Source organism: Malaclemys terrapin, chromosome 11 (assembly GCF_027887155.1).
Source record: "Malaclemys terrapin pileata isolate rMalTer1 chromosome 11, rMalTer1.hap1, whole genome shotgun sequence".
Classification (NCBI taxonomy): domain Eukaryota; kingdom Metazoa; phylum Chordata; order Testudines; family Emydidae; genus Malaclemys; species Malaclemys terrapin.
This window is the reverse complement of record NC_071515.1, coordinates 28,259,914-28,526,634: the sequence shown is the minus strand read 5'-3', so window position 1 is coordinate 28,526,634 and position 266,721 is coordinate 28,259,914. Positions and strand designations below refer to the sequence as shown.

At 41.8% G+C, this 266,721-nt stretch overlaps 1 protein-coding gene across 4 annotated transcripts; it reads left to right on the top strand.

Annotated features, from left to right (window-relative positions):
• The first annotated feature begins 59,146 nt into the window (after positions 1-59,146).
• MYO1B (myosin IB) lies at positions 59,147-252,595 on the top strand. Of its 4 annotated transcripts, none has more exons than XM_054043748.1 (31): positions 59,147-59,293; positions 85,202-85,342; positions 107,828-107,943; positions 143,631-143,725; positions 156,228-156,332; positions 159,876-159,922; positions 165,552-165,615; positions 182,702-182,800; positions 183,188-183,291; positions 183,998-184,145; positions 184,926-185,044; positions 188,650-188,736; positions 189,062-189,127; positions 203,318-203,422; positions 204,574-204,636; positions 206,423-206,623; positions 209,262-209,488; positions 210,615-210,815; positions 212,282-212,375; positions 212,996-213,145; positions 215,566-215,634; positions 222,983-223,069; positions 223,354-223,440; positions 226,321-226,407; positions 229,930-230,004; positions 230,388-230,522; positions 231,705-231,811; positions 235,772-235,904; positions 237,592-237,744; positions 239,001-239,128; positions 250,419-252,595. In XM_054043748.1, the coding sequence occupies exons 2-31, from the start codon at positions 85,208-85,210 to the stop codon at positions 250,540-250,542; spliced, it is 3,411 nt and encodes a 1,136-aa protein (XP_053899723.1). In that variant the 5' UTR covers positions 59,147-59,293; positions 85,202-85,207; the 3' UTR covers positions 250,543-252,595. The 4 variants fall into 4 exon arrangements, with proteins under 4 accessions (XP_053899723.1, XP_053899725.1, XP_053899726.1 ...); XM_054043749.1 differs by having other exon boundaries at positions 59,284-59,298; XM_054043750.1 differs by lacking the exon at positions 223,354-223,440 and having other exon boundaries at positions 59,148-59,293.
• Positions 252,596-266,721: the final 14,126 nt, after the last annotated feature.

Here is a 266,721-nt window from a genome sequence, read left to right as displayed (position 1 = left end):
ACATTATTATCAGAGCTATATATATTTTTTATTACAGGATTATTTTCTCAACATTTTTTTCAACCTTATGTTTTGCACAGTTCAAAATGGACTGGTTTTCCTTTTTTGCCAAAGTCTCAGTGACATTTTTAAATATCTTTAGCAAAATCATGTTAGATTGTTATTAACAACTTTGTTTGCCAAAAATGCTTGCTAACAATCCTGAATCCGATTTAATTTTTTTTAAAGTCAATACCCCTTCCAAAAATGGAAAATTAAGTTGTTGACAATTATTTGTGACAAGTTTGGTTTGGAGTGAGTGGGACAGTTTTCATCAGAGAAACAAAAAATGTTGACAGGCTTTCTTATAGCCCTGTTACTGCTAAGTAGAGCCCTCCAACACTTGCAATATGCTTCACTCCTTAAAAGTGTATAGAGTGATCATACGTCCCACTAAGATTCTCCTGCTTTTCACTGAGTCAGTATAGTTGATGGCCCAACCTCTGGGCTAGCAAAAATGTCTTCCAACTTTCAGAAAGTAAATACATGGTTAATAGGAATTTAAAAGGCCAGGGACACTTCCTTGTGAAAAATCTGTGCAGCAAATCGTGCTAGCGCTGCGAAAATGTCCGTTTTTTGATGTGTGGAACTTTAGAGGGAGTGATTGTCATTGTGTTTCTGGTAGTGTCCAAGATGTGCTGCTAACGTCTTTCCAAACAAAAATAAGGCACAATTTAAGGAGTGAACAATTTTAAGGTCAGATGTATGAACAGGCAGAGCTGGGGGCGGGGGTACAACACAAAAGTATCTCAAAGAATTTATTTTATTTATTTTTTTGCAGATAAGTTCTGGATGGAAAATAGTGGCTCTTCAATCATAGCAGTCGTGCTGCTAGCACAGTTCTCTGATATCTAAAAGCTGTACATTGAGAAGAATTTTGGTCTGATTCTCCAACATCGCATGTGGCCAGGTTTGTTTACGCTTGTCCGACATGGATATAAAATGCTACCAAATCAGAACGATAACATTTTACATCCATTTTGTAAATGACTAGAGTTAGACAAAGATCAAGGCAGTGAGGAATCAGGATCCTAGGTCTGAGGCAGTGCAAAGCAGCTGGAATGCTGCCCTAATGTAGATTCCAAGGATTCTTGTGACTTATTATTTATTCCATTATTCTCTGTATTATAGTAATGCTTAGGACATCTCTATACTGCAGCTAGAAGTATGCCTCCGAGTGAACAGACACATGATAGCTCCATTCGAGCTAGTGTGCAAAAAATAGCAGTGTGGTGGACTTGTGTCACGGGCAGCGGCTCAGGCTAACCACCTGAGTACAGCTCCAGAGGGTCAGGCAGACTTGTAAGCAAGTGGCTAGCCCATGCTGCCATCCATGCCATGGGAAGTCAACACTATTTTAGTGTGCTAGCTCTGCTCATGCTATTGTCTGTCTACCTGCACTCCCAGCTGCAGCATAGACATACCCCTGAAGGCCCCAACCAAGATGGGGACTCCATTGTCCTAGGCACTTACTCCATGCTTGGAGTATGAGATAGTCCTAAGTGATAGCTACCCTATTGGCTGACGCACCAGAAATTGAAATGGGACCATCCAGAGCTAAAAACCTGAGCTGCTACAGAGCTAAGGACTCTGCAGCCGGAGGCTATAACAATTCATGTCCTCTGGATCAGCTCTGGGAAACATTTATAACACTCACTCACCTGTGACTTACAATTGCACTGAATAGCAATCTTTGCACTGAAACTGACAGAGGAATCCTTGGGCTTCACAAACCTACTATACCTGGCTTAGTGTGTTCCATTCTTCCCATGAAGGGACATTCTGGTGGCCATCCATGCACAAATGAAAGCAGCCAGACATTGGAGCTGTAGTCATAGCAAAGGTGGGTATGGCTGCTGAAATGCAATGATATTTTCCAGAAAGTGAAGGGAGAATGTCATTGTTAGGAGACTGAGGAGCAAGGAGAGCTGAGAAACTCTGAAGCATGAAGATTGCATATGATAACATTTAGGAAGCTGTAATACTACAGCAGGTGTCAAGTGTGGGTGCAGCTGAACATCAGGTGTTAACTAGGACAAACTATGGTCAGCACCATTTTGGTAACCATGGTTAAACCTGTTCGATGTCAGCACTGCAAATTGTTACTATTGTGGGAAAAGGTTTAATTTTCTCTTAAATGTATTTGTGAGCCCAGATCATTAACACAAATGCTGCAAAATTCCAATGATAGAATTGTGCACTCAAGTGTGGATTTTTGTGATTACTAGGCAATTTTTTTTTTTTCAAGTGCTGTCAAACTTATGTACCTCCAGGATTTTCTCCATATTCTATTACTTCTCTGAAGCCTGGGTGCAGTCCACTGCAAAGCCACGTTTGCTTAGCATATCACAAACGAATGTTATGCATAAAAAGGGCCAAGAGCCTGCATCTGTGTTTACTGAAGTCCAGCATAGTGTCCCAAATCCCACTTGACTTATTCATGCAAATAGTCTTTATCATCTTTTGGTGTTGGTAATGGCCTCAACCAGACATTCAGCTAATGCCATCTCCAACACCTTGACAACACCAAAAAAGATAAAGACCAAGGTTAACATCATCCAGAAGCTCCCTGGTATGTCCTGGGGATATGATGCACGCATGCTTTGAACAAGCCCTGATCTTGCCAACAGCTGAGTATCATGCCCCAGTTTGGTGCAACAGCTCCTTCCCACACCAGTCTCATTGACACAAAATTCCTGAGTGCAGCATTAATTTTAAGCAGTTCTCTTAAAGCAATGGCAATACTGTGGCTTTCAGTTTTGGCAGGTGTTGCGCCAGCCAACATGAGGTGAGATGCTGCTGTGGTTCAGGAGTACAAGATCCTGGCAGCATCAAACCTGCCGATACACCAAGACCAGGGCCGGCTTTAGGCCAATTCCACCAATTCCCCCGAATCGGGCTCCGAGCCTAAGAGGGCCCCATGCCCAGTGGTAGGGCCGCCCAGAGTGGGGGACAAGTGGCAGAGAATCCCTTCCTTGGCTAGAGGCACCTTTTTAATTTTTACTTACCGGCGGTGCTTCGGGTCTTTGGAGGTGGGTCCTTCAATCGCTCCGGGTCTTTGGCGGCACTTTGGCGGCGGGTCCTTCAGTGCCGCCGAAGACCTGGAGCGAGTGAAGGACCAGCCACCAATGACAAGGAGCGCGGCCCGATGAGTACAAGCCCCATGTGTTTGTGTGGTTTTTTTGTTTGTTTTTGTTTTTTTGTCATCCCTTCCGGGGCCCCGTCAAAACTGTTCGAATTGGGCCCTGCACTTCCTAAAGCCGGCCCTAACCAAGACCTCAGTTCACTGCCACTCTCCCAACTCAAACCCAGGAAGCCTTTCTGGAGACACTTGTCAGCACTACTGGCCAATGGAAAGGACATCAATGCTCGCTGTCCTGAATCATGGTCCACTTGTGACAGCTCAGACAACGACCTTCTAGAATCCTAGGACTTCTTTTGTTGGATATTCAACCTTTCCCATAGGCAGTGGACTGCACTCAACCAAGTTCAGACAACACATGGAAGGTATGGATATCTCCTCCACAAATGGGAAATCAAAGAATCACCAAATTGTGACACTGGTGAGGTACAAACCATGTAACACCTCACAGACAACTGCCCCATTCATGCTTACTGTGGTGGTGGCATAAGGGGTATACACCTAGCTACCACAGAAGCATTAGAGTGGCTTTCAAATTTCTAGATTCAATTATAATCTCAGCCCATTGCTTTTCAAATGCCATGTGAAAGAGAATGCAGATAGTCAAATTGTAACTCACCGGGGCTAATTCTTTGCTCCAGCTGAGCTATTACTGGCTCAGAACAGGGGACGTGAGGGGAAAAAGACAAATAATAATAATGTCTCCATTTCCCATATTCTTGGAATGATCATGAGCCAGTTTGGCATGGCGGCCAACACTTAGAGCAGCCTTGGGCTTGCTCCCATTCCTAGGGTGACCATCCATCTCGTTTTTAATGGGATAGTCCTGCATTTAAGCCCTATTGCAGGTGTCCTGCCTCTTTATTTTAAAAAAGGGGCAAAATTGTCCCGTATTTTCTGCTCCCCCTGCTGGTCTGTCAGCGCAGCCCCAGCCGTGTCTTGTTTGTGGCTGGTGAGTGAGTGTGGGCAGGTGGTGGCTTGGCAGTGAGAGCACGTGGTGGCCTCAGGCCGGGTGGAGGGCAGGAACACATCAGGTAGGACGAGAGGCAGCCCCCTGTGTGAGGGGCTAGGGGTGTGTGTCACCCCTCACTTTGTGAAATCTTAAGCAGGGGTTCTCAGTTGGGGTCTGCAAGTGCTTTCGGGGGGGTCACTGGGAGCTGATGCTGAAACCCACAGTCTGAGCCCCTGTGGGGCTGCAACCCCGATCTCCAGCACCCTTCACGGGGCTGACACCCCGATCCCCGGCGCCTGCCAGGGGGCTGAAGCCCTGATTCTTGACACCCGCTCCAGAGCTGAAGCTGGAGCCATAGGGGGGCCTGAAGCCCTGATTCCCAGTGCCCGCTGCAGGGCTCAAGCCAGAACTGCAGGGGGGACTGAAACCCTGATTCCTAGCGCCCGCTGCAGGGCTGAAGGGAGGAGCCACGGGGCTGAATCTTGGATTCCCGGTGCTCTCCATGGGGCAAAAGCCCCTGGAGCCCATGGGCAGAGTTGGGGGGGCACCGGGAATGTTGCCACCCCAAACTGCAGTGCATGTGAAGGGGTATCCTGGGGGCAGCTCCACACCCCCCACACCACCTCCTCTCTCTCTCTCTTCCCTCTGGCCAATTTGGAGGCGGGAAGCTGGAGCCGGGCAGTGCGAGGCAACTGCACCTCTGGCTGGTGCTTTGGAGCAGGCAACCATGGTGTTCCCTCCTCTCCTGCTGACTGCTCGTCAGCTCCCAGCCCCTTTTCTCACACAGTCGGTAAGAGCCATAGGGGTGGGGCTGGCAGAGCCCTCGGGGAACAGGGATCTGCACCCTGAGCTACCACCCTATCTGCACACAGCCCCTAGTTACCCCCCTCCTTGCATCCTGAACTACCTCCTGCCCCCACACAGCCCCCAGCTATCCCCTTCCCTGCACCCCGAGTTGTTTTCAAACTTTTTGAGCTGAATTCCCCCCCACACACACACACCCCCCACCGCCTTTGAGTTATCATTTTTGGTTGTGTCTCCCTCCCATCACAACCAAGACCGGCTGGGTGGCCTCCTGAGGTGAGTCAGGGGGTGAAGGTGGCATTCCCTCCCTGGACCTGCCATGTGGAGCGGCTTGAGCCCTGCTGGTCCCTGCCTCCCAAAATAGAAGTAATACTATGCCTATGCCCAATGGCCCCCCCAGATCCCTGAGGCCCCCCTCTTCCTGCTGGGCTCTGGAGGTTTTTATAGCATGTTGGGGTGACTACTGCATAGTTCTGATTGATTGCTGTTGAATACGAGCAATTTTACAAGGTGTTCCATATTCAGCATAGGAAAATATGGTCACCCTGCCCATTCTCAAGAGGGCTTTCAGCAGTTGGGAATAGCCAGACTGGTGCAGCTCTCCCAGACAGACTCCTACATACCTGCACCCCTTTGTGCCTGGGCTGGGGGAATTCCCTGGGGGCCTTATCTGGAGACTTTGTGGTCCCTTTGCAGTGCCAGAGCGTTATAGCCATAATACAATGGAGAATCTGCCCCATTGACTTCAATGGGCATATAGGATCAAGCCTTTTTCTCTGTGCAAAGTGAATATAAATTGGTATGTCTAAGTGGTAAATTCTGATCTGGGAATATTTTAACAGCCATTTTGGATAGGTGTTAGTGACTACACAAGGTGCAAAGCAGTGGAGAATCAGGTCCACAGAGATTTTGTGTAGTGTTTTCTTTTTGAAAATACTCCCAGCTTCAGGTTGTTATGAGGACAAGCTGCCAGCAGAGGGCACTTAATACCATGCTTCTGACAACATGCATGAGATTAAAAAATGTTAATGCCAACAGATTTCTTGCTATTGCATCAATGCATAACATTTAGTGAGATCTGTCAATAAGTATTAGCCATATACGCCCATATACCGTTTTTCTTAAATGAATTGTATAGTGATTTGGAAATATTGGGGAAATTTGAAGCTAGATCTGAAGTTTCTGGTTTGGACCCATCACTTAGGTTATGTAAACAGTATTCCAGTGGAAAACATGGTACCTTTTCAAAAGAAGTCTGAACAAATAATCTGGTAACCAAATACAAATCTAGTTTATTCCAGTCTGAAAATGCACACCTTTTATTAGATCTGCCATCTATGTATGTACACCTCTACCCTGATATAACGCTGTCCGAGGACAGCCAAAAATCTTACCGCGTTATAGGTGAAATCGCGTTACATCGAACTTGCTTTGAACCGCCGGGGTGCGCAGCCCCTGCCCCCCAGAGCACTGCTTTACCATGTTATATCCGAATTCGTGTTATATTGGGTCGTGTTAGGTCGGGGTAGAGGTGTATTTACAAACTGCAGGCAAAAATGTTTAGTCTCAGCTGTGTGTGACACCCATTGGCATCAATAGGAATTCTACACAAACACATAAAATAGAATATCCAAGGTGGCCTACCACTAAGATATGAGAGCAGGCTTGTACCCTGTGAGATTCAGCAGGAAGCATTGCACATAGTTCCCTTAGCCTATAAATATCAGGCAAGGAAGAATAATTCTCCTGTTATTCATCAAATTCTCAATAACCACCCTAAGGACTGCAGGAGCAAAGTTCAGTTTCTAAATGTGCTAGATTATTGGCTCTTGCATCAGGGTTCAGACTTGTGTATGACATTATGTCTGACTGATAATAGTAATAAGCAGTGTTTCTTCCTTGTAATAAAGGCTAAAGGGAGAGAAGTTTCATTTGTCATGCTGTCTGCTTGAGGGCACTATGTAGATACCAACCAGACACACACACACACGCAGTTTGTTGGTTGGTTAGTTTTTTAAGTCTTGTCCATTTTAATCACAAATGGGAATACTTGCTTGTCCTGGACAAGAGGTTCTACCACAGAGATTCTTTATAGTAAGTGGGATTCATAGGACTATTATATAAGCAAATCTTCTACCTGATTAATACATAATGGACAATGAGTTCTATATTGCAATTATTCCCTCCCATACAGCATCCAGTGATTACAGCACATGACTTGAAGTCAGGATTATTATTACCATTTATTATTTGTGTTGTGGTAGTGCCTAAATGCCCCAGGCCCGCTGTGCGAGGCACTGTACAAACATAATAAAACAGAGAGTCCCTTCCTCAAATTGCTTACAATCTAAGATGAGATGGATGCAACAAACAGAGGAGGAAAACAAAATGTAACAATGAGACGATAAGCAATGGTCATAGGCAGGCAGCTTGCGTGCTATTTAGGATTTCTGGATTCTCTTCAGGGCCCTGACACTGTCTAACTACAACTTTGGGCAACTCTTTTAGCATCTCTGTGCCTCAGTTTTCCATCTGTAAAATGAGACTATTCATACTTATCTTGTAAGGTTGTTGTGCTTCTTTATTACTGCTTGTAAAGGTCTTGCCGTTATACCCTTACCTAGCATCTTTTATCCAATAAGTATTATGGCTAACCCAGGCATGTAAATTAGCACTATACCATTGTCCACTCTACTGTTTTTTTCCAAGTAAATGATCTGATCACAGCCATAACAAAATACATAGATCAACACACCACATAACAGCTAAGGAACTTTAGTAAAAGAACACATGAGGGGTTAGATAGTCTCTGTTTTAGGATCAGAGGGGTAGCCGTGTTAGTCTGAATCTGTAAAAAGCAACAGAGGGTCCTGTGGCACCTTTGAGACTAACAGAAGTATTGGGAGCATAAGCTTTCGTGGGTAAGAACCTTACTTCTGTTAGTCTCAAAGGTGCCACAGGACCCTCTGTTTCTGTTTAGGATGACATCTCCCTAGTGGTAACAGTGGGCAGCAAATTACACAAGTTTCCAGTGCGCTACATCGCACCAAAAACCAGCCTGTGTTTCTTTTGGAGTTTGTGTGAAGAGGCATCATATTACAGATTAGAGAGCCACTAATTGTGGTCTAATCTCTCAGACCACACCTGCTACAATTGAATCGTGTGAACAGTTCTGGGCGCCTTAATACCAGAAATACTACTAATTGTTTAGGTAGCTCTACTTTACCATTGAAAAGGAGACTTTCTCAACTTTATCTATCTAGCCACCTTTGGTGGCTTCCAAAACATCAAACCTTAAAATCCAAGCACCCTCAAAATCCAAATCCCAGTTTTATAGCTTGGGCCCATCTTTACGTATTACAAATCACTCAGATTGATTATATCTACCTTAAGTATTTCTGATGTGCCTTTCATTTTCTAAGCACCAAAGGCAAAATGAGTTGTATCAAAATAGATTCTTCTGTTCTCCATAATTTGCTTCATCTGCTGTTCCTTATTTTTTTTTCTCCTACTTCATCCTTTCCTTCTGACCTGCACAGAGAGTATGAAAATAGTAATTTCTCATTGTGAAGTAGTGCTCTGTAGGGAACAAGACTGCCCTAGCCTGGATACGGAGAAGATAAGGTAATGACCTTTCCCATATCTAGTTTATGAGATTAAAATAATCTCTAATCGCTATAATTTTAGGACACATCTGTTTTCAGAATGCCATACTGCCCACAGTTCATCTGGGTTTCTAAGCCATGCTTAGTTTTAAGGATGTGTAGTCCAGTTAAAGGCAATGGGATGACTAGTGTGCTTCAACTGAGGCACATGTTTATACACGTTGCTGAATTGGGCCCATCATAATAGCAAGAAGACACTTCACAACATTTTACAATACTAATTTGTATATGTGATGGGTGCTCTAGAAGAATTTAATCTTCACTTATTGTTCTCAACACACCCTACATGCTCTAATAAGTAGGAATCACTGGCTCTTATTGCTTAATTAGATACATTTCACATATTCAGGTAGTGATGACACATGATGTAGAATTGTATAATTAAATTCTTTCACTTTGTCAAGCAACCTCCATGACCTGTAAAAAATAATGTTGAAACATATTTGCTTTCAGTTTAGTAATTCATAGTGTCAGACCTAGATCCCAGATTGGTGTATGATTTGGCATCAAACACTTTTATGACAAAAAGGGTGTGGTGTAAATCTATTAGTTTGCATTGAACAAGAGTCACTTATAGAAGAGTCCTTTGCTTTATTTGGTTGGGTGTGATGTAGGGTTTTTGCAATTGCATCACCCTTTTCTTTAAAAAAATATTGTAATACTGAAAATATAGTAGGTGTGGCTTTAGTGACAGGGTAATGCAGTCAGAAATAATGACTGCAACATCATCATGTTGGTTATACAGTAGTAATAACATTCCACTCACAAATACATGCTTAAACTTGCCATAGTATCCTTGATTATAATTACTGCCAAATTTATGTTACATTAAAAGATAACTTGAAAGAGCTCAGTGCTGATTTTTAGGAGGACTGGAGAAGGCTAGGCTTCCTCTCCTTCATCATAAGAAGTCCCTAAGCTCCCACAATTGGTATCAAACTTTCTTGTGGGTGTTCCTCTATTGGGCTTTTTTTTTGACAGGCAGCTGAATAGTCAGGGTTAAGCCCAAATGTTTAACCTTGTTACTTCAAGACATGTTGAATTCTATCGCCCCATTTTATCTTCTTTGTCAGCACAAATTGCTCCTACCCAATATGATGATTTAAAAAAAAAAAAGGAAAGCACAATCCCTGCACTCTGGTTATCTTGCTGTACTGCACAGGAATGGGCACGTGTCTTCTTTCAGGAAAGTAATTTTGCACACACACAAAACCCCCTCATCAGCTGCATAGTTTTGAAAAACGAGATTATGCCTCCTGTTTCTCAAAATCCAGTCAAGTGTGTTAATTTTACTGTGGTGGCTCTAATGGGATCAGAATAACAGCAACAAGAAAGATCAACAAAACAATCAAGTTTGCATAGTGAGGACTCTCCTTGTTTACAAGGGAAAGAAGTAAATAACCCACTGATCCTGTTAGTTCTACAGTCAACTCCAGCTGGAGACTGTTAGGAATTCTGCCATCTGAACTTTAACAGACCAAAGGCACAGTAACCCCACATTGTCAGCAGAGGTCTTAAAGTTCCATATATTGTACTCCTCACCTGACATTTTAAAATTACACATTTAGGCCCTATGCTGTGGCTGCTTTTTGCTGCATCACCTGTCTGAAGTGGCCCTGAGCCAGGGATGATTATCCTAATATATGGAGATCTGGTAGTCCAGAGCCAACACAACTCCTCCTATCCCACTTTGTATCTCTGCTGCAGGTGTAGAGGCCATGGCTGGGGGTTAAGGAGAGAAGGCCCGGGGGGAATTTCTCACTCTTTACGCTTTGTCCTGGGATCTTTAAATTATCTTGTCCTCGAGGAGTGCAGCTGTCTTGTTGGGTTGTAGATTGAGATGTGGCTGCTGATGTAGCTGGGGCTTTGAAAATTAGGACCATGGCTTTGAACAGCAATGGATACAGACTGGGGTCTAATGATAGGAATGGACCTCTGAAGGAGAGAGTATTTACCTCTTTATTATTGTAAAATAGGCATGTCTCATATGCACTATTGAGCTTATAAATTGAGACTTTTTAAAAGCAGGGAAGCTCAAGCATGAGGATCACTTTTACATTCAAAATTTTTTGATCCAGAAATATATATGTCTGAAGGAGAGTAGTGAACCTGCTAAACCCCTGGGTTTTATTATTTAGGGAAAATCTGCTGCTTCTTTTTGAAATGGCTTTTAAAGAAAAAGAACAATGAATGCTATAGTACTAATATACTATACTATGTATACAACTGCTTCAGGCAAAAATCCTTGTCACTTTTAGTTTTGTCTATGCTAATAATTTTGAAAGTCAGTTTATAAAGTGTAGACATACATTTGAAAGAACTACAGCAGTTTCTGTTCAATTTTATCTTAGGAATTCCTATGCAGAGTGAATCACTATAAACAAGTACTTTGTGAAATTCTTGGAAACATGCTGTGGAATGGTACAGCACATCTCAACAGGAAAAGGTGGTGTTAGTGCATCATCAACTTGGTATTTTGTGCTCTGGGCAAAGGCCACAGAGACTAGAAAAAATCACCTGTAAGTAATATTTCTGCTTAGTCGCTGAGTTTGACAACATCAGGATAGGCACATACCTCTGGCTCCATTTATGGATTTTTACAAATGCCTGGTCAAGGCAATGAGTACAACTTGTTTGGGTCAAAAATATTTGAGCGAGAGCTGAAATTTCAAAGACCCAAACACCTTAAAGTTGATGTTGGATGATAATGAAAGTCAGAGGCTCATCAAGACTGGCTGCTGAAGAATGATGCTGTTCTGTTGAGGAGATTTACAGATTTTTTCAGAGCCGAGCAGGCTGTGAAATGTCTTTGCTGAATCTGATGTTCATTAATTCTGCAATGTCTTTCCTGCCCACACTCTGCTCCTGTTTTGCCCTTATTTTTTTTCTATATGCAAGTTAATATATTCCATCCAGACTGAAAAATAATAGTGTGATTGGGCTGTAAGGTTCTATAGCAATTTAAATAAAATAAATTATGAATTCCTAAAAAAGATGAATATGTCTCACCCTATTGAATGATGCTGACAAATCTTGCAGACTAGTGTTTAGTGCTCCCATTAGTGAGTATCCTTCATGAATCTGTACTAAACCAATCTCCAGCATGCTGCTGGGGTGGACTGGGATGCTTGAGGCACTATTTTATTTTATGTTTTGGCTATGATTTAAAACTGAGGTTCTATTTAATCACATTTTATAATGTGACTGTCACCTTGTTCCTAAGTCCTGATACTTGGGCCTGGTTTACACTGACCCCCCAATTCGAACTAAGTTATGCAACTTCAGCTACGTGAATAACGTAGCTGAAGTCGACGTACCTTAGTTCGAACTTACCGCGGTCCAGACGCGGCAGGCAGGCTCCCCTGTCGACTCCGCGTACTCCTCACGCCGAGCAGGATTACCGGAGTCGACGGGGAGCACTTCTGGGTTCGATTTATCGTATCCAGACAAGACGCGATAAATCGAACCCAGAAGTTCAATTGCCTGCCGCCGAACCAGCGCGTAAGTATAGACAAACCCGTATGTATCTAAAGTTGTGACCACTTGTGGTGATAAGACAGCATGGTACTTTTGTGTTTAGTCCTAATGGCCTGGTAAGACTTCAAAACAGGTGATTACATTCTTCCTACCCCATGTTAGTTCAGGCAAGCTGCCAAACCTCCAGCTGTAGGCAGCCCCAGGTCAAGGGGGCCCACCCACCAGCAGCAAGATGTTTATAATACATACTCTAGAGCCAGGTAGTGTGCAACAAAAGGTGTTGTTGCATGCTAAATGAGAGCTCTGCTCAACACACTTAAATTCTGATTCTTCAGTGTGTTTAACCCCTGTCTGGAGTAGATCATAATGTTCCCTCTTTTTCCTCTTTGACAGGAAGCCTTCACCCTAAATCCCTATGGTGGGGTCTGTTCACTCCACACTAGCCCTGAAAGGGTTAATTTGGTTCAGAAGGAGCTAAGTAACCTGATAGGCAGGGCCAGCTCTGGCTTTTTGGCCGCCCCAGGGGGAAGAAGAAGGAAAAAGAAAAAAAACAAAAACGGGGCGGCCAGAACAGCAAAGCAAAAAACAAAAACAAAACCAAAAAAAACCTGTGGCGTGGGTGCAGGGGGACTGGCTGGGGTGGGGAGCGGGCGGGAGAGAGAGAGAGAGAAGGGGGCAGCCAGGGCTACAGCAGGGGCGCTGCCACGCGGCCCCTCCCGCTGCGCCGTCGCCTGCCGCGAGGGCTCCGTGCCAGTCGGCGGGGAGGGAAGGAAGAGGACTGCCCTGCAAGGCACTCTGGTTCTCCGTGCCACCGCCCCCTACAGGGCAGCCGGAGCGGAACAAGAAAGGGGGGGGGGGAGCGTCCATGCTGCCCTAGGATTGGGCAGAATGCCGCCTCCAACAATCAGCCGCCCCTAGCACCAGCTTGCTCAGCTGGTGCCTGGAGCCAGCCCTGCTGATAGGCCCTACCTGAGGGAGAGTTAGGCTTGATAGACAATCCCTGATGGAGGATGGAGCCCAGCTGAGCAGATGGGGCTGGTATAATACCAAGCAAGGACAGAAGGGGCTGTAGTGTGGAAGCTTACAGCTGCTCTATAGGTCGGGGGAGGAGGAGAGCCAGGGGGAGAGTAGAAGTCCTGGGATCCTGGCCCTGGAGGAAGGGTTTACCAAGAAGGATTCTGGACCAGAAGCCCAATAGGGGTGGAATAGGAAAAGGCTTGGGGAAATGGCAGGAAGGTTTGGAATATTGCAGACCTTGGTTCCTGATTCAAGGGTACCTGAGGTGCGAACTTGGAGTAGTGGGTGGGCCCTGATTCCCCTACCAGCCAGCTGGGAAGTGGCTTAGCCTTGGATTGAAGGGCTGCCAGGAACAATATTGGGTCAACCAGTCCAGTGAGACTTTGATATCCTGGAAGGGGGAAACTGTAATGTCTGGCAAGAGAGCCAAACCATGAAGAGGGAGCACTGTAATTCCTGGAGCACAAGAGAGTGTCAGTGCAACAAGAGACAGAAAGGGGGTATATTGGACTGGGTGAAGCTAATCCCCAGCTGTAGCCACAAGGAGATGCACCGGTGGTGAGTAAAGAACCTTGTGACGAACTCCTGCAGACACCATTCTTGGGTCCATTTTTTTTTTTCCTTGCTCCATCCACTGTCAGCAGGACTAAATGCCTCAGTTAGCAGACTAGGGCATTTTAGCGCTAGTTGAAAGGAAAAGGTATGTCATATGCCTGGGCCTTGTAGCTGGGTCCCCAGTCAAATGGCTTAACAGGGATACTCAGATTTACTTGAACAGTTCTTGTTCCTGAGTAAATTCCGCCTGCAGCATTAGTTTGATGTGACATGCTCCTTCACTGTGCCAAACCCCTGTGACTCTTTTGTGTACTGTTAAGCATCTGCTCTGTTCATCCCAGCGCTGGCTGAATTTGAATGGTGTGGTTAAAAGCCAGTCTGTGAGATCCTGCAAAGCTCATGATTACGGCACCAACACATCCCATAGGAGAATGAGGAAATCTAAAGGAGAATCTGTTTTAAAAACAAAGCCTCCCACATTCCTAGTCCTTTTCCTTTCAAAGATGGTCTTGAAGATGTGATGGATTGCAGACAAGTTTTGTCAGTGATTTTTTTTCTCCCCACCCCCAAAAGACTATGAGGAATTCATTCACAGTTTGCTCAGAGTCATGCAGGGCTGGAAAAACCTCCAGCTGTAGGTCCCTGTAGGCTATAGGTCCCTTTACTTTTAGAAAGATACCAGATCACATCTGTAGCAAAATCTACTGATCCTACCCAGCCCTGCTGACCCTCTGATCACTCCTACTGCCAATTGCCATTAGGGTGGACCTCTCCCTCTTCCCCTCACCTGTTCAGTGCTTTGCTCTGGGGGCTGGAAAGTTGGCACTATTAGAGGCAGGGGAAACGGATTCACCACCTCTTGAAGCAAAGCAGTGCGGTCTCCAGTGCTGAGCACTATGCAGTTTGGGTACCAAGAAGAGAAGCATCTTCTTCAGCAAGCATCAGCCATTCTATCCACAAACAGCCCTTCCAGTACCTCCAGTCCCCACTCCAGTAACAACCCCTCACCTGGCAGCCAGAATCCTCACCTATCCCAACTCTGATGCCCAGTGAGTTTGTCTCCCAGCAACGAGCCCACTAACCTCCCCCTACTCAAGAAAACACTCTGGTTTCTTACCATGACACCCACCTCTCAATCCTTTGCAGCCATGCAGGATTGGTGGTAGGGTGAGGACATCATTATCATGGTCAAATCATCAGCGCTTTCAGGCTGAGCTCAGAGTCTATTCTTTATCCCATGAGGGTTCTGGACCCGTGTTGATAGTTTACCTGTGAACGCTATTGAACTGTCTAGCCACAGGACTTGGCATTCATTGATGATCTGTTATAATGAACTCTTGTCCATGATCATCAATGTACTGTCTCCCACAGATGCTGTCTTCCCCTATCTCCTACCTCTGCCTCAATCTTTGCAGGTCACTGGCTTACAGATGACCAACATGTCAGTGTCCAGACTGTTAGAGTTTGCATGTTCTTGTTGTCATATCATCCCATTTCCTCAGCACTTATTTTTACAGTTGCCATTCTTATTGCATTGTAATGGAAAGATAATCACATTCCACATGTTTCTACCAAAACAAGGGGATGGAATAAAGGGAACTCCGGTTGCTAATAACAGCTATGTCATTTGTAGCTTTGCCGTGGAAACGCACATGCGGGAAAGTGAAGAATTAAACAAATGGCTTTCCAGGTAAGAAAATCCATGTGGCCTGGATATTCTGCCAATAGATTTAGCAATAATCAAGTTCCTTCTTTGGTGTTAGAATAAAGTGACTCTCTGTGTTTCTTCACCATAGGTACTGTACGTGACATATCAGAAGTTGACTAATTCTGAATAAACAAGAGAAAACATGCTAATGTTCAGCTCTCTGTAAGGCTCTGCATTTGATAAAGCCAACGAATGGGCTGAGTGGAAGGAGCACTTCACCAAATCAAGCTACAATTAACTTAATACAGAGAATGGTGTAGTGCAAGTCGGCTCATTAATGTATGCAACAAGGAGTCAAGCTGAACTATTTATAAATTGCCTTTACTGAGTATGGAGCTTGATAATTATGAGATGTTGCACTTAAAAAATGTGGTGAGCATTTCATATCAAATCAGAATGTAATATGCAAACAGGTGTGCTGTTTGCAGAGGATGCAGAAACCCATAGAGAGTGGAGGAATGTATGTGACTTCAGTATCCATAAGGAAGAATGCATATGAGATTGTCTGTCTAGCAGTTGGGATTTTACAAAAGGAACTTTATTAGCATAAAACCAGTAGTACCCATAAAGCCGAGCCTTTCCTTGTCTGCTCCACCAGAAAGCTGCTTCTAAAACTTTCCAAAGCTGCTTCCTGCTATGGATTTAAAGAAACAGTGCCCATATGCTCTGTTACCACCAATTGATTGGTTTGATGGACTAAGAGAATTTTGATGATCTAGAACACATAAGCTTTTGATTAGGGTGCGACATGTACCAATCAGTTCAGTAGGCATGAGGCTTTTGAATTGACAAGTAGAATAAAAATTGTATAAGCATTCCTACATTAAATTATTGATAATGTGACCAGCCCTTCTGCTGTCACAGTATTTTCGGAGGCTGTAATGTTACTGAGTCTCCAGTTTGGCTGGTTTATTACATTTCATATCAAATTTTAGACACATTTTCTTTGCTGCATTGTATGAAAGCCTAGGATGTTTTTGGGATTTGCCTGTTTTATAGATGGATTTATGTGCTGCAGCCGTAATAATACAGTATATATATTGCTAATGAGCACATCTTGATGTTCTCACACAGAGAAAGCTCCCATTGTTTGCAATTTGTCCATGTACAAATTTTGGTATTTGGCCGACCCGTAAGGCCTTCTGTTTTGTAGGAGGTATATGCTCTATCTTGATTTTTGAGGGGATATGTTTGCTTAAGGCATTAAGTAGAAGCACAAAAACCTGCTAAGCAAATCAAGTTCAACTGGCACAAACCATTTTCAGGTCTGATTTGACTCTGATAAAATTTTGCGAGCGTTTGGTGAAGCAGAAGTCAGCAGTAATTGTAATAAAAGTTTAAGTGATGCAGCAGGGACACAAAGATTATATGAATTTGGTCCAGTAAATGAAGCACTAAATGGAATCCACTTTAGAGGAACACACAACACCAGAGAATACTGGGGGTATGATCTGCATCTTCTTAAAACACAGCCCCAGTAATGCTCCTCTAATGATACACATACACACTATCTTATATAACACTTTCAGGTGACATTAATTGTCCAACCACTCTTACCTACAGTATTTTAAAGCAAACACTCTTGGATCATTTTGTAATATTGGAGCCAGCTGGTTAATCAGGTGTAACATGAAGCTTAGACATGATTTACTGCATGCTGGTAGCTTATACTGTAACTGTATTGTCCTGCTCTATGTACTGTATAATAGCTTTGAGCTGCCCTTAGACAAGGCCCCATTGTAAACAAGCTGTCTAGCTTTATGGGGATATCCTGTAAAAATATTTTAATAAAAGCAGAAGCTGACATTGTGAAGAATAGTGTGCCTACTATTTGTGTCTCAACCCCTAAACTACCCCCCTCCCCGCCCCCGTGAAGTACATTAGATACTTCCCTGGATACAATGCTGACTTCATAGGCTTAACTGGTAATTTTGTACCACCTCTCTCAACACTGGTAAAACATCAGATAATTTCAATTAATTGGATCTGTGTGGCTATGCTGAACTCTTTGGGCCACATTCTGCCTTCTGTTATACCATGCAAAATATACCATCAGAATAAGAAAATAATTTGGCCTGTCAAAAATAAATTCTTAGCACCTTCTATGCCTGTACACCTTAAAAACAGGCCCAGTAAAGTCATCTCATATCACTGACTAATAGGATACTTTTTGAACTTAATTTAAAAAGTGTTTTAAACACAGAAAAGGTCTGAGTGTTTACCTTTAAAGTATTATACCAACTCTTCACATCCTTGAGTTGATAGCCATAGCCTTTGCTTCTCTTGTCTTTTTGAGATTGCTTCAGTATGTAAGGTCCTTTTCATCTGTCATTAAACATCAATCCTATAAAGTCCTTTTATTTGTTACTAATATTATTTTTGATGTGTTGCAGGGGTCACAGTCATAAGAGTGTGGAATTCACTGTGTCACCTTCTAGTTGGAATTGATATCCTCAATAGCATTTAAAAGATGCACTTTCTCACACATCCCTACCTACGCTGCACCCCCAGCTGGTGAGCTAGAGGACTGGGATGAATTGTAAATTCAGCCTGCAAATCTCAGCGCTTTTGATCTAGAATGCAAATCTATAGACAGACAGCAGAAAATTGTGTGCTTTAAAAATCAACAGTGGTGCTTAACGGACAACCAAAGTCTGAGAATATCATTGTTTTAATAGTAGAAGAGCTTTGAGAAGAAGGATGAATATTCCAACTTCTTTTCTACAGCATACTAGTTATTTGAAGTTGGCCTGCAAAGGGAAAAAATAGGGTTTGTGCTGGTATTTTTTTTTCTTTTATACTGCATAAAGTGGACCTGAAGTTACTTCATGTGCTTCATTTTTTAAATTATAAATTAATGCCTTATCTACCCTAAAAGACTGTCACTGGACACTACTAAGATTACTGTGGTATATAGAGCTGCAAAAACTGTTGTGACTGTGTGTGTTTACTGCACCTTTAAAGTCTGGAATATTTTGTGTGGCTGGCAGATTTGAAAAGGGCTTTGTCTGTTGGAAGAGCTAAAGTTGGTTGGAGATTGAAATGAGGCTCAAGGTAGTTTACAAACAAGTAACCTTTTTGTTTGCAAACTTGATTGTTCTGTTACACGTTGTTGTTGTTGCCTTTGCTGATAGTCCAATCCATTTCAAATTGCTGTAGTCAAATTTTAAAAGTTTAACAAGGTGACCAGATTTTGGATACTGGTAACAATGATGATATAACAAGAGTCAAGAGTGAAAGTTGAGCAGCTGAATGTTTTTGCTGCCAAAAAAGGGATATTTTTGCAGTAAGACATAACTTGAGTTAGCTATCTTATATAAAATCCTAGTGGAGACAAGACCCAGGTAGTTTTTACCTCAGTGTTGCTAGTGGAGGTAACCTCCAGTGAGGGGATATAGTCTTTGATCTCAACTAGCTACATTCAGGTAAAAACTGCCTATGCCTTGTTTTCAGTCCATTAGGATTTTTACAGCAGGATAGCTAACTTGAGTTATATCTTGCTGTAGAAACCAATCTTATTGGCAGTCAAGACATAGCCTGAGATGGGAAGAGACCTTCAGTCAGAGTGTTTAAAATTCTTTGGATGAAATCCTGGCCCCATTGAAGTCAATGGCAAAACTCCCATTGACTTCAAAAGGGCAGATTTAACATTTTGTCTTTCTGTTAACAGTTGCTTGACTCTAGTGACTAATGAACATTTTGGAGAAACCATTTCCGTGTTAAAGTTTCAACATCCAGTGTGTTAAACTCCCATGTAATTGCTCGGAATAGGTCTATAAAGTGCCAGAGTTGGCCAACCACCTGCACTGACTGGCAACATTGCTTGTGTCAATGGACCTTAACTAGTGTTAGTAGTGGTGGTAAATTTTCTTAGAAAATATGCCTGCTATAAAAAGGGCTTGACTTGTCAAGAAACGTTGCGCCTTTGCTGTAACCTGTATTAGTTCAACATAACAATGTTCCTGGTTCCTAGCCAACCCATCACTATGACAGAAAGCACAATGCTGTGGGGTCTGGGGGATGGGGAGACTTCACTCTGCCATAGTGTGAGAATGTACTGTAGCTGTCTATGGATAAAGCCAGGCCATTGTTTTTAGGGTTATTTATTCACCTAATTAGATTTATTCCAGAGCGTGATTTCTCAGCTCTTTGCTTTAATGTACTGCTCTCGGCTTTGTTCTTAACTTCCTTTTTAGAGAGAGTCAGTCTCTCTCTCTCTCTCTCTCTCTCTCTCTCTAAATTCCTCAAGTTGCCAATTTATACATGTTAACATTTCTTAAATGATTCTCAAAGTGGAAAAAGTATGTGGCAAACTCCAATAATAAGAGATGGTCTTAAGGTTTGCGCGGCCCTTTTCCAAACCTGCCAGCACTCCCCACCGTGATCAGCACCCTGCTTCAGCACACTCCCAGCTGTTAAAGTAAACACTCCTGATTCCTTCTACCCAGGGCTGGCCTTATGGGTGGGTGATGTGGAGGGGGGCAATGTTGTCAACCCCCACAGCCAGCTCAAGGGCCCTTTAACACCCTGGGCACAGAGCCAGGGAGGGACATGGCTGGGGGCTCTAGCTGCTAGTCCTGATTTGGACTGGGAAGGAATGGGACTTCCTCTTCCCCTGCATGGGCCATTCCTGGGGCTGGGTCAGACCCACCTTCGAGAACCTCCCCTGGCTGCAGGAAGCTCCCTACTCCACTTCCTGCCCCCACTGCTCCTCAGCCATGGGGACTGAGGGGGGAGAAGGGGTCACTGTATGCTTAACTGCCCCTCCCCCTCCACCCAACCCCCATGTATCCAGACTCAAAGGGTACCAAAATACAAGTTCTCCCAGGGCACCATTTTCACTAAGGCCGCCCCTGCTCCCCACTCTGCTGGAAAGCAGCTCTGACTCCCCTCTCACTGCTGCAAACTCTCTGCATCCTCCCAATCTGTAACTGACCAACCTGCTCCAAGTGCCAAACTCTCCCACTTCTTGGTCTGGCCCTTCCTCGAATCTTGTAACTCCTTTCTTTTCAGCTCTCTCCAGCTCTGCACAGATGGTCACAGAAAAGCACTGATTATTATTACTGTACAATGATTACATTACTGTAGCAGCTAGAGCCCCTGTACAAATGCATACAAAGACAGGGTCCCTGCCTTGAATAGATACAAATACTGTTGAAATGATCACCATTAATTAGGGAGAGCCACAAGCATTTCAAGAACACACCCAGTCTGGGAATGGCTCCTGTCTGCAGTACCTAAAGCCAACTCTGTGAAACATATCTATTTGTAGTTTTCTAATTAACTCAACCGAATTTCATTGTGTACCACAAAGGCAAGTGACACAAATGGAGTTTTGAAGGCACAAGGATTATGTGCACCTTGCCCTTTTTAAAAAAAAAAAAAAAAAAAAAGGGACTATAAAAATCCAATGTTCTCTCTTTTTGCTATTATGTTTATGGCAAAATCCAGTTCCACTTACTAGTGTTTATAGAAGTACCTATGGGGCAGCTGGGGACATGTTGGAGCTGGCTGCTTTTCAGTGAGGTGGGGAGTGCAGGAGCTGATACCTTAACTTAAGGTCCCTTAGTTCGTACTCTACCGTTGTTCTGCATGTGCAATTCATTAACATTGGTGGGAGCTTGGTGCAAACATAAGGAGTAGCATCTGTCCCTTAACTAAATTTACCATAATACTAGCGACAAAGACAAAAACGGGCCCAATGGGTGGAGATAGCTCCTGTTGGCAATGGATTGCCTGCCCTTGCATTCCAACAATTACTACTGGATCAAGGACATGTCCACCCTACCTCTCTGCTGGCCAGCCTTTCACCTTTATAACAGCCAGTCTGCAGCCTGAGTTTGCATGTTGGTTTTTAGCCTTCTACAAAGGGAAAACCTTGTTCTAATGAAGTGTTTGATTATACTTCCCAAAGCCAGTTTGCCAACACTGAGGTTCCCCAAACTGTACCTCCTCCCCACTTTGGTCATGTCAAACTGAATTACTGTCTGATCCATGTCTATGTGGTCACACATACTAAACTGGAGATGGGATTGTCTCACAAAAAGAGGCCTATTCAGATCTGAACAAGAGCATAATAGTTGTTGAAGTGAAAACATAGGTCTGCTAGAAGCCACATCCAGCTTACTTGATGTGTCCTAGGTATATAGGTAAAGTTATTTGAGCAAACATAACTACACTTCCTGAATACTTTTTTTTTTTTTTTTTTTTTTAAGAAAGGAAATAATAGCAGGTGGCAAATGAATGCTAATGCCAAGGCTGAAAAAGACTGAGATGTAATGGCATACAATCAACCCTCTTGGGTTTTTGTAGTAGTTCTTTTACCACACGTAGGAACACACTAGAGACTTGTACATTTTATTTTAATTATAACTTTAAAATAACACTCCTAACAATATCTAAGTATCAGGACAAGATCAAAAGCTATTTGTGATATATAAATCCCAACAGCCTTTTTCAAATGGTGGCCCCAATTCATTTACACTGGTTTTACGCTGACTTCATGGAGTTCTCCTTATTCACACCATTATAAGTGAGACATGAATCGGACCATATGCATGAAGATAAGGTTTGACTACATCACAGGAATCAACCAATAATAATAGAACTGGTTGAAATATTTAATAATTTTACCTCATTTTTGGTTAACAAATTGTTTGCAGTCCAATCTTGACTTTGATTAATAGATCTATTCACTACAGTATACGTATTCACTAGTTTCAACAAATAATTTTTAGCTTTTTGGTTTGTGCAAACTGGTCATGTCAAGTATTTGGTTTTCATGGCGGGTGATATATGGTTTTGTTTCTGTTCCTTAAGTGGATAACAATTTTGTTTTAAAAAGAACAATGAATTGTGCATAATACAACTTTCTAATTAATTTTTCTGGGCCAATAGTAATTCATGATTTTGGAATTCACAAACATATCACCTAAATATTTGTGACTAACAATTGACCTCTATGTATCATAAGTAACTAGTCTTAGCACCCTTTTTTGTTTTAATTTTTACTATTCAACCAGCTCTTGTTTCCACAAAATATTGGTTTTAAACTAAAAAATATTGTGCTTTCAATAATGAACTAAAGATAATACTTATATAAATTATGGCTGAATATCTGTGAATGACAAGAAAACATTCCAGTCATGAACGTATCATGGTTTTTAGCACATGAAATTGTGTGATTTCCCTATTTTCTCTTCTTATTTTACTGTTTCTTAGAATTGCCTGTTAACCAGTGGGGATGCTGGTCCATAGATGAGTTGCACAACATGGTTTTTATAAGGTAAAGATACATGGTTCATCACCCACAGAAAGAGGCGGTTACCTGAGCCCTTCAATGTGCTTTTTGTTGATTCAGACTCAGGGGTAATGTCTTACAAAACATCTTGCCCAAACTAGTTTCTCAATCTTCTATTGTCATAGTTCAACCATATCCTCTGCTTTCTTCCTTGAGCCAATGAGACTCAAGAGGGAGTCATGGCAGAAGCTGGAAAGCTTATCATGTAATTCAGCATTAAGCTGCATGCATTTTGTATCCAATAAAAGCAACAAGGATTAATGAAAGCGTTTTGATTGATTTCTGTATTCATGAATCATAGCTAAATCATGAATCACTAGAGATCCTCATTAACTGCCAGGCTGTTGGAGTCGCTAGTGGGAGTATATGCTCCCTACTGTTTCTTTTTTACACATGGAAAAATTACATTTGATCAATGGTCAGTGAAAAAGAAAATGAAACAATAACAATTTCAAATAAAGGGTTAGTCTCTTTCACCGCCATGTTTTTATATCACAGAAAATACTCGATTACAGCCTTTCAGAATCCATCTGACACATACAGAATCCCTCCTATGCCAAAGCTTTAATTTGGGTCGAAAGACCAAGTATTCCTTATGTCTCTGAAAAATTGGCTTCTGTTGGAGAGATTCATTTTACATCAGATATAGCAGTCATACAAATCCTCTTCAGATTAATTTTTCATCATTATTTAATATAAAAAGAAATTAAGGGATATTTGCAGATACATGCAATTATAAGAAGAAATAAATTATTACAATAAAACAATTGCGGGAATATTCAAAATTCAGGGTGTAGGAAGATAAAGTAGATATATTCAGGTCATGGAAGAAATCTATTGGTCTAGGGAATAATCTTCCAAGGGAAGTATTGGAAGCTCCATCACATAGCAAATTTAAAACTGGATTGGAAAAAATACTAGTAAATGTACAATAGGGGACTATCTTCACTGGCAGGGAGCTGGACTAGATGACTTTTCAGGTCTTTCCCAACTCTAAGCTATATGACTATTGTTACCCTTTTTGACTCAAGTGGCTAACCAAAAATGTGGGGTCTAGTAGGATGTTCCAGTTAGGACAAGAAATTGGTGATAGGTATTGCTTTTGATGCAGTTTTGTTTATTTACGAAGTTGTAAGAACATATGAACGGACATACTGGGTTAGACCAGTGGTCCATCTAGCCCAGTAGCCTCTCTTCAGGCAGTGGCCAATGCTATATGCTTCAGAGGGAATGAACAGAACAGGGCAATTTCAAGTGATCGATCTCCTGTTGTCCAATCCAGCTTCTGGCAGTTGGAAGTTTAGGGACACCGGAACATGGGTTGCATCCCTGACTATCTTCACTAATAGCCACTGCACTGATGGTCTGTGTCTCTGAGCACAGAAGGAATCAAATAGCAGCAAACAGCTTCTTTTGCTAACAGCATCAAGAACTCTCTTTTTTCAGCTTGCACCCCTGACCCAAAAACCTCTCCCTAGGTTTTTTCAAGGGTCAGACAGCATGCTTTCAGCTGCTCCTTCAGGCTGTTTGTCTCTTTCCTGGCTATTGTTGTATTTTTCTGCCTCTTCCCCTTCCCCATACCCCCATCTAAAACAGTATTTAGCAAAGCTCCTGGGGATGGGGTGGGGGGGTTCACATACTCCTTTTGTATTGGGAGGAGGCTTATCATTGTTAACTGAAGGATGAATTCACACCCGTCAATCTCAATGAAGTTTTAACTCAACCCATCACAAAGTTTCACCCAGCTTATAGCAATATTATAACAGCAGGATGCTAAATTAAATATGCAGGCAGAACTTTGGAAGTTTTTCAATAAAGCAGTTTAGCACTTCATCTGTTCATCAAACTTGTACTCCCATCAACAAGAGAGCAAGTTTGCTAGGATCTAGTTTCCATAAACCCAGGTTGATTGGCATTAATTGTAATACCCTGTTTTAATTCTTCTATTCATCCAGTCCCATATTAACCTCTCCATTATTTTGCCCAGATGTCAGAATGACAGCCCTATAATTTCCCAGATCATTCTGTTTATCCTTTTTAAATATTGGCAAAGCATTAGCTTTCTTCCAGTTCCATGAGCTCTTCAGTCAGTGCCTCTAAAACTCTTAGATGCTTATCTTTTATCCAGATCTGCTGATTTTAAAACATTTAACTTCAGTAGCTGCTGTTTAATGTCCTTCTGAGATACTAGCAGAATAGTGTTAACATATGATGCCACTACATCTGTTTTTGTCCCCCTGCCACATACAGAACAGAAATACTTAAACGCTTCTGCCTTTTCTGCATTATTATTGCTAATTCCACCATTTCTGTCTGGTAATGGACCAATACTATTCAGATTTTTTGTTCTTTTTGTATAGTTATGTATTTCCCCAGTGTGTTCAGGTCAGAACCATAGTTTACAATTCTGTAAAGTGCCATGAGTTTTATGAAGATTTTGTGAATTTCTGTAAATCCCTAAATGATAAACAAGTCCCCTGTGCAGCTCTTCTATCCTAACCAGCAATATATCCCCTAAATAGGAGGCTGTGCATGTTATTGCTTCACACCATTGTCCCTGGTTGACTGATCAGATAGAAGTGGACCTTATTCATAGGCTCTTGTTTACAGAGCAAGGCCAGCTGTAGGCAAAGAGGCAAGGAATCCTGAAGAGGGTTGAGGGCGGGGGGAGAGGGAAGGGGGCAGGGACCCGTGAGACATGCTTTCTTAATTTTTACTGCTGAATTTCATTTAAAACCCCCCAGACTTTTGAGAAAAAGCGTCTGCCTTTCCCCGTATCAGTGACCTATTCTGAGTATAGAGCAGCAAACAGATGTTTGGATACTTAGCAAGAAGCTGAGATTCACAAGGGACCTTCCCTTCCCCCCCAGATACTTGAGGGTCACAGCTCCCACTGGCTTTTCTCAGAATTGCGAATACTCAAAATTGTGAAAATGAGGCCCAAGGTAAATAGCAAATGAAACCATCTGCAGCCATCTTTGATTGTGCCCAATGTGCACTGCCATCTTCTTGGGTTTAGTGCCAGGGCAGCAAAATGCTATGAATAAAGTCACTGTGGAGCAGCAGCCAACCCCTCTTGCTGACAACTGCATAGCTGACACATGGCTTCCAAAGACTTAGGACTGTAGGAATGGAAGTTTTACCACCAAACGCTTCAGTTTGAAACAACTGCCTCCATGAAGAGCCAACATTTAATCATAGCAATATATGCATAATTCTTTTTAATTTTCCTTATTTCATTTCAAAATATAGAAAATGCCATTTCCCCCCTCTTTCTTGGTCTTTGAAGACATTTTTGATTGCTAAAACCTGTTTCTTATAATTTCTTAAATTAGCCTGGCAATGCCTCCTTTGAATGTCTGGCTTAATTATCCTGAAACAAACTATGATTTATCTGGCTTCAAATTTCCATGCATGGATGCCAGCAGCAGTGTGTTTGGTCCCTCTTTGTGATTCTAGGTCCTGCCAAAGTGAGTATCTCAGGCTGCTAGCTTCTGATTTTGCTGGATGTCAAACATTCAATCAAGAGCCACATGATAGTGTTAATGCTGAGTGACTGCTGGCTCTCATCTCCAGCTATCAAAGTATGGAGTGGGGGACGGGGAGAGAAATTTTGGTATAAAAAATCTCCCGCAAAAGAAAACTGCTTGCTTTAGTAATGGCAGCAGAAAACATCTAGATATACCCAGTGCAAAAGTGTCACTTTGGTGTCTCTTAAGCTGTTCAGTGGTTTCCAGCTGTGTAGTGGATGATTTCTTTAATGTTATATTTTCTTCTTTTATATACAAGTTACACAAGGCGATTTATTTTATGTGCTCAGGAGATATGTAAGCTGTCCCCCCTCCTGTGGAGCTGGAATATGTAATGTTCTCCTTTTTTATACAAAGAGAACATAACATTACATATTCTAGCTCTGTGTGTGAAGTGAGCATATCCCTTGTGAATATAAAATAAGTTACCATAGATAACAGCTATGTTTGAAATGGGATAGCGTGAACTGTTTTGCGGTGCCACAGTGTAATGTTCAGTTGAAGAACCCTTAGTACAGCAAGTGGAATGACAAACTGGGTGGCAGAATCTCCCTCTTTTTAAAATCCTTTTTATTTTAATTGTTTGGGAGATAATGGGGCTGGGTGAATGTTTTTTGTTTTAATTTGGAAAGCTGAATGGGATGACTAGATACAATTTCTACCCAATTAAAAATATTCTAGTATTCAAAAAGAGGCACATATGCTCAAAGGACTAGCTCTAGATTCAACAGATCTAACCCTTATGCACCTATCGATGTAGTAGCTAGATGCTATGATTTTAAAATGATCAGTAGGCCTCAGTATTTCCCCTCTCCTCCACCCTTGGGTATGTCTACACTACCCGCCAGATTGGCAGGCGGGGATCGATTTATCCGTCCAGTCTAGACACAATAAATCGGTCCCCGAGCCCTCTCCCGTCGACTCCTGTACTCCACCGCCGCAAGAGGCACAAGCAGAATCAACAGGGGAACGGCAGCAGTCGACTCACCGCGATGAAGACACCACGGTAAGTCGATCTAAGTACTTCAGCTACGTTATTTACATAGTTGAAGTTGCATAACTTAGATCAATTCCCCCCCCCTCCCGCCCCCAGTGTAGACAAGGGCTAATTAGGCTGTATCTTTATTGGCACTTTTTGTGGGGAAGATAATCTGAGGAAGGCAAATCTCACCAGCTTTGTCAAGGCCTCCTTTTAGTGGGGTCTGCCAAAGGATAGGTCTTGCAAGGGTGAAATTCAGGGTGTAAGAGGGAATAGAGAGGTGTATTGACCTTGTGCTGGTGGCCATCAGCACAGGGGTGAATGTCCGCCTGTATGCGGCATGGTCTGAATCCACGTAAGTCTCTCAATAAGTAGTAGGCATGGTGTATGAATTTTACCCAAAGAGCATGCTTTGTCTTAAAGGGACTTTAAAGCATTCTTCCTAACTCTGTGTGTGTGTGTGTGTGTGTGTGTGTGTGTGTGTATATTAATTTATTTTTGGGTCAGTTTGTTACATGTACAGAGTTTCTAATAGTTGCTCCTTATTTTATTATCTAGATTGTGGGTAATATGGTACCTTCGGTCAGCCTTCCAATAGGCATGGAAACGGTTGGTAGGAACAACCATGTCGGAGCCAGCAAGGTGTAAACAACACCTAAAGGATGCCCATGTTGACAACTATATGACCAACACTTTATTTAAAATTAGGTGACACGCTAGTGTTTGGCGAAATGGCTAATAAGAGCCCCGAGGGGCATTAGAAGAAAACTCTTTTTTTTAATTAAGGAAAATTAATTCAACTGCAGGATCAAACTATGAGGTGCCAATCCTGCCTTGTCCTAGATTTGCAGAGGAGGTGCATCTGTGCAGAACTGAGACATCTCTAAGAAAAGGTCCAACCCTAAGAGTATACTGGGTCACCAAACACAAGAGGAGCATGACCTAACCAAAACACTCATTTATTGAATGCTGACTGGGCTAAATTCCCCTCAGTCATGGAGGTTCTCTCTGGTGGTAGAAAGTGAACAAGCATAGGAAGCTACAACAATAGAGGCAGCCACAAACTTCTTTCTGCTGGGGTCAGGGAGGGCACAGGAAGTGGGTAGCATGGGCCAGGATGGCACTGATTAGGGTTACCATTCGTCCGGATTTACCCGGACATGTCCTCCTTTTGTGTGCTAAAAATAGCGTCCGGGGGGAATTTGTAAAGCACTCACAATGTCCGGGATTTCACCCTCCCCCGGCAGAGCGAGCGGCTGGGAGGGCTGCAGGAAAGTCCCGGGCTGGACTCCGGAGCAGCTTCCTCCTCCCACCCCCCCCTCCCTGCATTCTGAGCCGGTCGGCAGCTCCGCCTCCTGCAGCCCGCTCCGGCAGCCCTGTGCAGGGCCAGGGACCGGGTTTTGTGTTGTGCAGGGGAGCTCAGCCATGTGTCCGGCTGGCACAGAGCCCAACACCCTGTTCTGAGCAGCAGGGTAAGGGGGGGCAGGAGAAGGGACAGGGAGGTTCTGGAGGGGGCAGTCAAGAAACGGGGGGGGGGCTTTTGGAGGGGAGTGGAGAAAGTTTTGGGCAGTCAGGGTACAGGTAGGGGGTAGGGTCCTGGGGGGCAGTTGGGGGGGGGTCTTAGGAGGGGGCAGTTAGGGGACAAGGAACAGGGAGTCTTAGGTAGGGGGTGGGGTTCTGGAGGGCAGTTAGGAGCAGGGGTCCCAGGAGGGGGCAGTCAGGGGACAAGGAGCGGGGGGTAGGGGGCTGGGAGTTCTGGGGGGGAGCTGTCAGGGGGCAGGAGTGGGGAGAGGGATCGGAGCAGTCAGGGGACAGGGAGCAGAGGGGTTTAGATGGGTTGGGAGTTCTGGGGGGGGCTGTCAGGGGGTGGGGAGTGGTTGGATGGGGCGTGGGAGTCCCAGGGGTCTGTCTGGGGGTGGGGGTGTGGATAAGGGTTGGGGCAGTCAGGGGACAAGAGGCAAGGAGGCTTAGATAGGGAGTGGAGTCCCGGGGGGCAGTTAGGGGCAGGGGTCCCAGGAGGGGGCAGTCAGGGGACAAGGAACGGGGGGAGGGTTGGGGGTTCTGGGGGGGCGGGAAGTGGGAGGGGCAGGGGCGGGGCTAGGGCGGGGCTCCTCCCGTCCTCTTTTTTGCTTGTTGAAATATGGTAACCCTAGCACTGATTCAATGCATCCTTTCAGCAGCCTCAGCTGGCACTGCTCCTACAGAACCCTGGTGGAAATCCCCCTTCAGTCTAGTTGAATCTAACCTCCAGAGACCAGGACACCATTGCTGTGAGTGGGTTTAATCCATTCGTGAGTATCCCATACACCACAGCATACATTGCTTTTTGATTTAGCTTTTCTGAGGAAAAACAAAGCTAAAAAACGTACAGCTGCAGAATTATTGAAAGCTGCAGGTACACAGGCATGTAGTGTGGGGGCCACATAAGTTTGCCCTGTGATAAATACCTTAATGATACATTTTAAATAATTTGTGGGGTAATATATCCACATTTTATTTAATTAGCTGCAATTAACAATGAGGAATTAATTCTATTTGTGTAACAATACTTCGAGTAGATGGATGAAAATGCAGTTTCAGAATCCTATTTTATTATATTCTTAATTACACAGGGCTATTTTAATATCATACGTCCTGGAATGTCTCTGTATATTCAGGACTAGTTCATGTTTCACATGTTAATACATCTAAAGCATGACAAGATTCCACTAGGAGTACATTGTTCACTCTTTTATTGAACATTCTAAAGATAAGTACTTCACATTCTGTGTGGGGTTCAAGCTGAATCACATTATTGGACAGCTCTAAATCTCAGTCATCAGGAATATGGGGTATCAAATGCAGTTTATTAAAAGGATACTGTATTGTCAGGTTGTTTAGGCCAAACATTTAAGTTACATATAAGCCCTCTCCCCACCAAAAAAGCTTGTATAAAACCTAATACCAATAGAAACATTTTATTTTTTTTTATTAGCATGAACAGTTTTTTTTTTTTTTTGTTTGAATGTAAACATTCCCTTGTCTTTGAAAACAAACATTGCAGCTTTGTACTAATGGATGAGGATCAAAAAGTTAAATTAATTAATTGTAATTGTCCAAGTTGATTGAAGTGTAGAAAGTACACCTCATAAATGGTGTTACAGGGTGGCTGGCCCTTTAAGGGGGGGATGGGTTTCAGCGCCTATCTGTGTCATAGTTAACTCACCTCCCCCTTCAGCTAGTTGGGTTGGGGGGTGGGAGGGGAAATGCGTAACATGGTCCAATCAGGCCTCTGGGGTAAATAATAATGGAGAGCCCTGAATGGTGGGGGAGAGAAGGAAGCAAGCCACAGGGAGCAATCTGGCTATTCAGTAGGCGAGCCTGCAGAGCTCACAGACAAACTAGGCGCCTACCACTGATAAGATGAGCTGTTTTATGGCTATATTTTCTCTCTCTCTCCTTTTCTGATAGTACTGCCCTAAGGGAATCCTCACAGAAACCAGAGCATCACCTGCTGGCATCCTCCACCTTCACATTATATTAATAGGGTAAGACAGTTCACTTCATATAGGCACCTGTTCTGTTTTTAAAGGCACTCCATCAGCCAATTTAGGCCCAAGGTAACCCCCATATCTTTAGTTACTTCAGATAAGACCAAGCAGCTTCTACAGACAAGCTTGTTTAATACCTATTTAGGGCTGGCTAAATAATAAGTATTTACTTAGCTAAATGTACATTTTTGGATGAATTGGTCATGTGAATTTATGTGTGTTTAAACTGACTTTGAGAACTGTTATGGTCTGTTGGGTAATGGTATGTTCTGAAATGCTCAAACTAATCTGAGTCCTCCTGATCCTATAAATATTTGCCATGTGGAATAGAGCTTGTCAACTTAAGTAGTTCCCTTTTTTGCTACTGTGAGGCAACAAGCACCACACCCAGTACTAAGTGTTTTGTAAATGCATATTTACCTTGTGGATTCCAATGGCTACTTCTGTTGCGTAACCACTTACACATTTTTCAAAGGAGCATTTTAATGACCAATGCATTAATTTAGCAATGTACAAACACATTCCTAACTTTAAGGATATGAATGATACTTAAAGTTGAAAATGGACTTAAGTGGTTTGCTGAATCAGAACCTGAAGCAGTGTTGCTTTGGAAGTTAGTAGTCTGTTAAATCTACTCTACCTTCAGTACTCTTCAAGGAAGCTGCTGCTGTTGTGGGGTAAGAGGCACTACAACATAACAAGTCACATGTTTTGGAGGGAACATGGAATCTACCATCTACTAACAAGCTCTGGGAAAGCATATGATAGATTCCAGTACATTTCTATAGACACTGAAATGTATTTGCTCTGTGCACATCTTTATTTTTAATTGTTGGACTTCCTTATTACCAGAATTGTAGGATCATTACAACAATGTATTCAAATCTCAATACAAGACACCTCAGTGTGATCATAAATGTAAATGATTTTTGTGTAAAATATATATTAATGGATATCTTGTAGATTAGTCTGTGACAGGTGCTTGAACAATTTGTATAGTGGGTGTGCTGAGAGCCATTGAACCAACTGTAAACCCTGTCATGGCTAGCCTTACCATGAGGTGAACTCAGGTGCCAGACTGGGGGGGGGAGGGGGTGCTACTAAGTGTAGAAAATTGTCTGCTGCTGGTGCATATGTATTCTCTCTGCTCTAGATGCACAGAGATGGTGGAGTGCTGTGTTGGAGGAAAAAAAGGCACAAGAGACATAACAGGCAGGCAGGAGAAAATGTGAGAGGGAATAACAGAAAGCAGCAGGAGCTGCAGAGAGAAAGAGGAGAAGGAGCCTCTTATGTATCTCTCTAGCATCCCCAGGAGCCTGGACTGATTAACACCAGCTTCTCAGGGAGCTTCCTGCTGCTTCCCTGAATCCACTTGAGGAGAACAGGCAGTCAACTGAAGTAGTAGAAGCCAGTTAGGCCCTTAAGATGCTGATATCTTCCCTCACTCAGGCCCTGCTACCAGCCAGCTTATTTGTCCCCTTCAACTGAGTATTGAGAGCCACTATAGCTGGCACAGAACAACAGTCATGAGTGAAAGAAGAAAATGCCCCTCCGGGGCAGCATTCAGAAAAAGAAAGAAAGCAAAGGAAGCTTTTCTATCTAAGCAAGAAGGAGTTCTCCTGAGATACATAGCGGGGCGGCTCTAGGCACCAGCAAAGCAAGCACGTGCTTGGGGCAGCCCATTTGCAGGGGCGGCAGGGATCCAGCATGGGAGCTGAGAACCAACAGGGGGACCTGGGACCTGTAGTTCCTTGGTTAGCTCCCTGCCTATGGAGCCAGCCCTGGAGCAGGGAAAGAACTACATTTCCCAGCACTCCCTTGGCCACTACCAACAGGAAACAGGGGGAGGGAGGGAGGTTGCTGTGAATGGAGAGCTGCACTGGGAAGGGCAGGGATACCGTATTTTAAAATTCAAAAAATAGGACCTTCCACAGGGAGGGAGGGTAGCCCCACCCTGCCACCATCCACTCCCTCCGACTGCCCCCCACAGAAACCCCAACCTATCCAATCCCCCTGATCACCTCCTCCCGGGACCCCTGCCCCAACTGCCCCCCAGGACCCCACCCCCTATCTAAGTGCCGCTGCTCCTTGTCCCCAACTGCCCCCTCCTGAGACCCCCCCCCCAACTTCTGCCCTAGGACCCCTTACCTGTCCCCTGACAAACCCCCGGAGCTCCCATGCCTATCCAACCGCTGCCTGTCCCCTGATTGCCCCCTCCAAGCCACTGACCCATCTAACCCCCCTTCTGACTGCCCCCCCGAACCTCTGCCCCATCCAACCCCCCAGCCCCTTTACCGTGCCACTCAGACCAGCGTGTCTGGCTCCGTGCGGCGCCAGCCACACTGCTGCATACATGCTGCCGTGCTCCCCCGCAGAGCCACAGCCCCTTCCCCCCCAGCACCTGCCTTCCAGATTTGAACACCTCAAAATTCAGGAGTGCTCAAGCTCAGTTTGGGCAACTCTTACTTCATTTCTCCCAAATCAAATATACTGATCCACTGTAACTTGCTATAGAAAAAGTAGGATAAAATTGAGCAAGAAATGCTTCCCAGTGGTTATGACTGGAATTGCTATTTTCAGCAGCCATTGCCTTGTTTGTTTGTTTAAAAGGAAGACCGTGATATTGCATTGGCAAATTCCCCATAGAAAGAAAGAGTGGAACAAAAGAATAATAAAGGCACCTCAACTTTTCCTCATTTATGTAGGACAGTCTTATAATATGTATCCAGATATCCTCCAATCACACAAGCTGAAAATTGTTCCACTTTACTGCAGTTCTGTAACCATATGGGAACCAATCCTGTCTGTGTTCTGTGCACATCTAAAATTCCTGCTGAATGATCTGCCATGGGAGTGAGTTACCAGTGACCCAGGGCTGCAGCGGAAGGAGGGTGCAGGTGTGTGTGTGGGGGGAAGAGAGCCCAGGGCTGGGGTGGCAGGAGGTGTTGGGGGAGGGGGGCAATGGTGGGGAGGAATGAGGGAGCCCAGAACTGGGGCAGCAGAGGGTGTGGGGGGAGAGCTCAGGGCTGGGGCAGCAGGGGGGGTGCAGCGAGGAGCCCATGGCTGGGACGTGGGGCAGCCAAAATTTTTTTTGCTTGGGGAGGCAAAAAACCTAGAGTCGGCCCTGATACATAGACACAAATGTTCACAATGAGCCTTCCGGCCCCAGTGAGGATGTGAGTGGTGAGGATATGCCTGATCTTCCAGTCAGGGCCGGCTTTAGCAAGAGCGGGGCCCGATTCCTGGGGGCGGGGCTTGCTGCAAGCCCCGCCCCCAGGACCCGAGCCGCGCCGCGGGGACGGGGGGGGGGGGACCCGAGCCGCGCCGCGGGGGGGGGATGGGGGATACGAGCCGCGCCGCGGGGGGGGGGAACAGGGGGACCCGAGCCCTGCCGCGCCGCGGGGGGGACGGGGAGCCGAGCCGCGCCGCGGGGGGGACGGGGACGGGGGGGAGCCGAGCCGCAGGGGGGAGCCGCGCCGCGGAGGGGGGAACGGGGGGACCCGTGCCGCGCCGCGCCGACGACCGGAGCCGCGCCGCGGGGGGGAAACGGGGGGACCCGAGCCCCGCCGCGCCACGGGAGCCGCGGGCTGGAGCCAAGCCAGGCCAGAGCCACTGGGGCCTGCGGGAACGGGACGCGCCTCCCTGGAGCCCTTCTCCCGCCCCAACCCAGCTTACCTCGTGCTGCCGGCCCGCCCCTGTTCCTCTCAGACTTCCCGCGAATCTCTGATTCGCGGGAAGCAGGGGAGGGGGCGGGGCGTGCAGGTGAGGGGAGGAGGGGGAAGTGAGCTGGCGGCGGGGTGGACAGCTGCAGCGCGGGGCCCTCTTGGCGCGGGGCCCGATTCAGCTGAATCGGCCTAAAGCCGGCCCTGCTTCCAGTTAGTCAGAGTGCAGGTGACCTGGCAGCTACTGCAGCATCCATATCTCCATCTCAAATGGATGTAACCATGCACATTCCTGAAGAAAAGTGTAGCTCAGAGAAGTGTGTGGTGGAGGCGCAAGAAACAGCTGCCGTTGAGTTTAGTTCCTTAAGTCTAGATGATCCAGGACTGTGGACCCATTTGAGCAGTAGCCTGAGGGACTTCCTTGTACTGCATGGGCCACAGCAAGTGAAAAACTTCATGTTTCCCAAAGACAATGAAAATAGAAGTTTCCATCCAACACATTACTGGTGTGAAATCCCCAATGGTGACAAAGTGGAGAGGCCAGGGCTTATGTACTTAAAAACCCAGAATGCTGCATACCATTTTTTGCAAACTCTTCGAGTCTAATGCTCCAGCCACATTGGGTTCTACAGGAACAAAGGACTGGAAGAATCTGGCTAGAAATCTGGCATGCCATGAGAAGGCAGTAAATCACCAAAGAGCATTCCATAGGTGGAAGAGCTTGAGATGATCCTAAGGTTAAAGGCCACCATAGATAATCATCATCAAGAGAAGATTGCATCAGAGCCTCTTTACTGGCAAAATGTTCTGAAAAGGCTCATTGCCATTGTGAGAATGCTTGCTACCCAAAACCTAGCACTGTGTGGCACTTCAGATCAGCTGTATGTGCCAAACAATGGAAACGTCCTTAAAATTGTGGAGCTGATGGCTGAGTTAGATGCTCCTGGAGTACAGCATCAAAGAAGAGTCACCACCCAAGAAATGTACACACACCACTGCCTTGGAAAAAACATTCAAAATGAGATCATACAGTGACTGGCAACAAAAGTCAAACAGAAGATTGTGGCAGATCTGAAGTCAGCAAGATTTTACTCTGTTATTCTGGACTGCACATCTGACATCAGGCATACGGAACAAATGACTTTAATGGTGCGTTTTGTAACAACAACAGAACCTAATGAAAATGTCCCTGCAATGGTGACTGTCAGAGAGCATTTTCTAGAGTTTATTGACATTGATGATACTACAGGAGCTGGTATGACAAATGTGCATCTTAAAAAGCTGGAAGTTGCGATAGCTGACATGAGAGGTCAGGGTTACGATAATGGTGCCAACATGAGAGGAAAGAACAGAGGAGTGCAGGCACGGATCCGAGAGTTAAACCTTCGAGCTTTTTTTGTCCCATGCAGTTCTCATTCATTGAACTTGGTGGTCAGTGATACAGCATCAGCTTCTAGTGAGGCTGCTGAAATTTTTAATGTAATTCAAAGCATTTATTTATTTTCTCTGCATCATCTCACCTATGGCAAATTTTGAAGCAACATCTGGGAACATCCTCTCTGACACTGAAGCCACTGAGTACCACACGATGGGAAAGTTGAGTGGAGGTGATAAAGCAAATCAAACACCAAATTGGGAAGATAGATGATGCCATAGTTGCCATTATGGAAGATAATGCTATGACAGGAACTGTTCGTGGGAGAACAGTGGCAGAGGGAAATGGAATCACCAGAAACCTAGAGAACTTCAAATTTCTGTGTGGCTTAGTGTTGTGGCATGACATACTATTTGAAATAAATGTTGTAAGCAAGAGACTGCAAGGTGTTGACTTGATATATCTGAAGCAATGGAACAACTGGACAAAGCAAAGTCATACCTACAGTCTTATCGGTCAGATGAGGGATTTCAAAACGTTCTGAAGAGTGCACAGAAGTTGGCAGAGGAACTTAACGCTGAAGCTATTTTCCCACCCATTCAAGAATACTAGAGTCACCAAAGAAGACGACATTTTGATTACTAGGCATGGGATAATCCCATAAGAGACCTCAAACAATAATTCAAAGTTGAATTCTTTAATCGGGTGCTAGATTGTGCAATGCAGTCAGTGGAAGAACATTTCATGCAGCTCAAGGAACACAGCAGTATATTTGGGATGTTGTATGATATTCCAAAACTCCTCACTATACCTGAAGAAGACCTACACCAGCAATGCAGGACACTAGAGACAGTGTTGACACATGATGATGTGCGTGATATTGATGTGAGTGATTTAGGTGATGAACTGAAAGTCCTTTCAAGATACATTTCAGCAGGATCAACTCCAAAGACTGTTCTGGAATACATGTGCACAAATAAGATGACCACCCTCTTTCCAAATGCTTTTATTGCTCTGCACATACTTCTAACGCTTCGTGTAACAGTTGCCAGTGGAGAACGCAGCTTCTCCAAGCTGAAGTTAATAAAAACACATCTACGCTCCACAATGACACAGAAGAAGCTGGTCGGCCTTGCAACCACCTCAATAGAGCATGAGCTGGCCCAGACTGTGGACCTTCAGAAAGCAGTTCAAATCTTTGCAACCAAGAAGGCACAGAAAGCACCACTTTGATTATTCAAACAGATGAAAAATGCCAGCGTTTACTATGCAGACAAGAAAAGTTACATTTGCTGTTCAGGCATTTGAAAGTTAAGTGTTACTTCAAATTTGTGAAAAAGGCATTTTAAGTTGTTAGTTCTCCTTTATTGGGGTAGGTAGCAGAGTAGTACCAGGAGAGGAGTAGAACAGGAAGAAGGCAGAATTGAGACCTTTCAAAGTTTTGGCCCAAGCGAGGTGTCATTTGAGCTCCCCGCCTCAGGTGCCAAAATATTATGGGCCGGCCCTGAACCCTGTATATGATGTGTGACATTTCACTCCCTATTCTTTATGAAAATATGCTTATGATAGGGATCTGACATAACTGAGATATACTTTATGCAAGATGGCTCATGTAATATATCATTGGAAAGGTTATGATTTACTGAATGTGATTATCCAATTTGTATGCTTGTATTATTTCTGTATCTGAAGTTAGGAATATTAACTATGTATCTGTATTTCAAATGTGTTACTTTGGGTGTCACCCCAACCAGCCCTTCAGGTATAACAATGGAAAAGCCAGACGGGGCGAATGGCCAATTAGCAAAGACAATGGAATGTGAAAGAGCTTAGTCTTCCTGTGGACGCTCCAGACAGCCTACGAGTAATGGCTGCCACAGCCTTGCAGAGATATGGGTCTGAGTCACCTGGGACTGGACCCACCCCGTGGAAAGCCAGTGTTCTTCCACTGGGAGACAAAGGATTCCCACCATACACAAGAGCTATATGAGGCAGGGGAATGACATCATTGGGGTTCTCCTCTGTCTCCCCTCCCAAAGGGCTAGTCTACGCCATGTAGCTTTTAGCGACAAGGCTGTGTCAACACAGCCTTGTCGCTAAAAGTCAGCATGTGTAAAAGCTCTTTGTCAGTACTTTATCAGCATTTTTGCTAACAAAATACGTCCAGCCCCATGAGAGCGCTCCTGCTGGCAAAGCCGCGTTCACACTGCCACTTATGTTGGCAAAACTTTTGTCGTTCACGGGGGGCTTTAAGTACCCATGAAAGACAAAACTTCTGTCGACAACTTCACAGTGCAGACATACTTCCAGGTGTTCTTGAGTGTCTCTTTGGGTAAGAACTGAACTGGGGGGAGAAGGGTTGAGCCCAAGCTGGGGGTGCGTCTAGCTTGTGAGTAACAATACCTAAGGTCTCAAGCTGGAAACCACTGTAGCTGCCTTTCTGTAATCCGCCTGCAACAAAATCTAGGGTGAGAAATTACTATTTACAATTTTTTTTAGTGAAACAAGCTTAGTTTGCATTTTTGGTTTTATTTGCTTAGTACTCTGCTTTGTTCTGTTTGCTATCTCTTTAACCACTTGAAATCCACCTTTTGTAGTTACTATTATTTCTTGTTTATAATATAACCCAGTTTATGCAATTCATAAAAGGCTGTGCGTACCTTCCTCCACGTTGAGGGAGGAGGCGGATTTCATAACATAACTTTGGGTCTGTACTCCAAGGGAGGTGAACACCTGAGTGCTGGGGAAAATCCTGTAAGCTGAGCCTTCCCAGAACTGATCTCCGTGTCTGTTTCGTTCTGCAGTTGGGTGTGGCCCTGCCTGTGTGTTTGCTGGAAAAGGCTTAATAGCCTGGCTCAGCAAGACAGGTAAAAAGTGTGCCCAGGCTGGCACAACAGCCAGGTGGTATTACAGCACATCAGGTGGCATTCTAAGGGGGGAAACCCAGCACATGATGGAAACCACTTCAAGCCAGGGGGTGCTATAGTGCTTCCAGAACCTATGGTCTGTTGATGTTAAGTGAAAAGAGTTGGTGGATGCAGACAAGTGGACTTCCATGGCAGCTGGAGTTGAAGTACGTTTGTGGAGCAGTGTGGAGACAGTTGCACTGATGCTGTTCCTGTTTTGTGGATAAATAGAGTTGGGGCATGATTTAGATCTCATATTGGTGTAGCCCCATTGACTTCAAAAGAGCTACTTCTGATTTATTCTGATGCAGATGAGACTGAATTTGGGTTCCTTGTGTCTGAAAGGTGCTTGTGACACCAAAATTCATTTATAAATGGAAACAAGGAGGCATTGATGTTAATTTGCTGCTGCTTTGGAAAAAGTTCACTGTCATAATGAAGTCGGAGAATAAAAATGATGACTACTCTGCATATAAAACATGCATTATTTCAAAGGGGTTGTTAACATATTGGGATAAAGCTTAGGAGACATGGGGAGAACCCGAAAGCTGCACATCTGCCTGGCACTTGTAGTCACATCCATCATGAGTGGGTTACCATCTGTAGTATTTTCCTGCATGGAAGTAGGAAGTACGTGTGGAGAAAGTTGTTCTCATACTGCGTATGCCTTTTTGTCCCTTTTAGTTATCAGGATGTGTGTAAGAACTCTCAGGTTTGCAGAATATTTAGGACAAAGCTTCTGAAAACGTGTTATTCCGGAGTTTTTCAGCTACTTTTTTCCCCCTATTCTGCAATTCTTTTAATTATTTATGCTGCTGTCATTGTTGCCATCATGCATAGAATGCCCAATGGCCAACAAAGAGCATGATGGAGTTTTCCATCTGTCTCTGCTCTTGCTTCAAGATCTAAAAGGTTTTGAGACTGAGTCTTACATAATCAGATCATGTTTATCCTCTTCAAAGAATGATGGTGAGAGAATATTACATAATTCAAAAAGAAATTTGTGCACTCTGAGGAGAAGAGGAAGGAAGAGATCTAGATAGAACCCAATCCTGCACATTCAAGTCAATAGGAGTGTCAAACTGAGCAGGAATGGGTCCTTCATGAGAGAGTATGCAGTCCTACTAAGGATGTGATGCATGGGTATCGGATGCAATAAGGCAGAACACTGTAAGAGGCATATAAAATTTTTCTAACTCCTCATCTATATGGGTTGATTTCTTGAAGGGAGGCTTTTTATTTTTTTATTATTATTTTTAGTGAAAATAGTACAAATGCTTAAATATTTCTCATAGTACTATGTAAAAATGGATAAAGCAACAAAACCCGTAAATATATAACAAACCTAACCAGTTTTAGTCTCAGATCTCTGTCATATTTCCTTGATTGTGGCCCACTACTCCATGTTTAGAAGGTTATGCACTTCACTGGTTAATAAGAAATTTCCATATTCCAATTTGGTTTTCATCATATAAATTTTAAAAAAGTTTTTCTTCCCTCCACTTGTTGTTTAGCTATTGAGGGTGATTGATATTAGTGAGCAATCTAACCCCTGAGCTTTCCAGTGCTGTGCTGAATCTGTTTTATCGATAAGGTATTTATAAACTAGGATGAGAGAAATGAAATTAATTTTGTCTCCTTTAATTTCCAGGACAAGGCATCAGGAAGGATAGAAAGTATTTTAAAAAATCAATGGGAATGAATAAGATTAGGGAATCTAACCTCTTCTCTGATTACAGTCTCCACACATCTCCTCTGAACAGCATCTGCAGTGCAGAAAACATTTCTTTAGAAAAAGTTTGATCCATGCGAGAATTTACCTTTCATAGTCAACAAACTTAACTGTTTCAGAAATGATTCACTCTCCATAATAATTATTGGGTCTATCATTTTATATGCATGTACAGTAGCACCTCAGAGTTACGAACACCAGAGTTACAAAGTCATTGGTCAATCGCACACCTCATTTGGAACTGGAAGTATGTAATCAGGCAGCACCAGCAGAGACCCCAACCCTCCAAAAGCACATACTGTACAGCACAGTACTGTGTTAAATGTAAACTACTAAAAAATAAAGGGAAATTTTCTAAAAAAATTGACCGGTAAGAAAACTGTTTCTGTGCTTGTTTTGTTTAAATTAAGATGGTTAAAAGCAGCATTTTTCTTCTGCATAGCAAAATTTCAAAGCTGTATTAAGTCAATGTTCAATTATAAACTTTTGAAAGAAACAAATAATCTGATGGGATCGTATGATAGCAGGGATGGACAGAAGGAATGGCTTGAAGAAGAGGATTCAGAACGCCTATAGTCTGCTTTTGACACACCTCAACGTGATAACTAGGGTTGCCTGGTGTCCAGTTTTTGACCGGAACACCTCATTAAAAAGGGACTCTGGCGGCATGCTGACCAGGCTGTTAAAAGTTTGGTTGGCATGGGGCTGGCAGGCTCCCTACCCAGCTCTGCGTGGCTCCTGGGAAGCAGCTGGTATGTCCCTCCAGCTCCTAGGCCTAGGGGCAACCACGGGGGCTCCGCGTACTGCCCCTGTCCTGAGCACTGGCTCCGCAGCTCCCATTGGCCAGAAACACGGCCAATGGGAGCTGTGGGAGCAGCGCCTGCAGACAGGGGAAGCCAGGGAGCTCTGCGCACTTCCCCTGAGCCTAGGAGCTGGAGGGACATGTCACTACTTTCAGGAGACGCCTGAGGTAAGTGCCACCCAGAGCCCACACCCCGAGCCCCTCGACCCCAGACTGGAGCCCCCTCCCTCACCCTGAACCCCTACTTTCTGGCCCCACCCCACAGCTTTCACCCCCAGCCCAGAGCCCATATCCCTGCCTCAGCCTGGAGCCCCCTCCCACACTCCAAACCCCTTGGCCCCAGCCCAGAGCCCCCTCCTGCACCCCCAACTGGAGCCATCACCCCCCTCCCGCACCTCCCCGCCCCAGCCCAGATCCCCCTCTTGCACCCTGAACCCCTCATTTCTGGCCCCAGCCCAGTGAAAATGAGAGAGTGAGGATGGGGGAGAGTGAGCAACAGATGGAGAGGGGATGGAGTGAGCAGGGGGCAGAGTCTCAGAGAAGGGGCAGGACAGGGGGAAGGGCAAGGGTGCTTGGTTTTGTGCAATTAGAAAGTTGGCAACCCTTGTGATAACCCAGAAGGTACAGTATCAAATGCCCTCTTTCATACTAGCAGATAGGAATGACTGTTTTTGGTTCTGCATTAGTTTTTAAAAGCTTCAAACTGCTGGCTGCAGAATTTAATAATATCATAATAAATAATGTATTAATTTTTCCCCTGTAAACAAGTTGAATTACACTTAAAGCTTGATCCTGCAAACAGCTATGTATATGCTAACAGTCCCCCAGGGATGTCCATGACTACTGGTTTAGTAAAACAGCTGGAGGTGAGGGCAAGACCTGGCCATATGAAACATGACAGAGGCTGCCTCTTGACTCGTATTCTGCACCCAAATTTCCTTTGAAGCCTGTCTTATCTGATGGTGTATTTCTAATACATTGTCATCACCATTGTAATTGATGGAGGCTCCATAATGGTAGCCTTAAAGACGGAAGTACTCTGTTTAGCCAGTCTTTTAAAATATCAGTCTTGGAGTATTCATTGTGTGCATTCATTCAGCCACTCAATCTGTTCATTCTATATAAGCCTAAAAAAACCTGAAGGACTAATTGAAATTCAGACAGCTTCACAAAATTGCTGCTAACCACTGTTCTCTCTCTGGTTAGGGGTGTATGTACTCATAATATTCAAGGAAACACATCAAACTGGTGAAGATGGTGGATCTCCTAACATGCTTCTTTGAGTAGATGCTAAACATGAGGCACACAGCAAGCCTGCCTTTAACTTTATTAATAAACAGAATGTTGCCCAACAACACTCTCTGATTAGAACTAGAAACATTTGTAGGTGCAGCTCTGTCATTATTGCCTTGCATTATTATATGCAAAGCAGATACAAGACAAGGCAATGTTTTTGTTTTTAAAAACTGCAGAAAAAGAAGACTACCTAACTGAAAAACTTTTTCAGGCTGTACATCATTGTATGCAAAGAGTTTGCAATGCAAATATTTTACAAAGGATGTATTGTTTGTCTTGCTGTTTTTAGTCCAGAGCAACAGAGACTGCTTTGCAGTCTTTCCTTTGTCCTTTTTCTTATTTTCATTTTCCCCAACTACATCTCATGATATAAACTGTGGATTTCCCCCCTCCACCACATAATCTAGAGAACTGACCTGATCTGAGCTTTGAATCTCATGAGACAAGATGCCTTCTCCCCACCTAAGTTATGCCCTTTAAGATTTGGTCAAGGGTATCTTTGGAGAAACATATCCAAGTATGTCGCCAAAGAGTTTTCCTTTTAGATGAAGGAAAGATTAGTTTCATTTTAGTAGAGAAATTGGCCCCTCTTCCATCCCATAGCACCACCTACATAGCCCTTCCAGAGAGAGAGAGAGATTAATTATGGAGTTTTTGTGTTGCCTCTGACAAAACTTATCCTATTATACGATTAAGTTTCTTGCAAAATGTGGAACTGTGGGGAGGCTAATTCAAAATATTTGCATAACTTGTTTGGGGGAGGGGGGAGTTATTTTTCTAATACCTAGTGGATGCACTACTCTTGAAGTGAAGTGTAAGAGAAATCTGGTTAGTTTGACACTTCCATCTTGGAAAGTCTCATAAAGACAGTTTGTTAGTAGAAAGTCTATGAAGTTTCATAAAAATTATAGGGGAAAAAAATCTATTTAGGAATTTCTAGTTTCTTGGTTCACTGTTTTGGTTTATGCAGTGCTGTGTGTTCTAATACCCAATCCTCTGAAAAACCCAGGTTTTTCATTTCTCTCTTAAAAACTGTACAACATCCCACATGCTTGTGAAGAGCACTTGGAAAATAATCAAATTAATGTACAACAGGTGGGCAATCAGCCTTCCAAGATGCACTTTAAAAACAGGTCATCCATGCATTGGGGGAGGGACAGCTGTTTAAAAAACAAACAAACAAAACCCTTACTGGAAGATGGCTGGCAGTCTTTCCCATGCAGCCTGCAAGTAGAGAAGACAGAAGAACTCACAGGAAACATCACAAGTGAAGCCTAATAGTGCTTCCTGGCCCCTACACAGATACACAGAGTTGTGATCTGGTCCTAATTTTTTAAGGCCTTACCAAACAGACTTCCACATGAAAGAGAGTGTGTAATTCAGTGACAAAGAGTGTATTTCCAAAATGCCTCCTTTTGAAGAATGGTGTTTAAATTTACTGTGTGCACCTGGTGTTTAGCTGAGACACACGGAGTACTTTTCCCAGACCTAAAGAAGAGTTCTGTGTAGCTTGAAAGCTTGTTTCCTTGTCCAGCAGAAGTTGGTCCAATAAAAGCTATTATCTCATCCACCTTGCTTCTTTAATATCCTGGGACCAACCCGGCTACAGCAACACTGCAAACAATGGAAGAAATTGAATTTTGCCATCTGAAATGGAAACTCCATAAAATGAAGACAAAGGAAGAAAACTTACTTGACATCTACTTCCTGAGTAAAGGTCAGAAACAAAATGACATCCACAGAGAACTCACCATTTACAACCCTCTGACCACTATCTACAACTCAGGCTGTTCAGAATACTTTGCAGAAGGACTTGGTAGAAACTGAGGAACCATCTTTTCCACATCATACACTCCAGAAGGGATCACCTCAACAAGATATCAACACATACTCATAAACACTGGAAAGAAAAAAAAAATCAGGAAACCTACCTTGAGATCATACTACATGACACCCCAACATCATAAATTAATTCAGCTCAGGTAGGGGGTACTCTCTCTATGGGACTGAACCGTTGCCCTACCATAGAATCTGATACCATACTAACAGGTGGAGAACCAGAAGAATTCTTTCACAACTGTGATGACACCACGCACAACTCTCTTTTGTCTGTCTGTCAGTGAAGATGTGAATCATCTGACTGGCCCCCCGAAGTGTACAAAACCAAATACTTGATCATTACATTGATTATTTCAGGGGGAAAAAAAGATAGTGAAATCATTAACAAACACACAACTTCCTCCAAAATTTCTCCACCGTTGAGGATCGCTTATTCCGTCCTTAGTGGCCAAACCAGCAGATAAAGAGGGTGCTGTCATAACTCTCAACCTTGATGATTATGTCAATGAGGCCAACTGACAACCATCTATTATAAAGAACTCAAGGAAGACCCCACATCATAATTCAGCCAGGAATTTAAGGATATCCTCAAATCCTTCCCCAAACTACTCCAAGAGAAACTCTACAATCTCATCCTCCACAAACTCATCCCATGACCCTCTACATGCTTCCTAAGATACACAAACAAAGGAACCCAGGCAGACCCATTATATCTGGCCTGGAACTCTGACTGAAGGAATATCAGGACGCAGAAACCATCCTCAAATCACACAAAGGGCCAGCTTCCTCCAGGACACAACGTATTTCCTTCAGAAATTCTGCAACATTAATAACCTCGCTCAGAACACCATCCTTGCCACCATGGATGTCGCTTCCTTCTATACCTACATCTCTCACAGTGATGGAATTGCTGCCTGACTCAAATATCTACAAGGCAATGGACAACACTCAGATATACACCCCCAAACACATCTCTAAACTCATCCATTTCATCATCACCTCAAAGAAATTTTACTTTCAACAACAAACACTTTTGTCTAAACCATGGGAACAGCCATGGGTACTAGGATGGCTCCCCAGTATGCCAGCCTCTTTATGGATCACTTTGAGGATGAGTTTCTGCATAAATGCACCACAGAACTAATGATATACCTGAGACTGATAATATTTTCATCTTCTGGAGAGAGAACTTAACCTCCCTAAGAATTGCACCACAACTTCAACAACCATCTCCCATTCATCAAACTCTCTCTAGAAAACTCCTGCACCAGCATCAACTTCCTGGACATCACAATCAGCTTCAACAATGGAATCCTACATACATTTGTATACAAGAAATCCACGCTTCACCACAGCTACCTTCATAAATCCAGTAACCACCCCAAAACTGGTATCTACAGCCAGGCACTCAAATACCACAGAATATGCTCTGAGGAGAAAGTACAGGATACACACCTCAACACACTTAAAACTCTCTTCACCAAACAAGGACACTCCACTAGAGAAGTAGATCACATTATAGAATGGGCCATCCAAATACCTGAAGAGAACCTGCTTCAATACAGAAAGAAACCCCCTTCTGGCCACATGCACCCTAGTTGTCACTTACCACCCCACACTGGAACCCATATGAGATATCTTTAAACAATATCAACCAAAACTCGATGAGGACCACAACCTGAAAGAAATCTTTCCTGAGCCCCCCCTCTTCAGGCCTTCAAATAACCCCCTAACTTCACCAAGCTCTTCATCAGAAGTAAGTTCCCCACAGACTAGGACCCACAAACTCAAAGCAGTACCAGACCCTGCCATAACATCAGATGCAAAACCTCCAGACCTATCTGCACTGCTATGATGATCAATACCTCCCACAACACATACAATACCTCCCTTTTGAGATCACTTGTGCCTCATGAGATTTAGTGCCTCAAGTGCACTATATGCCCCAATAACACTATGTGGCTGAAATCAGACAATCACTACCCTCTTGAATAAACTCACTCAGCAAAATGATAAGAGCACCATATTGCCTGTGGGTGAATACGTTTCACAAAATGATCACTCCATATGTGACCTGTCAGTCCTCATCCTCAAAAGAAACCAGTAAATTCCTTCAAAAGATGAGCCTGGGAGCTTAAATTCATAATTTTGCTAGACACTAAAATTCATGGTCTTAAAGACACTAGATAAGGGGTAGGCAACCTATGGCATGCGTACCAAAGGCGGCACGCGAGTTGATTTTCAGTGACATTCTCACTGCCCAGGTCCTGGCTACCAGTCCGGGGGGCTCTGCATTTTAATTTAATTTTAAATGAAGCTTCTTAAACATTTTAAAAACCTTATTTACTTTACATTCAACAATAGTTTAGTTATATATTATAGACTTATAGAAAGAGACCTTCTAAAATGTTTAAATGTATTACTGGCACGTGAAACCTTAAATGAGAGTGAATAAATGAAGACTCGGCACACCACTTCTGAAAGATTGCCGACCCCTGCACTAGATTTATGGCTTATTACAACAATCTGTAACCCGCTAAACCTCCCTTTTTTGTCCTTTCACTGCAGAGGTATTAACAGGCCACTTCACCTTGACTATTCTCTGAGAATATGTGTTAACTATTTATGCTAAACAAACTGTTCTACCTTGAATTTAGCTGTGACACTGAGTATCTTTTCCAGATCTGAAGAAGAGCTCGGTGTAGCTTGAAAGCTTGTCTCTCTCACCAACAGCACCTTTTCTGTCTATGGCCTTGGCTACACTGGCTCTATACAGCGCTGCAACTTGCTGCGCTCAGGGGTGTGAAAACGCCCCCCCCCCCGAGCGCAGCGAGTACAGCGCTGTAAAACGCCAGTGTAATCAGCGCCTGCAGCTCTGCACGCTCGCTCACAGCGCTGCACGCTACTCCCCTCGGAGAGGTGGAATACATACAGCGCTGTGAGAGAGCTCTCGCAGCGCTAGCGACGCGACTACACTCGCACTTCACAGCGCTGCCGCTGCAGCGCTGGGAGGTCCCGAGTGTAGCCAAGGCCTATATGTGGAAAAGCACTTTTATCCCCCATTGTGGTTCTGAAATAGTTTCAATATGCCTTGTTTGGAAGATCTAAGGGGTTAATTGTTCGGTGGTCTGTTTATGCCAGCATAAGGATCCTCACCAAAAATAGCACAGGCACATGGGGCCTTTTCAACTGCAGCTTCAAAGAGGCCTAAGGGCTGGGTGCATGTTTGGGGCATTCCACAGGACCAGGTAAGTGTGGTGATAGGGGGTGTGGTTGGCATCCCTACATCCTGGTGATTCCTTGCTACCAGAGGTTCCATACGGGGTCTGACTTGGGGTGGAATGTACAAAAGTTAAGCTTCTGGTAGCCTCTGAACAGAGGAGGAGAACGATGACTCCTCTCAATTACTATACCACCCTTAACACCAGTGCAGGGATGAATTTCCCCTTAAGTGACTTTTTTTTCTTTCTTTCTCTCTGAGCCTAGACGCCTAGGCTACCTTATCCAGGCCTTGAAACCTTCCAGAGGAGAAAAATAACAGGTTAATTAAAGACACACTGCTGCTCTCAGACAAAGACCCTATTTGGCCAAAAAGGGAAACATTTTTGCAAAATGGAAACTTTGCAGTGTTTTGACAGGTGGGAACACAAACCTTCTGTAAAATCCCCTATTGGAGGAGGCAGATAATCCTAGCTCAGTGCTGAATTAGCTGATAAAGTACAAAACTCTTTAAGAAAAATCCCAGGTTTTGGCTGCATGAAACCACGGTTTTGTGCCTTCTGATCTGAATAAGGCTTAATGCTCTACAGGTGAGCATAAGATGAAGACCTGTATTAACATGAGCTCCCTGCTCCCATCGGCTTTCCATGACTCAGCGGCTGGACCACCATCAGGTTTGTGCAGAATTGCACAGCTGTGTGCAGATGCAGCCCAGATGTGAACACCTTACAAATTTTCCATTAAGAAAAAGCTAGAGATTTTCATCACTTAAATGCTGGTGTTTAATCTTGGATCAAGATTTCCTGAAGACTTCTTATACATACTGTTTTTTTTTAATTAATACTGTATTTCCACAATCCTCTGGTACACACTCAGCCCTTCTAATTTAGAATATATATTTGCTTGCAACATTTCATGTGTGTGCAGAATTTCCTGTACAAATGCTGGAAAATAGAGTAAATTTGGTCTTATAGCTAACATGTGGGATTGGAAGTAAGGACACTTAAGTTCTATTTCCAGCTCCACCAAAGCCTCACTATGTTACTTTGGACACATCACTTAACTGGTGCTGCCTCAGTTTCCCTATCTATAAAACAGGAATATTACTTGATAGGTTAATGTGAGGCTAAATTCAGTAACACTTGGAATGTACATCTCTATAAAAGGGAAAACATTTTAATTATAAATAAGGCAATCAATAACACTCTCATATATCCTTGAGATAAAGGCTTGAGACGCCAGAGGTTTGACTTATTCTCAGACTCTTCCTTAACTAGAACAGTCGCTATTAGGTAGTAACTTCAGTTACAAATAACAAAAATATCTGGAGTTTAGAAATATTGATTTGATTGTTTTGTTAAGTTGTTTAATTTGGAAGTATTTCTAAAACACTTCCAAAATATAAAGTGCTACGCTATATAAGCTCTCAGTGTTGTCTATTCATTTTTAGTTAGTTGAGCTTATTCCAGAACTTTGGACAGGCTTCAAACTGGGCTAATATGCTTCTCCATTGTACAGACAGACCTGCAATATGATATTATAATTCACGGTAGTTCTGTTTCTGTTGTATAAAGTGCTTGATTCAGCCATTCCTTTTCTCCTGTTTCAGTAAGGCTGGCTAAGTTATATTTCTTAGTATATTAATTAGCATACTTCCAGTTGGCCTAATTCTGTCAGAGGCGAGTCTGAGGAATGTTAATGTCTAACATTTGTTGGGTGTAACAATAAAATCATAAGGCAGGGCCACAGTTCTCCACAGTATTGTACTTACAGTATCCGCAACAGCTATATTTATAGTTGTTGTGTATTTGACTGGTCTGGCTTGTGGACCTATAAACTCTAAGGCACCAGTTCAGGACGACACTTAAGCTCATGCTTAACTTTAACTTCCTTATGTACAGGGAATTTGGGAATTTCTTATCCTGACTCATTACTTTATAATATTGCTTTTCAAGAATGATTGTAACCAATAGGGTATGTTTGTTTACATATCAAACTATATTTTAATATTTAGTATATTACACATTGTGTCAGATTCTGGCCCTTCACTCCAGCTGCTTTTCTCTGCTCTGGGAGTCCGCTTATCCTGCTACCTGGGAATTCCCCTGGTGAAAGGTGATAAAGAGCTGGCTAGTGGCTCTACGTGATCTCTCTCCCAGTTCTTGGCATAGTGTGTGTGGCTGGGTGAAACTGGGCATGGCTGGAGCATCTCTGCATTCTGGCTATTTCCAGCTCCCAGAACAGCCTCTTTGGACTGCTCTAATTTATGATGAGGTCTGCTCCAGACCCTGGTCAGCCCCATAATTTTGGAGCCACAAAACAGGCACACAGCCAGCTTAGCCCCTCCTCTCCCAAACAGTCCAGAGCATGGCTCAAAATCTAGATATTTTGTTTCTAGACACTTTTACAGTGACAAGCATTTCTTAAAGAAATAAGATATTTAACATTCAGTGCGTCCATGGATTCCCCTTAAGAAATATTCTTTAGAATATACTTGGCATTCTCAAGAGACTGGGACATGTAATGAGCAAGAATTATCCTCTGGTTTGTGTATGCCTATGGAGAAGGGCCTACCATTTTGCTTTAAAACCTTTGAGTCTGTTTTGTGACTTTTTTTCTTGCTTCCCAATGAACATAATTTCCAATTTCCTGCTGGTATATCTGAGGCTTTTCTTAGGGATTATTTAAAACTTTTTATTTACTGCAGGATGTGGAAGCAGATATTGTGGTATTTCAGTTGACAGAATAAAAAATAAACTTGGAGTTGTGATATCTTTAAACTATGCTAACTTGCTTTGGGGTGGGATGACCAGGGGGAATGGCAATGAATTAAGCCATGTCAAAGAAGAGTAGATAAAATGAATGAGTGCTGATTCATATTTATAAATGGAGAGAAAGTGACAGAGGAATAATGCAGAAATACTCGGCTATGAGGATTGGTAATAGAAAGCTTTTTCTCACAATGGCTTGAATGTAGTGGAGGCTGAAAGTTGTTAGTGGCTATGAGAAGACAGTCTCTACTTACTTTCTATAGGACAGAACTGGCATCTAGATATTATGGTGACCAGCACCCTAAAAGGACCTTAAGTAGACATCTGCATAACAAAAGCTACTACTACAATTACTACTAACTGCCATCCTTATTAGTGCATTTGAATCTGACAGAGCAGGACTTGAACTTGGGTCTCCCACATCGTGGGTGAGTGTGCTAACCATAAGTACTACTTTAATAAAGAAGCCAGTCATCAAGTGGGCATGCAGTCTGAACTATCCCTAAACCCCACAAGTGGTCCCTCATTAACCTGATTGAGACACATTGATGGGGTAGCATGAGGAAGTCTGTGCTGCTGCTTATGGTATACCTGTTCTGTGGATAAACAGAGGACTTCAGTCTCCAGTGCAGACAATTTGTTGTCCATAAGCAATAGTGACTCTTGATAGAAAGGTCCAAGCCAAGGGCTGGTGGCACCAGTCCTAGAAGAAGTTGCAGAAGCACTGAGTGGCATGAAAAATAAAAGCTCTCAGCATACAAGCAGAAGTATGGGATTGCCTGGGGTAAGTCGTTTTGAACATACTGCATCATGAGGACTGAGAAGATGCCTGATGCCTGAGGAAAAGCACATGAGTACCAATATTTAAGATAAAAGGAGACACAAGACTATGGGCTTGCCTACATTTAAAACGCTATAACTGCACCACTGCAACGCTTCAGTGTAGACACCTGCCAATGGCGTAGGTAATCCACGTCCCAGAGAGCTGGTAGTCAGGTTGATGGAAGAATTCTTCCATCGACCTAGCACTGTCCACCCAGGGATTTAGGTTGGCCTAACGCCGCTCAAGACTCTCGATTTTTCACACCCCTGACTGATGTAGTTAAACCAACCTAATTTTCTAGTGTAGACCAGGGCTGTGGTAACTACCCTGGCATTTAACTCATGAGCAACACAAGGAAAATCTGGGAGAAAGTTATTGATAAGAGACTACAAATACAAAGGTCAGTGACTATCAGTTTTGATTTGTGTCAGGCAAGTCAACAATTGACACAATCTTTGCCTTAAAATTACTTGTGGGAGAAAAATAGAGAAGAGGGGAAACCCTAACATATTATTCATCTATCTTGAGAAAGCTTATGACCGGGTTCAGAGAGAAGTCATCTGATTGTGTATGAGAATGAAAGAAATACCTAAAGACTATATCAGACTGGAACAAGGGGGCTGTCACCACAAATAGAAGGCTATGTGGAGAAACTGAACAATTTCTATTTAGAGTCAGGGTACATAAAGCTCCTTTTTTAAGCACCAATGTGAACACATGCACTTACAGAAAACATCCAGAGAGTGGCACTGTGGTGCACTGCTTTTTGCAGATGATGTAGTAGCGCCGGTGAGGGAGAGCAAAGAGGAAGTGGAAGAAAACTTTGAGAGATGTAGGTGCGTATTTGAAAGAAATGGCATGAAAATAAGCAGATAGAAAACCGACTGTATAGTCGGTAGATTCCATGGTAGCTTGCAGGAAGACCGTGGGACATTGTCTGGTTCAAGCACGTATGTCTGACAGGTCAGGATAATGATTAATGACAAGCTTATAAGCAAAACAGGAAAGTCATGGACTAAATGGAGAGAAATGAGTAGAGTGATCTGCTCTAGGAGAATACCTATCAAATTGAAAATTAAGATCTACATACAGTAAATAGGCCTGTACTTTTATATGGCTCTGAATGCTGGGCACCGAGGAAGACAGGAGTAGTTATTGAATAAAGTAGAAATGAAAATGTTAAGAGGATGGAACAGGCTCAGAATGAATGAATCCGAGGAAGTTTGAAGTTGGTACCAATAATAGAAAAGGCGAGGGAAGCCAGGCTTAAATGGTTTGGGCATATCAAAAGAAGACTGGAAGAATATATAGGAAACAGGATGTTGATTTGAAGTGGAGGGCTAAGAGAAGGATTGGAAGACCCAAAACTAGAGAGATGGATGTCATGCAAAAGGATTTGATTAGCTGTGGCATGTCAAAGGGACTTCAAGTCAGACTGGAATGGAGAACTAGAAGAGCTGAACCCAAAAAAATGGGACTAAGGCTAGAAGAAGACAAAGTAGTAGTAGTGAGATCCAAATGTGCTCGGTGTTTATCTCCAATAGTTTGCTTAGGTTGCAATAGCCGTGTCTTCAGCAATCAAAACAAAAGGTGAGAACAAAGCACAAGAAATACACAGTAGAAACACAGCTACTTAAAACATATGCTGCAGATGACTCATAGCGTTAAGAACCCCCAATCCACCATCCCAATCTCATTCCTCCCTCCCCCTCCTATATGTACAATGTTCTCTGAGCAGTTACCATCCAATAAGGTTTAAATCCTGCATATAGGAAGCAATACTCCCATTGACTCCCGTGACCCAGGATCAAAGCTGGGGTTGGGTGCCCATGAAACCACATTTCAAGGCCAGCTGTTCTAATTATCTAAGGGCATTGATTAATTCTACAATCTGCAACTCTCAAATGCTCATAAGACTTATTTGTGGATTTTATGAATTTCTCAATCAGCTTTTTGTCATAAGGATGTGACTTGAAGAGCCAAAGGGAGGGAATTATTTCATAGTATTTATAGCAGAAATGTATGATGCTGTACTTGGATTAAGAAAACGTCACCAGTCATGAATTTTTTTCTTCCCTACCTCCCAAGAGACTCCATTTAAGATTTCTCTAGTGCACATGGGTTTATTCTCTGATGGTGTAAATTGGTGCCACTCCAAAGGAGCTGTGTCAAGTCAATGCAGAGATGTTAAGTTACACCAACAGCAGATTTGGTGCTAATCTCTTCAGAGAAGCAGTCTCAGCTTGTATTTTTGGATCTATGAATTCAATGGGAGTTGTTGTTTATGACAAGGCTGAATTGTTCCATCGTATTTTTGTAAAAACGACGTGGCGTCCTTGTGGCATCTTAGAGACTAACGCATTTATTTAGGCACAAGCTTTTGTGGGCTAAAACCCATATTTTTGTGTTTTTTTTTTGTTTGTTTGTTTTTTTTGTTTGTTTTTTTTTTTTTTTTTAGGATTCCCTAGTGCTTGAACAGCTTAAAGAAACTGATATGCAAACACTACGTGGGGGTCATGTCATTCACTCATGAAATGTACCTACCTCTGTGGTGTCACTCAGTTTATTTGGGCAGAATGTAAACACCACAGTTGGAATTGGGCCAGGACACTCAGAAAATGCCATCAGATCCTTAATGAGTGCAAGTGGGCAGAGCCTTTAATTCAATTTTCATCAGAAAAAAAGGCATTCCCAGCAGCACTGCTGCTTAGCACTGTGCTGGGGGACTGGCTCAGTACTGACCTAGAGGTAAGTTCGCTGCTTTCTGGATCACCAGCTCCTCTTCCTGAAGTTCAAGTACCTACGCATTCCGTGCAGGACTATCATCCACATACTCACCCAGATCAAACCGACAGTATAAGGTGCTTAGGCTGTAGGAGCTATATCTTGCTAGAGTAGACTTTTATCTCTAAGGACATATCCAGACTACAGCCCTAAGTCAACCTATTGGTCGACTTACAGCCACTGCAGTAATTACAGCCATGGCACTAATTGATGTCCACATCACCCTCCTTCTGTTGGTGGTGTGTGTCCTCACCAGGAGTACTTCCACTGATTGAAGGGGCCATGTGGGTGGCTGAAAGCCAGGAACCCAGCGGCTCTCCATTCTGGCTGGGAGTGGTGGGGGAGGGCAGCCGCCTGGGCTTCTGGGAGCAGGGAGCCTCCAGGCAGCAGCCCGGCTGGGAGTGCGAGCAGGGGCCAGCTGGGCTCTAGCTGCCCGGCTTCCTTGTCAATTTCCATGCTGGAGCTGTGATATTGACAAGACAGCCAACAATCCATGTAAGGGTCTACACAGACACTGCATTGCTCTAACTACACCGCCATAAGCCTTACGCCTCTCACAGAGGTGGAATGATGTTGGTAATGTAGGGCACTTACATTGGCGGGACAAAGCTGTAGTGTGTACACTGACATAGGTTGACATAAGGCAGCTTATGTCGACCTAACTGTGTAGTGTAAACCAGGCCTAAATCTATAGATTGGTACCACCTTGAAGATTTTGAAAATAGAACATTATTTAGGGCAGCAGTACTGATTTAAGATAAGAGGTAGCAAGCTCTAAAAGAAGTCTGTCTAGTTCTTCAATATCGATTCAATTATTTTAATATCTAAATGGGTAAGCTTTTTTTCTTTCTGAAATTTTTGTAAGGGTTTGCTTAACTGATTTAATCTTAGGATGCTTGCAATAAGGTTATGTACATTCATAATGACTAGGGTTGATTGGGAAAAATTCTGTTTCATGAAAAATTTCAGGGTTTCATAATTTTTCATTTGGATACAGAACACAAATGACCTTTCACAAATTTTCATGGAAAATCATGGTAGTCATGCTGGGAGAGAGCCCTGCTTCCGCGTAGCCAGTAGCTAGGTCATTTGTCTAGGCAGTAGGGGAGACAGGATAAAGTCCCTGCTCCAAATTAGACAGAGCAGGGACTTAAACTTGGGTTTCCCACATCACTACTGGGCTATTGACTATTCTGTAGGGGGTGTCTCTGAGAATTTTTGATGATACTTACATATTTCCAGGAAACACATAAGTTTTAACAAAATGGTGTTTTTCGCTGGGGAAAAGTTTAATTGAAATATTGTTGATTAACTCTACTAATAAACCTTAGTGCTTTTACAGACATGAGCCCAGGGGCAAAGTAGATCTCAGGAATCAAGGATCTGTACTGAAAATCTGCAGACACTAAAACGGAGAGTAAAAGTATGAACCTGTCAGACTGATACTGGAAGAATTAAGAGATTTTTGTGGACTAATACCTGGAGGCGAGCTGGAAGTGATGGGTGCTCTAGCATTTGCATACTTCTACATTTGAAAGACTTGTTCTCATATTTTTTAACCTACAGTCTATCTATACGCAAGGCAAATGGAAGGATTACATAAGAACCTCTCACACAGCTTATAACATTCAACATATTTCATTTTAAGTTTAAAAAGTGGGTGAAGGGTTGTGTAGGCAGGGCTGGATTAAGGCAGGGGCTTTAGGAGCTGCAGCCCAGGGCCCTGGCTCAAAGTGGGCCCCGCAAAAATAAATCACAGGCAGCGATCTCCAACTCCTGGCTACTAACAGTCCTCCAGTGCAGTGGGGTGCTCAGGCAGGCTCCATTGCAGACTATGGCTGCACACGACCCCTGGCGTGTGTGTGGGGGGTGAGGTGGCTCCATGCACTGCTCCTACCCCCAAGCACTGTCCCCACAGCCCGGCCATTGGGAGCTATGGTGGGGGTGATGCTTGCAGGTGGGGGCAGCGCACTGACACACGCTGTCCCTGTCCTCCCAGGGGCCACAGAGACATGCCAGCAGTCGGACGCTTCTGGGAGCCCTGCTGTGCCGCTGGCTGGGAGCTGCCTGTGGTAAGCGCCCCCTGGTCGGAGCCTGAACCTCGCACCCCCTCCTCCACTCCAATCCCCTGTCCCCTCCTGCACCAAACTCCATCCCAGGAAAAAGACTTGTATACAGGGGCCCCCCAAAATCTAATTTCCCCGGGCCCACAGGAGAGTTAATCCAGCCCTGAATGTAGGAGATGAAAGGTACTCTGACACAGTGATTCTCAAACTTTTTTACTGGTGACCCCTTTCACATAGCAAGCCTCTGAGTGCGACCCCCCCCCCATCAATTAAAAATGCTTTTAAAATATAGAACAGGAGTACTTGTGGCACCTTAGAGACTAACAAATTTATTAGAGCATAAGCTTTCGTGGACTACAGCCCACTTCTTCGGGCTGTAGTCCACGAAAGCTTATGCTCTAATAAATTTGTTAGTCTCTAAGGTGCCACAAGTACTCCTGTTCTTCTTTTTGTGGATACAGACTAACACGGCTGTTACTCTGAAACTTTTAAAATATATTTAACACCATTATAAATGCTGGAGGCAAAGTGGGGTTTGGGGTAGAGGCTGACAGCTCCTGACCCCCCCCCCACGTAAGAACCTTGTGACCCCCTGAGGGGTCCTGACCCCCCATTTGAGAACCCCTGTTCTAACATGAATAGATTTTTAAATACATTAGTGCCTCTTTTTACTATGTGATTCTGATGGTGTTGAAACCACAGCTAATGTGACATCTTTCCAGTGAGGTGTGAGACAGGATTCCTATAGCATGCTCACCAGAAGCTTATGGTTTACTTCAATGTGTTTGTAATCTACTCTATTTTTGCCATATCTAACTGAGACTGGGTCATCATAAAACTGAATCTGGCCTATTTAAAAACTGCCCCAGCCAGGAGAGAGTTGAGTAGTTCAACTCTTTTCAGTCACCTCAGATGGAGGTGGCATGTTCTAGATTTAAGTAGAAAATACAGTCTGATTTGCTTTTCACTCTATTTTTACACCACTATTATTCCACTGAAGTAAGTCATTTACTTCAGGCTTACACTAGTGGAAATTAGTAGAGAATGAGTCCCACAACCCATTCACTTCCTTTTGTGCGGCTTTCGACATTACAATTCTTTTATACACCTGTTTTATACACACATTTTCCCTTTATTTTGCATATTATTTGGGTAGACTTAAAAAGCCTAACTATTCATACAGTAAGAATCCAGGGCTAATCTATTAACCATTCTTTATGAAAGAGCAGCCGATGTGAAACTTTGTTTTGGGGTATTCTGTGAGGCAGTCTTAGTGCAATACTTAGGCCTAAATACTTTTCCAATTGCATGGCCTGTTTTCTCTTTCTGCTGGGAAGTGGTTTTGTTTTCCTGGTAACCTAGTTATCTGAGTCAAAATTGAGCTGTTACGGTGTCAGATTAAACTGGACTTGAGTATGGGTGAGTTCAGTGAATGTTTTCCCTGGGTAAAAGACTGAAGGAATCAGGCCTTTTTTTGGAATAAATGATTTCTTCCACCAAGCAGGGATCTGTTCCTGCTCCGTGTGACGTTAAGGGAAATTTTGCTACTGTCTTCAATAGGTGCAAGCTTCGGTCCTTATTTTTTAGAAACCTGTCATCTCTGCTAGGTTAGTATAAAACAGGGGTTCTCATGCTTCATTGCACTGTGACCCCCTTCTGACCACAAAAATTACTACATGACCCCAGGATGGGGGACCAAAACCTAAGCTCCCCTGTTGTGGGTGGCGGGCAAAATTGAAGCCTGAGCCCTGCTGCCATGGGTGTGTGTGTGTGCGGGGAGTTAAGCCAAAGCCTAAGGACTTCAGCCCCGGATGGGTGGCTTGTAACCTGAGCTCTGCCACCCAGGGCTGAAGCCAAAGCCTGAGCCCTACCATCCCGGGCCCCAGCCAGTCCAACCCCAGGCTTTGACCCTGGGTCCCAGCTAGTCTAACACCAGCTCTGGTGCCCCATTAAAACGGGGTTGTGACCCACTTGGGCAGGGCCGGCTCTAGGCACCAGCAAAACAAGCTGGTGCTTGAGGCGGCACATTTTTAGGGGCGGCATGGCTGGCGCCAGAATGGTGCCTCTAAAAATGTGCCCCGGCCGCCCTAGCTCACCTCCGCTGCTGCTGCCACGGCGCGCGAAACAGCTGATTCGCGTGCCGCTACTCGCCCTCCCTCCCAGGCTCTCAAACCTGGGAGGGAGGGGGAGACTCCGAGTGGCCGCGGTGCCGCTTCTCCCCCTCCCTCCCTCCTAGGCTTGCGAGCCTGGGGGGGAGGAGGCAGGGCTGGGGATTTGGGTAGGGGCAGAGTTGAGGCGGGGCCGGGGGTGGGGTAGTTAAAGAATGGGGGGCGGCCAAAATTGTTTTTGCTTTGGGTGGCAAAAATCCTAGAGCAGGCCTGCCCTGCACTTTGGGGTCCTGACCCACAGTTTGAGAACCGCTGGTATAAAAGAATCTGATGCTGTGTCTGAGACTTCCACCTCAAGGAACAGGTACAATCTGGTATTTCATTGTTTGTAGGACAAATGGTCACTGGAGGTAAACCTAAGCTTGCTGTGATGCCCTGTCCCGGCACTACTTGCTGTATTGCACCTAGCAGCAGTGAGAGACCCCAGGGCCCTGAATCTCGGCCACACGCTGGCAGGCAGCCCTTGTCTAGAGCAGGTCTTATCTCTAAAGTAGTCTTTGGAACGGGGGAATGCAAGAGGGAACTCCCCCCCCCTTTTTTTTTAAGTTTTCCAATGTTTGCTCCTTTATAAAGTTAGTCCCGATGAGGGGGCACGGGGGCAAATCTCATCGCAACTTTTCCTTGTCTATTGTTGACATTTGACAAGTGTCCCTCGGCTCCTGCAGTGGGGCCGGGACTGGCAGAGTGTGTGTGTGTGTGTGTGTGTGTGTGTGTGTGTGTGGAGCGGGGGATTCCCAAGGATAACTTAGTTCCCAGCTACTGAGCATCCCCCAGGCTGGACGGCAGGTGCCGAACTGGAGGCGCCCCAGTTTAAACCTTGGCCCTGGGACGGAGGGTGGTTTTCCGCGGCAGCTACGTGCCTCATCCCGCCTTACAGCGGGGCACAGCTCCCCCGCGGGCGGCCAGGACAGCGTCGGAGTCAGGCCGCCTGGGGGCGCTGCGAGCCGCGGGCGGCCCGGGCCGGGCGGCGGCTGGAGGTGCTGGGAGCGTCCCAGCCCCTTCCCAACCTCGGCCGCCCGCTGCCTCCGCCCTGTGCCGGGGGGAGAGGGGGCGTGGCGTGGCGTGGCCGGCGCCCAGTTCAGTTGCACGGGTCGGGCAGAGCCGGAGAGCGGCTGCCGGGCTGCGGGAGGGACCCGCTCGCTGAGGGGAGAGGTACGGTGCGTCCCGGGGCGGGCAGCGCTGCTTTGAGGGGCTGCTGCGGGGGAGAACGCGGCCGGTGCCGGGGCTGGGGAGAACTGGGGCCGGGGGCCCAGAGGGGAACAAGGGGGAACGATGGTTTTAGGGTTTAGGCAACGGGGTCAGAGGTTACGGACCGGCATTGGTTGGGGGAGGCGCGCTGTTGCCTGCTACCCCGACCTGGCTTTCCATGCACATGCGGATGGGGGCCCGCCCCTGCACAGCCACTTCTGCGGAGCTTGGGAGGACAAAGCTCCCGGAGAGGCGCTGGGCAGGCGGGATTCTTCCAGGTGAAGCGGTGTTTGTGTGGGAGTTGGAGGCTCCCTCTGCGTGGAGCTGCCCCTCACCCCCCTTTCCGCCTGCCCTCTTTGTTTAGTCTTGGTGAAAGGGATTGTGTGTGTCCCGGCTCTTGTTTCCCCGCGGAGATGGGATTCATTCGGCTGGGATTGAAACCAGATTGAGAACCAGAGGAGACTTGCATCAGAGTTCTCCAGACCCTGGGGTGCATGATGTGTATGTGTGCGCGGGGGAGGTGGGGTTGTGAGTTGTAATGAGTCGTCTGTTCAAAGGGCTGTGCGTTTTCAGCGCCCATGGGTGTTTGCTCCTTTGTGAAGAATGTGGCTGAATATTTACTGTTGCAACAAGTTACCTAATCGTTGCCATGTTGTTACTATGCCACACAGTCCGGCTGTGGCTTCTGAGATCAAACCCCACCTGGTACTCACGTAGCAGATTGCTTTGCAGGCTCTGTATTCTTAAAAGGAGGGGATGAGGCAAATATATTTGTGGCGACTTAGGCTGGATGGATAGAGGCAGCTGTTACAGAACTGTATCCATAGGGTTAACTTCAACCGTGACACTAGAGCGAAAAACCCACTCTAAGGAATGTCTGGGAAAAACCACTAAAAGAACCCTAGATTGCTAAATGCATGAATCACAATATGTAACATTGCATTGGAAATCCCTTCCAGAGATGACGCCTTCAAATAAAAGTATTTAGTTTGAAATGATATAGATTTCTTATGGCTTTCATTAGCAAATAGTGGATGGTTCTAGACCTCTAGGAAGCCTAATTTAACCAGGAGCTTTGGTGTCCATAAATATAAAGATGTTCCAGATTTTAAAAAATCTAAAATCAGTGTGTGCACGCTTTTCTGGAGAGATCATTACATCTGCTTTTTGTTTTTTAAAGCAGCTAACTCGTGTGGAAAGCTTCATTTAATTCAAATGGATGGCTTAGACTAATTTTTATACAGATACATGTATGAGGGACGATTGTGGGAGGAGATTGTCATTATCTTAGAATGGAACTTTAAATTCCAAGAACAAATAAGCTTTAGGAGAGGTCACTATTATTTGGGAAGGGCTTTCCAGACCTGGACAGTTGTGGAAATGTCCCAAATGTATGGACTGTAATTTAGGTATGACAGCCTGTGCATATTAAGTTGTGATATATCAGGATGCACTGTTGTACATCTGTTATGCTTGTGGCTTTTAAGGAGGGCATAATGCTCCTTCCTAAGTGACTAGGACTTCCCCTGAGAAACAATGGCTACCATTAGTGGGGCCTTCTTATGATCGGGCAAACACTGCTGTAAAGGCACAGATACAGCATTTAGGGGTTCCTTGTCTTACACTTAAAATAATCATTGGTATTTTAGTTGTGTACATATATGCACTTGCTCTTTGTCTGACAGCATGCTTGGTACACCACTACGTTGATAAGGCATGGTCATTGTCCCCAAGAGCTTATGGAATATTAAATAAAATATACTTCAAGAGCTGTTAGCCTGTGTATTGGAAAGAAATGGTTGTTTGAAATAAGGCAGGTTAGAAATTACCACTGGCAAACATCATAGGTCCAATAAAGTGGCCGACTTTTCAGTTTTAGTGTTGAGTCATGATTTTACCATATCCTGCTATCCTATTGTTAATTGTGAATTAAGGGTGGCAACAGGCTGCCCATCCTTCCTTGGGTGAATCATCACTTTGTCAAGTCCTGTATCAAAGGCAAGGCTTTCTCCCAGTTTTGCTAGGATGTAAACATAATCTGACACATTTGTTAAATTGGACTTCAAAAGTGGGCCAATTTTAAGTGTATTAATACATAATAAAATTCCTCTGTTTATTTTCAATGAATATCAGGATTGGAAGGGACCTCAGGAGGTCATCTAGTCCAACCTCCTGCTCAAAGCAGGACCAATCCCCAGGCAGATTTTTGCCCCAGATCCCTAAATGGCCCCTCAAGGATTGAACTCACAACCCTGGGTTTAGCAGGCCAATGCGCAAACCACTGAGCTATCCTCCCCCATCTCCAGTCTTCCTTCTGATTATAAAAATGACTTTATAATTGTGTCCTTCTATGAAGTATAGTGTTTTTGGCTTGATTCTGTAGTAAAACGTACTGTTTTGTACCATCACAGTTATTCCCATAGCAATATACAGTGGTCAAAATTCAAGTCAGAATTTTCCAACAGTTACCGCACCATGGTATCTTAGAGAACCACACTTTCCCCCCATACTTAGAATAGAAGATGTTTCTGGAAACTACATGTTAATTGTTGGCATGTATTGGATATTTTAATGGCTTCTTCTCTATATGGATACTATGAACAGGATTATGATTTTTTCACAGGATTAAGCAGAAGATGAAGGAACTCTTGTTAAAATATCTTCAAGAGGAAGCATAGGGACTCACTGGTTTAAAGCCTTTTAACTTTTTTGAAGTAAGAGCCCCACTTCAAATCACATCTATGAGGAGGAAATAGGGACCAGAGAAGAGAGGACAGAACATGGATTTAAGGTGGTTGAGTTTAGCTAGAGAATTACATTAGCTCTCCTAAAATGATTTTGCTTTACATTAAATTTAGGAGAGCAAGTGTACATCTCTGGGCCATGTGCAGAATTCTGTAGGAGGATGGGAGAAGAGAGGCAGGCAAATGAGAAGAGGAAGTGGGGAGAGACACTGGAAACCTCAGCAGAGCCATTAACTTTTCCCACTGCATACTCATAAAGGGCTGCTGGCAAAGTACAGAAGATGTCAGGGATCTTCTTTCACACAATCCTCTGAGATCATCAAATTTCTGAGCTCTGTGGGAACAGAAGTTCTCCATGCTGGTTTCTGATCTCATCTTTCCCCAACAGCATTAATATCACAAGTGGAGTAGCTTGGGAATCAGCGAGGAAAGTGAAAGAAAGGTAAAGTGGAACATAGTCTGCAGGACAGCTTTGTGTAACTGTAGAACAATCTGGTTGGTATAGCACATCTACCTCTTGATTTCACACTACATGTGGTCAGAAACGGGACAAATGCTTACACACTGGGGAACGTTAAACAGTCTGGCAGTAGCGCACTAATCTTATTTATGGCAGCTCATATGCCAAATTATCCTATAAATCTTACCTTGTATTTCATTCATCCTTTTTTTTCTAAGTTAACAAAGAACAAATTGAAATGAAAAACAACATTTTAGTGAGTTATGTTTCAAGAGTTGGGGAATTTTCTGACTTCTAAAAGATGACAGGACAAGCAAAAGCGTTGCTGCTTCTTTATGAATATGGAGACACAGTATTTCATTCCCTCCACCTTTTTACCTTTTAAAATATCAGCTACATGTCTTCTCCCCTCTTTGCTGGGGGACGACGGCACTATCTTAGGAGGACCACAGTAGTGATGTCCCAGCCCAGATCTGCGGCTCCCCATCCTGAAACTGGGGGCGGGGGAGAGAAAGGGAGTAACAGGTCTGCTTACATCCTTAGACATGAAGACCTGATATTTTTAATGTAAAGCTCAGACAGAAAACATTTTCTTAAAAACTTCAAGACACTTTATCATAAAGCAGCAGTAAAGGGCAACGATGGTTAATTTGTAGGGCTGTCTATTAAAAAAATAGAATACCATTTATTTAAATATATTTGGATGTGTTCTACATTTGTAATTGAAATCAATATATTTGAAACACAGAGTACAGTCCTCACTTTATATTTATTTTTGATTACAAATATTTATGATGTAAAAAATAAAAGAAATAGTATTTTTCAATTCACCTCATACAAGGACTGTAATACAATCTCTTTATCGTGAAAGTTGAAACTTACAGATGTAGAATTATGTACAAAAAATAACTGCATTCAAAAATAAAACAATGTAAAACTTTAGCACCTACAAGTCCACTCAGTCCTACTTTTTTGCAGGAGATAATGCTGCCTGCTTCTTGTTTGCAATGTCACCTGAAAGTGAGACAAGGCTTTCACATGGCACTGTTGTAGCTGGTGTCGCAAGTTATTTATCTACGAGATGTGCTAAAGATTCATATGTCCCTTCATACTTCAACCACCATTCCAGAGGACATGCATCCATGCTGCTGAGGGGTTCTGCTCGATAACGATCCAAAGCAGTGCAGGCAGACGCTATTTCACTTTCATCATCTGAGTCAGATGCCACCAGCAAACGGTTGATTTTATTTCTTGGTGGTTCGGGTTCTGTAGTTTCTACATCAGACTGTTGATCTTTTACGACTGCCGAAAGCATGCTCCACACCTTGTCCCTCTCAGATTTTGGACAGCACTTCAGATTTTTAAACCTGAGTGCTATAGCTTTAATTAGAAATTTCACATTGGTACCTTTTTTGTGTTTTGTCAAATCTGCTGTGAAGCTGTTCTTAAAACGAACATGTGCTGGATCATCATCCGAGACTGCTATAACATGAAATATATAGCAGAATGCGAGTAAAACAGAGTAGAAGACCTACTATTCTCCCCCAGGGAGTTCAGTAAATAATTAATGCATAATTTTTATAACGAGTGTCATCAGCATGGAAGCATGCCCTCTGGAATGATGTCTGAAGCATGAAGGGGCATACAAATGTTTAGCATATCTGGCATGTAAATATCTTGCAGTGCTGGCTACAAAAGTCCCATGCAAATATCTGTTCTCACTTTCAGGTGACATTGTAAATAAGAAGGTGGCTGCATTATTTCCCATAAATGTAAACAAACTTGTTTGTCTTAGCGATTGGCTGAACAAGAAGTAGGACTGAGTGGACTTGTAGACTCTAAAGTTTTGCATTGTTTTGTTTTTGAGTGCAGTTATGTAATAAAAATTTCTACATTTGTAAGTTGCACTTTCATGATAAAGAGATTGCATTACAGTACTTGTATGAGGTGAATTGAAAAATACTATTTCTTTTGTTTATCATTTTTACAGTGCAAATATTTGTAATAAAATAATATAAAGTGATCACTGTACACAGTGCTCACTTTGTATTCAGTTTTGTTATTTAAATCAGTGTATTGGAAAATGTAGAAAAACATCCAAAAATGTTTAATACATTTCAATTGGTATTCTATTGTTTAACAGTGTGATTAAAACTGTGATTAATTGCGATTAATTTTTTAGAGTTAATTGCGTGAGTTCACTGCGATTAATCAACAGCCCTATTAATTTGTGCTTCACTGTTCCTAGAATCAGATGGTCAGAAGTGCAGATTTTTCTTTTGTACTGATGCTAATGGGAACAAGCTATATAGGTCCTCGCCACAATCCAAATCCACAGGTGTTATGGAGAGCATTGGGATTCCTGCCAGGGGGCTGTCTCTGAATTCTGCTTGGAGCTCCCATCTTCTGCTTCAGGTTTTGGTATTCGATAAACGTGAAGCACCCTTGATCCGCTTCTGGATGCTGGATTGGAACTTCTGTTTTCTTTCCCCATCACAGGGTGTATGTAGGTTCCATATTAAACCCATCTCCCAACCACCTTATTGTTTGTAGGCAGATGTGTGTTTTGTTTTTTTTGGGGGGGCGGCGTGGGGAAGCTCTGCTCTTTTATTCCTGTGGATCTTCCAGGTTTACTTGAGGTGGGTGTAACTGGGTCTTCTCTCAGCTGCCATAGGCTCCTGCCCCTGCCTCCATTCCCCCATTCTTAGGATTCTCACAATTGTGTGAGATACTTGTGCAAGTCCAACACCATTTCTACAATCTTATTTATTAAAAGAATGCAGTTCATCTAAACAGCAGTCTAGTAATCCTTCCCTTTTTGATTAGGGACACCTCTCCTGGGCTCACCATTGTGCCCTGTGTCTGCAGGACAATAGAAGGGGAACTTAACATCCCCCTTCCCCTGGAATTCCCAGCTTGAACCTTAAACAAGTGTGTCAACTCCCATCAGTACCTGTCTGCGCTGCCTGATCCGGGCTACTACTATAGGCCTCCTAATTCCCATTTAAGAGTCTTCCCACCTCCCCGGTCTCCAAAGGCTTTTGCTCCTGCCCTCGCTGCAGGGAGCTTTGGCTAGTGTGGAGCCCCTTTTCCAGTCCTCTCTGACTTTGGATCCCCTGTAGGTCTGCCTGTCCTCTAACAAACTGAACAGGCTCCCTCTTAAGGTATGTATGCCTTCATTGTGATTTAAAAACCAGTGGCTGGCCCATGTCTGCTAACTTGGCCTCAGGCTAAGGGGCTGTTTAATTGCAGTGTAGACTTCTGGGCTCTAGGACCCTATGAGGTGGGAGAGTCCCAGAGCTTAGGCTGGGGACAGAGCCTGGAATTCTACACTGCAATTAAACTCTCTCTTAGCTGGAGCCCCTGAGCTGGAGTCAGCTGGCATGGGCCAGCTGCAGGTGTCTAATTGCAGTGTAGACATACCCTTAGAGCAGTGGTTCCCAAACTTTAACAGCCAGCGAACCCCCTTCACCAAAATGTCAAGTCTCGTGAACCCCCTCCTAAAAATGAATATTTCCAGGGATTTTCTCCCTTACCTCAGCATAAATTATAAAAGCAGTGATCTTGAAAATATAAAATTTGTTTTTGACATGCTTATTGCACACTATTTATGAATGATTAATTATCATTACAGTATTTTTATTACATTATGAAAACAGCAACACACTTCCAAGATCTCACTTTTGTAGTTTGTCTCACTTTTGATGAAGCCTGTTATAAGACAAGGCTCCTCTCAGAGGCACCAGTAGAAAAAAGGGGCATGTCAGTGTGTGTGTGTGAGGGGAGGAGGGGGCTGCCAGAAAAAAAGGGTGCCTCTGGCTCCTATGTTTCATCAAGGAGTATCAGATGTGAAACAGCATGAAGGTATTTAAGAAGTTAGCTCAAAGAGTTCCTCCTACACAAGCATTCAGGTCTTGAGCAGTCCAGGCAAACAACGCACATTACAACAAAGCTTAAATTTGTTCTTCATAGTAATTTAAAAACAACACTAACAGCCTATTTAATTTTAATAACAGCAAAAAATATCCACCTCCCTTTCTATTTCTTATAAGGAGTCTTGAAGTTTAAATCTCTTCAGTGTGATAGAGATGCTTGCTTTGATCTGCTTAGCTCTTGGAAGTCCCCAAGGCCCTGTGCTGCCCGGGGGCCCTGTGCTGCCCAGGGTCCCTATGGACAGCTCTGTCCGCCATTAGGGAATTTTTTTCCGAGAACCCCCTGTAACATTTCATAAACCCCCAGTGGTTCACGAACCCCAGTTTGGGAACCACTGCCTTAGAGGAAACACCATATGCAGGTTATTAGCACATCATGCTTGTTCTCCTGAGCCTTTGACAGCAGAGCTCTTCCTTGGATAAGCAGAAGCAAAATCTGGACCTAGGAAAAGCAGCAAAGAGTCCTGTGGCACCTTATAGACTAACAGATGTATTGGCGCATGAGCTTTCGTGGATGAATGCCCACTTCGTCGGCTACCCCTCCGATGCTTCTACTTAGCTTCCTAAGAAGCGGAGTAAAATTTACGTGATTCTTGCCACTTTCACGGTTGTCCCCAAGCTTTGAAGAGCAGCTGTAAAGCTGACTAGTTCAGCTCAGTTATTGCTTGGAATTGTCTGCAGCCTCAAGAAGACAATATTATACCAGTTAACCATCCAGATGTGCCTCCGATCTAATCTTTACTGCCACAAGGACAAGAAACATAATTTTCTTTTTGATGAAGGCATAAATCCTGCAGAAACTGGTAACCTGTGTCTCCCCTTCTCACCAGGGAAAGTTTACGATCTGTGTTGGTGACTAAACTTGTGGTTATTTCATGGTATGTTCTGATCATGCTAGTAACCTTGTAGTGGTGATGAAAAGCATTGTTTCATTCAAACAGTCTGTCAAAGGATGGATGCACTTGGCAACTTCTGACAGAGGATACTTCTAAAGCAAAAAAACTAAAATACAAGCCTGGTCTAGACAGAATAGCAGGAAAGATTGACTTGGGAATAGTGTGGACAAGAGGAAAGGATGGGATCCTCTCTGTCCTAATGGAAAAACTTGCAAGGAAATTAACAATTCCACAGTTTGGAATGAAAGCAATCAACATATGGGGTTTAAAGGTAGGCAAGCAGACAGAAAATTCAGTAAACAAATTGAAGGCTGAAGAGACAGAGCCCAAATATCCAGAATTTGCCAACAGTGAAGGCTTTTTGGGATTTGGGGGTGGGGGCAGAGTGGTCCTTTACACTATTTTCCTAACCCACATTTATATTACGCTGCCTCTAACTGCTTTGGTGTAGGCGTGCTGCTCATTTCAGTCCGAAACATCTTCATAATCTCTGCCTTTCCCTCTCCCTGGAAGAGGGAACCTTGCTGGAGTGGACATAAGCAGCATTCCTATGCCATTGGGCAAGAGGACCAGATGTAGGGAAAGAGTGGGTGTGGTGGGCGGGAGAAGGGGAAGGTGTCAATTAGAGAAGTTCAGCAGAAAGGTGAGGTAGTGGGTACAATAGTATTGAAACAATTCAATGCATATTTCTCAGTATTCAGACAATGGGTAACAAAGAGGTGCTTATTTTTCAGTACCATCAGCAGAAAGCTGTTATTTCTAATTGCTTGTGAACGGTGCCAGATTAACAGCGCTAGAGTGCATTAATCCATCTACAGCATGGTCTGGAACAGTGCAAGCTTCCCTACCCCAGCCCACAGATATGCTTTGGAAACTCTGTCGTCCTTTCCCTCTCCTTATTTCTACCCCTTTATTATTCTACAGTGGCACTGAGAATTATTAATAGGAAAGATTAAGCTGAAGTAATGGCTATAAGAAGGAAAAACTTGTATCAAATAAATAGTAAGAGATTAAGGTTCATAGACCCAAAACTTGGCCAATTTTTTCTTTTTTGTTTGGAATCTTTATAATGTTTTCCTCTCCCCCAGCATGTGAACGTAAGTACAGGTTACTATTGTTTATATTTTTAAAAAGCAGCAGCCCTAAGGTAACCAGTTAATGCAGGAAATGGAGAGCGTATATTACGATGTATTTAGATGATCCTGCAAATTATTAATCTGAAACTTAAAAACCAAATGTGGACACCTATGTGTGATACTTTCTGCACAAAAGGTTTCTGAAAAACTTATGAGCAAAGTAGAAGGAATTGATTCAGTACTTTAATTCACCTGTGTTGAAACCACTTCCTAGAGTTAGAGCCTAATATGGCCTCTAGTAGATCACTGAATAAGGGTTTGCTGGATGCCACAAGTAGAGAAAGTTAGTTTTGCTGCTGTTAGGTAAATCTTGTCCTGCTGTGAAATTGACAATAATCTGGTCAATTTCCCTCTTCTGTAGTTTTGCAAAGCAATAAACACTGAGGCTAGGGGATGAAGAGGCTGCTTGAGGCACCCTCTTCTCCCATTACCACAGCTAGGAGGCTCAGGCATCTAGTGAAGATCTCCCAATCACCAAGGAAGCTGCTAGAAGTCTCTTGGTTTAGGGTGGGGGGCAAAAAGAGGAGAGGAATCCTCCTTCTAGCTGCTTGAGAGGTTGGGCCATGGATTCATGTTTACCAGATGCCAACTGATGCACCTGAGCCCAGCATCCTGCTAGGAATCCCAGCAACTCTCTTTTCCAGCAGGTGAGGTTGCTTCTAGACAATGGAGGAAGGGAAGAAGGGGGTAGGGATAGAGAGAGGGGTCCCTTTAGATTGTGGCCTGGCAAATAGGTTTAGGCAGATAGTCCACAAAATTTTACCAGACACTCAGCAACTGATGTGTGAGGGGATGAGTGGATACATGTGGGTGGACAGGGGTGATTGAAAAGTTATAACAGAGAAGCATGGTATTTGGAGGTGAGATTTTTTTGGAGGAGAATTAGCTCAACAAAGGGTAAGAGGATGGAGGGAGAGAGAATGAAAAGAGGAAATAGACATGGTAAACAATGCAAGAAAGAATAGATCATGATCTAGAAAGAGAAAAGTAGATCAAAGGCAGGGTAGGAAAGAAGTTACAAGAGGTAACTGATCTTTTGAAAAAGACCAGTTGAATAGAAAGTTCTTTGTTAGCATTACTATCCATACTATGTTTAACTGTCTTCAGATACTGCTGGTGCTCCCTACCCTTATTGCTCTGTCTTACTTTGAGTTCTGCTTCTTTTCCGGGTGCTGGGTGAGGCTGGAGGGGACAACTAGGAGTTGGTCACTCCTGTGTGGTGTGTGTGCTGTGCTGTGTTGTGGGGGAGTTGGAGGAATGTCTTTATTTTCCAGTCCCAGTGCTCAGTGTGGGAGAATGGCAGCCTGGCATGGTGGTGATGGGAGCCAGAGTAGGAACTGCAGAGCCAGCTAAGACAGAGCATTTCAGGAATACTCCCAGCTCTTCAAGGGCGGGGTGGGGGCAGGGGAGAGGGAGAAAGAGAGAGCTCTGCCTGCTCCATGTGCTGAGTGAGGAAGAAGCCCCCTCAGCATATGAAACACCTCTGATTTCCTACCTTGCCACAAGAGGCAAAGGAGTGGAAAGGCAGACAATCAGAGGTGTTTCCTCACTGGGAAGCCCTCTATCTAGTAGGGTCAAAATGTGACTAGCTGCTGTGGCATTGACCCCGTGGTCTGTGGACACAGAACAGATTGAGAGCTACCCTTGTCTCTGTCTGGTTACAAACTGTTACATGTAGTGATGACAAGGACTCTGAAGGTTAACTTGGCAACCAAAAAGGTGCAAAACACCTTTATTTTGTTTTTTGTTTAAATCTAGAATATGAGATCTCTGAGAGACAAGAATTTAGTGCACATGGATTTCTAGAGTTCCTGGTAACTTGTAACACAATTCTAAGATAAGGGGATGCCTGCAGATATATTCATTATGAAAACCATCAACTGACTTTTGTTTCTGCTGAAACAAAATTTGGAAAAGCTCAATGTCTCTGTATAGTTGTGAGTTTTCGTGCTGTGAGATTGACTCTCTCTGCTCCCCCCCTTCCAGAGGGCAATGTCTTCTGTGGCTATTTTAGGAAGGTATTTCACACTAAAATTGTGAAATGTACATTTTAAAACTAAATTTAAAATCCTTTATCTTCCTGGGCTTTAATAGTAATGTCACACTTAGCCACATGTGCCTTTTGACTCCGGTGATCTTTGTGGGTTTGAATTGCCAGTTTTAGAGCTCTCTCCATTGTGTGGGACCATCTGTTGATAAAGCAGTTAGGTTGATGGGAAAACTTGATTTATCGTATAATGATTTCTGATGTACTGGTGAAAATGGACAATTGAGAAGGAAAACCCAAAGTCTAAATTTGTAAATATTATTGAAACACAATTTTCTGTATTGTGTTAAAAACAAACAAAAATACAATTTACTTAATCTTTCTCTTTTTCTTAAAGGGACACTTCACTTTATTCAAAATTCAGAGTTATTCTGTTTGCAAAATCTCTTCCCCATCTCACAGCACCCTTAAAAAAACAAACAAAAATAAAACCTTCTTCCCGCTCTGCTTTTCTGTTACCAAGGCTATGGCTACACTAGAGAGCTTACAGTGGGGCAGCTCTCCCGCCAACAGCACTGTTCACGCCACTGCTTAGGTTGGTGTAACTTCTATTGCTCAGGGGGTGGCTTATTCAGACTCCTGCATGACATAAGTGGTGGTGTAGTCACAAGACTGCCAACCTCCCTGGAACAGAGATCAGTGTGCAGCACAAACAGACATGGAAAACTATGGCAGGGTAACAGATCTATTATAGCTCTTAAAGGTAATGTCTGAACTGCAATGTTTCTGAAGTCACCTATCTACTAGGGTGATGTGCTCATAACCAATGCCTGTTCAACCATTGGCTTTTTCACTAAGGTAACAATTTTGTCCAGGTGTCAAAATATATTAATAGATTAATAGAATTTTTTTGTCATAGACATTTGAGGTCTTCCTTTGACAGTAATATCCTGGTTTTATGCACAGCACCTGACTTGCTCTGGCTATGTAAAAGGAACCACTTCCTTCCCCACCCCTGTGACCCTTTTTGTCTCTTATAGCAGATGTTGCCCATGGGAACGAGCTGAAAAGAGTTCTGGGTTCTTGAGGGTTGGGAAGAGGGAGGAAAGGGCCAATCAGTGTGCTTCTTTTAGTGGCAGATTCCCCATTTGGCTCTGCTTGCAGCTAGTGAAGCCATTTGAACTCTCTTGTGAAGCAGTGGATTAGCCTCTTGCAGTCTACTCCACAGTTCATCTGTCACACCTGCCCTCTTGAAGATGGATGGAACTGCAGGTACTCACTGGAGCTGACGGGCTGGGTTGCCAGGGAGTGGGTGTGTTTTGGGATTGGCAGATTGGATTGCATGAATATGAGGTCTGTTAATTATTTTTGGTGAGGGGCTGTGTCAGGATATTGATGGTTTTCTGGTGACTTGTCTGTCCTCTTATGTTATACATACCAAACATGGAAATGAACAATTGAAAAGCTACTGTCAGAAGGTACTTTTGTCTGTGTAAGTTCCTGGCTTTACTTCGGACAATTAGTTCTTGCGAAAGTGTATGGTTAAATGCAGGTGAGGGACATGTTGTGTCCAATCCCTCGTATAGCTGGGACGGATTGAGATCAGAGCTCACCATTCAAGGACTGGTGGTGAGAGGGAAGTGGATCATACTCAGAAAGGGACCAATATTTCCCATGGGACTTGGATTTTCTGAAGTATCAGTAATTTGATTAGCTTGGTGTCCAATGGGGAGAAAAGCTTGATTCATTCGTACACTGAAGTTATTAATCAGCGTGAGGTTTTATGCTTGTGGCATCCTTCCCTTCCCCCCCAGATGGATCCAGTGTTTGGAAGTTTATTACCGCTGTGGCCTGTCTTTTTTTAGTCATCTTCATTCACATTCTTCAGACGTCTTTGACTGTTGCTGTCCACTTAGCACTTAACAGAAGAATAAATATTTCAAAACAGCATGCATGGATTTGACAGCAAGATTGCCACTGACTGTAATACACCTTATCATATAAGGACATACCTTGAGTGACATGTCGCTGTTGTTCTATGGCAAATAGAAACTTATAATTCCCGCTGTCCCATGTTGCACAGAGGTGTGTGATTAGCACTGAATGGATAAAGGAATGATTTGCTCTCTCTCTGTGTGTAAAAGGAAGTAAAAATATTAATTTTTATTATTGTAGGAGTGTAAGTGAGGCATATAGCTTCATGTTGAATGTAATATCTCTCCCAAAGGAGGGAGGCCTCACTTGGAAAAAATGTGTTGACTGTGTGTGGTGAAGACTGGCCATTTATATATAATAATGTGCAGGGATCTGCTGTTGGTGGGTCTTTGAACATGAACTCTGGCCTGCTAGCAGGCCAAAGTTATGACACTTAAAATAAACAAAAATTTCCTAGCTTGGTGTATGTGGCTCTGTTCTTCAACAGTTATGCAAACGTAACCTTTGAATCAGGCATGAAATAAAAAAAATAGCACTAAATTTAAGAGCAGTTTGAAAGATTAAGGTAACTAGTTAAAAGGGCATCCCCTCTGTACTGAAATTCAGCTATACAACCAATAGTAGTAAAAACTAGTATTTCTATTTTCTTAACTGACTGTCTCCCAGGTGTTTAATGTTCTGTACTAAAAATTTGTGTAGTTCAAACAGCACTGTCAACCAAATATCTAGACTGTGATTTAAAAAAACACGTATTTTTAAGTTAGTTTCAGGTTCAACATCTGTCCCTGATGTGGTTTTACAATCTCATTTCGCTATTCTTTAAAAAGGATTTATCTTTCTAAGTGGAGAGACCCACATAAACAAATTGACTGAGACTACAGTGAAGTGGTTCTATTTTTGTGAAAATGCAGTTAAGTGCACAAAGAAAACAAACTGGAAAAACATTAAAAGAATATTTCTCTATTTTTAATGTTAGCAATCTGAGGTGTTGCTTCTAACAATGTAGGATTAAAAATGGACACACTTTTTAAAATTGATGTCAAGTTTATTTATTGGAGATGAGAATGTTTACAAAATTCTACAGTTAAAATGTGGCTAAAGAAAGTTTAAAAGTAAATATTCTCCATGGGATAGCTTCTGCTCCTAATGAAATCAGTGGGAATTTTGCCATGGAGCAGGACTGAGCCCATTACTAGGGAGCTGTTCCCAGCCATACAGAAAATGGGAAGTGGGAGAGTAACCAATGCACTCACCCCAAAAAAGCAAAAGTAACTTAAAATAGAAAAACTATATTCAGGGTACAGAATAAGCTGTTGCAAAAAAAAAGGTTATACCACACCTATAATCTTTTAAACCTATTGGTATAATTTAAAAACTTAAATGGAACTTACCCAGAGTGTAAGCGGAGCCTAAAACATCTTTGATATTTTAAGACTACCTTTTAATAGGTGCTAAAAAAGGTCTGTCAGGCTGATATTTCAGTAGCAAGCATCCTCCTCAAAGCCTACCAAGCCAGAGTAACCAGCAGAGATCTCTTTTAAAGTAAATATATAAACCACTGAATTAGGAAATGGACCAACAACCTAATATGATAACTGGTAACAACTAGATACTGTATACATATAATAAATATTGCAAGTACTTTGAAAAATTACACATACAGGAGAATAAAATGGAAGTGCTTTATCTAGACCAAAAAAATAATCTTATAATAAGGAATACGCACGCACACACACACGCGCGCACACACACACACACATATATATATCTCAGAGAGAAGCATAGGACAAATGTAAATAACATTGTTTACCCTTCAGCACTCAATTAATCTTCAGTCAGTTAAGAGCAGGAGGGAAAAAAACCTTTGTTTAGTACATATAACTCTCATGGCCTTTGCCTTTTGTGGTTAAAAACAGAATATCTTGTGATTTTTCTCAACATGTTTATATCACAAAAAGATATCAATAAAGCACCCATGGGCAATCCCTGAGAACATACAAATCTCTTGGGGAATCTGCCATCACAAGTTAAATGGAGTAGGTGTAATCTATCCAATGTAGTTTAAAATTCTAAATAAAAAATTACAATAACCTGAATGTATTCACCTCAAAGATGTTAAGTTTTAATCCTCATTAATGTCAATGAGTGACATACATTTTCAATAAAATAACTAATCCACCTCTCTGAAGTCTAGTTTTTCTAAACTCCCATATATGTTCAGTCCCTATAAAATTTAAACTACTTAAAGACATGATTCAGTTCCTTAGCAACTGGGAAGGTAATATTACTCCTCATAATTGCAGACCTGTGGTCAGTAATACATATTTTAATTGGCCTCTCATGTATATGACAAACCACAAGCACATGTAAGCCTGCAAATTACTTAATCAGTGCCATATAATTTTTTTCGGGCTATAGAGATTTGTTTTTTAGTTAAAGGGCTGCTGTGAATCTTTAATGGTCTGCAGAGTAATTTTCTCTGTGACTCTCAAAGAATCATAGTGTAAGTAGCCACCACTGATTATAGTAAAGGTTGCATAGCAGTTTTCATTCTAATCCCCTGTTTTCATTTGCTTAGAACTTTCTGAAACTTGGAATACAACAGTTCTGTTATTAATAGAAAGTATATTTTTCAATGAGAAAAACATTTGCAATTCTGAACAGCTCTGTGGTTAAAATGGGTTAAAAGTTGATGTTTGACATGGAAATTACTTGCACTGAGAAGAAAACTAGTTTTGATTAGAGCAAGTTACGAGCCTCTGAAAAATGCATACTGTCCATACATTTTGCATTGTTCTGTCATTATTCTTGTAAAGGGTTCTTCAAATGGTAAATTGTTTTTTGCACATAGTGAGTCCATTACGTACATAGTACAGCTGTTACTCATCTTCCATTTACATTCCAAAATGTGTAGGGGACTAACTTCGAATTGGGCTTCTGTGTTTTTGTAAGATATTCAGGAGGCAGCCCATTTCTGGTGCACCTTGAGAGCTTTGAAGCCCCAAAGGTGGACAGAAGAGAGATTGCAGGCTACTTCAGGCACATAGGATAGTGGATTTTAAGGGAGTGTAGTTAAATACTTCTAGTTATGGAATTTACCTGAGCTACTATCAATTGTTTGGCAAGTGAATAGGTCTTAAATATCTTGAAAAATATAGCTTCTTATGTCTTTGTTTGTTTAAAAGTTAATCCAATTTAGTGTCTCTTTTGCTATGGAATTCTTATGGCAACTGAACACTAATGTTGTGACATTGGACTCTCAGTAGCTGGGAATTGAGATTGTTTCCCTGTGCAGTTGTTCTCTGTCCCCTTTTGTGTATGCATTAAAATGAAGTCAATATAACATTGCACAACTTTTCTACCACTGGAGATACATGTGGAGAATCTCATAGTACCAGCCAACAGCTGGTATTGCCATTTCTGTTGTGGCAGTATTTTTGGATGAGTGGGGTGAGTGTTTTGTCTTTATGCTGACAGAAACATTGCTAAGGAGTAGATATTGTTGCTGTTTAATTGCTCTTAATAAAACATTCCCTCACTCTTAATATAAATAAATATACCTCACTATCTCTTGTTTAGCTTTCATAATTTACTGAACCCATTTGTGATTAACTAGTTGAGGAATCTGTAAAGTCCTCTTAGTGTTTGACGCTTACTGAAAACTAACAAAACATTGAGCAAAGTTTTAGAAGTGTCTTTTCAATTCTAGATAAGACATAACAAGCATTGTTTAATTTTAAAACAAAGCCAAAATTACAAACTACTTTAAAATGGCAAATATTGATTGGTTCAGAGTGTAACTGCAGTAAAGCATTGCCTGGTGGGGGGGAAAAAGGTGTTCATAAAATGGTCATCTGTTGGCCAAAGCTTAAGGCAGTGTACAGAATCAAAGGAAGTGTTTTAACTTGTATAATATCCTTGATCTACAACATACCTGTCAGAGGGTTTTGAACCCACTCTTCTCCTAGGAAGTCATTGGGCCCCAAAGCCCTCTGGCTGCTTGGCAGTTGTTTTCCCCCACTCTTTTCCTCAGTCCTTTCATTGCCAATCTCAGCATCTTTGAACAATCTTGGGAGAAGCAGGAGGTTATAGGCTCTCTCCCTGAAGAAGAGTTCCAGGCAACAGAAAGGTTACATCCACAATGCTGTTGCTCCACTGTGCTCTGCTCTGTCCCAAAGACTGAAGAGTTGGGGAGTCAGCAGCTCTTGGGTCAGAATCAGCAGTTTGTTACATGCTGGATGCGGAGTGCTCTGGTGGTGGGTGAACAGAGCACCATAGTTTTCTCAGTGTGTATGCCCTTGGCAAGAATCTAGGTTGATGTCACTTTGTCCAACAGGGCTGTTTCCTTATCAGCATACTCTATTTCCTGTATATATGTACTCTGTGCATCAGTTTGAGGGCAGTGGCATGGGTTTTTTTTGTGTAAAGGAACATCAACAACTTCCAAATCCTTTTTCTTTCTGAATTTTTTTTGCACGCTTTTGTCAGATGTGGCACAAAATTACTCTGACAAAAAAAGATTAGCATTTTCCCCATTTCTTAGTTTCACTTTTGTCCATTTGGCAGCACTATGTTTCTAGTCATTTTCACTGTTTCCTGTATGTGGTCAGAAAGTTTACTTTTTGTGTGGGTCTATTCTGCAGTGACAGGGAAATGAAACATATGTACGTGCAGGGCCGGTGCAAGGAAGTTTCGCGCCCTAGGTGAAACTTCCACCTTGCACACACCCCCCATCCCCAGCCCTGCGGCAGCTCCCCGCCCCCCTCTCCGGTCTGAGGCGCACCCCCCACGGCAGCTCCCCCCCCCCAGGGAGCTGTGCGACAGCTCCCCACCCCAGCTAACCTCTGCTCCGCCTCCTCCCTGAGCACGCCGCCCCCATTCTAATTCTCCTCCCCTCCCAGGCTTGCAGGGCCAAACAGCTGATTGGCGCCGCAAGCCTGGGAGGCGGGAGAAGTGGAGCAGCCGCTGCGCTGGGAGAGAGAGTCTAAGCCGCACGTGTCAGTGCGCCACCGGCAGCCCAGCCCAGGAACGCTGTAAAAAAAAAAAAAAAAAAAAAAAAAAAAATTGGCACCACTTTTTGGTGCCCCCAAATCTTGGCGCCCTAAGCAACTGCCTAGTTTGCCTTAATGGTAGCACCGGCCCTGTGTAAGTGGGATTGCAAAAATCACAAAAACTGACAGGGAGGCTGAGCGCCAGGTATGGTACCTAAAGCTACTTCTAACTCCTCCTAGATTTCAAGTTGTTGGTGTTGCTGATAACTTTTGCCTTTAATTTCACAAATGTTTTCTATAGAGAGTAGACTGTAGTGATGGCAAGGACTACTTTTTTTTAACCATCCTGAAATTGGAGCTTTGCATGAGTCCAGCACTACATACACTGTCAGGAGAGCTTTGGGTACTGGGACACTAAAATGTCCTCTTCCACTGCAGCAGCAGTGAAGGAGGAAAAAAATTAACTGACATACGCTACCAATAGTAGCTGCTGTGCAATAGGTAGGCCCCTACCAAATTCACGGCTGTGAAAAATGTGTCTCGGACCGTGAAATCTATTCTCCCTGATGAAATCTGGCACCCAGCCAGGGGCTCCTACCCTGCACAGGGCTCCTGCTGCTAGTCCACAAGGATGAGGAGGAGCAAGGCTTTCTCTTCCCCTGCGGGGGCCACTGCAGCAGGTCAGACACACCTCTGGAATATCTCCCAGCTGCAGGAAGCTCTGCGGCTTCAGCTGTCATGTGCGCTCTTCTCCCCCGTCCCCTGCAGGGGCAGCTCTGGCTCCAGCTATCGCCACCCCCCTCATGAGGTGGCTGCGGCTCCAGCTGTTAGTGGGAGACTGCTGGGTAAACCAGACATATGGTAACCTGCCTCCACATACCCTGCGGCCCTCCCTTCTGTGCTGCTGCTGCTGAGGTTTAGAAACTTTAGAGCTGGGCGCTCAGCCAGCAATCTTCCTCTCGGGCTGCCCAGCCCTGAAGGCAATGTCCGTGCCAGCAGCAGGGCAGAAATGAGAGTGGCAGTCCCATGACTCCCCTGCAACAGCCTTGCGACCCTGACCGCTTTTGGTTGGGACCCACAGGGTAACAACTGTGAAATTTCCAATGTAAACTTATTTGAACACATGAAATTGACTAATTTTAACTCTTCCTCCCTCCCCCGCCCGTGAAATTGACCAAAATGGACCCTGAATTTGGTAGGGCCCTAGCAATAAGGCTAGGTCCACACTACCCTGATTTGGTGGGTAGAAATCGATCTTCTGGGATCGATTTATCGCGTCTCATCTGGATGTGATAAATCGATCCCAGATGCGCTCACCCATCGACTACGGAACTCCTGCTCACCGAGAGGAGGAAGCTCTGTCGACGGAGGAGCTTGCCTGCGCTGCGTGGACCCGCAGTAAGTAAACTTAGTTCGATCTAGGAAACGTCGACTTCAGCTACGCTATTCTCGTAGCTGAAGTTGCGTTTCATAGATCGATCCCCCGCCCCAGTGTGGACCAAGCCTAAGTGAAGAGGTTCTTTAAATGATTGTCACCAGCTTCCTGTAGATGTGCAATATTTGATTATTACATCATATTTTGGGGTGTGTGGATGGCATGGGAAAGCTCTGGCAGTGCCATTATGTATGGGAGTCCTTAATACAAATAGTATGATGCTTCCCCCTTTGAAGAGGGGTTTTTGACTCTAACTATACACATTTTGCTTGGCTTTTGCCTCTTTTGCTGTGTTGGGCTTCTTTTTACAGTACTATTTGGTGCTCATTAAAGCATTGAGATCTGCTGCAGTTCCTTTAGTTGATTCCTAAAAATGCTTGTGAAATGGTCTGTCATTTATTATTTTAAGTATTTTAAGACCGTTCACCTATGTGTAAACTTACTGTAAGTCTCGTGAAGTGTGTCCGATCTTAAATTTTGCATTCGAAGTCTTAATGCACAATGTTGTCTAGATTATAAAATAGTCTTTATTTTTTATAAGGAATTTGTATTAATTGATTATTGGTGGTTGTCTAAATATGCAACATTTTGGAAATCTGTCAGTCACAGTTTTTATGAACTGACACACTTATGGGTGGATGACTTTGGGCCTCACCCATTTTACTTCAAAAAATAGGAAAAATATTTTTTTGGGTTTTAAAATACCCCCTTCTTCAATATTAAAAATATAAGTTAAGCTTCAGAATGCAAAACAAAACTCTTTCAGTTCCGTTTCCTGGCCAAGCAGCACAGTAACACAAAATCTAGGATCCAGTTCTGTTACTGTGAGCTGGTTGGAAGTTAAGGTTTGACAAGATTCCTATTCTGAAGTGGTACACCCACATCTTGAATACTGCGTGCGGATCTGGTCACCCCATCTCAAAAAAGATATAATGGAATTGGAAAAGGTACAGAAAAGGGCAACAAAAATGATTAGGGGTATGGAACAGCTTCCATATGAGGAGAGATTAGTAAGAATGGGACTTTTCAGCTTGGAAAAGAGATGACTAAGGGGGGATATGATAGAGATCTATAAAAGCATAACTGGTGTGGCGAAAGTAAATAGGGACTTGTTATTTACTCCTCATAACCCAAGAACTAGGGGTCACCAAATGAAATTAATAGGCAGCAGGTTTAAAACATACAAAACAAAATATTTCTTCACACAACACACAGTCAGTCTGTGGAACTCTTTACCAGAGGATGTTGTGAAGGTCAAGATTAAAAAAATAACTAGATAAGTTCATGGAGGATAGACCCGTCAATGGCTATTAGCCAGGATGGGCGGGGATGGAGTCCTAGCTTCTGTTTGCCAAAAGTTGGGAATGGGCAATAGGGAATGGATCACTTGATTCTGTTCTGTTCTGAACCTGTTCTGTTCATTCCCTCTGTGGCACCTGGCATTGGCCACTGTAGGAAGACCAAATACTGGGCTAGATTGGGGTTACCATATTTCAACAATCAAAAAAGAGGATGGGAGGAGCCCCGCCCTAGCCCCGCCCCTGTCCTGCCCTAGCCCCACCCCTGCCCCTTCCACTCCCTCCCACTCCCTGCCCCCTCAGAACCCCCAACCCTCCCCCCCACGCTTTGTCCCCTGACTGCCCCCCAGGACTCCACCCCCTCCCTAAGCCTCCCTGCCTCTTGTCCCCTGACTGCCCCCTCCTGAGACCCTCCCCCCATCCTGGACGAATGGTAACCCTAGGCTAGATGGACTTTTGGTCTGACCCAGCATGGCCGTTCTTATGTTTTTATTTTTAAGTGAAAATCTGTGCTAATACTCAAATTAGGGTTCAGGGAATAAATACATCTGAATTGACCAAGCAAATGGAATGCAATGGAAGGGAAGACTCTGTTCTAATAAGAGTGGTCTATAAGAGAAGAGCAGGAGCATAAAGGGAGTAGAGAGTAAGTTGAACATAGAGGAGTTGTCATTAGATAGGGGCAGTAGAAGCCAGTGCTAGGCTGCAGAGCTTTGTGGCTTCGTACGTAGACTGCGTGGGGACAGAAGAGAATCATTGTTGACTATAGTGTTCCAGCTGGACATGAATACAGTTATCCCAGGCATTGGAGCGTGTGGACACAAAACACTGAACTAGTATTGCAAGCCCAAGGTTTTTCTTGGCTTGTTGCAGTGTGTTTTTATCTAACATAGACAAGATTCTGGACAATTGAACATCCTTTTTTATAATGTAAAATTAATTGAAATCTATGCAAGTTAAGTGGGAACAGGGCCCGGAGGAAGAGTGATGAAGGAGGAAGTTGGCCACTGAATAGGAAGAGAACAGGGATGGTGGTGTAGGATGGAGATGGAGTATACTCTGGGGATGATGAGGAAGATTAATAGGGGAGGGAACTAGCAAGTGGGCGTGGGAGAGTTCAGAAAATATTTGGGGAAAAATCTGATCAGCAGAGTTTGTGTTTGTTTTTCTGAGCCAACTTCTTGTTATACTAAAATTTAATAATTTACAACTGTAAACTTTACACAACTCTGTTTCATACAGTGTATCCAAACGAGCTTGATACAGCTGTAAATGGGTTAGGTAAATCTGGGGTTGCCATTTTTATTAAGCTTTTCTACGGTCTTAATATTACACAGTTTCAGTACCTCTTTGAATCTTTCTCAGGTCAGTAATTTGTATAGAGAAATAACCAAAGCAAAAGTCATTTTTGTGTTTATATAAAAAAGCAAAGCATAATTAACACATCTGACATTTAACCAACTTGCTTGTTTTGTTTTTATAAGTGCAATACACAGCACTGGCTAATGCTGGCAGTTTGGTTTCATTTTTAAGCTTGGCAACATTAATTTTACCAAATCCATTCCAGAAGCGTACCATTGCTTTATAGTTGAAGGGCAAAGACTTTCAAAAATAAGTCTCTATTTAGGAAGTTGGGTGACTATTGAGAACACAATAGCTCTATAACAGGTCGATCGGAGCTGCTGGGTGCTCAGCACCTTTAAAACATTTAATTAGAGGCCTGACATGGATTTGCGCTCCAAAGTTTAGAGATCCATCTATGAATGTCTTGGCTGAAATTTATTCCCTTACCAGTGCAACATAGGACATTTCGTTTTCTACTGATATATAGTGTTGACTCTTTCTTTAGCAATAATAATACTTGGCACCGTGCACTTTCAAACTGCCTTACAAACCTTAACGATTCTATTTTAATGCCTCTTCACTTCTATTCTATTCTATTCTATTCTTAATTATTCTATTAGCATAAGTCTAATTGTTTAATGTGTGTTTTGCATTATTGTTGGTTCTTCTTAACAATATCTGTATACTGAAAATCCTTTTCCAGTTGCTTCTTCTCTGTCCTCTTTCTAAACTAAATCCATCCTGCAAGCTTGCTTAAATTCTCCATTGTAACAACTGTGCCAGAGTAAGACTCGCAGATAGGATCCCAAAATGGTGGCTTAAACCATTTGGATTGTAGAATGTTTTTGGATCATACCAATTTCAATGTAAGCCAAACGTTTGGCCTTCAAAAATGTCCTTTAAATTACTGAAATTGATTTAGAAAAGAATTGTTGAATCACGCTGTGTAGCCAGCATATTATCCCAGTTTTACTATCTAGGTCAGTAATATCTTCCTGTTCTAAAGCTGATAGAAATGACCAATGATACTATGGTGCTAGATTACTGCAAAAAAGTCTTAGAATTGAATAAACCTTGTGAACTCCTTTCTCAAATACTGTCAGTAGACTGATCTCTGTAAGTCATGCACTGTTCTTGCTTTGAATGCTGGGAATGGTGACTTGGTGCAACCCTTTTGTAAGTGCCTCTTAGTTGAGCAGTATATGAATAGGCTTAATGGCTTGTGTACTCCTGGTCTTGAAATTCCATAGCAATGATGTGTTTAGCATGGTAGGTGGTTTGTAATTTCAGAGTGGTAAATGAGCTCTACTGGCTAGGCTTAAATTTTAGGTTACAGTTGACCATATTAGGGTTTTGTGCTAGCTGAACTTTTTTTGGTACTGACTCAATATTTAATAAATTCCATATTCGAGGAGGACTTTTTTTTTTGAACAGCTCATACAAAATAGTTGAACATTAGTTGCAGAAAAAAATCCCATGAAGAGTAAATATACAATTTAAAGTCAGACCAGTGGTTTCTAAAAAGTAGTTTGATGGGAATGAGTGGAAAATATGTACAAATCCAAGTCATACCTATGGCATGACTTTTTGGGGGGCATTTTAATTTTTTTTTACTAATTCAGGAGCTGAGGTTTTTTTAGGACTAAACCAAGATTTTGATGAAATGGCTTTCTCCAATATGCAAGGAAATCCATTCTTGTTTGTCTAGCAAGACTGACCTAGCAACAGTTGTCTACCACAGTCCAGCATGATTATGAGACAGCTTTCACATATCCATGTGAATTTCTAAGATTCCCCAGTTTGGTTAAGGTTGGGAATCTTGTAACTATTACTTCTGTTAACTTCGGTAGAGCTGCAAGTTTTCTTGGTTGAACTTGGAATAACATCAAACATGCCTTGAGTCTGGGTTGATGATTTGAGGGATATTTGAACCACAGTTCAAAAATTAAGTAGCGCATAATTATGCGGTGGTCATAGTTGAAAATAGGAGATAAAATGATAGTCTGGACTGAGTAGTTTCAGATTAATTTTTATGGGAAATCATGTAAATGTGATAGTAGTAAACATGCAAATAGTTTGCTTATCACTGATTGTATAAACTAATAATCCCCTACAGAAACTTTATTTAAACTAGTTTTCATAAGAAAACAAGAAAAAATAACATAAAACTAAAATTCATTGTGGAGGAATAGACAGAAGATGACAGCCCAGATACTTATTATTGACAGGTCACTGCTCATTAATATGGCTATTTTACTGTTATAAATTTGCATGGTGGCACAGTAATCTCAACATTTATTTGAGTTTATGATGTCACAAGGCTGTTCATCTATCTGTAGTTCAGCATTTACAATGCAGTCTTCGATCAATTATTTAATTTTGTTGTAAAAATGTTTACATGTATGAATTCCTTGGCTTGATCCTGGTCCTCAATTTTCTCCTGTCCCTATTAAGGGAAGTTTAGAGTATGTCTACATAGCAAAGAAAAACCCATGGCTGTCCTGTGCCAGCTGACTTGGACTTGTGGGGCTCGGACTGCGGGGTAGAAGAGTCCCAGAGCTCAGGCTCCAGCCTGAACCTGGAAATCCACATGGAGTGAAACAGTCCTGCATCCCAAGTCCTGTGAGTCTGAGTTGGCTGGCATGGGCCAGCTGTGGGTTTTGCTTTCTTTGTAGACATGCCCATAGTTTTGGAGCCGTTTATTTTCTGTTTGATTTGAAAAGATCTGTTCAGGAAATTATCTCTGGTTTCAGCAAATGAAGTTGGAAGTAAATTGTTGAGTGTCTGCATTCCAGTTGAAAGGAGTTGTTAAGAAAATTAATTATTTGACAAAGGTAAAGGTATAGTTCTACAGTGATTGGATGGTAGACAGTCCAGACTATTATGTTGTGAATACTAAGGAAAGATTCTATTAAACCCCAAAACATGGGAAATGCAATGTATAATTTAGAATAGCTTTCTTGTCTGACTTAAGTTCATTAAGTAGTTTTACTTTTAAGAATCTAAAAGAATGTTTGGAGTAGCGGAGGGAAGGTGAAGATGGGAAAAGTTGAATCAAATTGGAATACGGACAGTAAGCCCATAAAAAGCAGTGGGCATTCTAAAAATCAATAGAAAGTTGGGTTTATGTACATATTGAACATACTTTTATTTTAATAAAAAGGTCTGGATTCTATGCATAAGTTGCAATTCAGCTCTTGATTTTCAGTTTTAAAAACAATTGACTTCTTAAAAGTGGGAACGCTTCACTAAGTCCCTGGAAAATCCACTTGCATAGGGACTTCAGGATTGGGCCCTAAATTTGAAATGTATCCATATAAATTAACTGCAAATCAAAACATTTATTTGTTTCTAGCTTCTCTTCCATGAAAACAAATAAAGGAATCTTGGGTTCTGACCTTTTGGAATCTTCAGTCACCTTGAATTGCCTCTCAATATTTGATATATAGCAAACAAGGGCTGCATCTTAGGACTTTGTGGGCTATGTTTTGGGTGCCTTTGTTTTATGTCCACATTGCTTTGAATTATTGTTGTGAATTCTGTCCTTTCTAGATTAAAAATATAACATTTTGAAAAACATTTAATAGAAATGACACTCGATGTATTTATGTTCCTGCGTGATGTTCAGCCAAACTCCTAGATAGCTCCTATATATGTGAATAAATGGACCCTTTCAAATTAATCATGCTCAAATTGTTTTTTCTCTCCCAATAGAGGAAAATGGCCAAAATGGAGGTGAAGACGTCACTTCTAGACAACATGATTGGAGTGGGAGATATGGTGCTTTTAGAGCCTCTTAGTGAAGATTCATTCATTAATAACCTCAAAAAGCGCTTTGACCACAGTGAAATATATGTAAGTACATGCTGCACAAATATCTCCTTGGGGGGCTATTTAATCTTCCTTTTAAAAAAAGTGTTTAGAATTATGTTGTGTAGTGGGTGCATGTCAACTGCACCCCATGGTATGTAAAATTACATTAGCTAGAGGTACTTAGCACCTCTTTTTTTTTAATTGTGACTTAGGCCATCCTTTATTCCGTCGCTTGCTTCTTATCTTCCTCAGATGCGTTTCAGAATCCTTTGCACAGGTTCACATGGTGTTCTAAAGATGGGATTTGGATCCCATCACTTTCAAAAGAAGACACTGTGGGAATCAACAATGTAAATAGTTGGATCTTGCTGTTGTATCAGGAAGACAGATTTTAAAGCAAATCTGCTTCTATGGAAGGTGGGATATATGTAGTCTGATTGGCATCTCTTTTCATGATCCACAAAATAAGTATCATTGATATGGTGTATAACAGTACAAATTTAGAGTGTTAATGGAATTACTCTACAGGGATTAGCGGAAACATGAAATGTCACTTGCTTGCAAACAAAGCATGTGCACAAGCATCTGTGGTTTCTGCTTGCAGCTGGAAATGTGTGGGATTAATCAAAATCTTCATGTGTATTTATCTTTGAGCAGTGATAAATTAGGAAGCGGAAGTGGATTCTAATGGTTACATCAGGGATCGAAAATAGAACTCCTGTCCTGAGCCCAGTTCTGCGACAGGTTTTTTTGAGTGGCCTTATAAAGACCCATTACTTTTGCGTCTTAGTTCCTTCCTCTTTAAAATGTATATAGTATACCTCTGTCACTGGGGCAATGTGTGGGTAATGTCCTTCAAGAGCTTTTTGATCCCTGAATGAAAGGCAGTGCTTGAAAAATGTACTTAATAGATAGAAGATGAAACCTATGAACCAAAGGGGAGGTATGCTCTCCAAGCCATAGCACCTGTAACTTAATGGATTAAAAGGGTTGTGTACCAGATTTAATTGTAGTGTATCCTCAATCCACTTCCTATTTAATTGTTAAAAATGTTACTTATAGTATGTTTCTTGATTGTTATGCATTCAGTCCTTCCATGACTTAATTCCACTTTCTCGTTTCTATCCTATAATAGATCGTGGTTTATCTGCATTGCCTTCTGTATTTATGTCCTCTCTTTCCACTCCCTTTATGTGTCTTTATTTCCTTACAATATGTGTGCTCCCTGCTCCACTATATATATATATATTCTTTACTGTTTCTCTCTCCTCCAAAATCACTTTCACTTTCTTCTCCCACCCATATCTACACACATGCTGTTGCCCACATCTGCTCACTTCGCCTTACCCATCCACCCTTTTCACATATGGGGCTTGAAGAATTGACTAGTCACCTGATAGCTGAGGACTAAAGTAAGACAAGTAGTACTCATTGTCACAGATAGTGTTGAGGGGAGGAGCCAAGGTGACCCCCAGATGCAGGGAGAGGAGAAGGATTCCTTTCAAAGTGCTGTTTGAGGAATTCTCTCCTTGAGGGAACTCTGTCACTTGTAGTCTCTGATAATCAGGCATTTAAAAACTAAAATGTGAAGCCTCCTTTGGCTCCTTGAAGAAGGAGGGTGTGTGGAGGCAGGGCCAGCTTTAGGCCGATTCAGCCGATTCGGCTGAATTGGGCCCCGCGCCAAGAGGGCCCCACGCTGCAGCTGTCCACCCCGCCCCCAGCTCACTTCCCCCTCCTCCCCTCCCCTGAATGCTCCGCCCTCTCCCCTGCTTCCCGCGAATCAGAGATTCGCGGGAAGTCTGAAAAGAAGCAGGGGCGGCCGGCAGCACAAGGTAAGCTGGGGTGGTGGGGGCGCGAGAAGGGCTCCGGGGAGGCGCGGCCCGTTCCCGCAGGCCCCAGCGGCTCTGGCTCCAGCCCGGCCCCCGCGGCTCGGGTCGGCTCCGGCCTGGCCCGGTCCCTGCGGCGCGGCTCGGGTCTCCCGCTGTCGTCCCCCCCCCCCCCCCCGCGGCGCGGCTCGATTCCTGGGGGCTTGGCTTGCAGCAAGCCCCGCCCACAGGAATCGGGCCCCACTCTTGCTAAAGCCGGCCCTGTGTGGAGGGACTCTGCTAATCTACCGTTCTCACAGCCTTTTTCTGGGTGGTCCTCCCCAGTGAATAGCTGGTCCAGTGCTTCCCCTGCCCATCCTGGATAGTAGCACCTCTGCTGCTGCAGCTCACAGCTTTCCCAAGATGTAGCACAGTGTAATTGACCTGATTCTTGTCAGTTTCAGCGTTGACTGTGGATTTCCAACAGTAGCAGTGAAAATTAACTAGCCTGATCAGTTTTCACTCTGTTATAGCAAAGTGAAAACATGAAGGGCAGCCGAAGTGCTGGCACTGTTTGCGTGCAGATTTAAGAACAGATATAACTTAGAGAATTTTTCACTTGACCAGAGCTCAAAGAGCCGGGAAGCTCAGTGTTGGTTTATCCTCAGTTCATGTTTGGAAGGTTGTTAACTATAAAGGCTAGAAACTTACTCTGTGAAGAAACCCTAGATTCTGCCACAGATGTTCAGTTAGGAAAGATGCCTGCTTGGCATTAGGAGTGGATTTTTGAAGCACCTCAATTTTAGGTAGTATAGAATGGAAAAAGTTTGTATATTTTTATTGAACTTTGGGAGATTGGACAGTTTTTTTTTTCTGGAGATAAGTCAGACTTGTATACCAAATGTCTATTCTATTTTTTTTAAATGTATAGAATAAAAACTACCTGAATTACATACTGTTTTCACAGTCATTTCAAAAATGCATTCTTTGAGGCAGTTACATCAAGAGATTTAGCTTCTCAAAATTCTAATTCTGTTGGCTAAGGTGATAAAGTATTACCGCAGAATAATTAATCGTATTGTTTGCTTTGGCAAATAAAGGAATGTGTCATTTTCTTCAGTAGTATGGGAACATTTGCCTTCCAGGTGGAAAATCCTGACACTTAAATACATTTTGCTGAAAAGTTTGCTGCCAAGCAAAAAGACCTTTCAAACAGGTAGTTCAACTTCTGTTTTTGTAGGCTGGATAGGAAGGATAAATGATATTTCAACCAACTTTACTTATCACTTTATTGTTTGATCTTAAAAAACTCAGTTTACTAATCCACCTATTAAAGGTGGAAACTTTTAGATGAAAGCAGAACATTTACTATATTAAAATATTTAATTCATAGCCAATAAAAGCAATAGCTGTTTCAAGGAAGTGCCAAGTAGTGTACTGTTGAGTAGACTGGTTATCTGGTTTGTGATGTTTCATAATTTTATGTACTAAACAATTCAAAGAATGTTATTTCAGTTCCAGATCAATTGGATTTTGCTGCTATGTAACTTTCACCCCCACGATTTTGTTTCCTGCAGTTTTTTAAAATTACATGTGGACTGAGTTTTGTTTATTTCCTGTTTATTTTTTAAAAGCCCCCACTTTTCCCCTCCCATCACAAAATCTCAACCCTGAGAAATACACTTTTCACTTTTTTTTTTTTTTTTTAGACTTAAGCTTGAACACACCGAATCCCTTGTTACATCTGGAAGTAATGTATGTTTTAACATATAGGACCTCACGTTTTGCATACTATCATGGGGAGCAAAGTGAGACTACTGAAGAACAACTCTTAGGGTAGGTCTACACTTACCTCCGGGTCCGGCGGTAAGCAATTGATCTTCTGGGATCGATCCCGGAAGTGCTCGCCGTCGACGCCGGTACTCCAGCTCGGTGAGAGGACTACGCGGCATCGACGGGGGAGCCTGCCTGCCGCGTCTGGATCTGTAAGTTCGAACTAAGGTACTTCGAATTCAGCTACGTTATTAATGTAGCTGAATTTGTGTACCTTAGTTCGAAATGGGGGGTTAGTGTGGACCAGGCCTTAGAGATGAACAAATCCTGCAGACTTCAGTTCATGCCTGTTGCATGAGCCTGGCCCTGCAGGGTCCATTCACAGGGCAACAGGAATGGACTTCGTCTTTCCTAATTAATTTGTAGATTCAAGTTCCTCCCTCATTTCAGTATTCAACTGTAGGGGTTAAAAAAACAACCAAACAGCATTGTCCATTCAGCGGCTTTTTATGCCTACACAGCAGTTAACTACAGCTTTGTCAACATCAGTTTTTAAACATCAGTTTCTGGTAAAGTAACATATATGGTTTGTGTCTGAACTACCTATTTGTTACAGTTTTACAACTGTGTTAAAAAATCCTGTTATAACCCTCGAAGGGATTGGCCTGTGGAGAATAGACTCTATTACATGGACTATTTATGTATTTTTTAAAGTTAATTTTGCAGGAAGCAGAGCCTGCTGCATAACATGTTAGCTGGTCTTTCTAGGTAAGCACATAATTTAAAGCATGACATTAACAAATCCAGTGCCAAAGGACCAAGTAAATGGAATTTTTACAGGGTTCTTTCTGGAGTAGGGAGGAGAAATAGAATACTCTTCTGAGGGGAAAGGGCTTTGAAGGGGAGATGTTTGGCTGGTGGATGAGAGTTGTTGCAGATCCAAGGCTATCTCCTTGCACGCCCCTGAAATTCCATCTCTTCGCTACTGCAAATGGCACCTGCTAAAAGCTCAACTCTGCAGGACATTGGGTGTATACCGTTCCCTTTGTAGGCATTGTGTAGCCTCCAGTAAGTTGGAACTCCTATGGTTATGTGCTTCTCTGCTGAGTCAGGATTTAGATCTGAGTGCATGTAGAATGTTTACTTCCAAAGTAGGAAGTGTAAATGCGCAGACTTGTTACAGAAATTCAGGAGCTGGGAAGGAAGAAATGACTGTCCCGGTTTTTCTTTCTTCTTTTAAAACACATCTTCCACTTGGCAAATTCACATATTTAGTGTTTGCATACAAGGTGAGTCCCTCTTTAAGCATAGAAATCAAAATTTGTATTTTGGTATCTAAGTTCTTGGAGGAAAAAAATAGGAGACAGTTCAGTGTTTCAAAAACGGCATGTTCTTGGGCTCACAGGAGGAAAGAAGAGTGCTCACAATAGAACACTGGCTACTGAATTGGTTACATGTTGTACATTTTCAGAGTTTTTTTTTTTTTTTTTTTTTTCACAAGTTTAATGGAGTTGGGTGTTGGGTTGCATTCCAGAGTGCAAAGAGACTGTGCCTATAAAAATAAGCATAAAGGCTAGTTTAATTGGAGTTAGGCCAAATGTTCTAATAATTACTCTAGGATTTTGCAGTAATCTTGTGTTGAGTGGTTTTGGGGGCTCACTGGGTAATGTGCATGTGTTGATTGAAAATGAGACGTTCAGTTTAATTGTATCTGGAAATGCCTAGTGTGAGGTGTGAGTCCGCAGTTCTTTTCTCACTAAAAAGCTCTTAATTGTTGGTAAATATTTTTGGCAACTTTTAAAGCAAATTTTGCATCCAGTAAGTTTACATCCCTTTTTATTCACACTTTTGCAAACAACTGAGCAGAGTTCTACTGGTATAGATGTTTACAGAAAGCAAATTCCAAACTTGAGATTTATTTAATCAATCAAATGAATTTCATGGTGAAACTAACTTTTTTATTTTAAAAGGCAAAAATTTAAAGGTTAGGCTAGCCAATTAGCAAACAGAAACTATAAGATGTAATTTAGTTGGCCAGTCACATAGCTTGAATATCTGATCACTAATACTGAGTACTTTGAGGTTCCAGTGAAGTTTGTGAACAACGCAGAGACTAAAGTTTGTTCACACAACATTCATTGAACACCTTCAAACAGTGAACTATTTCATAAAAGTCACAATCTGTCTGTGAGTAATTTGTGGGGGAGGCGGCTTCATTCCCTAAATACATTATTGTGAATTGTTCATCCAGCTCTAACAGTAACTTCCTCTTATATTCTGGCATGACTACAAATGTTATATGCCATTAGTGGTTCACTGGATAACAAAGACTTGGTTGAGTATTTGTTTGCATACAAAACTGAACCTCATTCCTGGACAGGGTGTCTTTTTTCCTAGTGTTTAAAATCCAGAAATATTTAGGGCAAGTGGGAAATGATTGACAAGGGGGCCAGGTGCATTTGTGCTTGTGGGAGTTCTATCAGCAGGGCCTGATCTTGGCCTACTTTTCCGACAGGAAAGGGTTCAACTGTCTGAGTACTCCAGTCTTTCAAAGTCTGTCATCCAGGCGCATCATTTAAATGGCATTTGGGGTCAAGTGCAAAATCAACAGCCATATTTATTTCAGTTCCCCAAGCATGCTGCTTTGATCAAGGCTTCCCTGTGTCCCTCTGTCCTGTCTACTCCTTCACAGATCTGCTGAGGAGTCAAAATCACTTCAGCCCCTACTACTTGTATTTTGTTTGCTTGTGTACTTTTCCTCCTTGAATGAGTAGAAATGGCGTACACCTAGGAGGAGCATCTTAATACAAGAATGAACCCCTTTTTACGGTAACTTCTAAACTTTCCTTAATATATTTTGGTGCAAAATATGAATGGTACAAGCGGACTACTGTTAACTATTGATCTGATTATTGGTGTTATATGGTACACTGAAATGGGGTTTATCAGTCAGAGTGCGGTGAACGCTGTACAGTTTGATGCATAACTGTACAGTTTTTTGCAGTTTTGCAATTCAGTGCACTCTAATTTGTCTGACTTGCATAATTATTTCATGTCTGTTTCTTAATATTCATATAGCACGTATCAGAGTAGCAGCCGTGTTAGTCTGTATCCGCAAAAAGAACAGGAGTACTTGTGGCAGCTTAGAGACTAACATTATGGTGTAATTAGATGTCTTTTACTAGCCAATCAGATTATAGATACTTGTATAAACACTATACGGTTATTCTCTAACCATATTATGAATATACAGACCTTTCTACTTTGGCTTCTTGAATCTGCACTGATTTGCTCCTGTAATTGGAATTACCAAGCTGTTAATCAGCAACGAAGATGATGATTTAGCTTCACTCCCTTCAGTTGAAGTAGCCTCTAAACTTTTCATGGCAGGGGAAGAAACAATATCATCATAGAACTGTAGGGCTGGAAGGGACTCCAGAGGTCATTTAGTCCAGCCTCCTGCGCTGAGGCAGGACCCAGCCTGACAGATGTTCATCTAATCTTTTCTTAAAAACCTCTGATGGGGATTCCACAGCCTCTCTTGGCAGCCTAGTCCAGAACTTAGCTATCCTTATACTTGCAAAGTTTTTCCTAATATCTAACCTAAATCTCTCTTGCTGCAGATTAAACCGGTTACATCTTGTTCTGCCTTCAGTGGACATGGAGAACAATTGATCGCCATCCTCTTTATAACAGCCCTTAAAATATTTGAAGACTGTTTATCAAGTCCTTCCTCAGCCTTCTTGTTTCAAGACTAAACATGCCCAGTTATTTTAATCTTTCCTCACAGGTTGTTTTCTAAACCTTTTTATTATTTTTCTTGCAATTATCTGGACTGTCTCCAATTTATCCACATCTTTCCTTAAGAGTGGTGCCCAGAACAAGACACACTACTCCAGCTGAGGCCTCACCAGTACTGAATGGAGCAGGCCAATTATTTCCCGTATCTTAGATATGACTTTCCGGTTAATACACCCCAGATTGATATTAGCGTTTTTCACAGATGCAACACATTGTTGACTCATATTCCATTTGTGATTCACTATAACCCCCAGATACTTTTTCTGCAGTGTGACTGCCTAGCCAGTTATTCCCTATTTTATAGCTGTACGTTTGATTTTTTCCTTCCTAAGTATAGTACTTTGCGCTTGTCTTTATTGAATTTCATTTTGTAGTTTTTAGACCAATTCCCCAATTTATCAGGGTTATTGTGAATTCTAATCCTGTCCTCCAGAGTTCTTGCAACCCTTCCCAGCTTGGTGTCATCTGCAAATTTTACAACCACACTCTTCTCTCCATTATCCAAGCCATTAATTAACTTATTGAATAGTACTGGATGCAGGATGGACCCCTGTGGAATCCCTCTACAGACATCCTCACAGTTTGACAGCAAACTATTGTTAACTATTCTTTGAGTATGGTCTTTCAACCAGCTGTGTACCCACTTTATAGTAGGTTTCAGAGTAACAGCCGTGTTAGTCTGTATCCGCAAAAAGAAGAACAGGAGTACTTGTGGCACCTTAGAGACTAACAAATTTATTAGAGCATAAGCTTTCGTGGACTACAGCCCACTTCTTCGGATGCATATAGTAATTTCATCTGGATCATATTTCCCTAGTTTGCCTGCAAGAATGTCATGTGGGGCTGTGTGAAGTGAAAAGCCTTATTAAAATCAAGGTATCGCGTCGGTAGCCCATCGTCTCCCCGCCTCCAATCCACTAGGCCAATAATCCTGTCAAAGAAGGAAATTAGATTAGTTTTGCACAATTTGTTCTTGACAAATTCATGCTGGCTATTCCTTATTTACCCTAGTATCCTCTATCTCCTTACAAATAGGTTATTTAATAATTTGTTCCAGCACCTTTCCAGGTGTCAGCCTAACTTCGATTCCAGGTCTCTTTGTTCCACTTTTTAAAAGTAAGTACTATGTTTGCCCTTCAGTCCTCTAGGACCCAGCCAGTCCTCTGTGAGTTCTTGAAGATCATCACTAATGATTGAGAGATGGCCTCAGGAAGGTCCTTATGTGCCCTAGGATGAATTTCATCAGGCCCTGTGATGTGAATACATCTAACTTACCTAAATATACTTTAACTGTTCTTCCTCTACTTTGGCTCCTGTTCCTTCCCACTTGTTGTTAATATTAATTGTGTTGAGCCATCTGCTCACCGTTAGCTTTTTTTAGTGAAGACTGAAGGAAAATAGGCATTAAGCACCTCGGCCTTCTTGATATTAGCTTTCCTTCTCTGCTAAGCAGTGGATCTACAATTTTTTGTCTTTCGCTTGCTCCTAATATATTTAAAGAACCTCTTTTTGTCTTTTATGTGCCTTGCTAGGTGTATCTCATTTTGTGCCTTAGCCTTTCTGATTTTGTCTCTACATGCTTGTGCTATTCTTTTGTACTCATCCTTAGCAATTTGTAACTGTTTCCAATTTTTGTAGGATTCCTTTTTGATTTTCAGGTCATTTAAAGAGCTCCTGATGGAGCCATATTGGTCTCTTATTGTTCTTTCTGTCTTTCCTTTGCATCGCAATAGTTGCTGTTATGCCTTTAATACTGTCTCTTTAAGAAGCGGCCAGCTCTCCTGAATGCCTTTTCCCTTCAAGTTTTCTTCCCTTGGCACCTTACCTATCAGTTCTCCAGGTTGTTGAATTCTACTTTTTTGAAGTCCCTTGTCCTTCTTCTTCTCCTCTCACTCCTTCCTTTCTTTAAAATCATGAAATCTATCATTACAGATCACGTCCATCGAATTGAGTTCAACCTTTAGATTTGCAACCAATTCCTTCCTGTTAGGTTACTTCCTCCACTATCTGAAACAAAATGTTACTGTTTCCAACAGCTGTCTTGGCAGTTAATCCCCCATTACTACCCTGTGCTATGTTTTGGCAATTTGTTTGTCCTAAAATCATCCTCCACCTGATTTTGGTGGTCTACAATAGATTCATTCCATAATATCACCCCTGTTGGTTTTTTTTTTCCCTGCCTCTCTCTCTCCTCCCCCCCCCCCCCCCCTTTAACTTCACCCAGCAAGTTTTAACTTGTCTGCCTTCTTACCTCCTTCTGGACCTTAACAAAAATTAAAAAAAAAAAACAGGGCTGTCAAGTAATCACAATTAACTCATGCAATTAACTCAAAAAAATTAATCCTGATTAATTGCACTTTTGATCGCACTGTTAAACAATAGAATGCCAATTGAAATTTATTGCATATTTTTGGATGGTTTTTCTACATTTTCAAATTACAACACAGAATACAAAATGTACAGTGCTCACTTTATATTTTTATTACAAATATTTGCATTGTAAAAATGATAAACAAAAGAAATTGTATTTTTCAGTTCACCTCACACAACACCATAATGCAGTCTCTTTATTGTGAAAGTGCAACTTATAAATGTAGATTTATTTATTTTTTGTTTGTTACGTAACTGCACTCAAAAACAAAACAATGTAAAACTTTAGAGCCTACAAGTCCACTTAATCCTACTTCTTGTTCAGCCAATCACTAAGACAGGCAAGTTTGTTTACGTTTACGGGAGATAATGCTGCCGGCTTCCTATTTACGTCAACTGAAAGTGAGAAGAAGCATTCGCATGGCACTTTTGTAGCCGTCGTTGCAAGATATTTATGTGCCAGATATACTAAACATCTGTATGCCCCTTCATGCTTGGGCCACCATTTCAGAAGACATGCTTCCATGCTTATGACGCTCGTTTAAAAAAAAAAAAAGTGTTAATTAAATTGACTGAACTGTTTGAGGGAGAATAGTATGTCTCATGCTCTGTTTTGCCTGCATTCTGCCATATATTTCATGTTATAGCAGTCTTGGATGATGACCCAGCACATGTTGTTCATTTTAAGAACACTTTCACAGCAGATTTGACAAAACACAAAGAAGATACCAATGTAAGATTTCTAAAGTTAGCTACTGCGCTCAACTGAAGATTTGAGAATCTGAAGTGCCTTCCAAAATCTGAGAGGGATGAGGTGAGGAGCATGCTTTCAGAAGTCTTAAAAGAGCAACACTCTGATGTGGAAACTACAGAACCCGAACCACCAAAAAAGAAAATCAACCTCCTGCTGGTGATATCTGACTCAGGTGATGAAAGTGAACATGAACAGATCTGCATTGCTTTGGATCATTATCAAGCAGAACCCCTCATTAGCATGGATGCGTGTCCTTTGGAAGGGTGTTTGAAGCATGAAGGGACATATGAATCTTTAATACGTCTGGCATGTAAATATATTGCAACGCCGGTTACAACAGTGCCTTGTGAACACCTTTTCTCACTTTCAAGTGACATTGTAAACATTGTCTGTGTGACTGACTGAACAAGAAGTAGGACTGAGTAGACTTGTAGGCTCTAAAGTTTTACATTGGTTTATTTTTGAATGCAGTTTTTTTTGTACATAATTTTACATTTGTAGGTTCAGCTTTCATGATGGAGAGATTGTATTACAGTACTTGTATGAGGTGAATTGAAAAATATTATTTTTTGTTTTTATAGCACAAATATTTAATCAAATTAATATAAAGTAAGCACTGTACTCTTTGTGTGTTATGTTGTAATTGAAATCAGTATATTCGAAAATGTAGAAAATATCCAAAAATATTTAAATAAACCTTATTCTATTGTTTAACAGTGTGATTAATTGTGCTTAACTTTTTAAATCACTTGACAGCCCTAAAAAAATAAAAAGCAAACAAGGTGGGGCCATCAGATTTCTTAGGAGAGGGGCAAATAAAATATTGAACCCTGACCCTCAGTCCTCTCTTCCTTCCATCCTTCTTCAGTCCTGTTACCTCCCCTTCTTCCCACCCTCTGTTTCAGGTAAAAGAAGCTTTTCTCCTCATCATGTAATATATAGATTTTCTTTGTTTTTCTATTACCCTGTTTCCATTTGCTTGTTGGCATAATCCTAGTCCTCTCCCCAAATTCAGATTTGAACTGCAATATAAACTTATATATTACTCTTTGGCAGCAAAGAGCTTTGCTGACCTGTAAGAAGGGGAAAGGTGGAAATGAAACAGGGTCACAAGATTTATATTTTACCAGTTTGAAAGCCCATTTCCTTAGGTTCAAAGGCTAACTGAAGTCAGCTATAATGTTCCCCTCTCACTTCATCATTTTTTTTAAAACTCTAAAATAGAATCTCCCTCTGGGTTTCCCAGTGCATTTAGTCTCTGCTTTGGATTGTTTGTGCATGGCATGTGTGAGCAACTCTGATCAGGAATTAACTTGTATGGTGCTGAACACATGGTGCAGTTTTACCTTCATTTGAAGCTTGCATATTTGATGTTTCAGTATAACAACTTGAGGGGACTTCTTGGGTGAGGTCATAGTCATACCTAGGTTGAATAAGTCAGTGGCTCTCAAACTTTTTTACTGGTGACCCCTTTCACATAGCAAGTCTCTGAGTGCGACCCCCCCTTATATATTAAAAACACTTTTTTATATATTTAACACCATTATAAATGCCGGAGGAAAAGTGGGGTTTGGGGTGGAGGTGGACAGCTCACGACCCCCCATGTAATAATTTCATGACCCCCTGAGGGGTCCCGACCCCCAGTTTGAGAACCCCTGGAATAAGTAGTCATATGCTCCTGGCTTGGCTTGTGGTATGGTTATTTCATAACTTGAGAGTGCTTCCTGTTTTTCCTTATTTTTTTGCCTTGTAATATAGCCTGTTTGTTCAGTAAAATTTTACTTTTCCACTCAGCTTTACTTCTATCTCTGGCCTAGCCATCTTGAAATGGTCAGGACTTTCCCTACGATTCTGTCTAGCACAGCAAGACTGTGTCTCAGTACTCATTCCTGATGTGTCAGGCATTTCATCTGAAAAAGTGATGAAGACGTAGGGAAGATTGAACCAAATGTTCTTTGTGGATCTGTCTTCTCTCCCTGTGTCCCCATTCACCCTCTGAGTCAGAGCTCAACTATCTATTGTCACTATAAAGAACAGAGATGTAGGATTATTGGCTCCTGTTATTGTTTTCTTAATGGGAACAATTAATTGCATTATGGAACAAGGGCAGTGGCTCTTGAGGTTCCATTTTTAAGCCTGGTTTTGGTTCACACTCTGTAATTGACACATAGTCATAACTACCTCAGAACTGATAAGTTTTATTTGGGGTAGAGGTAGAAATCCTCTGTAAAATTTGAAGAGCTATAAGACACGAGCTAATAGCACAAGCCTTGTCTCTTAATAGCTCTGAGTAAGGTTACTGTAAAAATAGATCTCTTAAACATACAAGTTCCAAAATTCTTCTAACTTTTGTCCCCACTTTGTAGGAAAAAAAGCTGCAATCTTGTGTTCAGGATCAAAATTTAGTTTAATGTGAAACTGTAAAAATGATCACCACTTTAGTAATGTTAGAAAATGTGCACTTAGTATAGTGTGTCAAATGACTGCTGGAGATGTTAGCTTTCATTTAGGAAAAAAAAATCTTTGGTTCCCTTTTTGGCAGAGATAGACCTTAAAGTGTAACATGAACACTAGAGAGGCTTGTCAACAGAAAAGATAGCCTTTTTTTAAAGCATCTAAGGGCATCCCAAGGGGGCTGTTAAGTTTCCTAAGGCTCAAAGGGGATTCAAGGCACTTGTAGGGGGAATGTGAGCCCCTGATAAGTCTCAAAGGTTGCTGGGGGCTTGATACAGCTTACACAGATGGAGCAGTATGTCACAGTTGCAGGGCCAGCTGCGCCTCTGTCCCCTTCATGATCTCTGAATGCATCCCCTTAGGTGTCAGGCTTGCTGTCTTGACCTCTTCTGAGATGGAAGCGTGTAGTTTGCCCAGTCTTAGACCAGGCCCTGGGCTATTGAACTCAGATACAGAGTATCCACCATGCTTACCCAGAAGCTTCGACCGGGTTCAGCACCTGTGGTTCTTCGCTTTGGGTCAGTGGAGTGACCAGACAGCCTTCTTAAACCCAAGTATTATTTAATCTTAAAAATAAGAACAAAACATCTTGAGAGAATTTTTAAAACTACAGTCTACCCACCTGTCTATTGCCCATAGGCTTACCATCCTCTGATGGCAGGTGGGTCATGCTCCTTCAGACACCTCTGCAGGAGTGTGTGTCAGTCTGAACAGCTCCTCAGCAACCACCACAATAGCTACCCCCTTAGAGACAGAGGGAGTTGTCTTTTATCCAGCCAGAGATCCTTTGCATTCTCTGGTTTCCCAGCCTTGGCCCTGCATAGCAAAACAAGTTCTAGAACATGGCTGGAGTCAGGAGTTAGAATATTCACTTTTACTGGCTTGGGCATTGTCTCTTGGTAGCGCTGAAGTGTTTGATGGGAAGAGGAAGTGGGAGGCAGTTTATCTTGAGCCATTATTTTGCTTCCAGCGTGCTTTTCTTACACACTCCCCCCACTAAACCAAACATTCATACAGTAACCACCCAAATAACCAGTTCACATTCAGTATGCACAAAATATTACAGCCGACCCATGTCCATCACGCCATACTTGTGTGCACAGACATAGGGCCTACAGAAGATGAGCTGCATTTCTCAAGGATGGTAGAAGGTGTATTAGTGAGGTGCACATGCTTCATTTGTTCCTTGATATATGTTAGGATTATTTGTGAGAGGGGTGGGGGGAAGAAAACTAGGAAATTTCTCCTCTGACATTTCATTTATGTGAGGATAAAATTACAGGCATGTACTAGTGGTTTGGGTGCATGATACCATATAAGAATATTAGGGTAAAAATCCCTCCAAATGTCAGAAACCCAGGAAATACAGAGTTAAGGTGGCACTTTGTCTATCTGTCTTTTGATGCTAGGAAGCCCAGATGTCCCAATTTTATAGGGACGGTCCTGATACTTGGGGCTTTGCCTTGTATAGGTGCCTATTACCTCCCATCCCCCGTCCTGATTTTTCACACTTGCTGTCTGGTTACCCTATTTGATGCTGACTTTTTAATTCGCTGTAACCCTTCCTTACTCTCTGTGACAGAATGCAGGAAGTGAACAGGTGAGCCTGCACTTTGAATGGCAGATGTGAATTAGTTTCCCTTCAGAAAGCTGATGGAAGTAATTTGATAATCTGGCTGGCTGGGTTAAGGAGCGAATTAGCCCAAGGCTGATAAGGAGGCAGAAAGGAAGTCCCATGGGGAGAGAAGAGAGAGGGGACATGGGCTAGTTGAGCTCAGTTACAGGGAGGCCTCAAGGGAGGGGACATCTCTGTTCCCCATAGATCCTGCGGAGAGGACAAAAAAGCACTGTTAGTGCTGTAAATAAGATGGTTGCCTGGAGTTCGTTGTGGAAATGGTGGAGGGAACTTAAAAGGATATGGCAAAGGCACAACCACTGGAGTCCATGCTGTTTCTTCTCCCTTGTTTTTTCCATTTCATAAATGGCATAAAGTGTTAACTGAGTAATTTTTAAGTGACCCAAAATTTGCTAAGCACTTTAAAAATAAGTAAATACATGGTTCTCACCATGCAGAACTTTTAATGTAATTCCATATAATTAACCTGAGTTCCAGTACAATGATGTGTATTTTTACATTCTATTTCTACTTAACTAATGACAAACATTCTGGCCAAAACACACTTTTAGTGTTTCCATTTAAAGTTTTCCATCCATTGTTGCTTGAGTGTTGAGTGAAGAAGTTTCTTGGAACAGACTCTATTGCATCTGCATTTACTGTTCATGAAAACAATTCTTTATTTTTAAAATAGTTATCAAACTTTTATTTTCAGTTGTGTTTAGATAGTGTTTTCTTTTGCATTGCTTGACTCTTCTTTGGCTTGCCTGCCTTGCCACTTGCACTGCATGCTCCATTTTTAATTCTGAGTACTATTCATAAATCTATATTTATAGGTATAAAATATATAATTTAAAAATATCTTCAGCTGTGTATTGTTGAAGCCAATCTAGATAATGCACTTGATCTATTTTGTCAATACTGGCATTAGCGTCTGTCAGGATGGTCCAGAGGTTAGTAGAAATGTTACAGCAGAGAGAGAGTTTTGTGCTCTTGAGAAAATGTGTGAAATCAGAGCTTGTTTCACCTTGCCCAATATGTACCTTGTATAAGGACAACACTTTACTCTCACTCCAGTGCTTGGATCTACAACAGGTGGCAAAATGAATAAGGTTTCTGTCCCACTAAGTGCAGATCACCCATAACTCTCCTTGGCTCCAGTAATAGGAGGTGAGGGTGCTTAGTTCACAGGGTTGAGCCCTAAATGACTAGTTTTCAGTAATTTCCCAAAGGCAGGGCATGTTGTAACTCTCTCCAGCCCTTTCAGCATGTGGCTATGCCTCTCTACATCCCCCGGCATTTTGTATTGCTTGGGTGATTCCTTTTATCTAGGTATTTAAATCATCCCTCATGGAAGTAGTTAGGGGGCTGTGGTGCATATTTGATTTTGTTTTTACACTGCCCTTTGGACTGTGATATTTTGAGTAGGAAATAATCCTGCTTAAATTCCTGTTGCTTTTTGCCCAACAATTCCATTCCTTTGTCTAAGTTGACTGTTTTCCCCCAAGTTTTGTTTTGGATCTTTCTTGGTGCTCTTCTACACAGCTTACTTGTGCAGTCTACCTCCAAGGTCAGGTTTTATGCGTGTCATCACCAGCTGACTTAAACATGTATGGTAGTGTACTTAAAACCAGGCAAGTATACTTTCATCTAATATTTAGTTAGCCAGTGGCAACACACACATTGTGTTCTGTATTTTGCTTTGGGCTGCAGTACAGTCAGCAGATTAGTGTCTTTAGTCAAAGCATTTTAATCATCATGCGGGGAGTACTGTTTTGGTAAAATGTCTGACGTTGTATATTTCTTCAGCTGCATAGTGAAATGACTGCCTCCTCCAATTCTCGGGGTTTTTTTAGAGCCAACATCTCATCTACAAACCCAAATTTTCCATTTCCATCCAACTCCACAACATCCTGTGCTTGTGTGAAAAGTTAACAAACCAGGTAAAGCTGCTGTCTTTTTTTTTTTCTTCTGTTGGCTACATCAGTATGACCTTAATTCTTGTCACCAAAGCAAATCACAGTTCTTGATACCTGGTAAGTTGAGCTGGCCAAATTGAATGGACCAGAGCTGCTATTATCCTGTGCCATCTTCCATGCAACTGGGGGATAAAGGGAAGAGATGTTTTATTACAGAGTTGCAGACGGCCATAATAGAATTGTGCTATGATGATCTGGCATTGCATTGTGATTATGTCAAAAGTGACGTCAGTGACTTAATTATGGAATTATTCCAGGCTGTTACACTCCCCTACCCAACCTGACATAACTTTTTGTCCTCCCTTTCACTCCTAGAAAAATAAAAAAATGAATTTAGTGTCTTTGAAAATGAGACTTCCCAATACTGGCTTTAAACAGGCATATTAGTTGCATTATTTCCTTACATAACTTTGCCAATCCTGTTTTGAACTGCAACATTCTTTCTACTTCAGATCTTAACCTCTCAAGTCAATAGAAATGAATTGTCCGCATTGTGTGGTGGCTTGGCTGACGTTGATATTGGTGAACTAAGATAAGAGCACCACATGGATTCGTATGTGACCTTGTCAGAATTTGAATTCCAGTTGCCAGAGGTGAAATGCTGGTGTATTATAATGCTGCTGCTCTGGATGATTGATTTTATTCCATAGCAACCTGGAAGCTCAAGTCAGCTCAAAGCCGGATTGTACTAGGTGCTATGAAACACAAATGGTAAACTATTTCCTCTTAGGTTTTAAGACTGGATGCAACAAATGGGTGTAACAAACAGGAGGATTTAGGTAACTGTAGATGGTGAAACCAAGGTACAAGAGAATCTAAGGCCTTGTCCAAGCTCACAGAAGATGTCTGTGGCAAAGCCAAGCATGAAATCTAGATCTCTTGACTGGGTTCGGTGGTTTAATGATGAGACACATCCCTTGGCTTTCAACTTAATATAAGAACACTGGGAAAATGAAGAGTATTTTTAATACTCTGGTTGCCACTGTATTTTCTCCCACTACTCCAGGAATTCGGTTTTCATTACTGGAATGTTACTACATTAACTGCATGCTCAAGGAATTAAGCCTTTTGGGAGGAGGGGGGGGACTAATAATAGAATTCTGGTGGGAACGAAGATTTTATGTGGTGGTCATCCTGGTTATGTGGAATCGGATCAACCACCACTAGCAAATAACTATTAGGTATCTTACTTGCTGAATGGTATTCATTTAAAGGGGGTGAGGGGAGGAAACTTTTTAGCTCATCTAAGCCATTTTTAGTCCAAAGCAATGATTTCTTGGCATGCTTAGTTTTTAAAATAGGCATAATGTGTATGTCCTTGTCTGTATATAGTTGCTTGACCTTTTGAAATATTGGTTATTTTAGGATTATATTGTCTGGTTTTGTACATGTTTGACAATGAACAGCTGACTTCTATTCCCAAAACACATGATTTAAGCAATGCTTAACTGTACAAGGCTGGTTCTAAATAAATGTTCTTTAAATATCTATTTTCAAAACTAAAAAAATCAAAGGTTTCTTTCTTCTACCTGTCCTTCATTACCTTGCCATCCTAAAGCTTTTCAAGGAACTCCAGCAGCTAAACTGCATAGTATTATAGTGGTGAAATAGCTTAAAGGGCTCCCTCCTCAGTTTCTTGAGGACCCTTGTTGATAATACAGTGTATATTCAGCTGAATTCCTTCAAGACCTGCCTACCTCTCTTTACTGCCTTTTGGCAATAGTTTTGCAGTGAGCTCTGTTGGCATTTGCAATCTTCTAGAATTCTTTGAGACATGAGAGGAAACTTTAAATAATTCTGCAATGAAGAATCTTACACCGGGAGTCTGTATATAAAGATCACAGAACAACATGCGCAGGGCCTGTTACTCTTGTGGATCACTTGGTTACTCTCAGCAAGGATCCATAGACTTATCGTTTGGTGGGCTTCCCAACTTCTGTGTAAGCAGGGGGCAGAGTAGATACGGTGGAAGATTACTGTTTGCTTTTTATTGCAAGGCAACACAAACAGATTAGAGATGACCAGAAAACAGTCTTTCCCTCCTGTGAAAAACTTCGAAATCTTGTGTCTCTCCCTCACCCTGCCAACATCCTGAATCGGAAGAAAGGGTTTAAAAAAAAAAAAAAAAAAGGCGAAACTTTTTTTGTGGGAGGGAAAGACTGAAAAGATTCTGTTTTAGGAGAATGGAATTTTTTTGATCTGCTGCCTGTCTTCCAAGGAGGACTGCCATGAGACCAGACACCCAGTGTGCCTATGTTCCCTAGTAGCTTGCTAGGTACGCTGCCTAGGAACTGGGGAGGAAGGTGGGTGACCTGGCAGTAAACCAGGCATGTTGGTCCTAACTTTCAGTTGGCTTATCTACATGGGATGTTACTGCTCTGGAACTTTCCGGGTGTTGTAGCAGCATCCATATGGGATGTTACTGCACGTCAAACTAGTGCATTTTAGATTCACGCTCTGGCTTGCTGTGCGGTAATGTCCTGTTTAGACAAGCCCGTGGAAATCAACACCTTCCCCCAGAACACTGATTTTTTTTGATGAATTGGTATTTTCAGACCGGAACAATAGTCTGTTGGTAAATAATCTGATCAGCTCTAAAACTGATGAATATGGGGTTTATTTAGAAATAGTAAGTCTTACACACAATTAGTGAAGTATTATATCTCAGGGCAGCTGTAGTTGTATAATGGTCAAGGGTGGTTTCTACTGATTCATTCTGTAGGCAACAAGCATTGCAAAGATAAACTACAGGAGTCTCTAGAAGATACACACTGAAACTTCTTGTTTATCTAGGCAGTGTCATTTGTGCAACTCTATTTAAATGGGGCGAAAGATGCTGGAAGCCTTTATCACAGATTTACAACTTGACTATACAAATATGGTCTGTGGTGAAACTTGACATTCAAGATTTCTGCTTAAGGGTGAACTTTTTTTTGCCAAATGGTAAACATTTAATTTTTTTAATATGAGGGAAAGCATTGACTTGTTTTGGATGTCTCTGTATAGATCAAAAAACCCCATTGATTAAAAAAATCTAAATCTGGCATAAGAGCACAATTAAGGACAGTATCAGCCTGGGCATAAAGGCCAACGTATAAGGCCAGAGAGGAAGGGTGGTGTAGTGATTAGGGTACTATCCTGGGATGGGGGAGACCTAGGTTCAATTTCCTGCTCCACCACAGACTTTCAATGTGACCCTGGGCAAATCACTTATTTTCTCTGTGCCTCACTTCCCATCTGTAAAAAGGAGATAATAGTTTTTCCTTATCTCATAGGATAAATGCATTAAAGATTGCGAGGCACTACAATACAGCAGTGATGAATGGATTGGGGGAAGAGTGGAAGCATATAAGTACTATAGATGGAAAGATATTAAAAAGTGACTGATTTTGGTTGCATCAGCTTTTCGGTATTCAACCGGTGATGCTTGGTTTTTGGATGGTGTGTGATCAGCACTTTTTAAAATTAGGCCCATTTCAGTGTTAAGGTGGAGCACCCAAAATCCCTGATCACTCTTTAAAATCTTGGCCTGAAATCTTTTGCCTCTTTTTTTTTTTTTTTTTTTTGCCACTAATACTGATATTTATATATAGTATTTTTATTGTTCTTGAATGGTGAATATCAAGGGTGACACCCACTACCTGGAGTATGTATATTCTGTGATTCTGCATGCATTAAATTTGCTGTGGAATCCACCACTTGCTGGATAATTATGTCCCATAATGTAATTTTATTGTTTAAATTGTGTCTAATCCTCATGGCTGTGAAGAATGATACTAGAAACTTGAGTTTCGGTGCACGCTGAAGCAGTATGTTCTTGCTGAGTCTGAGATATGTTTTGCAGAATTTCCAGTCTGCCACACCAATACATCAGAATCCAGTGATCTTTCAGTAGTATTTAGGTGCAGATTGCCATGCACTACATGAATGGGAGCCCTCATCTTCTGTCCAGGTGCTGCAGTTATATTGTATCATGCTATGTTAAGAGTGCTGCAATAAATAAACAAACCAGTGAGAGATAAGAATGAACTGTCCCTACTTTTCCTCTGAGTCTCCCTGGATGACTGCAATTACACATAGAATTCGCACAATAAAAGCTATACCTCAGGCTTGAAGTGAAAAACTACAGAAGAATTCTCACTTATTTGTATCCTGACTTGACAACCTCCCCATTTATAGCAGGTTGCTGTAGCTTTTAAGCTCCTATGGGGCATATGAGGCTACCTGTACATTACGAGCTCGGGTGAGATTCCTCTTCTCCATATACACCTACTTGTACTAGCTTTCATCAAGCTACCGTGAGTATAAATATCAGGGTAGCGGCAGTGGAGATATATGGCTGAATAACGCAGGTACCAGCCTGCCTGAAACCAGTGGGTATGTACTCGGCATGGCTTTGCCATGCCTTCACTGCCACAACCTGTGGTACCATGGCTACATCACTATTTATACTTGTGGTAGCTTGACGAAAGCTAGCATGAGTATGTGTACACGAGCAGGAGACTCACACCCCTAGTTCCTAGTATAGACATAGCGCAAGGGTTTGAAGCTAAACTCTTTCACAGCTATAGGAGTGCCATAGGTCTGTAGCTCTGCTGATACACAGTTTTGCTGTAGACTCTAGTCCTGAGGAGAGTTCTCTTGAGGAGTTTCAGTGTATGGTTAGGTTAAGGGCTCCTCAGGACTGGACTTCCAGAGTTTTTCTGATTTCCGGTCTCCTTTTCAAACTGAATTGGTGTCACCAGGGCTGGCTCTAACTTTTTTGCTGCCCCAAGCAAAAAAAAAAAAAAAAAAAAAAAAAAGTGCCGCCCCACCGTAATAGCCTCTACCGCCCCGCCGAACCCCCCCCCCCGAGTGCCACGCCGCTGAAACCCCCCCCAGCGCCACGCCATGCTGCGGAAACAAAAACAACCCCCCCCCCCGAGCGCCACCCGGCTGAAACAACAACAACAACCTCGAGTGCTGCCCCGCCGAACCAAAAAAACCCCAACCCCCCCCCGAGCGCCCCCCGCTGCCCCTTACAAGGAGCCGCCCAAAGCACGTTCTTGGTCGGCTGGTGCCTGGAGCCGGCCCTGGGTGTCACCCAATCTGTTGGATAATCTGGCTTCTGCCATGTGCTATGTCATTTAAGCAGTATTAACATTGGAAATATTGGTAAGTAGCTGATCTGAAACACTTAGTGGAAACCTTTTGATACTCTGATCTTTAAATAATGTTTGTGCAGCTTTAGTGTTTGTTCCCTGGACAGAACATCATAAAGTATTAATGAACAATGAGTAATTTCTGCTTTGGACATCATGTAACAAAGTGCTCATTGTTTTATGCCATCTTCACTTTATATGCACTTGCATATATAATGGAGAAATTTGCTAACCGATGCACCTTATAAGTGAGGCTCTCTATTTAAAGGGGGGTTGGAGGGAAGAGTTAAATAATTACTTTCAGGTTGGCTTATTGGTCTGAAAAATTAAACTAAATTGTCTTGTTTTCTGTTTTAAATATTGAAGACTAGTTGGAATTGTGTAATATTTAAAAATTCTTTAGGAAAATACATAGAACTATTTCATTTTGATTTTATATAAACACACCCTTCCCTTATGCAGCAAAGCAGAGCCCTGATAATTCTTTCAAAAATTAATCCCCACTTAAAGTAGGAGCAGTCTGCCTGTACAATGTAGAAGGAGCTGCTTAAAGAGTCTGTCAGTATTGTTGTTTTTATTCCTTTTATCTCTGTAGAACCTAAGAGCCCTTAACTGAGAGAGATTTTGAGAGGCTTTTAGTGTATAAATGAATGTTTTGAATGTATTAGTTGTAAAAAAGTTGTTGGTTTTTCTCAGCAAATGTTTTCCTGACACACAGAACTGATGAATTAAATATAACAGCAAAAATTGATTTATTTTTTTTAAGGACAGGTCAGAATAAAATCTCATTTTTGAGTATTAAAACACTGTATTCTGCATTATTTTTCTCCTACAGACATACATTGGCAGTGTGGTTGTATCAATAAACCCATATAGACCGCTACCCATTTATTCACCAGAAAAAGTTGAAGAATACAGGAACAGAAACTTTTATGAACTCAGTCCTCACATGTAAGTATAATGCAGAAGCTTTAGGTTTCTGTTCTACTTTGAAACAGATGGGGCCAGCTGTCTTCCTTATGTCACAGAAGATGATGTTTTTTATCTGCTTAGGATTTTATGAGCTCTAAGTATGCAAAGTTTAATTGTAGATTTTTATTTTAAAGGAAAAGTTGAAATATTTACTTTAGTGCCTATTTCTTCATTTCATATTTAGGTTCTTAAATGCGATATGGGGGAAAGTTTCTTTCTGGTAATTGTTCAATGGTAACCTCTATTACAACATTGTAAAACAAATAAAACTGCAGAGGCCCCTAAATGTTAAATATTTTCCAGTAATAAGTTAACTTAATACTATTGATGTACAATGGAAGCACTTGAAGTTCTATTGTGTGGAGAGATTAGCAGTTTTACCAGTACTCCTTGTTTTGAGTGTAGCAAATGTCACTTAGAGCAGGGGGAGCTTTCAAAATGGAATAAACTTTGTATAACCACTCATGTCAGTAATTCAAGTAAACTATTTGCTTTCATGAGTCTCTGCAGGATTGAGCCTGTATTTTGGAAAATGACACACATCTGTGGCCAAAAAGAGGTGAGGCGAGGGAAAGAAATATCCAAGGCATAGACATAAATATCGTAAGGCTTTAATTTGACGTTGTTTAGAGCTTTAACTTAATCTTAAAATTTTCTCTCTGAAGTTAAAATCAGAGACAAGATTTGGGGTTTTGGTTTTTTCTTTCGTGTGTATGTATGTGAAAGGTAGAATTAAAATCTTACTAGAACATTTCAATTGTCACACATTGTCCTTTTTATATAACTGAAACATTAAGGCGAAAATATAACATTTGAAAATATGGAAATGAGTAGTTATAGGTCCGTTTTATTTTGGTTTGCATTCACCTTCTGTATTCCTTGGTGGAAGGTGCAGCGGGGTTTAAGGCCTTGTCTGTATTGTATAGCTTTAGGATGTGTTTCAATGTGATTATGAAGAAATAAGTTAGCTGGTGCAGATCTGACTAGTCCTTATCAATTAAGACACACCGTGTTCGGCATCCCACAATTAAATGTGGTTAAATCCTGCACCCGTACTCTTATGTGCTGGGACAAGGATTTAATGCCAGTTAGCAGACATTATATAGAACACAATTTATCCTGGTCAGCAAGATGTCTGCAGCTAGCTTATTTATTAAATCTTAAAACAAGAAAAATATTGTCATGTGAATGAGGTTAATAACTCAGCTCCTTCCCCCTTCAGTTCTTGACAAAAGTGAGGTAGATGAGATTTCAGCCTATTGTGATATCGTTACTAGAGCTGATCAATTTGCAGTTTGATACTCAAGGGGGGCTGCTGGGTGCTCAGTGCTTTTGAAAATCAGGCCACTCTGGGTGCCTAAATATGAACTTAAACAAAACTTAGGCACCTTATTTTGAAAATCTTTGTTTTGGTTTTTAGAACATATTTTAAAACATTGACGTGGAAAATATGCTGTATACTGTTTTGTTCTGAAGTGATAAAGACCATCCATGTTTATTTGACATGCAAACTAACCTAATAATCGAATCAAATATCCTGCTGTCAGTTTGGAACCTCCTTGGACCTGAACTGTTTGACTGACTAAGGCCATATCTACGCTATAGGGACTATAGTGGCCTAGCATAACAGGGATAGAAGGGTGTTTTTTGTCCCTGTGGGAACACCACCTCCCCAAGCGATGGAAACTAGGTCAACACAAGTATTCTTCCATCGGCCTAGCTGTGTCTACACTGGGGATTAAGTTGGGATAGCTACGGTGCTCAGCGTGGATTTTTCACGCCCCTTAGTGCCATTGCTGTGTTGTTTTTATGCCCTTGAGTGCCATTGCGATGCTAAATTTTAAGTGTAGACCAGGTCTAAGTTTACAAAGTTTGGAACAGTTACATGCCAACAGAGCTTCTAACTCTGTCAATCCTTTGAGCTGAGGCATGGTGAAGGGAATAACTTTTTAAGCTTGCCCTGCATTCTGAAAAATAGGACTATGTATTAGGTCCTATTTTGAATCCAGGAATATAATATATTTCAGGCCCCATCTGTTCTGGGGAGATAGCTTTACACAAATAGGTTTTATTTCAAACAAGCAAACAACAAAAACCCCACTATTTCCTGAAAACCCACTATCTCTGCAAGGCCTAATCAAGTCAATCTCAAATGTATGCAGAAGTTCTATCCTGGCTAGAGAAATGCTCACCGGTGAACTTTCAAAAGTTTCAGGATAATAGGGTGGTTATGAATGGTTTAAAATGGAAAATACAGAAGGGAATAGTAACTTGAAACACTGACAAGAAAATATTGGTAAATTATATTCATTGTGAAAAGGAATAATCAAATGGTCAACTGTTGACTCAGGGCAATAATTTCTGGAATTTAAACACTTTAAATCCACTTACTAGCAATAGACTGAGGTGAAAGAGCACTGAACATGAGCTAATGCCAGGGGAATCTTAATTGTGTAATGTTAAGATGATTTTCATTCCAAGTTTTGATGCAGTGCCAACTAATGACAAGTAAAATCATAATTTGCCTTGAACAGATGATGTGTGTCCAAATATTTGCCTCACTTGTTTCCTCTCCTATATAAAAATTACATTTTGCAACTCATGTTAGACAATTTTTTACCAGAGTGACACAGAGGATTATACTGAAAATTGTCTATGCTGCATATCAGATGGTTTCTTTTCAAACTGAGGAAACGCCAAATATTTTACTAGATTGTAGACACACTAGGTAGACATTGTCACTTTGTGCTTTGTACTGGTAGCCTGCTTGTCATGAGAACTGAATATATGCTTCCTTTTAAATATGGTGATTGTATGGTAATGAGAACTGTAAAACGCTGTCATAATTTGTTAAAATGGTGCAGTTCTGACCAGCTTTATGGAGTCCATTTTGGAATTGTAGATACAAAGAATAAATGTTTAAATGTAAGGTTAACTATTGTTAATATCTTTTTCTCTTGTTCAGGCCACTCTTTGTTCTTAAACAACTTTTCCTCCCTATAATGTATTGTCATTTAAACATGGCTAGGGTTCCAGGGCTTTTGGCAGATCAAATACAAGCATTCACTGTGCATGGAACTGATACTTAAATATTGATATACGGTGGAAACAAGATCAGCTTGTAGGATGATGTGCTGCTGCTGCTACTGTTGTGGCAAGGAATAAGCTAGGCACAACACAGAAGAAACAAGAAGACCATTGCTAGGTACTCACATACCACAGTGGTGGGTGCAGAGTGAGAATTTAAGGACAGCAGAACAACACAGTTTCTCTCTCGAGTTTGCAGTCTCATTTTAAAGTTGATTCCAGTTTAAAAGTAACTGACAACTTTTAAAGGAAATGGTTTTTAGGCATAGAACGGTCAGATTCCATGCTAATTTCCATATGTAATTTGGCAGATATCCCTCAGTCTTCAGGTGTTTTTTCAGTCCTGGAACTCTGAGGAGGAGACACTGTCCAGAAGGTTTCAGTGTGTGATATTTCTTCTGATGTGGACAAATACTGATTAGTTGAGACCTACAGAGTCGTTTTCCTTTGATATTTAAAAGATGATTGAATTGTGGCTTCATGGATTAACCCACTGCACAATTTAATTGCACTCTTTTGGAAAAGATTTTGCAGCCTCTGTTTGATTCAGTTCAATTTCAGCAAAGTTTCTCTGGAAACTATAGAGATACGTTTATGAAAGAGTGTGATTTGGAGATGCTCCCTTGTAAGGGACTATGTTGTGAGTGTGGGAGGGAGGGGTTGGGAACACCGCATGGCTGTGTACAGCAGATTACCGAAGCAGCTCTGCAGTTTGTTTGATTAAAGTTTTATTCCTTTCTCATTCACTGATTTGTTTAATGGAACCCCAAGATTGTTACATGGTGTCAGAAGTGCTGAATGAGAAGGAAACTGCAGTCGTTTTGAAGTTAACTCTTGTGTTTACAACTGAAAGCAGAGACAAAGGGAGACACTAGAGAAGCACATGGAGGACGCACAGAGGCTTTTGCATGTATTTGGTGAGCACAGCAGTTGCTTTACTAGCCAAAAATGGACGTGTTGCAACCTCCATCCAGTCTGCAATTATCAGGCAGTGTTGTAGAGAACTATAAAAAAAATTCAGAGATTTGAATTGTATTTAGCAACCACAGGGGCAGAGTTGAAAAATGATGAAGTGAAATCTGTCTTTTTGCATGTTGTTGGGGGAGAAACATTGGATATTCATAACAACTTTAAGATTGAGGAAGGTGAAAACATGAAGTTAAGTAAAATACTGACTAAATTTGAGAACTATTTCCTGCCTAAAAGCAATAAAACCTTTGAGAGACGCACATTTTTTACATGCATGCAAAAAACTGATGACACCGTAGGACAACATGTCACAGAATTAAGGAAACTCAGTAAAACCTGTGACTTTGGTGAGCTGACAGAGTCTCTGGTCAGAAAGAGAATCATTTGTGTCATTAAAGACAATGTGTTAGAGAGACTGCTGTGTGAAAGAGACTTAACTTTAGAAAAAGCTCTCCAAATACGCAGGGCTGCAGAAACTGTGAAAGCACAAGCTAAAGAGCTGGATTCACCACAAGGGTTTATCCGTGTACTGAATACAAAAGAATATAGCCAGAATAGGTCAAATCAAAGAGTGGAACCACTCGTTATGAAAACCACTGCTGGGGGAAGACTGGGTACAGACAATCATGTAGAAGGTGTGGATCGCAGCCTGGTCCCGAACAGTGTGATACCTTTGGGAAACACTGTCATAAATGAAGGAAAAATAATTATTTTGCAAAATGCTGCAGATCCCAAATGCAGAAAAGTCAAGTGTATTCAGTTAAAGACAATCTGGTTGAGAAGTTTTTCATAGACGTACTGGCATCTAGCAAGCCTGATGAGAGGGACTGGATAGTGCCTATCACAGTGAACAATTATTCCACTGAAACTGGACATAGGAGCTCATGTTAATATTCTGTCTGAACAAGATTGAGACTGAAAATAAGACCAAAACCAGGGCTAATAAAAATAAAAGTGACTGGTTATTCTGGAACAAATATATACCAGTGAAGGGGAGGTGCGTTGTTAACATCAACCATAAAAACACCATGAACAGGCTCTCATTCATTGTAGTGCCAAAAGAGGTGACACCAGTTTTAGGCCTGACTGTATGTGATAAACTCAGTCTGGTAAAATGGGTGCTCTCACTACATGATCATACTGAACCTGGCTATGAGGCACTCTTTAAGGAATATCACGACCTGTTTCAAGGGTTGGGTTGCTTGCAGAGTGAACATATAATCCAGATAAACAAGCAGGTCCCTCCAGTTATCCAGCCGTGTAGAAAGGTGCTACTTGCACTTCATGATTAACTCAAGGCTGAACTTGCAAGTATGGAAGGAACGCAAGTAATACAAAAAATTGAGGCGCCAACAGAATGGGTGAAGCTCCCTCATCGTTGTGGAGAAAAGTAACAACCAGCTACGCATATGCCTAGATTCCAGAGACACCTCAACAAGGCTATAAAAAGAGAACATTTCAAACTACCAACCAGAGAAGAGATTATGGCTCAATTTGCAAATACTCTATATTTTAGTAAATTGGGTGCATTCTCAGGTTTTTGGCAGCTAAAATTAATTTAAGAAAGCTCAAAACTATGCACATTTAATATCTCATTTGGAAGATACAGATTCTTACACTTACCCTTCGGCATAGTTTCAGCACGAGGAGACTAAGGGGGGATACGATAGAGGTATATAGAGTGGTGTGGAGAAAGTGAATAAGAAAAAGTTATTTACTTGTTCCCATAATATAAGAACTAGGGGCCACCACACAGCGCACAGTCAACCTGTGGAACTCCTTGCCTGAGGAGGTTGTGAAAGCTAGGACTATAACAGGGTTTAAAAGAGAACTAGATAAATTCATGGAGGTTAAGTCCAGTAATGGCTATTAGCCAGGATGGGTAAGGAATGGTGTCCCTAGCCTCTGTTTGTCAAAGGGTGGAGATGGATGGCAGGAGAGAGATCACTTGATCATTACCTGTTAGGTTCACTCCCTCTGGGGCACCTGGCATTGGCCACTGTCGGTAGACAGGATACTGGGCTAGATGGACCTTTGGTCTGACCCAGTATGGCCATTCTTATGTTCACCAGAAGTGTACCACAAAACCATACATATGATCTATGAACATATTAATGGTATTGACACCTCAATGGATCATCATCTGGGGCTCAATGAAAGAGGAGCAGGATTGTGGACTTTGGAAGTCCTGAATGCAACTAGAGCTTCAAACCATAAACTAAATAGGGAGAAATGTGTTTTAGGGGTTACAGAACTGACTTTTCAGGGGACGTTATTTCCAACGAAGGTATAAAACCTGATAAGATTTCAGCCATTGAAATGAAGCCATGTCCCCAGTCAAAGAAAGATGTCCAATGGTTCCTGGGAATATTTAATTATCTTAGATTAGGTATGAATTTTCCATCTACCAAAGCAGCAGCGTTAAGAAAACTCCTAGAAAATAAAAGTGAATGGTATTGGGGTGCAGAACAGGAGGAATCATGGGAAGGTTTAAAACAACTGATAGAAGAACCATGTTGAAGTTCTATGCACCAGGAAGGCACATTAAAATTTCAGCAGATGCTTAACAGTCTGGGTTAGGTGCAGTGATTTTACAGAAGTATGAGGATTGTTGCATCCAAATCACTGACTGAGGCACAAACCAGATATGCATAGATCGAAAAGGAGCTTGTAGGAATATTGTTTGTCTGTGAGAGATTCAACAGTGTGCCCTTGTTGCCAAGAAGGTTAATGGCATTTTGGGCTGTATAAGTAGGAGCATTGCCAGCAGATCAAGGGACGTGATTATTCCCCTCTATTTGGCACTGGTGGGGCCTCATCTGGAGTACTGTGTCCAATTTTGGGCCTCACATACAAGAAGGGTGTGGAAAAATTGGAAAGAGGCCAGCATAGGGCAACAAAAATTATTAGTGGCTGGAGCACATGATTTATGAGGAGAGGCTGAGGGAACTGGGATTATTTAGTCTGCAGAGGAGAAGGAGGAGGGGGGATTTGATAGCTGCTTTCAACTACCTGAAGAGGGTTCCAAAGAGGATGGATCTAGACTGTTCTCAGTGGTACCAGATGACAGAACAAGGAGTAATGGTTTCAAGTTGCAGTGGGGGAGGTGTTGGTTGGATATTAGGAAAAACTTTTTCATTATGAAGGTGGTGAAGCACTGGAATGGGTTACCTAGGGAGGTGGTGGAATCTCCTTCCTTAGAGATTTTTAAGGTCACGCTTGATAAAGCCCGGGCTGGGATGATTTAGTTGGGGATTGGTCCTGCTTTGAACAGGGGATTGGATTAAATGGCCTCCCGAGGTCCCTTCCAACCCTGATATTCTATGATTCAATCAGTATATTTATGGAACAACAGTGGAAGTTGAAACAGACCACAAGCCCCAGGTAGCGTTATTTAGCAAACTGCTAAATGATTGTAGCTTAAGGATTCAAAAGTGATGCTAAAGCTGCAAAAGTATGATTTGGTTGTGACCGACACACCCAGTAAATTCATGTTCATTGCAGGTGCATTTTCCAGAGCAGTGACTCCCACGAAACCAGAGAAGACTTTAGAGACAAAGATACAAGCCTAGGTAGATCCGATTGTAAAGTCAATTCCCATAGTCAACAGGAAACTATAACAAATAAGAAAGGGAACAGAGAAAGATGAATTGTTGGGAATCCTTAAAGAAGTAATAATTAAAGGGTGGCCTGAAGAAATAAGCAGTTACTGTCCAAGTATAAGAGAATATTGGAATTGCAGACATGAACTTACTGTGATAGATGGGGTGATTTTTCAGGGGCAGTAAGGTTGTAATTCCAATGAACCTCTGAAAAGAAATGCTGCAGAAGATCATTTAGGAATAGAGAAGTGCAAACAAGGAGCACGAGAGGTCCTGTATTGGCCACAGATCAATCGTGACATCATTAATGTGGTAGGAAACTGCTTTTTATGCTTGAAAACAAGCCATGCCAACAAGGAGAGCCATTGAGCCCTCATCCAGTTCCACAAAGGCCTTATGAAAATGTCGGCACTGATTTATTTACCTGGCAATCAAAGGATTATTTAATAGTCACAGATGATTATTCTCTGTATCCAGAAATTTGCACATTGCACAGTACTAATAGTAATTCAGTGATAGCCAGCTGGAAGAGAATCTTCAGACATGGAATTCCAGATGAAGTCTTCCGCAATAATGGGCGGCAATTTTCCGGTGCAGATTTTAGGCAATTTGCCATAGATTGGGGTTTCCATCACAAAACATTAAGTCCAAATTACCCCTAATCAAATGGACTTGTGCAAAGGTCTATGTGGACAGTAAAGAACCTTATGAAAAAGACAGTGACAGTGGGGGTGATTTTGTTTAAAGCTTTATTGGTTTACTCAAGTACAACTCTGGAGAATAGTTTTTCTCAAGCTCAGCTGTTAATGGAAAGAAGGATCACATGTAATTTACCAAGTACCTGATGAAATCTCATAAAAATGCAACCATACATTAGATGAAAGAAAATCCAAAATGGAAGCAGAAATATTATTTTGACAAAAGGGCCTGTGATCTTCCATCTCTTAACCCAGATGCCTAAGGAATCACACCTCTAATACTTGGGGACAAAGAGATACCATGAAAGAACAGCTGCATCCAAGGTCTTATGTTGTCCAGACAGACCTTTCAATTCAACATAATTGAAAGGATCTACGAGTAATTGCACATCAGCTGTCAATGTGTTGGAACTCACTGCATTTCCCATCTGACTGATCCTTTATCTTCAATGTACAAAGAAGAAACTGTCAAGGAACAAGAGAACAACCCAGGGCAGGTTTACACTAAAGCTTAAGTTGATCTAACTTGCGTCACTCAGGGGTGTGAATGATGCAAGTTACAGCAACCTAAGCGCTGTCACCACGAGTGCTGTATCAGCGGGAGACGCTCTCCTGTTGGTGAAGGTGGTGAAGTAATTATGCCAACAGGAGAGCGCTCTCCTGTCAGCATAGAGCATCTTCACCAGATGTGCTACAGCAGCGCAACTGCATCGGTGTAGCGCTTCTACTGTAGACCTGCCCTCAGACTCTAATGAAAGGCTGATACTGAGAGGATCAGAGCAGGAGGTTAAAAGTCCTGAAAGACTCATAGAGACTTGCTAACCTGCCTGAAGAAGGGGTATTTGAGGAAAGTGAGTGATAAAGACTCATTCCAGTGTGATGTACCTCTCCTCTCTAGGTAGTTGACACATTGGGTTTATAGAAATGTACTAGATTGTTTGAGAATTTAATGTATGTGTTATTAGTTGTTATATATATATAACAACAGTTAAATGTTAATCTTTTTTTTAAGAGGGAAGATGTAGAGAGAGGTTTATGAAAGATTGTGATTTGGAGATGCTCCCTTATAAGGAACTGTGTTGTGAGTGTGGGAATTTGGACAAGGGCCCTGATGGCAGGGGTTGGAACACCATATGGCTGTGTGCAGCAGTTCACCAGAGACATTCTCCAGTTTATTTGATTAAAGTTTTATTCCTTTCTCATTCACTAGTTTGTTATTTAACGAACCCCAGGATCGTTACAGAAACCAGCCAGGGTTCCGACAAAACCTTTCCATTGGAAGCCTGCCCAACTCCTCAGGAGTCCAAGCTCCCTGGTCCAGGTCTCTGGGGCAGCTTGCCATGCAGCCTGCCTTGCATTCAGGATTACAGGGCTTCCAAGACCCGCAGCTGCAGGGCAGCCTCGCTGAGTGGATTTTTCCCAGAGCCAGGACTACATTCACTTTTGTGGAGAACTTCAGCATGTTTGGGTTTTGTGCTGAATTGGAATGAAACCAAATTCTGAAATATCAAAATCCTACATGAAATGGAATTACCTCTCTTCACCCAGCTCTAGTAACTACCCAGAGGCGTTATCATATTCATATCCTATACATGCCCAGATGTATCCTATTCTCCGCCTGTGCTGAAAGTGCACACAGGATTTTGGATGGGAAGAATCTTGGTTGAAGCCTTGCAGATTTTCCAGTAGTACAGCAGTTTTGATGAGTAAAACTAAAGCATGCTCAGAATGAAAGTGTGTGGAACCAACAGATTAATTATTTTTAATATGGAGATATACCTATCTCATAGAACTGGAAGGGACATTGAAAGGTCATTGAGTCCAGTCCCCTGCCTTCACAGCAGGACCAAGTACTGTCCCTGACAGATTTTTGCCCCAGATCCCTAAATGGCCCCCCTCAAGGATTGAACTCACAACCATTGGGTTTAGCAGGCCAGTGCTCAAACCGCTAAGCTTCCCCCTCCCTTAAAATGTCATCACTGAGTGATATGGAGGCAGTTCACACCTAACTGTTGTTTCAAGCTGTCTGAAGGCTTTTGGGTGACAGCACAATATTAACCTTCTAAGCTCTGGTCTACACTACAGAATTACTTTGGTATAACTCAGGGGTAGGCAACCTATGGCGAAAGTGCCGAAGGCGGCATGCAAGCTGATTTTCAGTGGCACTCACACTGCTGGGTCCTGGCCCCCAGTCCGGGAGGCTCTACATTTTAATTTAATTTTAAACAAAGCTTCTTAAACATTTTAAAAACCTTATTTACTTTACCTACAACAGTAGTTTAGTTATATATTATAGACTTATAGAAAGAGACCTTCTAAAAATGTTAAGATGTATTACTGGCAAATTAGAGTGAATAAATGAAGACTCGGCATACCACTTCTGAAAGGTTGCCGACCCCTGGTATAACTACATCGTTCAGGGGTGAGAATAATCCACACCCTTGAGCGACATAGTTGTACCAACCTAAGAGCCGGTGTGGACAGTGCTATCACCCGCTGACACCAGGTACTGTCTCTTGTGGAGGTGGATTATCTAGACCCACGTGAGAGATGGTGGACGTGCAAACTTGCCAATATTTCTTTAACCTTGATCAGAAAAGCTTACTAAGGGGCAAAAGGGCAGTGCCGTCTCCACAGACACTTAATCCTTGGCTGCTCTGCATAAAACAGCCTACAAGAGTAACAGTTTCAGTGGTGTTATTTAATGCTAATCGTAGAGAATTTTTGTTTTGTTTTGTATGAGTTTGATAGTTGGCCACTAAAAACTGGAATGAGACCACAAACACATTTCACATAGGCCACTGAGGCTACATCTGCTCTGCAATAACTTGCATGGTGACAGGTTTCAGAGTGGTAGCCGTGTTAGTCTCCTCATTGTTTTTACTGCAATAACTGAGTCTCAGAGCCTGAGTCAATTGCCTTGGGCTGCAGAGCTAAAAATTGCAGTGTAGATGTTCAGGCTGAGACCTACTCCTCCAGCGGGGTTTCAGAGCCTGGGCAACAGCCCAAGCCTGAAAATCTACACTGCAATATTTAGTCCCACAGCCTGAGCCCTGCAAGCCTGAGTCAGCTGACCCTTTGTCAGGTCAGACATATCCCAAATGGACGGAGTAGCAATTTCTGTTCACAGAAATGACACGGAGATAAATTTAAACTAGTGACTTTGGAGTGAACAAATTGGCTCTAATTGTTCACTCCTCCCCGTGTGTGTTTGTGTGGTCATAACACCTTTTTAACACATTAGTCTTCAAGGCCCACCATGGAATCTTTGGTTTTTGTTAGGAATGTGTGTGAGGCTGTTAAATAGGGTTCGGATGGGATTGACCAATGGATTTTTTTTTAAGTTGCTATTTAATTATTGCTAACCATGCCCACCTTCTATCATCTTTATCTGGTCCCTTGATCTTCAGATATGTCCTTAGTTTTGTGGGGCACAACATGCCGTTGCAGTGAACACTTGAATGCAGTGTTGAAGTGCTTGTTTATGCTGTTCTCTCTCTGCTAGTCTGCTCATTCAGCTCAGGTAATTAATTGACACTTTACTCACCCGGAGAAGAACTTGGTAAGTGATAGAAATGACATAGAAGCATACTGTGTCTTCCTGTAGTGAAAGCTGCAGATGGCCCAGGGGGGAGATTGCAGAGTTTCCAATGACTGCTTCTCAGAGGGGAGGTGTTTGGGGTGGGGAGTGGTGGAGGAGCCTCTAAGCCCTTGGACTGTGTGGGTAAAGGTAACAGTCTCCTTAAGGGGGTGTAGAGTAGATGCTGCCTGTTTCCACCTCCTGTCTTGGCCACAACCTCCTGAATATTAACAGAAGCCCATCTGCCCTTTTGGAGAGTGGAGGAAGCCTGGCCAGTGGCGTTGGAACAGTTTTTATCGTAGAGGTGCTGAGAGCCATTGAAACAAACTGTAAACCCTGTATATTATGGAAACCACTTCAAGCCAGGGGGTGCTGCTGCACTCCCAGCTCTCCGAGCATGGCTGGCAGGCTCTGATCCACTTCCCTCCGCTGCTGTGACCTTTGTGCCATGTTTATGCTTGTGTTTCCCCTCCCTACTGGAAAGATTGTTCTTCCACATTTTAGAAGAGGTGTGGTTTATTTTAAGATGAGTTGGTTGGTAGGCGAGACCAGGCTGATTTTTACCTTTTTTCCCCAACAAAAAAAGGTGGGAGCTGTACTGCTTAACAGTAAGTTCCATGTCAGTAGTCCCCTAGTCCTGCTTTCTAGCTCTGTATGCATGTTCACTGAGAGTTGGTTGCATTTCTTGCATACACTCTGAGAAGTTCAAAATAAGGTTAGTCACTGAGATGTGTACAAAGGTATCTTTATTGGTATCTGCAGACTTTTTTCAAGAGAAGCTTTTTATCAGACAGCATCAGGTTAGAGGAATTATTTTATCTCCTTATAATTTTTTTTACATACTTGAGTATTGCTATCAAGCTTCCAATCAATTGAAAGTACAGCTGCTTGTTGAAAATTGGTTTTTAAGGAAAATTACAGTACTTCTGTATTCTCTGAGAGAAAACAGTTGTTTGTGCCAAAACTTTCAGACACTGGTGCCTGAGTTAAGCTTCTACATTCATATTTGGGTTCCTACATGAAATTGGTCTTTTTTTTTTTTTAAATGCTGAGCACCCAGCAGTTCTTGTTGCTGTCAGTGGGATTTGTGGGAGCTCAGCACTTTTGAAAATCACCCTACTCTGATTTAGATCCCAAGTTTGAAAACATTGGTCCTGAGGTATCTTACATTTGTATGGGTGAACAAACGAATACCCCTTCTTGTTTGAAGGACCTTCACATTAGTAATTCTAATAACTATTTTTATTTGGATGGATCACCACAAATTGTGACTGTTGATAGTTGTGACGCTTTCTGTTTCCTCTCCTTTCAAGTCATAGCTACTGAGAGACAATGTAAGCAGCGAATATAAATGTTGTATTTGCTTCTGTTTTTTGCTGGCATTCCAGGATTGCATGTGTTCAGAAACACCAAGGCTACAGTAACTTTTTTTCCTCCTGGATTCAAAGCAAATATTTCTGTTCCAAGGGCATGATAAAGGCCCAGCTGTGAAGGGCAATTGTTGCCTGTATGTTTAAAGTTAATGTGCTTCCTATAAACACCCTGCAGTTTAGTTTTTTAGGATAGACTGTAATTGGTCTTGTTCCTCACAAGTGGGGGATGGTACAGTATACATCATAGTTTACAGCAGGGGTAGGCAACTTATGGCACGTGTGCCAAAGGTGGCACGCAAGCTGATTTTCAGTGGCACTCTCACTGCCTGGGTCCGGGGTGCTCTGCATTTTAATTTAATGTTAAATGAAGCTTCTTAAACATTTTAAAAACCTTATTTACTTTACATACAACAATAGTTTAGTTCTATATTATAGACTTATAGAAAGAGACCTTCTAAAATGTTTAAATGTATTACTGGCACGTGAAACCTTAAATTAGAGTGAATAAATGAAGACTCGGCACACCACTTCTGAAAGGTTGCCAACCCCTGGTTTATAGTCTTTTCCATCTATGCTCTAGTACAGTTGTCATTGTATCTCCATTTCAGTGTCTTTATTTTGAATGTTTTTCTTTATTCTGTAGTCTCTCTCCTTCCTTACTAATAGGTTACTATGCTTTGTATTTTGTACTTTTTTTGCTTCCTTTGTGCTGGTGCTTCTCCCAATTCCCTATCTCCACAGAAGGCCGGTCTTTGGCCACACTCAGGAGGCTCGGCAGATGTCATGACAAAAGAGTTGCTCGGGCCAGCAGGCCGCTTGCCTAAGCCTACAGCCCTGTTTTACATTAGCTGTTTTCATGGCAGCTAATGGCATTAAAGGCCACAACGGGAGCAGAGAGGGAGGGGGAGAGTTTCTCATCTTTGCCCCACAACTCCAGACCACTACTGTCTGGTATCCTTAATGGATTTCCCCTTTCAGATTAACCATGCTTTCTTGAGATGTGGATGCAGGGATATAGCCATATGGTATCATGATGGATGGCATATTTCTATTAATATCCTCACCAGGCAGTGAAATTTCTCAACAAACATACATTAACTATTTGATTTGTAGATAAAGAACTGTCATCAAAGCCAATTTGCCACGCCATGTATGAAGTGCATATTTGTTTTACATTTTCAATGTGTTTTGGCTGCCATACATAGTTTGATATTAGCCAGATTCTTTATTCCATTATGACTTCCCACCCAAAACCTACTCACCTCTTATATGACAGGTAACATGTTACTTGTAATTCTGCAACAAACTTTCTTTTGTTTAATGGAATATAAATGCAGAAGTAAAAAAATATATCTAGATCAAGCGTAACCAACATTTGTATTTATGGAATTCCCATTTTAAAAAAATCTTTGCGCTGGAATTAAGGTTGAGAATACATATCCGTAACCACACAGTTGTGAAACATGCACCCTTAATGAGCATTGTCGCTATCAGAAAACAGGTCGTAAATTTCTGTCCGTCTAGCAGTTTAATGTTAAATTGAAAAGAAACCCAAATATTTGAAAGCTCAGTTTAGAGCACCCAAACAAAAATAACTGCTTCTATAATGATGCCTTAATGAAAAACAAACTCTGAAAAACCCTTATCCATCTGTTACAATGCGGTGTTATTAGTGAACACACAGACTGGAATGCCTTACTCTTAACTGTATGATGGCTGCACCAAGCCCATCCTTCTTTATGAACACAGTCCATGAGTCCATAGAAAAAGACTTTTATGAATTTCTAATTAAATAATGTATTGAAGGCAGCCATTCCCCCTCTCCTTTAAGATTCCGTGTGCCTCAAATTATGCAAGTGTAATTAGCCACAGAGCCGGTATATTTATGTGTAATCCTTCTGCCAGGTGGTGTAGGCAGCAAAAAGGCCCGGTTCAATTTTCTAGGCGTTTCTTTAAAGACTTAACTAACACAGACGCAACCCCCCTCCCTGAAACCTGTGAAACTGTATACATCAGCTTGGGCATTTCCCTGATTGGCAATTTTTCTCCACTCACAAACGCTGAGTCCAGGGGTTATGACAAAGAAATTTATTGGGGAGGAAGATGATGACAGAATGAATTTTGGGAAACCAGCAATTTACAAATTCTATGCTGTAAGACTGCCACCCCACAGGGTGTCTTAACAGTAGTCCCAAACTCATTCTCCTTTGGCCATTGGGAGCGACTATGTTTTGGCCACTTCCCTCCTCCCCAGCTCCCCACTCATGGTTAGTTGTGGGTTGGAGAAGTCCAAGGATTCTTGCAGGGCAGTGCTGCCTGGGCTGTTCTGGGGGCCTGACTACCTGACCCAGAGGGCATGACTTTTCTTTAATTGCTGGGTAGGGAAGCCCGCACCAACACCCCTTGGATAGGCTGCTGCTCGCTCTCTCTCTCTCTCTCTCTCTCTCTGGATTCACTCCAAGCTGCTGAGCTTTGCCACTTCTCTGTACCATACCCTCAAAGGTGCCTCTGCTTCTGAGCTGTCAGTCACCTTCGAGAAGCTGCTGCTGCTACTCTGTGCCATCTGTTGCCTTGGATTGTCTGCCTCTGCTGCTCGCTGCCAACAGTTTGCTCTGATCGCTGTTCAGCAATCTCAGCTCTTGGGGAGGATGGTAGTTTCTAGGATCATTTGACAGAGTCCTCACCACCAGAGGCTGAAAATGAGAGCCTTTTCCCCTTCTCTTCCTCTTCTCTCGCTCTCTTCAGGTTCCCAGTGCTCTGTGGGTTTTAGGCTATTGATACTCCACCTAGGAGCTATATCACTACTTTTTATTTAAATTTAAGACATCTGCGTCACTAGATTGCAGACTTGTTAAACTCCTTTGGGGAAAGGAGAGCTATGGGAAGATGGGAGAGTTGTGATGACTTGACAATTGTATCAAACTAGCGGCTCTTCAGAATTAGAGATGTTAGTACCCATAGATTTTGGACATCTAAAAACCCTTAGAATAAATCTATAATCCAAAATTAATCCATTTTACGTAGTAGACAGATATGAAGGGGAATGGGAGGCTTGGGCGCAAAGTTAAAGTTTGGGTGCTGTATCTGTGCCTTTCTCCACTTGTAAATGTAAAATAGTTAAAATGACATATTTGATTATTTGAAGAGAATTCAAGAAGTGACCCAAGAGCTTCTCCAAGACTTGATCGAGATGTAAATTAGGATTTCTCTTGCATGTAGCAGTAAATTAGCTTTCCATCAAATCTTGAGCAGGACTTGTATTCACTGAATCTTGGACCGCATATAATGCAAACTTTCCATCCCAACAATCAAACAGCTATTGGCAGTACATATTATAATCTTAGTAAAATGAAAAATAGTTGCTGGTTTGCCATTGGTATTTGAGAGCACACAAAGTCAGTGTTCTAAACATGTAATAACACAGGAATTGATGCACAAGAGGATGTGCGGTTTTTGAAAGGCAGAGGAAAATATGCATCCAGCACACAAGGACTACAGCTTTCTGGAAACCAGGCATACAGAATGGGGTTCCATTTCAAATTTAAACATTTTAAAAAGCATCTTAATTTTAAAAATGGTTGTGGAATTGCATTTGTAAAGATTTTGTTGTCAATCGAAAACAATAGAGGCCATAGGATTCTGAAGTCTTCATTGTGTTCACGAGAATAGGGCACTCAGCAGCTACTCCATAGTTTTGTCTACACTTGTCTTTTCCAGCAACTGTGGAGTGCATTTGTGCTGTCAATGTTTTATAAATGCTAGTGTATACAGGACTTGGCCGTTTCAGCATAGTGTCATGTAAACACAGTGCCTGCCTGCATGGTAGGTTGCTAAAGATCCATCTGTGGAGACCAGACCAAACAAAATTACTGAGTCTAGAGATCGTTATAACACAGTTTCGTCTTGTTTGTGAAGATGGAATGAAAACTCAATGTGGTTATTATGCATATGCAGATAGCCTATTAGATACATATATTTGCAATTCTGGCCTTTGTGATGGCGGTCAATTCTCACAAATTTAAATGTAGAGGTGTTTGTTGTAGAAATGGCTTATAACTGAGATTCTAGATTAGCATTTTGACTTATACTCACAGCAGAGTTTAATACAGGAGAAATCTTTTAAAATCATCATTTTTTTAAATAATGAATTGCTGCTTCAAGTTAATCCATGGTTACTTCAAAAGGCTTCTCTCCTAGATAGATTTGTAGGTCAAGTTAAAATCTGCCAAATTAAGCAAAGTCCCTGAAGGACTTGAGGCACTTTTTTAGAACAGAGAATATATCTAGGGAATATATGTAACTTTTTATGTTAGATCCCATATACAGATCCATAGGAGACAATGGCTATTGCTATAACCCTGAGTGTTGGGAGCCTATTGGGTAATCCTGGGGTGCAGCAGAATCATGGTGTCTTTCTTTTAAATTGTGTATATGGGGAATGTCTTAGGAACCACGGACTCCTTCAACACTGTTTGCTAATGCAGATATCTGCTACAAAGAGTTAATAAATCTGAGCCCTAATCTTCTATTTTTTAATTTTCCAATTAATATTAGGGTCTAGGGATATGCCTGAGCATCGCTCTTTCTCTTCAAAAGGGGCCAATGCTACAGTGGCACAAATTGTAATGGGTGAGATTTTCAGAAGTGCCTACGTCATATTTAGTTACAGTGGGGCTTGAACTCCTAAATCAATTCAGTACTTTTGGAAATGTTACTTGACATATATGTACTTAATTACTGCGCAGTGAAGTCATCTTTACTCACAACACTTTAAAACATCCTTTCTAACTTGGACACAAAATAGTGCCATAATGTAGCGGAATCCTTGAAAAGCGATGTTTCACATTTGATGTGGTTTGTGCAGTTAGTGGCTAAGACAGAAGGATTTATCAGTTGACATTGCCATTGGTGCAAATTAATTTTTGAAGCAGTGCACTGGAAAAAAAATAAGTGTAAGAATCAAGTGCATATATACCATGAAGGGCGTTGGACTGTGTTTTATTGTGCATATAACTGTCTTGTGTGTGCATGTAAAGAGTGCTCACCATTGACCAAGAACTCAATATACCCTAACTATGGAAATATTAAAATCAAGATTCAGTCTTTTTTATGCTTCTGGCATAGCTCTAATTAGGTGGCCATCTTTATGTATGAAAAATACCCTCTTGTACTGATTCTTAATAAAATAGCTTGTAGCTTAGATCCCCTATCAGAATGACTCAATTCTTAGAAATATTTTCAAATGTTTACTCATGTCTTCTGTATGCAATGTACTGGTTCACTTGTATCATATATGGATTATAAATCAAAAATATTGAAAATACTTTAACAGTGACAACAATTTCTCTGTTCCCTTTTGAACATCAAGTTGAATGTGGTGGTTTGTATTTAGGGTAAGTATGGCGAACTCTGCTTTCAGGCTAGATTATTTTGTTAGACAGCCAAGACCTTTCTAAAAAGAACTTAATATCGTGGCTATTTTGATGTGTTTTGAAGCTACAGTAGTTTAAAGTAATGGTAGCACTTCTTGCCAGATCCCATTTCCTTGACTTTCCTGAAACCAGAACATCTGTCTAGAATTATTAACAGCTCTCAGGATTTTTAGGAAATAAGATGCTGACTTTTCTTGATACACATAGCCACATAAAAAAAACGAGGAGTCCTTGTGGCACTATAGAGACTAACAAATTTATTTGGGCATAAGCTTTCATGGGCTAGAACTCACTTCATCAGATGTATGAGGTGAAAAATACAGGAACAGGTATAAATACATGAAAGGGTAGGAGTTGCTTTACCAAGTGTGAGGTCAGTCTAATGAGATAAATCCGTTAACAGCAGGATACCTAGGGTTACCATTCGTCCGGATTTACCCGGACATGTCCTCCTTTTTGTGTTAAAAATAGCGTCCGGGGGGGGATTTGTAAATCATTAAAAATGTCCAGGATTTCCCCCCCATGCAGAGCGAGGCGCAGCTGGGAGGGCTGCAGCAAATTCAGCCGCTCGCATGGGGCTCTGGCAGCCAGAGCCCTTCCCCCGCAGCTTGCCGGGCTGGACTCCGGAGCAGCCGTAGAGCTCCTCCTCCCCGCCCCTCCCTCCCCACATTCTGAGCCGGCCGACCTGCCGGGCCGTTCGCATTGGGCCTCGGCAGCTCCTCCTCCCCTGCAGCCCAGCGCCCCGCTCCGGCAGCACAGTGTGGGGGCAGGGACCGGGTTGTGTGTTGTGCTGGGGAGTGCAGCCACGTGTCCGGCTCCACACAGAGCCCAACACCCTGTTCTGAGCGGCGAGGTAAGGGGGCCAGGGGGCAGGAGAAGGGGCAGGGAGATTTTGGAGGGGGCAGTCAAGAGACAGGGGGAGGTCGGGAGTTCGGGGGGGGGCTTTTTGGGGGAGGGTGAAGAAGGTTTTGGGCAGTCAGGATACAGGTAGGGGGTAGGGTCCTGGGGGCAGTTTGGGGGGGTCTTAGGAGGGGGCAGTTAGGGGACAAGGAACAGGGAGGCTTAGGTAGGGGGTGGGGTTCTGGAGGGCAGTTAGGGGCAGGGGTCCCAGGAGGGGGCAGTCAGGGGACAAGGAGCGGGGGGGTGTTTGGGAGTTCTGGAGGGGGCTGTCAGGGGGCAGGGGTGGGGAGAGGGATCAGAGCAGTCAAGGGACAGGGAGCAGAGGGGTTTAGATGGGTCGGTAGTTCTGGGGGGGCAGTCAGGGGACAAGGAACAGGGAGGGTTGGGAGTTCTGGGGGGGGCTGTCAGGGGGTGGGGAGTGGTTGGATGAGGCGTGGGAGTCCCGGGGTCTGTCTGGGGGTGGGGGTGTGGATAAGGGTTGGGGCAATCAGGGTACAGGTAGGGGGTAGGGTCCTAGGGGGCCAGTTAGGATGGGGGGAGGGTCTCAGGAGGGGGCAGTCAGGGGACAAGAGGCAGGGAGGCTTAGGTAGGGGGTGGAGTCCTGGGGGGAAGTTAGGGGCAGGGGTCCCAGGAGAGGGCAGTCAGGGGACAAGGAACGGGGGAGGGTTGGGGGTTCTGAGGGGGGTGGGAAGTGGGAGGGGCAGGGGCAGGGGCGGGGCTAGGGCAGGACGGGGGCGGGGCTCCTCCCGTCCTCTTTTTTGCTTGCTGAAATATGGTAACCCTAGGATACCAAGAGAGGAAAAATAACTTTTGAAGCGGTAAGAGAGTGGCCCATTACAGACAGTTGACAAGAAGGTGTGAGTAACAGTAGGGAGAAATTAGTATTGGGGAAATTAAGTTTAGGTTTTGTAATGACCCAACCACTCCCAGTCTTTATTCGGGCCTAATCTGATGGTATCCAGTTTGCAAATTAATTCCAGTTCTGCAGCTTCACGTTGGAGTCTGTTTTTTGTTTAAGAATTGCCACTTTGAGGTCTGTTATTGAGTGACCAGAGAGATTGAAGTGTTCTCCTACTGGTTTTTGAATGTTATGATTCCTGATGTCAGATTTATGTCCATTTATTCTTTTGTGTGGAGACTGTCTGGTTTGGCCAGTGTACATCACAGAGGGGCATTGCTGGCACATGATGGCATATATCACATTGGTAGATGTGCAGGTGAACGAGCCCCGAATAGTGTGGCTGATGTGGTTAGGTCCCATGATGGTGTCCCTTGAATAGATAGGTGGACAGAATTGGCACCGGGGTTTGTAGCAGGTTTGGTTCCTGGGTTGGTGTTTTTGTTCTGTGGTGTGTAATTGCTGGTGAGTATTTGCTTCAGGTTGGGGGGGCTGTCTCTAAGCGAGGCCAGGCCCGTCTCCCAAGGTCTGTGAGAGTGGGGGATCGTCCTTCAGGATAGGTTGTAGATCCTTGACGATGCGCTGGAGAGGTTTTAGTTCGGAGCTGTAGGTGATGGCTTGTGGCGTTCTGTTACTTTCTTTGTTGGGCCTGTCTAGTAGTAGGTGACTTCCCGGTACCCTTCTGGCTCTGTCAATCTGTTTCTTCACTTCACCAGGTGGGTTTTGCAGTTTTAAAAACACTTGATTGAGATTCTGTAGGTGTTTGTCTCTGCCGGAGGGATTGGAGCAAATGCGGTTGTAACTCCGTTTTTTTTTTTTTTTTTTTTGGCTGATACGGACTAACACGGCTATCACTGAAACCTATCGCCACATAAAGTAGACTCTCTCTATTTCTCTAGCCTTTGAGAATTTCGTGAATGAAATGGATAGTTGATTAGAAACATGGAACTGTAGCACAAATGTACCTTAACTTTGACAATTTGTAATGTAATTTTCATAATGTACTAGTTAATGTTCTGCAGTATATTTTAAATAACAAAGCTTTAATAAACCTCCCAATATCTCTCAGCTGTTAAATCTGTGCTAGAAGCAAGACCAGCTTGTTTTGTACTGTTATGCAAAGTGAAGTTCTTTTGTGTAAAGAATTGATTGACATTCTGATCAGTCTTGACATTTAAAACAGAGCATGCAGCTTTAAATATATATTTAATTCATTTTTATAAAATCTGCTCCAGTAGTTTCGATAAGACTTTCATGTCAAGGGATTTTATGAAAAATGAGCCTTTAAAAACAAAAACAAACGAATGAGGAAGGACAGGAGAATTAAAGCAGTGGTTTTGTTTTTTAAACCAAAACTGAAAGAGAGGTGAGTAGTTTCTATAGCAGTTTAAAAAAAAAAGACACATCTCAGCTTGTGCTTAGTATATCGAGGGATCAGTCTTTGCATCAAGCCTTTCCTAAACTGGCAATTTGTACTATTAAGGGCGGACATCTCCCCTGCAATTAAGAACAGCTGCCGTTCTCTTTCATTGAAAATGTCTCATTGTGTTTAATGGTCTCATTTTTGTGTGTGCAATTTATAACACGCAAACAGGGTGCCCATCTGCTATGCTGGGAACCTTTGACATGCTTTTAAATAACAATACGACATAAATGAAACTGGCAGCAAACCCTTAGAATAATTCCATCTCCACTGCAACCTTATAGGCAAGACTTTCCCCATCAAATCTTTATCCTTCATATAGAGCTTCCTCCACTAGGCTCCATCTGATTTCTTCTCAACTGTCAGGATCTTATTTGAGTAATACAATTGTTTGGAAAAACACACCCCTTCTTATGATATGATAGGAATAAAAAGATGAACAGTCTTTCAACTTACTGTCACAGCAGACTCAGTACACTTGTTCACTTTTATATATTGGGTAAATAAGAGACAAATTTAGGATGTACAAATAGGGATTTAAGCTACCCAAAACCATTGAATTAAATTGCAGTGAGATAAGTTATTGTAAAACTGCACTTTTCTTGTTTTGCTTTTGCACATTGAAGAAGGGATTTTTAATTGCTAAACCCTGCAAATATCAAATCATTGTTTCTTTAAGTAAAACCAGCGAAGTTTTTGTGTTTTAGGGGAGGAGGGGAAACAGAATGTGTTTGATCATGAGATTGGATGTTTTTCATTTGTCAGATTCCTGCAAAAGACAGCCATGGCCATCCTTAAGAGTGTGATTTATAGTCTCAAAGAGTGAGTTCCAAGGCCAAAGAGTGAGACTTTCCAGGTGGTGTATTAGGTCACTGCTTTTGAGACAGGGACTCTCATCTTTGGTCCTTGGTGACCCCCAATAGTCCAGGTTTTTAATCCAACGAGCACTTAATAGTTTGTTTTAAAATATACACTGCTTAATATTGTATATGAAACACTTTGTTTGCCAGAAGCTGGGAATGGGCGACATGGGATGGATTACTTGATGATTACTTGTTCTGGCCCCTCTGAAGCACCTGGCATTGTTCACTGTCGGAAGACAGGATTCTGGACTAGATGGACCATTAGTCTGACCCAGTATGTCCATTCTTATGTTCTTACTTAAATGTCCTAATTCATACTAAAGGGCATGTGTGAATTCTATATTCAATCCAAACTAGTGGATTTTAATAAAAACAATTATTTGCTAGTTGAAACAAAAACCTGGATGTTTGGAGATTCCCGAGGACATGAATTTGTCCAGTGTGATTTAAATTTCAAACCGTATTTTGCAGAACCTGCAAACTTTTGACCAAGTCCTGCTTGTTTTTTGGGTGGACTCTTCCCCCCCCGCCACTGTCAAGTATTCACACACACACACAACACGCCCCCTCCCTTCCCGGTTTGATGTAGAAAAAGTCACTAAGAATTTCTATTATTTCACTACCTGTTTTCATCCCAAAATTGGGATACAAAGCTGAATTGTGTGTGTGTGTGTGTGTGTGTGTGTGTGTGTGTGTGTGTAAATTCTGACAATTTGTGATTCAGAAATGGTGAAAAATTTCATTTTGATATTTTTGGTTGAAATAAAACATTTTGATATTCCTGAAATTGAAATGTTTTATTTCCTTTTGTTGAATTGAACCAAAGCACTTTATTTACAATCAGATCAAGATTAAACTGCATTTCTGTTGCCTTATGGTAATTGTAGTTCAGGCCTGCATTATCTTCCATGGGCTGGGCTACCTGGAGGACTAAATCTCCCATGATGCAATATGGATCCAGCTGGGGAGTCTCATGATTCGGGTGCATTATGGGAGATGTAATCCAGCTAGGGAGCTTAGCTCATAGGGGAGAATGTGAACAATCATTCAGATGGAATATTCCTGACCAGCTCCAGTTCTTGTTGTCCACATCACAAAAACTCACCACTCTATTTGGCATCCTTGTTGAGTCTCAGCAGAGAAGTCAAGGACTGAGTGGGCATAGTAACAGCTATCTTGTCCCTAGAAATGGTTCCTGTGGTCAGAGTTGAGGTTTACACACTGCTATGTAAATACTTTTCCAAATATAAAAGAAGGAAAGCAAAATAGTTAATTAGAAAAACTATGATATGGCTTTGGTAAAGTCCAGTGTTTTTTTTATTTTTAGCAGTCCCACTAGGCAGAACTACAAAAGCTGCATTGTAAGAGTTGTCATTCTGCATCAGACGACGTAACTCCTATGGATATGTTCAGGGTACTGGGATTCACTCAGGTTAAATCAGGCTCCTGCCTTGTGATATGAAACCTTTACAGTGTGGTTGTGCTCTGAAAAGTGACTGTAAAAACGGCACTTTCTTACTCAACAATGGTTTCCCATGTGTATTAAAGGTCATATCTAGTTACTTTAGACACAAAAATAAGTGTTTAGTACTCCAGTTTAGACTGGAGAGTGAGCTCACCTAAGAGAGAGTGAGCTGAAATGTATTGCTACTTGTGCATCAACAGAATTATTGACTAAGTTCCACTCAGTTACAGTTGGGCAAACTCCAGTGAACACTAATGGCGATGTACATTTTATTGCAGAGGGCAGAATTTGGCCTCTAGGTCTTCTTGCTGGTGGTGGTGCATAAGAAAGAAAGAAGCTGCTTTTATTGTCCGATTCCAAGGATGATTTTGTGGGGCTGGCAATTAGAAGTGTTCTCCCACCATCCCCTTCTTCTAAACAGAACACAGTGTATATAGAAATCATTGAGGTAGTATACATGGAATTCCACATTTTTAGGGCTTGCCTACATGAACACTTAGCTCATGGGAAGGTGGGGTCTAAATCTAGCCTGCACTAGCCTGCCATGCACCGTCTGTATGGGCCCTGCTGCTATGCTCTAAAAGTTCCCTAGTATGATTTGATCGACATGGGTTTGAAATGGGAGTACATTAAAGCAAACTAGGAAACTTTCAGTGCAGAGTGTAGGTGGACACTTAGGGCACGGTGGGCTAGTGTGGCGTTGATTTGCAGCCCAGCTTGCCATGAATGAAGTGCTCATGCAAGCAACTCCTTGCCAAGTCAGTTTCCAGAGCAGAACTGCCAGAAAGGCACCCTTTCCTTTTTGTGAGATATGCTTAGAGCCTGTCCACGCTACATATGCAGCAATGTTGGGATTTCTCTTTGTAATATAAACAGCCCCTAATTGTGTTTAACAGTGTATCTGAACCACGCTAGTGTCTTGGATGTGCTCCATTTAAAAAAGTTGTACGATGATCCCATCTACAGAGAAAACCAAGAATTTTATATTGCTCTCCCCGCAGCGGGAGGATTTTGCTTAACTCTGTACTTTGCTATAAAATGCTAGGGTGACCAGTTATCAAGTGTGAAAAATTGGGACTGGAGGTGGGGGGTAATAGGAGCCTATGTACGAAAAAGATCCAGGTATCAGGACTGTCCCTATAAAATCAGGACATCTGGTCACCCTATAAAATGATAACTAATTGCTTTAAAATATACTGTTTCTTTTAATGGAATAAGTATGTTGAACTGCACAAATTAAATGAATATCAGTTTTGTTTAGGCAACTTGCATTTAATGTGTCTTGTTCAGTAGGAAATTGGGGAGCATTGCCATCCTGAATAATTTTCAAAGATGTGCTATGTTCAATACAACACTTTCACAGAAACCCTGAGTAAGAGCCCCATGTACGGGTATTTGGAAGGTTCAAGTTTTGAAACTTCCAGTACAGAAAAGGCTTTGTTTCTCTTCAAACTAAATGCAAGATCATTATAATTTAACAGGTGTTAATCAGATCCAACCATTGATATGTAGCTGGAACAAAGGAGTAGTTAAACTCCTAGAAATGTAGCAAGGAAAACCATTTGTTTTTGATATTTCCTCATTACTGCCCTATTCAGCTGTCGTACAACAAATACACATGTATCTTGATGTGCCAATAAATGGTGGAATGTGTCAGTCCGGGAAGTGAATGTGAAGCTTTACAAGCCAACTGTTAGAATAACAAAGCTCCGAAAGGTTAAATAAAAACACACAACTTCAGCCACTAGCCTTCCTGATATTTTACTGAATTTTTTCCTTTGGCTGCAATCACTCTCATGCAAAGCTCAGTGGAGTAAGCAATGGCAATTTGTTGGCACATAAATGATATAGCTTTATTAAAGTATCCATATTTTATATAAAAAAGTCCAAAGTATACTTTTTACAATAAAAAAAGAGAGTAGAGGCTGTAGCTGCTTAGGCAATAACACAGATACCACTAGAGCAGATCTGTATTAGGAAGTAAACTGTTCGATTATATATAACTTTCAGCTCAGGGTGGTAACAGCTTGGCTTCTGCAACTTTTTCCTCTCAGAAATAAACTACAGTCCAATAGAGCTATAATAAGCAACAGAGGGTCCTGTGGCACCTTTAAGACTAACAGAAGTATTGGAGCATAAGCTTTCGTGGGTGAATGCCCACTTCATCAGACACAAGACTCTTCATCTCTTGCATCTGATGAAGTGGGCATTCACCCACGAAAGCTTATGCTCCAATACTTCTGTTAGTCTTAAAGGTGCCACAGGACCCTCTGTTGCTTTTTACAGATTCAGACTAACACGGCTACCCCTCTGATAGTAGAGCTGTAATGTGTCTTAAAACCCACAAACAAGCAGTCAAACAACTTTTCTTCCTGGAGTTCTATGGAAAAAGACATCTGTCTCAAATCCCTGCAATACCTATCATTGCAAATACTTTTGCTAATGCTATAACAGGCTCAGCTATGTGTGTTCAAATGGTAGGGAAGTGTCAGTTTGACTGGCATGGCTACCACTACTGCATGTTAGGTGTGTGAGAGCTTGATTCCTTGGTCAGCAACTGACCTGGATAATGCTGTGCCTCTGAAACTGTCCTTTGAAGTGGGAGTCATCCTTTACCACTAAATCCAGAGGGTAGGTAGTGTTACAGGTAATAAGTACTACTATTATGTGTGGTCTAGCTTGTCAGCATTGTTTCCAGTAATAGAGCTATGGAAAGAGGAAAACAAAACAAACTGCTTTGCTGAAAAGCTCATTTCATAAAGTTTTTGCATTTTTCACTTGAAATAGGGATTCATTCCAGCTGGGAACAAGGAACCTGTTCCGTATGTAAAACAAAGAATATTTAACTCATTTGTGACTGCAGCCATGTTAAAAAAAATTTGGGATGTTTAGAACTGGAACTAGCCCATGTTTATTCAACTTAATATATAAAAATGGATGCTTTCATTCATCTGGATCTTGTGCGAATTGACAGCACAGGTGACGGACCTGTCCTCTTGTTTATCCACAGAACTGGTACAACAAGAGCACGGTTCAAGCTTCCCTACTGCTCTGCCCTGCCATTGTGCTTCAACAATATTTTGGAGGGACCACATCTCAGTCCCCCTGCCAATCAGCTCTTTGGCCAGTCTGTCAGCAAGGGAGCCGATTAAAGGTGGTTTTTGTCACTTGGGGACCACCGATATATTTTACAAAGCACACTAATATCCAGCTGGGTGACTCATTTCAAATTAGAATTTGCCATGGGGTACTTACTAGCCAAAGCCATATTCTGATTGGCTGTTTGGCTCTTTTTGATGTCCAATTTGTGTATCAGCTCCCAGTGGAATAAAACTATGATCTCCTCTTTATGGAAGGGCAAAATTTTTTCCTATTATAAGTAAGGACAAAGTTGAAAAGGAGGTAAAAGGAAACTTTGTCTGCAGAGAGAGACTGGGTGGGGGGGGAGCAGTTGGTGGAAGGAAAAAGCGGGGGAGGGGGGAAGTTTAGTGTCCATTTCAAACTGCCCTCTCTTCAACCCCAAAATGCTGAGCTGTCCGACATAAGACTACTTCTCATCTTTTTTTTGTGCTCTTTAGTATAATTACAGGTAGAGATGAATTAGATGCAATTGAAAGATGGAGAATATCATACACCCAATTTGTAGTTCATGTGGATTGTGTTAAGGAGATTTCTTCCTGATTTTTAGAAGCGTGCGTGTTTGGAGCATTGTTCAGTACCATGGTCCTTATTCAGTGATCGAGGTGATATACATACTTGAGAGGACAAAAGGTATGTGTACACTGCAGTTAGACACCCGCAGCTGGCCTGGACTCATGGAGCTGGGACTAAGGGGCTGTTTAATTGTGGTGTAGACCGTCAGGGTCAGGCTGCAGCTCAAGCAGTGTCCTAGAGTCTGGGCTCCAGCCCAAGGCCAAATGTCTACACCTCAATTAAACAGCCCCTTAACCTGAGCCTGAGTCAGTTGGCACAGGCCAGCTGTAGGTTTTTAATTGCAGTGTACGCACGTACCCATAGTCTCTTTGACTTGCCTCACGTGGGGAAATTTCCATGGGGCTAGAAGGCTGTGATCTGGGTATGGTGTGCTGGGGAGAACCGGGTGCCCTGCCCTTGGGAAAAAGTACGAGTTAAACCTCTGTCAAGGGAGATTGGATGCAAAGTTAAAAAGCATCTCTTGACCCAGAACATGCCTGAACTTTGCCTTATCCTGGGGAAGATAAGAAAAGTGAGCTCCCCTTTTGTGGTGTGAGTCTCAGAGTAGAACAGGCCTTAATTAACTGATAACAATAAAGTCGGGAGTGTAGACAGGTTGAGTATGGGTGAGAACTTTCCCAACACTGGGCTTTCAAATAAGCTCCTCTAACCCTAAAAGAAGACTGTGCCTAAAGTGTTCTGCTGTTGAAAGTTAACTCTCTTCTGTAACCAATGAACAGAATTTTTCTTCTGTAAACCATGGCTACTTTTAAAATCAAATGGGTTGGTGTATAAAACTTCACTCGTTAGTTCTGTGTTTAATAACATCACACAGTTAGCAGTCTCCCACATAAGTAGCCTAATATATGAAGGTATACTGAGGTAAAATGCTCCTTCTGATGTGTATATAATCCACACAGCATTGTTGATGTAACAAATTTCAGAGTTCCTCTCAACAATAAAACTTCTGTAAAATGCATAGTTGTTGGGAGTGGTTGTTTGTGATTATTCCTTCTGCCTCAACAAGCTTCACAGTTTTCTTTATCATCATGTTTAGACATCAGTTGATTTTATTCTTGATTGGCATTTTAAAAAAATACTAGCTGCTCATTTATAAAGACCTCGCCTAGACAAAGCTACATCTATTTTGTAGTCACCTGCTTTGTTCACTTAATTTAATAGCAAGCTAATCAACTTCTTTCTCCAAGGAAGTAAAAGTGCTGAACACACAGAATTAAATTGCAAATAGCCTTATGGGAACTGAGGAATGCATTTTATTTTAGGGCAATTAAGATTAAACAGTATTTCAGTACATATACACTAATACCTTTTTTTTTACATGGTGATAGTTTTTTTTTTAAAACTTGGATAGCTGAATATCTTCATTCCCTTCCCAAAAATAACCAAGAAGTGTTTAGCGAAATAAAATTTCAAAGACGATTTACACAGCACGCTTCCATGTTGATCCCAGTCTTTAAAGGCACTGAGATTCTTGATACCCAATTGGCTTTTGTTGTTTTCCCCCAACTCAGAGTGGGAGAGAAGCTCTCATTTGTTTGCATTGTTGTTTTTGTTGAATCTCTCTCCGATTGGTATCCATTCAGATGTTGTGGCAGTAAGGAAATAATGAATGTTGTTCAGAATTTTACCGAAACTTGATAAATTACAAAAAGAATGAGGAGTACTTGTGGCACCTTAGAGACTAACAAATGTATTTGGGCATAAGCTTTCGTGGGCTAAAACCCACTTCATCAGATGCATGCAGTGGAAAATATAGTAGGAAGATGTGTGTATATACACACAGAGAACATGAAAAAATGGGTGTTGCCATATCAATAGTTCTCTCTCTCTCTCTGTGTGTGTGTGTGTGTGTGTGTGTGTGTGTGTATAGATATAGATATAGATATATCTATCTTCCTACTGTATTTTCCACTGCATGCATCCGATGAAGTGGGTTTTAGCCCACAAAAGCTTATGCCCAAATAAATTTTAGTCTCTAAGGTGCCACAAGTACTCCTCATTCTTTTTGCTGATACAGACTAACACGGCTACCACTCTGAAACCTTGATAAATTACAGTTTACTAATTTATTAATACTTCGGTATTAACATAAAAATATCAAGCAGATTATTCTCTACATGTGCAAATATAATTAACTGCATATTGTTTACAGTATATCCTGGCAATGTGCTTATCAGTGATAGGGTAGAAGAGAAGGATTACAATGGCTGAGTTCCAAGGACAGTGACTAAGTATACGAAAATTGGAAGGCTCAAAAAATAGAATTTTTTTTAAAGTAGAGAATGAGTTAGAAGTTACATCCCAAGACAAAGCAATAGGCCTTAACATGAGATCTGAAAAAAATCAGGGATTCAGTTAGGCTCAGAGACATGGAGGCTATTCCAGATGGTGGAGGCAGCTTGGCGGGGAGGATCTGCCACCTGCTGTGGAGAGACAAGAGGACAGAAAACACTAATGTTTGATTAACCAAAGGAACATGCTAAGTAACTGCAAACAGGGGAAGAGATAAGGTGGGGGAATTATGGAGACAAACCTTGAGAGGTAAGAAGGATGAGGAAAGAGTAGCTAGTGCTGAGGTGAGAAAATCATCAGCTAGTCCATGGTTGTTAACCACATGTAGAAGGGTATTTTACAGTTGTGAAAGGGACAGATGCCAGAATGAAAATTATCAAAGAGGTTGTTTTGGAGTGGTATTTAAACAATGACTATTTTTATTTAAACAATGACATTTTTCTAGGTTTTGCTGAGAAAGGGGAGATGAGTGTTCATCTTACGAAAAAAAGAGCAAAGGAATTTAGAGGGGGGCAGTGGTGGCAATCTTGAGCACTCAGGTACATGGTGAGTGATTATTGCTGCAAAGGGAGCAAAAGTTTGGAGGCAGGAAGAGACAGGATACAGGCATTAAAGGCCAAATTTGGAAAGGTGCCTGTTGGGATTTTAAATCTGGTCCTAAGTGTCTTTTGCTAAAAGGATGGTGTCTGAGAGATCAGAGGGAGGGAAGCAAGGGAAAGTACTATGGATGGGGATCGGAGATAATAGTTGGTGGAGGTGGTTAGTAATGTATTGTAGTTAAAATAGGAAATTCCTTGCAAGTAAAAGTGGAGCATGGAGCTTAGTAAGGGAGTGAAAGTTGTCAGTGCTTTTTGCATTCATGGAAGTAGTCTCAATGTAGTGATTAACTTTCAGATATTTATCTCCTTTAGTTTTATTTCTCTTATTAGCAAGTCCTCCGTGAACATGTACTCCAGCATCAATGGATGTAAAGAAAGCAAAACAAAATATTGGGGTCAAAACAAACTTTTCAAAATCAGTGATAATTCAAGTTTGAAAGTACACAGCCTAAAAACTTGGTGCTATGAAAAGTACTATGGCTGTAGAACAAGGAACGTCGTGATTGATCTAGATATGGGTAGCATTTATGATTCAAATTGTTCCTATACTTAGATCTCAATTAAAGGAGAACTTTAGTAAATACTGTATCCTTGATGTGGTAGGAGAAATAACATGGTTGATTTTATATTAAAACTTACAAATGAAAGAAGAGTTTATAATAAAGTGTGGCAAATGACATTGCTGACACACTCATGAAATAATTCAAAACATATGGTTCACAACTGTCTTTTAGCTAAGAACTACAATAAAGATCTATTTAGGTTCTGTAATTATATGGTGGCTCAGAAGAGTGGCATGTGGTTTAGGTTTATAGTCATAAATGTTGACATCACTGAGGAGTACACGTTAATGTTAACAAAAGAAAAGGAGAAGTAGAAGGATTATCTGTGGTCATTAAATTATTATAAAAACTAAATTGAGATCTATTTTTACAGAGCATGAGACCATTTTTAATCATTGTTTATAACGAATTGAGGATGTACCTGGAAAAGGGGCAGAGATCTAATTTTTATTACACAGCCAGAAGAAGATAGAAAATATATGAAGTCCTCTACAATAATGGTGTATCATTAAATTAGACATGATGGATGAATCTGTTATTTTTTTATTTTAAATAAAGATTTATGTTCCAAACTCTGACACAGATGGCACTAATTCTGTGTATGCAGTGCCACGAATACAGAAAATTCTTTAAAAGGGTTGCTACTAAAACACTTCCTTGCCTATGCCTTCTAGAACTAAATTTGTGGAAGGCATAGCCTGAACTTCAGGGCAAACTTACAACTTGATGAGGGAAGTTTTATTAACTGTGTGTATGAAATGTTTGTCAGTGTAAGTGAACTTGATTTGTCTTGTGTGTTTGGGATATAGTCGTTGATATGCTATTTGACTATTGTATTAAGCTTTCCAGCATTGTATAGTGGTGAGGTTTCCTCAAAAAAATAAAACATTCCGAATAAACACAAACCATCCCTGGCTGAATTATGCAAGGTCAGGTGATTTGGATAAAAATAACTGTTTAAAAGAGAGGAAAACATTTCTGTTGGTTGTTTATGACCTTATACTTCAAGTTTCCGTATGGAGAAAGACTTTGTTGCTTGTCAATTGTTCTTCCGAGGTGATTTTTGTGTGTGTGTGAAGACAATCACTAATGCTGTACAATCCATGTAGGGCTAGTGAGAGTGGCATTTCAGCACTAGAGAATTCAGTAGCCCTGTTAGAGGTGAATATGTCACCTTAAAATCATTCAAGATATGAATTAGGAATGTGTTGGTTGCCCTAAAATTGCCAATGGGGCCTCCACAGTGGCTGCACACTGTTTTCTGGTGTAATACTGTCAAGCATAGGTGCTGGAACTAAGGGGGCTGGTGATGCTGCTGCACCCCCTGGCTTTAAGTGGTTTCCATTATATACATGGTTTACAGTTTGGTTCAATGGCTCTCAGTACCCCCACTATACAAATTGTTCCAGCTTCCCTGCTATCGAGTGAGGACAGAAGTTTGCAAACGTGGTATTTCAGTAGTAGAAATTCCAATTTGTTTGTACTGGGGTGGTATTCTTGGAGCTGATGGATGAGACAGTTTGAAGGACAAACAGCACTGGATTTCATGGCTGGATGGGCTTGGTGAGCTAACCATTCTGTGATTTCACTTAAAAAAATTACACTGTAATGTTACTCTCTAGATGAAAGCTGTCTTCCAGAAACAAATCCATGGAAACCACAGCTTGTGTTATTAATATCCCATCTACTCAGGAAGGAGTACTGCGGAAAAGGATCTGGGGGTCATAGTGGATCACAAGCTAAATATGAGTCAACAGTGTAACACTGTTGCAAAAAAAGCAAACATCATTCTGGGATGTATTAGCAGGAGTATTATAAGCAAGACACGAAAAGTAATTCTTCCACTCTACTCCACGCTGATTAGGCCTCAACTGGAGTATTGTGTCCAGTTCTGGGCACCACATTTCAGGAAAGATGTGGAGAAAGTTCAGAGAAGAGCAACAAAAATTATTAAAGGTTTAGAAAACATGACCTATGAGGGAAGATTGAAAAAATTGGGTTTGTTTAGTCTGGAGAAAAAAAGACTGAGAGGGGACATAAGTTTTCAAGTACATAAAAGGTTGTTACAGGGAGGAGGGATAAAAATTGTTCTTCTTAACCTCTAAGGATAGGACAAGAAGCAATGGGCTTAAATTGCAGCGAGGGCAGTTTAGATTGGACATTAGGAAAAACTTCCTAACTGTCAGAGTAGTTAAGCACTAGAATAAATTGCCTAGGGAGGTTGTGGAATCTCCATCTTTGGAGATTTTTAAGAGCAGGTTGGACAAACACCTGTTAGGGATGGTCTAGATAATACTTAGTCCTGCCCTGAGTGCAGGGGACTGGACTAGATAACCTCTTGAGGTCCCTTCCAATTCTATGATTCTACGATCTCTTCCCCGCTCCCTCCCTGGACCCCCACTGCTGCCTGAAGGCCTTTGGCCCATTTTGCTGCTTTCCTCATAGATTGCTTTGAAAGGATGTTGCTATGATGAACATATTTGCACAGATAAGCCTAAGAGGCATGTGTTACACTCTCAACTTTGCAAGTGTATCTGCAGCACCTTTAAGGAATATTATTCTCTTCCTGAATATGTTCTACCAGAGAATCTTGTGAAGTGCTGTTGCTACTGTACTTTGGATGCATAACAATACGGCTGCTGCCAGGAATTGCATCATGGTCTCTCAGCAGCAGTGGAGTCTTTTCTTTGCTACTGTTGTAACATGCTGGCCATATCGCAAATCAACTCTGTTTCAATGTTAAACACATTAGAGCTCTCTACTTTCTTGTACTTTAAACAAAATTTCACCTCTAGTTGAATCATTGAGTTCAAATTCTAAAGATGCATGGGTCTCTAGAGCAGTATTAAAAGTTTTAGGAATCTCCTCATCAATGCCAGGTACAGCAAGAGGAGTTGGACGTTTTTGGTTTGCTGCGGTTAAAGTGGCTAATGCATCAATCTGCTCTTAAATATGAGCTACTAGTTAGTGTCTTGTTTTTGCATCTTGTTGGGCATCGATGTTTCCAAACCATCTTGAGCTGTGATCTTTTCTAATGTTATAAACTAAGCAAGATCAGGTCTAGTTAATACTTGAACGAGATCTTCAGGGAACAACCAGGTGCTGCAGGAAATAATGTTGGCAGTACGTAGATAGCACTCTTAAAAGCACTATATGATGTGCTGTATACAGTTTCATTGTCAGCCAAAGTTCCAAAGTGTCTGACAAACTGCTGTGATTTTGTCCCGTGGCCTGTGTGTGTATGTTCCAGTATAGTGGGCCTGAAGTCTCTGCTAGTGCAGAGAAGATGATGTCAATTCTTAATCTGTTTTTTAGCTCCAAATTATGTAACACCACCCTAAATTTGGTTTCCGAATGTCTGTAATTCAGCTAATCGGAAAACATGAAAATATGCCGTGCAACGATGACAAGCCATGGGCTGATGGTTAATGTTTTAAACATACTCTGTGTACTTTAACAATTCAAATTATATTCATAATATTTTCATAAGATTTTTAGGGGTTTCCCCCACTTTTTTAGAGGGGAAATTGTTTTGGAATATAAAGTGTCGTTTTGGGACATAACACAGAGTGGTTTGGAGGAAATTTGCATGAATGAAAGAGTGGAATGGGGAAGTATAAGATCACAGTGGAGATTTGACTGATTTCCTGCTTGAAGCATCTTCCTCTCAGTGGAAGAGCAGAGCACCAACCCCCTCTTGTATGATAGTAGTGATATGAAGAAGATAAATTCTAATTACAAATATAGTTGAAATAACAAGTTGATAAAATATCTGATTGCAGTGCTTTGATTGTGGGTTGTAAACTTATGATGTTACTTAATGAAAATACTGGCATTTCTTACTCTGGCAGCTAAATGAATACTTACATGGACGGATGTAAGTCTGCAAATTATGAAGGCTTTAATGAGTCTCTAAAAGAGTGTGGTGGAGGGAAGTAACTTCTATTTCTTTCCCAGGCCCATTCTATAAGTATCATTATGAAGTAAATCAGTAATCACAAATATCCATGTTAGATTTTATTGACTCATAGGATTCTAAAGAAGCTTCAGTTCTCCATTTATCACTTGGTATAGTGCGTAGAAAGCTACATAGCATTGTTTTAATGCTATCTGAACCTCAAGGACATACAGTATTTTTTTTTATATATATATAGTCTTGATGATATTGGCTCATTTCTCTGCTAAATTCATCATCTTTTACTTTACAGATTTTCTCTGTCAGATGAAGCATACAGATCCCTCAGGGACCAGGATAAAGATCAGTGTATTCTTATTACTGGGGAGAGTGGTGCTGGAAAAACAGGTAATATATAGCTTTGTGTTCTCCATGCTCCCCTCCAAAAATATGAGAGGGTGTTAGAGTTCTCTCTTTACATTTGCTCCACGCTGTAAACTAATTGCATCATATGTGCTACTGCCGGTGTGACATTGCATTGAGTGTTGTTGCATACATGCAATTCCATTGTATTGGTGCGATGTCATGATATCTATGTGCAAAGTCATCCTTTTGGTGATGCTATGTTGCAAAGGTCAAAATAAATTCATGACTCACTTGTCTTGCAGAATACACTCTGTCAAAGTTAGACTCAGGACTCAGTTTGTCAGACCACTCTGTTTTATTAGCATAGCGCTCTGCTAATAACACTCAGATAATGTGAGCCCCCTGCAAGATTCAAACAGTCTTATTTATACAGATAAAAGGGTGCGAACTAAACAAAGGGACAGAGAGAGCAAAACTGTAAAATTTGCCTGGGGCACAATATGCATATCCTGCTTCCTTATTAACTTTTATCGATCTAAGGCTAATGCTTCACCAATCGCCCTTAAGTGGAGCAATTGATTAACAGTAAATGTCTGCTTTCCTGACACCTGGATTGCAGCATTTCTCATTTCTACTTAAAGGTACATACAACATTCTTTAATTCATTCTATTTCTTTAATATAATTCATTTCACTTTCACAATCCCTCCTTTTGGTCAAGTTTACGCAAAGACCAACAATTACTGGGTTCCACATATTAATCGTTCTTTATCTCTTCATTCATCAGTGATATTTAACATCATCATATTAGCACTCTGTTTTGGGGCAGTCACCTGGGTGGCATGCCTTAACAATTCTGGATACAACAGGAGATTAACTGAAAACATACAAAAATCATTAGGATTCCAAACAGGATAGTCAGGGCTCCCTGAAACAACCAGTTTCCTATGCCAGAGAATTTGAACAGGTTACTTAGCCACTTCCATAAAGAACTCGGCTCTTCATGGGGAAGATATGCGATTTGTTCTAAGTGGCTAGCGCGATCTATTACCTCATTGGTGTCGTCAGGTATAAACACACATTCTTTTCCAATGAGAGCACAGGTCCCTCCTTTGGCCATCAGCACTATGTCCAATGCCTGACGGTTTTGAAGGGCCATCTGTTGGATTGCCCCTGTTTCTTTGGCCAGGGCTTTTAAACTCTCTCCGGTTTCATTTGCCATTATTTCAACCTCAAATATAATTCATATCCCCATACCCGGCCCGCCACTCTTTAGTTTTGTTCGAATAATCCCATACGCCATTGGCCACAATATGCTGAAGGCAACGGCTTTTTCCCAGATCCAGCCCTGTCCCATTACACACCCAACACCAATGACCTTTTCCCTCCACCAAACTTATCCATTTAGATACATTTATTCCCACTGCTTCCCAAGTGTCATTGCTGTTCCATGTTTTGTTAAACGGACGAGGTCCTCCAGTGAGGTCTGGGGAATTGAGTGGGATTGCCAGGACAGGAACACCAGCTTGAGAGTGGCCTGAGATGTGGCTGCAGACCCAGCAATTAGAAATATTAAGGGTCTGCGCTATCCACACTTGCTGCTGGATAAAAGAATTGTCATTGTGGACTCCCCAGACCTTAAGACACCAGCAGCCGAGGAACAGGCACCACCAGAGACGCATGTTGGAGGCAAGGCCCTTCTGGTTCTGACAACCTCAACCAAGTGAACCGCAGTCACGGTTTTACGTCTACCAGGCAGCAGGCGCTAGGCTCACTACTGCTCCTTCTCAGGCCTTGCTTTAGGTCGTCATCTGCTTCTGGCAACCCTTACGAGAGCGTAGATGGTAAGGTATTGCAGGCTGTTCCTCTACGTCTTCTTCCAGAGTCAAAATTGACTCTGCGTGGTTCTGAGGTGGTGATTGGTTCGCTGGGAGGGTGTCTTCTTACACTGCGAAGCATGTATCCACACTGCAATGCCAGATAGTTTACCAGCCGTCTGGATAGTAAGCAGTACCTGATGATTCTTTGATGTCCTTTAAGTCTCTTTACTTCTTTTTCCTTGACTCTGGCTGTAACAATGGCCTTCACACCTTCTTTTCCTGATGCATATATTCCTCATTCACGCAAACAGATTGAGAATACAAACAGTAGTATTTATATCGAGCAAAAAAGCGTTGCAAATTGAACCTTGCTAAGTTTTACAATCAGTAACCCAGACAATCAAATCATATATTAATTCTTCTGGGACATTATAAAATCCTGCTCCTACATAGCCCCCTTTTGACACTAAGATTATTAATCTCCAGTGTCACTTCTTATTTAGTCCACGTAATAGAAAATACTGGGAGGTGATTTGGACCTGTGGCTCTAGCTTTGCATACATTTGTTTTATCCAACAGCACATTTCAAACATTCCAATTAAACACATACAATTTAAAATTAAAAACAATTAGGGTTAGTAACATTAGTATGCCAGTAGTTGTGGGAGACCATTCAGAAAATGTTATACCAATGGTAAGTTGTTATGTCTTTCTGCAGTGGCAATTCTTAACATGTTGCCATTTGCATGTATAATATGAATGGTTCAGTTTCCCACATTGCCTTTTTGTTCGTTTTAGGAACTGTTACCTTTTTACCTTTTTGTAAACACAGTACATACATTTACATTTACATTTGTCTGTTGGAAGGTTGCTAACACTTCCATTCTTTAAAAACACTTTTCCCCAAGAATTAACACATACACATAGCCCATTATACAGTACTTTGGTCTCATTATTCATTTTATCCCACATACAGGATCCTAGTGAGATGTCTTTACTACAGGGCTTTGGAGCAACAGGCATGGATAAGCATACCTTTATTTGCAGTTTCTTTGTGCTGGCAGTTCTCTCCTTCCTTTATCAGTTAGGTAATTTGCATCAACACAGGCTTGGCTTTTGGATTCAAAGCCATCAGCAGAGCTCAGAGACTCTGTCTTAAAAGGAACACAATTAACTTTTACCAGAGTTTTGATTACTTTTAACTCTTGCTTCCAAAACACACAGAGCTCTGAAAAAGAAAACACAATCTATTGTGGCTCCTTTGGAGCCCTAATATGATTTTAATTAAGTAGCATGTTTCGTTTGCATTTATTTTACCCCCCTCTATAATATACACTGCACATGTCTGCACATTCCTTCTATACTTTAACTTTTAAAACATTAAGCCATATTAATTTTTACATAAGGTGTAACTGTTTCTTTTGTTCTTACAGAGTTTTTATGTACCCTTATCAAAGTGACAGTCTGATTACACAGAGCCATTTTAAGGCTCAGTGTTTCTAACATTGCTTCTTTTTGTTTTGTGCACCTCACCCTGGCTGTTGCTTCAGAGGGGCACTGTCTTTATTCTTTTACTACAGCTCTCATCTGCTATTTTGTTACAAAAACAAACAAACAAAGAAAAAGAATCCAGAATCTCTCCCTATTCTTCTGATTTTGACTGCCCTGCTGCAGTCATGACTTGGTCTTTATTTAAAAACATTTTAAATTTTGTAAAGAATCAAGTTACCCCTTAAGGGTTAAATACCAAATCTCAAAGCCAACCAACACTGATTACCTGTGTCTGGCAAAAAGGTCTGTCAGTTTTGCAACTTTGAATTAAAGAATCAAATGGATTTTTAGTGGCATTATAAACAAAACAAAACCAATTTATCTTAAACCTACAAAACAGGAGTTTTACAAACCTCACAGATTTCCACAGACAGACAGATACATACACATTTTCTTTTCCTTAACATCCCTTTTATACTGCTTTGTTTTTACGTAGCTGTACATAGATTACGTTACCTTTATACATTTGGGGCAATTAAGTTCCAATAGAACCCCCCTATGTTCTTTTAGCAAATTTGACTCAATTGTCCATAGTCAAATGATTTCAATCAGATTATCTCTTTACCTGGATTTTTTACAAACGTTCCTTTAGAAAAAGGGGCCCATTTTTCCTTCTGAATGGCTGCAAAGAAACCAAGAATTCTTTTTCTCTTTAACATGGTCCTTTTTAACATTTTCACAAAGTTTAACTGCTTAATTCTCTCCAGCCTCTGTAGAGTTAACTTTTCACTCTCTTTCCTTAAATCACTTGTTTATCTCCCAAAATGACACCTTTATTAACTCAGATTTCACCATTTTAAGTATTGTTCCAGGGATTCATGCCTTTTCTTACTCCTGACACTATGCCCTTAGGGCTTCCAACCTTTTTTCAGTTTCTTTATCTGTTGCTTGCCTGCTTGTCTGGGCCTGATCCTGCTTTTTCCAATGAGCCGTTTTTGTGAGTGATACTGTGGTTATTTCACAATTTTTAAAGAAATGTTTAAGGAAAGGGACCAGGAAGGGTGGGGGCTAGTTGAAGAGTCCACCCTCCTTGCTGGATTGGTAGTGGAATACTAAAGAATCAGTTTCTGAGGCAGACAACGAAGGGGAACAGAACAAGGGGCTTGTCCTTTTTACAATGAGATGGGAGTATGGAGGGGGTTGGGATTGATCCGGGTTTTTTCAGAGAACGGGGTAAAGGGGAGCGCTCAGTCTGGTGGTGGGAGAGGAGGCTTTTGATAAAGCTTTTAACTTATTATTTGAATCTTTGAGAGAGGTGAGTTTTGATTTTGTCCACCCACGGTTTTCCTCTTCCCACCACTGCATGAAACAATTAACCTCTCCTTTGGCCAATTTAGTTTTAGGTTGGCCGAGTTTGTCTTTTAAGACGTCCACTCGGTCCTTGTCCCAAGATTCTAACAGTGGCCACTGAGTTTTGGGATCTCCCTGAGTTAGCCTAGACCATTTTTCCAGAAATTTACAGGAATCCGGACCCTTCCTAAAAAATGAGCCGGCGTTCCTTTAGGGAACTGTCCCAACTTAGATGTCTGGTTACCAATACAGGAGGACTTTACACACACCAATCACACAAGAAAGAAATTTGGGTTCATCAGAGCGATGCCCAGTGCAACACACAAAAGGAGCCCACAGGCTGCTGCCTCAGTCGCACTTGCTTTCACATCAAGGGTTTTACCCAAGGTGCGGTGCGGCTGCGATTGTGCAGATTTCACTCAATCAGACCGCGGGGACAGGAACCCCTTGGTCGGCCAATCCCTGGACGGAGACAGCACCCAGACTCAAACACTCCACAGGAAGATGGATAGACACAGAGACAGGACAGTCCTCAGTCCAGACAAAACACAGTAATTACCTGACCAGATTCCTGATGTCCGATCCCAGGATCCCTACTAGAAAAGAGTGGGAACCAACAGGTTCGATGATGTAGACTTCACTGTGGTCGTGCGCCCTTCCGTTCAGGAGGAGGACCGCTCGGGCCAAATGCCCAGGTGCCGGCTGCCACGGTCATCCCACAAAAAACGGTCAGGAATCACACGGCCCCAGTGAAGACAGTTGCCATCTCGGTGGGACCTCCAAATTGTCAAAGTTAGACTCAGATCTCAGTTTGTCAGACCACTCTGTTTTATTAGCACAGCGCTTTGCTAATAACACTCAGATAATGTGAGCCCCCTGCAAGATTCATACAGTCTTATTTATACAGATAAAAAGGTGCGAACTAAACAAAGGGACAGAGAGAGTAAAATTGTAAAATTTGCCTGGGGCACAATATGCATATCCTGCTTCCTTATTAACTCTTATCGATCTAAGGCTAATGCTTCACCAATCGCCCTTAAGTGGAGCAATTGATTAACAGTTAATGTCTGCTTTCTTGATACCTGGATTGCAGCATTTCTCATTTCTACTTAAAGGTACATACGGCATTCTTTAATTCATTCTATTTCTTTAATATAATTCATTTCACTTTCACAACTCCAAGCCCGTGAAAACTGGACCTCCCCTGCCATTTTGGGATGGGTTGAATCCCTGGAAAGCATTCACTAAGTTCTTTAAATATAGGACTTTTAATTTCTTACGCTATTTATATAAAAACACAATGGTGATGGCTTTGGAAATGAAATCTCTCATGCTGTGCTCAGCTACACTTAGTACACTGGCAAGTGTACAAGATAACTGCATGTCTCACAAGCAAAGCTGGAATAATTTTTGAGAAAATTCTCAATTCATTGAAAAGCATGGAATCGTGTGGGGGGTAAATGTCACTTTCATAATTGTTCACCTTGAAAGCTCATTTTTAAAAAAATCAGTTGCATTATAGTCTCAAATAGCTGTTATTAAATTGCTGCTGTGGAAAAGAAACAGCAGGTACAGAACACTTAAATTTGTTTCTACATCATCTGAGTGATTGTTTCTGAAGCCAGGAATACTTACAGTTTATTATGCATCCAGTAAACAAAAATAAAATTGGTGTAACAAAGACTGCATAGAGAGCTTCATTCGGGGGACATAGGGTTGGAAGGGTTTTGCACCTTAGTGTTCTTAATGTGCATTCTCAAAAGTTGTGTACTTTTTTTTTATTGCCCCTTTTGTGAATCCCGAATGAGAGGCTTGGACATGCTGTAATTCTTTCCTGTGTCAGTTCTGTGATAATGAAGAAGGGTGGTCTACTGAGTAAATAAGCATATTAAAAATAATCTTAAGTTCCCTTAACACAAGTTCACTGCATGGTAGTTCAAACTTCATTAATAGTTGAAAGGAATTCTTTAGTGTTATATTTTAGCCTCATATAGTTCCTCCAGGGTTATGAGCAATTTAGCAACTAACATGGAATAAATTCACAATTATTTGTAGATTGCATAACAGCAGACATTAGGGGTGACTGAATTACTTGCCTATTCTATACATACATGATGATTGTTACGTGTTCAGTAGCCAAGGTCATTATGGGCATGTTAGAAATACTGAGATGATCTTTTCTCTTTAAAAACTAAATGGAAAACTACGAGAAGCTGTAGTAGAAGTAAAGGTTAGGATTCTGACTAAAGTGAATAGATGCCAAAACTGCATTGCTGCAAATTCTCATGATATTTGTTGTTTTTCTTAAAGCACCTGAAGTCTGAGAACTTTAGCTTTTTTTTTTTTTATTATTATTATTATTAAAGTTTCTAGCCCTTTCGATTGTGGGGAAAAGCTTGAAATCATGAACCCTAAATGTGTGAACACCGGAAGGCAAATAAAAATAATCCCAGTCTTATACATGTCATGATTTTTTGGTGGTCAGAATCTTGACTTCTAAATGTTTGGGGCTGGCAGTATTGAAAGTCTCTGTAGTGTGATCAGTTTCTTGGTTTTAGCCTGGAATTTACTTTGACTGTATTAATTCATTTTCTTTTTTGTACCAATTACTGTTTGTGGAGATGTGCAAGAATATTTCACATGCTGCCAGAAGTGAATATGATGTTATCATGGTTAAAACAGAAGGCTATCCAAGATTCCGAACAAAATAGTGTTTAGATATTGATTTAATGTGCAGTGCTTTATTGGCTCAATGTTGCAGATTAAACCAAATTTTCAAATAAAAGATACTAGGTGATAATTTTCAAAATTTGCATTGTTTTCTCATTCTGATAGCCTTTTCCCTCTGCTCTGGATTTATCCTGATGTCATCAGAAAGTGCACACTTAGCCTAAATTACATTACATTCACTTATTTGCTGCTTTAGTTCTTTTTTCACTCAACGCTTGAGTAGCCCTTCTCAAAGAATTTGGACTGTTTAGGGAATTTGTTAGATCAGATAGCTGAGAAACACTTAAGCATGCAGAGTAGTCTCTTATTTCACTGCTGCACATCAGCCTGATTGTCTCAGGCTAGGTCTATACTACCCGCCTGAATCGGCGGGTAGAAATCGACCTCTCGGGGATCGATTTATCGCGTCCCGTTGGGACGTGACAATCGATCCCCGAATCGGCGCTCTTACTCCACCAGCGGAGGTGGTAGTAAGCGCCGCTGACAGAAAGCCGCAGAAGTCGATTTTGCCGCTGTCCTCACAACAGGGTAAGTCGGCTGCGATACGTCGAATTCAGCTACGCTATTCACGTAGCTGAATTTGCGTATCTTAAATCGACTCCCCCCTGTAGTGTAGATGTACCCTCAGCACCGTTAGGCGCCTTTGATCCATGGTAAAAATCTTCCATTTCCTCACAACTACTGTCCAGTTTAAAACTAGCTGTGGTCCTTTAGGGAATGCCGCCAACAAAAAATCACACTTGTCTCAGAAATTTCTTACCTGCTGTTTCAAGTGGATCCTTTTGGACTACAATAACTCGAAGAGATTAGAGAGAATATTTCTTTGTTTATTTTGTGCTTTCAGCAGTACTTTGTGTGTAACCAGTTTCATAGCTTTCCCCTGTTGTTTTTGTGACAGTCTAACCCAACAGGGCGGGGAGAAAAACTGATTGGCTGAGGAGATTTGGGAGGCAAGCGTAAAACCTGAAACAACTCTTAACTTGTTTTGTTTTAAAACTGGCCAGATAAAAAAAGGGACACAATCATTTGTAATACCCTTCTATTGGCTTCATACCATACAGAATGGGTGCTTTGTAAACAGAGAGATACACAGTACTTTATTCACCACAGAAAGGCCTGCAATTTTTCCTTTTCTTGTCTCCATTTCCCTTCTACTGCTCCACTGAAAATTGCTCCTTCAGCACTTAGGGATCTCTGTTGTGGAGGATGGGCATGAGGCTCCAACTCATCCTACCTCATCCAATCACTAGTCCGGCTGCCAAAAACTCTTCTTCACCCAGAAAGATTGCAAGCATTCCACCCACCAACTCACTGGGGAGGGAAACTTCCATGTAGAAACAAAACATCATTCCACTTAACACCTGAGCTAGGGTGGCCTAGGATTGTCCTGAAGTCTCCAGGAATTAAAAAATAATCTTTAATTAAAGATTGTCATGTGATGAAACCTCCAGGAACACGTCCAACCAAAATTGGCAACCCTAACCTGAGCATGCGTTCAGACTGCAAATCTAGATTTAAATCAGCATTTATCCCTTAGCTCAACAGCCACTGCTGCTCACACATTTTCTATGACAGATTCATATTTCTGTATTTAAGTCAACTCTTTAAATCAGCCTCTCTTTATCTTTTGGGGAAATAATTGTAGTTTAATTAACCAATTGCTTTCACCTCCAATATGGTTACCCTTTCCGATGTATAAAAGGTATTCATATGAAGTTGACATGTAGCATTGAAAAAAATTGTTCAACTTTTGCTAAAAAAAAAATAAAAAAAAAATCACTTGATGCTCATATCTTCTTTTAGTTTTGGTTAAGATTTGGAGAATGATTATGCTGATATTAGATCTATCAGAAGCCTTTCATACCATTGACCATGAGGTGGTGTCAACTGTTTTGTACACTTGAGTGTGTGTAGGCAGGATTGTGTTGAAGATGTTTTGTCCTTTCTGAGATCTCTGTGAGAAGAATATTTGGGCAGACAGGAGTATTTGCTCTGGCGGCCTTCTCATGAGTTTCCCCAAGGTGTGGAAATATTCTTGGTTTTGTGGATTGCGTTTTCTTGTACAAAGAGGATGTCTTGCTACTGCTATTTTGTCCTAATATTTCTAATCTGTCAAAGGTACCTGGAGACTTGCATAGGTTTTTCCTCATATGTTGAAATTGAAATAAAATAAAAGTTTGGATGTATATCCAAAATTATCGAGACTTCTTTGGCTAGAAAGCTGCTTGGGAGTCTCATTATGTTTCTGGTACATATTGGGCTGAGGCAGACTGGAATACGAGACCAAGAGAATAGCTTTTCATGTATTTTGGTACTTTTTTTTTTATTCTAATCTGCAAGTTGGACATGCAGAAACATATACATTTTTAAAAATATACTTGAATTTTGTTGACCATCAAAGATTCAATTCAGTTCTTACTTTTGCTTTAATTTGTTTGCCTATCCGTACATCAGGTGTAATAGGGAAGATACTCAGGAAAATCAACGAGGAGTCCTTGTGGCAGGGCCGGCTCCAGGCACCAGCCGACCAAGCAGGTGCTTGGGGCGGCACCTGGAGGGGGGCGGTGCTCCGGCCAGTCGGGAAGAGCAGGGCCCCGGCCGGGCTCGCCGCCCTCCCCCCGGCGCTCCGGCTGGTCGAGGAGAGCGGGGCCCCGGCCGGGCTCTCCGCCCTCCCCCCCGGCGCTCCGGCCACCGGGGAGAGTGGAGCCGCAGCGGGCTTGCTGCCCTCCCCCTGGTGCTCCGGCCGGTTGGGGAGAGCGGGGCCCCGGCCGGGCTTGCTGCCCTCCCCCCAGCGCTCCGGCCATCATTGAACCTAACCACATCAGCCACACCATCAGGGGCTCGTTCACCTGCACATCTACCAATGTGATATATGCCATCATGTGCCAGCAATGCCCCTCTGCCATGTACATTGACCAAGCCGGACAGTCTCTACAAGAAAGAATAAATGGACACAAATCAGGCATCAAGAATTGTAACATTCAAAAACCAGTAGGAGAGCACTTCAATCTCCCTGGACACTCAATAACAGACTTAAAAGTGGCCATTCTTCAACAAAAAAAACTTCAAAAGCAAACTTCAATGGGAAATTGCAGAACTTGAATTAATTTGCAAACTTGACACCATCAAATTAGGCCTGAATAAAGACTGGGAGTGGCTGGGTCACTACAAAAAGCAATTTTCCCTCTGTTGATACTCACACCTTCTTGTCAACTGTTGGGAATGGGCTACATCCACAGTGATTGAATTGGCCTCGTTAGCACCCCCCTGGATAAGGCAACTCCCATCTTTTCATGTGCTGTATATTTATACCTGCCTACTGTATTTTTCACTCCATGCATCTGATGAAATGGGTTATAGCCCACGAAAGCTTATGCCCAAATAAATTTGTTAGTCGCTAAGGTGCCACAAGGACTCCTGGTTGTTTATGCTGAGACAGGCTAACAGGGCTACCCCTCTGAAACCTGTCTCTCAGGAAAATGGAGCTTTTTGTGGAGTGTTTATAAGGAGGAAATGGCCCTGCTCTTTCTTAGCCTATTTAAAATACTCCAAATAGACCCCAAATCCTGAAGAATTTTGTGAATGATCTTATTTTACACCTCTATATCTTGAAATATTACGTGTTTGCGAAGCTTTGTTAAGGCAATCTGCGGCAGAGACAGACTGTGTAACTGTCTGTGTGCTAGAGTCTGGCTCCTGTGCCACAGAGGCTGGGGTGATGGCAATTGCTCTCCTCTCCTTCTGGAGTAGCAGCCTGTGCGCCTCCTCCCCCACTTTCCCCATCATCCCCCCCCTCCCAGTACTTTCCAATGTTGCTGTGGTATTGGCAGGGTTGGCCAGAGTTGTAGATGACACCTTCTTGAAAGAGCTATTGTTTCCGGCTGTTGGTGGACTGGGGTAGGCATCACTGCATTGCTTTGACTTGGGTTCCATTTTCAAGCTTTTCTTTGCAATGGTGAGGGCTGAGAACCTTTATAAAAATGAAAACTGAGATTCTGTTGAACTCATGTGATTCCAGGAGATGAGGACCTGGGCACAGGCCTGCCATACCTATCTATCTGTTTTCTGAATTCAACTTAGGGACAGAAACAGCCAGTTAGTACTAAGCAAATTTTGCTTAAACGGAAGAGAATCAAAATTCAAGGAATAACCGTTTGTTTGTTTGTTCTTTGCTGAAATCAGACCCTTAAATATGTACCAGATCTTTGAAAGGATAAAGTAAATAAGTTTTTATTATCATTGTATTGATTTGAGTGGGATTCCAGCTGTTAGTAATTATGTTGTATTTAAATTGTATTAATGCATATCCTGTGAGTTACCCCAAATTGGGCAGTCTTGCATCATATTAAACACTGGAGACCTTGTTTTAAACCTTACTTGCTCATCTCCTGTCACAACTGGTCTCTGTGCTAAACAATATTATCATAAGATCCAGACTATTTGTTTTATGTAATCTTTACTAATATTATCTGGATGGGTCATTGACACTGATTTGATGTTTACATAACTGGGATTTTACAATTTCAGAACTTGTTCAAACTTGCTTATGTTAAAATTAACACAGTGAAATTATGTTCATTGACTAAATTAATGGTTTGTATTCTGTAATCTGTTTTAAAATAGATTTCATTAATTACTTTTTAGCTACAGTTATGTGACGTGTGTGTGTGTGTGTGATTTTATATATAATATGCAAAAGCCAAATAGATCTACTAAATCTAATTACAGATAGATTGATTTAGTAGTTTTATTTGCCTTTTGCATTTTGCAATGTTAAGGCCCATTGTTCGTAGCCTGACATGTTACAGATGAATTTTCATACTGTTAGCTTGTTGAGTCACTTTTACTCAAGCTGAATGGAAAAGGACCTATATATGCTTGATTCACTAGTGTTCCTAATCATTTTGCTTGGGTCCTAAATATTCCAGGCCATTGAAATCAATAGGTCTCTGTGTGCACACAGAGGTCTGAGTGCATGGGCCTCATCACAGCATCAGGGCTGTATCAAGAAGATACAGATATGTGGAGGAAGATTGGGGTCTTTAACTCCTGCTGGAATGGTAAAAATGTAAAGGAATACAAGCCTCCATAATAAATAAACTATTTATGCCAGTTTTTGGGACTATTTCTCACTTTTTAATCCACTCTCCACAGAGGCCAGCAAGCTTGTCATGTCTTATGTAGCAGCTGTTTGTGGAAAAGGAGCAGAAGTTAATCAAGTAAAAGAACAACTTTTACAGTCAAATCCAGTGCTTGAAGGTAAGAATCTAATAATGTGTGTAAAAAATACATTGCTTCCTGTACTGCATCACCCTACCAGGTCAGCTGGTTTTGCAAATGGAATCTTTCACTAGTGCAAAGATTTGAACCATTAATATTTATAGTATCCAAAACCATAGTTGGTGCTTTATAGGATTCCAGAAATAAGGCCTTACAATTATTCAGCTGTGGAAGGTTCTTTTTAAACAGAACTGTTTTTGTTTAAATTGACTCCTTATTGGCAAGACTGAAAGAGTGGGTTTTTAGGAGGGAAGAAAATGAGGAGGATGTCACCGTTTCTGGGCTAACTGCCTTTTTGATCCCTCCTGATCTCTTTGAGTGAATTAGGGTTATCATATTTCCACAATCAAAAACGAGGACACTGGGGGGTCCGGGGAGGAGCCCCGTTCTAGCCCTGCCCCGCCCCCATCCACTCCCTCCCACTTCCAACCCCCTGACTGCCCCCCTCAGAACTCCCAACCCCCGTTGCTCCTTGTCCCCTGACTGCCCTCTCCTGGGACCCCTGACACTAACTGCCCCCTAGGATCCCCCCCCATCTAAGCCTCCCTGCTTCTTGTCCCCTGACTGCCCCCTCCTGAGAACCCCCCACCCTAACTACCCCCCCTAGGACCCTACCTGTCCCCTGACTGCCCCAACCCTTATCCACACCCCCAACCCATATTAACACCCCTCCCCCAGACAGACCCCCGGGACTCCCATGCCCTATCCAGCCACTTCCCGCCCCCTGACAGGACCCCCAGAACACCCGACCCATCCAACCCCCTCTGCTCCCTGCCTTCCTCGACCCCTCTCTACACCCCAGCCCCCCTGACAGCCCCCCCAGAACCCCTGACCCATCTAACCCCCCCTGCTCCCTGTCCCTGACTGTCCCAACCCCTCTCCACACCCCTGCCCACCTGACAGTCCCCCCCCCCCCCGAACTCCCGACCTATCCAACTCCCCCTCCCTGTCCCCTGACTAGGGCCAGCTTTAGCAAGAGCCCAGGAATCAGGCTGCGCTCCGGCCGGAGCTCTGGCCGAGGTTGTGGCGCTTGGGGCCGGGCCGGAGGTGCTGGGCCGGGGCCGATGCCCTGGGGCCCGAGCCGGGCTGGAGCCGCTGGGGCCGGGGTAGGCACGCTCGGCCAGAACCAGGGCCGGTGCCCTGGGGCTCGAGCCGAGCCGGGCCGGAGCCGCTGGGGCCAGGGGTGGTCGGCCAGCGCCGCTCGGCTGGGGCCAGGCCAGCGTGCTCGGCCGGAACCGGGGCTGGTGCCCCCGAGCCAAGCCGGGGCCGGAGCCGCTTGGCCGGGGCTGGATGGAGCCGCTCTGCTGGAGCCGGACTGGGCCACTCTGCGCCTCCCCGGAGCCCCGCCTGCCCCTGCTTGTTTTCAGACTTCCGTGAACATCTGATTCGCGGTAAGCAGGGGAGTAGCAGGGGGGCGGAGCGTTCAGAGGAGGGGGAAGTGAGCTGAGGGAGGGGTGGACAGCTGCGGGGCCGGGTGGCTTGCTAAGGCTGCAGGGGATGGGGGGAGCCGGGAAAGGGCTTTGGCTGCCGAGCGGTGCTTGGCAGCCGCTTTTCGGTCGATAAATAGCCGACTGGGGGGAAATCCTGGACATTTTTAGATTTTTAGAAATCCCCCCCGGATGGCTATTTAAAGAACGAAAAGCTGGACATGTTCGGGGAAATCCGGACGTATGGTAGCCCTAGAGTGAATGCTGTCTCAGGCATCTAACTGTCACCTGTCTCAGCATGCTAGTTTCCCGCTCTCAGACCGGGTCTTGGGCTGCAGTCTGCTGTGATCAGCCATGATTATCTCAGTAGATCTGAGTACCTTGGGTTCAGTATCTGCAGTTTGTTTCCGTTAGGGAGCTCTGGGAGTTGTAATGAGTGACCAAACAGCCTTCATAAAGCCAAGTATTTATTTAAAAGAAAAAGATTTTAGACAGGGTGGATTTGATTTAAATCACTAGTCAGGAAGACTCGATTTAATCATGGATTTCTATATAAAAGTGCATTCTTGTTGGTTGTTATAACCTTAATACATATTCTTCACAACTCAGAGACAGATGTAGGTTTCATTTTTAGAAGGTACACACCATACATTTTTTAAGTGATTTATTTTGAAACCTTTTCAGTTTAGTTTTACAGCTATATCAGAAGATGAATGATTGTTTGGTTATTTCATTTACCAAAGGTAATTGAAACATAGTTCACCTCCCAATGGCTTCATAAATATCTCCAATTCAACAGGTTAATCATTAATATTTGGAGGATTTTCTTGCCATGCTGTATTAGGAGGAGAACATCACCAGACAGACATTTAAATTGTTTTATTTAACTAAAACAGCAACGTTATGTATTCTGGATATTTTTCTTTAACAGATAAACATAATATTTTAACAAAACAAGCAACACGTCTCATGATGTTGTTTCATTTAGGCAACCAGGCCTTTCATTTCTTTGTTGCACTGTTTGCATTTTGCACGCATGCTTGTCTTGTCCGCATGTAGAGAACTTCATTAAAATATTCCCAAACTGGGTCTCTTTTACGGCCTGCTGCCATTATAAGTTTTCCCTTCTAGTGAGAGAACGGTCTGGTAGATCTCAAATCAATGAAGGCTACACTCAGAAAGACCTCAAGACTTCTGGAATATGCTGCTCAAATGGTTTCACTTTTGTTTCTACTGCCTGTCCCAGACTACTTCTCCTTGTCCAGATCTATTCTGCCCCCAACAATCTTCTATTCATTGAACTTTTTGAAACTTTGCACTGCTAATGTAAATTAACATGAGAAACAATGAATTTAGGAGAAAACTGTCTCAAACACTTTATAATGGAACATTTGTCTTTAGTTCTGTGCATGGTTATAAATGAATCTCGTGTGTAGCACTGTATTTAATTATATGGTTGTTAAAAAGGTGACTTATTGCACTGTATAAAGTTTTTTTTTTAAACAATTCTGTCACTTTTAACCCTGGCCTTTGAGAGCAACAAACTTTGTCTTTTGGCTCCAGTTCTTTGACCCAGAATAGTCTCTCCATGCAAATTTGTTAAAGCTGAGAAATGTATATTTTTCCACTCAGTGTCAACTTTACTTGAGTACTGAAAATATAGATATATATTTTGTGACAAGTAGCTCAAAGCCTTCTGCAATGAGCATGAGCACTGTATTTCATAATAGCGAAGGGCATACTCCCATTTGACAAACACAGCTTTACAGAATGAAATCTAATTCCTTAACTTGCCCTACAGTTTATTTTGAGTTCATGTTGCATGCATGATGTAAGCTGGTAGTTGCCAGGCATAGTTCAAAACCACGTTGAACGTAATGTTGGGAACGTTTTTTTCTTCACTTCCATCTTAACTGATTTTCATAAACCCATCTTCAGCAACTGATAATGATGTCTCAAACACAGGACTGTGCTTTGTTTTCCATAAGGCATCAATTTGTTTATTTTTGTTTTTGCATAACATACAGTCATGACTTGTTTTTAGTATTTAAATGTTTTTGCCATGTTTCATTTATTTTTTCTTCTTTCCTACCAGCTTTTGGAAATGCCAAAACCGTAAGAAATGACAACTCTTCTAGATTTGTGAGTATATGTACAAGGCACAGAAGATCATACATATAGTGTAAAGGAAATAATTCCTATCGAAGTTTAGAGCGTGATAGATTTTTATGTAGTTACAGAAGCCTGGGCAGTATCGTGCGTGTCTGGAGCAGATGTTCTCATAGGCATTATTGCTCATCTGCAGTATATTTTTTTTAAAATCTGTCTTAATTAAGAAAACATTTAAGTGGACTGTGTCAACTTGTTCCAACCCAAATTTTGTCATGTCTTGAAATTCTTAGCATCTATTGGTATTTTCTTAAACTATGTCATCAGACCTTCTCCTTAACACGGGACATAGAATTTCTCTGAGCCAATGTAGATCCTTCCCTTACTGCTTCACAGCAAGCATTTAAAACTTACTCCAGCACTAGCTGGTTCTCCAGAATGCAGCGGTTTGTAGCTGTGGAGGTTAATCCCTATTCCGAGGAGGAAATGAGTCCATCAGTCACTTCCCAGATTTTCTCAGGCATTTGTAGCATGTGAGTAACACATGTGGCACTGTCTAGCTTACTTTTAGAATCAAGCTGTACGCTAGGAGGCAAAGGGCCACTTTAAAATCCCACCTGACTGGTGGGTACGTACTTGGGCAGCTAGCCCGAGTGGCTCCCTGTGCTGCCATGGCCACACTGCCATTTTTAGCACACTAGCTTAATCAGAGTTACTGCGTGTCTTTCTACCTGTACTGGGAAGCACCCTTCTAGCTGCTGTGTAAATATAACCAGACATCCAAAAAACATCCTTTTTATCAGGGATAGGAGGCCTCATCCCAACACTGTAGGTTTCTGTAAACTCAACCTGCCCCGTGGAGAATGGCACTTAGCTCTCATGCTCCCTAATTACCTGCATGCATGCAGGAGAGTCATTTCATTCTAGAGCTAGGCTAACTCTTGCTTGGTTAGTGGTTTTGAGCAGAAGCAGAGGGTTCACTTGGATAAGGGATCTTTCTCCACCTGCACCTTTCACCTCTGGAACTGTTTAAATATACTGAGTATTAAAAGACCAGCATTTCTTCTGAATACTTTAAACTACCCCACACCCACCATAGGACTTGCACAGCCGAGGAAACTGAGATACTTTCTGTTAGATCAGACCTGTAAACAGCAATGACTCTTTTTCAGAGTTGTTGTTATTCCCGTTATATAATTGATCTTCCTAGTGAGTAGATGAAAAGACAGTTAGATTATGTAGAAAGAGATGTATAGTAGTCATATTGATGACAATGTGAGTAATTATAATTAGCTCTACAATTATTTTTGCATAAACAGTGTAGGTTTTTAATGTGTTAATTTAAAGATTCCATGTTTTTCGTATCTTACTGCTTTATTCAGTAGGAGACAAAAAATGGGATGGGGAGATATGGAAAAGATGAGTTTGATACTGAACTGTGGCACAACAAAGGATTGTTTAAAGACTTTTTGTTCTTGTATCTATAAGTGGAAATCGTTCGTCCATCCAGACTCCTTCCAAAGTAAATGGAAGGTTCACCCCTGTATGTAGGGAGGAACTTGGTTCTCTTGCCTGCTTATGTTCCTAAAGACGAAATCAGGTTCTATTCCTTTGTTTGCCCAAGGCAAATAATATTAATGAATGATTAAAAGATTTTTTTAAAATCATCTTCAGCATTAAGGGAGGGCAAGTATACTTTTGCAAGCATTGGTAAGTTTTCATGACATTTTTACAAGGCTGAACTTGAATTCCAAAAGGAGAGAGGGTGTTGGACCACCTTTCTTTTTCATCTTACATTAAAAGCTTTTCTTGTAAGAAATTAATGACCCTGTCGTTTGAAAGGAAAACATTTTTGTCATAGCACTACTTATGAAACCAGCCACATTGCTCTGTGATGTACAGTATTTAATGTTTCATTTCACCCAATAGAAACTTTCACCTCTCCCTTCTGAATAATTGCTTAATTCATGATTAGTTGTGATCCCTGTTCTAAAAATGCATTTAGTCTCCTCGTAAGAGTTTTCATTGCTTTCTGACTTTAACATAAAATTAGACTGAAAACCAAAATACGCAAGAGAGAGCTAAATTTGAGAGTTGCCACTTATCTGGCTGGACGAAACATAATTATACCTCAGCTAGATTTGATGCTATTCCCGACACAGTTGGCTGCCTAAATGGTCATGTGACAAGGAGCATTGTGCTACTTAGCAAGTTAATCACTGCATGATATCATCTCCCCTCTTTCCTTTTTTTTAACTCTGCATCTTTAATTCAGATTTATTTTGCAGGCATGAAGTTTCTATATGTGTTTACTCTTCAGTTTTGCTACGAACACCATGTTAGCTATTCTGGTTTTCTGTTAGTGGATTTGTACTCTGCAAGTTAATACCTTGTTAAGGAAAGATTTCAGCAAAAAATCAAATGTGAAACTGTATAGGAACTGGCAATAAATATAATTGCTACTAATAAGTTGGAACTAAATGTTTGGAGACCCAAAAGACTGGCCACCCGTCCCCAAATTTCTCTTAAGGGCTGAAAGTAGAAAGCGACAAAATTGGGTATGTGTACACAGCAGTGTAAGCCCAGGATTCAAACTCAGCCTAATCCCTCTTCCCTCTACACACAAAAGCATGCTAACCAAGGGCTTGGACCCAGGGTGCCAGGACGCAGCATTCCAGCCCTGTTGTTTTGCATTGTAGACACAACCCCACTGAACTAGTGCTCTGGGTGTCTGCTGAAAGTATCCCACAATTCCATGGGCCTACTTTGAATATGGGTTCAAATGCATTGGAATATCTTTATTGCTTTAAATTGGGCCCCAAAGTTGATTAGGATGGTACATTCATACTGTGGTCCTCCACCTGAATAGAACTTAGGGATGCAGTCTGACTGGAGAGCTGCTTTTGTCAGGGGAAGGCCTTCACAACCCCTTCCCCCCCCCCCCCCCAAATTCTTGCTCAGTAGCTGGTGAGAGATTCTTATGCTGCTTCCACGCAGCTGAGTCTGCTCTGACTGCTCCTCTGATTGACCCTGTTTGTTTTTCTGAATTGGACAGAATAGAGTGTTTTCATCGCAGGCACTGTAGGCTCTAGAGTGTCGTAAGATGTTCCAGGAGTGAGGCAAGGTCCAAGGTTTAGGGGATATTGGAGTATTTGGGGTGGGAAGGCAAGGTGCCTGAAAGGTGGTGTGGAGAACAAAACAAGGAGTAATAAAAGTGGGTGAAACCAGGAAGGTGGAGGGGAAGAAGAAACGGCAAGGAGATAGGAAGTGTGGACGGTTGAATTTGGGAGATCAGGAATATGAAGGGGGGAGAGAGTACAACCAGTTGTCTTTCTCTCGTCAGACCTTGCTTTTAAATCCAGAGCTAAAATAATCTTTGGGGAGCATACTCCTGGCCCAGTAATTGGAAAACTGGAATTGTGGTAATTCTCTGATTTTAATTACTTAAAAAACTTCATGTAATTTTGAAAAAAGCCCGAATTTACCAGTTCCAAATTAATTTTTCAAACAAGAAAATACAAGTACTTTCCTGTGTTGTCTGTGACACGGCTGCCAACATTGCGAAAAAAATTACTTGTTACTGTTTAGCTAGACACTTAATTAGGGTTACCATATTCTGTGCCTCCAAATGGAGGACACTCCACGGCCCCCAGCCCCGCCCATACCCCGCCCCAACCCCGCCCCCTCCCCAAAGTCTCCGCCCCCTCCCCTGCTTCCCGCGAACATTTGATTCGCGGGAAGCCTGAAGCAGGTAAGGGGGGTGTGGGGGGGAGGAGGCGCGGCCCAGGCTGGCCCCCCGGCGGCTCCAGCCTGGGTCGGCTCGGGCCCTGGGGTGCCGGCCCCGGCCGACCACCCCCGGCCCGCCCAGCACTGCCGGCCCCCGGCGGCCCGGCGCACCCCCGGGCTCCCCGCGGGCCCGGCTGACCGGCTCCCCGCGGGCCCGGCTGACCGGCTCCCCGCGGGCCTGGCTCCCCGCCGGCCCGGCTCCCAGCCCGGACCCCGGCCCGGCACCGCGCTCCCGGCTCCCCGTCCGGCCCCGCGCCCGGCACTGCGCCCCTAGTTCCCGGCCCGGCACCATGCCACCGGCCCCGCACCACCGGCCCCGGCCGAGCACCACCCAGCCCTCCCGATTTTCCCGGACATGCCCGGCTTTTGGGGATTTCCCCCCGGACGGGGATTTGAGCCCCCAAAAGCCGGACATGTCCGGGAAAATCCGGACGTATGGTAACCCTAACTTAATAAGCCAATCCTGACAAATTTCACCCTGTAAATTAGAATGCATCTTTAAAGCAATGCTTAAGGAGTGTAATATGATACTCAATTTTATGTGGCTCTGTGATGGAAAAAGTCGTCCTAAGTAAAATGAGTGGAAATGTGTAAACACAAGACCTTCCTTTTCAACTCATTGGCTCCATTAAGTAAGCACTGGGGGGGGGGAGGTGAAACAGAATAATCCATTATATGGGAATGTATTTGGAGTTTGTTTGAATTATTGCCAAAATGCATTATCCTTGAACTGTTTGCCCGTGAGCTGTACTGTCGTTGACTTCATAAACAATAAGGGTCCGTTGCTTGCTGTTGAAAGTAACTGTTACTAAATTGAACACCTGTCACATAAATTAAAATAACGCACAGAATGAAATGATCTTCTGTGATGTGGAAAAGTCAAACAGAAGTCAAGGAAAGGGACTACACTTGTACTGCTGAAAGTTAAATTGAGTCTGTGGTAACAGGCTGCTCAAATCTTTGCCCCAAACATCTGAGTGACGAGGCAGACAATTTAGTGGAAAAAGGCTGTAGCTTTATTAAGGCAAGAGATTCATATAACACATCAGCAACTACAGCCTATCCTACCCCTCAGTAATCCCAAATGAATGTAATACCCTGAGTGCTCTCATCCACACTCCTGGAAGAACCCACACCCAGAATGAGTTCTGTTCTTAACAGTATAATTAATCCTGAACAGCCAAAAAACAGGTTCCTGAATTCCCCAGCCTACTCGGTCTGGTAATGCCTAAAAGGTAGCAAGTATTATTTTCTTATACTATGTCTACACTGTTCCGCAGGTGTGAACTGCAGAGTGCACCAAAGAATTGCAGTCTTAACTGCCCAGCGTGTATGCTGCTGGAGAAAACTGAAAGGAACCTTGTTCATGTTAACATAGTCTCATTTGAAAGAGGATTATGTTAATGCAAACTAGGTACCTTTTAGTCATGCCACCAGTGTCCACATAACAACACGTCTGTGCACTCTGCAGTTCATACCCCAATAGTCCCGTCAGTTTCCTAGGATCCATTAAGTATCCATTTTGGAGACAGTAATCTCACTGCAACCAAGATTGCATAACAATCTTGGGTCTTAAAAACAATCGCAATTATTTCTACAAACTTAAAAAATACAAAGCCAATTAACTTGCGTTAGAAAACCACACCCTCTATAGATTATAGCCTATTACCATAAAAATCTCCAATTGGGATAATAAAATTATCTTAGAAGCTATTACATCAACTTATGTACTATTTGTTATAACTTAAATACACACACCACAAAGAAGCAACTGAATTTCTCTGTAGTACATTAAAATGACCACGCAACTTTAAAAAGGTCTGGAATGGTTTTCCTTAGATTTGTCTAACATTCTTAAAATCCATTGTTTCCACAGGGAAAGTATATGGATATTGAGTTTGACTTCAAAGGTGATCCACTCGGTGGAGTTATAAGTAACTGTGAGTATTACATTTGGTACTGGCTTAAAACATTTCACAGGCACTTTATTCAAAATGTGCAGTAAAAAGAGGGGAGATGAGTTATGAGGAGGTAGTGTTTATTTTTAATTAGAACTCAGTATTTGTTACGTGATAAAGAGGTGGAAAATTCCAGTTACTTTTTCTTTGGTACTGAATTGTGTATAAAACAAAGTAAAAATGCATTTGAAAATATGGACCAGGACTAATTAAAAGTATTGCTTAACGGGTCGATAAGACAGGTTTATGGGGCCATATATTGCCCATCCTTGAAGCTGTTATCTGAGAGGGAGCTTGGTGTAGTGATCAAATTCCAGGTATGTCATTTTCTTATCAGACTAACACTCCAATGTTGAGAAATTGTTAAAAAATACATGAAAAGTAAGAAGTCATTAGTTTGTGATGACAACATTAAGGGAGCGGTACAAAAGTACCCTTTTGGTATAGACTGTAAAAAGGGGACAGGGCAAATTTGATTTCTTTTGCAGATCACCTTTTAAGGCTGTGCTTGGAAGAGTTTATTACGAACAATGGAATATGAAACTCAAACCAATAGCTATTTAAAATGTGGTTACCCATTAACTTTGAAATTTTGCAACTAAAGAAATTTGAGGCCAACAGATGCTATGTTTGTTTAATGTTGCACTCACCAAAAAATAAATACAGACAACACAATTTTTATCATTCAGACTTTGTGTATTGTTTTTCATCTAATATTCAAAATATTTTGTATCCAAAACATAAATTTCTCGAATACAGTATGTGAACTTTCATCTGTTTTGTCTATAAAATGCCAAACTAATTATCCTGATAAAAATATTATATCTTTCCAAAAGGAGGCCAATACAGTAGTTCTGTAATTCTTTGTTTCCCTTTTCACCTATAAAGCAACCTCTGAAGGGTGTAGTTTTTAAGCCCTTGTGCTCTGGGTTCATGTCATGCCAAAATATTTCCTATGTGAATGTTGCAGATAGAGCGATGGAAGTTCTGGCTTATCTTTTGAAGAAGTAGAAACTAATTGAATCTAGGCGAACAGAGTGATTATGTCAAGGCTTCAACTCATTGCTTGAAAAATTCTGAACTATACGAATACGTAATGCTATAAATCTCAGTGGGGAGGAGGGCCTCACCAACCCTGTTTTTATGCTGTTACATGCTCTATAAAATGGATTATATTGCAGCTTATATTGCCATTAAATATTATTGCTTTCATAATGACTTCAGAAGGAAGATCTTTGACTAAGTAGTTTTCTTAGGGAATCCAACACCTGGGAAGCACAGAATATTTCATGCTTGTCGGCATTTAATCATTCTTCTTTGATAATCCCTTTACTATAGGACCATATCTTACAATGATCTCCCTTGTGGCCCCCTTCAATGGGGCAACATGGGTGCAAGGAGCTTCTCCCAGGGGACCAGAAAGTATAATTAGCACAGTGATTCATGTAGGTCCCATCTATCTTCTGTTGAAGAGAGAGACTTCCATCGACTTCAGTGGGAACTGATCAGACCTAAAATGTCTTGTGTACCATATGTGGGAGTAAAAGCCTTCAAGCAAATTTTGTAAAATGGAAGCAACTGAAACACCTGCTGAGCTAGTCAGGTCTGGTCTGTTTCCAAATTGATGACAGCTTATATTTGATAATTATAAATTATATATCTGTATTGAAGTGTCTAACAACACTTTTTCATGCATTTGGTACCTTACTACATGAATGCTGACATGAAAAAGAAATGGTTAGTGGAAAAGTTAATTGTGATTAATAGGATTTATCAGATCTCTAGGCATGTGTGTTGAAACTGACTGTGAACAGCTGCTTAGGGCTTATCTACGTTACAAAATTAAGTCGACTTTATCGAATTTGACCTCGAGCCTCCAAATTAAGTCAATTGTGCATGGCCACACCATGCTCATTGTCTCAATGGAGTGCGTCCTCACTAGCAGTCCCTGCATCAATGCACAAAGCAGTGCATTGTAGGTAGCTATCCCAAAGTGCAACTTGCAGCAGTGTGTTTTGGGAAGTTTATGCAATGCCTCATGGGACCAAAACATTGTTGCAGGGGAGAATGGGAACATTGCGTCGCCATCCCATGATACATTGTGCTCCCTTCCTCATATCAACGGCAAACACCCCAGTGATTTTCACACCTTAAAATCGCTGCGCGTACACCATAACCCCAGAAGCATGGAGCTGCTCAGTTGTGCACTCTTGCTGTGAGCATCTCAAACACTTCGCACCTTCTCCTGCAGTATTTCCAGAGCCGAAGTAGGGCCCGCCGCACAGAACATAGCGATGTCCTGCAAGCAGCCCTGCTGCAAGCCATTGAAAAAAAAATTCACAGTTGCTGCTGGCAGTCACAGAGCAGCTGCACTCTGTTGAGTGCCATTTCTGGTCCTGTGAAACAACCACTGACTGGCGGGACCACATCATTTTGCAGGTATGGCATGACGAGCAGGGGCTGCAGAACTTTCGACTGCAGAAGGCCACCTTCCAGGAACTTTGTGCAGAGCTTTCCCCTGCTCTGAAGTTCAGCAACACAAAAATGAGAGCTGCTCTGGCAGTGGAGAAGTGGGTTGTGATCGCTGTTTGGAAGCTTGCAATGCCAGACAGTTACTGGTCAGGGGGGAATCAATTTGGAGTAGGTAAATCAACCATGGGAGCTGCTGTGCTCCAAGTGAGCGGGGCCAATAATCGACTTCTGATTCGAAGGGCAGTGAGTCTGGGAAATGTGCAAAACATAGTGGATGGTTTTGCTGTGATGGGGTTCCCTAATTGCGGTGGGGCAATAGATGACACGCATATTCCCATCTTGGCACCAGACCACCTTGCCAAAGAGTACATAAACTGAAAGGGATACTTTTCAATGGTGGTGCAAGCCCTGGTGGATCACAGGGAGCGTTTCACCGACATCAGCGTAGGATGGTTGGGAAAGGTTCATGATGCGCGCATGTTTAAGAATTTGGGTCTGTTCAAAAAGCTGCAATCTGGGACTTGCTTTCCAGACCACAAAATGAAAATGTTCGACATTGAGATGCCTGTAGTTATCCTGGGGGATCCAGCCTACCCCTTGCTCCCATGGCTCGTGAAGCCATACACCGGCCATCTGGACAGAAGTAAGGAACGGTTCAAATATAGGCTCAGCAAGTGCACAATTGTGGCTGAATGTGCCTTTGGTCATTTGAAACGGTGCTGGAGAAGTCTACTTACAAGGTTGGACCTTAGTGAGGAGAACATCCCCATGGTTATAGCTGTCTGCTGTGTTCTCCATAATATCTGTGGGGAAAAAGGGGGGGAAATTTTCCACAGGGGTGGACAGATGAGACAGATCACATGGCAGCCATTTTTGAGCAGCCAGACACCAGCGCAATAAGAAGAGCACAGCAAGGGGCGCTGCGTATCCACGAGGCTTTGAAAAGCTGTTTCAGTAGTGTGTCACAGTAATGTGAGCTGCTTGTCTGCATTGTGCTTTCCCAAACCTTCAGCCAGCTAGTATCACTGTCCCTGTAAAGCCAGCCCCCTGCCCAAGCTCACTGCTTCTACTCAATAAAGAACATTTATTTCTCGAATCCATTTACTTCATTTGAAAGTAAAGAGGGAGAACAGAAAGAAAAGATAATCTTGGGGAAAAGGGGTTGTAAAGTTGGAACAGGAGAAACATTTTCAGTGGTGTAACATAACACATTCCAGACCATCAAAGGTCTATGAATGGGCGCCTTCTGTTCCTTGTACCCTACCCCTGAGTTAAGTGAAAATGATAATGGACTTTTTGCCCATGCCTCATGGAACGCTTGGGGGAGGGTGATTCTGTGCCAGGCGATGCTGGCTGGCTGTCCACCAGGGTCTGCAGAGGGACTCTACCCGCCTGCTTCTGTTCCTGCAGTTCAACCCAGACGCCTCAACATGTCCGCTTGGTCCCTCGTAATCCGAAGCATCTCATCCTGCGCCACATGCCGTCATTCATTGGAAGCTTTCCTGCTCTCCATGTCCATATCTAACTTCTCGGACAGTGAAATCCTCCACGCTCCTAGCTCTGTCAGCTGTCGCCGAGGCGTTCATTATCTCGGTGAACATGCCCTCCCATGTTCTCTTTCTCCTCCTCCTAATCAGCGAAAGTCTGCTTTCAGGCGTTGATGACATGCCGAAGGACATATTTCCAGCTGTCTGTCATGGGAAAAAATAAAGGAGCCATTGTACATGAATAAAATGTTTCCATAATAAGGCCGTTTTCATAAAAAAACCCAACCCTTATTACACTAGGTGCAAGCCATAAGATAATTAGAATCTGTAACTGTTCACTGTGCTGTTTTGCTGCTCCAGCCATGGTGAGTATGCCCTCCCCCTCCCCCCGCCCGGGTCATGGGTGACCACACTTTTAAGTTTATGGCAGGCTCATGTCGGGAGCAGAGGTAGCTAGTCAAACAATGGCCATTCCCCATAGCACCATGGGAAGCTGTTTACGAACGGGGCAGGAGGGAATGTTTTCACTTCCAAATTGCGGAATCTCTCATGTGGGTTGCCAGTCCACTTTAAACTACTTGCTGACCCATGCCGAGCACAGCAAAGGTACATTAGCGGCCATGTAGTTTAGCGATCCGGAATGTGGTGAGTGTGGGGTGGGTCTACATGCCCTTTTTTCCATGTAAGAGCACTTTTAATGAGAACTTCCCCCGTTTTCCGTAGGCAACCCTATGTGATATCAGTCTCCTGAGGGTAACAGGTGGAAAGGAAGGAGATGCTGCAAGCGTCTGGGGATAGAGCCGGTCCTTATGCTGCTATGCTGTGTACCGCAATGATGCCAGCAGAATTAATTCAGGAGTTGCGTTGGAAAGTGTCCTACCATGGTGAAAGAAAAAAGAATGCCCTACCCAGAAACCTTCTGCAAAGGATTGCAGTGTACCTCCATGAAAGTTTCCTAGAGATATTCATGGAGGATTCCCGGGCTATCCGAGTCCACATAAACAGTCTTTACCGGGGGCCACCCTCTGCGTAGTTGGAGCGGCCTCTTGGAAGCAGAGAACTACAGCACCTCACTTTTTCTTCACAGTAAACGTGCAATACCACCGAATGAGTGTGCCCACTAAAGTTTAACTGGACTTTGATTGTAACTGTATACTAACCAGAGGTGCCTTCCCTGGCATCACGGTCAGCCACCGTGATGTCCTGCGACCCACAGGGCTCCAGGGTTCAAAATATTTCCTGGCTCTTGGAGAGAATGGATCTACCGCTCGCTTGTCTCCCATTCTCCTTCTCCTCCTTTTCTTCATTCACCATATTGTCCTCCTTGTTGTCCCTAGACTCTCACACCTGTGAGATATCCAAGTTGCTTGTGGGGGTGCTGGTAGGGTCACCCCTGAAAATTACATGCAGTTCGTTCAGCACCAGAATTACTGTTGGCCTCCCTTGCCTTCTGGTGTGCTTGGCGAAGTTCTTTCATTTTCACACGGCACTGCTGGGTGTCCCTCGTGTAGCCCTTCTCCCCCATTCCACGAGCAATCTTTTGCATAGATGTCAGCGTTTCTTCTTCTGGATCGGCGCTCTGCCCGCACAGACTCTTCTCCCCACACAACGATGAGATCCACCACCTCTTGTGCAGACCGGGCTGGAGCGCGTTTGGGGGGTATAGTCTCCATGATCAGCTGTGCTCAAGCTGGCACACTCCCAATGCTGATCAAACAGGAAATGGGAAATCAAAAGTTCCTGGGGCTTTAGCAGGGAAGGGGCTGTTTCCTGTGTACCTGGCTGCAGTGCAGTGGAGTTGAGAATGATCTTCAGATGAGCATTATGGGACACCACCTGGAGGCCAATTAAGTCAAATTACACAACGCTGCGTCTGCACTACCTTGCAGTCAACCCATGAAAATCAAACTAAGTGCTACGCCTCTCGCAGAGGTGGATTTCAGACGTCGACATCAGAGGTGACTTAGGTCGGCGTAAAGGACCCAGTAGCGTAGACACATACATTAACAGGTTGACTTAAGGCGGCCTTCTTCGACCTAACTTTTTAGTGTAGACCAGTTCTTAGACTATAGAACAGAAAGTGTTTCCAGTTTATGTAGGCCATATATCTTCTTGCTTGATCACAAGCCAAATGTTGTAGAGCCAGGTGAGTGACCAGGAAGATAGGGAAACTCTAAGGAGGCTGTGGTGTGATTTAGTGGCATTCTTTTCCCAGTGACTACACACCACTAATGTCCCAACATGGTGCACAGGTTGTGCTGGAATGCCTCATCTTTTGGGTGAGAAGTAGATGAGGTCCTAATTGTAACAGTAAGCACTGTTGGTGCAGTTCTATGGCCTGCAATGTGCAGGAGGTCAGACTAGATGATCATGATGATCCCTTCTGACCTTTGAGCCTGTGATATTGACCACTGCATGAGACAGGTATAACTGTCTGTATCTTCTGCATGTGACCTATTATGTTGGAATGGGGTCAGCAAGCGCTCATTGCAGCTTAAAAAGCAGTAGGAGTTTGACGGGCAGGGAGAAAAGGGCTTGTGTCTCTCTTAAGCTTCCCCTCACTGTCTTTGGGTTTTGGGGGAGGAAGGAAAGTTACCTGAATCAAAGGGTGACTAGAAGAGGCTGGCTCAGGTGGGGACGGGCTGGGTGGGACCCCAGCGGCTCTGGGTGCGCTGGGCTGGGCTGGGCTGGACCCGCCTGTCGGAGCGTCCTTAGTTAACGGTTAACCGGTTAAACGATATTATTTTAATCGTTTAAATAGTTAACTTTTTTAACCGATATTTACATCCCTAGGCTCTACCACCATTCGTAGTACTTGTTCACTAATCTGTATCCGGGAAATTAAAGTTTCCCATAATCCCTCAATTCCCAGTAGTATTTATGTCATTAAAAATATTAAAGAAGTTTCTGTCCGTATCCATATTGTTTCTTGGTGGTCTGTAGCAGACCCCAAGTGCTGTCCCAGTGGAGCCTCTGTTGCCTTTCTTCCCCAAAGTGATCTTTATCCAAACAAATTCCGTTTTATGCATTCCTTCTCTTAAATTTCTCTGCAGTCTACCTTGTCATCAATATACAATGCTACTCCACCACCTTTACCTTTATTTCTGACCTTCCTGAACAGCATGTACCCTTCAATACCTGAATTCCAGTCATGACTACTGTTCCACCATGTTTTCATTATCACTATAATATCTGGTTTTACTTCCTACTCCAGTAGTTCTAGTTTCTCTATTTTGTTACCCAGGCTCCTTGCATTGGATTACAGACATCTTAGTTGTTTCTGCTTGGCTTCAACCAGATTCCTTGCCCAACTAGGAACAGTGTCACCTACCTGACTGTTACTATCAGTGGTTATGGTGCTGTCTTTCCTCATGTTGTCCGTTCTCCTACCCTCTTTTGTTCCTTTCTCTATTCCTGCATCCTCTTTAACTTGATTTTCCTCTTGCTCAGTATTAGAATCAGATGTGGAGATTACATGTGCATCTCTCAAAAGTCTTCCCCAAAATCCTAGTTTAAGGCTTTTTTAATCAGTTGTGCCAACCTCCATCCCAGAAGTATATTTTTGTCCCTACTCAGATGGAATCCATCCCATGAGAACAGGCCTCTCTCCATGAATGCTTCCCGGTGGCCAACCCTACCCAAAGTCCTCCTGGTAGCACCTTTGCTGTCCTTCTCTAGGGACAGGTAGAATCCCACTGAAGATCTATGTGAGCCTTCATTACTTTAAGCATCTTCCCCAGCCTTCTGTAGTCTTTCTTGAGGCATTCCAGCGAGAATCTAGCAGTATAATTTATTCCCATGTGAAAGGAAAACGATGTGCATTTAGATGGTCGGTCTTTTCATGGAACAAACCAAAGCTGTCACTTTTTTTTGTTTATTTCTCAATGTAAAGCATGCCAAAAAAAATTCTGTATTTAAAGGGTTCATAAGGTAGACTACTGTAATTTCTTAGGAACAGGTATAGTCATTTTTAAAATTACTAACTTATACGCCGTTTTCCTGGTGCAAAAATTGTACATTGAAATTGGACACATTTTGCACTTGTAATTGCATACTCAACTTTTAAATCCATGCCCTAATTGTGTCCTACCCTAAAATAGTTTACTCAAGTGTGAATTTTTAAGATTTATAATGTATTATAATATATAATCCTGAGATGGTAGCTACAGTTTTGGCAGTAATCTTTCTGATGAGTCACAGAAATTCTTCATATGCTTTGTTGTCCATTTAAAAAAAAATCAGCTTAGAGTTAAAGGCTGGAGGTATTAAAAAGTTTATATATTCCTGTATTAGATAACTGTAAAACATCTCAGGTACTAAGTAACAAATATTTCTGCCTGATTTAAAAAAGAGAGTAGTAGAGGGAATCACCTGCTGTATGCCTTCACACTTCTTAACATGACGGTGGTCTTTTCTAACAGACCCAAAACAGTATCCTAATCTCACCCTAATTTAATGATAAATTAGTAAATAACTATGAACCTAGATACAGTAGATGTAGTAATGCCTGGTTTAGAAAAGAATTTTAATCAACAAGGACTTACAATCCAAATGACAGCTTATGACTATAATTAAGAATAACATCTATGTTTTCACCTCCTTCAGAAACAATATGAAAGAAACTTATGACCTTTTAGATTAGCAAAGCAACTAATTTATGCTAGTGTAAACACTTAATTTTTGCCTTTTAAAAGGTATACGTAAGTGTGTATTCAGTGAAAAATCAACGGTAAGAGCAAAGAACTCTGGTTATATATTATGATCGTTGTTGTTGACTTTCCATTGGCCAAGGCAATGTTACTAGGATTTCTTATAACTAGACATTTTAAAAAAATTCTTGTTTTAAAAATCTGAAGTTTTTCTAACTCCATTGTTAGAGATGGGTTTTTGTTTTGTTTATTTCTACAGTTGCTTTTTGATGATAGTAAATATGTAGTGTTAAGACTTTTCTAAACTAGGAAGAAGGCTTGAAATTCTGTTAGCAAATTTTTGTTTTAAATGACAAACACCACTTTACTATCTAGTGTAAACAGGCTTTAGCTCCTTTTGAAAATGTGTATTAGTTGTGACTCACTGTAGATACTCCCAATAAGTCTGATGTGTTTAGGGCTTATTTCATTTAAAGGGAACATAGTTCCAAATATTGGGTTAATATTGGAAGGTCCTGTTGAAGCAGATGATTCAGGGGGCCTGGGGTCTTCGGCGGTGGGGGGCCCCCGCCGCTGAATTGCTGCCGAAGACCCGGTGCTTTGTCGGCGGGTCCCGGGGCGGACGGACCCCCCGCCGCGGGTCTTCAGGGTGCTTTGGCGACAGATCCCAGGGCGGAAGGACCCCCCGCCGCGGATCTTTAGGGCACTTCAGCAGCTGGTCCTGGAGCGGAAGGACCCCCCGCCGCCGAAGACCTGGAGCAGAAGAAGCTCCGGGGGCCCGGGCCCCACGAGAGTTTTCTGGGGCCCCCTGAGCGAGGTCCTTCACTCGTTCCGGGGGCCCTGAAAAACTCTTGTGGGGGCCACTGCGGGGCCTGGGCCAAATTGCCCCACTTGCCTCCCCTCTCTGGGCGACCCTGTGTTGAAGAGCCATTATTGTGTTCTCTCACGGCTGAGAAGGGAATCAAAGAGGGAAAAAATATGGCATGTCAGGAAGCTGCAAGTTTAACTGTAAAAATTTTCTGCTGCCTAATGGTTGGAACATGCCTTGTGACTTGGCCTGGATAGCCAAGGAGAGTCCCACTGTGTGAAGGGGAAGGGACTAAAAATTACTTCTGCTGGATCATTTAGAACGTATTAGGCTAGTGACATTCATTCCTCTCTTGTGGTGTTTTGCGATGTATCCTCATTTCTTTCTTGACATTGAAGTCATTTTGTTGTACATGTAAAGAAATAGAAAGGACCAAATATTTCTGCATCACTCAAACTTGAAGTTTCTGTTGGTCAGAAACAAGAAAAATTCATTTGTATATTATAGCTTGCCAAATGTATTGCACAGCATTACTAGTTGTCGTCTGTGATTTGAAAAATATTTTGTAATAAATGTCCATTTTACTCAAATAGTTGGTCAGCTGGTGATTTAAGTTTAAATACCTGTAACTTTTTGAAGGCGTAGTTAACTAGGAAGTACAAATTATCTTTTGACTATCTCTATAACGTTCTGATATCAGATGCGGTCTTTTGCTAGATGGATATTGGAACGATGTGGCTCAAGGAACAACTATAAGTATTTGACTTGTAAGCCATATGTATTTACAGTAATGACCTTTCTGAAGAGATTTTATCCTTAACATCAGTTTTATTGGGTGTTAAGCTTTAGATTCTTTTCCATCCAGACAAAAGCCCTGATGGATACTGTGTGGACAGTGTAAATGTACATGTGCCTAATGTATGTGTGTGTACTAAGTATTTTCTATATACAGCACTAAAATTTACAAAATGTTCACACATTGTTTGTACCTGCATCTTTATGCATAAAACACTTCTGTGCAGAATTGCCTACAACATGCTGAAGTGAACTTTTTGCAACAAATGGATGCAATTTGGTATTGCAATTAATTTTTTTTGTATTACTGTTGTGCCCAGGAGCCCCAGTTGTGGACTATTGTGCTAGGCACTGTACGATAATAGAACAAAAAGATAGTGTCTGCCCCAAATATGTACCTATGTGTCATTTCCTTTGAAAATTTGGTCTGCAGGATTCATAGTCATCAGGAGTTAGTGCAAAATTTGTTGGTTATGCTGACTGTTAAATCTGTACATTGGGGTGATTTGTTAAAATGCTGCTAAAACAAACAGAGGGGCAAAGGGAGGTCAACCAAAAACAGAGTTTTCTAAGAATATGACAGGTGATTTGGATCATTTTTGCCAGTCTCTTTGTGGCCTGCACGTGGACAATGAATAGCAGAGCATAAATTCAGCTTTAAACAAGATTCCAACGTATGGCTCCTTTGTTACGGTAAATACCTGATTTTCTGACTATAACATCTTTCTGAAACTTTTCTTCACTAAATATCCAGACAGACAGTGTAGTGAACATTGCACTTTGGAAATCTGATAACTAAATTAGTTAACTTCCTTGCTTAACAAAACCTCAGAAGAAAAATCTAAGACACCGATCCCTCTCACACAACTAATTTAACATATGCTCAGGAAACTGTTTACATTAAAATCTCTGAAGGCATGCATGTAATTAGAAAAAGCCATGTGTCTCCTAGTTTGCCAGAGTTCCATAGCTAAGCTTTTAAAGTTGTACCAAAGTAACAAATATGCCTTTCAAACCAAAAGGTCCCAAAGTGCTTCACAAACTGTACTTTCAACTGCGCTTTTAAAATACAGCCACTTTTGGAAGGGTGTGCAGCTACTAGTGGGGCAGAAGGAAAAACAGGAGATTTAGATTAGATATTAGGAAAAACTTTCTCACTGTAAGGGTAGTTAAGCTCTGGAATAAGATGTGAAATCCCAGCCATTGAGGTTGGACAAACACCTATAGAGATGGTCTAGGTTTAGTTTGTCCTGCCGCAGCTCGGGGCTGACTTGATGACTTATCGAGATCCCTTCCTCCCCTACATTTTTATGATTCTATATTAAGTAAGACTGAACCTAAAATTGTCTCCTACTCCAGGGGTTCTCAACCTTTTTCTTTCTGAGGCCCCCCCAACATGCTTTAAAAACTGTAGGCCCACTTTTGCCACACAGTTTTTCTTCATATAAAACCCAGGGCCAACATTAGGGGGTAGCAAGCAGGGCACTTGCCCGGGGCTCCATGAAGCTAAGTTGCTCAGGCCTCAGCTTCAGCCCTAGGTGGCAGGGCTCATGGCCCGGGCTTCAGCCCCATGCAGAGGGGCTGTGGCTTTCTGCCCTGGGCCCCAGCAAGTCTAATGCCAGCCCTGCTTGGCGGACCCCCTGAAACCTGCCTATGGCCCCCCAGGGAGCCCCAGACCCCTGGTTGAGAACCTCTGTCCTACTCTATCCTGGCGCATGCAAATTTAAACTTAGGTTGTCACTAGCAGGATGGCTGTTCAGTTAATTTATCTGTGACATCTCTTGACTCTTTCTTGACTCAAGCTTAATATTAATTTGACAGGATAGCTTCCTGTTAGGGGAGATATGACTTAAAAAAGCAGAATGGACTGATTCTGCAAGGTATTTAAGCACATGCCTTACTTAGAATTCATGAGTTGTCCCAGGCTACTATTGTGTTCAAATTTAGGCATGTGCTCAAAAACTGTGCTGAATTAGGGCTTAAATATGGTTACAATTGTTTTTGTGCACTGCAATACAATTTAAAAATTCGAAGGTCTGGGGATGGTATATAGAAGAGTTATGTATACCTAAAATCATATTTATAGTGATTGTTAAATATTGCTGAGATGCATGTTAAGTCTCAGATTTGCCAGAACTAGATAATTGGGTCATAAATCTATGGAGATATTTTTTAAAAATTGTTTAGACAGATTACAAAATCATATTCTGTATATTGTTTGTTTTGATTATATTACAAATATTCCACAGTCTAGTTTTAAAATGTAATTGTTTTTCTTTACCTTTCTCAAAGTTTACGTGAATGCAGTCTTTAGTCATTCAGAAGTCAGTGCTTCAGATAGTTTGTGCTAAAATCCAGCTTGTCTGACAATTCTTACAAACTTTTAAATGTTGTTCCAATATATATTTTTGACAAATACAGAATGCTACCGATTACCTGAAATAAACTATATGGGTTGAACCAGATGTAGAAATAAATAAGAGGTGTGTTGTCGGTGATTGTAGCTCTGCTCATCTAAAATTATTATCAATGACACATTTCTGTATGTGTGCTGTATGCCAAAAAACCTGGAGCCTGTCGTCGCTAGGTGTTGTGGATGTTCAGCACCCCTCAGGTTCAGTCTCTTGAACTTAATAACCTTGACACAAATGTGGTCTGTTTCCTGCTGTATTAAGCCATATAGGTATTTTGATTTTGTGGTATGTGATCAAGCCAAAGGAGACATGTTTATAAGATAAAAATGATTGCACTTCTTCTTTGTTAAAGTCATACAGTAGTGTTCGTAACTTTGAAAAGTTTGCAACTCTGAACAAAACATTCCTTCAAAAGTTTACAACTGAATATTGACCTAATACAGCTTTGAAACTTTACCGTGCAGAAGAAAAATGCTGTTTTTAACCATCTTAATTTAAATGAAACAAGCACAGAAACAGTTTCATTACCTTGTCAACTTTTAAAAAACTTTCCCTTTATTTTTTAGTAGTTTAACACAGTACTGTTCTGTACAGTATTTGCTCCTTTTTGTGTCTTCTGCCTGATTGTGTGCTTCCGGTTCCAAATGAGGTGTACAGTTGACCGGTCAGTTCATAATTCTGCTGTTCGTAACTCTGACGTTCTACTGCACTTTGCATCACTGGATAGCGATTGTTTTTTAAAAGATTTTGCAAAACTACTTGTTGCTGAATATGCTGAAATACAGCCACATCTGGAAACAGAGAAGACAAATTATAGGGTTATTAGATTATAAAAATGCAGATGTTGCTTGAAAAAAGACTGAAATCATCCTAACTGTGCAACCGAGACCTCAGAAATTAGTGAAATTCTCCTTACCATGGTCTTCAGCTTTTGAAATGCTGTGCTTGCTGTGGGTTTTGCCAATTGCAGTCCATGTCAGTGTGGTGCTTTAAATTCTTCACCTTGGCACTTGGTTATTTTGAGCACAATGTAATTTACTTTGTCCCTGATGTATTTGTAAGAGGCTTAATAAGGGTTGGAGTAGGAGATGTTAAAATGTCTTAGTGGGAGGACTAGAATAGTAAGTTAAATTTTTATGTTCCCCATGTTTTAGACTTAATTTGCTAGCACAGTCTTTTTAATCTAATCCCTTCTCCTGGTCCTGCTACATATTAATAGAATAAGTAAAGTATTCTTTGATTTACGCTGTGTTTGCAAGTGGGTTAAACTGTGATAATTATAAGAGGCAACATGGAGACAAAGTAGTGCTTGTAACTGACTAAAATATTAATAAGTTCTATTGTACTCCTACGGGTTCTGAATGTCCTTGTGTCTTCATCCATTCAGTGACCACAGCAAGGGCCAAATAATCCTCCTATTAACTGAGCTGGCAGTGGGAAATTGCAGGGACAAAAGAGGGAAGAATTCTCATCCAAAGGCTAGGATGGGGAAAGATGTAGCTGCTTTGCAGCTGTTACTCCAGCTTAAGGGTTGGAGTCATCTTTGTAGAACTAGAGCAGCCTCCCAAGAGTTGGGGAGGGTTGGATTTGGAGGATTTGTGTAGTACTGGATTCTCTAGTCACACCTACTCTAATGCTCTCCACATAGCACCCTGTCTGGCAGCATGCAGGGACATACGCAAAACACAATGGTGGAGTCCTCTCTTCTCAGCTCAGCACAAAATAAATGTGTACACTGATATGGTTTATTGCTACCACACTGTGCTTAGAAAATTACAGTGGAGCCAAGCAGTTTTCTGTATATCTTTCTGTGCAACACCAGTGCCACAAATAGTTCATAGAGACAAAAAAATTAATAAGAATATAAATGTTTAAGTTCCAAGGGAAATACAGTCACTTTCCAATAAGGTAAGTGTCCTCAAACCAGTTAGGAAGTTAAGAGAAGCGCTGAATTTGATAATGGGTAGCCGGTTAACTCCTAATGCTGCATTTCAAAGTAAAAATGAAAATTGATGAGGAGCTGAATTCTACACTCAGTGTCCACACACTAACCACGCTGTGGGGATGTTTAGCAGAGAAATTCATTTTAGCCAACTCAAAAACCCCAATAGTTGACTTCTGTGAAGTGTTAACAATCTGTAATTACTGGTCCACCAAAGTTCTCCTAGAATGTAGCATCACAGCTACCAACAGTCTCAGTGCAACTGCTTTGGAATTACATGGGGTAACACAGGACAGAATTTGGCCCAAGGTGTCTAAATCCATTCTCTTATCCATGTCAGCCACCTGGTCACCTTGGAGACTTCTGAAGAACTTTCCTTTTTCTTCTGTATCTTCCTTTTCTGGTCAGAAAGTGTAGAGATAGCTTATTCTAACTTTTAAAGGAATCATTGACCAGGATGCAGGATGCTTCATTGACAGTTTTTGACTAGAAAATTTAAGTAGCTGCTGACCAGGTATTTTTTGCCATATATAACCTCCACCCATGCAGCGTGGATTGAGTGTGACTTTAAGTAACTCTTTCTTATTGCTGCGAGGACATTAAGAACGTACGCCCAACCTTGGTTTTGAATAGTTTTTCACAATGATTATCAAGCTCCCACCGATGCCTAATGAAACTCTTCACATATTAAGATGCTAATGCTTGATGTTAATTGAGCATGTTGCCTTTAATGTAGCTGGAATTTTTAACTGCACATAAGTTTTGGTCTGTTCAAATTGTGACTCTTAACACTGAATTAAGAAGAATTACAAAGCTTTGTCTGGATTTTGTTTGTAAATTAACTGCGTGACTTAGACTAGGTATGAAAGCAACCATGTTCCTTTTAACATGTTGAGATGTGTGCTCTTAAAGGGCTTGATCTTTCAAGCACTAACATGGTGCAAAAGGGCATGCACACCTGATGAGTGGCATGTACTATTTAGCAGGTGCACACATAGCGTTAACACATTCTCTGCACTATACTTGGCATAATGTGCTGGCACCTGTACCTTCACCCCAGAGGGTGCCTGGGACCTAGAAAGGGTGTGTTCTGGTAAAGTTGGGGTTATACACAAGGCATGGCTGGGGCAATGGTGTTGAGCCTCATGTATGCCACTAAAACAAGGAATGAAAGTCATTTTAAAAAAAATAGATGTAGCTCAGCCTCCAACCTCACAAGATGGCAAACAGCTCTGTGCCAAGCTGAATGTTGCCCTAGCCATCCAGAACGTCCCTTTCTTTTCTTTTTTTTCTTTTTTTTTCTTTTTCTTTTTATAATGGAGATATCCTATCTCCTGGAACTGGAAGGGACCTTGAAAGGTCATCAAGTCCAGCACCCTGCCTTCACTAGCAGGACCAAGTACTGATTTTGCCCCAGATCCCCAGTGGCCCCCTTAAGGATTGAACTCACAACCCTGGGTTTAGCAGGCCAATGCTCAAACCACTGAGCACATCTCCTTCATTCTCATGCTGCACTGAGCCCAAAGCCACCAAAACCATCTCAGTGCAATTCAACCATAAACTGAATTTGCATTGCCACTTGAGCAGTCAGTGTGATAGAGCTCTCCAGAATCTTATTTGTTCTCATCCAATCCAGCTCTACGGTCTTGCAAGATTCCTGTCCTCATTGATAAGGCATAGTCACTGGTGGAAAAGAGCTAATAACCTTCTCAAATTACTTGCCAGTGCAGTGTATGCTCCTATAGAACTTAGAGTGCTTTTTCCCAGTCTAGTTTTAAATACCTCATTTGATGGAGTTTCCATCAGGTCTCTTGGGGGATAATCTGATAGGCCTCACTGTCGTAAAATGTGTCCTGACTATTCATCTTCAATTTCCCCTTACTGTTTCATCCCATTATTCCTAGTTACACTTCTTAGCTCCGCTCTAAAATTTTCTGTTCCTCTTTGCTGCTTCCACCCTTTAAACATTTCAGCTCCTTTTAAAGCTCTTTCTTCATATAACAATCCTCCCCAAACCTTATTTTCTGTTGGTGTTCCAGCATTTTAGTGGATTTTCTCTTTGGGGTTACTCCCCACAGTGCTGCTTATGCCTGAAAAATATAGGGCCAGGTTTTTAAAGGTATTTAGGTGCCTAGTAGGATTTTTCAAAAGCACCTATGCACCTAAAACTCATTGATTTCAATGGGTGATATTAGGCACCTAGATGCTGTTGAAAATACTACTAGGCACCTAAATACCTTTAAAAATTTGGCCCATCATGTCTAATTGGTAAGGCTGCAACATGCAAAATCATTAGCTTATTGTAGGTTGAGAGGGGCAAATAATGAATGAAATTCTTTGTCAATAACTTAGTTAAGAAATATCACTGCTTGTTAAATTATTCAATATTAAATATTACTTGATCACTTCTGGTGTTAATAGGAAACAGTTTAAAAAAAAAGCATGTTAAAATAGAAAGAAAATGGTGTGGCAAAAATTAACTCCTATGACTTTGTCTTTAGATCTGTTAGAGAAGTCCCGTGTTGTTAAACAGCCAAGAGGTGAAAGAAACTTTCATATCTTCTATCAGATATTATCTGGTGCATCAGAAGACATGCTTAGTAAGTACTGCACCTCTGCTGTTTATCAGACGTTATTACTGCTTTTTGTTTTCCTAATAAAACACACTCAACCAATATTTTTGTTTTATGTGAAGAAAGGTATTTTTCTTAACTTACTATTTGTTTTTATTATTGTTAGTAGTAGTAAATATTTACGTTGTGGTAATCAAGGTCATGGTCAGGATTGGGTCCCCATTTGTGCTGGATGTTGTATGAACACAGAAAAGAGACCATCCTTGCCCTAAAGGGATTGTAATTTAAAGATCACTAAGTCAATTTAATATGAACTATTTGTTAATAGCAACTATTCATATTACTGGCCCTAAGGGTGAAAGAGAGCCATTAACAAGGATACCTGACTGATCTTATTTTCATTCAATTTATTAGACAAACTTAAACTTGAACGGGATTTCAGCAGATATAACTACCTGAGTTTGGACTCTGCCCGAGTAAATGGAGTGGATGATGCAGTAAACTTCAGAACAGTTAGGGTAAGATTGTCCAGCTTAATCCAAGACACACAACTCAAAATGTTAAGCTCTCAATCCTGCAACTGGCTGTGTACTAGAGGGGATCCACCTCTGCTGAGCCATTTTCAGGACTGGGGCCTTAATTGGTGGCGGTCACACTTTTCTTGCAGATGTATAGTATGCAATGAGTTTTAGATGTAAAATTTGTTAACCAAAGTCTTGATAGAGAATAGTTTTGGTTTTGTATATATGTACTTAAGAAAGAAAAGTGTGAACTCCAGTGACATTTTTCTCCTATTCTGTTGCTAAATTTAAGTTAATCCACTGCTTCAAAATTATTAGCATTCTGTTGAGCTATCCATTTATCTTAGCTTTTCAAATTCGTTATGAGTCTGAAATTAGACTAATTTGTCTATAGGCAGTTAGAAAAAAAATCTTTATAAAAACATGAATTACTTCAGTGCTCTGGTATGGACACTAGAGACAGATAAAACATTTATGCCAACTGAGTTACACAATTCTCGAAAACCTCACTTAGTATTCTGTGATGTTATTATCCAAGCCTAGTAATTTTTTCATATTCTTCTTGTCATATTGCATGTATTTGGAAAATGTTTATGTTCTGTGCTGATGTATATAAATGGTGGATTTTGCAAGTATGATCTATTTGATTAAAAATATTATCTTTATCTTCTGATTTCCCTCCTCTTCCCCCCCCCTTTTCCAGAATGCCATGCAGATTGTTGGCTTTATGGATCATGAAACACAGTCCATCTTGGAGGTGGTAGCAGCAGTTCTAAAACTGGGAAACATTGAATTCAAACCTGAATCTCGAGTAAATGGTTTAGATGAAAGTAAAATAAAAGATAAAAATGGTAAGATGATACTGGTGTTGGGGAAAAACCTAATATTTGAATAGTTCTTTGCAAATTCTGTATCTTGTAAATACACAAGATTTACTCTTGCTCTTGTAGCTGGATTACAGTACATTACTTCCTTTTTTTATTCTGAACATCATCTGTAAGTAGACTTGGTTCAGATCTCTCATATGTAGTGTTTCAGTCAAAATTTGGCTTTTTACAAAAATGTCTTTTTCATGAACATTTTTTAGATTTTCCATTTTATGAAAGCTTTCTTCTGAAACATTAAATGGAAGAAATTGGTTTACTAGAAATGGATATAACGTATTGGTTGCGAACAGTATTTTTTCAGTTAACGTTTTGGCTTTTGTACTGCCAATGTGTAACTTAAGTTGTGCTTATTCACTCGATGGGACCTTTTTGTTGTAATTGGTACATTTTGAAAATTTGATGTTTTTATTTTGTGTGTTCGAAAGTTCTGTTTCAGGAAAAAGATTCCACACAAAAAAAAGGCCTCTTACTGAAATATAATGAAACGGAAAATGCGTTCAAACTTAACAAGATTTTTATGGAATTTTTTTTATTATGGTTTTCAGCCAGCTTTCTATGGGGCCGGGGGTGGTAACACTCAACCAAAACTTGACAAAAAATTATTCTGAACAAACTTTCCACTGCTTCAAATTTAAAGATAATAATTAGCTTTTTGTGTGACGTAGTGTTGAGTAAAGTTAGCCAATACAAATACGGCGATATGAAAGTATTAATTGTAGTCACACTGGCTTTTTGTTTTCATAGAGCTCAAAGAAATTTGTGAGTTGACAGGGATCGATCAGTCAGTGTTGGAAAGAGCCTTTAGCTTCCGAACAGTTGAAGCCAAGCAAGAAAAAGTCTCTACAACGCTAAATGTGGCTCAGGTAAAAGCAGATTCTTACTGATTTTTCTTTTCTGTAAAATATGTAAAACATTTTTCTTTTCCATAAGGATAATAAGGATTGTGGGGTTTTATTTTTTTATGTATCAGAAGGACCTGAAAGGTTATTTTAAAGGATTGTTTTGTTCTGATTTTACTTCAGATGTATTACAAATGTAATTTCTGGATTGCTGCTTGTGGGTCTCAGAGGATGTATCTTGTTATCTCTTAGAAATTAAAAGTTGCTGAATCTCTTACTTCCTCCATAATGTTATTCAGAAATTGAAATTAAATGGTGCTATTAAAACAAACAAATTAATGGCTTCAGACAGTCTGACAAAAAGTCGCTTCCCCTCTCAACTCTTTAGCTTTCATTCTCTTGGCTCTTGTGACTTCATTAGATCATTAATTCTCGACGTAGGTTTCTCAGTCACTTAGTTGCTTTTGAAAATTTTACTCTTAACCAGAAAACTCAACGCTATTTTATGTCACATACTATAGGCAACATTCTTTATGTAAGGGAAAGAATTATTTTAAATAGTGCTTTCTGCATAGCTACAAAATAAAGTTACTGCTCAGAAAGCATTTCTAAATAAAACATTTCACTAGTAAAACTTATCACTGTTTTCATTTTCTTTCCTTCAACACACTTTTTGACTGTTCAAACACACTTGATGAACATCTTGCTTTTATGAGGGTCATGTCCACAAGAAAAGGGTATAGGAAGTTTTTCTTACATCTTGTGCAGAAATGTGGTAAACTTAAAATATCCTGCTGTGGCAGACCATCTTTCATTTTGAACAGCCCATTTGGTTTCACAGGATTTATGTGCTCTGGGCAATTCTGACATTTCTTCAGCTAAAATGAATAAATTAAACTTTCCATATTGTTCCTTTTTTCTTAATTTCTTAGCACCTCTCCCTTCCTTCTCTTGCTACAGCTAATGATATCAGTGGCGAGCCAGCTTGGAAGTTTGTACGTGGAGAATATAAGTTATTTTAGGAACAGGAAAGGCCGTCTGGTTGAATGTGCCACTCCTCATTCTTAGTTTATTTTAATCCACGCTTCCTGCTTTTTCACCATAACCTTCAGTCCTTCCCCTGCAACATATTTAGATGTCTCTTGAAATCACTTATACTGTTTCAATTACTTGCCCAATAGCTTATTCCATATGCTTATTTCCCTTGTTCTGGAGTAGTTCTGCTTACTTTCTCCATTTACTCCTTATTTTAGATCAACTAGTTTTAGAAGCCCAAACTGTTCTCTGAGTGTGTGGACATGGAAGGGAGTGAGGGTGGCTTTTAAAAAAGATAAAAATCACTTTCTGAATCATTTTACTAATTTTGAAACTTCCTGTGAAGTCAGCGTGAAGCCTTTCTTTTTCTAGTAGAATAAACTGAACTCCCTAACTTAGATTCTTCAGAACTGCTAAAGTCCTTGTTGCCTGATGCTTCACCCTCTGAAGGCACTAGTATACTCCTGGTGGTGCTGTGCCTCTTACAGCACAGCATTCCAGATGGGGTCTAACTAGCATGTCACAGTGACTATCTCACCTCTTGTAGTGTATTTTTCTGCTGATACAATTTTCATATTCCTCGTTTGTGTTTTGTTGCTTTACATGGGGCTGATGGTTGAAATGTCTTTTTTTTTTTTTTTTTTTTAATAATAATAATAATAAACAACTCCAAACCCTTCTAATTGATGTGCTGGAGAATTGGTCCACTTAGAGCATACATGTATTTTTCGATTTTGACCTGAGAATTTATTCACTTTAGTGATTAAAATTCTGATTTCATCACTTGCTGTTTCCTGCTTAATTTTATTCAACATCATCAAGTCTGCTTGATAATGTGCATTTCTGCTACCTCAAACTTCCACTAGAAACTTAACTTATGGGATTCTGAAAAGATATCTGAGCAGAGCACATAAGTAGGAACCTGTCAGAAACAGATAGGAGAAGGGAGACTGCAAAATGTTCAATAAGCAACCATGCTTTTGGAGTATTTAAGACAAATTGATGCCTGCTTTTCATTCCTCTCCTCTCCCTTTGCTGCCTTTGCCCATCTTTCTCTCCCTTCCTTACTGCCTCTGCTCTCCCTTTGCCATCCCTTATCTGTTTTCCTATTTCTCTCAACTCCTCTTATTGCTTTTTCAGACTACATTAGTGTGAAGACTGCTATATTCCCCTGCTTCACAAATAACTAGATTCATAAAGTTTCACCTCTTAGAAAGATTCCCAGGAGCCTGTTCCTCAGAATGAATGAGGAACCCGCTGGGGATATATAAATTGTAGAGTCGTTTTATCAGAGTCAGAAATGGGAAGTTTTATCACACCTGCTGTTTTTCTGGTCCCCTTGGGCATCTCTTAAGTATGTGACTACTCGAGGCAATCCTATTAAACACTGGCTTCAGTTCTCTGTTCCTGCAGTGGAGTAAGGGGAGGGGGCAGGTAGGGAAAGATGTCTTTAAGCCAGCTTTGCGCCTCTTGAATTCTTGGTTCTGTTGGGCCTATCAAACTGCGGGCATAAGTGAAAGCAGCCTTAAGGAAACTCTGGCTGCAAGGCCTCTTTGGATATGTCTACACTGTAGTAGAAGCCCAGGGTTTCAACTCAGGCTCAAGCCTAACCCTTCCATCTACACGCAAATCGAGTGGCCCCAGATCCCAGGACTCCACATGGATGGAGCATCTTAGCCTGTGTCAAGCCAGGACCCAGGTTTCAAGCCCTATTGGTTTGCAGTGTAGATGCATCCCCAATGGACTTGTGCTCTGGGAGTCCGCTGAAAGTATCCCATAATTCCACAGGCCGACTTTCAAATTGTCAGGACAAAGACGTTTTCCCACAGGCTCCATAAACAAAGGGCTAGAGCAGCCATATTTTGGGAGGACACTAGGAATCTGTAATATGGGTGGTTAGACTAGGGCCCACAGAAGCTGGAGCCCCAGGTTAGGACCCAGGGTTCAACAATTCCTAACCTACAAATGAGTGTAGACACTCAAGCCTTAGGCTAACAAACCCAGGGTCTGCTAGCTCCAGTTCTGCTAACCCTGGGCTTACATTATAGCTACACTGTGATTAAAAACTCTTTGGTACTGAGCCTGGGTCAGCTGAATTGGCCTCATGGGGCTTAGGCTGCAGGTCTAAAAATTGCAGTGTAGACAGCCTGGGCTCTGAGACCCTCCATCCTCATAGGGTCTCAGAGCCTGGGCTTCAGCCTGAGTTTGAATGTCTACGCTGCAATTTTATAACCCTACACCCCGAGCCAAGTCATTTGACTCGGGCCTGCTGTGGTGGTGCTGTGGGTCTTTTATTGCGGTAAAGACATACCCTAATGGGCCATTGGCCAGCTGAGACTAGCAGAATGCAATGTGCTCTGGCTACGCTGTCTCCATCTCCAGCCCTTACCAAGTCCCTGTGCCAAAGGTTGGGAGGGAGAACGCTGTAGGGCTGTTCCTGCAGCCTTACTCTGGCCAGGTAGCTTTCTCATGCTGAACATATTCCTTAGAAGTCATTTCCACCCTTTTTATAGCACTTTTAAACCACTGGAATAGCACACATGGTTCAGAATTAGCCCAATATTTCTAATGATTTTTCTCTTTCTTTTGACTAGGCTTATTATGCCCGTGATGCTCTGGCTAAGAATCTGTACAGTAGATTGTTTTCCTGGCTTGTTACCAGAATCAATGAGAGCATTAAGGTAATTTTCTTATATGCCCATAAAGAATTCAGTAGAAATAGATGGAGTGAGTGGGGACAGTAAAACTATACTGGTCTGTTTTACTTTCTTATTCTTATGCACTAGTGCAGTGTTGCAGGGCTGCCAGTGCTGGAGGTGAATATCTGTATCCAAATAAATCTGTTTGCTTCTTTTTGTTTTTAAACTTATGAAAATATTGATATTAACCATTTTTGGAAAACCAAACCTAACTTTTTAGCCTAAACAACATGTCTATAAGGTATTTAATGTATCTTGATCACAAATACTAAATGTACAGAACAATGACTCAACCTTCTCTTAAAAGGCACAAACAAAAGTCAGAAAGAAGGTCATGGGAGTACTGGACATCTATGGCTTTGAAATTTTTGAGGTAAGTGCTTTAGAATACAATTTAAATAGAATTTTGCATATCTATAACAAACTTTACAGCTATTACTAAAACTAAATCTAGTTGTTCATGTATGTGTAATCACAATTTCACCTTTTGTAAATTAAGTCTAGTTTCAGAGTAGCAGCCGTGTTAGTCTGTATCCGCAAAAAGAACAGGAGTACTTGTGGCACCTTAGAGACTAACCAATTTATTTGAGCATAAGCTTTCGTGGGCTCCAGCCCACTTCATCGGATGCAGTCTAGTGCATCTTTCTAAGTACACGCAATAAATGTAAACTGAAGTTAGGTGGTCATCTTTGCATGCCTTGCAATTATAACACACATTCATCAAATCCAAACTGAATATGTTGCATTGATATAGCAGGTACCACTGAAAAATAAATATTTACTATGGTCCCATTCTGAAAATAGGAAATATTGTGGTAATGTCCATGCTGTCATACAAAATTTGTCTATAGTACGTGTTCTGTGTATGGCCTTGAGGCTTATTATAGATATCTGCAAACAAGGTTCTTTTCCTTTACAAAAGAAGACATCTTTTCTGCTAGAACTAAAAATAAATTGTACGTCATTTTAACTCAGTACACTTAAATACTTAAAAACACTTCAAAAAAATCTATCAAAAATTCTCAGTTATATCAATTGACTTAGCCTGATGCTGTTAGGTATAAAGACTGAATTGTTTATTCTGGCAAACTTTATTTCAGGAGATTTGGATATCTAGTTAAATATTGTGCTCTAATTTTCTAACTAAGAAACTATGGGGAAAAACATCTTGTCTATTTCCTCCTTTCCCACTTGCTCACAATTTCTCTAGGAGACCAGTAAGTCTAGTTATTCTAGATAGAAGGTGGGAGCAATCCACCTGGATTTATCTCTTCCCAAAGAGGTTTTAAAATGTTACATAAAAAGGGGAAGGTAGTATATGCTTCATTTCAGTTTTATAATGAATCAGAGTAGTCTAACAGTTTTGCAAAGAGAAGAGAGAGAGCTAATATTTGATTCAGGTTTTTACTCAAGAAGATAATATTTAGTTTCCTGAACATATGAAGAAACTTATGAAAATGTACTGCATGGGACCAATCTGGAAGTAACTCTCAGCAGTAGGATATTTGGAGATGGTGGTAGTTATAGTCCTTTAGAAAGTTACACAGTAGAATGTTACTGTTATTGGCAGAAATTTTGTTTTAACCAGCTGTGTATGTGAACTTGATTAAGTAGAGGGTGAGTTTAAAAACACTGGAGTAAATCTGAGTTTGTGGGCTGGCTTTGGATTGTTAAATTGAATGCAAGGAAACAAGTGGTGGTGGTGTTTTTTTTAAAGACGTTTGACATTAGAAAAATAAAGCCATAAAAACAAGTAGTTAGATGTAAGGACACAGTTTCATAGCAGGAAAATGGAAGACTAAATGCTTTTTTCCTCTCACATGAATATTGAACTATACTGTAGTTTATAAAATGCTTAAAATAGTAAATTTGAAAATGGAGTAAGTTTGTTCATTTAGTGTCCAATCCTACCAAATGCTGAGCAAACTCAACTTTTGTTGAAATAGATGGGATAAGAAGTACTCTGTACCTCACAGGATTAAACACATAGGGTGAAATTCACCCAGGTACACAGGGCAATCAAAGGTCATTGTGGGACCACAAGATATACAGCTGGATTAAGGGCATGATCCAATGCTCACTGAATTCAATGTGAACCTTTCCATTAACAATGAGGGGTGTTGGGTCAGGTCCTATAAGATGGCTTAGATTGTGTAAATTCTAAATTTTAAATTGTAAGGAATGAAATGTTTTGATTTTTCCTGTTACAAAATAAACCAAAAGTTGTTTTGAATTTATATTATATAAAATTTTAAAAAAATCAAAGTTGGAACAGAACATTGCAGTTTTGTCAAATATTTCAATTGACCCGGTACTAATTTTTGTCCAGAATTTCATTTTCTGAGAAATTTCAACAAAATTTGTTCTGTTTTCTGTTTCAAAATTGTGTATTTTCCTTCAAAAAGATCAATCCATTTCCCATCTGGCTCTTGTTGGAACAAAATCCTAACATTGAAATTATTAAATTGGTAAACAGGTTTTAGTCAAACATTGTGCAGGTACAGTGGAATGATTTTTATGGTCAGGTAAATGAATCTGCATGAAGTAAGTTCTCATAGACTCATAGACTCATAGACTTTAAGGTCAGAAGGGACCATTATGATCATCTGGTCTGACCCCCTGCATGCTGCAGGCCGCAAGACCCTTCCCTGGACTCTGCCGTTGAAGTCCCCAATCCTGTGTTTTAGTGACTTCAATCGGCTGAGACCCTCCTGCTAGTGATCCCTGCCCCATGCTGCGGAGGAAAGCGAAAAACCTCCAGAGGCTCAGCCAATCTACCCTGGAGGAAAATTCCTTCCCGACCCCAAATATGGCGATCAGTAATACCCCGAGCATATAGGCAAGAGTCTCTAGCCTGACCCTTGTTGGCCATTATGCTATTCATGTACCATTGCTTGGTTTTCCTTGGCTACTATGTTTTACCATTAAACCATTCCCTCCATAAACTTATCCAACTTAATCTTAAAACCAGACAGGTCCGTCGCCCCCACCATTTCCCTCGGAAGGCCGTTCCAATATTTCACCCCTCTGACGGTCAGTTCAATTAAATAACAAAGATACATGGCAAAACCTGTATTTATGGAGCCTTTTTATAAATGATGATACTGCACGTGTGCAGTCAAAGACAGTTAAGGAAATGCTTATAAGAAATAGTTGCATAAAAAATCTAGCCACTATCAAACAAAAATACATATTGGTAAAACTAGTTATATATCAAATAGTAAACTAATCTACTGTAATTGAATGAAACATTATGTAATATGTGCAGTACAATACATCAAGATGAAGTGAGATAATCATCTGCAATATCTTTTATATTTTCTAGCTTAAATGTTACAGATATTTTACAAAAGGATTGTTATACATGTAGAATTTTAGCTGACATATAGCTAATGGCAGTGAATTTACAGAGCTAATTATTATTCTTAGTATTTCCAGGAATTGATTATAAATTCCCCTTAGGAACCAATTAGCACATGTTTTGTTATCTCTTAGATTAACATGCACTGTCTTGAAGGTTAGAACTACAATAACGTACATGATGGATTTTGATGATAAAAGTGCATTTGGAATGCCTTTCCACATGGAAACCTGTAACGTAAATTTAAAACTTAATTCAGTATGTTAAAAGTATAATTGCTTATTTTAAACTAATCTCAAACAAAGTTAACTACCACTTGGGTTAGCATTAGTACACCTTCTGTTGACTTGGATACCTTTTTAGACTACCTTGTAAAAGTGCAGCATTAATCCGCAAGATGTATTTTCTGTTGCATGTATTTTCCTGTTTATCTTTAGTTAATGTACAAAATATAAATATTTGCTTTGTTACATTTATAAGATCAGCTATATGAGAAATAAGGGAAGGAAGGTGGTGGAGGAGAGAAACGTGTTAGAAAATACAGGAGGGATGGTACTTATTTTTCAACCTTTGCCCAACCGTTGGCAAACCAATATATTCTGTTTGTTTACTGATGAAGGATGAAATCCTGGCCCCATTGAAGTCAATGGCAAAACTTCCATTGACTTCAGCAGGGCACAGTTTCACCTCAAATATTTAAGTTGCCCATGAGGGCCTCTGGAAGTATCAGACTAACTTGCTTGTAACAAGCTACTCCTGTTTAGAATCTAATTACAGAGCTTTTGGAATACCTTATCAGACAGTTCACTTCCATTGCTAAAATTTTCCTGGCTGATCATATTTTTCTGTTAAGAAGTAATTTCTCTTAGTATTTCTCAGTATCACTGGGTGTAACTTTTGTGAAAATTTCTAATGGTTTTTCTCCCCGCTCTCCCTAGCTTCCTTTTGAGAAGTTTGAATATAAAGCTAGCTGGGCTGCTTCTTAGGGCTTTGTTTAGTTGATCGAGGCACTGTGTCAAAAACAGACTTGCTAAAACAAAACAGAATGTAGCAACTTTTCATTATTCTTTAGGGAATATCTGTCTATTGTTATATACTCAATGCTGGCAGAAAAAGGAGCTAAAAACATTTAAAATTTGGAGTGACTCTTCCCATAGCCCATCTTTCTGGGAATAAACTCTCTTATGGCTCTCTCTTGCACCCCATCATCTCTAGACTTCACCCCTTATAGAAATGTCTGTGAAAATCCCTTTCATCTTAGCTCACAGAAGAAACCAGTTCGTGAAATCAATAGAAAATATACTCAAGAGCAAAGACTGTGTTTCATGACACGTCACAAATTCCTGGTTAAGGACCATTATAAAGCATGGAAGGTGTGGTGCTAATCTGATAATTGTGACTGGAGATGGAAGGAAATAGACAGGTATTTCCCCAAACACTAGACTATGGTGTTGAAACCAGAATAAAATGTTACTACCACATCATGTTGTTCTCTTGGTTCAGTTAGTATAATTTACCAGGCTTTGCACAGGTCTTTTTAAAATTCTGTGTCATCTGGACACTTTAATAGTGGATTTAATAGCGAATTAAAATCTGGACAAAACAATCAACTCCAGAAAACTGCAACCTGTCCACATGGTAAATGACCCATCATCAGGCCCAAATTAATATGCATACACTTCAAACATCATATGATATTAGCTGAAAATTGAACACCATTGAGAGACACGTGTAAATTCCCTAGCAATTTTCCCTTGAAATACTATATCAAGACAGACCACATGGCAACAAAGTATTACCTGAAAGCACGTGAGAAACATGCTCCTTTATACTTTGCTAGAAGGCATTTCACATTCATCAGTTCTTCATGCAAGTAAGGTAGTCTGAGGCAGAGTATAAACACTTAATCGGATGCTCTCAGAGAACTCTTTGGTCATGAATGGCAGCTGCTGATATGCTACCCACACACAATTTTTTACCAGTGTTCCCATTTTACAGGGAAGAAACTTAGACAAAGAAGTTATGAGACTTAGGCAAGGTGTCAGAAAGTTTGTGATAGAGTGGAGAACAGATCTCAGATCTTCTGAAGCCTATTTCTCTGCTATAAACACAAAACCTCCCTTCCTTAATATAATTCTTCACCCTCTTATATGGACATCTCTCTTTTAAAAAACAACAACAACATTATTCATTGTAAGTACAACTCTAATAAGGAAAGATGTGTTGCTAATCATGACATTATCTTCTTTTATATTTCTGATGGCATTACCTCAGCACAGATGTTATCTACCTTTAAAGCCAGGATGGTGGCTTATGTAATTATATTATTTATATTTATAGAAGTGAATCCATTTCTTTTGCTTCTCAGAACAGGCCTGTCTAGAAACAATACAACTTAATTTTTTAATGTGATGATGAATGGAACCATTATCAAGGTGTCACACTGGTATGTGCGAATGGACCAGCATTATTTAGGAGGTCCTTACTATCTCTAGTTTCTATGATTCTAGGACTAATTTGCTAACCTGTGTTTGTGATGTGATTATATCTGAGTTTTCTTTGTGTAACACACACACATTATGTTTGTTGGAGCCACAGTTGATTCTTGCCCGTCCCACTCACCACTTGGTTTCATCCTGCGTGTACCAAAAAATGCAGATGAGAACAAGATGTGTTCAGTGGGCCTGATTATCTTTCTTCGCCCCTGAAATCATTGGGTGTTTTGTCATTGACATTAATAGGAGCAGGGGCAGGCCCAGTTATCTGACTGTGGGAAATGTGGAATCCATGTGATTTGGGCGTATGTTCTTGTTACTGCCTTAAGTATACATTTTAGTGTAACTAATGAATGGGAATTATATTTTGGAAATTTTTTGACTACAGATGTCTGAAATATGTACATTTAAGTGTCATGCTTCTAGGGTTCTTTGCCTAGAGATATATCTTTACAGAAATATGTGCACTTAAAATCTGCTTTCCATGAGCATTTTTTTCCATAAAGTTTGATTGCGTGAATGTTCATGAAAGTGAATACAAAAGTGGGACCATAGGGAATTCATCTTGACATCCAATTAAAAATTTGTGGGACATGTTTTGTGGAATTTGTCGAGCTCTTTTATCAGTACTGTGGTGGTGTAGTTTTTCCCTCTCAAAGAAGAAGTCCAAGGTTTTTAAAAAATCAACAGTTGTATTGATGGATGTATTATAAACACACAACTGTCTGTAAAGAGCTTCTCTACAGTGTCCACCACCAGAGTATTTAAGCTTTTTCCTAGGAAAACTTCAATCCCTAAAGGACTTCAAGGAATAAATATTGAACAACAAATACCTGTGGAAACTTCTGAGAGGTGAAAAAGTTAGATTGTTCTGACCTTAGTTGCATGTAAACAACCATTTTCTGTGGCAGGGAGAAATATCTCTCTTTGATCTCTTTTCCTCTTATTTGCATTCTTCTGGCCAGGGCCGGCTCCAGGCACCAGCGTAGGAAGCAGGTGCTCGGGGCGGCCAATTCAAAGGGGTGGCATTCCGTCCAGCATCGGGGCAGCATGTCCGGGTCTTCGGCAGCAATTTGGCGGCAGGTCCCTCATTCCCTCTCTTCCTCTTTGAGCTGCTGCCGAATTGCCGCCGAAGAGGAAGAGAGGGGGGACCCACAGCTGAACTGCCGCCGAAGAAGCAGCGCGATTGAGCTGCCACCGAAGTCCTTCCAACCCCCCTCCTCCCCCCGCTTGGGGCAGCAGAAAAGCTGAAGACGGCCCTGCTTCTGGCAACATTCCCACCTTCCTAGCATCTATAGTCTGTAAAAAGAACAGGAGTACTTGTGGCACCTTAGAGACTAACAAATTTATATTCTGTAGTTCCTCCTTTACAAATCAAGTCTCACTTGCACATCTGTTAAAATCTCCATCCTTCTAGCATGACCTCATATCTGGATATAGGTTAAATCTTCAGGCCTATTGCTTGGTTCATCACATCATTCCTTTCAGTGAACCAAGCATCTAGGCTTTCCTTTATGGTCTCCCTTCCCAGCTCTTTTTCCTTTGCAATTTTTGGCAGTAGCCTACGCAGGTTGCCAGAGCTGCCCTGGATCCTCCACCTACCTTGGGGAGGGGGGACGCTTTCTTATGTTTAAGTTGGGGCAGAGGAGCTGTGGTACAGATAAAAGGAATTACACATTTTGAGGACTGCGTGAGACCAGAAGTCAGTTACCTGCTACTTTAAAAAAAAAAATTAACTAATATGTTAATTTTAAAGGAGCCAGTTCTGTTGCTTTGGATACAAACTGGGACAACGCTGAACGTTTTTTTGTGTGTGTAAAGAGTTCAACTTTCCTATAAGGTAGTCTTGTTTGTGTAGTGTTGAGTTATATTTGTTAAAACAAACAAACAAAAAACATTTTGAAATTTAACAGTCTTTGGAGTGTGTGTGGGGAGATCTGCTAAGGCACAAATGTGGGTTAGGCATCCAACTCTCATTGACTTTCAATGGGAGTTAGGCAGCTAACTGTCCTTGGTTCCTTTGAAAAAATTCCCTTGTACTGTACCTCAAAAATAGACACACATTGCCTATATGAGGGAAAATGTGAGAGTATAAAATAATTTCATAGAAGAATATCCCCTCTTTAGAATCTTTAGCAACTCCTTTAATTAAGGCTATGGCTACACTGGCATTTTACAACGCTGCAACTTTCTTGCTCAGGGGTGTGAAAAAACGCAGCAAGTTACAGCATGTAAAGCGCCAGTGTAAACAGTGCCCCAGCGCTGGGAGCCGTGCTCCCCTCGTGGAAGTGGAGTACCTGCAGCACTGGGACTACACTCGCACTTCAAAGCACTGCTGTGGGAGCGCTCCTCAGCAGCGCTTTGAAATTTCGAGTGTAGCCACGGCCTAAGAAAGTAGTCTGTATTGTCTTCAACAGGAGTACAAAGCTTGTCTTGTTTCGCCCTTCTGCTGTTGCTTCTAGCTTAACCCTATCTTCATAGTGTTGGTAGAAATCATATGTGCAGTTATTTTTACATCTACATTTTCATGGTGAGTTGCCATGGTATACCTGAGATACTCCTGCAAATCCTATCTAAACCTATAAATGTCTTTCCTGCTTTTACTATTTTGACAACCATTTTCAGTTTAGCCATTCCAAGGCATTTCTGCCTGAGGCCACTCTATGAACTTTGCTTCAATTAACTCTTTTTGGTAAAAATCTCATTCTTTTGTGTCTTGTCTGTGGTATCTACTCAAGCCAATATCCTTTTAGGTCAGGAATATGCATCTGTATTATTTCTGATAATTTTATGTGTTGCATGGCTAGAACTTAACATAAAATAAATCAAACTATTAAACATAAACAACTTTTCTTTAGATTGAAACCCTTATTCATGACCCTGAAGGACTTGGATTAGACATGTGTTGTACTCACTATTGTTAGCAGTTAATTTTGCTTTATATTCTAAAGCAGGGGTCGGCAACCTTTCAGAAGTTGTGTGCTGAGTCTTTATTTATTCACTCTAATTTAAGGTTTTGCGTGCCAGTAATACATTTTAACGTTTTTAGAAGGTCTCTTTCTATAAGTCTATAATATATAACTAAACTATTGTTGTATGTAATGTAAATAAGGTTTTTACAATGTTTAAGAAGCTTCATTTAAAATTAAATTAAAATGCAGAGCCCCCCCGGACCGGTGGCCAGGACCCGGGCAGTGAGAGTGCCACTGAAAATCAGCTCGCGTGCCACCTTTGACACGCATGCCATAGGTTCCCCTACCCCTGTTCTAAAGCAAAGGGAATGGACCATGAAGAGGTAGCACACTGACATGGGTGTAAGAAAAATAATTGCCTAATTTACCCACAGGCAGCATGTTTCTGCATCAGAGAGGCAGACGTTAGCCCCATAGCTCTTATATTCCAAGAATTTACTGTATAAAGATGTCTCCATTTGACAGACTTTGATGCCCAATAGTTTGACACTTAGTAAACAAAGAAAAATGTGTGTGATCAAGAGATTAAGAGTGAGTATGTGAAACCAGGCATGGATTTGGTCATGTTGAATCAGTACAGAATCACAGGACTAGTCTGACTACATTTTCAGGTTGCCATTCACTGTCACAACTAATTAAAGATTGAGAGAATGAGCTGTTGGTTGTTGACCATCTGCATCTGTAGATTTGGATGTATGTTTGTATCTATCCCAGGTGACGTTTCATTTGCTAGCATCTTTCATTTGACTTAAGAGACTGAGAATGTTCTTTACCCCGGTGAAGGTCTGCAGGGGCTTCCTGGGTGCAGCTAGTATAGTATTGCTGTAAAATGCAATGATTAAATAGACGTTTCCAGCATTAAAAGAACAGACTACATCATGGAAAAGAAGCATTACTGGTAAAGCTTGGAAAGTGCAAGGCTTCTGACCATTGAGATTTTTTTTACAATATTTGAAATTCAACAACTTTTATAGAGAAACTTTGAATCTAAAGACATTGTTCCTTTCCCCCTTATTTGTGATCCCTAATCATTGTTAAAGCACTTACTGTCTCTACAGCTATATGTTCAGAAAAAGCAACAAATATTGCATGATCCTAGGAAGTATATTTTAAGCCCACTTTCCCTAGTGGAGTTTGGTGGGCCACAGTCTTTAGCTTGATGGTAATCAGTAGTTAAGAAAAAACAACAACAACAAAAACAACAAAAAAACAACCAACCAAAGCCTCAGTGAAAAGCATTATAAAATATACAGTATCGTGTTTATTTCATGGCAACATGATTGGCCAATAGGCTTCTAAGCATATCTAAATTGGGAAAACATACGTTATTCAAGGACTTTTGTTGTATTACTGAATTATATAAATATACTATAGACTGATACATTGATAAGTTAATGTGATAGCTTGATAGTAGCTGTTTTTCAATTAAGTATTTGACTGTAGTTCAGGGCCGCCCGGGGGGGAGGGGCAAGTGGGGCAATTTGTCCTAGGCCCGGGGCCCCGGAGGGGCCCCCACAAGAGTTTTTCGGGGCCCCTGGAGCAGGGTCCTTCACTCGCTCTGGGGGCCCCGGAAAACTCTTGCGGGGCCCAGGCCCCCGGAGCTGCTTCTGCTCCGGGTCTTCGGTGGCAATTCGGCGGTGGGGGGTCCTTCCGCCCCGGGACTCGCCGCCGAAGTGCCGGGTCTTCGGTGATGGGGGCCCCCTGCTGCCGAAGACCCCATGCCCCCTGAATCCTCTGGGCGGCCCTGCTGTAGTTGGGTTTTTTTGGGTAGAATTTCAGACAGCTGTGAAAAGAAATGTAAGTCTTTCCTAAGTATAACTTAGTTTAACTTAAAAAACAAACAAACAAACAAAAAAAAACTTAATGTATGTCCGTAGTTGCAGTTATCCTGTATTAATAGTCACTTGTGGAAGTTCAAGTACACTGTCTCTTGTATCCTTTATTATAATTAAATTTTGGCCATTGACTCAGTCGTACGTGCAAATGCCAATAATAATAAAGATGTCCTGCTTAAATTGAGTGCTATAGTGACAAATTCCAGTATATTGATGGTTTTAAATAGAATTTAATTTTCTATTTTAGGTGATTTGTGAAGGAAAGAAATATTTAGATTTTGGGTTTTGCTTTTCTTTAACAAACCATCAATATGCTGGATTTTTAAAAAAGCAAATCTAAAAACTGTCTCAATGTGTGAATAATAATAAACATTTTATATATGTAACATGCACACACTTTTAGTCTGTAGAATTTAGTACTAATCACTATTCCGTATGGAGATACTTATATTGAGGATTACGGAATACAGTTTTGTAAACTTAAAGTCCTATCTTTGTCCTTGTAAAAGGACAAAAATAATCCCTAAGGAAGAACATTCTTTTGGTGGTGCATAGGGTTATCGGACTTCAGGATATGGTCTGTATCTCACCACTGTTTTGGCAAAGGAGATGCATCAGTTTGACTCTGTTCTCCTCAAAGGCATCACTCTTGATATATTTAATTTATCTACATATGTTAAACTTTTACCCCTTCTTCCTTGAAAGTGTTGTAGCTCCTTCCCCTGTAACAAGGTTTATCTATTAATAGTCATAGGGTCCTATATGTGACTGTCCAAGTCAAATGCTGTTCACTGACCAGAAAGAAGTGCAACATGGGAGAACTCCTGTTTTAGGTCACATTGCCAAGTAACTAAAATAACTATGCATGCATCTCTACATAGGTAACATTTAACATTTATACTGCATTTTACATCTTCAGTGTGATGTACAAACATGGATCTGTATCAAGCTATGGATATGTAAACTAAAAGATGCCACTGTACTACTGTGTTTATATCTGTCAGCACTCATTCTGTGTAGCTTTGTATACTGTAGTGCTGCGGAAATTGTATAAGGACTGATTGCAGTTTATGTAATTTGTCTTTTTGCAACAGAATGCAGTAAGTATGACTTGTTTGCAGTGCAGTTTTGATGTATGCTACGTTTTGAACCTTCTCTTCTAGAGCTATGAAAAATTTCCAAACCCTGATCTGTAATTAAGCTTTGAGGGAGGGTCAGGGTCTGAAGGGGCTGCAGAAAATTTTTGGATATGTCTACATAGCAACTCGACACCCCTGGCTGGCCTGTGCCAGCCGACTCGAACTCGCAAGGCTCAGCCTGTAGGGCTGTTTCATTGTTGTGTAAATTTCCGGGCTCGGGCTGGAGTCCAGGCTGTAGGACCCTGTGAGGTGGGTGGGAGGGTCCCAGAGTTAGCCCAAGCCGGGAAGTCTACACAGCAATAAAACAGCCCCACAGCCATAAGCCCTGCAAGCTGGAGTTGGCAGGAATTGGCCAGCTGCAAGTGTCTAGTTGCTATGTAGACATAGCCTTAGAGATCAGCTTTGATTTTGCTTTAGCTTAAACCCAAGTTGATATGGGTTTAATGACTTCAGCTTTTCCTAATCTGCTGGAGTGTGTTCTTAATCATGGTTTTAGTACTGTTGCAGCTAGTTGATTAAACCGATGTTTAAAAAATTGCAGTTTTTTTTTATTATCAAGAAATTTGTCAGTGTAACTTCAGCTTCATAGGTACTGTGCAGCAGATTTGTGATGGGTGTAACTTCATGGTTTAGTTTGTTACACAAATATCAGTCCTCCAGAATAACCAAAGACACAGCTATATTAGCTAGTAAAAAAAGTAACATGTTGGAATGTCTTTTTAATTAAGAAGGAAAGAACAGTAGTAAGAACTAAAACTACTTTTACATAACTGTAAGTAAAATCGCTCTAATAGATATGCATATTCGAAGTGTTAATGAGTTATGAACACTTACTAAGGAGAAAATAGAGCCTAGAAAGTTTCTTTTTGTTAATAAACACATTTTAAGCATGTATCAGAAAATGTGTAACTGGACACTGGTTGCCTTGATTTAAGATAATTGAAATAAAGATATTAGCTAAATCCTGGCCCCTTGGAATTCAATGGCAGTTATACCAATGACTTCAATGGGGCTGCAATTTCATCCATAGTATTTAGGAACTTGTCCCAATGATAGCTTCTCAGAGTCTGAAATGTATTATTTTGGAAGTGTACTGTGGTGATATCCAAAATATGACATTCCGTAGTTTGATTTGCCCCCCACGGCCTCTGAGTGGCCACACGCCCTGCTAGTCAGAATCCATAGGGAAATGTAATATTTCATTTACTATGGATCTTATAACAGTACTGATAATACACTTGTTTTACTTTTATATCTGCGCTCTCAAGCAATACTGGTTAATCAATGAATGAAAGGGCATATCAGTTAAAAAAAAAAACATAATGTTAGAGAGTAGACTGACATCTATATTTTGCTGTGCAGGGTAAAGGGGTTTCGTGGTTTTATGTTGCAGAGCCTGGAGAAACTTCCCTTTAGGTGCTCCCAATGTGTCACGTGCTAGGAGTGGGTTGTTCAGGGGGAAGTCTTCTCTACATGGTCTCTTTGCTCTGGCACAGTGGTGAGCTGGAGCTGGTTCGCACCGGTTCGCAAGAACCAGCTGTTAAATTTAGAAGTCGGTGTAGAACCGGTTGCTAAAGGGGTCGCCCAGCTTCCCCATGGGGCAATTTAAAGGGTCTGGGGCTCCCAGCAGGGGCTGGAGCCCCAGGCCCTTTAAATTGCCACCAGAGCCCTACTGCTGGAGCCCTGGGGTAGGGCCGTGGGGCTCTAGGAACTGTTTAAAAAGTCCGGGGCTCCTGCTGCTTCTACCATCCCGGCCCCTTAAATAGCCACCAGAGCCACGGTACTACTCCAGGGCTCCGGGGGCTATTTAAAGGACCAGGGTGGTAGAAGCAGGGGAGCTGCGGCCCTTTAAATAGCTCCCAGAGCCCAGGGGTAGCAGGGGGCTCCAGGAGCTATTTAAAGGGCTGGGGCTGCCTCTGCTGCCCCGGTCCTTTAAATAGCCACCAGAGCCCCGCCGCTTCCCCGGGACTCAGGCAGCTATTTAAAGGGCCGGAGCCCTGGAGTAGTAGCGCAGCTCTGGTGGCTATTTAAAGGGCTGGGGTGGTAGAAGCAGGGGAGCCCCAGCCCTTTAAATAGCCCCCGGAGCCCCGGGCTGCTGCTGCTGCCCCAGTGGCGAAGGGGGGGAGGAGAAACTTGTGGGTTCTGAGGGGGGCAGTCGGGAGCAGGACATGGGTTGGGGTCGGGTGGGTGGGAGACAGGCACATGGGGCTTGTAATGTACTCACCAGGCAGTTCCCTACCGGGTCTTCGGCGGCACTCTGGCGGCGGGACCTTCACTCACTCCGGGTGAAGGACCTGCCCCCGAAATGCCACTGAAAACCCAGAGCGAGTGAAGGACATTTCCCCCCCCCCCCCCCCCCCCCCCGCCACCGAAGTGTTGCCAAGGACCTGATAGGGAACCGGTTCTTAGGATTTTGGGAGCTCATCACTGCTCTGGCATCATGGGAAATTGCCACATCATATTATAATAACCCCATATTAACATCCCACCGTGAGGAAATGATGAGGAAACACCATAAATCAAACTTGTAGTTTGTAGTCCCTCTTAGTGGGGAAAATCACATGAGAAGATTTGACCCTAAATTTTGAAATTGTAATCCATTTTTAACAATGTATATATGGAAATGCCACCTTTAAAACCAGAAAGAGTAGCCAGTAAAGCTGCTTGTAGACTAAAGTCCTTTGCTGTAACTTACTCCAACTGAATTCCACAGCATGATACATGCAACAAATGAACAGAAATGTGTTGATTTGTTTTACAGGACAACAGCTTTGAGCAGTTCATTATTAACTATTGTAATGAGAAGCTGCAGCAAATCTTCATTGAACTCACTCTAAAAGAAGAGCAGGAGGAATACATACGAGAGGTAATGTTCAAATTCATTTATTTGTATGATCACTTCTTACCCACTTGCCAATATACACCTTTTCTGGGCACAGTACCCAGCGTTCTCTTTCTGAACCTGAGCCTGCCATGGAGAGTAGCTCTGTTTGTTGCCACATGCTGTCAGAATTCCCAGGGTAACTGCACCTCTGATCCCCGCTATAGGTCTCAAACCTCTGTTACCTTTCTCAGGGCAGAGTCCCATGACACATTCCCTTCCAGACTGGGGATTTAGGCTATGGTTCACTGTGATCACCTTAGCAGATCTGATGGTAGTTCAGCACTTGTGGCCCTGTCCTCTGAGAAATGACAGGGTTATACAGTGACCAACCACCCTTCATAAAGCAAAGTATTATTTATTCAGAGCAAAGGTGTTACAGAGAAAAATATACCTTAAAAAACAATAAACAGCTTATATGCAGGTCTGGCTTACCAACTGTTGTCCATCTTCATATTAGATGTTGCTCTAGAATACAAATTAAGTATGGAATTGAAATGCTTTTATTTTTACTTTATAAATTTGGCTATATCCCTCCGAGTCTGAAAACTCTCGTGGTTTTTTCTGTCATTCATTGTCATCTGGTGTAGGGCTATTATTCCATACTTGGAAGTTCTATAGTTGATTTTAATATGTTAATTTTTTCCAAATATCTGAATAACAGCCAGACTCAGTGGATTTTTCAGATGATCTCATCTAAATTTAAGCTTTTTTTTTTTTTTGCTCCTGAACAAAAATTAAGAACAGAAAAATCTTGGTCTTAGATTCTTGTACTGAAATTATGACTTATTTCCTTATAAACATTGTAAGTGTACACAAAGCATTACTGACCCAAGGCCTTGCAGTATAAAATTTTGGCTTGTTTCCAATTAAGTGCATGGGAAATTGACACAGATTGAAGAAGGGAATGGAAAGCAAGTCTGGAAACCATTCAAGGGCATTCATTTTGGCCAAATAATGTTAGTGGTAGATTGCATTTTTTAAATAAAATGTTAGGATCCAAAAATCTACATATATAGGGCTGACTTTTAAAAGGGCATTTTAATAAATAGGAATGCAATAAAAACATGCCAATAGAGAGAACTCCTGCAGTTATTTCTCTCAGTTCATATATTATATGCTTTTTGTTTTTATAGGATATTGAATGGACTCATATTGAATATTTCAACAATGCCATAATTTGTGACCTGATAGAAAATGTAAGTTGCAATTGCTACTTTCAAAGATTTTGCCTTTGTGAATTCTTCTTCTAAAATTTGAATTAAAATTTGAAAATTAAGATGTATAAAATAGAAATATCGTAACTGCATTGAATTAAAATTAGTTTGTAATGAGAGCTTTTTAGCGTATTGATTTCAGAAACAAGTGACCCTCTGATTTTGTATTAAATCACAGTTCACTTATTTTATTATACTAAAGATCTAACGTATTTCAAAAGTGTGGAATGGACAAAGATAGAGTTTATATGTCATTGCATTTTTTCTTATAGATGTGCAGCACTTAATGTATTCTTGTTATCTCACTAATATCAGTTTATTTCACATAATCAGTGTTTTGATGCAGTGCTGTTTTTATTAGAAGACATAATGAGCAACTGCCAGTCATGCTGTAAATAATGTTTTTTTTTAATGGTAACCAGGCAACTCAGTTATTGAGTTATTGTATGCTTCTGATACAGCTTGTACTTAATCACAGTAGTTCATGTTGATTTAACACATATTCTGTTTCATGTCATGCTAGTTCCTTAACAACAATGCAAACTGAAACATTGTTTAACCAATAGTACAAAATGCATGCTAGTTTTGCCCATAAATTGATTACCTTACCTCCTTTTGAGTGGAAGGCTATAGATTAGCTCTTATATAAACAAAATAGGAGAAAAAATGAAGTTAAATTTAGGTTAAAAGTTAAAAGCACAAGTCAGAAGACTCAAATCTCAAGAATGTGCATTCAGAAACCAAATGTGTGTTGGGGAGAAGGGGTGAGGAAAATGGAACCTGGGCAGATTTTGAGTTGCTGTGAAAAAGGGCCCATTTTCTAGGTCGCACACTTTAAATGTTAATTAAGATACTGTGAATGGTTAGTGCATCATCTTCAAAAGTTCATAAGTGTGAATGTGGAGATTGTATATTTTAGTCAAGTGAAATAAGTCACTGTACTGGGAGTAGTGGGGGCTGGCTGGGGTTCTATCCCTAGGTCTGTTGCTGACCTGTTATGTGACTTTGAACTCCATACTCCTTCTGTAAAATCAGGAGATACCTTTCTTTATGAAGTGCTTTGAACACTATATAGCAGCTTGTTAGTATTATCAATTAATTAAAAAACACTTTCAAACTGAGAGGTGTTCATAGTTGGCTTTTATAGGTCCTGCTCTGTCAGGGACAGCAGAGTTTTACTGCTCATGCTGAGGGTGAATTTAGATGCAAGAGCTGAATTAGTTCACAGTGAAGAATTAGATCTTAAATTTGAACTTGAGAAAATGTCATTTTGAAAAAAAAATCCATATGCAAAAACTTTTTTTTTCTTTGAGAGGAAACCTGTTTTTTTTCCCATTTGCTCAGGTGTCTTGAAAATGGTTCAACAAGTTTACTTCACAGTTTCAAAATAAAATTCATGTTTGAGCTGAGATCGAGCTCGCGAACTGTGTCTCCAAAAGAAGAATTTTGAGAAAGTTACAAATGGCTAAAAAGAGGGGTTCAGAATGGAATTTGCTCTTAATTAAAAAGCATCTGTAATGTGAAGGTTGGAAATTTGGAAGGCTAATTGCAAAGTTCTGACTTGTTAAATTAATGGGTCTGAACAGCAGCAGAAAATGCACTAATATGGCTGATCATTACTTCTGACTTCTGCATTTCTATGTATATTCTGATAAAGTAAAGTTCAATCTTAGTTACTGTTTGTATAAGGTAGCACAATTTTATTTATCTCCATAAAAAATAAAAACAATGCATTAAGGAAAGAAGGAAATTTGTTTTTAAACTACAGAATCAAACTGGAATTCTGGCTATGCTAGATGAAGAATGTCTGAGGCCGGGCACCGTTACTGACGACACCTTTTTAGAGAAACTGAACCAAGTCTGTGCCACTCATCAGCACTTTGAGAGTAGGATGAGCAAGTGTTCACGTTTCCTGAATGATACATCGCTGCCTCACAGTTGCTTCAGAATTCAGCATTATGCTGGCAAGGTACTGTACTGAAAGAACATCCCCATGGCTTGATGTGTGTTTTTTGCATGTGAGGCCAAACTGCATGTGCTCCAGGTTTGGGAAGTGAAACAATGATGTGTTCTTTTAAATACTAAATGAGGATACAATGAAGGAATGATGTGGAAGCTTGGAGTTGCCTCAGTCAAATGCAGAATATAAAATAAAATTACTTCTGTATTCTTGAATCTTCCTATTAATAAACTAGTGACAAGTTAATTATTTGACAGTGTATTTTAATTTTTGAGGATTCATCCTGCATTCATTGAGGTCAATGGCAAAACTCTTGTTGACTTAGGCCTTGTCTACACTGGGGGCGGGATCAGTCTAAGTTATTCAGCTTCAGCTACGTGAATAACGTAGCTGAAGTCAACGTACTTAGATCTACTTACCGCAGTGTCTTCACTGTAGTAGGTCGGCAGCTGACGCTCCCCCGTTGACTCCGCCTGCGCCTCTCACTCTGGTGGCGTACCGGAGCCGATGGGAGAGTGCTCGGCGGTTGATTGATCATGTCTAGACGTGATAAATCGACCCCTGCTGGATTGATTGCTGCCCGTCGATCCAGCCGGTAATGTAGACAAGCCCTCAATCACTGAAAGTGTATAGGTCGTGAAACCAAAAATGTCCTGTTTAGAGATGCAAACATTAACACACATTTGAAGGTGAAGTATTGTCTTGAAAATGGGTTTGCTATCACTAAAATGGCTCATACTCTGAGAAAGTGGAGTTCTTATAAATTTGAGGGAAGCTGACTTTATTTTGAAATCTTGTCTGTTTAGACAGATGGAAGATAAAGCACTACAGAGGGCTTGGAAATGTATTTTGCTTTTACTAAGATAAACAGCATGAATAAATATAGGCCTCACAGTTTGAAGTTTTTGATATTTTCTTTGCATATAACTTTTTTAAAAAAAATAAGAAATCATGATCTTTACATGAGCTAAGATAAGACAATCAGTGACAAAGTAGGCCACTGATCTGAACCTGAAAAATCGTTCATTTCAGTGCATGAGTGAAAGTTTGGACAGGTTTAAAAAAAAAATTCACCCATCATTGGTTAGAACAATGTATTGATTCTTTTTAACATTATTTTGACTTCTCACCAGTTTATGTATCACAAACTTGACATCACAGTTATATATCTTAGCCTGTGGCAGTAAAGTTGCTGGGAGCGGGGTTTCCCTGGACTGGCGTAATAGTTAGCCTAATGACATGTATATTTTGTGTTTGATGGTTATATTTTGTATTGAATTTTAATCTGCCCTGGACTACTATTTAAGGCGTTTTTATTTGTTTTTTAATTTAATTGTCAAAATTAAAATAAACTGATTGAAGAGAATTCTCGACACTCAGAATGGGATTAGGGCAGATAATCTGTCTGTACTAGCAGCCAATGAGTCCTCATTTGTTCTGACATTTACCAACTGAGTAGAACATTCAGTTGGTACGTACTATTTTGACATTGTTTTTCCATGCCCGGTTGAAGACAGTTTGATCTGGGCACACTGATTAACAAAAGGTGGTGACTTTTTTTACCTCAAAATATAATTAGTTAAGTTATTGTATATGTTTTTCAGTAGTAATGCCTGCCAATATTTTCTGTATCAATTACATTCAGAATTGCATTTTGTAAAGGAAAATGAAATGTTTCCAGTCACTTGATCCACTGTAAAATATGGTGACAACATTAATATTCATTAATATTTAGTTTTATTAAATGTACTATAGACATAAAAAATAAATGAAATAATGAAACTGAAGGCATCTGTGTTATCAAAGAGATCATGTGCCAAAACATTCAAGACTAAAAAAAGAAGGTAACCCAAAAAACTAGAGTATCTCCTATGGAGAGCTGGGTAAAGCTCTGCTGGAGGCCTCCCGTGTCTGCAATTGCAGCTCACATCTTCCTGTCCATGCATGTCATCAGGCTGTTTTCCATGTAAGAATTATTTTTAAAATGTCAGCCCCCTGGGGAGTACACAGGTAGCCAGTTCATATCAACTGAGATGTAGGAATTTTCTCGTGTAATTTTTAATATTACTTTGTAACTGGCTGTTTTACTTAAGTAAACTTATATAAATGTGGTTGGGATTGGTTGGCTATTTTGGAAAGGTTTTTTTGGTGTAGTGATTTAAAACAGTAAGAAATAATCACTGCATTTTTCCAAAGGAAGAAATTATTAATTTGGCTGGAGTGAGAGACTTCTTTGTGTGTTAATTGGGCAAGGAGGCTTATCAGTTTCCCAGGCTATCACTAAAGAGTATTATTTTCTGCTAAATATTTTGACTAGTGTTGGCTGAAAATTTACTATCTCTTTTTTTTTTTTTTTTTTTTGACAAAAAAGAAATCTTTATGGAAAATGTCCACATTGTTCAAAACATTTTAGGCTTTTGTTGAAAAGTCAAAAACCTCTAACAAAGTTGTGTGTTTGTTTTATAAACATTCAAAAAAATGTTGAGAGAAATTTCAGTGAAAATATTTTGGTTTTTTTTTGTTGTTGTTTGTTTTTTGGAAAATATCATATGGGTGTGGGGAGAGGAGGGATTTCCTGACCAGCTCTAATTCTGACCTATATTATATCCCAAAATATCAGTCAATGAGATTCTTCTATGTTGTTTAGGTTATGTACCAGGTAGAAGGATTTGTTGACAAGAATAATGATCTACTCTACCGTGACCTCTCCCAGGCTATGTGGAAGGCCAACCACTCCCTCATTAAAGCATTATTCCCAGAAGGTAACCCTGCCAAGATTAACCTAAAGAGGCCCCCAACAGCAGGTTCACAATTCAAGGCTTCTGTAGCTACTCTGATGAAGAACTTGCAGACAAAAAATCCAAACTATATTAGGTAAGTTATTCTTTGATAGCTTTTAAAAAATGATAATGGATATGTCTGCCTTTAACCAAATGTGATAGCAAAAAACCAGAGTAGTTCAAGCGATAATGAAACCTCTTTCTTGTAGCTCATTGATGTAAATTCAGTCCAGGTGAGCAGTGACTGAAAATTGTTACTTTCTCCTGCTTGTTCAATTGTCTATATGAAATGAGTTGGTGGTTTTAGTGCACTTCCCCAGATCCTCCACCAGAGCTGGCATTAACAGGACTCTTGGCATTCTTGGAGAGTTCACTGGATGAATTGGCCAAGAAATGCAACTGCTCCCTTACTCTTGTAGAGTCACGGGTGAGCACATTGGTAGGGGCAGTGTGAGGAAGCTTGCATTGGTGCTGCCCATGCCACATAATTGTTTGTGGATAAATAGGACTTCATTCTAACATCTTCCATAAGCAGGCCATTAAACAAAAGAGTGTAAAAGGAAAAAAAAAATAGAGAAACTAAATAAAATTATGGTCCTAATTTAGCAAAGTGCATAAGCACATGCTTAGGTTTTAAGAACTCAAATAGTGCTATTGATTTCAGTGGGGCTATTTATGTGCTTAAACTTCGTTACATGCTTAAGTGTTTTGCTGGGTCATAGCCTATCTGAATATCTCACTGGCTTGTAATTGTATATGCATTGAATTTGGTGTGTCAGCAATTCACGTGTACATAGTTAATATTTTAGAATGGCAAGTTTTGTTTCATTGTAAGTTTTTAGGAAATGAAATTTGAAAATGGGGTGCTATTCATATCCAATGCACTTAACTAAATGAAACATGAACTAATATCTGATCGTGGCTTGTAAAATTTAAATTATAACATAATAGCAACAGAGGGTCCTGTGACACCTTTAAGAATAACAGAAGTATTGGGAGCATAAGCTTTCGTGGGTAAGAACCTCACTTCTTCAGATGCAAGTAATGGAAATTTCCAGAGGCAGGTATAAATCAGTATGGAGATAATGAGGTTAGTTCAATCAGGGAGGGTAAGGTGCTCTGCTAGCAGTTGAGGTGTGAACACCAACATAATAGCTTTACATGTACAATACAATAAACAAGTATTCATACAAAATGCAGAATATTGTTTCAATTTCCAGATGCATCAAGCCCAATGACAAAAAAGCTGCACATATCTTCAATGAAGCTCTAGTGTGTCACCAGGTCCGGTACCTAGGTCTCCTAGAGAATGTCCGGGTTAGAAGGGCAGGCTACGCATTCAGACAGCCTTATGAGCTTTGTCTAGAAAGGTACAAGATGCTTTGTAAGCAGACCTGGCCCCATTGGAGAGGACCTGCTAGGTAAGAAAAACATTGGTATTCATATTCCTTCATAGCTCAGTGAATAAAATAATTGCTTTCCACATATATTCAAATTTTTAAATAAATCAGGAATTCTAAAATAAGATTAAATATTATCCCAGTGTGACTTGATTCTTTCTCACTGTTTCTGTTTCAAACTCTCATTCTTCTTTGAGTGTTTGCTTATGTCGATTCCATTCTGTGTGTGTGTGTGTGTGTGTGTGTGTGTGCGTGTGCGTGTGCGCGCTCACGTGCACAGTTGTCAGAGATTTTTGCCTTAGCGGTATCCGTAGGGTTGGCTGTGGTGCCCCCTTGAATGCCGTGCTCATGCGTCGGTATATCAGGCGCCACTGGCCCTACGCTCTCTCAGTTCCTTCTTACCGCCCATGGTGGTTAGTTGGAGTGCCTTTCCTGGCATAGCAAGGGCCAGCAGTTTTGTCTTTTCTGACTTCGAGCCTTAGGGCCTTGTAAATAGTTGTTTATAGTAGTTAGTGTTCAGTAGTTAAGTGTAGTTAGAAGTTAGAGTCCCATTGGAGACTTTGTTCCAGGTGGGGCATGCCCCGGTCTCCAGGGTTTAAGCTCTGCGCAGACTGTAACGTTCCTATGCCTGTAAATGACCCCCACAGCAGCTGCATCAAGTGCTTGGGGGAATCACATGTGAAGGACAAGTGTCGTATTTGTAGAACGGTGCCCAAAAAGAAAACTAGGAAGCATGGCTTCCCAGCCCCAGGCAAGAAAGGCCATGGGGCTTCGGGCAAAGGATCCAGTTCAGGCCGCCTGGCCACTCTGGAGCCACGCGGACGTGCCTTCCCAGTCCCCTTAAAGGACCCACCACCAACTCCTGGGAGCAGTAGGGGACCCAAACTTGTGGTGACACTTGACGCCTTCCCAAGTTCCCTCAGCGCTGAGAGAGCAGAGGTTTCCGCCTGCGCCGCCAGCACCATGTGTGCCACAGCAAGTGGCAAAGGCTCCCTACGAGGGCAAGCCAGCTACAAAGACCCCCCCAGAGGGCAGGGGAGCACCACTGATCCCCTGAGCCCTGTAGAGTAAACTGTTTACAGGTGCAGGTGTAGTATTTGACTGAAACACTTCAGTCAGTGCTATCTAAACCCCTGTATTATATTTCGAAATTCATGTGAGATCCTGTCTCATTTTCTTTTCAATGTAAAACCATTATTGCTGTCAAAACTAGGCCATTGCTGGCACTGTTTAATGGTAATTGTTCCCTTTGTACACAAATTGCTCCATACCCTTGCAAAATATGATTCTTGTGTCTATAGTTTAATAAAAAACATATGAGTAAAGGAGTTACATTTCCATTCTTCTCATGTCAAACACTAAGGATTTAAAACATCCTTAACATGCTGCCTATTAATTTGTATGCGTGTGTAAACTCTAAGTAGTCTGTATGTTTTGGTCTGAAAAGTTTTAAATATAGCTCGAAAAGCTCATTTTTTCTCTCTTAGGGCTGGTGTAGAGGTACTGTTCAATGAACTGGAAATCCCTGAGGAAGAATATTCCTTTGGAAGATCAAAGATATTCATCCGCAACCCAAGAACGGTGTGTGAACAAAACTTTTCCACTATAGAATCAAAGACGGTGCTTTTGAGGGGGGCATGAGGTGTTGCAGACCTGGCACTAAATAAATAAAATTGAACCAGGTTGCTGAGCGGTGCACTTTAAACTCTGTCTTTCCAAAGTTGCTACTCCCTGATTATGATAGTGCCCACTTTTTTCAGACTGCTTTAAGCACTAAACAAAGAGCAGCTTGCATGATGATTACCCATCAGTAACGCTGAAGAATTTGCTGGATGACTAGTGGAGGTTTCTCCAAACACAATGTTCTGGTACTAGAATGATAAACATTGTATAGCTTGCAGGCTTATAAGAAGGCATTCAAAATAAATCTAAGTGAGGCTGGGAGGGAATTAAAAGCCTATGAAGGTAATTGTCATCAACAGTCCAATATCTAATGTAGTCTTCCTCCACTGAATAACCTCAGGATGTAAGGCATACATTAATCAATACCACATTTATGTGGCCATGTACAGATAGCATGAGCCAGCCAAACATTTCTCAAGAGGTGAAGCATGGGACTCAGGGAATTGATCCCTTTTTGTCATACTAGTTACGCTTTTGCGTTTTTCTGTCTTTTATTTATTTTTATTTTTTTAACTCAGCTTTTCAAATTAGAAGACCTGAGAAAGCAACGTCTAGAGGACTTGGCCACACTCATTCAGAAAATATACAGAGGCTGGAAATGTCGGACACATTTCCTTTTAATGAAAAGGAGCCAGATTGTGATTGCTTCCTGGTGCAGAAGATATGCAGTAAGATGCAAATTTTATTAAACAAAGGTTTCTTATTAGTACTTAGTGATTCTTTTTCTTTATCAGCTTTGATGAAAGTGATGCAAGTATCCAATTTTATGTCTGTTTTTGGCACCAAAAATATCCACCAAGTAAACTGAGTTAAATAGGCTCATGATGAAGTACATGATCTGTGTGAAAAGGATTACCAAGGTATCCTGGTTAGTTCAACCATTTGGAGACAGGCTTTCTCAACACTAATGGTGGGACCACTCTATAGTTCAACAGACTCAAGCATTGGGCAAAACTTTGTAGCATATACCAACAGGCAACCAATGCGTACAAAAGTTTAGTAATGTGTATGTTTACTGTATGTGAAATTCTATCATTGTAAGGTGCGTTTTGTCTTTTGCCTTATTTGAAGCCTTTAAATTTGAGGCACAAGAATGCTTGGGAGAGTCCCAATGATTTATCTTATTAGGTACAGCTCATAAAGACCTGTGTTTAAATGGTTCTTACTAGTATAGTTCTAAGACCATTTTAGATTTTGTTGTAGACAGGATCTTCCACATCACTCTGAACTGAACTTAAGTGATGTATAGTTTTCAATCTTTTTTCCAGTTAGTAAGAGAAGTTTTTAATTTCCTTTTGTAAAGAAAAATACATTATCAAGACTTATGAAAGTCCAAAAGAAGGTTTGATGAAATAGCACATCACACTGAAACAGAGCTACCCTTAAATAAATGTTACGATATTGTCAAATTAGTGTATCCCAGATGATGCACAGTTTTTGATAATCTTCTACGTGGCCTTGAAAGCCTTTAGTATTCAGTTCGATTGAACATGGAGGTCAGTCAAAGATTAACTTGTCTTGGAAAATTAGAAAATATGTGGCTATTTATATCTCAAAATAATTCATTTACTGTCTTGTTACAACTGTAAAAATTAATTTCCAATACAAACTTGTCTAGTTTAATTCACTCCCTTTTCTTCGCCAACATTAGGATTGCATTGCATTACAGCTATGTATCTACATTACTGAGTATACCAGTAGAGCTTTAACAGTTTAAAAATAGAGTTGTCAAAGATGTAATTTGCAGGCCTGTTGATATAAGAAAATAAGAACAAATGAAAAACCAACATTTGACCTGACCAAATCTGTATGAACATCAGGAAGAATATTTCCGAACCTGTAGAGCTCTATTGGTTTACTGGAAACGTAGAGCAGTCATTTTGTTAGAATGCAGTCATCTGGCTCCTTGAAGTGCCCCAAAAATTACCTGGGGGCAAATCCTGCCCCTCTTTTGGAATATAAAGAGCACTCTTGCATCAGAACTGTGATTTGAGGCACAAAGAGGGTCAGGGTTTGGGAGGCTGCATAAGGGGTGTGCATCCCCTGCTTGAGTAAAGCTCAGGGTCTGGCGAGGGGATCAGCTGCTTCACAGAACCGAACCCACCCATAACAAAGTGTTGTCTGTGAGAGGATTGTGGGGAGGAGGTTGAAGCTACAGTAGTGGCCATGGAATGGCTCCTTAGCTTTGTGACGTGTGAGGGAGGGCTTCGAACATCTAGACATCTGGATTAGCAATTGAAAAGGGCTAAACTAGACCCTGAATTTTAAGATTACCCTCAATGGTGCTGTAAAACAGAATGTTAGATTATCTTGAAACTTCCATTAGAAATATCCATCTTAAAGGAACAATGCAAGATTCATTTCCTCTTACCCACACCCGCCCCTCAGCAGAGCTGACCAGCACAGTTTTTTTGGACTGGGTGCTGAGCTGAGTATTTGGCCCTTCATGTTGCATTGCAGAACCTTCAGCCTGTTGCTGAAAGGGTATTAGATTAACCGGCAGCTTGCTAGAAAAATAAGGATCTTATTGATCTTAAGGGGAAAATGTTCAACTGTTCAGGAAATTGTCAAGAGGGTGTACATCAAACTGACTTAGGTGGATAGCATTCCAGTCCGGCCTCAGCAAATTATCTTTTTTAAACTATTATCAGTACTGATACTATAAGAGGGCAATGGGTGTGAAGAACAACAGAAGCCTTATGATTGTCAATGGCAAGTTCAGCTGACAAACTGGAGCAAAGCGTTTGTGACAATCTGAGCTATTTTGTTGGTGGGAAAGACAACAAAACAGTGGCTGTTCGTATTTAATTCACATAACTTTCCTCTGTTGGCCAGGAAGTTAGTCTTTCTTTATGTATAAAGTGGCCTTGTCCATGTACTCTGCTGTCCGTGCGTTTTGTTTCCTCTTGAGTTAGATGTGAAAGCCACACCCTGTGTTCAGAAATTAACCCACTCTTCTCCATTAGTTTTTTGATTAAATTGCAATATGAATATATTTATTAGATGTTACCAAAGAATGTTTTGATGTAAAGCAGTTTTAAAACTATGACTTTCTCTGCTGAACGGTATTTATTGATTTTTAATACAGCAACAAAAGAAGTATCAGAGGATAAAGAGTTCGGCCATTGTAGTACAGTCTTACATCAGAGGATGGAAGGTGAGTTTGATATCACTGAGCAGCGACTGCCTTGTGTTCTGCTAGCCTAGGCTAATAAAATCTGAGGATGTTGGGCTCAGTTGAGGAGAGATGAGTGGTAAGTAGCAGATTCACTCTCCGATTTAGAGACTTTCAAATCCATAGACAAAACTGAACACAGTTTTATAAAGTTTGTGTCAGCCAGGTTCTGGGTCAGATTGTCCTGAATTCAGTCGTCTGTGCCTGCTGGGGATATGGGAATGCTCTTGATACAGTATACTTGGCCCTTGGAGAGAGTGTGTCCCATTACCCCACCCTATCTTCACCCCCAACTTGTTGTGGCATTGCCTCTCTTCAAAGAATCCTGTCCAGTGCTCTTGAAGGAAGAATTGTCACCATGACATAGACTATAAGGAGCAAGGTGGTAAAGAGAGATAAAAATGAGATTGCCTTAGTGCTCAGATAGAGACTGGAGGATATCTAAAATCTTACACCTAAAACCTAGTTTCAGGAAAGAGGTGAGCGCACCTTTTATCTTGTGAGGAAAAAATCTTGGCATCTTAGGGTAGGTCTACACTTACCTCCGGGTCCGGCGGTAAGCAATCGATCTTCAGGGATCGATTTATCGCGTCTTCTCTAGACGCGATAAATCAATCCCAGATCGATCCCGGAAGTGCTCGCCGTCGACTCCGGTACTCCAGCTCGGTGAGAGGAGTACGCGGCATCGACGGGGGAGCCTGACTGCCACGTCTGGACCTGCGGTAAGTTCGAACTAAGGTACTTCGAATTCAGCTACGTTATTAACGTAGCTGAATTTGCGTACCTTAGTTCGAAATGGGGGGTTAGTGTGGATCAGGCCTTAGTATTGTTATATCCTTCACAAAGTAAACTCTTCGTGTGCTACAAGGGTAGTCCCAACAGTTGTAGGACAGGCGCCAGTTTATGTTATTGCATGTCCTAAAAGAATTGAGAACATGAAATTATTATTTGTGCAAACTCAGATTAATAGTGGTTTGGCGACCCACATATAACTTTGGTTCTTTATATTTATGTAGCTGGTCCATTCCATATGAGGTGTGTGTGCTTGCCACATGCACTTGTGCCGGAAGTTTTTCCCTTAGCAGTTTCCGTAGGGGATTGGCTCTGGCGCCCTCTGGAGTGGTGCCCGCATGGCACAGTATAAGGGGTGCCGCCAGCTCCCGCCCCCTCAGTTCCTTCTTGCTGCCAGTGACGGTGTTGGAACATCTGCTGCTTCGGCTAGCATTGTTTCGTTCTCTGTTCTTGCAATCTTTGAAAATAGTTGAATATAGTTAGTAGTTTCTTAGTTAAACCCTTAATAGTAGTTCTCAACTCTTCGTTAGTTCCGAATGGGACTTAGCCAGGGGATGGGGCATGCCCTTGTCCCCAGGTTTTAAGCCCTGCAATCTCTGTAAACGGCCTATGCCCGTCAGCAATCCACGTACCAGCTGCCTAATGTACTTAGGCAAGGGGCACATAAATTATAAGTGCCGTATCTGCAAGTCCTTTAAACCTAGGATGAAGAAGGAGTGCGATATCGCTCTAAGAGCGCTTCTAATAGAGTCGACACTCACTCCAGCACCGGAGCAGTGGTCCAACTCAACACCGAGCGCCGTGGCCTCCATGTACAGTGCTCCGCCAACACCGTCCACGAGCTGTCACCACTCTCCCTCCACGGCTTTGGTCATGAAGCCAAAGAAGAATGTGAAGGGACGTTCTACCTCCCGCAAGGGAAAGGAGAGGGTTGGGGGTGAGCCACCATCTGTGCCGGGCAGCTCAACACCCCCTTCAGGAAGTCGGGCCGCAGCTCAAGTCGAGTGGTGCGGCCCATCCTATACTTTGCCTGCGACTTCAGATAGCAGTGCAGGCCCCGGTGAGTTTCAGGTGCCGTCGACGCCCGAAGCCCTACAAGCAGCTCATAAGATCCTGACACTCCTGGTGCTGCCCACGTTGGCTCCAGCGGTACCCCGGTCTCAGGGAAAACCTGCTTTGGGACCAATGCGTGTGTCCTCGCCTCAGTGGCACCGTTTCCTGTCGATAGGGATGTCCCGCCATCACTCGCCCATGCCAAGCCGGCATGCCTCAGGACGAGAGGCAGGCTCAGTGGAGCCCCCTTCGCTCCCCGCACCAGGGGCACCGATTGAGGGATTCCAGGCGTTCCTCGCCAGTGGATTGGCGCAGACTCTCTGGGGCATATGCCACCCAGCAAGATCTCTGGGACTGGCACCGACCATCTCTAAGGGCCCAGTACCAATCGGAGCAGCAACTTCTGATCACCCAGCCATCGTCGCCCATCTCTTAGGAGGTTCCTCCCGACCTGTAGTGGCTTCCGGTACTGTTCGACGTCTTGTGTCCGATGCAGATCCGCTGAACGCCATTGGGCTCTGAAACCCCAACCAAGATGCCTGACTCGCTCGGACAACTCGGCTTTGGGTCACAGCATCTGGCATCAGTCGGACAGGAGCCACTGCGCCGCCCGTTCCTGGTCACCCGGTACCGACTTACAGCTCTGGCACGGAGCGATGTTCCCTGACTGCGGGACAAGCCCCGGTACCTACGTTGATGCTGGCATCGATGGCACTGAAACCGGTTCCATGGCCCCAAGTGCAGCAGCCAGCGCCATGGTACCTGTGGAACCCTTGGGAGTTCACCCAACCTTCCCAGGCTGCCCGATCGGTGTTGGGAGCCTGGGAGAGGCCAGTGGCCTCGGTATCCCGTCCCTATCTGGTGCTGGAGACTTCGGGGCGTAAGACCCCGCAGGTCCAGGAGGATCCAGGGGAGCAAGCTACTGGACCACCAATGGATGTAGAGGTTCCCGCGGCATTGGCATCATCGTTGTCGCCAGACAAGGCTCTCATGGGGCCCCCTGACCCAGTTCCTCAGGATGATGCCAAAGCACATCAGGAACTTTTGAAGAGGGTCACTTCCAACCTCAGGCTTTAGGCAGAGGACTGGAAGAGCCGTCAGACTCTCTGATGTCCTCTGCTCCTCGGTTCCTGCCGGGGGGGGTCTTACCCCTTCATGAAGGGGTTTCCAAATCACTGGTGCCCTGTGGCAGACCCCCTCTTCCCTGGCCCCAATCTCTAAGAGGGCTGAACACAAGTACTTTGTGCCAACCAAAGGGCATGAGTACTTATACTCCCACCCTGCCCCCAATTCCCTTGTGAGATGGTTAACCACAAAGACAGGCAAGGGCAACCCGGGAGAGGCAAGGACACCCCCAAAAATAAAGACTCAAGGAGGTTGGATCTCTTTGGGTGTAAGTTTTATTAGTCTTCTAGCCTTCAGCTAAGAGTGGCTAACCACCAGGCCCTCCTTGGCCAATATGACTTCAATATATGGCAAGCCAAGGCTAAGTTCAAAGGGTCGCTCTCTGAGGCTTCCAAGGAGTTCTGAGCGATCCTTGATGAGGGCACAACCGTGTCCAGGACAGCCCTCCAGGCAGCGTCAGACAACCCCCCCCCACTCTATCGAGTTGCTGTCATATGTCTCAGACCTCGGCTGGGGTGCGCATCTCGGCAAACTCCAGACACGGGATGTGGTCCCCAGAGGAGGCGAAGTTGCACATAAACGTCAAAGAGCTCCGAGCAGTCCAGCTGGCGTGCATCGTTTTCCTGCCCCACCTGTCGGGCAAGGTGGTACGAGTCCTGACAGACAACACAGTCTCAATGTTCTACATAAACAGGCAAGGGGAAGCGCGCTTGTCGACTCTGTCAAGAGGCACTCCGTCTTTGGGACTTATGCACTTTAAGCCACAAAATCCACCTGGAAGCTTGTCACCTTCCCGGCGTCAAGAATACGCTGGTGGACCAGCTCAGCAGGGACTTTTCCTCTTACCACGAGTGATCGCTCCATCCAGAGGAATTCCCCAAGCGGACCTGTTTGCCACCAGACAGAACATGAAATGCCACCGGTTCCGTTTTTGGAAAGGTCTGAGCAAAGGCTTCCTCTCCGATGCCTTTCTCCTGTCATGGTTAGAGATCCTGAGGTATGCGTTCTGTCCAATTCCACTCATCAGCATGGTCCTGGCAAAGATCAAGAGAGACAGAGCGCAGGTTGTTGTGATCGCCCCGGTGTGACCTTGCCCGCACTGGTTCAGCATGCTCATGAACCTGGCAGCGCTCCTTCCTTGACCCCTGCCCAACCGACAGGGCCTGCTGTCAGAGGACCACGCTCGGCTCCTACACTCCAACCTCAAGTCTCTCCACCTCTCGGCATGGATGCTATGTGGCTGGAGCAGACCTGTTCAGAAGGAGTCCAACAGGTCCTCCTGGGAAGTAGGAAGCCCTCAACCAGACTGACGTACCTGGCCAAGTGGACGAGGTTTTCCCGCTGGGCATCTGAGTGTGGCATCTCTCCCTCGCATTCTTCTGTACAGGCTGTCCTGCTCCATTTGAGGAACCAGAGCCTGGCACACAGTTCCATTAGAGTGCATCTTGCGGCCATCTCTGGTTTTCACCTGCTGATCCAAGGACGGATAATGGTTTCCCATGACATGATGGTCAGATTCTTGAGAGGGCTTGAGAGAGACTTCCCACGGGTACAGGCTCCTGTCCCCCAGTGGGATCTTAACTTGGTCTTTTGTAGGCTCATCTCTGGGGTTGAAGCACCACTCAGGTTTGACCCCACCCTCCTGACTGGACCAAATGCATGTGAGTGGAATTCTGACCTGGCTCCTGGTGTTGCAGTGACACTCACTCAAATTTGGCCTATTCGGACTCCTGTCATCGTGATGCTGGGACTCCAGAGGTGGCAGGGCCAGGAGCAGGGAGGTGGGCCCAGCCAGCCTTGTGGGACAGGAACCACAGGAGCTGCCACACGACCCTTTGAAACATTCTGGTGATCCGGTTTTGGGTCCTAACCCACGGGTTGAGAAACCCTAGTTTAGAACATAAATGTGCTAAAGCTGATCACAAAAAGCTATTTGCTCTATATCTAAAAGGTCCATAGCCTCTGAGTTACTGAAGTCCTCAAATCATGATTTAAAGACTTCAAGTTTACAGAGAATCCACCATTTACTCTAGTTCAAACCAGCAAGTGTGACCCATGCACCACTCAGCAGAAGGAGGAGAAAAAACCCAGGGTCTCTGCCAATCTAACTTGAAGGAAAATTCCTTACTGACCCCAAATACTGTAATCAATTAGACCCTGAGCATTTGGGGAAGACCCACCAGCCAGATACCTAAGAAAAAATTCTCTGCAGTAACTCAAAGTCCTCCCATTTGGTGTCCCATCTTCAGCCATTGGAGATATTTGCTAGTAGCTGTTGTGGATGGCTTTGTCTACAATGGCATATATCTTATCATAACATCCCCTCCATAAACTTATCAAGCTGAGTCTTGAAACAAGTTAGGATTTTTCCCCCACTACTCACCATGGAAGGCTGTTCCAGAACTTTACTCCTCTGATGGTTAGAAACTTTCATCTAATTTTAAGCCTATACTTATTGATGGCCAATTTATATCCATTTGTTCTTGTGCCAACATTGGCCATTACATAACTCTTCTCCCTCCCTGGTGTTTATCCTTATGATGTATTTATAAAGAAGAGCGTATGAAGAACTGAAAGATTTTACTCAAATGAAGAATTTTGCAAACCTGATGTAAAACTGGGGGGGAGGTCTCAAGCTCATTCAGAGAAGAGGGCTTTGTTAGTTATGATATAGGAAATAGATTTAGGGCTTCATATTCCTCTGTCCACAGTGGATCTCTTACTCGTGAGTGGGAGGGTTTTCAGAGATCCAGGAGAGAATACAGCTTTTCTGTAGCAACTGTATTATTTATTCAATACCTTCATTGTCCCATTCAGTATTACTCATTGAGAAAATCTGCTCCCCTTTAGGCCACTGCTATTTCTTCCCTTGGTTTCTCTTCTGTTCACATTTTTGTATTTTCTGATTCTGTACCTCTTATCTGTCTTTGCACGTCTCTATTCTTCTTGCAGCAACTCCCAGTATTCTCCCTCAAGGTTTTTGTCCCACCTCCTTTCCTATTCCATCCACTTTAACTACTACTCTGTTGATCATTTTAAATTGACGCTGAACTGTCATTATCTGGCTTGAGAACTGACACTCATTTGTAATTGACTTATGGGAGCTCACACTTGTAAGTCATTTTTGAGGTTGTCTACGGGCTCAGGTAGGCATGACATCAATTCATACTCAATTCACATTTAGAAGGTTATCTTTTCAACCACGAGGGCTCAGAACTTGCTTTTTTAAACTGAAAGCTGAGATGAAAGTTATTTCATAACTTTCCCCTGTGAGGATCAGAGTGGGAAAGAGGGAGTTTAGAATTTTTTTTGTCCTGATTATCTGTTTAATGACTCCTAACATCCTGCCAAGCTACTGATAGAGTTGTCTGTTAGAGGAACAGTATTCTTACCTAGACTCTTAAGTATCTCTTCATTAGCTTGAGTTACCTACATTTGATTTAATCTTCAAGTTAGCCTAGCTCAACTGGGAGTGACCACACTGCCAAATAACCCCCGAGTAGCACAGAACGATTTGATACAACAGAGTAGCTGTCCCCCAGTGCTTTGCTAGCTTCAGCATCATCGGCATTTGGACTTCAACTTTCCTTACCTTCCCTTCCCCCCATGAGATAGCTAGGTTGCGTTTAAAGGACCACTTAATAAGAGCCAGAGATTTTTTTTTTTTGTCTGTGAATGGGAGCTGGGATAGGGGAAACACTTGAATTATAGCTTGAACTGACACTGGAATGAAGACCATCCCTAAGTGCCAGCAGCCTCTGAGGGCAGACCAAAACAATCACATTTGTGATTAGTATTTGTGTTATGCTAGTGCCTAGAGATGCTAACCAAGGCTTGGACAATATTGTGCTAACCACTGCACAGACACAGAGTGAGAGACTGCCTTGAAGAGGAGGCAGGTTGAGCTTTTTAAGTGTCAAAATGATTCAGGAGTACATATCCCATTGAAACTCAGTGAGAGTTGTGTTCCTAAATCAATCAGGCTCTTCTGAAAATCCCACCCACAATCGAAATTGATGAGATAGATGAAGGGTGGAAGTGAAATATTATCCCGATTGTACAGAGGGAAATTGAGGCACAGAGAAATCAGCAACCTGTCCCAAGTCACATAAGAAGTCTGTGGCAGAGCCAGAAATTGAACCAAGAGTCCCAGTCCAATGCTATAGCCACAAGTTCCATCCTCTCAGATCTGCGCGTTATTCTGCTTGTCCATCTGCAAAATTCGAGGTTGAATTGGGGTTTTTTGTTTTGTTTTCCTCCCTCTCAGATTTGAACTAGAAAGGCACAATAGGGTGTAAATCATTTTGAAATTAAGTTGGGGTTAGAAGTAAGAGTATTACTTTTTTTCTTTTGATCACAGGCTCGAAAACTTCTTCGAGAACTTAAGCATCAGAAGCGCTGTAAGGAAGCAGCCACAACCATTGCAGCTTATTGGCATGGTACCCAGGTAAGAAAATACCAGCAAACATTCAGTGTTTCAAAGCCAGTGTTTGGAGCTAAATTCCCCCAGAAAAGACAGAGAGAAATGTTTTGAATGGCTTAAACTACTTAACTTCCATTTCTCTTTGCTGCACACATTTTAACAGTTGCAATCTGGAAAACCAGGACATGCTTTTATATTTATGGTTTTGTAGTGACTGGTTTCTTTCTTTCTCTCTCTCTCCATTGGGACCTGCAGTAACCTTTTCTGCCCTAAACTTTTTCTATAACCCATTTTCAAATACACCACAGGCGCGAAGGGAACTGAGACGACTGAAGGAGGAGGCTAGAAATAAACATGCTATTGCTGTTATTTGGGCTTACTGGCTTGGATATAAGGTACTTCATGCACACGTTCCATGATTCTTTCATTACCCAACAACACCCAACTTTAATCAGTAGTAAATAGTGAGGATTAATAACTAATACAAGTGACCTAGTAGATACTAAAGCATGATCCTTGATTTTTCCCATTTCTATTTATGCCACACTTAATAAACCTGACAGCATCCTAAATGTTTGCCTTGTATATTAGGAAATTCTAAGCATGCCCAGCCAGATAGTACTGATTGCTTACTAACAAGTCATTAGACTAGATTAAAAATGATTAGAGTGCAGTAAAGTCAAGTTAGAAAATGCATTTGAACTAAATGTCCCAAGCATGTGTTTTTCTGTTAAGTGCTTGCAGTGATACACATCTAGATTTCTTTTAATTGGATTGTATATTCTGTGACCTAAATTAAACAGGCTCCTTTTCAATTCAAAATAGTACATTTTAAAAATGTAAACATCTTTTATTTATAATTTATACAAAATCTGAAATCAGTTTTGATTGTTTCTTTGGTTGTGTAAGAGAAGTCCAATATTACAAATTAAGTACAATATTATGACCCAAATTTGAGAAAATGATGTTAGTATGCAGTTCTCAATTTATGGCCCTAGAAAAATCCCAGGAATTCCAGCATCAGCTGTTTGTTTTCAGAAGCGAAGTCCCACTGAAAGATTCTCGCTAATCCCAGGCTGCAGCTTTGGGTTATGTGAACATTTGAAATGTTGTGCACTAGGGAATAACGTTGAAACGATTGTTTTAATTAACAAAAACTGTTTATTGACTTAGAATTTTTATTCAGTCAATTAAAATTTTAATATAGCCCAATTATTACTTGGATCCTGCTTTATATATGCTATCAAAACACCTTGCGAGTTAAATGAGGAAAGAAATATCTCTGATTCTAGTAGCATGCTAAAATACAGCAGAAGTACAATGCTGAGCTTGATCGTAGCCATTTTATTTTGTCTAAGAAATAAATCTCTTAGAATGGAAAGGTAACCCTGGAATTAACATATAAATATCTACAGAATTTAGCTCATAAGAGATCTTTTTATTTCTAGTTTGATCTTCGGGTGTCAGAGTAAACTGTTAAAAAGCTGTCATTATCAGACACAATTTTTTTCTCAATTTATTTTATGTAAATATGAAGCCTCGCTATCTTGTTCTAACTAGGGTAGTATAAATATTATGTATATTAATATATATATTTAAAAAATCATGTTTATTATGGTGCTTGGTATCAACATATAAAACAATTGATTAAATTGTTAATGCCTTAGTGATAAGTCCCTCATGCAAAGTAATAGCTCAATAGCAAACTGATGTAGAGTAAAGATGTATTTTTCTATTAAAAAAGGACATGACAAACAAAAATGCAACATTAATTCTATATTACAGTACCTAGTTAAAATATCTTGCACATTGGTTTATATTTTTATTGTACATTTTAGTAGGGGGTGTGTGGTGTTTTTGTTAAACATGAATCAAATTTAAATAAAAATGCGCCTACCATGCCCTCAGGCATAAACTTAATAGTAACCAATTTAATTTGGCTCATCAGGGTTATAAGAAATTTTCAGTATCTGACAACTTCCTGTCATCTTAGGAAACTCTCTTTTCCTAAGAGGGAAATTAAAGCAAAAGCTTCAGGAGCCATCTATCTCTAGTGATTATTTTTACATTTGTTTAATTTTTTTTTTTTTTTTTCAAAAACTGTAGAATTGAGGTAACTCAAATTCCTCCTTCTTCAAAATTCAGGCAGATATTGACTATGCAGTGTCCTTAGCATTAGCATGCCATACACTGAGAATTTGAATTTGTGTACCATCCCAAATGAACTAAAATGTATCCTTTATAAAGGCTTAAATTAATGGAGAATAGCCTTTATTGTTAAATTGGAAGAGTATCCAAAAAGTGCAACTGGCAAAGGTGGGTGTGGATTCACAGTTCCCTCAGTATACTTGACAAGATATAAATACTGCAAGTACATAGCTATAACTACTATTACTGTTATGTCCTATCCAAACCAATAGAAGCTACTTATTTGTTGGTCTTGTGTCTTTAAATAACTGAACAAATAAATTTACTAATACCTTCTGAAATGTAAAAAGTGTAACTTAACAGAATCTCATGTCTTTATGTATAGTACTTTGGAATTTTGCTTGCCTAAACAAAGACTATAGATGAAATTTATGTACCTGTCTCCTTGTTTTGCATATGATGAAGTCATGCTTTTTGGTGGTATGACATCACCAATGTCTTCATCGTGTGGAGAATCAGAAAGAGAAAGAGATCATTTGCCAGACTGGAGAAAAAAATATATTGGAATCTTAACTAAACCCCAGAAATGAAAGTTCTAAATAGTGTGTAAAATTGTGTGAGAAGTATTCTTTTATTTAAAGTTGTGACTAGGACCAAAAATAAATCATAATTTAAATTGTTAGAGTTAATCATACTGTGCTCAGGCACTTGTCATTGGAGGAGTGGAGTGTATAGTGTGATTTCAATTATTCTTCACTTCCATAAATATTGCTTTGGTCTTGTAACTGGAGGGAAAGCTTTCCATTAAAATCAAGCATAAGACACTCAATATTGACGATTTGCAGACACGCATGGCAAATATTACACAAATGTTCATAGCAAATAATGGAGCCTGTGTAATTCTTACCTTTTGTATTAGTGAAGCAGTTTAGAGGCTTGTATTGACCACATTTGTGCCTTAACACCATTTCCACACTGACACATTGGGTTTTAATGGTTTATATGCTGTTCTTCCATCTTTCTATATCTTATTCATAAATCGGCTGTTCTGTCTGGGAGGATCTTTTTCCTGGTCATGTGCTATCTGCATCGGGCTGTCTCTTTTATTCACTATCTAAACATTTTAGGCTCGAAGGGAATTGAAACGCTTGAAGGAGGAGGCTAGGCGTAAGCATGCTGTTGCAGTCATTTGGGCTTACTGGCTTGGACTGAAGGTACTTTCTCAACCTCTCCCTTGTGTCAACAATGAACTCAATAAAGCCTGGCATCTACTAACACATAATAAACTATTAATTGTGTGGGATCACTAGTGAGCATGATCTTAGTTTTGCTTAGTTTTGTCATGGACTTTTTTTATTGAAAAATCCTTAATCCAAAAATGTCTGTTAAATGAGACATTTGTAAACCTTTTTAACAATTGTGTTACATTTACAGCTGTCTTTAATCTGAAGATATTCCTTGTTTTATCAGACGTTTCAATTTTCAAGTGGAAGATAAAATGCCAAAAATGTTTTTAATTAAAGGGACACTATCATGGTTGTTGACTTAAAATTTGACCTACGTTGGCAAGGATCCCATCTGGAAAGATTACAAACTAGTATTTTCTTTTCCTGACCTATTCTTGTTACAATGGGAAGTAGGGTGTGACTATTTGACTGTCATTGCTGCTCATTTTAGACCTACTGATGTGTGTGGGATGGCCAAAGTGTGACCTAGAGTTAACCATAGTGTCCAGTCACTTTCCTTTGAGTTGTTTTGATAATGCAGCATTGCATGCTGTGACATCTATTCCGGGGAGGCCAGGCCAGACCTTCTTAGAAAAGTCAAATGATTACAATCTGTTAACTCCATTTTTTCTATATCCCTCTACATTGAAGATTGGTTCGCAAAAGAAAATACATTTGCAATCTGTAAAGTGTAGTTCTGTTCTGTGAATAGACTTTGAAAATGGCATTTTATGGGCCTCCATGTTTGTGTCACAGTGCTTGCATATCACCTTTTGCTTAATTTACAAGAAAAAAGTTTTAAACTGCTGTCCTTGAGCACTTAGATCTGAGAGACCAGATGAGTGTTTTTTGATTGATTGTCGTCACCACTAATAGAGATTTTCTGGGCCAAACCGGGATTACACAAGTGTAAATGGGGACAGGTTTCTATAGTTGAAACTTTATTGACAGTTCTGTTGGTGATGCATAAGTCATAACTCTTCAGAGTTGTTCTATTGTGTTCTAACATGGATAAAATGTAGTGAAAACTTATTGTCACTAAATTAAATTAAATGTGACTCAATATATATATATGGGAAGGAGAGCAGGGGATATGAAGGTGCCATTTTTAAGAAGTCACTCTTCAGATTAGAATCATGCTTTACTGCTGTCAAGGTAGGTCAACTTTTATGATTAGAAACCAAGAGAATGTCCCTTCTAAGAAGTCAAGAACACTGCTGTATATTGAGCATTATTTTTTAAATGAAAACTAACTTTAATAAAGCCAAAACCTTTAACATGTTATATGGCAAGGGCATGCCTTTGTCTGTATATGCTATGGTTTTGAAGGTTTTATTTCTAGCAGAAATGGACTCATCTAATGGACTCATTCTTTGGAATATGAATACACACTGTGAGTTCCATGGCAAGATCCTAGCTATGTATAATCATTTCTACGCCAATACTGTGTGATTTGTTTGCCTGGTTAGATACCTATTTTCTTCCAACATGTTTGTAGAGGGAAGCTTTTGAATTAATGGCTTTTAAATCAAAGCACTTTCGCCTATTTGAATCATGATCATTAGTATTTTGAAAAATAGAGCTGGATCAAGATTTCTAAATTGATTTTTTATTTATTTTTCTGTTTATAGTAAATAAATGTGATTTTAACACCATGTACAGTACTTCCCAGGTTTGGGGTTCTCTAGTACTGATCTGCCCAGGAATTATATTGTTGCTGGCTTTCCTACTGTGCCAGGAGCGGGAGGGGGAGTGTGTGTGTGTGTGTGTGCGCGCTACAGTATTCTCATTAAAAACTAAGCTTACACAGACTGCTGCTCATGAAGAGTAATAGCAACTTTGTTTTTAAGGAATGCCAGTTAGGACTCGGTGAGATATGGGACGCATGTATTACAAGGAAGTCACCTTTTTAATATTTTTCAGTGAATATTGTCAGACTGGGATTGAAGGTGTTAATCTGTTTATAGGTGGATAATATCCATTGCTAACGTGCCGATAGTGGTTGTGTGCTAATTAGAGAGGGCTAAACCTTAACAGCATAAGGAAGATATAGGTTTTACTGAACATTTCTGCAATTCATTAAAATAAGTCCCTTGTAGAAGTCAACATATGAAAACTCCAAGCATTTTTCTTATTAACTGAAGAGGAAAAGAAAAATGTGAATGGAGAAAGTTTGGAGAGAATGAAGCACTTTAAATACTGTTAATGCTGTTAACGTATCTCAATAATGTGTGATTAAAAAGTCCCCCCCCCCAATGTTTTTTTGTTTTTTTTTTTTTCATGAGAACATTTGAGAAATTCTTTTCAAAATGGTGGCTTAGAGTCAAGCTGTGTGAGAAGCTTTGGATGGGAGAGAGGGCTGGCGGCATGGGTCTATGTGAACCTTTTGTGTTTTGAATAATGTGGGTTTTCACCCCCTGGCTTTCACTTTGGTTTTGGTTCAGATGAATCCAAGAACACTGTACAAAATTCACCAAAACCACTGAGCTTGCTGTGTGGAAAAGTATACAAGACCATAGCCATTTTTCCTGATTTCCACTAAAAACTTTAACAGGTTTGCTTCTAACTCAGCCAAGGCATGCAAAAAAGTTCATGAATTTCAGCTAACTTGTCATGAATTTTGGGCATTTCACAAAAGTCCAAATAAGGTGTGTTGTATCAATTTTGGTTTCAAATGTGGAATCGCTGGAGAGGTTAGATACCATGGTAGTGGTAATTTCAGAGGTAGGTAGAAATTTCTCAGTTTTCTACCGTAGTGTTGCTTTAAAAATCATGTATATAAAGTAGTATCAGAAATCTCCTCTAAAAGTGGCTTTTAATGATTACTCATGATTTTTTCTGCTAAATTTTATTTCACGCGTCTGACCTAAGCAAAATTAATCTATTTTCTCTGCTCCTTTCACAGTCACCAGTAACTCATTTTCCTGATATTTTTTTAAAGCACTTGTATGAAATTTTTGATGTATAGTATTGGTCTTCTGAATTCACTTTAATTAATGTTTATCATTATCTCTGTTTATTTAGGTTTATAAAATACACACATCAAAAAACCTCCAAGTACATGTACAGAAAAAAATCCTCCGATCAATTAACAAAATAATTCACAAATCGACCCAGTGGCAATTAAGATTCAATAAAATCCTTATCACTAAAAGAGCTCCACTCTCTTTATCCCAGGCTTACAGCAAAAAAGCTGTGAAAATATTTTCAATATGCGATCAACTTAATCATATTTGACAGTTGTAAAGATAATGGAAAGTCCTTTACTTTTTTTTTTTTTTTTTTTTACAGTATCACTTTTAATATAGTTCTTTGCAGCTTCAGGCAACTTTTATCTTTGTCTGTGACCTATTTCTCACATCTTGAGTGTGCCTGATTTTTCTGTTGTTTCCATTGGCCACATTTGTAACTTCACTTTTCACTTTCTTAATGTACAATGTGTTGTTAAAACCATTCATGGGTAAATGTTAATTATGCATATTCACTCTGAAGGCTTGTTTAATGTTTCAGGTCCGTAGAGAATACAGGAAATTCTTCCGAGCCAATGCTGGAAGGAAAATTTATGAATTTACACTTCAGAAAATTGTAAGTACCTGTATACATTATAGGTTAATGTAAAATTTTGTTTTCTAGCATAGCCAGAAGTGTTAGCTGCATGAGTGTCTTAATAATATTTGTAAAGGAGTTGTCATACTACACAGGTGATAGCATGACCATTTAGTTCTTTATGTTGTAAAGAAGGGATATTAACATGTTTTGAATTTAAGGACATGGGCAGCCTACACCTAAAGCAGCATCAGCATTTCTCAGTAAATTTAGCCTCCCAAACTTGTGAGCAGGCTTAATAAATGTGGGAGTTGTAATTGAATAACAACACTTACTGTTGAAGAGCACCTGTCATTTCTAGCTTGTTTCAATAGCTTTACTGGTTGAGATTAATAATACATCTTGCTTCAAATTTATCACAGATGCAAAAGTACTTCTTGGAAATGAAGAATAAGATGCCTTCTTTATCACCAGTAGACAAAAACTGGCCAGCAAGGCCTTACCTCTTCTTGGATTCAACTCACAAGGAACTGAAGAGGATTTTCCACTTGTGGAGGGTAGGGTACATTTTGGTCATATGATTTGAGTGCCTCAGTTTTGTTTATGGAGGATGTATTTTTAGGAAATATTTGCTACAGTGTTGGCCACTAATTTTTTTGCATAAACTGTTTGTTTTTATCATTCTGTTTGGCCTTCCAGACGTAACCATACGTTATCTAGTCCTTTCAGTGGTTGGGGGGAAAAAAAGAGTAAAGTGTATTGCTTCCCCTCCCCCCGGCTCTCAATTTAATATGAAGTGAATATGCATAACTGGTAGCTTATAATACTTACGTTCATATCCAGGACTGGTGTTCACTCAGTCTAAAACTGGAAATACTCAGTGGAATATTATGCATGTGAACTGTGGTTAGCTGAAATTTGTTTTGGACCTGTTAATGGAGAAAATGGCGAGAATCTATTGAAGTGCTGACGAGACACTTGGTGAGCACTCAGCATCCATGATGATCTCTTTGCAACTATGCCATTTTCTGCGAATTGTCAAGGACAAAGATTCTCTTGTAACTTTTTAACATGGTAAATTGGGAACATGCTGAATTCTGCAAACAGATCTAAATTCTTCAACCACACTATGATAGGTCTGTATATTTGTGTATGTGTATTAATAGCTATTGATAATTATTTGATGTTGTTTATATTCTAAATTGTGTTTGCTTTCAGAAAGTTGAGTTAATGCTGGAAGTAGGGGGCCCCACTCAAAGCAACTCCAGGATGAAACATTTACAACAATACAGTTCTGCCTGCTAAAAGGAACAGCCAGATCCTGATTATTGTATCAATTATGTAAAGTGGCTGTGTTGTAGTACATCATAGCAAAAAAACAACAACAACAAAAATCACACACCCATGAAGCTTTGTTCTTGTGAACTCCTACAGAAGAGTACCGTTGGGATTTTAGCTGACAGTACAGTCAGCTAACCATATATACTTAAATGAAATACTTTCTTTAAAATCATCTCTGTGTCTAATATAATGCAGTGGTGTGTAGAGCAGGCAAAGGCTGAAGTGCCTCCGCTAGTGGTTGCTATGTTACCATGGCATGTAGGGATGGAGTTGAGTCACTCCAGAAATATACTAAGAATGTGTATCTTAAGCAATAGGTGAATAGCAGTGATGGCTGCTGCATTAAAGCAGATTTCAAAGAATGATTTATGATTCCTCTAAAATGTCATGTTTTGTAGTGTAAAAAGTACAGAGACCAGTTCACAGATCAACAGAAGCTTATATATGAAGAAAAACTGGAAGCCAGTGAACTTTTCAAGGACAAGAAAGCTTTATATCCAGCCAGGTAATGAGTTGTTATGGTACCACTGCTCACAGTGTAAAAGAAAAATAATCTGCACCCAAACTGCTAGTTGTGGACTTATTTTGTGGACCAGTTTGCTAATCCTAAATGCCTTGAGAATTTTTTGTTTCTGGATTACTGGCTTGATCAAAACATGGAGGTCTCGTAGCTTATTTTGTTAGTCCTAAACAGAAATCAATTTGCTTCTAAATTAAATGTTAAACTGCTGATTTTTGATCGTGTTCTGTTAGAATCATTATGGCCAGAAACTGCCATCAGTTTTGTCACGGTAAACGCTGAGGACTGTTTTCATGTGCAAGACCCCAAATATAGCAGAAAGGATGTTTCTTTGCATAATAAACATTTAGTGAACCTGCACAGGGGGACTGGATACCTCCTTCTCCTGCCTTGCTGATCTGGCAACGAGTGCCATAACAGAGAGCCACGGAACAAAGTGAAGGGGTGGAATTAATAATCTCACTCACAAATGTGGAAAAGGCCATGGAGCCCACACTCTGCGCGAAGCTAAGTAGCCTACATCCCACATGAGAGACAGCAACCAGTGGAGTCCACTACTCCCTCCCACCATCCCCAGCAATACCAAGCCATGGCTTGGCTACTCCATATCTGAGCATACAATACACATTGGCGCTAAGGATCCCATCTCCCAGCCCTGCAGTAACACAGTGCAGATTTATTATGATTAATTATTTGTATTACCATAGCATGAAAGTGCATTAATAAATAAATTAATTAATTAATGGAGATATCCCATCTCCTAGAACTGGAAGGGACCTTGAAAGATCATCGAGTCCAGCCCCCTGCCTTCACTAGCAGGACCAAGTACTGATTTTGCCCCAGATCCCCCAAGTGGCCCCCTCAAGGATTGAACTCACAATTAGCAGGCCAATGCTCAAACCACTGAGCTATCCCTCTCCCCCCCCACCCCCCAAGTCATGGACCGGGACCTGACTGTTCTAGGTGCTGTACAAATACAGAATAAAAAAAGATGGTCACTGCCCCAGGTAGCTTACAATCTAAGTGTAAGAGAAGAGACAGCAGATAGATCCAGGGGAAGAGTACAAGGAAACAAGGAGGCAGTATTGGTCAGCTTGATAAGCAGTGGTCTGCAGCACACTAGCAGCATAGCCGTTATGTTTTTTGGCAGCGTCACCGCAAAGGAGTGTTTGAAGGAGGGGGCTTTGTGGATGTTTACAGGGATCTCCTCCCCAGCATGTGGGGCAGCAGGACAGAGCGTGAAAGTGGTTGTTTGAAAATGTAACAAGTGGGGGATAGAGGCTGGCATCATGGTCTGCTCAGAGACAGGCATCAACCTTTAGATAGTGAATGAGAGATGACAGGGAAGGTGGGTATCCACACTTGAGTCGTGCGGGAGTGGCATTCCAGTACTTCCTCTGGTCCTGGGCCAGGCAGTTCCTTTCCGTCTCTGGCTGCAGGCTGTCATCTGAGCTGGCAGGTGCTGGGGGTTGGGCGCTGCAGCCAGGACTTGGTGGGGGAGCTCAGGAGATGGAGCTTCTGGGAGCCTGAGGCAGAACGGGAGCCAGGCGATGTTGGGAGTTGGACAGCACAGTCTCCACAGGGAGCAGGTCCTGGGTATAGGTAGCTGGGATATCTGTTGTGGAAACTGGCACATTAGCAAGAGAAGAGGAGATATCTGGGTGGGGAGAGGCGGTGGAGACAGGACAGGCTCTGCAGAGAGTTACCCCATGCTCCCCAAACTTCCCCCACTGCCCTTATCATCTTCCCAGTTCCCCCCAATAACCCCCTGCTCCCCACTGCTCACTCCTGTGGCCTCCCACTGCCCTGCATTCTGGCTTTTTTTTAAGGACTCTCTTGTTCTGGTGGGGATAGGTTGTAAAGGGCCTTGAAAGTAAAGACAAGTGGCTTATGTCTGAGGCAGCAAAGAAGGGAGTAGCCAGTGGAGGGCTGCAAAGAGAGGAGTGACAAGGTCAAAGCAACAGGCTAGGAAAATGATCTTTACAGCAGCACGTAGGCCTTGTTCAGGATTTGGACAATAAGAAGCAAACAAAAATACTTGCTGCTAACAGATTTGCTATGGTCATTATTTAAGCTTAATTGATGCCAAAATATTAATAAAAAAAGTAAGCAGTGTTGGAATGTGAGGACTAGGCAATTTTGTAGTTAAGCATGTTAAGAAATATCTTTAAATTATGAAACTTGTAAAGCTTTTTATCTTCCCAAGGCCACGTTTATTTGGTAATTATTTCTATTCCAGAGACTCTGTCTACTCAGTGATAGTGTCTGGGCTGGCTAAAATCTTACATATCTCTACAAATACTCTTATCAGTATTTCAGACAGGTAGAGGCCTGAAAATACCAGGGAATTTCTGATGAGTCTCCAGTTGGTGCTATCTGTCCAGTTAACATTGCTCAAATAATTGCAAAAATGTCTACATTTTTCCTTGGGCTGCAGACATATTTGTGTTGTAAGCAGTAAAGCTGATAAAAATCAGTTCTGGGACTCTTCAAAGAAGCTTGATTGAAATTTAAGTTATGATTGGAGCTGAGAAACTAGAAGTTAGTTTTCAATGGAAACAAACCTTGTGGAGTGTCTTATTTTTGTATAAAAGTAGCTTGTGTTAGACTGTTCTCTCCAACCTCTAGTCAGAATCTGAATGTGGAGAGATTTCTTGTTTGAGCAATGGGGAATTGATTAAATGAAAGCTAATACCCATTGTAATTAAATGTTCAACTCATGGTTCAGCGAGAATCCATATTTTATACTTTCAACCAAAATGCTTCCTAAATTCAGAATGAAATGAAACCACACTGATTAAAGACTTACAAAACATTTTCAGCTAATTTGTTTGTGTGAGAGGGAGATGCTAGTGTTTCTTGAAAACTTGTTTGTGCAGCACTGTTGCCTGAAGCAGGACTTGAAAATATTACCCAGTATTTACTAGCTTAAGAACCTAGACCGATTAAGTCCATTAGCCAGGATGAGAAAATGTGGTCTTCAAAAGTCCCCAAATTGATACTGCCTGCATTTTAGAGGCATACAACAGTTGTGTATTAGGGGAAAGGTTAGCAGCAGCCAACAACTTTATATTTAATACATTTAAAAATAAGTTAATTGTGACATCTCTCTTGCTTTTCTTATACTTCCTTTCTATTCCAGGCTTCACTCAGTCTTTCTCCTTTCTTTTGTATAATCGATCCTGCAATATCTTTTTCTTCAGCTCTTTCTGTTTCTCTTAACAATAGAGGAGATGGAAAAACTATTTTGTTTGTTTACATTCTTTCCCACTGCTGGAAAAAGTGGAGGCTGCCATATTTCTACGAGGGTGCTATCCCTGGATCCTGGTTGGCACATCCATTTTTTTTTTTTTAATGTCTGCCTCCAGCCAATAGACGACTGCCTGTGGAACTCGGGAATCCCTTTTGTGCTGCAGGAAGGAAGAAGCAGTGTTCACTGTATCTCTGGTTGTGATGCTTCTCATGTAGGAACAGTTCAAGACTGAAGAATGCAATATTGTGCATTAACTTGTACAGTTGAGGTTTTGGACGTCAGAATGCTGTCAGATCGGACTAAGTAGGAGATAAATCCAAATCTGGCGTATATTCAGGGAGAGATTTGCAAAGGCACAGAGGACTGATAGGCACCCAATTCCCATGAAAATCAGTGAGAGTTGAATGCCTTACAAATTGCTTTAGGCCCATTGGAAAATATCTACCTAAGTGCTGAGACTGGGATATTTGTATATATTCTTGTGTTAAACATCATGCAACTCATGAAGGTCTATGGTGGGAAAGTGTAGGCAAGTAAATACAATACCCATGAATAAGGTCTTTGGGACTGCCATTGGCACCAATTCACCATTGTAAAGTCTGCACCAGAATGTGACAGTTCTGGGATTTTTTACTTGTGCCCAAAGGTCAAATTTAACTTGAGTGTTTCTGTATTGTTTTGTCCTTCCATAGTGTTGGGCAACCATTCCATGGGGCTTACCTGGAAATCAATAAGAACCCCAAGTACAAAAAACTCAAAGATGCTGTGGAAGAAAAGATCATTATTGCTGAAGTTGTGAATAAAATCAATCGAGCTAATGGGAAGGTAATAAAATGGCACTGTTTAATCTCAAAGGGCATTCTGATGTGATAGGTCTTGTTGTAAATTAACATATAGGGCAATTTTATTTTTCCCCTCAATGATTCTGAAGGTAATAACATGCTTATTTATTCAGTTTCCCCATCTGTAAATGGGGATAGTGATGCTCTTGTAAAGCATTTTGAGATCTATTGATGAAAAGTCCTGCATAAGAGGCAGGTATTATTTATTAATTGATGTTATTTTCTTTCATAACTGTTTTTATTAAATTATCCATTTTAGACGGTGTAAGTGTGGAATTCTTTTAGGATATGTATGTTTCTAATTTCCAAAAAATATTGTTGTTTAGAAAAAATAATGCTTAGCTGTGTATTAGGAGAATAATTCTGAGAGATGATAGCGGAGGACAACATACCATATATACTAGTTCATAATGAATTTTTTTAGTAAAAAAGGGAGGCTCCAGAGAAGGGGGTCGGCTTATGAACGGGTATAGAGAGGGAGATTTGGGACACAGCCCCTCCCCCCAACAGAGGCAGCAGAGCCAGAAGGGAAGAGGCGGGGCTAGAGTCTCTTCACTTCTGGCCATGCTGCTCTTCCCCCAGCCTCCGAAGCAGCTGCAGCTTTGAGGCTGGCAGGCTGCAGCCGTGCCGCTCGGCCCTGCCCCCCAGAGCAGGCTGTGACCTCGCCGCCCAGCCCGCCGGAGCGCGCTGCAGCCATGCCACCTAACCCAGCCCACTGGAACATGTTGCGGCCGCGCCGCCTAGTCTGGCCCGTCAGAGCAGGCTGCCCTGGCCCTCCCCAGATAAGGTGGGAAGGGATGGGATGAGGAGAGTGTGGGAGTCGTGGGCTAGGGATGGGATCATGTGGGGGGTGGTCACAGGGGTTACTCCCCTGACTCCCGGCTTATCCCCCCCAAAAATTTTTCCCACCAGTTGCTGTCCCGGCCCGTCAGGGTAAGCAGCTGGTGTGCCAGGACACTTTGTTTACTTAGATTTACCTCCGTGCCTGCGGACGCTCGAGGTAAACAAACCATCTCAGCCCGCCAGTGGCTTATCCTGATGGCCCGGGAGCCAAAGTTTGCTGACCCCTGAATTATAGCGTCATCTTATGAATGGGTCAATTTTCCATTTTTACTTATCCATCTTGGGGGGGGGGGGTCGGCTTATAAATGAACTGGCTTATGATAGAGTATATATGGTAGTATTTCAAATACATAAGCATTTTGGTACATATAGTATGTGTACACACAAATATATATACTTGATACTGCATTTATTCTGCACCCAAAATTTACGTTGATTTCAATAGACATTTGCAGTGCACAAGGAATGAAGAATCAGGGTTATTCTCGTTTATATATGTATTCTGACTTTCCATTTTCAGATTGTACATCTATAAACTTACAATTAAAAACATTGTGTTTATACATGTAAGCATAGGGGGCAAAATGAAGAACTCTGGGGGTGCATTAGGCTTCTGGATCCATAAGAAGGCAGTTAAAAAAGGTGACCACATTTTCAGAGACGATCAAACTGCAGCTCCTGCTGAACTTAAAACACTCAGGTTTGAAAATTTGAGCCAACAGTTCTTAGTTGTATGAACTGTTTGTTTTCTTAATGGTTACTCTGTTGTAGAGTCTTCATCTCTGTGTGTTTGAATAGATAATGTTTTTCATTTTCTCATTTTACAGTGTGCATCCAGGATTTTCTTGCTAACAAAAAATAATGTTCTCCTTGCTGATCAAAAGTCTGGACATATCAAGTCAGAGGTCCCTCTGGGTGATGTTACTAAAGTGTCCATGAGCTCTCAAAATGATGGGTTTTTTGCTGTGCACCTCAAAGAGGTAGAGTTTAAATCTGTAATAAATTATCAAGCAAATTTATACTGTATGAGAAGAAATTATTTTAAAACATTAATTCTTGTGGTGTTAGCATGTAGGGTTAAAACAGCTGTCTAAACCTTTCCCACATCTATGAAGTGGTAAGTTTAAGATTACTAAAGATCAGGTAGTGGAACTGTTAAATAATGGGTGACAATTCGCTTGTGAAAATGAGACCTAGTGATTTGCTTCAGCCTTTTCAGGATTAGACTTTTTCCATTTGTAAAATGGCCCTTTAGTCTGGTTTTTATTCATAGTGAAAGCTTGTCCTTAGCTTTTTAACCCCTCGTATAGCTTTCCCTGACTCTTCAGTGTAACTGAAGTATAACGAACAGATTAGTAAATGTGTTTCTGCTCTTTAGAGGAAGTAGGAAGTTTAAAATAAATATCATCCCCTTTTTTTTCTTCTGAAAAAACTTATTAACTTCTATACCTCGGCTTCTAAAAACTCATTGAGAATATTTTTACTACATTTTTATTGTTCACTTCATCTTACTCTCTGCATTCTTCATCACTCACTTTACCATTCATCCCCTTGATGGGCGTTCAAAGAAATGTACATTATTATATCACTAATTTAGTTACCAACCTAAAAAAATCTACAAGTACTTTTGTTTCTCTTCACTGTTTGTCGAACTCTCTTAAAAATCTATTCTGTCAGCGTTTTTCTTTCTTAAATGGAGCTGATAGCCTAGCTGTTTTGTTCAACAAATTCAATTCATATAGTGCCGTGTCATGCCAGAATATCTTTTTCTGTGTGCTAGTATCAACAGTTGGTTTCAGTTCCTATGATATAGTGTGAATTGCTGTGATATAGCCAGCAGAGGGAGACTCAAACAGTACATTTCTGTAGGATCTACAAAGTTTAGTGGCTTTCCTGTGGGCTGAGGGGGAACCTACCTTGATAGTTAGAATCCCATGGAGCTTTTGCAACAGATTCTAACAGGTTTAAGATCGGATCATATTTTAAGACCAAAACTTGGATGGCGTTCCTTTTTAACTTCGACGTCAAAATACTGGCACTTGGTGGTGACAGGAAACCTCCTTCCTACCCTGTCTTGCCCAGTGGTGTACTTTACTGGTATTTGATCCTTATGTTTTGCATTTTGGGGGATGGCATAGGAAGGAGGGGTTCTAAAGTCTGCTTACCTATATAAAACTGTACAGGATTCCTCTGAGTATATTTGTGGTGATACTAACTACATTTGTTTCTGTTTCAGGGCTCAGGAGCAGCTGGTAAAGGGGATTTCCTGTTCAGCAGCGATCACCTTATTGAAATGGCCACCAAGCTTTACCGCACCACTCTCAGCCAGACCAAACAGAAACTCAACATTGAGATTTCTGACGAGTATGTTTATTTTTTGCTTGTTTTTAAAAGGACATTTCCTTCAGTGCAGCATGCTAATAGGTTCATCAGTCAAAAATCTAACCTTGGATAAACAAAAGGGTGTTATGTAACTGGGATTTTTTTCTGATGACAGAAAAATAACTTGTAATTAGGGATTCCAGTTTTCTGTTTCTATCTGTGTTCATTTCCAGTATTTGTTTTTGGCTATTTTAGAGCCTTGAAACTTAGTAGAGAAATTCTTTGTTTTTTAGGTTTGTTTGAAATGAGACTGTATACATTTGAACGGAAATCATATTTCATTATCAGTAAAATTAAATAAACACAAATTAAATTTAAAACCATCTTTTACTTGTATACATTTGTGTTTTCACACTGTGTGTAAACCACATACATAAACAGCTTTACATGCTGCTACTATGTGTGACCGAATAATGAATCATGGAGAACATGACAGGAAACGATACAGGTTTCAATTGACAGAGACAAAACATTAATAGGATGTCAGTTCATCTGAAAGATCTTTTACCTTCTTTTCAGTGTATGTTACTTAACATTCCTGTTGATGTTTAATCAGGTGTTTGTGGCTTAAGCAGAAAACTGGAATCTCCAATTATAAATTGTGTCCATTGGGTTCTGTTTCATGCTTTGGTTTCTTGGGTAAGATTCAGATTATCAATGTTATAAGCGTGGAGTAAAGTTGCCCAGTAAATTAGCTTTTATTGATTAAGTGCAAGGTCTGTTAAGAAATAGATCACCAATTGTTTTCGGACTTAGAGCCTGAATCTGCCACATTTGCTCATGTGGAGTAGAAGCATAGTCTGTGAGTAATGCCACTGATTACAGTGGGACTGCTCATAGAATAAGGTACTATTCCTTTTGAATAAAGGAAGCAGAATCTGTCCTTTTTTCTTCAAGATGTGTGTCCCTGTGGGTGCTCCACTTCAGGTGTCAATGCGTCCCGGTGCTGTTGATCGGAGATCTTCGGTAGCAGTGCCCGGTTAGACCGCGCGTGTGCAGTTGGCATCTCACGGCATCGTTGGAGTCTGTTTGGCGCACATGCGTTTCAACACCCTCAGTTCCTTCTCAACCATCCTCGGTTGAAGACGGAACTTGGGGCAGTGCTGAACCTCTTCCACTATTTTGAGAGAAAATTAGTTTTAGTTAGATAACACCTCTCCAGTTACTACCCTACCTTTAGATAGTTGCATAGAGCTCACTAAAAACAAAACAACCCTCCACCTCCCTCCCTCAAAAAAACAAAAAAAAAATCCTAGTTTTTCTTAACCTCTCTTCCCCCTTTGGGAGTGAACTCCTCTATGGTCTCGTTCTTAGACCTTCTTCAGTAGGCCACATTAAAGATGCCGGGGTCTCCTGGTTTAAAAAATGCTACTCTTGCAAAATGCTACTCATACCATGCTTGGATGGACATTCCCAGTGTGTCAGATGCCTCGGTGAGATGCACGTCCCAACTAAGTGCGTCCGCTGCAATAATCTGAAAAACAGAGCTCACCGAGACCTGCGTTTAAAGATGATTCTTATGGAGAAATCCCTCCAACCTGATTTGGAGTCTGGCAGAACAAAACCCTCTCCTAGGTGCTCTCCTACCAGGTTGGAACCAACCAAGAGCCCGGCACCACCCTCTCACGAGACGAGGAAGAGAGCCTCGACCTCCACAGACAGGAAACCGGGCACAAAGCAACAGTCCCCAACTAGGTCCTTGCCAGCTGTGCCGACTGCCTCGGGTCAGCACCTGCGACATTCCCAACACCTCTGGCACCGGGCATATGGTGCAGGAATGTAAGGAGTCAAGACCGCATCATGGCCAGGTCTCCTCCCTGGCACCGCATGTGCCGGCACCCGTGCCAGAGTCTGTGCCATCCGCGCACAGAGCCCCGGCACCAGCAACTCCACTGGCACCGGACACCATCCGGCACCGGCTGCTGGTGCTGCCATGGGACCACCGGCACTGGCCAAGACCAAAGACAACGGCTTCTGACTAAATTCTCGGTGCCGCACGCTCCAGCACAGACACAATTTCTAACACATCAAGACATCTCAGTGGATTTGCCTCTACTTGGCACCGAGGGCTCACCCTTGATCCAGCCACCCTCTCCTACTGAAAACTCTGTTTTCACAGACCGCAATGACGACGACCACGGAGACACAGTCTTTTCTCCACCCAACTCACTTCCACCACAGCAAAGACCACCTCACGGGAAAGTGCATCACAAGGACCAACCACAATTCCCATGGTTTGCTACACCAAGGATGGGACCTCAACTACCATGCCCCATGAAATGGGCACTGTGGGACCCATCGGCACCCTATAAGGCCCACTACTCCCGCACCTTCTCACCCCATAGAGCGCAGATCCGCTCTCCACCTGGATCTCCAATGCCATCCACGTCTAGAGCCCTCAAGGATCCACATGAGAAAGTGGAAGAAGAGCCCACACCTGGCATGGAGTTGCCAAACACAACTCCTCTTCTTCGCCTAATGAAGCCGTCATGCCACCCCCACCAACTATGGCAGACGGCTTCAAGCAATTTCTGGAATTATTTAAGAGGTTTGCAATCAGCCGGGGCATTCCATTGGAGGAAATACAGGACAGTCAACATAAACTCTTGAAGAGCCTCCAACCCTCGACTTCCTCAAAGATTGCACTCCCCATAAACAACGCCATATTAGAAGTGGCCGACACTATCTGGCAGACACCAGCCTCCGTCCCGCTAACCTGTAAAAGGACCGACCGGAAATATTATGTCCCAGCTAAGGCCATTTTCATACCCGCAGCCCACCTCCTTCATGATTGAAGCGGCTAACCATAGGGCTAAACAACCTCATTACTGGTCCACACTCCAGGAAAAAGACCTCAAACGCCTTGACCTCTTAAGTCGCAAGGTTTACACATCCTCTACTCTCCAATTTAGAATTGCCAACTATACCGCTCTTCTCACTAGCTATGACTTGATAATTACAACATCCCAGAGGACCAAAGAGCAGATTTACCTCCCACATCCCAGAAGACTGAAGAGCGGATTTTAAATCGATCCTGGTAGAGGGACAGCTAGTATTCAGAACGGCGCTTCAAGAGTCTCTGGACATGGCGGACATGGCAGCTCGCACCACAGCTACTGCAGTGGTGATGCATAGGGCCTCTTGTCTCTCCTCATCTGGCATCCCTAAAGAACTGCAGACCAAAGTGGAGGATTTACTGTTCAACAAAGACACACTTTTTTCTGGAAAAACCGATTAAGTTCTTCACACAATGAAAGATTCTAGGGCTACCCTCTGAACACTAGGGATCTATACCCCTCCTTCCAAGCGAAAGAGATACCAGGCTTACCAGAGGTCTCGCCCGCAGCAATACAACCACCCACATTCCAAGCAGTACGACACAAGGAGGTCCCATGGCAGGCCGAACAAACATCAACAAACCCAGTCTGAACAACCTACCTCCAACCAGTCAGGCAACAGACTGCAATTTTGAAATCTTGGTCGAGGGTCTGAGCATCCACTCCTTACCACCAGCGCCTACTTGCCCTTTTGGCCATCGCCTCCAGTGCTTCCACCACGCTTGGCAAAACATCATACAGGATTGCTGGATCCTGGAAATAGTGCAGTTGGGCTATTCCATGACCTTTATTTCAGGGACCCCTCTCACGAACATCTACTTCGGGAAGAAGTAACTCACCTGCTCCTCTTAGGTGCAATGGAATGAGTTCCAACACAACACAGAGGGAAGGGATTTTACTCCCACTATTTCTTGAACCAGAAGAAAAGCAGAGGATGGCGACCCATTCTAGACCTGCGATGACTCAACAAATTCGTCCGCTCCCAAAAATTCAGAATTGTAACATTGGGCATGATAATGCCGGCATTGGAACGAGATGACTAGACGCAAACTTCCATATCTCAATACACCCAGCACACAGACGATTCCTACGGTTCACAGTGAGGCACAACCACTTCCAATACAGAGTGCTCCCATTAGGTCTCTCCATCACACCGCAGGTGTTTTCCAAGACTCTCGTGGTGGTAGCAGCTCACCTGCGCAAACAAAGGATCATATTTTTCCCATACCTGGACGACTGCCTCAGGGCTGGTCGTACGAAGAAATGCAAATGGCAATACAGTCGACCATCGCTCTTTTCCAAAGGCTCAGACTGCAAATAAACTTTCAAAAGTCCACTGTGACAAATAGAGTTCATTGGGGCTTACCTGGACTTGACCATCATCAGAGTCTTCTTCCCGCAGGCCAGGTTCCTCACCATCAAACACCTCATACACATGGTGTCCATCTGTCCAAGGGTCAAAGCCAGAATGTGTCTGCAACTTCTGGGCCACATGGCAGCTGCCATATTTGTGGTGAAACATGCCAGACTACACATGAGGTGCTTATAGGGCTGGTTGAGTTCGCTATACAAACCCGCCAAACACAGCCTCCACCTGATGGTCATTCCACCTGCAAACGTGCTGAACTTACTGCACTGGTGGAAGGAAAGGGAGAATATATGCACAGGAGTTCCCTTTTGCCAAAATCTCCCCCGCACTCATGCTCACCACAGACGCCTCCCTGGTAGGCTGGGATGCACACCTGCAACACCACAGGTCACAAGGCAGGTGGTCTGCGCCAGAGGCCCATCTGTATATAAATCTCCTACAACTCAGAGCTGTCAGGTAAACCTGCCTTCACTTCCTCCCACTCATTCAAAACAAATCTGTTTGAGTACTCATGGACAATACTGCGTGCATGTTCTACATCAACAGACAAGGAGGGAGCAAGATCACACTCCCTGTGCATAGAAGCCATCAACTTTGTAACTGGTGCTTACAACATCGCATAGACATGACGGCTTCATACCTGTCGGGGTGTCAGAACACCACTGCCGACACCCTCAGCAGACACTTTTCACAGGAACACAAATGGGAACTAAATCCTACAGTCGCATCCCACCTAGTCTCCCTTTAGGGCTCTCCTTTGATAGATCTATTCGCCAGAGCAAGGAACCACAAATGCCAATTTTTTTGCTCCAGAGCGGGACCCAGGACTGGCTCCCTGGGAAACGCATTCCTAATCCCATGGAACAGGGCACTTAGGTGTGCATTCCCTTCGATTCCTCTAATACACAGAGTTCTCCGCAAGATCAGGGACAACAAGGCCAAGGTCATACTTATCACCCCGACATGGGCCAGACAGACCTGGTATCCTTACCTGCTTCGCGTGTCGATCCGCCCTCCGAGAACTCTCCTGATAAGACCGGACCTCCTCTCCCAGAGTGACAGCTCATCCTCCATCCACAACTGGAGAAACTTCATCTGACAGCCTGGCTCCTCCTTGGTTCCAATTGCACGAACTTGTCTATTCGGAGCAAGTCAGACGTGTTATTACACAGGAGATGCGACTCCTCCCGCAATACTTACCTCCAACAGTGGAAACATTTCTCGATGATGTGCTTACAGAAAACCCTCATGCCCTGCCTCACACCCCTTCCCAATATCCTAGACCACATTTTAGAACTCAGAAACAAAGCTTTATCACTCAGCTTCATCAGAGTTCATCTCACGACAATCAATGCCTTCCACGAGAAACTGGACAGCTCCTCTGTCTTCACACACCCTACTACAAAATGATTCCTTACCGGATTCCAAAAGCTCTACCCTGAAGTCTACTCCCCCACACCCACCTGGAATTTGAACCTCGTCCTTAGAGGCTTCATGAGACCTTTCTTTGAACTGATAGCCACCTCCTCCTTCCTCCACCTGTCCACGAAGGTTGCATTCCTCGTGGCCATCCCATCAGCCAGATGGGTTGGGGAAATAAGTGCAGTCATGGCCAACCTCCCAGTACACTAATTTCTTTAAGGACAAGATCATGATGCAACCCCACCCTAAATTTCTGCCAAAGGTAGTGTCCTCTTTCCACCTTAACCAGCTGATACACCTCCTCACTTTTTATCCCCAAGCCCCACAGGCAGCGGCACTTCATACCCTCAATGTAGAAAGGTGATTGCCTTCTACTTGAACAGAACAAAAATCATTTAGTAAATCACCTAGACTCTTCGTATCTACTGCAGAACGCTCCAAAGGAGCTGCTATTTTGAAACTGTGACTCTCCAAGTGGATCTCCGATTGTATTAGGTCCTGCTACCAGATCCACGACATTGAACATCCTGACGGCATCAGAACTCATTCCACTTGAGCTACATCAACATCAGTAGAGTTCCTACACAACGTACCAATTATTGACGTATGCAAAGCCGCTACATGGTCGTCAGCATACAAGATGCTAGAGCACTATAGTAGATCAGACAGTACTGTCTGCCACTGCCAAACTCCAAAGTCCCCCCCAATGATAGCAGGTACTGCTCTACATTCACCTGAAGTGGAGCACCCACAGGGACACCACTTGAAGAAGAAGAGAAGGTTACTCACCCTGTGCAGTAACTGAGGTTCTTTGAGATGTGTGTCCCTGTGGGAGCTCCACTACCCACCCTCCTCCCCTCTACTTTGGAGTTCGACTTAAAGGACTCTACGGTGGAGAAGGAACTGAGGGGGTTGAAACATGCCTGCGCCAAACAGACTCCAACAACGCCACGAGACACCAACTGCACACGCATGTCCCAACCGGGCACTGTTACCGAAGATCTCCGATCAACAGCGCCGGGACGTACCAACACCTGAAGTGGAGCACCCACAGGGACGCACATCTCGAAGAACCTCAGTTACTGCACAGGGTGAGTAACCTTCTCTTAGCATTAGTGAAATTAACAATTTCTCTAGGCAAAACTTGAACCCTTTATGTGCTATTGCTCACTTAACCATAGACTGCTGCCTAAAGTTTCAGTACTAAGTACAGTTTATGGAGCTGATAGATGCTGAAATGTAGGGTTAACTTGAAAAGTCAGAGTTGTTGCTATGAGGAGTCCGGTGGCACCTTTAAAGACTAACAGATTTATTTGGGCATAAGCTTTTGTGGGTAAAAAAACCCACTTCTTCAGATGTTGTTCTTCAGTTGTTGCTCTTCATCTGAAAATATCAACTTTTTTCTTAGTACTATAAAAAGTGCAATTAAATTTACTCAACCGTAAGTATAGGTGCCCTTAGCATCTTAAAATGTTGAGGCAATTCCTAATAAGGATCTCATTTAATGCTCAGTGGAGAGGCATATGCTGTCAAAATCACACTTCAGCATGCATGTTAGACTGTTTAGTGCACTTGTGTCGCCTGTCTGATGATTGAGATCTTGTCATCATTCCTGTTAACAATCAAAGGCGTCACGTCACAGAGGCTTGCATTTTTGCTTGTGGATCTGTTGTCTTGGAAATTTAAACCCTTTGGGCATAGATTGTTCTTGAATATATCCACACAAAAGTACGTAAAAAACTTCATAGTAGCACCATATTCAGTGATGGTGAAATATTGCTTTGCTGTCGCTTCTCAAGTGTAGAACTAAACACAGCTGCATGATTAGGAACTGAGGAGAAACTATGTGCCACGTTCTTGGTCTATGCTGTGCACTGCTCCTTGGGAAGGGAGTACCTGCAGGCAAGAATACCATTGACCTGTGATTATGCCCAGTCAGTTATTTTTTTCAATCAGGGGAGAGGGAAGATACATGCAAATACACTGCAATGGAAAACTATTTATTGTCACAGGAGGGGGCTAACTGCTGAGCCAAACAGATGTGCTGAAATGGGGTTATCTATCTTCTGTATTGTCATTTTTAGCAGCAAAATTCTCACAAGACATGGTGGGCCAGCTGCAGGGGGTTGTTTCAGGAGGTCAGAACATCAAGGAAAGTGCAGCACTGGTGACACAGCCTGTGGATGGAGGCGCTTAGTGGCACTTTCTAGATGCTACATGGCTGGGAGCTCTGAGCAAGTGACTCTTCAGCGTCTGGTGTTGTACAGCAGGAAAAATGTACTGAGTGGAAGCTCTGCAAAGCTCAGGCTGCGTCTTCCCCTGAGCTTTAAAGACAGCTTGATTTTGTGATTTCTGGCTGAAGGGAAACATTCTTTGAAGTTTTTGGCCTCTGCTGGAAAACCTCTTAAAGATGCTGAAAGGAAAATCTGCCTATTACAAAATACCTATTTTAGGGCAATGGGAATTGTGGAAGAGCCAAACAGTGATGTGATGCTATCTTGTTAACTGCTCTTCTTCGCCTCAGATACCCCTTCGCTGCACGTGGCGGCGGTGAAATTCAGAAAGGCTTAATAAAGGTCTGTTGGTGGTTTTTAAGAAACTGGATGGTTGCAAGGGAGTTTTTTCCCCTCTCAGTAGAAAATGAAGGGTTAGAGAAACCAGATTACAGAATTGAATCGATTCTGGACTGCAGGATGCAGCTACCAGAAACTTGCAGATGGCTGAGAAGGGGCTGTGAAATGTATATAATCACTAAACAGAGAACTGTGAAAACTGACAGAGAGTAAGCAATATGAGGGTTACTAGACTCCAGAAACACAGAATGGACGCAATTCAGAACAAACGTGCTCCAGGTGTTCATAATTTTGGTGCCTTACCAGTCTGTGCCACAAACCATAGCCAGTCTGTGCCACTTAATTTCATGTAAACAACAGTCCCTCTGGGGCAGGAAGCAGCTCAATATGGTCTTTATTATATTTCTAGTGAGGATGGTCCAATGGTTAGGGCATTAGCCTGGAACTTGGGAAACCGGGGTTCAAGGAAACCCCACTTTGCCACTAATTTCAGGGAAAAGTCACTCAGAAGTTCTCTAAGCTTCCATTCCCCATCTGTAAAATGGCTATATTAGCAATTCCCTACTCCACAGAGTGTTGTGAGGATAAATACATTAGATTGTGAGGCACTCAAATACCATAATAATGATGGCCATAAAAGTACCTATTTATCTACAAGAGAAATTCTCCAGAAATCGTAAGTTCTGTACATCTAGAATATTTTCCCTATCAAATGAGGATTCCAGATTGTTTCATTATACCCAGTAAAACCATCTTTTCTTTAAATGTGCTGCAGGTTGGGTTACCTTCTACAGGTCAGAGTTCTAATGCAACTCCCTGGTATAAAATGAGAAAGATCCTTTTCTGTATTAACTTCAGTCTTAATGGCTACTTAGAATACTGTTGGGCAAAACTTCTGGAACCCTAAAGCATTTACCAGTATGTGTATTGACTGTTAGATGCACACAATCTTTATTCCACTTTTCCCCAGACAGAAATCTATTGTATAGTGAATGGGCGACATCCACCTTGATTGCATTGGCCTCATTAGCACTACATAAGTAATTTTCCCTCTCTTAATATTTACCCCTTTTTGTCAACTGTTGAGAATAGGTCACTTCCACCTTAATTGAATTGGCCTCATTAGCACTAACCCCCAACTTGGCAAGGCAACTCCCATCTTTTCATGTGGTGTGATATATATACTGACTGCTTACTGTATTTTTCACTCCATACATCTGATGAAGTGGGTTTTAGCCCACGAAAGCTTATGCCCAAATAAATTTGTTAGTCTCTAAGGTGCCACAAGGACTCCTCATTGTTTTTATTGTATAGTGGTTATGCAAGGTAGTTTTATGCCACACAACACTTAACTGTATTTTAAGGTTATTTACTACTTGAACAACATTATCATCTTTGAAACAGTCTGCAGGCCTTGGGAATTTGATATTTTAGCATTTATGGCAATGGATATAGTTAGAGAAGGATTTTGGAAAACCAGTAGAAGAGCAAGGAGATCTGTTCCAGTGCTGCAGTAAGTAGGGAATAATTGTAAATGTCTCAAATACAAGATCTCTTTTCCCTAGATACGTTGTCACATCAATTTTTCCCTGGACTAAGATTTCTGTGTATTAGCCATGTGACCCTATCTCAGCAAATGGTTAGTGGGTGTAGAATTCTACACCCCAAAACTACTAGCAGTGGAGGGAAACAATGCATATTTATTTTAGGAAGTTTACTTAAGGAACAATGTAGATAAGGAATTTTCAAGAAATTCCATAATATAAGTCTATACATCCTGTTTTAATTTTTAAAAACTTTGTTTACAAGAGTGGTCTCGTCACAGGACCTTTTTTTATTATTTGGTGCCTGTAATCTAGATGTTAACCTTTGGTAGATCAGTAAGTGGATTTGCATCTCTGAAATTATGTTCAGTGCGGGCAGTCGGAATACCTGAGTTTTACTATCATGAAGATCAGCAGTAACAGGGAAAGCAAGTTGCTCTTCAGCAGACTGTAAAATCCCTTCATAGTAGGTCATCCTCGCTTTCAATTTAGGAGATGTTATTTTACGTTTTGTTTCTTTGAAATGGTTGTTGAGGGTAAACTTGTTCAATCTTCTCTTTCTTAAAACTATGATTAAAGAGCGTCACTTCTCTGGATCCTGCCAAATCTGCTGAGATAGCACAATCAGATGTGATGGCTCTGAGGGGCCTATGTTTTATAGTGGATGTAATATACTGATAGGAGTTATTGTGATGGATATCACACCTATAGGCAATTAGATTGCCTGATCTTAAATGGTAGCTAGAAAAGGGTAGAAATAAAATATTGGGGGAGGGGGAAAGGTAGTGATGCTTGGGTCTATAGAGCAGTTATAGTATACACATGACCATTGTTAAACCATCAGAGGGTATCTGGAGAAATGAGCATAGGGCTAGGAATTGGTAGGTCCTTGTTTTGCCACTTAGTCAACATGTGGTCTTAGGTGAGTCCTTCCACATTTGTCACCTGTAAAATGGGGCTTTTATTTACCCACTTACCAATGAGGCGTATTGCGCATTAATTGGTATATATCTGTACTGTAATTTAAACATAGACCTTAAGAAATCATCTAGTCCCTCCACTAGCATTGAGGCAGGATTAAATATACCTTGACCATCCTTGACTGGTGTTTCTCAGGCTAATATTCTGGGGGTGTATTAACAGGAGTGTTGAATGATGCTAAGTATTGTTACTTGTCATTTCGATACTTTCATGTATTAATCACGCTTTTTTAAACAGGCCATTCTGAATGTTCCCTTTCTAAACTGGTACTGCAAAAATCTAGAATTTGAAGGTGCCTTAATCTCTGACAGTGGAAGATAATAGAACACAAGGGAGCATAAATGGACAAAACTAAATATATAACATAACATTTTCTAGTTTCTAACCCTCTTTTATTACTAATACCATAAACAATTTCATGAGGTAATATCATATACCTTTTTCTTGTTACAGCAGCTAATGAAAGAGAGTCTTGCACAAACGACTATTTGCTGTACATGTGTTCTTTCCACCCTTAATTAAAACCCATTTTATTCTGTCTCCTAGGTTCCTGGTTCAATTCAAACAAGACAAAGTATGTGTGAAGTTTATACAGGGCAACCAGAAAAATGGCAACATCCCAACTTGTAAACGAAAAAACAACCGGCTCCTTGAAGTTGCTGTGCCTTAACTGCAGTTGGTCCCTCTACCTTTCATGGACTTATTTTTTTGTTATAGTGCAATTTTTAGTTTTTTGGGCTGCCAGTGGCTAATAGCTTTAGAAACCCTTGGCAAAATATTTGACTAATAAGCTTTTAAATCTTTCTTAATACAATAGTTTTAACCCTCAACATGTACATTTTGTCCAGTGGCAGCATTTTATGAACTGACAAATATCTGTTGCATATGACATGTGCTCTTTGTTTAGCCATCACATTTTAGTACAGCATACCATAAACCCACATATTAATGGAAAAACTTTTAATACTCATTGGACTAGAAATCTGCCTAACAGAAGACATATAGATGGCATCATAAAAGACATGATGCTTATTGGTAACTTCTGCCCCTTGCATTTTTATACCAATCTGTGCTGGTGATCTAAAGGGTTAATTGTTTGTTACCATTAGAGAGACTGGTAAAATTACGAGACTGAAACAGTAACTTTAATTGTAAACAGCTCTAAGAGGTATGTAACTTGATCTTTAACAGAATATAGTGCAGGAAAACCTAATTCTGCAGAGCAGAAGGAATGTACAACTGCCTATGCAGCATATGCATATGGTTTTTATTTGCAGTAAAGAAGCTGGTGTTTCAAAACAGGCTTTCTAATTAGGTCAGATATTTTTAATGACTATACAGTAGGAAGCAGAATAGAATTATTAAGGCGGCAACAACATATTTCTTTCATTCACAAAAACTATATAATTCAAAGCATATTTTCTATTCTGCTTTTTTCCTTAAATTACTGGTTCACATTAGATCCTGAAAAATGCAGTAGCATGACTAATGAAAACTGCAAGGTATTTAAACTGTTTAGTTATTATCTGAAGGGTTAGTCTTTTTCAGATATGGGCATGTACAATGTGCAATAAAACACTCATGACATTTTGTGAAAAATTATTTATAATACACTTTTGTGTGTAAGAGAGAGATGATTGGTACAGCCTGCATAGATGATGTAGGGATGAAAGTAGGTTTGTGGTTTTAATTTGCAGTTTTTTAGAATGTACACTACAGTTGTTAATTTGGGGAAAGTACTTAGAATTAAAAAGTTTCGTAATTCTGGGGGATGATGTACATAAATTGATATTATAATAATAAAATTGTCCTAGTTCTCTGATGTTTGGTACTCTTATGTTATAACCATATTTTTGTATTTCAAAACTGTTATATATAAGTTTTTTTTGTGCCTGATGTAATGTGTGCACAGAAACACTTTACAATCAAGAACTGCATTATAAACTTTCAGTATAACTGCCTGCAATTAATCTTTTATAAACCAGAAGCATTAGCTGAAAGCATGGATTTATGGGGACATTTTTTGAGTTTTTAGATAGAGGGAACTGCTCAAGTGAAGGGTTTGTTGAATGTAATTGTTTGATTTGTTGATGCAAGGACAGTTGAGAAGTATTGTGTGCTTGCAGGCTGATACAAATCCCTGCCTTCAAAGACAGGTTAAGACATCAGATATGCAATGCTGAAAGCCCAAGCATAAATAAAGTAAAGATAAAGCAAAGTTCAGAGTCTCGTTACTCTCCTGTTGGTGAAGTTATGTAGTACTTATGAAGGTTTCCTTATGTAGTTGTTCTATTGTAATGTAGACTTTCAATATTAAAACCCTACTACTTATTGCAGCAGAGTCACCAGGGCCTCACACACACTCCTTACATGTCCAGAAAAACAGTTGTTCCACTTTTGAAATTTTTGTCACATTTTGGTTTGGGTTAAAATGAAATAAAAGGGTTTAGCTGTGATTGGGGCACAAAATGGTTGCTTTCACTTGTCTCCTTAATGCTACTAAGGTGTCATTTTTTTTGAATGGTAATAGTGGTGAAACTTGTGTTAAACTTTTCTTAAATGTGACAAAAGCTACTTCTTTCTCATAATCTTTTAGTAATACCTGAAGGCTCGAAATAAAGCTGTGTTGTCAGATTAATGAATTGTAAGTTTTAAAGCAGCCTAGAAATGCTATTATTGGAGAAGTTTACAAAAATAAACCACGGTATCAATTTCTAGAGCAATATTAGGGTCACTCAGATTGTGAAGTCATTGCCCTAAAAACATAGCACAAATGTGGTGGTCTAATATTTCAAACTCCATTCTTCACATACAATGAATTAAAATTTCCGCTTGGCAAAGTGTAACCTAGTTAAAGCTACAGGGACTTGTAAAGCTGTTTAACTTTTCAAACTGCTTCCACTAGGAACCTATTAGGGCCAAATTTTCAAAATATAATCTGGAAATAAAGAAGGCAGACATGTACATTCTGCCATTGGGAATGGGCGACAGAGGATGGATCACTTGATGATTACCTGTTCTGTTCATTCTCTTTGGGGCCCCTGGCACTGGCCACTGTCGGAAGACAAAGGTCCATAAAGCCCAGTATCCTGGTCTGACCCAGTATGGCTGTTCTTATGTCATTAGTTCCTGCAATTGTTTGCATGTGGAAAATTAAAGGTGGAGTTCAGGAGCATTTGAACATTTGACCCCTGGAATCAGTGTTACCTTTTCACTTTTGCATCAAGTCACTATGTAAATTACTTCAATTTTATCCTCTGGGTGTATTTAAAATGATCACACTAAAAGAATAGTGAGATATTTGAAGAAGATGAAGGTCTTTACCTTGGTTTCTACTGTGTCGTTTGTTTTCCAGACCGGTGGTAATTTCTAACCTGTGAACTAGTTCACACTTCGTCATCTATTGCAATTGGACACCTAAAAAAATATTGGATTCTAAATGTATAGAAAGGTTTTTTGAACATACATTATTTGGATATGTTCATTTAATCATGATATTTTGAAGTTTAGAATAAGCATACAAGGTCATTTGGTCAGTTTCCTTTCCTTCCATTTCCTTTCTTAACCTACTGTGGTGCAACTGTAAAAAGGGGCAAAAATACGCTGGTGCTGAATTTACCTATCGCTTTATCTGATCTGTAATTTTTCATCTGTCATTGGAACTCTCTGTCAAGGGGAGGGAACTCCCTGCATGAGACTTCACCAAATAAATAAAACTTTGTTCCTAGACCCATATCCTCTCTAAATCTGTATGCTGCTACTTGTCCTCCTTGCAAGTTTTACCTGTATGGGATTGGGAAGAAGTTCAGATTTCAGGTTAAACTTGATACTCAGATTAACCTGATGTCGATGAGTGGTTTGGGAAAACATAAAATCTGAATTTTATGTGTAATTTTCTTGTGAAGCAACATCTCTTTCCAAGTGATTTCACAATAATCTTTTATTTTTCAATGACATTCTCTTGTGTGCAATGTGATGTGAATGAGTTAAACCTTTCTCTAGACATTGCTTTCTTTGAACATTCTGCAAATTCAGCATTCCTGTTGTCAGGATTTGGATTGGCTGCCCAAGGGAATGGTGTAAATAGGCCAGATTAACTTGATTTTTCATAAAATGGCATCAAGCCACAAACCTATTTTTTGTTTTATGGAAGGAAGAAGAGAATTTTATTTTATTTTATTTTTTTACAGTTTTATACTGAATTATATAATTGATTTTTCATTATACAAATCACGGCATAAGTAAACTAAGATGTAAAGCAAATAAAGAACAGTATTCGTATTAGGCCAGGTTTGTTTATATTTTGTTTTGCTTTTGCCAGAAGAGAAAGTATTGTTTTTCTAATCACTTCTGGAATCAGTTAAAAAGCCTAAACTTAAATATTAAATGAGATCTTTTCCCCTTCTGCTGAATTTTCATTGTTTAATAGATAAACCTTTAAATATTTAAGTCCTTACTTTTGAAAAACACATTTCAGTGTTCTATAGGATCTGATATAGTTTATTTCTGCAAATGGCACTGTAGTATAATTGCTATTTGAAGAGGAGAGGAAGGGCAATACAAATTAAATATTTAAGCTTCTCTGGACATTAAATTGTGTCAAGGACAGAAAGGAAAAACTAAACAGTTTAAAGGGATACCATCAACTTAAACTTCACACATATGTGTTGTTGCAAGTAACACCGGTGATCGCTGTAACTGTAAAATACTGTTTTTCCTGTAATCTTTGCTCCTTTGGCATCTTTATTTCTGTGCATTTGACAATATTATGCATATAGTCAATTTCACTGTTTCCATTGTATAGTCAGTTTCCCCTGGAATTTGGCACACCAAGAATAGGGGAAAGAAAAACATTTTTAAAAATGTGATTGTAAAATCCCCTAAATAAACAAAGGTCTCTGGCACAGATTGTAGTAAATGAAACCACTTTTAAGTAATCTATTTTTAATTGAGTAGATTTCATAATGAGAGGGTTCTTTCAATATCACAGAATTTTTGTAATTCAGGTTACAGACGTGGGGCCTGATCCTGCAGACACTGAAGCACGTGCATAACTTTACTCATGTGAATAATACTGTGGACTTCATGTGAATAAACTGACACAAACACCTGAGTGACTGCAGGATTGGGCCCAAGGGGTACCATGCTCCTACAAGAGGACAACAATATGCTAGTCATCACTTCCAATTATGGAAACCTTTTCCTTATTCCCATTTATTAAGTGAGGTAGTTTCTTCCAGAGGTTGTGCTAAAGGCTGTTCAATACATCGAAAAACATTATTGACAAGGAGTGTGTTTGGACAACAGCACTTCCTTCTGCTAGAAACATTAATAGAGGTGCTTGTTCTCTGTCTACATGTATACACACAAGCCGTATCCTCTGATCCAGAGTAATGGTAGAACATTAACTTTGGCATTTAGCTTATGCAATAGAGACTGAGGATTTTTAAGGTGGGGTCTCTTAGCCCTCTCAGCTTCTTAAAAGGAGAACATGGAGGATGAGGATTAGCGGTGATCCTGATCATTTTGAACTGCTGCTAATAACACTGGAAAAATCATCCTTGTATGCTGGCTGGCTTGGGATCAGGAGTTTTGGGAAGATTTAGTGGAATGCATTTGGAAGCTAAAAGTAAAGGGGAAGGAAACACAACTTGGTTTTTCCAGTAACAAAACCCGCAGATGAATACTCCATATGGCTTGCTGCTCTTGCCTAGAGTAAACCTGCCTAAACGACGACTGTGAAATGAACATCCAAACTCCACATCAACTGAAACCAACTCTTACTCCTTTATGGGCTGAAACACTCAACTTTAAAATAACTCAAAAATGGGTGTTAGAAATGGATGCTGTGACTGATGTTATCGTCAGCAGATGAAGTTTGTGTGGCAAAAGCTTTTTGAAATGGACTCCCCCTCCAACCCTTATTATCAAATGTCAAAGTTTTAAGGTGACAGGACAAAATTACATTATACAAACCAGAGCTGAACAAAACTGTTGACACCAACAAAAAGAAAAATGGAGATGTCATTTCTTAAAATCATAATGCCTTTATATACTTCCTAGAATGCTACCTGCTTTTAGCTTTCTCCTATTTATGGCTGTTAGGCATTTGGCACTTAGCTTAATCTCTGAAAATTAAATCTAAAATAAAAGTAAACCTCTGGTCCAAGAAATAAGTGTACCTTAGGGGGGTGATCTTGCTGAAACAAAGCCATTGACCCATCCATTTCAACCACATTCTCCAACATGTCCATTATTAGCCTAGATAAGTGTGTACAAAATCTTGTACCAATAGATGGAGACAAGAAACAAGCAAAGCTCTTCTGCTGTCACTCATGCTGCAAAGGGGACAGGCAGACCATGCTAACAAGTGTGACATGGTTGTCATCGGTGGTTGTCTGATCTAACCAGGGCCGGCTCTAACTCTTTTGCCACCCCAGGCAAAAAAGAAGAGCGCCACCCTGCCGAAACCCCCGCCCTGCCCCACCCCACCCCCCAGCGCTGCGCCAGGCCGCTCAAACCCTGGCCCCCCAAGCGTAGGGTTACCATTCGTCCGGATTTCCCCGGACATGTCCTCCTTTTCGCGCTAAAAATAGCGTCCGGGGGGAATTTGTAAAGCACTCACAATGTCCGGGATTTCCCCCTCCCCCGGCAGAGCGAGCGGCTGGGAGGGCTGCAGAAAAATCCCGGGCTGGACTCCTGAGCAGCTGTAGAGGAGTCGGAGCCGCCCTGCATTCTGAGTTGGCCTCTCCTGCAACCCGGTCCGGCAGCACTGTGTAGGGCCAGGGACCGGGTTTTGTTGTGCAGGGCCAGGGACCGGGTTTTGTTGTGCTGGGGAGCGCAGCCACGTGTCCGGCTCGGCTCGCACAGAGCCCAACACCCTGTTCTGAGCAGCAGGGTAAGGGGGACCGGGGGCAGGAAGGTTCTGGAGGGGGCAGTCAAGAAACGGGGGGGGGGGGCTTTTGGGGGGGGTGGAGAAAGTTTTGGGCAGTCAGGGTACAGGTAGGGGGTAGGGTCCTGGGGGGCAGTTGGGGGGGGTCTTAGGAGGGGGCAGTTAGGGGACAAGGAACAGGGAGGCTTAGGGGTGGGGTTCTGGAGGGCAGTTAGGAGCAGGGGTCCCAGGAAGGGGCAGTCAGGGGACAAGGAGCAGGGGGGTGGGGAGCTGGGAGTTCTGGGGGGGGGGCTGTCAGGGGGCAGGAGTGGGGAGAGGGATCGGAGCAGTCAGGGGACAGGGAGCAGAGAGGTTTAGATGGGTTGGGAGTTCTGGGGGGGGCTGTCAGGGGGCAGGAGTGGGGAGAGGGATCGGAGCAGTCAGGGGACAGGGAGCAGAGAGGTTTAGATGGGTTGCGAGTTCTGGGGGGGCTGTCAGGGGGCAGGGGTGGGGAGAGGGATCGGAGCAGTCAGGGGACAGGGAGCAGAGGGGTTTAGATGGGTTGCGAGTTCTGGGGGGGGGCTGTCAGGGGGCAGGAGTGGGGAGAGGGATCGGAGCAGTCGGGACGGAGCAGAGGGGTTTAGATGGGTTGGGAGTTCTGGGGGGGCTGTCAGGGGGCAGGAGTGGGGAGAGGGATCGGAGCAGTCAGGGGACAGGGAGCAGAGAGGTTTAGATGGGTTGGGAGTTCTGGGGGGGGCTGTCAAGGGGGCAGGAGTGGGGAGAGGGATCGGAGCAGTCAGGGGACAGGGAGCAGAGAGGTTTAGATGGGTTGGGAGTTCTGGGGGGGGCTGTCAGGGGGTGGGGAGTGGTTGGATGGGGCGTGGGAGTCCCAGGGGTCTGTCTGGGGGTGGGGGTGTGGATAAGGGTTGGGGCAGTCAGAGGACAAGAGGCAGGGAGGCTTAGATAGGGAGTGGAGTCCTGGGGGGCAGTTAGGGGCAGGGGTCCCAGGAGGGGGCAGTCAGGGGACAAGGAACGGGGGGAGGGTTGGGGGTTCTGGGGGGGCGGGAAGTGGGAGGGGCAGGGGCGGGGCTAGGGCGGGGCTCCTCCCGTCCTCTTTTTTGCTTGCTGAAATATGGTAACCCTACCCAAGCGCCACGCCGGGCCGGGTTGCCGAAACCCCCGCCCCCAAGCGCCGGGCTGGGCCGCCCAAACCCCCGGAGCGCCGGGCCAGGCTGGCCAAACCTCCCCCCTCCTCTTCCCCGAGCACTGCGCCGGGCCGGGCCGCCCAAATCCCCAGAGCGCCGGGCCGGGCTGCCAAAGCGCCCTCCCCCGCCCCTCCCCCCCAGCGCCACGGGACGCCGCAACACTCCCCGTGCTGCCCGGCTGAAATAAAAACAAAAACAAAAAAACCCTTAAGCGCTGCCCCGCCAAACAAACAAACAAAAAAAAAACCACCGCGAGCGCCACCTGCCACCCCAACATTGGCCACCCCTTCTAAGGTGCTGCCCTAAGCACGTGCTTGGTCGGCTGGTGCCTGGAGCCGGCCCTGGATCTAACATCCCTTCTAGAAGGTGGCAGCTGAGTATTTTAATTTCTTCTTCAATGTTCTCTGCAGGAGAGCTGAGCTCTGTAGGCAAGGGGACATTATGGCGGAATTCACTGGGATGAGATAAGGTAAATCCTTTAGATGGAGAAGCTGAAGCTCAGAGGTTAGGTGAGCTTGCCCAAGTTCACACTCCAATTCACTCTCAGAACCGGGAGTAGAACCTGAGGCACCAAGGCCAATTCCTAATTTTCTAGAGCAAAGAAGGAAAAAGCATCATTTAGCATGCAATTAATACAAAACCTGAGGGGAGGTGTGAGTGTACTGCAAACATGCAGGAAAAGAAACTTAGCTCAAGACTTCCTGAAGTCTTGTGCCATCCTGTCACTTTAAGAAGCTTAATATAATTTAGCAACAGAGAGTCCTGTGGCACCTTTAAGACTAACAGATGTATTGGAGCATAAGCTTTCGTGGGTGAATGCCCACTTCGTCGGATGCAGCTGACGAAGTGGGCATTCACCCTGTAAGCTTATGCTCCAATACATCTGTTAGTCTTAAAGGTGCCACAGGACTCTCTGTTGCTTTTTACAGATCCAGACTAACACAGCTACCCCTCTGATACTTAATATAATTTAGTTCCATTTGTTTGGTGGTATTTTAAATAACAGGCTGTGACTAGTGAGGATAGTTCAATGGTTGAAACAGCTCAAGGGATCAGATAAAGTCTAATTAGGTTGTCATTAGGAGTGCCATGTAGCTAAGGATCCCTACCAACCACTTCTGGTGGAAAATGTGTGGAGAACAGAGGAGCCATAGAGTCTGTACATTCAGTGACCCTTCTGCCCCCACATAGTAGTCAGTGGGTGTGAAATCCTCTATGTGGGAAAATGGAATGGAGATCTGGGGATTTGTGGAATTCTAGCCCAGAATCTTGTGGTCCATGCCCAGCTGTGTGGATGGAGTCTTCCACTGCACTGCCTTGCAGCCCAGCCCATAGCAACCCCTCTCGCATAGTAATGCTGCAGGCCTAGTAGCCATGCTCCTTGACTCACCGACTTCAACTGTCCTCTGTCCCTCTGCAGAGGGTAAGTAGGAGCTAAAGCTTTTTGCAGCAAGACCTGCTGACTCTTGCAGGCCTGGCAGGTTTGAATGTCACTTAGTGTGACTCCACCTCCTACCCTACCTGCATTTTCAGTTGAGGCCAGTTAGGGTATTGATATTTGGTGGACAGGAAAGCTAGCCTCAAGGAAGGGGGTACCTGCTCTACCCTGTTCCTTCTGTGCAGGCTCCTATCACAGTAGTCACTCCCCCATCTCTATTTGCAGCTCTTTGCAGTGCTCAGTGGTGGTTGGGAGCATATGCACTTTGAGGATAAAGAATAAAATTGCAATATGTTGTTTTAGATTTTGCTATATTAGCAAAGATTCTCTAAATACTGCTTTGTCTTGCCCTTTTCTGGATTTAATTAAGCCATGTGGTGAGTCTTTTATCTTTTTATTTTAAATTCAGTTTCTAATTAAGAGCTGGCCTTACTGAAAGATGCTTTGTTCCCCTTTCAGGGCCAGATTGCTAACCATATCTACAGCCCAGCTATTTCCCAGAACTTGAGCAAAAGGTAAAACTTAAGCACAGTTGAAGAGACATGAAAACATCCTCTTGCTCTCCAGGCATCTTTCACCAATCTTACTCTCTCTTAGCATGAGAAATTTTCACAACCAAATGAGCTGATGCTCTCATAAATCCTATACCAACTTAATTCCCTTCTCCAAGTCTTCAGGACTGCAAAATAAATTCCTGTTGGGCTAAAAGAAGGAAAATGGAGAAGTATGAAAGAAAGGTAGCGTACAAATGAAGGCACTTAGGACTGGATTCTGGCAGAGTGAAGGGGCCTAGAAGTGGATGTGAATTACAACCTAAGAATAATGCAAAAAGTGAAACTAATGAAAAAAAGTGAAACTAATGAAAAATAAAGTAAATGTTACCAATTTTCAGTTACCAATTTAGGAAAGAATCTTTGTTTTAAACTGATAAAAACTATTTGCAACATGTTGGACAGTCCATCAACTTGGGCACAAAACTTGTCCCTGTCTTTGTTACCAAATAAATGGATTATGTATTATCACAATTTTTTATGTTGGCAAAGTTATGAAGTCATGTCTTTTATGAATAGTACTCTCATCAGCATGACTTCGGAGAACCTTACAGGTTTATCCTAATCCATAGGTGTGATCTATAGTTGGACCTGACTCCCCCCCACCCCCCTGCCCCTTTCTGTCCAGGAGAAGAGAAGGTAGGATTCCTGGGAATTTCACTTTGCTTTTTTATTCTTGGTTCAGTCTATGAGTGGAAAAAAATCACGTAAATCCAGTGCCGACATTAGGGAATAAATGTATTCCTCCATGTCAGAACACTCCTGCTCATTCTAAAGGTGCCATTTCTGAGTCCTTTCTTCGTCGTAAATCCTCAAACACAGTTGGGTGGCAAAACATGGAGGGTCAGGTGCTCCTCAAGTATGATCCAATGTCTTTATGCCACTTAATGCATTTTAGCAGATTAATTGGGACTATATGCCACTGAAGTCCGTTAGAGCAACTCCATGGCTGCCCTAGCTCATACTGGGGTTGGCATGGCACTTGGAATCAAGTCATTGGAGCAGTGCTCGGCCACAGGAGAGTATCTGCCCCTGAGAGTCTGTCAGTGAGTTTCATTGCTTTGCCTTGCAAGTTTTTCTTTTACCAACTTCAGTGAGGCCGTGAATCCCTGTGTGAACTGGAACTCAGCAGTGCCCCTCAATATGTGTAGCCAGGGCTGGATTAAGGCAATCCAAGCCCCTAGCCACACTGACACAGGGTCCCCCTGAAGCCCTGCCTCCACCTGGAGCATCATGATCTCCTCCCTTCCCAGATAGGCAGAGGGCAGCAGCTTGGATCTTTCAAGGGATGGCAGCAGGAATCTCCTAATTCCTTGAGAGCATCAGTGGTCCCCTCCCTGGAGAGGTAGGGATTGAAACAGCGGCTCTTCCTATACTTACCTTAGCAGGGGAGGAAAGGGTGTGATTGGGCCAGGCCCGCTGTATTACTCTCTTCCTGCAACACAGTGACCTGTTGGGGGTGGTGGGAGATGTATGGAGCAGATCACCCTACTGAGAGATTGCTTCAGGCTGTTTCAGCCAGATATCACTGCGACTGGCACTGGTAATGTGTCAGTCACGTTTTCAATTTTTTCCCCACAAACATTGTCTAGAAAATGTTTTTGTAAATGGAAGTTGAGGTGCCCTCCTCATCACAAGATTCCAGGAGGCCGTGGGCATAGGCCTGTATAGCATCTCTGCCTTAATCCAGCCCTGGGTGGAGAAACAGCTGTAGACTGTTTTACTGTATAGTAGGCATTGGGAGGGTGCCCGTCATGTTGTGTTACAATTCAAAGGTATTCTAAAGACTTCCCTCAGTGCAGTTGTTCTTCCATCTCCCTCTGCCTTGCACTGGCTACTAGACATTCCTTTGTCTCTCAGATCCCAGTGTGTGCTGCATCCTCCTCTTGGTTACTGGACGAGGCCTGACTGTTAACTGCTTGCTTCCCTCATGCAGTTTTGCATGTTGTATGCCTCAGACTCCTCAAATCAGTGGACTTCTTTGCTCCCAGGGTGGCATCTCTCTCCAGCCAGTGGTATGCTAGATGGGCACTGGTCTTAGCATTGATTCAGGCATGTGGGTTTTCTGGACTACAGCATGTTTCTTGGTGTGTATCGTGGTAAGCTTGCGAGCAGAGCTGCCACCAGGGCAGCTGTCCTGTACCTGAGCCTTCTGGGTCCTCTATCCGTGACTCTGCTGCTGTGTGCATCTGTGCAGTAGATTCCTTGCATGAGTAGCAGGAGAAGGGCTGGCTGGTGCCACCAGGGCCTGCTGAGGAAGCCAGCCAGGGCACCAGTGTCAATAGAGACTACCTTGCAATCTGACATAAGGCATGAGCACTCTGCCTGACCTCTGTAAGAGAAGCCCTTGGCCTGCATGGCTCCCTGGTGAAAGGGAGGGAAGATTTAATGGGGGGGGGGGGACAAGGAGGATGAAATACTAGGGGAGAAAGATTGGGGGGGGGAGTGAAAGGCAAGGGGGCACAAGGACAGGTGAGAACAAACCTTGAGGAAAAGGGATCTGAGAAAGAGAGAGGTGAAATTAAACTGAGACTAGGAGGTGGAATGACAAATGGGGGAAATACAGACACGAAGCGTGAAGAGCTGAGCCCAAGGTGCGGCACAGCAAATGAGAATTAAACACAGAGGAGGGGTAAGAAGCACAGTCTGAGGGGCCCGGGACAGAGAGAAGGTATGGGGGAAGGGCGTAGGAATGGGTAGAAAAATGGTGGAAGTGAATGATCGTACTTGCCAGCCTCACACATTTTGCTAGGCACCATCTTCCACATGAGGCGTCGGCCTCGGGCCATTTTTGAGAAACATGTATCATGTGACTCTTAACAGAATTTCCAGACTTCAGTCAGGGCTGGCCAGGGTACTGAAATCACTACTTAGTGGCTGCATTACTGCTTCAGGAGAGGCACATCTATATTGTGATTAGTGCTTTTATAGACTCCATAGTCTCCTTCCTTTAGCTAGACTGGAACCCAAACTAGTCTGCCTCTGATCCTGATCCATAGAGGATATGTCTGTTACAGCCTCAGCTAGATAATTATGGTTATTTAGCTCAATCTGTAACGACTTATGTTTTTAGCTCAGGTGGTCCCTGGTTCAGTCCTTCCTGTGTTGGCCAAGATGGTGGCTGTCACAGATGTAGTCTATCAGAAACGGGGGGACTGTAGCTTCTCCAGCTGAGACGAAAGGACTGGAATTTGATTCTTTTGGAATGTATGCCCAGTCAGTAAGATAGTGGTAGCACCATGCTTTCTTTTAATAGATCGAAGGCAAGTAATCAGCGTTCAGAAACCATGAGATTGAAGGACATAGGAGTGGAGGGGACATCCTGGGTCATCAAGTCCAGTCCTCTGCTTATTACAGCCCAACCATATTTTCCTTACTATGCTATTTGGAATGTTCTTGCTTTATATGTGAAAAGAAGCCTTTACTGAACATGACATTTGAAAACGTAGGAGTACTTGTGGCACCTTAGAGACTCACAGATTTATTAGAGACTAAATCTGTTAGTCTCTAAGGTGCCACAAGTACTCCTGTTCTTTTTGCGGATACAGACTAACACGGCTGCTACTCTGAAATTTGAAAACATGAATCCTTGGAGGCTGCATAAATATCTGTGACAATGATGTGGCTTTTTTGTGTACTGTTCCCTTTAAATTCTAAGCAATCTCCATGGGTGAGGAATTCAGCAACCATTTTGTTCTCAGATTTCAGTGCAGACTGTTGGAGGAGAGAGACACTGTGCTTGCTCATGGAAACTTTACTTTTTGTACTGTTGCATTCGTAATCTATCAAAGGCCGTCGAATCAAAAGATTTGCTGGCATATTATGGAAAAATATACAACTGTTGGCGATGAGTGGGGATGCAAAGCAAAGATTTCAGAGGAAGGGAAGAAGGAGTGAAGAGGTTCCCTAGTAGAAATTAATTAAAAAAAAGTCAAATGGCCACTTAGTGGAAATGTAAAATCTTTTAAAGTTTAATGAAAATGTTTAATGAAAAAGAGGAACAATATGGATCATAAGTACGGAGAAGGAAGGAATATCTTTAGGCAAAGGCTATACAATTTTTTTTTCCTAACGCCAGTTGGAAAAATGACACTTGGTTGAACACTTATGCTTTCCACGGGTGAGATGGAGTTTAAGGATTTACTAAAGGATCTTAAAAGGAATTATGCGCTGAAACGTAATTGTGTTTAGCTGAAAGAGAGAAAGAGTTCTGAATTACCAGCCTATTCTTTTCCTTAAATATAAATAAAATAAAATAAATTTGGGGCCTAAAATTACTTGACGTTGGCCCTGTAAGAAGTGCAGTTTATGGTTTCCTTCTCCTACTAAAATGTATACATGTATTATGAATATAAACAAGAATGCACCTGTTATTGTATGGTATTGGCTTTGTTACGAATGTATGTCTTAATGAATACAGGTTTGGGAATTTATGTGGGAAAGTCAACTTGCAACTAAGTTGGTATTCCAGTATTTAACTTTTTTTTTTTAATATATTGGATCACATGTGTCTGCACTGTACATAGGCATTAAAGACAAAGTCCTGGGATGAAATCCTGGGTCTACTGAAGTCAATGGCAGAACTCCCATTGACTTTAATGGGGCCAGGGTTTCATCCGTCTCATGCAGTTTACAATCTGCTAGGCAGATACCAAACAGAACATTACAGACTCCGGTTGGGATCATAACATGACTTCCTCTACTACGTCCTTTTCAGCATTCCTGAAAACCAGTTTGAAGAGATCACAATTCACCTTCTATAGTCTGTGTTGCAAACATTCCCCCTGCGTATGTGAGAAATCCATGTGCTGCCAGCATGCGCAGCAGGAATATAGCTGGGAGCAGAAGGTACCTCCTTTTAAGATCTGTAGATATGATGTGTGATGTGAACGCTTTGGCATGGGTTTTCATGCTGGCATCCTTCCAGGCCAAGAATTTCATAGGGAAAATGACATCTAAATCACTGAAACTCTACAATGCCTGGAATGTGACCCAAAACTGCGTGCTCTCAAAAGAACAGTGTGTGCGCTCCCATTCCTTTAGCGCAGATATGCAATTAGGGAACACTTAACAGCTTTTTAATTTTAGTTTTTGAATTGGCTTTACGTGGAGACAGTGACAATTGACATGAAGACAGAAGCAAGGAAAAGGCTGTACAGCCAGCGCCGTCCTGGCATGCTTTGAAAGCTTGTTCCTTCAGTCCAGATGTTCTAAATCACATGTGGAGCAGTGTTTGTGGCCGGATCCTGTTTGAAACGAATTGTTGATGGTCTCCCGAGACAGCTTGTGACAAACTGTGTAATAAAAATGCTAAAAATAGCAAGTTATTCCCTGGAAAAGCTGAGTTCCCACAATTCAGTGAGCTGGGAAAATTGTTGAACTTTCTTTGGACACAATGTGCTAGTTCCCTGCTCTTGCAACCTTTCTGGGTCCCCTGCTCTTTGTTTATCATAATTTCTTTTTCTACTAGCTCTAAGTAACCCTGTCCTCAATCTTTACTGTACAGATAGTGAATGAATTTACCATTGTCTTTTACTTTAAAAAAAAAATATATATATATATATATATATATATAATCTCGCACATTGGGAAATGCACTTATTAGATTCAAGCAATGTAACAGTTTGCAATCAGTTTGCAATTGTGCTAGGGAGCTTTTCTGTTTCTTAGAAAGCTAAACTGTAGGAAATGTATGAGAAATAGAAAAAACTTGCTAAAATAGAACATCTTATTACAGATGTTTCATACTACAGAATAAAAATAAAGTGTCACAGCAGAATTCCTTCTGTTTTTTTTCACCCTTGAGAGAATGCATTATACCGATTACTCTTCAGTCCAGTGAGGACTGAATGAGACCATTTTTGGAATTTGTACATTATATGTTACTCCTTAAATAGCCAGAGAGGTAAATATTGCATGAGTTGGACAGTGCCTTTCTCCCCACAACAGTGAAGAGTGAGGGCCCAGCTCAGGGGTTTGTTTTGTTTTTTGTTTTATAAAAAAGAGGAAGGATTTTTTACGGTATAGTAGCAGAGAATTTGCTAATAGCTATTCACCACAAAAAAAACCCAAACTAAATCAAAACAACAATCTTCCCCACACTAATCCAGGCTTGATGGAAGAAGACATGTGTCATAACTATAAAGGGAAGGGTAACAGCCCTCCTGTGTACAAGGGTATGTCTACACTACGAAATTAGGTTGACTTTATAGACGCCGGTTTTATAGAAATCGGTTGTATACAGCTGATTGTGTGTGTCCCCACATAAAATGCTCTAAGCGCTCTAGTCGGCGGACCGCGTCCACAGTGTCGAGGCTAGCGTCGACTTCCGGAGCATTGCACTATGGGTAGCTATCCCACAGTTCCCGCAGTCTCCGCCGCCCATTGGAATTCTGGGTTGAGATCCCAATGCCTGAATGATGCAAAACAGTGTCGTGGGGGGTTCTGGGTACATGTCGTCAGGCCCCTCCCCCTCCGTCAGAGCACTGGCAGACAATAGAGTCGCGTCTTTTTACCTGCGTTACCTGTGCAGACAACATACCACGGCAAGCATGGAACCCGCTCAGATAAGCTCACCGTCACCATATGTCATCTGGGTGCCGGCAGACGTGGTACTGCATTGCTACACAGCAGCAGCAGCTAACTGCCTTTTGGCGATAGACGGTGCAGCATGACTGGTAGCCGTGGGGCTGGCAGCCGTAGGGCTGCATTGCACCAGCCCCTTGCCTTTTGGTAGAAGATGGTATATTACGATTGGTATCCATCGTTGTCGTAGTGCAGTTGC

What these genes read in the sequence shown, in the direction of transcription:
- MYO1B (XM_054043748.1), top strand. Translation starts at nt 85,208, where the DNA reads ATGGCCAAAATGGAGGTGAAGACGTCACTTCTAGACAACATGATTGGA. An exon ending in GAATCAATGAGAGCATTAAG is followed by an intron (nt 188,737 to 189,061) that starts GTAATTTTCTTA and finishes TTCTCTTAAAAG; the next exon opens with GCACAAACAAAAGTCAGAAA. An exon ending in ATGGCTTTGAAATTTTTGAG is followed by an intron (nt 189,128 to 203,317) that starts GTAAGTGCTTTA and finishes TTTGTTTTACAG; the next exon opens with GACAACAGCTTTGAGCAGTT.